General features: G+C 43.8%; 6 protein-coding genes across 15 annotated transcripts in view; 2 read left to right on the top strand and 4 right to left on the bottom strand.

The window, feature by feature from the left end:
* The window catches only part of LOC148673784 (creatine kinase S-type, mitochondrial-like), a 13372-nt gene extending 7123 nt beyond the window's left edge, over positions 1 to 6249 (bottom strand). For both annotated transcript variants that reach the window (XM_088630619.1, XM_088630618.1), the window contains exons 1-5: positions 6090 to 6249; positions 3146 to 3315; positions 2197 to 2395; positions 1852 to 1947; positions 715 to 936 (exon numbers count right to left, since the gene is read on the bottom strand). In XM_088630619.1, coding sequence (XP_088486745.1) covers positions 715 to 936; positions 1852 to 1947; positions 2197 to 2395; positions 3146 to 3315; positions 6090 to 6164 — 762 coding nt within the window. In that variant the 5' untranslated portion in view covers positions 6165 to 6249. The remainder of the gene's footprint in view (positions 1 to 714; positions 937 to 1851; positions 1948 to 2196; positions 2396 to 3145; positions 3316 to 6089) is intronic.
* Positions 6250 to 9552: 3303 nt separating this feature from the next.
* LOC148673783 (ras-specific guanine nucleotide-releasing factor 2) lies at positions 9553 to 116526 on the bottom strand. Of its 8 annotated transcripts, none has more exons than XM_088630613.1 (29): positions 115359 to 116526; positions 66052 to 66158; positions 61978 to 62125; positions 58824 to 58913; positions 56957 to 57210; positions 56319 to 56398; positions 55693 to 55886; positions 54940 to 55049; positions 53933 to 54051; positions 52508 to 52668; positions 49047 to 49113; positions 48246 to 48382; positions 45945 to 46027; positions 44708 to 44911; positions 42492 to 42584; positions 40323 to 40726; positions 36815 to 36940; positions 35089 to 35178; positions 34659 to 34765; positions 26180 to 26292; positions 24714 to 24774; positions 24099 to 24128; positions 20097 to 20200; positions 19573 to 19657; positions 18785 to 18982; positions 17859 to 17938; positions 16308 to 16425; positions 15848 to 15916; positions 9553 to 14765 (listed from the first exon to the last, which is right to left on the bottom strand). In XM_088630613.1, the coding sequence occupies exons 1-29, from the start codon at positions 115632 to 115634 to the stop codon at positions 14673 to 14675; spliced, it is 3801 nt and encodes a 1266-aa protein (XP_088486739.1). In that variant the 5' UTR covers positions 115635 to 116526; the 3' UTR covers positions 9553 to 14672. The 8 variants fall into 8 exon arrangements, with proteins under 8 accessions (XP_088486739.1, XP_088486735.1, XP_088486736.1 ...); XM_088630609.1 differs by having other exon boundaries at positions 44708 to 44956; positions 115359 to 116525; XM_088630610.1 differs by having other exon boundaries at positions 40332 to 40726; positions 44708 to 44956; positions 115359 to 116525.
* A 14388-nt stretch (positions 116527 to 130914) lies between these two features.
* On the bottom strand, positions 130915 to 239811 carry msh3 (mutS homolog 3 (E. coli)). The gene is made up of 24 exons (XM_088630607.1): positions 239525 to 239811; positions 237696 to 237816; positions 237079 to 237305; positions 235439 to 235654; positions 234607 to 234723; positions 233774 to 233891; positions 232239 to 232372; positions 230960 to 231126; positions 216619 to 216734; positions 211843 to 211957; positions 208717 to 208801; positions 207969 to 208078; positions 202703 to 202835; positions 197480 to 197667; positions 196662 to 196830; positions 193210 to 193274; positions 191834 to 191950; positions 190159 to 190266; positions 189466 to 189580; positions 181019 to 181176; positions 144443 to 144629; positions 136763 to 136889; positions 135853 to 136027; positions 130915 to 131929 (listed from the first exon to the last, which is right to left on the bottom strand). Exons 1-24 carry the CDS (start codon positions 239660 to 239662, stop codon positions 131851 to 131853), a joined length of 3285 nt encoding a protein of 1094 aa, XP_088486733.1. The 5' UTR covers positions 239663 to 239811; the 3' UTR covers positions 130915 to 131850.
* Positions 239812 to 240063: 252 nt separating this feature from the next.
* Positions 240064 to 255757, top strand: dhfr (dihydrofolate reductase). The gene is made up of 6 exons (XM_088630608.1): positions 240064 to 240350; positions 240701 to 240750; positions 244168 to 244273; positions 245113 to 245239; positions 254735 to 254850; positions 255168 to 255757. Exons 1-6 carry the CDS (start codon positions 240259 to 240261, stop codon positions 255247 to 255249), a joined length of 573 nt encoding a protein of 190 aa, XP_088486734.1. The 5' UTR covers positions 240064 to 240258; the 3' UTR covers positions 255250 to 255757.
* Positions 255758 to 264931: 9174 nt separating this feature from the next.
* ankrd34bb (ankyrin repeat domain 34Bb) lies at positions 264932 to 276361 on the top strand. The gene is made up of 2 exons (XM_088630603.1): positions 264932 to 265324; positions 271843 to 276361. Exon 2 carries the CDS (start codon positions 271894 to 271896, stop codon positions 273490 to 273492), a length of 1599 nt encoding a protein of 532 aa, XP_088486729.1. The 5' UTR covers positions 264932 to 265324; positions 271843 to 271893; the 3' UTR covers positions 273493 to 276361.
* A 3224-nt stretch (positions 276362 to 279585) lies between these two features.
* fam151b (family with sequence similarity 151 member B) lies at positions 279586 to 285088 on the bottom strand. 2 transcript variants are annotated; one of them, XM_088630604.1, is made up of 6 exons: positions 284868 to 285088; positions 284247 to 284372; positions 283475 to 283634; positions 281753 to 281973; positions 281048 to 281183; positions 279586 to 280044 (listed from the first exon to the last, which is right to left on the bottom strand). In XM_088630604.1, exons 1-6 carry the CDS (start codon positions 284989 to 284991, stop codon positions 279900 to 279902), a joined length of 912 nt encoding a protein of 303 aa, XP_088486730.1. In that variant the 5' UTR covers positions 284992 to 285088; the 3' UTR covers positions 279586 to 279899. The 2 variants fall into 2 exon arrangements, with proteins under 2 accessions (XP_088486730.1, XP_088486731.1); XM_088630605.1 differs by having other exon boundaries at positions 284763 to 284873.
* Between the last annotated feature and the right edge of the window lie 3270 nt (positions 285089 to 288358).

Below are 288358 nucleotides of genomic sequence, written 5' to 3'. Positions count from 1 at the left end.
ACAGACCGCTTCCAACTTGCTGCCAACGTTCATTTTTCTCTAAAACCGGTCTTTACAGATAAGTCATCGGATATTGTAGCTTCGATTTACGTCCAACAGGGGAAGAACTGTTTCGCGAACATCAGGAACCTCATTAGGGAAGGGGTCTGCTGTGGTTATGGGACGTGACTTTAAATACTGGCTCCATTTACTGTAGATGGTTTTAAAGATCCAGCGGAGAGTGAGAAAGACGATACTGTAGTGCAACCAGTATACAGTACATACAGTACTGTACAGTACAGCAGGATCTCAAAGATTATCAGGAGCGAGAGGACGAAAATAGATGCCAATACACCTGTAAACTTTAATGACAGGTGGTCAAGAGTATGTGCAGCGCCAGCTGGCACAGGGAGATGTTGGAAAGATGTTTTACACTCATGTCTACTCAGGATATTGTTTGCTGACTTAGATATATTTATATAAATTAAATGCCGACTTTGCCTTATATTTGTCCAGTAATTTTTTTCTATTTCAAAAAACATGTATTGCTGTTGTGCGTGTACTGTAGAAAAAAGTAAAATCTCTGTTTCAAATGCAATTCCGCCTCGTAATGCAGCTGGGGGTGACATTAAGGGGGGGTCACTGTGCGGAACATCACCCGCCCCCTGCTTTCTGAGCGAACCTCTACAAACGCCAGCCCCCCGGCTATCGGAGCGCGAACCCCAGCCAGCTCACGTCAATGAGACTCTGCTGCTCCTGCTCCGTCATCTCGTTCAGCCGGTAGTATCTGCCGGCCAGGTCGGCTTTCAGGCCGGACAGGGCCTGCACGGCGACCCGCTCCACCTCCCTCCGCTCGGCGCGGGAGCAGGCGGGGGGCAGGCTGAGCCCCCGGATACTGCGGCCCGTGCGCACCCGGGACGACAGCACGTAGCGCTCGTCGAACTGGCCCGAGGTGATCTGCCGGGCGGAAAATAACAGGGGGCAAAGATTTTAGTGGGTTTGTGACCTTGTTGTGCATCATTTAATATTCGCGCGATACGGTCCGGAACCACAGTGTTGCCACCAGGGAAAAAAATAGTTGATTTAGTCATGGATTCCAATGCTCATTCGACTGTATCCACAACCTATTGCACTGTCAGTGACGGCACCCACAGTATAAGCGACTGACAGCTCAGCTGGAAACACTGGGTTTAATGCTCCTGACAGTGTCCAACCCTGCAGAATGTGCACGGAAAGACTTTCCACCGGAGCTCATTCAATAATGAAATGTGACAATATGTATCTATGAAGTTCACGTTGGTAGCTGCGTCAACGTGCGTAGGCAACAAAGGAAGAGGTTTGGTTTGGGTTTATCCTTTACGTTTACCTGTCCCTTTCCAATATCCATCTAATGTGATCACAGTCTGTATAGCCATGAGGAGAGTCACACTTGGAACAAGAAAGAGAGTAAGAGCGTACCCTGCAATCAATTCTATTGCTTAAAACTAAAACAAAAGTCAGCTGTTGGTAGCACTGAAATCTCTCCACATTACATTTCAGTTAAAAAAGCCTTATACTCACCTGGAATCGCTCTTGATTCAGAAAATACTACACTGTGTGTGTAAGACAATCCCATAGTATTATTTAAAAAAAAACTTTCAGTAACTATTTCACATGCAGTATGTGGAAAACTATTACTTATAGTTTAGCAATCAAATATCTCTTTGCTAGTAAGGGCATTTACGATATTGATAGGTAAAATATATTGAAGAATTCCCAGGAACTTCCAATGAATGCACACATGTCTAATGTACAGTATAGAAGAATAACCATCATTGTATCTTTATTATGTCAGTAACAATAATAGTACAGCCTATAATAATACGGCCTTACCTTCGAGCTGTCCAGGTCAGTAACGTGTTTCATGGTGCGCGGATCGTACCCATTGTGCCTTTCCTTGATGACAGGATCAAACAGATCAGCAAAAACCTAGGGATTCAAATAGCAGACCTGTGATGCTTCTCTTCTTTCAGATCATTGATGCATTTATACAGTAAGTGCATTTTGTACAGGTGCCCAGTCTAGTGACCCAACCCCCGGCCATGTCATACTATAATACAACAGTATTTTGCATATACAAGTAGTATCAACCACCTGTTGTATTCATGGGCTTCAAGTTAATATATTGTGTCAGTGAGTTCACCTTGTCTCTTTCCCTGTGAAGATGTGCTACAGTACCTCATAGCACTCCTCATCGCCAGCCACCATGCCCACGGTCTTAATGAAGGGGTGCCCAGGGTTGTCCACGCCGGTCTGGATGCATTGGTCCAGAGTCCAGTTTGCGGGGGTGACTTTGTCTCTAAGCCGGCTGTAAATGGCTGGGGTTAGGTTGGAGGCCATGCAGTTGTTGTGTTTGCGGAGATCTGGGAAGTCCGCACTGGAGGAGCAGAAGAGAGACAATTGCATGAGACGACAAGATACTCTTGGAGCGAGCCACACTCCCTTTAGCAGCTATCTATGGGAAAAACAGCACCACAAAATATTTGGTTATCGGAATTATCAGCTGAAGATATTGTAGCTCCCTCATCGGGCGGGGATGGTGGCACCGAAGAGAGAAGCAGTGGGGCGGGTGAGGCCAGCCCAGGGAGAGCGTGCTGGGAAAGAGGGGAACTTGTCTGGGAGAGCTGGGAACTATCAGGGACATTGTGAACTCCTGGAGGAAGATATTTGTTTGATTTGCTCTCACTGTAATTAAAGAGCACTGTACCTTATGGAAGTGTATCTGATATCCTGAACCTACCTATGCTAATCTCACTATATATTTCAATATTATGGGGGATACATAATACTGTACAGTATGTCCAGGAAAGAGTCTCCTAAAACAGGCATATCTGACTTTCACTGTTGTGGACACTGTAAATAGTTAACTAGCTGCCTATTAACAATCACATAGCTACTCCTATGTAACTAATAACCTTCTATTAATCTTCCTCCCATTTCATTGAAAGTTGCAGTCAGCTCTTAAATGAATACTTTATGAAACAATAAAACTTTACTACTACTAATCACTCCATTTCCGTAACAGAATGTGTATCCTGTGGCTATGCTGGCTTGTATCGCATTCGGCACCACCATTTTCAATTGTTTAAAAAGGAAACTGTCAGCCTAGGGCAGGCATCACGCACACCTTGGTGGGTAGAGTTTCCTCCTCTCCAGGTGGGCAGCCTGGTTGGTGTCGCTCACAAGGTACCCAGTGGCCAAAGCGCCGGCGCCCAGGCTGGCCAGGAGCACCGCGGTCTTGCGGCCCGTCAGCATTCTTGAGAACGTGCTTGCCATCCCCGACAGTCCGTGAGTCCGCTGCAGAGCCAAGGGTGTACACAATGGCATGAGTTTCACCGTGGAGGCTGTAAAGGCGGAGACTGCCAATGTTCCTCGCGCTGGCAGGATTAAATGCCTCCATCAGGAAGTAAAGTCGAGAGTTTCAGAATGACACTCTGCCCAACTCATTCATTAATACAAAGGGCTTTTTCTATTCCCAGTCTCAATGGCTGACAGAAATACTGTGTGTCGATCAACACAAACTGTGGCTACTGCCCGGAGAGGCACAGACGAAGCTGACTGTCACGATCGGAAACCCTTCCTCTTAAGGATGCTCCAGCCCTTCCTTGTTTATTCTTGATCTCCTGCACCTGCCTCCCGTTCCTGACCCTGTGCTATAAAAGCCAGACATTCCTGGGCTCACCTTTGGAAGATGGACACCCGGAAGCCCGCCTGCCCGCGAGTCCAGGAGCGACTCGAAGGCATAGTCTTCACAACGGCGTCCTGACCATCTGGGTCTGGGACTGGGAGCGCCTGGCCCCGTTACCCCCTTTTATTCCCCCGACCCTTCGCCGGATCCCTCTCCGGCTATTTAACTTCGTCTGTGTCAGGATGGATCACCCGGCTTTGGACATTGGCTTTCTCTGGACACTCACACAGAAACCCTTGGACTTGTTTGCCCTGGACACCCCCCCGAGCACCAGCGCACCTTGGACACGCCCCCTGCTCTTCTTCCAGACCCTATCCTAGCCTTTTTCCCCGTGTTTTCTCACTCCTCTCCGGATAGTGTTGTCTGCATAGGGTCCTGAAAGACGCTTCGTGACAGTGACTGAGGAGGTGGTGAAGGCCACCGACACTGGTGGATATCAGGCAGCAGATACAGTGTGGTCAAAGTGCGAGTGACATCTTTTAATGTCTGCTTGAAAGTCAGCCATGAGTCTGGGGTTTAGGGTTTAAGCTTCGCAGTGCAGATTGTACAGTACATCTTCTCTGGAATGATGCAAGCAAAGACGAGACCTGATTTACTTACAAAAAGATTTAAAATAAGAACACATGATGAACCAGAAATGTTTGTCAAAACCTGAAGAGAAATTTACCCAGGTTCAGCACCCATTCTTTCTACTTATGCTATGGCTCTGAGACAGCCAGAAACCATATGCATTTCTGGTCTAGGAACTGGCATTGCTCTTGTAAATGGAATTGGTGGATCAGTATGTCCATGGTTCATCCAGATGAAGATGTACAGTAGTATATTACAGGTCAGGATGTGCTTACTATCTTATACAAGATCAAGTTTAATGCAGGTTTAACTTCTCTTACTGCACTTAGGCATCATCATTGGAGCCAAAAGGTTTTCTATTTAATTTCAGAGATCGCTAAGCCCTTTATCCAAATACTTTTATCAGCTACTGTAAAAGTGTTTTTAAAAAGCAACTAAGAAATCTAGAAATTTACTACTGGGCACTTAAATTCTTCACATCTTTTAATTTTTTTTCACGGTTTAATGCAGCCTTTGTTTTTTTCTAAAATCTTGTCTTCCTGAAACAAATTTTATGACTTGGCACAAACACAAATCCAGGCATCACTAAAAATGTAAATACATTTTAGGAGACAAGGTAGAAAGTGTAGCTTTTGCCACTGTGCAGTAAAAATACATTTTTTGCATATACATGCACATATTTAGAATTACTGTATATCAATATAGTTAATAATTCTTTTATTATTTATTTTCTATATTTACTCCAGTCTGAGGTTGCACAATTTGGAGCCCCAGTCGGTCCCAGTGTGGTCTGTACACCAACAGAGCAGGAGCAGGAGTCCTTGTAGGTTAGTGACAGGAAAAGTGATATTAATAGAAACAGAGCTAGATTAAGCCATGTCCCAGCTGACATCAGACTGAAAACCGCATGATCCCCTGTGACATTCTTAACAGGTCAGGAGGATTTACAAAGGCCACCAGGCCAGAAACCAGAGCAAGGAACTGGGGAGCTTCTGACCAGAGAAACAAAATGAATTATTTTACTGATAGGACATTTGAATGTCTTCCTTTCACAACAACCCCTTGAAACTATTAATTTCAAATAGTTGAAACATTGTTTGTTTGCTGCGAAATGTTTCACAAGTACATTAAGAACGGGGATGATCCATCTCACGTTTTTCATTTTTTCGGAAAACACACGGCCACAAAGGAAAGATGTGAGCATACTATGAAAAGCAGAAGCTTGTTAAATACCAGTTTTGACAGAGCCATTATGTTTCAAATTACTATAATAATAGAAAAGCTAAATCATATGTTGACAACTACGTTATTGTTCCTATTAAAAAGTACTTGTAGTGAATACTAACACTAATAATTTAGTCCTGAACCAGAAACCTCAGAGCTTTCTCCAAGAAAAAAAATGAACTCTGATAAAAAATTGATTCATAAACTTTTGCCTTACTCACCCACACCTTTTTAGTGTAAGTTTAATTGAACAAAGAGGATTGTTCCTGCTTAGGATTTGAAAACTTTTTCAAGGGTTATGCTGTGTAAATTCCATGTTGACATTCAAATGATAAATTCCAGTCTTACATAGTGATGCAAAGGTATATGTGTTTAGTTGTTTTCTAAAATCTTTCACTGATTTACAACCTAATTTGTCCTGTATAATTGGACACGGCTAGCTGTCGTATATGAGTTTTCATTATCATAAAGTTCCCTTGCCAGTCTTAAACACATCATCTCACCACTATCTGTAGAAAATCAAGGAGGAGATACAGTACGTACTGTATACTTGTGTGAATAATCTAAATAGGAGCTGCAGTCACAGTACCTGTGGAGCTGTAGAGGTGAAGTGGGTCCCTGCTGCGCTCTTCAGGAAAAGCCAAGTGTGGAATGAGCTAACCATATCCCTGGAGCAGGATTAGTGCTGATTGCCCTGGCCAATCCTATTTCCACCAACAGCATGCAAGCCACATGTGCCTGCAGGGCAGTGTGTGCCCTTGAACACACACGCTACGGTCATCAGCTGCAGGTGGCTCTGTTCAGCTTCCTCGTGGAGCACTTTTTCCTGGAAGGCTCAGCATCACACCTCTCTGGTCACCACAAACACTTGCTGCTGTTAGAGCTCATATCCTTGGAGATACGGGGTGTCAATTCTTCTGTCAGCTGGGTTTCAAAAGGCTCGTAATCAACACTGAATGGAAATGTAATTCTAAATGTCTTATGTTTCCTAAATGTTTGACAAATGCCTGGATGGTTTTGATAACTGCTCTTCAGCAGTGAGCGTCAGGTAGTTTTCTTTCTTACAAGCACTAAGCACTTGGAAATGTTATATTATGTTTTTTTATTATCCCAATTATCTGTTTTATACCAAATGACAACCTTTCAAAAGTATTGGATGGATGGCACAGCTGTTCAAAATGCTTCTGAAAGGAGAAACAAAAGCACAATCAGAAGCAAAGTCAAGAGAAGACGAGAAGAAAGAAGAGGGCAGAGAAACAAGGGTCTTCTGTGAAGAAGAGGAGGAGATGTCAGATAACATATGAGTCTCTCTGGGAAGAAATCGGGGCTAGAGGCTGTCCAAGAGGGGACAGAAAAGATGCTATGGATTTTTTTCTGTGGAGCCACAGATGGTACACTTCTTTTTTTCTCATTTAATAAAATGTCAAATATCCCTCATCCAACAGACATGGATAGGTGCAGTAGTGCCTGTGTGACTGAGGCTTTCGAGAGCTGAAAGTGCTGGATGCCACCCTGACAAAGGCAATGAGAGAGCCAGGCTGACTGGGAAGCTGTAGTTTCCATGACATGTCAACAACAGAAGTCCAATGGGAGTTCAGAGGTCTGAGTGGGGAGGAACATCGGTCTGCACGATGCAAAGGGACAAGTGGAGACTAATTCCACACTGAAACATATACAACAAAATAATAAAACACACATCGTGTTGGCTGTTGCATCTTCCTCTGACTTTTTCTTCTTTAGTTTTCAGTGTGGTACTCACCTTTGCGTGTTGCAGGGAGACTTAAGATGGACGTGTTTTCAGTCCTTGCAGAAGAAAGTGGCCGTGGCCTGTTACGACCTGTCACAAGCAGAATCACGCCCAGGGTGCACTGTGGAACGTTTAATCTTATCAGTCACATAATTGTGATGACCGACTTCCAGTGATATGAAGCCATGCCTTTTACCAGCAGAAAAGGTGTGGATATACTGCAGGACAGCACCTCTTCTCAGTCACCCGAGATCTCTTGATTTGAATCTTATTCTGAAAGTATCATCATGTAGACGCGAGCAGGAGCAACACTGGGGTGTATCTTAAAAACTTCAATTTCAGCATTTGGGATCAAGTCACATAAATAAAATGGGAGTATCTGAAGGCTAATATGGGAAAATAAGTTTAAATCCGGAATGGAAAACTCCGGTCCCAGAGAGCTACAGGGTTTTGGGGTTTCTATGGATACAAATGTGTTCCAGACACTTACACATTGCTGATTTAGGGGTGATGTGAAATTCCTACTGGATCATGGCTCTCCTGGACCTGGGCTGACCATCCCTGGTCATATTAAAAAATGAATTGAAACCGAAAAGTTTTATTTGAAACATGTTGGTTAACTTTACTCAATGTCCTCGACATCATGTGAGGTTATTTTTGAAGTTCTTCTTTCTGGCTGCTTCGTTAACAGCGTTTTGCAGAGACCAGATCGGCAGCCTTATCACGTGTAGTAGCCAATCGCAACGTTGCTCGTAAACTCATCGGGGAGTCTTGACCATAAAACTGATTTGTTCATCTTCATTGAGGAGAAAAACTCCTTGCATGCGTACGTACGTACTACCAGACATTGCTATGATTCTAGCAGACGCAGAAACTAACCTCGGAAAACTCTCTTTCTGTCTGTCTCCTAACTGCAATAAATACCTGAATTCAAGCCGATCTTTTACAGCAGCATTGCTCTTCTATTGTCCAGCTGCTGTACAAACCGTAACTCAACCAGTGAAATCCCATTGGCACAAACACTAATTAGTTGTGTTTTAATGGCCCTCCCTGTGACTTGCATTCTTATTGGAGCAGCAGTATTTTAATGGGAGGTTTAGTTTCCCCCTGTAAATGACTGAACCCGAAGATGACCTCCGCTGCGTCAGAGCCAACAGCTGAAACAACCCAGGAAGGCGGGTTTTGAGAAGAGGTAGTGCCATTTTAAGTTACAGTACATTGACAGGGAAAGGTCAAACACATGGTGTTCTTGGAGTTATTGGCTTTTTTGGTACATATGATTTGGTTAACAATCTAGCACGGGTGTCGGAAGGGACGAACCGCGGAATGGCAGGAGAGCGAAAAAGACCCTCTCCGTAGCGGCGAGACGGGGGTTAGCCCGGGCTCAGCTGTTCAGGAAATGCCGTATAGAGACCTATGCCCTCAGGTAGCAGATGTGGGGCGACCTGGTGCTAGGCGGGTTTCAGGACATCCGAACCTCACAGCTGAGCGAAGGAGCAGAGCAGAAGCAGGAAGTAAACAGGCTACACAACAAGACACACCAGAAAGATATGAATAATCACAGGGAACTAGGAACAGGAGAGAAGTACAGTAGAGCACCCTCTAGGTGTACTGGGCGTGACAAATCAACTGCATGTTGCAGGTTTGCATCAAATTGTTAGTAGTTGAGTGGAATTTCAGTTTGACTGGAACTGGAAGAAACTGCAGCTCATCTAAGATACTTTTATTTTTCATATAGGCATGGAATAAGAGCAGATATACATTCTGTTTTTAGTTGATGGGGGACAAAACGAGATCTCATATAGTAATGTACAAAGAAGATGCTCAGTTGAGCTGTTATCAGTCAGGAACATGCTGGAATATAGTCAAATCGACAACTGAAAACCCAAACAGCCTGTCTTGTAGCTCCACAGTTAGTCATTCCTGTCTTAACCAATCCAATTAACTGACTCAACTGATCAAATATCATACATTATGTCCCATGTCTTTACAAATCACTGTGTAAGGGTAATCTGTAAAATCTGATGGATTATGGCTCCTGTTGTCCACCCCAGTACTATCCTAACACACTGCAGCAAAATGGATACAGTGTCATTCTCTTAAGGGAGAAGATACAGTACCTGAGTTTTGTGTGATCTGTGATCGGAATGTCTGAACAATCTGTTTGTTAAGGCCTCTAGAGACTTGCCCTAACCCCATTGGTCTCTTCAGAAGACACAAACATCTCATTGTTGTGACATCAGCAAAATAACTATATTTATAAACTGAAACTAAAAAAGGTCAGATAAGCAAAAGAAACTTCAGCTCACTTGAAATACTTTTATTTTACATATAGGCATGAAATAAGAGTAGCTGTACATTCTCTGTTTAGTTAATGGGCAAAAGAACAGGATTTTATACAATAATGTACAAAGCAGATGCCCAGTTTAGCTGTTATCAGTCAAGAACATGCACAACATGCTTGTCTGTGCACTTGTCAATTAACACAGTGTGGTATCTGGCTGTTTAAAATGTATCAAAAAAGGTTTCTCATATCAACTTGCTACATTTTTTTCAATTTTTTTTTGCGCAGTGAAACATCCAAGTCTACCATAGCTTACAAAACAAAATCAAAATAAAACGGATGAAATATGTCACAGCAGAACAATTCAAAAACTTTAAATAACAATGCTATACAATACAATTCTTAGACACGCTATATACAAAGAGGATCAAATAAATATCTGACAAAATAAACACAAAGACACACAGAGCTGGCAACACAAGCAAAGTTTTACAGCTGAGAGTGAGGCTTTCTAACTACTTTCTAACGATGTTACTGCTCTCCCTTTCCTCAGACCTTATTAAGTGCTTTCTTTTCACTTTGCATGGAAGAGCTACAATATGTCTTTTCATTTGAACTCCTGTGTGATTTTCCTCTACTTTCACCTGGAGCACACAGCAAAACAGAAGGTGTTTGCACTCTGAAGGAATAATACCTTGCTACAATACAAAGAAAGTCTACTTTGGTCCTCAATATCTCTTATTTCAGAGACCGAAATCTGAAGGTCACATGATGGTATTATATGTTAAGGGTTCTGTAGCAAGATAGTGTAACCCACTATATCAATGAATTGGTATTAAGCAAACCACTTTCAATGGTGACATTAACTCTACACTTTGAAAGGCATAAGGAAAACATGTCATACTACAGAAATTGTTCATACAGTATATCAAAGCGGACTTCTTTTTAACTTCTCTTAAGTAGCAACTCCTGGCTTAATATACAAGAATTCGGTGCTTTTCTAAAATAAAAAGTCTCAATGTAATAAGCTAAATAGCTAAGTACATGGTATTGACCAGGCTCCCTCAAAGATGCTCTTGTGTTTTGAGTTTATTTATTAGAATGTGGTCACTAGAATGTGAAACCAACTGTTAAAGCTAAACTGCATTAAGACAAGAGGATTATACACACTCAGAGCAGCTAATCCTGAATAAAAATGTCTGAAGCATTCAAATAGAATATCCATCTATCTATATTAAAAATAAATACATTGATACATATACTGTATACTATAAAAATAGTTACTGACATGGGATAATATTTTAGATCAATAGCAGCATATCCATTATTTGTCAAAACATGCTTCGTACCAGTGGAAAACCACTTGGAGGATGATTCATGTAAGAGTAAGACAGATTTCCACAGAACTAAACCTCAGGGGTGTATTTAAAGAAAACACCGAGCAGTGATTTTCTGTGCGCCTCTGTTCCTCTGTATAATGTTGAAAGACTTTAAATAAAGATTCAGAGCTTTTCTTTTCATCTGTTGTCTTAGATAGATGCTTGGAGAAAATGGGTCACTTGCTCCCTGCATAAACATAATTAATCTGGGCAGTTTTAAGAAAGAAAGGAATGGGGAAAAAAAAGTGGCCCGAAAGCAAATGCATTCAACTTCACCATAACAAAAAAAAAACTGAGCTGCAGAATGAATCCTTCTTTTGAAGCTTTCAGTATGGTGTGCTGATGACTACTGCACTTAATAACGGAGAGAATGGGAAACCGACAGACGAGATTAGTTCAGGGATGAAGACACCAGGGGGAGCCACTGGCTCGATGGAGAATATTATTTTTTTCCATGTTCCGGTCCAGGCACTGGTGTGTGTCACACAAATATAGCACGTGGACGTTCACTATGTGACTGGGTCTGAGCAGGAATCACTTTTCCACACACTGCAACGCGTGCAAGCGATTTTCAGACAAAGGGAGTGTTCCTGCATCTTGTGCTTCACTCGTCAGAACTGATGCGAAAAGACGCCAGAGAGACAAGCCCGTGGAAATGCAGCACACAGTGATCACTGCCTGCCCGCGAGCGCACAGTTCATGAAGCTTCAGTCACGAGCTGTACTTTCAATCCTGCCGTGATTAAACGCCTTTAAAAAGAGAGAGGCTGAGCATACAGTACTAATGTTAGAATCGCTTTTCCTCACCATTGCGATTTTTTGAGCAGATTTTGGAACTGTTCTCCTGCATAAATGAAATCAAATGTCTGACAAATGTTTGCACATCCTTTACAGAACACTTAAGTTGCTATAAAGAAATGCAAGTGTGCCATGTGATTTGTTTAAAATTTAATATGTATAAAACCAAACTTCACTTTTTATTTACTCATTTCCATTTCCCTCCATTCAGAAATATTACCGGCAAACAATTTTTAATCTCTTCTTGCATGCTCGCTGAGCAAATCTTTGTTCACAATACAGAGCAACAGTAGAACACATACTCATTGATGGCTTTATTCTGTACTTTTTTTAGGAACATAATCGACATACTGTAAACAATCCATTGTATCGACTACTGTAAAAGTAATGACTTTAGCTCTCTGAGAGATTTAAATGTTGCATGTCTGTATGAAATGAAATACAATAATCTCTCCTCCTCTCACCTTAGAATTTCTTACACAGCTAGCTGGATTTTAGCACTCAAAGCTTAAATAAAAATTTAGATGGGGGTGATTAAATATTTACTGCTCAAACCATTACTTATTTATCTACACACTGCATGCTGAGAAAAATGTAAAGCATGCACACAGGACCTATTTCAATGCAGCTACCTGTAGCACAAAGCAACACAATTCAAAACGAACAATCCTGTTCCAGTATATAAATAGAGTAAATTCACTTGTGTGTTCACCTGTTAACTACTGTTTCTCATACAAATCTTGAGAATACCATCAAAGAAACTTTCAGGTGAAAAATCTAAAGGAACATGCTTAAAAGCAGTGCCTATTTTAGTTTAGCCTGCTTAGATTATGATTTATTCTGCTTCATAGCTTGTAGTCTTAGCTCCCTTAGAAGATGCAAAGGTTACACAAATTCCTATTTGCCTTCCTATTTGCATTCTCTGTCAGGAAGGCAGCCCTGGATTGTGGGTGACATCGTAGCATTTACAGAAAGGGCAAGACTGTGAAATGTCATTAGCACCGCGCTGAGTTCAAACTGGATATTACAAAGCAATGCAAGAAATGACTTGGAAATACCCGGGAATCTTAAATAAAAGATGAGGTTTGTTTAAGGAAAAGCACATGCCACATTGCAGTATTTTAAAAATGTCCTAACAAATTTGGAAAAGTGGAATTGTCTGCTATGAGTTTTTTTTTTATAATTCTATACCAAAGAATGTTGCTGCATCTGAGTTTTCATATGAAAGGCCCTTAAGTAACTATTTAGAGAATGGGCAAGGAGATGAGAAGTACTTTTGTTCACAGAGAATTGTTATCAGCTTGTGTTAATATTTACTCATTTTTACTCTCCCACCCCTACTCTCCTACAGCTCCCTCTGTAGCCTCTTCCTGACCAAACCCAGTGCCCCTGTCGTTTAAGTCTGTTGCCTCTCTGTGATCCTTGTAGTGTTTCCTGAAGTGGGTTCAGGAAAGGTACAGGAAAGATGAAAGGAGTAATAATCTCCCATAACCTCAAAACACAATTTTTTGGGTGGTGGGGAGCTACTGTAGATGAAGCTACCCAGGTATACTAAGCCATATAGCCCAGACCCTGCTTTTCTCTCCAGAAACAGCGGGATGAGACTCTGGGATCAATCAGCCTCCCAACTACCAAACAAGCTGGATGGGTCACCCAACCTCCTCCTCTTGTTCATAACATGTCTTATGCTCTTTTGCACCTCACCGAGTTTCTCACACACTACACTATGATTCTGACTGATGGGTTATTTGAGAAAAGGAAGAGGTGAGATTGTGGAGGAAAGGGATAGGTATTTCCTTCATCTTTTCCCTCCCTACAGACTTTATCCGTTATCCTCCGTCTTCTCTCCACTGTGGAGAAAGCTGTCGTGTAAAATGTGTTACTCCAGCATGTCTGCAGTTCAGGGAGGAAGGAACAAACAAGCGAGTCTTCTCCTGCTTGTGAAGGGCTGTGGGACGCAAAAGCAGTTTACAAATCCTCTGTTTTTATTGGAAATATTGTAACATAAAGCTACACTAGGATGCGGCATAGCCATTCTTGGAGCAAAGTTCTCTGTTAAAGAATGTAATTTCTTGCTGATAAAAATTAAATATATGTATAATACAGTGCAAATTTAACAGAAACTTCTAACGTACTGTACAGACAATCTAGTCTGTTTTGATTCAACTTTTAAATTTCACAATGGAAGATGCCTTTGACACAAACCCTTTAAATTATTAGTCAACCTTTCTGGTGACGCAATAGCTAACAATCCTAAACGTAACCACGGAACAGGAGAATGCAGAATAGACTATCAGGGAACTGGGACTAAGCTCAGAGTAGCAATATTCACAACTGCCACCGCTTTCTTTCAGGCTTTTCAATTTCTGCTTGTGCAGCCACAACCTGGGTTTCTCAGATCGGATTAGGAGCTGGTAATCCAGACCTCGTAAGATTGAAGAAAATACTTTATCCCGTCTGGTGCGGAACTGGATCTGAGCCTGCTGACTTCTGCAACTCTGCAGTCTCAGGATCTGAGGGTGAAAACCATGAAGTACTCATATTTATGTGTTTTTACATGCTACATTACTCCTCCACGCATGCCTTCTGTCTGCCCCTTCATGTTCGGAAAAGGAAAGATAGCTATGATGCCCTCTCTAGTGCTTCTACAAGACCCACACAAGCCCTTTTTTCCCTTTGATCCAAACTTAACAGTCACGTCCATCCTGGACAAAACAGTGCATCCAGTAACAAATATCTCGACTGTAAGTGTTGCTCACCTCCTGCTAACATGGGGCTCTTACCTCTGGCAAGAATCCCCTCTCCAGCTCGCTAGTCTATGACTTGCCCCCTTCCTCTCTTACCGCGCCCCTCGCTCATTCATGCTAGCTCTGCCTGATTCACTCCGCTCCTGTCAGTTCAAGGGCACGCCTGTGCGCCAGCTGCTGCTCTCCCTCCTTTCTGACGTTGCGGGCGTGGTGGGCCATCATGCCGGCAGCCTGGGTTCGATCTTCAAGGACAAGTCGTAAAGGGTGTCTTCATCCATGGTGAGGGTCTTGTCAAGTAAGAACTGAGTAACCTGGCAGACGGGGAGACACCAGCAATGAGACGCACTCCGGAAAAGACACAGCGATGCTCAGATAATGCCCACAGAAAAGCTGTATTAGAGATGCTAATCTGCCCGCCACTAACAACGTCAAATGAAATTGTACATGGGACGCTGCCTCTTTTTGTCTCTGGCCCTGCCCTCTGGACCTCCAGGTCTGGCAATGCTGTGATCAATTTGTTGCCTTTGTCCATAACACAACTATTTCTAAACTAATTGAAATGGCATTCAGCATTGTAATTGATCATATGGCGATACTAGTGATTTTGACTTACTGTACTTTATTGTGCCAGATGGCAAATTTGCTTTGCAGGCAGGTAAAAGACGTAACACAATACACTGTACATAATACATTTAATTCCTGTCATATATATGTCACATATAACTTGTCACAAGTGATAATGTGGAATATTGACTTTAAGTTTTATTTTTATTCTGAACCTGGTCATTTTGTTTTCTTCACCAACTTGGAAAGTCCAGGTCACTAAAACATATACTTGAGAAACCCATACTCCTGAGGGGGATTGGAAATTGAGTGCACACAGCTCTCATCATCTTATCAAATTCCACAGAGAGCCAGTGCAAGGAAGCTAAAATGCATTTAACTTTTGGAGCAGCTGAGGCTTGAACAAGCTGCAATTTATTAGAAGCTTGACTGAATACAGCTCCTCTCGAATTCCAGTTGCATCGGGAGATTCATGGTGGATATCACTCTCTTCTGAGAGAAAGTGCTGACAGCGGGACCCTCTTTCTCTCCCCTGAACCCTGGCAGAAACAGGTAACATACCACTGAGATCAGGAGGACAACCAGGGCTCACAAACGCATCCCAAGATCCCAAGTGAAGATGACCATTGAAATTTTCCAACTGGCTACACCTGACAGTCCCTCTCAGTACATTCCAGTCCAGCCACAGCATTGATGTCAGTGGCTGGACACAGCACCTGTTCTAACCAGCATCTTCTGGTTTAATTGATCTATAGCAGACATCAGAGAATTTTTAATAAAAAGTAGACTCTGTGTGGCGACCGGCAGGTGACTGCAAGGTGAGTGATACCTTTGGTTGGTGCTCTATTCTGTAGGGGGTCTGCTGGAACTGACGAATCTCCCGAATGATATGGGATATCTGTCACAGGGACAAAACCAAGCAGCAAGAACACGTGTTTAAATGTGGATCTGCACTTTATGTACTCTGCATTCCTTTTTGGATTATCCGCAGCAGAAATTAAGACGCTATTTGTTGTTTTTGGAATTTTAGCTAATGACTTTAAACAGTGACAATAAGATCACAACACACAGAGAAAAAAAAAGTGCTTATGAGAAACTTCTGTAAACACGGGACATAAAAAAAATGGGAATTCTTAAGTTTAGCAACATACTGTAATTTAAGACATGACTGAAACAAGAGGAACATGTTTATTTAAGATTTTTCTGTGTTAAGTTACAAATATTTTAACCCTAATGCAGAGCAGGAACACAAAACGATCTAAAGTCCTCAATAAACGTTCTCCTCATACCATCCTCATCTTGGAGAAGTTAACCAGGCCCTCTTCAGTAAAGTTGGGGGTCCCCTCTTCAATAAATGCCAGGTCTGTTAAATACATCCCCAGGTACGGAACACAGGGAGGGTTACAGCTGAGAAACAGAGCAGGCAGATGACAATTAAAACCGACCTCATGGCATTTCTGGCTCTCCGTGTTCTGTGATATAATTTGTTTCCCGGCTCACTTTTGAGCCCCAGTCACTGACTGAAATCTCGTTTCATCATTGCAGTTAAAGGTACTTGTTATTGCAGGTACTGTAATATATTTAGGCACTGTATAACACCAGAACATCGGACACAAGAAATACAAGAAGACATGAAACATGGTAAAAATTGAATGATAAGAAATCAGGTAAGGTCAACTGTAAGGTAAACTTGCACCTGTTGAAACCCTGTATATGGGCTGACATTTGCTGTCGAAATAGGTGATGCCTGTGAGCATTCGGACACACATTCATCGCATTCTCAACATGATGAAGTCAGAAGAATGAAATATTCTCCTACAAATCAAAGTAAGATCTGCCCATCCATGCTGACATAATGTAAATAATTATATCAAAAATAGAACTGTAAAACAAAAGATTAAACCAGAACATTTTTACACTTTGCATAAGTTCTAGATGTAAATCATCACAAAATAAAAAGTAATTATAAAAAATAAAAAGAAATTGCATAAGATTTAGTATTCACAGAATAATACCAAATTATGGAAGCACATTGCTGCCACTAAGGGAAAAAAATTCTTTATGAATTATCTCGTAATTACGAGATAGCAATGCTTACGTCAGTGTATGTACAACCTGTTACGCTGTGCACTGAACGCATGTAGACGCTACGATGAACTTGGCTGGCACTTTCAGTTTAATGAATGACTTTCAGCAGAATGTGTACAGATTTCGACTGGGGTTTGGTCATAATGAAATCTTGCAATTTTGAGCAAATATGAACAGAATCATTACAAGCATGAGGACCAGTTTTGTGGGATTTAGAGATCAAAGCAATGATGGTCCCGTTAAGAACAGTTGCACATGCTCTCACTTCCACTGCTTAAACCTGTAAGTCCGCACATAGTGATATAGGTGATGTTACGGACATGGCCGACATCACAGGTTGTGCGAGCTGGTTGCCAGCGCGGTGACGTCACCGCCCTTCCCTGTGAAAAGCAGGGATCTGAGGGGAGGTCTCCCTTTAGCTCAGCTGGCTGGTTCCCTGTTGAGCGACGCCTTTTCTTCTCTTTTCAGCATGGAATAACCCTTTAACGTGTTCCTTTGCAGCCTACGCATGCTGACGTCACTACCTACTTGATATACAGTAGGTATTATATGACAATCAATTGCGTGAGCACATAAAGTATGCGAGAATTACTAAGTCATAATTACGAGAGAGTTTTCTCGGAATTACGAGATAAGGGTGAGGATTGTTTTTTTCCTTGGTGGAAGCAATGCGCTTCCGTACCAAATAACTGGGATTATTGTCAAAGGAAATGTGAAAGGGATTGTAAGAAAGAAAAAGAAGAATGACCTACTTTTTAAGTGTTTCTCTTAGGTTTTTAAATCTGCCTTCTGATGACACCGTCTTCTGCAGCTTGTCCATCAGCGCTTTGGTCTACATGAAAGCAGAGGTGAAGCGTCACCTTCATTGTCCACTTTCATTCAAAAATGAAAATGCTTCTGAAAAATAATGTCTCCTGTCCAGCTTTGGAAATTCTAATATATGTAGTATCTGAAATATGCCTTAAGCACATACATCTTTTTTCCGATTCAGAATGACAATATAATTTTGCCCTCCCAAGTGGAATAACCCGTAGAGTGTTTCACTTCTTAGCTGGCAGGTATTAATCTTCGAATTCATTAGCTACTAATTAACAAAGGGCTTAGATGGGCCAAATGGCCCCCTCTTGTATGTAACCTTTCTTCTGCACTGATGAATTGTCATTCCCCGCTACCTCACACAGGGGAGGGCGAGAACAGTGTATTCAGAGCTTCTGCTCAGGATCACAGAGCTCAAACCACAGTCCAGCCAGCGCCTTCACTGGCACAGACAATCAGGAGGCCCCAGCATAGACTTGTACACAGCAACAGGTGGCAATAGTTGCAGTTCTACATTTATGGACACTTACCCCTCCTTCTAATTAAACAGGATTCATAGGTAGATTCTGGGGGGGGGTGATAGCAGACAAGTTCAACTCACCTCAGCTGCCCTTACTTGTAATCATTCGTGACATCCTATCCCCGATTTAAAAAAGTATAAACACTATACATGAGCCTCTTCTCCTGCAGATTCATCCACCCTTGCAGCTGCCCTCTGGTGTGCACCTCGCTCTGTCCTCAGCCCAGTGGGCGAAGCCAAATCTTACTGTGACTGAACACTCAACACACATCTTTCACTGCTTTACATTCTTGGGTGCTGTTACTCCTCGTGCACAGTCGACCTGGGCCGAGCCCCCCCCACCTGTTTAGACACCTTGGCCCATGTCTTCTTCAGCCTGTAGATGGCGCTGCGGTTGAGGGCGGAGATGATCTCCAGCACCCCATTGTAGTTGTGCAGGCAGCGGCAGATGTCGCCCACTGCTACCCACTTCTCAATGGAGTTGGCCCGCGAGCCCACGTCCGTGTGGCTCATGATCTGGGAGGCGACCAAGTTGCTCATCTGAGGAGAAACAGGTGGAGGAGTAATGGCAGACAGACAGCACGGACATTAAATCACGAGGAAGCCCAGCTGCACAGTGCATCAGAGCAAGAAACACGGGCGATTTTTAAATCGCCTCCTGCCCCTCTCCTGTCTGTAGTTCCTCAAGGCCCAGTCCTCGGTCCTTACCTTATCAAAACGTACTGTATATGGTTACTGTTAGGTCAGATTGTTAATAAATATGCTGTTGACTTCCACTGTTCTGCTGCTAAAACAGATCTTCCTGCATACATCATCAAATCCTTATGTTTCTCGATCAGGACTAGTCAAATGTCTAGAAGATATACAATTGGGTGGAGGGGGCAAAAATTATCTCCAAATAAATAAGTATAAGCCCGAGATGTTTTTAATTGGCAGACCTCATCAGATTTCTAAGGTGATCACTTTTGGTGACATAGAAATTGTACAGTATGTGTATTAGAATGCTTGTGCTGCAATGACACCTACAGTATTTGAAAACCATATTTTCTAAGAAATGGCAAGTACGGTGTTTTTTAAGTACAGCATAACCAGAATGAGCTGTCTTGCAAGATCAGGGAGGCCCTACTTACATCATTAAAGTGCTGACTTGTCTTCATGATGTAAGGGGTTCTTTCCATCTTATCTACCTTCATCCACCCTTGGCCAAGAAACTCCCTAAAAGAGAAGAAGTGTCAGAAAACATGAGCATTCATACTAATACTGTAGAATGTAGATTTGGTGACGCTCTGATGATACAGGTGACCTCTGATGTCTAATTATCATTAATAGATGAGTTAATGCAGTCCCAATTTCTCTGACCGGTTCTTAAATATTGGGAACAAAATAGATTCATTGATTGTATCGAAAAATTTTACAATGTTCAAAATAAGCACAAAATCGCGAACTTTCGTTCGTTCTGAATCACAGAACATGGCGCTGCGCACACCTGTAAAATTCTGTCTATGTTGTGCTGTAAATTGGAAGTTTTAGAGGTTACCATGTACATTTTACTTCTATTGTGGTTTGAAATGCACTCATCAATGCCAGTTCTTTCTAATGCCGAAATATAAAACTAGTGTCGCAGTTCCCCCTTAAGCAAAGTTGGTGGACTCACTCGTAGGGAATGCTCCTGAATACGATGTGGTCCAGCAGAGTGATCTGCTCAGCAAGCTCCATGGCTGACAGGGTCTCGAAACATTCGGCCTTCGGGCACTCCGCCTGTGAAAGGACAGACACGCTGGTGTTGGCCAACCCAAACCCTGCTTCCGCTGCTGTATCACAGCACACTTTACAAGCAAGACTAAACTGACTGGTCTGGTCCATCACTTTGGGGTAAGCTGTCCAGAAACATTTCAGGAGCTTTTTAGAGGATGGCTGAAGCGCAGGTGTAAGAAAGTCTCCTTCATACAGGAATGCACTCAAATTAAAATCCAGACATGGTTATTGCAGAACCCTGAATTGAGGATGGATGGATTTGGTTTTGAGATTCTGTAGGGCCGATACCCACCTTCGCCAATTTTTGCTAAACCACAAACCTCAGATTCCTTGTTTTCAAGCACACATTTTTTGTGTGTCCGAGGGTGGGTTTCAAACAGCTGCTGAGCTGGGAAGATTTCTAAAGGGTTTAGGGGGCTTCGACTTCTGTCCTCATTATGAAACTACTTGTAGATGCCGATGCTGGTCTGATTGATATAGTCCTGTCTGCATTCCCATCGACTGGCAATGGAAAACATTTATTTTTGCAACAGCTTCCACGGTGCAAGGTAGTGAAAATAAACTGACCTGCAGGGCCTGAATACACCTTTTGAAATATCAGAGCAGGACTGTTTGCCTTTTGTGCTACAGTCCTATAGAAATTCCCCGAACACATGCTCCACCACCACTGTGAAAGACCAGCATGCTAGCTAAAAAGGAAGAAGCAGAGATCAACTACACACTGAAAGTAAAAAAGATAGCAGAAAAAAACACAACATTGGAGCTGAGGAGCCTCTTCAGAGTGTCTAATTCTGTAGATCCATTTTTATTAAGGTTGACCTGACACACCTGAAGAAAGCTACACAACCAAAATGTTATTTTCTTGGCTTTTTAAAAAACTTTTCAACGCGGCATTTACTTCAGCTTGTTCCTACTGAGCTAATTCCACTGAATTAATACAACACAGATCATACAATTGTGCTTGCCTTAGCAGATTATACATAAAACAACTTCAAAGTAATATTAGCACACTGCACTGGACAATTGGCATCTCCTGTCGCATGCGGCGCTATCTGTGACTTGTGGCTATCACTCTGTATTAATATATCTGTAGTAGAAGCTCATCAGAAAACAGCCATTCTAGTCCCCAAAGTTCAGGTTACAGCTAATTCATTCAGCAGTAATTGGGGCACAAAATTGCAAAATACATTCATTTAAATGATAGAGATTTCCACAATGGTAATATAATACCTTCCTTAAAAGATGTCTGTGGATGAATGTCAATTTTTCAGCATTTTTCTGGTTTCTGTTTTAAGATGGAGTAAAGTCATGTACTTTGACAATGGGCCTGCAGAGGGCGCACAAAGACCAGGAGCAGCACCTGCTACAGAGCTGAGTTCACATCATAGGCTTCTTTCCACCGGTTTGGGTGAGAGGCAGAATGAGATACAGCAGGAATCATGAATGTGCAAGACTTTTGCAGAGCTAAACAGATATTTGTAAAAAAAAATAGAAATCTCTCTTAAATGCTGAAAATTGCATAACCTTTACAAAAATTGAGCAATGCTTTAGCAATCTAAGTCTACTTAATCTGAATAGGTAGTGGCAAACAATGATTGGACCTAACATCTTGAATGCTCTATTCATGTTTATTTTTGGTCTTTTGCAAAGGTCATTGTATAAAGCTGGCAGACGCACAAGGGAATACCTTCCTCTGCATCCACCACGTTTATTTCTCTGACACTGATTATACCCTGTATTGTACCTCCAACCCCACAAGTCCAACAGCCACCCACCTCCTGACACGCCATGCCACTGGAGATCAGTAAGCCACACTAGGGAAAAGCTGTAATAACAGTATTTGGCACTGAGGAGCCACTGCCTTCTGTCTCTGTGTTAATGGCACTATCTTATTAGAAGTAAACCTCCAGTGTATCGACTCCCTCAAAGAAGCAAAGCCAATTTGTCTGAGGCACTCAGGCAAGGGAGGACAAGGATTAACTAACAGAGCCGTGCTTTGAAAATGTTACGTAAATATTCACAGCCAACATATAACTACACTGTGGACATTGATTTCACACGCATAAGAAATGGATTTTAATCACCAAACCTTCGAGATGGGTGACAACTTCTGTATACTGCTGAAGATAAACAGGCAGCGATCTCCTAGATTTACAGCTGTGCGATTGTCAGAATGGCACAGAATGACCAAGCACATGTGCTCAGGCACATTTAAAACCAAAAACATTAAACGTCCCTGGGCCTAGCGAGGAATTTCAGCCTGTGACCTTTTGTTCTTTCACTCATGAATATAGAAGAAGGAAAGAGGGGTTTCGGCCTCAGGTGCAGGATGATTTTCAAGTGGCCTTGCTCCACTTCCACAGGGATGTTCTTAGGCACTAGAGACTAAATATATACAGTAGCATGCTTTCTGAATGCACCTCATCAACCAGACTAGATCTGAAAGGAGCTATACGTAGAGAGGTCAGCTGAGAGGCCACATTGCTAGAGATTCAAAGTTATTGGGCAGATCTGACTGCAGAACCCAGAGGACCCAAAGGGTGCTGGAAATGTATCCTACAAATACAGTACTGCTATTACTGAGACGCTTACTGGAGGTGTGGTGTGTGTCTCCCACATCACACTATATTATAAATGATAATTTTTGGTGAATTGAAGAGGCCAATAACTCCAGAATAATTCCCCAGGATGCTGTGAAGAATGAGGTGCTGCATTTAGTCACCTGACCTCTTCCTACAAGACAATTGGTCGGGTGAGAATTTAAAAAGCAGGGCGCTGGGGAGGACAAATCTTCTGCAACCTAGGCTGCACCAGAGGGTGTGAGGGAAAGAAGCCACAAACTGACTGAGCAAGTGGAGCTGAGGAACTGTGAGTTTTGATATTCTGGAAGCATTTTGAAGAGTTTCAGAGAGTGGCTGTTGTGGAGAACTGTTATGCAGCTAAGCTTCCCAGTTTGCTAGTAAAGAACTGAAGAAGGCACCCAAGGAGACCGAAGAAGAGAGAGGTTTTTGTTTCTTTGTCAGATTTTAAGTTCCTATGCATAGTAAATGTGCCGTTTGTTTTACCATGGCCTGCTTATCATGGCCTGGGATGAACAGGCATTTATTAATTAATTCATTGTTTTTTTGCAAGGCTGCCTCTGATAGACAGGTCATTTCAACAGCCAAGCTTTTAAGCTTTTTAACTGGAATGAGAGATGTCTAAACTGCATCTTGCAAGCCCAGCAGCTGACTTCTGCCCCAATCCCCAGTGCCATACATGGAAATTCTGAACTGAACGTCTGGGGGGATGATGGCAAGCAAGCCTTTCTCCCCAGCTGTTCTGAATCATAACCATTCCCTGGGTCATTTCTCAATGCTGTATATACAGCACACAAATCGCTCTTCTCTCATTTTGCCTCGCGTATCCCTCCTCCACCCCGGCTACATCTTTACCCAGCTGTCCCCTGGTCACTCCTCACTGCATGGGGGTCCCGGTCTCCCTGTCCCGTGCCCCCCAGCCCAGCCAGTCAAGCCAAATCTCGCTTTACTTACAGTGCCTATAAAAAGTCTAGATTTGTTTTTTCACTTTGACATTAGAGTACCTTGTGTTGGTGAGTGGCAAAAGTTCTCAGTTAAATACATGGTTCCATGCTGTAACACAATAAAATGTGAAAACGTTGATGGGGGGGGGGGGGGAATACTTTTTATAGGCACTGTAAATGCTTAAGAAACTCTCTTAAACGCATCTCATTCTTGGGCTTCAATTATTCCTCAAGATTGTGGCAATATCCTCGTGAGCTCCAGTTCCATAGGGATGAGAGGGAGGATGGCAGAACTAACACGTACTGTACAGGTCAAACAGCTACAGCTCCAAACGACTGTGGCTTCTCTCTCGGGGCAGAGAGAGGAGCGGTGCTTACCATGATGAAGTACAGGAAGGGGCAGCTTTTCTGATCCACAGTCGAAGGACAGATTGAATAAGTGTGTTATTTGTGAGAAACGGGAGGATTCTCTCCCCAGGAAAGGGGAGATAAAATGATTTCAAAAGAAATGTACACATGGGGGCAGGCATTATGCAAACACATGAGTGAAAGTTTGACAGGATTTATTTATTTGAAAAATAAGTTTCATAACCGTGTAAATGGTTACATGGCGAAATGGGAATCCTGCCTGAGTCTTTGGCCGATGGGGAGCAGCTTGCTTAGTAATTGCTTCTGACATGTTTTGAAATCGGGACACTGCAGAATTTGCACCAGCACACTTCTTTGTCAGTGAGGTTGCCAAAAGAGACTTTGATGCAGTCACAGTGTCGTAAGTTTGCATGAATTTAGAACTGGCTGTTTTTCCAAGTACTGTTCATCAACCCTTTTAACTTCAGCACAATCAACATAAAAAAGTTACAGCGGATTTATAGCTAAACCGCTATTGAAAACACATGCCTAGCTGGCCCACCGTGCACAGATATCAGATGACATGGCCATGGGCTCCTGACTGTTCATTACTGGGGTCAGGGCTCCCAGAATAACGTCACTCACCATTTGAAGGATGTCTTCTATCCTTAGCTGGGCATCCTCTTGGTCATCTTGAGAAAGGGCACTGGCAATAGCAATGGTTAAAACATTATCCATATCCCCTTTTTGCAGATATCTAGGGTGGGATACTGAATTGACCCTCCACGAAATCTTTACTCATCACAGTAGAGTCGCGACTATCCGACCTTCGCTTTTCCGACGTTCGGTTTCATCCGACACAGCCAGTCACCACAGTGTATGGCATGTACGGTACTTTGCCCAATCCGATGCTGCTCTGCCTCTCCGTGTGTCACGTGCTTCGCTTGCTGATTTCGCGCTCGTGATGCTGATTATTTTTCCTATTGTATTTCCGAAGTCATGTTACCAAGACGCTGGCGAGACCCTTCCGCAGGGAAGAGAAGCACGTCTGGGAGACAGATCCCAACCACCCCCTCTTTTAAATAATAACTAACAATAGCTCTGTACTCTGTTAGTTTTAGTATTACAGTAGTACAGTATTACATTTAGTATTAATAAACCAGATTTCATACTTATACTGCACTTCCATTAATCTATGATTTGTCTCCTCAGTTTTCCGCATTATCCGACATTTTCAATTATCCGACATACTGTCGGTCCTGTTTAGGCCAGATAATTGCGACTCTACTGTATTTTAATTTGTATTTAATTAATAATTTAATAATGATTATTATCACTATCGGCAGACCATGCCAATCTCTGAACTGGCTTCATCACTCTGATGAACTGAGAGCTGGTGTGTGGTGAGCGTTCTGGCGCACTATGGCTGCCGTCACATCATCCAGGTGGGGCTGCACACTGGTGGTGGTGGAGGGGATCCCCATTACCTGTAAAGCGCTTTGAGTGGAGTGTCCAGAAAAGCACAATGTATTATTGTCTCTTTGATGATCTGCTGTGTGAGTCAATTTGGGATGACATGCAAATTAAAGCAATTATTCCTTATTCCTAAACTTTATATGCTAACTTGTGGTTTTCTGCATGGCAGTTTTAGACTTTATAGATCAGTCGTGATGTAGATGTCTGCACGTTAGTCCAATAGGTTTATAAGTATGCACTTGTCTCTCTGCATTTTTAACCGTTTAGAATCTAGATTTGTTTCCAGCACTGGTTTTGGCATTGACCGGAAGTTCAGATGTTACTAAGTATAGGATAATCACATGATAAGTTGCCATAAATCCCACAAAATCGAGGTAATATACAGTATGCCTATGTTGCTTTATAAATAGGTGATGAAATGCTTTGATCACACACAAAAAAACACACACAATGCTGTACATGTCATGTAGTGCATTCCTTTGTCACATACTTACAGTAGGTAGTTCAGTAAGTCACATGTACTGTAAGTAGTAAAGTAAGTCAAACATCCTGTAGGCAATATAGTATAGGTCACATGTAGACAGTAAGTGTACAGTAGGTAGTACTGTATAGTGTCGGCAATACAGAATATATACCTTAGTATGTTAGCTGTTGCTTTCCTTTCTTGAGGCAAGAGATCAGGGTCACGAAGTACTTCTTCCAGCAAGCAGATCACTCCCATTTTCAACTCCCCATTCATCTCGAAATCCTGCAGAAATGTCGCTGTCATTATGAAATCATTGACATTTAACTGTAACATACTGGAGCTAGACCTGTTTTTCACTCGTCTTGAATTCAAAGAAGGGCTGTTGGGCTGCAACACCTTTTGTTTCTACATTTCACTGTGGTCAGTAAAAATACAGAAACAAAACGAATGAAAGTGTTTCCTAAAAACAGATGAGTAAAAACACATTAATATTATCTTCAACAATACTAACATTCTGACAAAGTATAAATATAACCACGAGTGAATGAGTGAAATAAAAAAAAACATCTGATGCAATATATACTGTAGAAACTGTGAAAAAAGAAAGATGCAGTAAATCGCCTATTCAGATTTAGTGAAAAGGTCTCCAAACACAATCTGAAACCAAGATATGCCTTTACCAGCAAACCAAATAAATCATAGCTATGAAATGACATTATTACCTCCATACTGTATACAGAACATCTGGCCTGACACATGAACACAAAATGCGTATACAGTATACTGTGTATTTTCTATTATTTGTATTTTTCAGCTACACTGGCCGTTGTCTAAAACGTACTTGAGGAAAGAGACCACCAAGGAAATCCTGAAGTACAGAATGCGTGTTTCCTTGAAGAGGATAAGCTATTAGCGGCTCTCTCAGAACACATCTTTGTCTCCTGCCAACTGTGAGCACACTCGCAAATCTTGAGAATCTGCTTGCAGGCTTCGGTGAGCAAACGCTCATTTAAAAAAAAACTCCACACAGCTCCCGTGAGGAGCTGCATCAGTGTGCAGGCTTTGAAGGAGCAAGCAGAGGTTAATTCCCTGCTGAGAAGCAGGAGGGAAAGGTAAGACACATTTCTTGAGCTGTTCAGCCTTCTTCAGGTGAGAGAGACTCAAGGAGAATAAAGTAACTGCTCTCTTTTCTTTTTCACCATGGAGTTAATCTCTATTTATTCTTTTAAAGTCCCTATGTTACTTCTGGCTGTGCCAAATCTGAAGTCTTCATATGCCATATGAGAAAGTCACATCTTCGCTAGAGCTGAATGCTGAATGACAGACAACAATTATGAGGTGCCTAACCATGTCGGCTTAGAAATGCCGGGAAAAGAAAGTAAATTACTTAGAGAGTATTTTGACTGATCATCATGGATGATGCTACGGAGAACGAACAGCATTACCAGTAGAAGGTTCATGAGTTAAATGAGAAAAAAAAACAACAGCTGTAGCTGTACATTAAGATCAGACTCTTGTTTAACCACAGCTTCTTTGACAGTTTTAAATGCTTGTATTTGGTTTCTGGCATTTAAATGTTAAAGAGTAAGACAATATGCCGTATGCAGCAAATTGCACGAGGCCAACAATAAGGCCAATAATCAGGTCTGGGCCATGCGTGATGACTAGTCAGAAGGTCACTGCAGCAGTGACAAAACTGGCAGCTAAAATAAACTGAGAAGGAACTAAAGGACACAGCTTATCTGAATAGGTTAAAACAATGCGCTCAGTGAAAGCTACCCTTAGACAGTCCTCCTGCCTGCTGCTCGGATTCATAGGAAGCCTGTGATATGAAGACACATGAAAGTGGCAGTGATTCGGCACCAGACTGAGTCGGCTCTGTGCAGCGTATCAGTATTGTTACAGCTTTCTTATGGCCCATTACAAAGATGATGCAATATTTTTCTAAACAGCTAAATATATACAGTAATGAAGAGTATAACCGATTTATTTTATTTCACATTCACAGTAGAAACTTTATTTTATTCAGGAGTTACAGTATATGGTATGTCCTTTTTCCATTGTGGTTGGATGGAAAGGTAATCATATTTTGAAACACAATTCACTGCAAATCCTGATCTTAACACTTACCTAGCGAAACTAACATTTCAGATTTACATATCTGTACCTTACAAACATTTTTTGCATACGGATTGTTAATTGGAAGGTAGCAGCCATGTCAAAAATGTGGATTGTGATGATTGACGCAGTATGGTGACCAGGGGCACAGCAGTAGGAGGCGCCACATTTAGGATGAGCCAAAGTCCTAGCTACAGTACTTATGACAGTGCCATACTTGTAACAGTGTGGTTGTTAATCCCACCATTAGGGCTAAAAACCACCTTGACTTTGCACAGCCTGGGTCAACTAAAATTCCCCCTTGAAGCAATTTCTCACTCCTCCACCCGATCTGCTATATTGTGGGTCTGTTGGTGCAGAATATGGGACAGTTCTTTGAGATACTGCATAAACCTGTATATAAATCCAATTTTATTTTTATTATTTTCCATAGCTGTGCCTCTTAACAAACCCTGCTGTTTGCAGAATATTCAGGAATTTCTTTTCAGAAAGACAACACTTCCATTAAAAAAAAGCATCTAACCAGTTTCTGCAGACATTGTTCAATACGTTTCATGAGCTTGTAAATTCCTTCATCCATTCATCATAAAAGTGTTCCTTATGTTGTCTGCACAGTATGTTCTCTGTGAGAAGCTGTTTTTTGCTGACACTCCAGTGGTTGCTCCCAGCTCAATTCAGAAACCTAATATCCTGCCTGTATACACAGCTAACAGGCTGCTCTCTTATGTGCTTATGTTTTTTGTCCTTATGTTCCCGATAACCTGGCTTCTTTTAAAAAATGACAGGGTCAGATCCTCAAATAAATTAACTGCTACCAAAGGAGTGGGAAGGGGCAAACAGCCTCCTCTCGCTTGTAAAATTTCTTATGTTCTTAAAAACGAAAACAGTCGCGCTGTCAATTGGCAGAAATGCTCCTCCTGTATATTCTCAAATCCAGCTTTATTGCAGATGTGAAGTGAATTTAATGGAGAGGAGAAATTGTATCAATTATCTGTCTGAGGCAGAATCCTCCAGCGACAGGCCTCAGCACACATCTGCATAAACAGCACCGTTTCCTTATAATTTCTATAAGTGAAAAAAGCATGCATTACCAATCTGTTCAGGAGGGTGAAATGTACTGTCGGTGGCGGCTAGCTCTGTTAAATGTAAATTCAGGTATACTTGCCTGCTCACCTAAGAAACTACTTTTCTTTCTTTTGTGCTAGCAACTGCTCTGCATCTCTTCGTGACATGTTCTTGCCTGGCTGCCATTCAAGAAATTGCATGTACTGTAGGGGGCTAGTCTATCTCGCATCCCCTCACTTGAGCAAGCGTGATGCAAGCTTGGGCCAGGTCACTACCCATCTGCCACAGGGGATCCCCAGCTACAAGTGCATGACTGTGCACCATCAAGGAGGGGATTCTAGAGTCAGACCAGGCTGCCCTGCATCCCCAGGAGCTTCACCTTCTGCTTGATTTCTGCATCACCTGAACATGCTCAGGCAGATTGCTTTTCTACCTCCTGCCTAGGTCTAGCATCTCCTGCAAAGAGAACTGCGTGGTTTTAATATGGGAGAAACTGAACATTCAGGTCATCAGTCTGCTTGTACACCAAAGAGAAAAGGCGCAGCGGTAGTCGCTAAGCTAATTTAGGGAAGCCAGTTTATAAAGGGCATGGTACCGTACGCACTGTATGACAGTAAATGAAGAAGGTCTGGCTGACTGAGTTTTAATCTTAAAACGCTTTCTTAACACTTCGTTAGTGAGCTGCTGCGTGTCGCGAGCTGCAAAGCTATGCAAGTTTAATTTACTGCCTCTGAAGTAAGGATAAGTGGGATACAGGCAAGTCAAAGCAAAGCTTTAATAGGACAGTGGATCAATAGAGCAAACATCATTGGCATTGTCAGCTCGTCATTTTTTATTAACAGAAGTGTGGCCTACATAGAGCAAAGGCTGCTGTTTCAAAGCTTTTTTCCTGTTTTAATTATTCATCCCCGATTTTCCTCATTTGCAGCGATTACGAAACATTCTAGATCTTGATGCTTCTTGGAGGCACGCCACCTTGCTTGGCAATAGGCGCGCTACTCTGCCTCTGTAGGCAGAACACTGCATCCTCAGCATGTGCAAAGGTTAAGGGCACCTTATGACATTTGCAAGGTACAGGTCTGAAGGGAACGCTGGGTCTCTAACAAACTAAGGGTGACAACGGCGAAGCTGTGTAACAGGGCACGCATGACAGACTTTGTCAGATGTGGAGAGGAATCTGTGTCTCAGTGTCACAGGTTACTTCTGTTCCCTGAACTGATGCCTTTGAAGACTGGAACAGAGAACAAGCAGGCCAAAACACATAGGACGGAGTGGAGTGTATTCCTTGCAGAGCTCTCTACCATTCCAATTACTGGCCACTTTTAGATTTCTGGGTTTCAGGGAAATAAATGTGTATTGTTTTTAGTTGTTAGTTTAGTGGCTGCAGATTTCAGATCCTTATCTATTCGGTATTAGGATCATTACTTAAATTCTAATTAAATAGAGTTAAAACTGGTTTTGATTTGATTTAACAGTTGGGATATGCCTATAAAGATGATAAATACCCAAGAGGAATTATGGATTTTTGTACTCCCAGAAATAAGGAAATAACATGTGACCACCATGAAAACATATGAACACAAGGCTTACAAACAAGAAGGGCCCATTTTGTAGCTACTACAGTAAACAGCTGATCTCATTCCCATTCAGCCTTTTCTTGAAAGAAATCAGGTTCCACTGGCAGCTTGTTCCATACTCCAACCATCCACTGTGTAAAAAAACACACCATCTCTATCACAAACCATTCAAATCACAAATGGATATGGGATTGGACAGAGCCAGCTCTGTTGGTTTGCAGAGTCAGCTAACAGTCTTGCTTAAATCCTAGCAATAAGTGCTGCCTGCCGAGAACCTTCTCATTTAGGTGTGCTTCCTTTGAGTCAACACGGGTCTCTAGGCAGCTTTTCTCTGCCCTGCTGAATTATTCAGTCCAGCCTGTCATGATCTCCTTTAAAACAGCAAGACTGCATATTTTGTCACCCTGCTCTCTTTACAGAACAAAGCATCATTGGTGAAAAGAAACGTGAGTTGGGAGGGTACAGTGCAAAGAAAAATTGTGTGAACCCCCAGTATAATTCTGGAATTTGCAATGCCTTACAATGATATGCTTGATTAATAAGAACCGGCCTTCTCTCAAATAAACAAAAGGATTTAGATTCACATAGTCAATGTTTTTTTTTAGATGAAGTGGGGTATGAATCACACAAAATGTATAATGAAGAATTAGTTCTATTAGAATAGTGTGCAGTGTAATGAAATTAGTGAATAAAAATAAGTATAGTTTATTTACAGTACAGTGGTTAAGGGGGTAATTAGAATCAGGTGATTAAATAATTGGATTACATGTAAACAAGAGCTGAGTTTGGGCCGCCCTGTCCTATATGCTGTACTTTGTGAGTTTGATCTTCACCATACAGGTTAGTGGAAACATGAAATGCCACAATCAAAAGAGATTTCAGAGGATCTCAGGAAACAGAAGTTCATCAGTCTGGAAAGAGACACAAAACCATTTTCAAACATCTGGGGCTCCATCCATTCACGATCAGACTGATCCAGTCTACAAATGGAAAATATTCAGGAGCACAGTGACTCTACCCGGGATCAGTCATGCAGCCAAGATCAAATCAGAGAATCATCCAGGAAGTCTCAACGAGCTCCAGGGTAACATCTAACATTATGTAGGCCTCTCTCACGTTTATGCTTCAACCACCATGAAACGATTTTCATGAGAGGACTGCCAGGAAGAAATCATTGTTCTCTAAAAAAAACATTGCAAACCATCTCCAGTTACCCAAAGAAAACCTGGATAATCCCCAGGACTGCTGGAAGAATGATATTTTGGCACATGTAAAAAGTTTGGACTGCTTTCTTGTTTGAGGACCTAGATGGTTTGCCATCATTGAATTCAACCATGAAGTCAGTGCTGTATCAGCATGTTCTGGAGGAGAACGTCAGGCTTTCCAATCATCAGCTGAAGCTGAGCAGAAAATGGGTCATGTAGCAAGATGATGATCCTACACAAATGCACAGCATTCAAGCTAAAGCATTTTAGATTGGCCCAATCAAAGTCTGGACCTAAACACTACGGAAATATTATGGTGGGACATGAGGTGTGGAGTTCTTGCAAGGAATCCTTCAAATGTCATCAACTTTAAATGGTTCTGAAAGGAAAAATGGGCCAAAATTCAAAAGTGGATGCGAGAGGCTGAAAAACAGTTACAGGAAGTATCCAGTTGAAGTCCTTTATGCTCAAGGAGGTGTTTAGATTCAGTTCCTGAATCTAAGGTTTTACAAACGTATTCACACAAGGATATTTACTGTCAGGTCATGTTGTTAATCAGATAACCCAAATGTATCTTATATCTATATGTGTTATACAGTATACAGTAGTAGTTTCATCAGGCTATCCTCATCTTTTTTATTAAGATTTTTTCTGAATATCTAAAAATGTTTAGGTCTAAAATATACCAGAATACAGACCAACCTTGAGGGTTCACAATCTTTATCTTGGCACAGTATGTCCCGATGTACAGTATGGGGCTCCAAATTTAGCTTGGGAACCAGAGTTTTCTGCACAATGGCACTACTGATGCTTCATATCAGATCAACCTTTTACTGCACGGAACTTCACAGACAACAAAGAAATGTCACCTTGGAGCATTTCCTTCCATTTAATACCATGCTTGTGATTTTATCACAATTACCCATTGACCTTTAAAAAAACTGGAATATAGGAGGGTCCATGCAGGAATGTAGCCAGCAAAAGTTCCCCTTGGCTCTTTCATGCCCTTTATTTTTAACTCCTAAGTTCATTTCCAGCACAATACGCCAGATGAACTTAGCTGACCTTCCTGTTTCGGTGAAATTACTGTCAGAACTCTGAGAGAAGACAAGCAATCCTGAGATACATAAAAAACAAAGGAGAAAATCTTTCCAACTGCATGGAGGACTGACCATACCACAGTTCCTTTTCTTCACAGACAACCGAGGGACAAAAGATAAGAACTGTGCTGAAACCCTCTGCCACCACAGTATCCAAATGTGGTTTTTTTGTACTGTAACTTTAGATTTGTTGTCAGAACCTGACTGTGAAATTTGTTCCCATTCTTCAATGTATAAATCCAGCTGTACATTCATATCGGGGGAGTGGAGATTCTGGCAGCTGAAACTTTTCTTCACATTTTTTGATCCACCCAAAACATTTGAGCGGGAATCAGATATTGCGCTGGTGAGCACAGGGTTTTAGTGTTTTTCTGCTTTCACTGGTAAGCTGTGTGCTTCAGCTCATGTTAATTGCAAATTACAGCTTATACAGTAAGCAAATAGCAATATTGTGCTATTATTGTAATGCTATGATGCAATGTACAATGAACATACAATTACTAGGTATCATTTCATTCAGCACTGCAGACATCTTGGCATATGAAATCCTCCCTTCCCTGGAATTGTAAAATATACCCACAGCCTTTGGAAACCAAGCAGGTATGACAAAACCTCTATTCATTGCAGGCCTCTAGTTTTTACATCCCTGCTTAGAAACCATGTCAGAGATTGATTTGTCAGGTTACAGGAGTCTGCTAAAGAAATCTGCAGCTTTATCTGTGTATGATGTGTATGACGTTAGCACTTTGACTTAGTCCAAGAATGCTCTAATTGTTCAGGCATGTTCGAATCAATACAGCAGCACTCTGTATACCGACCTGTATCAGTATGGCCATACATTATACAACTGTCAGCATCAATACATCAGCACTCTATATACAGCAGAGCTCTATATTCTCATCTGTATCAATATTAGCTCTGCATACCACTTTAATGGCATACAGGATATGTACCATGGGCAATAATAATAATATTATTACACCAGCTATTAGTGGGGAGGAGAGCAGAGTGATGAAGCCAGTTTAGAGATGGTGATTATTAGGAGGCCATGATTGGTAAAGGCCAATGGAAACTCTTTTCGAGAAACGCCCTGGGATTTTTAATGACCACAAAGAGTCAAGACCTCGGTTTTACATCTCATCCACAGGACGGCGCCTTTTTACAGTTTAGTGTCCCCGTCACTATACTGGGACATAAAGACCCACATAGACCGCAGGGTGAGCACCCCCTGCTGGCCCCACTAAAACCTCTTCCAGCAGGAGCCTTAGTTTTTCCCAGGAGTCTCCCATCACACCTGCTGAGCTTCAGTGGCCTGCTGGCTGCGAATTGCAGGGTGTTTTGGCTGCTGACATGGGGGCAATCAAAACCCGAATCTGAACTGCCTCTCGGGTTCTTCCCAGTACCCAGCTTGCAGAGCCCCCAAAGCAGTAGAAGAGCACACTACGAAGAAGGGGCTGGTTCCACCCTACAGATAGTGTGAGGTCCTGAGCAGAGATGCCCCTGACATGGTCCGATCTTACATTACATGGCCTTTTAGACCCCAGAAGTGACAAAACCCTGCTAAGAAGACCGTGGTGCTTTACCTGTGAATGTTTGGACACCCAGTGCCGTAAAACATTGAGAACCCTATTAGTAGCAGCTCTGCGGATGATGAACTCTTTATCACACATCCTTTCGGAGTTGTTAAACCCTAGAAAAAAGAAAGAACATTGACATTGAAAGCACATACAGTACAGAGGGCCTCACCTGGACAGTGCTGACTGTGTACAGAGAACCTCACCCGTACAGTGCTGACTGTGTACAGAGCCTCACCTGGACAGCGCTGACCATGTACAGAGGGCCTCACCTGGGCAGTGTTGACCATGTACAGTGGGCCTCACCTGGACAGTGCTGACCATGTACAGAGACCCTCACCTGGACAGTGCTGACCGTGTACAGAGAGCCTCACCTGGACAGTGAGGACCATGTACAGAGGGCCTCACCTGGACAGCTGTGTTGTCTGCTGAAGCTCACCTGGAGGGCTGCTGTGTCCAGCTGCAGCTGTGGCAATGGCGAAAGCAGACGCAGGAGACACCGAACACCGTGTGTTCTCCGCCGACTGGACTGGAGAGGAAAAGCGCAATGACACGGTTACTAATTAAACATACAGTACACACAGTAGAACATAAGAAAGGTTGCAAACGGGAGTGAGCTGTGTGAACCGTCTAGCTTGTTTAGTTGCTAGTAGCTTGCTGATTCTAGGATCTCCTCCAGCCAACTCAAAGCCAAGGTTACTAAAGGTTCAGTAAAGTTGCGCTGGATTATTACTGTATCATAATTACATTATATTTAATTCTCAAACTTCACTTAAAAGACTCCCAAACAACTTCCATGGCCAGATTCAGTATCCTGCTTCACTTATTATCGAAGAGTAAAAAAAAAGTTTAAAAGATTAGAAAAATAACATACGGCACGATTTTTCAGTCAATTTTCTGAGTTTGCTAAGGCTCGTGTTTTATTTTTTTATTTGCAGTTACATTTTTTGGAGGCTGAAATTTCTCCTTCCTAAAGGGAAAGGGAACACAGCTGGCTCAGGAGTTTGGACCAGAAATTGATTGGGATAAAAAGTGGATTCATCCACCATGTTTTGATGAAATTAAAAAAAAATATTGTTTCACTTTCATTCCAAGATTTTACAGTTTTTTTTAATGTCATCCAATCATTTTATGAAGCTGACTTGGGCACAGTGAAAAGGGCGCAATAGTGTGCAGTAAAACCAATTTCATGATATTTAAATATAGTTTAGGTTTTTCTTCAATTTGCTAAACTTGCTAGCTGTGACCCCAATACCATTAGATTCAGAGCATTATGAAAAGTGAACGTGTTCTGGAACATTAACTGAAATTACTTTCTGTGCCTTAGGCTTTTTATGTTTATTCCTACTTAAAATACTTACAGTACCTTTAAAAGTCCCTGTGTCAACAAACTGATTAACAGCTAAATAAATTAACCTCTTTTCGGTCCCTACAGAAAAACAGATCTTGCTCCCTATTTTATTCTTCCACAGATTCATTATCGTGTATCAGCCAAGAGAAATTTAAAAGGATACTTGTTTAATTAAAGTATCTAATTAATCTTTCCGCCTATTAATCTCCAGTATCTTCCTCTGTGATAATTGCTAAATTTAACAAGGTGCGCCGTGAGACAGAACCTTTATTTTACCAGACAAACTGGGTGTACAGTAGTAATTATACCTATTTCACAGTGCAAGAGAAGAGAGGTTTTAATAATGCATGTGAACAAGGAAAAGTGACGAGGCTGTTTTATTATCATCAGATAACCATGGTTTAATTAAAAACAAACCCAGATTAACGATGCTAATTAAAAGCAGGTAGATCAGGACAGAAATAAGTGTTGAAAGGCCGAAACCTCTTTTCCTTACACAGGTTATGGCCACATGTACTTAACAACCATCTGTTCTATGCTGTATGAGCTAACAGCGAAGCCAAACAGGAGTACAGCCAAACACACACAGCGGAACACGCTGCTGCTGTTGCACAGCACAGAGCTCTCAGTGAGCACAACTAATCCCTGCCTCTCTAGTGCAAATATCGGAGAGTGATCCCATACTGGCTGCACCACACCTCCCATGTTCTGTTCCGGCGCTATTAATGTGCTCCTGCCGGTCCAAATCAAACAAGCCCCGCAGGGCCCCGAGAACGCAGGCGGTTCCGTGTCTCGATGTGGGCGTGTCTCTTACCTCCGGATTGGCGGTATCGCATGTGTCTGGGGGTGGAGGGGGAGCGGCAGGGGGAGATCTCTCCGGGCTCTGCCGCCGGGGGGCTCTCGGGGATGAACTTGTCCAGCGACGCCGATTCCAGCACGGCTGTCAAAGACACGAGGAGAATAAGAACCAAGAGCCCAGTGAATTCCAAGGTGCTTTGGAAATAGGAGGGGACCCACTTCACGCACTATGGGTCCGATTCTGCAGCAGCAGCTCCACCACACAGCAGAGGAGAGAGAAACTAATGAATGCATTGAATTAATTTAGGGACGTCAGACTGTACAAGCATAGAGTTTAATTAGCCAGGACACCACAGTTAACATCCCTGCTCTGGAACGTTGGTTTAGGAAATCATGCTCCATTTCACAGCGGAAACCAGGTTTTCCTTGGAGTGCTCCTCTCCCAGGACTGGCCAGATGAAGCTTGGCTCAGCTTCTGAGACCCAGTGAGATCGGGCCACAGGTGGTAACAAGGTAGTCTCACTGGGAGACGTGATCCTACTGGAAATGTGTTGATAAAACTGGAACTCTTTCTTTTAGAAGTCTGAAATGAGAAGCCTTTACTTATGCTTTATTTATTTGTGGGCGGCACGGTGACGCAGTGGTTAGCTGTTTATTTTTTTCCTGTATGAATTATTTTTTAAAAATGTTTGGGCCACTCCTTTACAGGCAATATATGCAGATATAAATGGCACATAATGCAGAATGGGTGGCACTGTGGCGCTCTGCAGCACTAGGGCTCTAGGTTCAGACCTGAGGTGCAGTCTGTGTGGAGTTTGTATGTTTTCCCTATGTTCATGTGGGATTCCTCCGAGTGCTCCGGTTTCCTCCCACGGTCCAAACAAATACGGGTAGGTTAACTGGCTCCGGGGAAAACTGGCCCTGTGTTTGAGCATGTGTTTGTGCGTGCACAATGATACGACTCCTATCACTACGTACTGGCGTCCTGTCCAGGGTGTACCCTGCCTTGCGTCTGTTGCTTGCTGTGATAGGATCTGGCTCCCTGTGACCCTGAATTGGGAGAAGCTAAGCTGTTGGAAAATGAATGGATGGATGTACAGTATCTGGTTTCAGCAACTATTAGTGCTGGTCTCTGCTGATCTTGATTATATGGTATCTGTGCTTTTGTGAATGCTCAGCAATGAAGCTCATCGTGACAAATTAGTGCTGTTTCAGTCCAGCCACACCAGAGCACAGGGATAATTAGTGGACAAGTAGAGAATAACAATCCATTTCAGGCCCGTTCTCTGCCACACAGCTACGAATTCACAGAAGACTTCATTGTTTCATTTAATGAGAGTCTGATTGCAACTCAAACAGAGCACAGCTCCAAGTGACACAACATTGCAACATATTTCATTACAAGGCATACTTGTTTTCTCATTTCCATGTTTAATGATGTCTGCTGAAGATTAAATTACAAGGCCCACTAGGGGGTGGATAGGAAACAGTTTGTACTTTTCTCAGGAGCCATCATTTATCAGTACCATTTTTTTGGGCCATCAGATAGACTGAAGCTTAACTTTGTTCCTTCTTCTGCAAGAACAGCTCTTAAAGTGCACTTTGAACCTGTGCTTGCCTCGATTTTTCTCATGTCTATCCAATTCAGCATCTTTCTGTTGGACTCTGCTCAGAATTTTATGCCCACTGGTGTAAAATATTGGAAACAACAGAGGTGAATTTAATTCTTGTCTACAAACAGCAAAACATTACAGGTTGATTATTACTGAGTGTTCTTGGATTAAACCATTAAGTTCACACTGGTCAATGCCATCTGTAACTGCTCCAATAATGCTGTGTGGCTGATCTCCCTTTACACTATCACATGTGGACTGTGGCATAGCTGGCAGTAATAGGGAAAGGGTGTTTCCTGGGAACTAAACTGAGTGACAGCCCAGTGAGAGCTTTCCACATTTAATCAACCCTCATTTTACTCAGTAAGCTCTGGAGAAGACTTGAAATAAGACAAGCATATAAAAGCCTTTTACCCTAACTGTATGTCAGCATTAAGTCTTGCTCTAAAAACACTAGGATTATTTTCCTGGTTAGCTTCCTGCTTTTTGGTTTGCGTTGCCTCCAACTTTAATGGATGCTCTCTCTGTGTGATCCTCTGTAATACGAGTGGATCATTGTCGCTTCTTTGTACACAACTAACTTGGTGGATACAGTTATAAAGTGGATACAGTTATATACAAAGAGTAATCTGTGCTTGATGCATACATGCACAAGCTTTTTGAAGGGGTCATCGTCAACATAAATGTATTAAACACATCGGAAACCAAGAAATCTTAAAAGAAAGCCCACAAACAACAGGAGACCATCTACAGTAGCTTGTGTGAAAGCACCATCCAGGCCTTTTCTAAAGGATTCAAGGGCATCACCGTCAACAACAGGACTGTGCACTTTGTTCCAGACGCCTGCTGTAAAAGCTGAAACACTGTATCTGTACATGCACGTCCTGAGGCAGGTTCGGTCAGGTGATCGGGAAATTTCGGTTAGGAGCCTGAGCCCTTTGTGAGGGACTGTGTAGCAATGTTGAGTGGCGCAATTAGCAGGTGGGTCAGAGGAGCCCGTCAGTAGTTCCTCATTCTCCCCCTGAGGGTCTGGAGTCACCACAACTGAGAAGCCAGCAGACATCATGGCTGAGGTCCAAACTGACTGGGATTTTTGCATATCAGTATTTCTGAAGCCTTTTTAGAGTGTGTTAACCAGAACTATACACAATGATTAAAGTCAGCTCTGGCTACTTCCTTTCTTTGATCTGAATTCTACAAAACTTAGAACCCTGCTATTGTGACATTGTTCTACTGAGAGAAATGGGCAATAATAATAACTCCTTACACTCATATAGCTCTTTTCTGGACGCTTCACTCAAAGCACTTTACAGGTAATGGGGTCTCCCCTCCACCACCACCAGTGTGCAGCCCCACCTGGATGATGCGACGGCAGCCATAGTGCGCCAGAACGCTCCCCACACACCAGCTCTCAGTGGGGAGGAGAGCAGAGGGATGAAGCCAGTTCATAGATGGGGATTATTAGGAGGCCATGATTGGAAAGGGGCAATGGGAAATTTGGCACGCCAGGGTTACACCCCTACTCTTTTCTAGAAACGCCCTGGGATTTTGAATCACCACAGAGAGTCAGGACCTCGGTTTTATGTCTCGTCTGAAGGATGGCGTCTTTTTACAGTATAGTGTCCCCATCGCTATACTGGGGCATCACCATACTGGGGCATTAGCACCGCCTGCTGGCCCCACTAACACCTCTTCCAGCAGCAACCTTAGTTTTTCCCAGGAGGTCTCCCATCCAGGTACTGACCAGCCTCACACCTGCTGAGCTTCAGGGGGTACAGCACTCTATCCCAGAGTCCCAAGGGTTGAGGGGGTACAGCACTCTATCCCAGAGTCCCGGGTGTAGTCAGGGTTCAGCACTCTATCCCAGAGTCACAGGCATAGAGGGGGGAAACTTGTCTGAGAGAGCGTTACCTTGCCTACCTCGGCGGATGCTCCGGCGCAGTTTCCCGCAGACATCCATCCGGGCCGGCTCGGAGCCGCCGTCCTCGCCGGCGCCGGGGCTCTGCTCGGGCGAGGAGGGCCCGCGGCTCAGGTCCAGGGGGGCCTTGGAGGCGGCGGGCGGCGGGGACACGCTGGGCGTGTGGGTGGAGGTGGGGCTGCTGGCGGCGGAGGACGTGGAGAGGTCCAGGGCGCCTGCCTTGCAGCCGACGGGCGAGTTGAGGGACAGCTTCCGCGCGCGCACCGGGGAGGAGGTGCGGGACGCCGACAGGGGCGGGGGCGAGGAGAACTTGCGGCAGAGCCGCGGGGACTTGCCGTCGGCCGCGTGCTCGCCGCCCCGGCTGTTCTGGTTGGTGGCGAAGAACAATTCCAGGGACCTGACGTTCGAAAAAGGGAGGGGAATTAAACCTCCGGGGGAATTAGGGGCAGTTCCTGACGTTTCGGAGATGAACACACCCTTCGCACATACAGTATGAGAGCCTGCTGAGGCTGCCCGAGCTCTGCTTTTGTGTTTTTTCAATATTCATTTAGAACCTGCTTAGAACCTGGCAAGGATAATCTCGTTTTATTGCTGTTCTATCAGATGAGGCCGAGAACGAGACGACGTTGTACGAATTGTACACTTCTCCCATTGTTCTTGAGTGACAGCTATGCAAAATCCCCGACTCTTCCCTTAGGCACTCTAAACTGCTTTATCAGATGTCATCTCCAATTTAAAAACACCGGTTCTTCTTCACACGGCTATTCTGATTGATTCTCTTCGGGACATGGCAAATCAACACTTAGAGGTGCTGCTCCCTTTTTTCACTCCTGTGATGGTTGAAGGAGTCATACTATATAATCACTCCTTAAGACAGGTCAACTGAGAGCAAAATCTCAGTTGCAGCAGCATGTTTAGTGGAGCAATTTGCGTGGATGACCTTACTTAAGAGTACGACAGCGGTGGCCCTCCTAAGAGTCGAACCCAAGGCCCTCCACTGCAGAGCTTGTTGTGCAGATACAGGAACACGAAGCAGGTTTCCAGTGCAAATGCAAAATTACTGGGAAGTACTGTCTGAAATTACACCATCCCAGTTTGCCACAGAAATAAAACCCTGTGTACTGTAAGTCTACACCCGAATGGAGAATAATAAAGACAGTGATATTAAAGTCAAGGTATAAAGCCGTTATAAATACATTTCTTAGAAAACACAATGTTATGTAAAAGCAGGAATGTATGAGCAGGTCTCAGGATTGGTTTTGCATGTCACCAGTAAATCACCTACTGTATTTCTAAAGATACGGAACAATTCCATTTTGATGAGGGAAAGAGGTGACTTTTTTTGTTCAGAATTAAGTCATCTACAGCACTTTGAAAACTGAAATCTCAGCGCTCTCCAGCTCTTAACAACCAGAGTTCTCTTAGCCAAACAGATTACTTGCTGGATTCATCAAGAGGTGACAGGTGTTGCTAATATTTTAAAAAGAAGTGACATACTGTATAAGACTATCTGGATGGGGGCTCTCCAGGGACAGGACTGGAGACACCTGCTCTAACAATGTATGCGCATATTCATTTGGCAAAGCTTAAAAGTGTAGGAGGAAAATAAACACTACTGTACATCAAGCCATATGGTATAGAATTAGGATATTTTATACAGAATAAACTGCTGCATAAAGGCTGACTGAGGTGTGGGTGTTATGTAGCCTAAATAAACTAGTATGTTAGGTAGTGCTGGATGAAAGAAGAATCACACTGAGCAAATGTTGGGAAACCTATTATTCACTGCATGGGAGCCAATGCAAACCTGGCACCCTGAACTCAGGCAAGAGAGTAAATCATGTTTTTTAAAAGCAATCTAGATGTGTCATCTCAGGACACAGTGTATTTTCAAACTTTTTTAAAAAATCAAATCAAATAAAATCCTTTCAAACAACCCAGATCTGTGCTTTGCAAACCAATCCAGAAATTTGGCCAAGTCGGTAAAAAAAAAAAAAAAAAAAGAAAGGCTGAACTTGAGAAGGCAGTTTTGGAAGCATACGGCAGAGGAACATAAATTCAGAGAATGTGTCAGACTGCTGCAGAGACCAGGCTTGCAGACAGAGCCTGCAGTACACTGGTGAAGGGAAAGAGTTCAGGAGAGATCGGGCTCGGAGAGTTACTTTGATTGGTCCAGAGCTAGTCTTGTGATCTTCAAGCTGTAGTCGGGACAGATGGAGGTAATGGACAAACGGTCAGACGAGTGGTACTGGACCCTGTGTGAGATGAGGGAGAGGGAGACAACAGAACTGGTGATGAAGATGGAATGGTACTGCTCCCACACAGCAGGCGAGGGTTGACATTGTTTATTGTACAACACAGACAAAGCACAAGAGGAGAACGAGTCTTAGTTTATGATGGGTTTCAGAGTGGGCTTACCTCCTTGTGTGCTATACAAACAGCACACATCCTCACACTCAGTGCATAATGAAACAAAACCCTTGGAATACCATCCAGCACTGTAGCTGAGGGAATAAAGGCACTGGAAATGTGGTTTGTGTAACAGTCTACCGTGACTAGAAACAAAACACATCAAATGAATGTCATGGGATCTTAACTGACCGAGTGCTTTGACCTCAGTATTCACTTCAGAAGGGCAGTATCTGATACAGTACAGAGTCCTGAGTCATCTTACCGGGAGATTGGGTTGGAAATTCTGCTCCAGGAGGTAAAACACCTACTGTTCCATTAAAACCAACCCAAGCAGCCGCCTGGGTATTCCTTAAAGGTCTGTACTGACCAGGCTCAGCCTCACCTAGCTTCTGAGATCAAGCTACAAGGCAGTAGCCCTGCTATTAGCGCAACAGATGTCATGCACATCTATGCCTACTACAATAGATCATATGAAGAATACAGTATGTACTTCGAAACAGAAGAAAACAAATAAACTTGAGTTCTTGAGAAAAAAGAAGCAGATCTTGTTTGGAAAAACTCTGAAGCTATCGAAGAGATTTCTGAAGTCATTTAAAAGCCAGTAAAAGTCATTTTTCATCTCTAAAAATTGAAGAAATTTCAGACGAATGGGATACCTTCTCAGATTGGTAATCCTGGTAACATAGTATTAGAATACAAGAAAGGCAAGTGGCTAACGCAAGAAATTTTAAGATAGTAAAAACTCAAAGATTCTGACCTTTACATACCTGATCTTGCTTGTGATATTGTGCATTTGGATTTACAAAAAGATTTTGTCAAGATACCTCACGATAGAATAATTCAGAAAGGTAATACTGTAAGACTTAATATCCCCTCTTACACATGGATTCAAAACCAGCTTTTCTGTAGAGTAAAAAGTAAAAATAGCAGTTGTATAGATTAGTGGATGAAAGAGGTAAAATCAGTAAAGACTCAGTGCTATGATATTGTATATACAAGTACAGAAGTCATGGAGTAAACAGATAACACTGTACTAGTCTATGGGGATGACCTGCTGCATAATGTCACCTAACTATCCCAGCAATATAACTACAGACAACCCCTGTCAGGGTACCCACCTACTGTATTAGGGTACCTCCCAGCACATAAGTCAAATTTTTGGATTATATAAAAACTAGGGATTGCAATAAGGACAATAGAGGATTCAAAACAAGACAGACGCAAGACAAATGGAATTCGTAAATGTAAAGAAATATAAAGCTCTGGATACATGAAAAAAGTGTCAGGACTATATACAGTACTGTACACATATCATTAAAGGTGGCTTACGATTAGAAAAGGCATCATGGGAAATTACACAGGATTCATACCTGTTGGCTTCTAGGCAAGAATACAGAATCAACAATGAGGCAAACAGGATGCTCTGGACACACAGCAAAGACTGGGAGTCCAATGCAAGTCAAGAGAGGCTGCACTGAAAATGTACAGGACAGTCGTTTACATCTAGGAAAGTGCATGTAGTTTCTCATCTCCAACACTACAAACAGGACATAGGAGCCACCCAAAGGTCCGGTTAGCAGTTGTTAAATTGTTGCATTTAAGCCCAACAATGAGCTGGTTAAGGCAGTTCAGGGCGGAGATGTAATAAAAACCCACAGACACATCTGCCCTGCGGGAGAGGGATTTCCCGGGGGGGGGGTCTGTGTCAGGATACCTGGGTTATTGAGAAATTACACTGTATCAACTGCAAATTATCTGACAGCTCTGACCTTTCAGGAACAGAAACACGCAGCCCAGGAGTATCACGATCGGCACCTGCAAGTGCAGTGGAAGTGCTTTAAAAAACCCTCCGGAAAAAGAAACGGAAAGTGAAACCCCAGCTTTTCTGGCCAGTTGTGGGGGGCGAAGAGCCTCGTGGTTTGAAATTAGAGCCGGGGACACGGGCAGCAGAGCTCTCGGGAGGTACCTGACGGGGATGGAGGTGAAGGGCTTCTTGTAGATGTCGGCCAGCTTGTCCATGACCACGGCGGCGGTGGTGAAGATGCGGTAAGTGTGCAGGAAGGTGTTGAGGAAGTCGATGGAGAGGAAGCGCAGGTCGGTCAGCCTCTCCAGCAGCCGCTCCACGCTGGCATAGCGGATCTGGGGAACCTTGCAGGAGTTGAGCGTCTTGCTGAAGCAAATGTCAACATCATCTTTATGGAGACGAGCATCGGATCTAATGGAGAGCACAACCAGCGGCTTAACCAGAAACAGAGGCCTGGTCACCAGACAAGCACAAGTCTACTGTCAAGAGGCGCGTCTCGGGCGGAGGGAGAGGGGGAGCGGAAGGGGGTCTGGGGATCTGCTGCATTAGTTTGTGAAGGGAGGGGAGACCACCAGGAGATGTTCCATGGTTCAGTTCATTGGCATATGCACAGGTGCACTGAGGTGCTTATTTGCATGTACAGTATGTTCCTACTGTATACAAAGACAATAAAGGAATAACCGCAGACATAAACACAGAACAGCAGCAGCAATAACAACAAGTCAAATAACATACTGTACAACAGAGAAAAAAAAACCATCGGGCTGAGCCAGTGGGAAGAAACTGTCTCTGAACCTGGAAGTTCCTGCCTTTATACTCCTATAGCGCTTGACAGAGGGGGGGATTAAAGTGAGAAACCAGGATGACTGGTATCCATAGCGATACTTCCAGCCTTCCTGAGACAGCGAGTTGTAAACATGTCCACAGTAGAGGGGAGCTGTACTCCAGTGATGGACTGGGCTGACCTGATCACCCCCTGTAACGCCTTTCGGTCAGACAGCGAGCTGCTGCCAAACCACTCTGTAATACCACACGTGAGCACACTCTCAATAGGGCCAAGATTTACCAAAGATAGACCAAAGTTTTTTAACTTTTTCACATTTACAGTGAAACTTCCCAAAATGGAAAACTATACAGCAGCCATGACAGCACCAGGTCAACACCAAACCAAATACAGTTCCCATTTGTATTCAGCAGCAGCCAGATAAGGGGACTACGGTATGTATGATAAACTGTATTTGGTTAATTATACTGCAGAAACAATCTCCTGCTTTCTAACAGGACAGAGGGTAGAGCCATCTATGTATTTTGGTAGGGTCCAAAGGAGTTCAGGTTTCTCTGATATTAACTGCTCATTACGTCAAGGTGTGTGTCAAGGACTGTGAGGTGTGAGACTTACTTGATCATGTGAGGCACAGTAACTTTGGAGTTTTCTTCAAACACGCTGGTCATCAGGCCATTACAGCGGATGTTGTCGATGCACTGCAAAGATGGATTAAGGAGTTTGCTCACTATAGTCAAAAGTACAGTTCAGGATGTGGCACTCAGGTACAGTAAATGTCCCAGCCTTTGGAGGTCTAGGAAGAATAAATCTGCACAAGATTAATCAAAAGCATTTTAAACAAAAAGGCTGAAGATGATAATGTCTCCAAAGTCTGGTTTCTCACCAGTGGTGATCAGTGATGAGGCATGCTGTTAAGGGAGTTCAGACTTCAGATTATTTGTCTTATGCACAGGTAAAATGAAATGCTTATTTGTGTGTATACCCCGATACAATGACATTGAGGAAACAACAAAGTAAACACAGAACAACAGCAGCCAAAAAAATTAAAGAACACTCAGCAGCTTAAATAAAACTCAGCACAAGCAGTGCGCAAAAAACATCAGTGTGAGACAGCGGTATAGTTAAAAAGCAGTAAAAACTGTCAATAACACTTTAACTGCAAAACTTGATTTATCACATTACGGTATTATTGTATTAAAGCAATCTTATAGTAATAATATAAAGCTATAGTTTACGAAAGTTAACACATGCAATCCAATAAACACAAACTGACACTCAGCATGTAAATTATTCAACTTGTGACAGTTCACCCAGCACCGGAGAAGCCCTGAGAACACTGCACTGATGCAAAAGCAAAACAGCCCCATTTAGCATTTGGAAAGTTATCATCCAGTTTCACTAAGCGTTATCTGCTGGCTTAAATGAGTTGAGGTTAAGAAGCAGCAGTCCCTTAAATGCCCAGAACAGTAAGCTTACATTTACATTGCAGTTACGTCTCATGAGATGCATGGAATTTGAGATGTGTTTTATTTCTGCATACAGTATATTACAGGGCAAGTGTTAAACTTTGTATCCTTTACAATTTCACACTCGTTATTGTGTGTGTCCCAAGCTGATGCTCAAATTTGACCTCAAGGAACCCTGAGGGACTTTCTTTTTGCTGGTTACTTTGGAAATAATTCTGTATTTCACGTCAGCTTAATCAGATGCTGGGAAATCACTGGGCAATATGCTGTGTTAGACAGAATGGAAGAAAAAGAAATCGCTAATTTACCGTCCTGTCAAAATGTCTCATAGGTCATTAGTCTACACAAACAGCTGTGCTGTTGTCTGATGCAAACTTTCCTACTGTATGTCTTTAATGTGCGCACTCACCAGCAGACTGCAAATGTGTTCTGTTATTTATGGCCTTGGAACTGTGCTAATGACAAATCCACCTGCTGCAATATTGCATTTGGGAATAAAGGTGCCCCGGTTCTACAGCTGTGAATGAGACCAACACAGGGAAATACAATACATTCTCAAAAGCCTGGATCCCTTTCCTTGACGGTCAGAAAATATAGAACACCATCACATTTCACGGCAGAATAAATCCTTTTAGCATTTCTCCCCCCCACCAAAGTACATATCGTATAATGTGCAAAAGAAAAAGAAGAACGCAAAAAGAAAGGCCCATTATTTTTCTTCATTCTGCAAAAATATTCAGCTTTGTCAGATTAATTAAAAGAAAGCACTTCGAAAGCCTGAAGCATTCTTGATGTGGAAGATGCCTTCCCAGTGCTGGTCTTCATGACCTGTGCTGGCTGAGCTGTGAAACTGGGGGTGTCACGCCCGACATCCCTCCCTAGAGGGCGCTCCACTGCTCCCATTATTGTTCGTGTGATTTAGTTCCCCAGGTGTACCCCTTTTAGTGTTATTATTTAAAGACTAGCTCCTCCAGTCCTCAGGGCTCATCATTAGGGTAAGATGTCGCGAGGCCCGCCTAGCACCAGGAAACCCTACGTCCGTCTCCTGAGGGCACAGGCCTCATCCCCGACACCTCCCGTTTCCTGAGCCCGGGGTCTGGAGGATCTCGCCCCGTCACCCTTGGACCTCCATGTTTCGTCTGTCCGTGTGCTCCCCCCTCCCGGGGATTTTAACCTTGTCGCGTCCCAGGATGGATTTCCAGTCGATGGACTTTCGGACCGTGCTTTGACCTGCCCTTGGACCCGTTTGGATCTGGATGCCGTTTTGTCTTCCCCGTACACCGTCTCACGGACTGTCACTATTATTTTGTGCACTATTAAACCCCTGTGTGTTCCCTTTTACCACGCCTCTTGTTTTCTCCAGCTCCTACCGCATCGCATAGGGTCTTCTACAAGATCGGACACGGATTCCAGTCCGTGTTCGTGACAGGGGGGTCCGGTGCTGGCTTACCTGGCTGATGTCACTAGTCCACGCTGCCTTCTCCTGCCTCGACGGCGCCAGCAGCACCACTGTGGACGAGGGGGCGTCCGGGGGCTCCACCACAATCTTGAAGTCAAGGTGCCCGAAGACTTGGCCGGTGCCTTTGGCTACGAGGAAGAACGCCCGCTCTCAGGGAACGCACAGCGCGGATTTGACACGCAAACCGATTTAAGAGAGCAGAGGAGCGCACACGCTTTACAGAGGCCTGGCCTCCCTGCTCCCTTTGACATTAAAAAGGAAGACATTAAAAGGTACCTCTAAATCAATAACCCTCTTTATACAAAAGTAATATAGTAGGAAATGTTTCAGAACAATAATATGTCCAAATGCATGCAGTAAAAATACTTTAAGTCAAAGTCATATCTGAGTTACACTTTCCAATACAAGGATATTATCCTAGTTAGTTGATCTGTTAGTCTACTGTAGGTGCTTTTGTAATTTGAGAAATTGCTGTGCCATGAGCTGACTGGGACCAGGCTACACTAAAAGGCCGTGAACTACGTGGAAGTACATTCAGGACTGAGAACAGGAGACGCTTATTAACACAAAGAGTGGTGGGGGTCTGGTACAAGTCACCCAGCCATGTTATTGACCATGGCTTCTTTCAAGAAACGGCACATTTTGGAGGAAGCCCTGCAGTTTCCTCATCCCTTGAATGCTCATACAGGCCGCGTGGAATAAATTTTACACCTCGCCTCCACACCACAGGGGAGAGGATGTGAAAAAGCTTGGTGACTGAATTTAAAATAAATCAAAAAAGATTCTACTCACAGTCTTCGTCACTGGCATCTGGCTCCTCAATCAGCGTGCATTCAATGAGAGACAGGACTCCGCCTTGCTGTGTGAAGGAAGGGGAAAGATTAGAGGTGTCTGTTTCCAAAATAGAAAGAATGAGGAGTATAGAGAATTTATTTTTTTTTCTTTACTTTTCATATTTGCTGATTTTCTTCAGTAATGTACTGTATGGGTGTTAAAGAAAGCATTAGTTACCAGTTGCACTGGTAACTAATTCTTACTTTGTCATCTTTGGCTCATAAAATAATACTAAATTTAAGCACATGCGACCACTGAGAAATATCGGAGAAATAAAAATATTTTTTTTCTGCACCGCAAAGATCTGGGCTCAGCTTGCACAGTCTCTGTCTGTCTTTGCCGCACTTATGGCTGGGCTACAAGAGAACGCATTATTTAACTGGTGTGTTATACAAATTCCTCAGCTCAGCATAAGCCAAACAAAGAGAAAGACATTTTTTATAAATTAAAATAGCCTCATGTAAGTGCAGGACATGCAGAAGAACTGGAGCTTCTGATAAACCCTATAAGTTTCAATGTATTAAGTGTTTTAGTGAAATCCTTTAGAAAATTAGTGGAAAATATTTTTTTACTGTATTATATAAGCAGAACATTGACAACAAATGGTGTATTATATATTTACTTACTGTACATGGTTACATTTAGGCTGAAGCTAGGACTAGTATTTCTCCAAATGGTAGATCTGATGTTTTTAATTTGTATTGTTCCCCATCACTGTCGCAATGCGCCAGTCACTGCTCAATTAAAACCGTACATTTCCTTCAGTCTCCCAAACTAGCACCTGAGTTTCTAGCACCTGATTCACCTGATTCCACTGTCTGTCTTGACCGATTTGCCACTGTGTGAACCGCACAGAAACTGGGGGGAACATTAAGGGTGAAGACTCTCATTTTCTCCAGAGAGTCCAGGAGGAACTGCAGGAAGTTATTTGTGAACAGAGAGAAGAGGGCTCATATCTGTAGAGTAGCCACACATACTGTATAGAAACTGTTTCCCGGCTGCTTAACAGGAGGATCTGTAGGGGTCTGGAACAAGCTACATACACTTTTACACATTTAATCACACAGAAGTTACTAAAGGAATCTAATTTGATGGTACAGGAAGTTAACAGTGAAAGTATGAAGGAAACAAGAGCACATTCCATTATAATGTAATGATAGTACAGTACCTGCATTAACATTGTAATATCTTGAAATTTCCACTCTGTTGTCCTCACATTCTTAAGTTTCATCCCCAAAACATCACCCTTCATTTCAACACAATTTTTTCTTTTTCATAAGATGATTTTCCATTTTGGGGTTTAATAACCCTTGAAAAAGTCAATATGGAACTCCGCTAATCTCCACCAACAACTAGCCAGTTAAGTAGGAAGCACGATACCCGGCTGAAATACTACATTTCCCTTTATTTGCAACTGTATTCACAAATGGTTTTGAACAATCCAAGTGCTATATACAGTAATAGCATGCAGCAAATGCAGATAATTAAAGTGAAAAAAACACATGAAGTGCTATCGTGAAAAGGTACAGTAGGTGTTTAGGCACATTAAAGCACAAGCTGGAAATGATGACAAGACAGACTCCTAGTGGATGTTGGCTGAGAGCTCCCTGGATGCTGTTCCGCACATAAGAAGCTCTACCGCCCACCATGTGGAGCCTGGGCTTCTAAAGATTAAGAGTTGGACCACACACAGGCGATAAGTCATTATTCAGTGCCTCTAAATTTCACAGGGAGTCAGTGCAATTTAAGAAACAAAAGAGTTATGCACTTATGCAGAGAACTTTTAGCTGGAAAATACTCCGGAAGTAAGGTTTTTTTTTTTACAGCAGTCTAATCTTGATTAAATAAAGGCGTGCATCAATATTTCAGTGTCAGATAGACAGAGCAAGGGTCCAATGCAGAACCAATGGTATACAGATAACCCTGTCCTATCTTAACATGCACTTTAAATCTTAGCACCTTGAACAACAGCATTGACGTCTTGTCACAGTTTCGCTTAAGAAAGTTATTTTGCTTCTATATCTCACTGTTAGACAGATACCTGACCTGTAAGGTACAACAGTAATTTATTAAATAGCAGTCAGGATCATTCCCCAGTGCTGGTAGGGGCTAAGCTGTGAGCTGTGTTTGTCTTTACTCATGTGTTCTCTCTGAATGGGTTTTTCAGGGAACTTATGTTTCATCCAAGACGATAAGGGTCACAGAAACAAAGCACATCTGAACATATATTCTTCATCATCCGTCCATTTCCGAACCGCTTCATCCAGGTTAGGGTCATGGGAGAGCTGGAGCCTATTCCAGCATGCAAGGGGCGCAAGGCAGGATTCACCCTGAACGGGACACTAGTTCATCGCAGGGCACACATAGACACACACACTCACACCAGGGCCAGTTTAGCCAGAAGCTAAAGAAGATCTGCCAGTATATCTGGGTGGACAGCAGGGCACCAAGAGGAAACCCACGTGAACCCAGGGGGAACTTACAAACTCCACACAGACAGCACCCCAGGTCCAGAAGTGAATTGAACCCAGGGCCTCAGAGCTGCGAGACAGCAATGCAGACCACAGCTCCACAAAGCTGCCCATTTTTTACCTTACATTTACATCTACAAATATTTCTACAGAGCCTTGCGGGAATACCCATTTATGTAGCAAAAAGGAAGAATGTATTATTATTCCTTACACTTTTATAGCACTTTTCTGGATACTCCACTCAATGCTCTTTACAGGTAATGGGGATCCCCTCCACCACCACCAGTGTGCAGCCCCACCTGGATGATGCAACTGCAGCCAGAGTGCACCAGTACACTCATCACACACCAGCTCTCAGTTGGGAGGAGAGCAGAGTAAAGAAGCCAGTTCAGAAATGGGGATTATTAGGAGGCCATGACTGGTAAGGCCCAAGAGGAAATTTGGCAAGGACACCGGGGTAACACCCCTACTCTATTCGAGAAACGCCCTGGGATTTTTAATGACCACAAAGAGTAAGGACCTCAGTTTTACATCTCATCTGAAGGTCGGCGTCCTTTTACAATATAGTGTCCCTGTCACTATACTGGGACATTAGGACCCACACAGACCGCAGGGTGAGCGCCCCGTGCTGGCCTAACACCTCTTCCAGCAGCATCCTTAGTTTTTCCGAAGGAGTCTCCCTTCCAGGTACTGACCAGGTTCACACCTGCTGAGCCTCAGTGGGCTGCTGGCTGTGAGTTGCAGGGTGATATGGCTGCTGGCTTAAAATATAGGAAAATACTTATACAGGAATAAATACTTATACAGGAATCAGGAGAATACGTTTGGGAAAGGAAGCTGGAGCCTCTGGGCAGTAACTGCTAAAACCCTTGGTAGTTTATTCTTTGGTCCTGGTGTTAGAGACGCTGCTATGACAACACTAAGAGAAGGGAAACGAGATGGCCATGCCTTTAGAAGGTGCAGCTTGCCTCCAGAGCTTCTGGTGCAGATGAGGAAGTGCTTGGTGAACAGGAAGCACTGCCTTTCTCCTTCCTTCTTGAGGGACAGGGACCCCAGGCGTACTTTGCTGAGCTTCCCCCGTTCCACAGAGGGCAGCTGGATGAGCGAGCCTGGAGCAGGGATAGAGAGCAGACACAGTGGGCTCCTCAGTACCTCAGGGTGGCGCAATGCCACGGCGCCCTCAGCCAAGACAGGAAGAAGGCCGATGCAGCATAAGGCAAGGGGAGTCTAAATCTAACGAACAGGACACGGGACGTGCTGTTTGAAAAGGCCCACAAACACAGGCTCCTGTCAGTATCTGTGGACCTGCTGTCCAAGACGTAGCCTCTGGAAACCCCCTACAGAACACAATGGAAAGCCAAGGAAAATACAACAGCTGGAGGAAAGCATTACCATTATTTTCTGGGATCAGACCGCAATAACACAGGACATTTGCTCGTGTGGCTCTGCTGCATTCTCTCACTTGAAATTGCTTTTAGCAACATTTTCGTAGACATAAAGACATTCTATTTGAAGCTTAGGTCAGCTAAAGAGTTTACACTGGGGGTCTTAGGTTCTGTGGCAAGACTGTTACTGGTTTTATATTTTAAGTACTGAAAAATAAACTTATTGTTCTTTTTTAACACTGTACTCGACACTGAAAAAGAACTACAGTCTAATTGTGCATGTACTTTTGCTTTCCAATTATTTAATTCTTCTTAAAGATAATATGAACATTGTATATTATTTCACTACTAGGAAACTGACATTATGCTAGAGAGCTTCTTATTTTAGGACAATTTATACCATTCCCTGAAGGAGTTGTAAAATGTAGCAGCTCATTACTTTTTTTTTACTATTTTGTTCTGTGCAGTGTGTTCTAAGATAAGATCATTTTATTGGCCACATACAGTGTCTTGTATTAGGAATTTGTCTTTTAGCATACCCCAGCTTGCTCTCCATGAGACACACAGACAGGGAGAGAAGCTGGGGGTCAGAGCGCAGGGTCAGCCATTTATACAGCACCCCTGGAGCAGTTGGGGTTAAGGGCCTTGCTCAGGGGCCCAATGGAGTAGGATTCCTCTGCTGGCTGCGAGATACAAACCGGCAACCTTCCAGCCACAGGCGCAGATCCTGAGCCACAGAGCCACTGCACCGCCATGGTGAGATCCCCCTCAGTGCTGAGGAACATATGTCAATGTTGTTCTACAGTATGTCTTCTGCTATAGGTCTCTAATGAAATGCATGGTGGCATCATCTCCAGAAGCCACATTCATTAATCAGTCCTTGGGAATCGGTGTGTGTAAATGAGTATGGGAGTTTAGGCGCACAGTGGGCGGGGAAATTGGCGCCGGCCGTTCTCTCGCCAGAATGAGCGAATGCCCTTTCCCTCACCTTGCCGAACAAACGTTTGGCTGGTGTCGAGCAGTATGTCGCACCCTTCCACGATCATCCTCTCGATGGCCAGGTTCTTGCGGATGTTCTCAGTGTCACTCACTTCGTCGTGCATGACCCTGGAAGGACACGCAGCGTGCTGAGGCCCAGAGGAGCAATATCACAGCCCTTGCTGCTGTGATACACACCCTCTCAGCTCCCCTCAGTGCTGAGGAACATACTTCAATGTTGTTCTATGTCTTTTAATTAAAAAGCTGTTTTGCATTCGATTGCCAACAGAAAAGAATCCAACTGAAAGTGGACAGTGTAGTATAACAACTACAGACACAGAAACTTACTGCTTCCCAGTGTGGGCTTATCCTTCAAATGCTTGTTGTTCAAACACACACCGGACAAGGATTTTACTCCAGAGGACACAACAGCAAAATAAATCTTTTAGCCAGACTTATGTGTTGCAGTGTTTCTCCATGGGTGTTATTTGGGACTGACTGCTAGAGAGATAAGTCACAGGAGTGTTTGTTGACTAAACAGAATCTATTAGGTCTGCCTGATTGAGCTCAGCACTCAGGGCTCATTCAGAATGAGTGAAAGGGGGATTGGAAAAGATGATGAAAGGACACTCACTGGCTTTCAGAATCGCTATGCATTAAGCCATGAGGAAATTAGATTGAATTACGAAGAGCAGGAATCCTGAATTATTAAAGCAGATTTTAATTCTTGAAAGGACAAGAAATATTATTTTCAACTAATGCCTGTTAGTGCTTTAGTAGAAGCTAGTAGTGTTCTAAATAAATATGCCACAGAATGAGGCTAACATGATATGTTACAGATGTTAACGGAGAAGTGCAGGGAGAAGCTATTGATTTTTTTCTTTGGGAGTAAATTAAACTGCTAAGGAAAGCATGAGAAAACAAGAGTGTGGGCAGGCCTGCCTTGTATTTAGAGCCTTGTTTACTGTCCAGCTGGGATCACTCTGATCGACACTGGCTTGCCTGGAAATGGCTCACCTGGACAGCTCCTCCAGTTTGGATTTGGCAAACTCCAGGCTCTTCCTCTCCACGTGTTCGTGCGGCGTGTGAGCCAGGAGCTCATGGAGAGTTATAATATACCTTGGTATCTGTTGAACACAGAGCAGCTGTGAGCCCACTGCTGTAAATCACAAATCTGTCAGATTTAACTGAAATCATATACAGGTTTTACGTCCAGAATAAGGTACTCCCTCAGTGATTAGCATGGAAGGACATCCAAACCTGAGATTATGTTAATAGCACACAATGAGATTTCTTTTCCTAGCTGCAGTTGCATTCCAAATAATACTTTTCCAACCTGCACACAGTTTAGGGTATTATAAATCTCCAATAAAAGTCACTCAAAGTTAAAATGGATATGTATTAGCCAGAAATGGATATTCTAAATCTAAATCAAGGACTGTAAAATTACCAGAGTCAAGCTTCAACTTTTAATCTACTTTTTACAAAGCAATGAAGTGGCTTCTTCTAGGGGGCTGGTTTTCATCCTGACTCCAAATGTGAAAGAGTTCATTTGTTTTTATTTTAATCAAAAGAGTTCATTCATCATTGGCTTCATCTAAACGCGTTTGCCATTTAATCAGAGACCTGGGCTTTGGTGATTCAAGAATGCTAGCAGGATTGGTAGAAGGTGTGCACTGTGAAGTGCAAAAGACCAATGCGAATTATTAAGCTGGGACTCTGACAAACCCTCTGGTAACGGGGGAATGGCAGGGAAAGGCAGGTGTGTACCTGGAACATGGGGTAGGTGAGGAAAGTCTCGAGCATTCTGCCCTCGCAGGCGGCGTTGGCCTCGTACTGCTTTAGCAGCTTGTCAAAGTCCCGGTTCTGCTTGCAGTTCGCCAACACCTGCAGGCTGTACTGGTGATTGCGCACGAACTCCTGGTAAATGTTCAGCATGGGCAATAAAATGTCAAACAGATCAGCTACAACAAAGGAAGAGAAAAAACAGAGAGAAGGCTGTAAAAATTAATCAGGCCCAGCGTCTATAACATGGTTTCTTTTGGTGGAGCAAAATAACATAGGTAGCTGCAGCCTAGGAAATGATTAGCAGGAAGAGCAAGATGCGGTTTGTCTTTTAGAGCGTTGATTCATGGAGTATTTATCCCACAAGCCATTGTGTTAGGGCAGCACAGTCTTCTCTGGTGTCTTTACTTCTAGAACATAGGATGAGGATCATGTTTCTAGGCAGTCTGTGTGAATACATTTTGCAAAAATGACACATCGCCCTTTCAAAATGTATTCCTTTTCATGCATCTGTATATCATGTGCTGCAGGGCTTGCTAACACACCTTCAGACATGCACACAGATTCACAGTCACAGGTCTGCTCCCTAAGGAGCCCCGTGCAGCACTCACCTAAAACTAGGGTCGGCCAGTTTGCAATTCTTGCCTTCAGGCCTTGGTGAAATATTTCATGAAGAAACATTATAGTCTCACTGCAAAAAGAGTAAAAGCAAGAGTCTGTTTTTTCAAAACTATACAATAAACATTAAGACACAATGCAAGCTGTATGTCATCTACTGTATGCACGGTCTGTATAACACCATGTAATTGCACATCTTTTCCCTGTTTGTCCTTGTTTTTTTACATAAAAACGTATAATACAGTAGGCACTGATAAGATTGTCCACTTGCGTCTTTTAGAACTCTTTTAGAATATCACGCTTCAGTGACTGATCAGCAGTTTGATAAAAAAAATACAAAATACATTTAATATAGATCGGTGTTACGAGTTTAAAATGCAGGTCACTAATACTGCACTTTTTTTCCCAAAGCATTTTATTAACTAGAAGCACAAAGTGGAAATGAGAAGGCTCAGTTTTGTTTTTTCGCACCAACTAAAAGGACATTTCCAACTTCAAGGCCTTGTTCTCTAAGTCTTTAGACTCGTCAGTGGTTTAAAACGATCTCCGGCTCTGGGTCGGATGCCGTGGAATCGCTAGTGCGCCGAAACAGTCCCACATCCCGCCGGGCGTCTCCGAGGCCGACTGGTACCTATTGAGGAAGATGCTGCTGACGTCGTCGTGGCTGATGGGCGGCTTCTTCGAGCTGGCCGCCATGCGCAGGGGCCGCAGGAAGCAGTTGACCAGGACGTAGAGCTGGTGGACGTACTCGGTCTCGGCCTCCACCATGTTGAAGACGATCTGGTTGCGCTTCCTCATGCTCTCTGCGTGGGGAGAGCAGATATAGTCCTGAACAATGGTCTTCCACTTCCTCCTGCACAGCCAGCCGCGCATGAAGCTCTGCACCTGCAGGACACGAGACACAACGGGGCCGACTTCAAGAGCCACACCGGCAGCAGCTGTGAGGGCCGAAGTCTGCCTGGTCACTGGCCGTGCCAGATCACGCTCTTAGACAGCAATGTTTTCTTCACAGTAGGACACCACGTAAATACACACCAAGTAAGGCTTTATTTACTCATGTCACACGACATTTATGTGCACAGGGCCCAGTGGAGGGCTCTGAGTGCCTTAACAGCAGCATCTATCACGTTGCCTTGGAGTAGCGAGCGAGTGTCCTGCTCATATCGTTTTTTTAAAACTAAACATCATTTGTGGTCTACAGATTGTGCTCGAGTAAACCCCAATTCAGAATTCCTCACTTCACCTGGGGACAAAGTATTCTTCTACAACACACAAAGGCAACTGAAGACCCAAGTCTGTGTGTTTTTTAACTTAATTTCTTCAAATCCACTTTTAAGATCACTCTTTTTCTAATATTTCAATTAAAAGCTTCAATGTTTTCGTTGCTCTGGAGTTATTACAGAGAAGAGCATCCAGATAACATTTTAGGGCTGAAGGGAATGTCCTACACTGACAGGGTGAAGGAACTGAACTTTATTAGTCTTAAGCAGAGAAGACTCTACTGGTCCCCTGCTTGTGGGGGTATAGAGCAAGCTACTCAACCATGCTGTTGAAGCTGATACCCTGGCTTCTTTCAAGAAAAGATCCCCACATCAATTTGCTATTCCCAAACAAACTAGATGGACTTAATGACATCTCATTAGTACCTATCCTTAAGTATTAGGATTTAATTTGTGTGCCATTTTTGTAGCACCATTTCTGTATTGACCGCAGGTTGGCTTGTTGTGACAGAACTGTGAAGGATTTGAACATAACCCTGGGAATTCTGCTTTTAACAAATTGTATGTACAAACGTAATTCACTGATGATGCAACACATTGTATATGGAGTCGCTCCATAAGTCTGCAGCATAGAAACACAGACAGGTCTATCACAATCAGCTGGTTCTGTGCCTGCTACTCTGCCAGGTCTTACCTTCGCATAAGCCTCAAGTTGGAGGGTAAATGGCCGAAGGTTTCATATAAGCTGGGAACATCTAGTGAACATCCTACTTATAGACTCCCAAGAGTGTGGTCATCAGCAAGGGACTCTGTCACTCTTTTTGTCACAACGCTGTTTCTGCTCCTCTGTACTAGTTGTGGTAATGGCCAATGATTAGATGAGTGAGAATCCGAATGGGACACAGGTGGTCCAGCCCAGCCTATTAAAAACCCAACCTACAGGGGTGTTTTCCATTCACGCCGCTCATCGGGGACAATGTATAAGGGTGTTCCAAAGAGATCTGGGAAAAAACTCCAAGACACCTGCAGTTTCAGCAGGTGTTGCAGCGCGCGTTGCATGTGCTTCATGTTTCAAGAAGGAGTTCAACTGATGCCATCTGGATCATGTCAGCAAAATGATTTGAACCTTGAATATCGGGGTCAGCCTGGTACTGGAAATGATGTGATATTTAGTCCATTTTTATTTATTCTTTCTCTCTACCTGGCCTTTCCGTAGATCCTATCTATCTTATCCAAAGCGCGTACTGCACGCACAGAGGAAGGAACACGTCATGCTACCTTTTTAATCTTCTTGATGTCAGGATCTTCTTCCTCTTGATTCCCCTGGTAGGGCCTCATCCTCTCCTTTGTTTTATTAAGGGCAATGATCTAAGGAAAGAAAACACACTGTCATAACTATGGGAGCCAAACACCAAAGCACACATAGAGGAGGAGAGTGAGGCACACCGGCCACCTATTGACACAGCAGACCAGGCTCAGAAGTGAGAAACAGTTTCACTTGCTTCATTCAGGGGCAACTTTAGAAAGGTCCGAGCAGACTCATGTTGCACATGACGTTGTGTTCATTTGGAAATGAAAATTAAAATGGAATTACATCTGTGTAAAACCTGGAAAGCTGAGGACATACAAATACTATACACAATGCAATACACAGTGCAAGCTGGAGCATCAGGAATATGGTAATACTTTCAATACAAATGTTGTAGAAACCAAGCCTGGTTTCCAACCTCTACCAAAATTACCACTACTATCAACTGCAAGACAATAGCAGAAACACAAAGCAAACCAAAAAAAACACAGTTTCAATAATAATGTTTATCAGCCCCTTCATTAAATGAACTTTCACAGCATTTCTGCAAAATCCATACTTTGGAACTGAGACAGATTTGGGAGGAAAGGAAAAAAAAACGTTTTCAGCACGTCCATCAATTTTCAATAACCACTTAACACCTTGGATGAAACCCCAGGCCATTTAAGGTCACACATACACAGGGGACAACTCAGACACAGTATGTCAATTATTTTCGACAGCATGTCTTTGGAATGTGGGAGGGCCCCTGGAGAACATGCAAACTCCACCCCAAGGCAGGCACCCTACAGTAGGCCACAATCATACCCAGGACCCAAGATCTGTGAGAAATACAACGCAAACCAGCACTCTACTGCCTCTTTTCAACACATTTGCATGGCTTTTGCTGGCATCTCCACTCCAAAATCACCAGGCAGTTTTTTAAGAGTGTTTTCAGTATACAGGGAGGGCTTGCCCTCTGCAACACTCCAACACACAATCTGCACAGGAATCATCATACGGGTTCCTCAAGCAGAGACACTTTCTAGCTTTCAGCCAGACGTCTCTGTTTTTATTCCAAAATCAGCACAAACCTTAATATAGTTAATATAGTGTTTTTTGCACCTGTTGAACACCAGTGTAATAATACATGGCACCAAAAAGGCTTATCGGAGCCTCCCTGACCTCTGAGAAGCCAGCAGCACCCCTCTTTGAGAGGTTTCCATGCCCAGAACTTTCCAGCAGCACAATGTCTTCCTGTTTCTGCCCTGTGTGTCATGCCCCACACTCTCCCTCGTAGACGCCGTTACATTCCCAAACCCACTGTTTCACGATCTCATTCCTAATTGAACCCATCACATTCCCACAGGCACCAGATTCCACAAATTCTCACTCCCGGACCAATTATCCAACCACGTCCCTCTCCCTTCAGGATTTAAAGTCCCCTCACGCACCAACCCACGCTCACTATCGAGGAGCCTCCCGTAGTATTCTCTTGTGCGCGGTTCAACCTTTTTGACTGATCTCCTGGTTCCTAATCTTTGCTTCTGCCTTTTTCGACCACGCTCTTTGGATTTCGTTTTCCGGATTGTCTTTCTCGGATTATCCTGGTTACCGGACCATCGACCAAGCTCTTGGATTAGGTGTTTTGGATATTGCCCCTGTGCTACTCTACATTCTGCAGGATTCACGGCTACGCAGAAGGATCCTCCCTGTCTTACCACTGATTCCCTGGCACTGTGTTCTAAAGCATGATTGCGAGACGAGATCCAGAAGAATCCACAGCTCACTAATGAGGAAGGCACTCTGCTTAACCGTTGGAAATTTCCATCAGCAAATAAAGGATGAAGGTATTGATAGCGAGTGCACATGAACTACACCAAGCAGAGATTAAAATCGATTCAACTGCAGCACAAGCATTAGAATATTGTCAGTTATAGGACTTCCACTTTAGATAATAATCTTACTTCCTCCTGAATAACAATCCCTTCTCCTACAGCTATACGCCATCTCTTTATAACCATGAGCAGATCAACGAGATCGGAGGCAATGCTGAATATGGCTGTACAGTAGGTTTGTAAGCAAATCAATGTTTTACATCATTTGTGCCTTAGCAGACACCATATTCCACAGGCTTAAAATATTTGAACAGAAGGAATTTTCATTTTGATTTCTAATGTAATGCTTTCAAAAGATGCATGTGCTTTCTTTCTAGGACAGTGTGGGGCTCTTCTTGGCAATACATGGACTTGTACAGTACATGAGATACAAGGATATGTATACCCAATGCAATTAAGGAGCTTTGAGGAGCCTGGTATTCTGGTGAACACAGGCCTTGTTCAAACCAGCCCATGTTCAGCTGGGCTCAACAGATACCTGCCCAGTAGGGGTCACTGCGGGAAAAAAACCTGAGGAGAGTCAAGTCCCTCTTGCGGTTCCCCTCCAGACCTCATGAGCACTGACGTGTCACGAACAGTTCTTTCCAGACCCTATGCGGACAACACAATCCGGGATGGAGTGAGGAAACACTAGGAAAAAGTCATGCAGGAATCAGGAATGAATACGGGGGGGCGTGTCCAAAGTACGCAGGTGTCCAGGGGGAGTGAGTCTGGGGCAAACAATCCAGGAAGTCCAAACGGGGAATCCAAAAACGAGCATGAGTCCATGGCCAGGAGATCCTTCCAAAACAGACAGGTTAAAAACCTGGGTCGGAACAGGCAGGGGGAACAGGAACAGAAAGTTAAAACCATAACGAAGCCAGACGCATCAGGACCTGGGCTCGCATGATATGGGAATCAATGTAGAGCCTCGATTGAAGTGATCCTCTGGCTTTTAAGGGGGAACTGAAAAGGGGCTGGAATAAGGAACATGTGCGGGGAATGAGGCAGAACGAGGAAGGGCTGGAGCGCCCTTAAGAGGAGGGGTTTGCGATCGTGACAGTTAGCTGTTCACCCCTGAACATGATCAAGTGCAACTGCAAGTCTCAGTTACAGAGGTTGCTCCTCTCCATTGCATGTATTAATGTTGACCTGAGAAACTCTGTATCTTGAAAGGAAGGAGTAAGGCCAGCTGCAAGGGCAATGAGTATATAAATATAATTATCAAAGAACTGTTTAATATTTCCTCCAAAGAGGAACACCATACCTCTGCTTTCAGCCTCTCTATCTCGGTGTCCTGGTCCTCCAGCTGGTGTCTGAGCTGATTTGCCGCCACCTTCTCTGTCTCCACGATCTGCACCAGATGGATGTACTTCTGCATCAGCACCTCCCTCTCAATGATGATGTCAGAATAACTGCAAAATAACAGCGGCAATGATGGCTTAGGACAGAATATGGATGCGTGATTTCAAGACTATTTTGTGTGGTTCAGAAATGAATAGGAATGAGTTCTATTTTTATAAGATCCACCCAACAGTCTAGAAAACTGTTACTCACTCCTGGTCCTGTTGCAAATCCTACAGTATACACATTGGAAATTTATTTCATTGGTCTACGCTTATCTGTAATGTTCGCCAACCTGAGAAATCACAAATGTGGTACAGGACAGTACCAAATACACATTGTAACTCTCTTTAATGTCTCACAAGACCGTGGAAATTTCTGCAGTATCTCATACAGAATGAAATAATACAGAGATCAGAGGGCATACTCAGGAGCGCAGATGAATCAGAATTAAGTAGGTAGTGTCATAATTTATTTCATCCTTTATTCCGCAGTAAAAGGGTAAAGTCTGTCCGAGGGTGATGGGGCCACAGCTCCTCCTGGTTTCTGTAGCATTGCAAGGAACAGAAAGCATGTATCTCCCCCTCCCCCTGGGGATTAGAATATCTCAAGGAGTAAGTCAGTAGGTCCCTTTTCAGGCCATAAGGTCCATGGGGAATGGGGGGCAAGGGCCACCATTTTACTTGACCATCCAACTCTGGAGGTGGATGTGATGTGGTCAGCATCACGCTCCGGCCGGCCTATTACCCCTGGAAGGATTAACTCCCAGTACTCATTTGGAAAGCAGGCTGAGTGGACCTGGGAGCTGACTGGAAGGAATTAGAGCAAGCTGCATCGCTTGCCCCTACCTGGAATTGAATTGAATTGAACTGAATTTCAATTTCAATGTAATTCAATTGATTTTTATATAGTGCCTTTCACAACAAGGTTGCCCCAAGGCGCTAAAGGATTGATCCCCAAGGATTGAACCCAGGACCTTCCAGTCAGGAGCTAGACACCCTTGACGTCCCATCTCAAGGAGTACTTCTTAGAAATCCCCTCCACTTGATGGACAGGAGCAGCTGGGGAAAAGCACCATGCTCAGGGTTTGCAGCAGGGACTCGAACCCACAACCCGCCAGTCATGGGTCCAAGAACTGACCCACTGTGCCACCCCCTTATTCCACAGTAGGAAAGAAGAAATAGAAATTGTCATCCATTTATCCACATGGAAGCCCCCAGATTCTCAAGATCCTTTACAAAACCCTCCAGTGAAACGTTTAGATTGATAAGACAGCAATATCAGAGCTTTTGCTCTACATAAAGTATGAGAATTGTATTTTGTATTGTATTTCACGCTTGATGGAAGCCCTTTTCTGAGATTTCCTGAATGCAGCCACAAGGAAAAACTCTTTAGTCTTTAGTATGGAAGAGTACAGTGCTTCTACAGTATAATAAGCACAAAGGTGAATGGCGAAATTTAATTATAAAATTTGGAAGTTTGTTATCCAAATAGAAGACAAACTTCACAATCAAAACAGCTACAGCACAAGCCAAAAATATGATCTCATACAAACCTCTTGCAAAGAATTATGTATATCACAGACTCAGAAACTACAAAATAAAACACTTTTGATATGTTAATGCCAGTCCACTTCAAAAGAAAATCTTTCACAACAGCCTCAGGTTATTCCTAAATAGGTAGCGGTGTGATAGAAAAGCTCATTCAGTTTCGAAACACTTAACCTTTACATCAAATGGCCTTCATTAAAACAAACAAAGCAGTCATGATATGATAAATATTTTTTTCCTTTCAGGTGGAGTACTGTATGTCTTCTTTACAGCCCCCAGGACAGCCCAGAATTTTGGCCAATACAGCTTGAAACTGCGTGGCCTTTAATGGCACGTCTTGCTCTATTATGAGTGCAGAAGTTATTCATGATTAAAACATTAAAAAAATAATCTGCAATAAAAGGGGGGATTCACACTGATACCGAAAAAGCATGCCGTCCAGCCTTATTGCTGAGAGTATGATCTCTCAGCTCATTCTGGTAAATGTCACTGGGACTCTTGAAAAGGGCACGTCCTCTCATCAGATTTGCCTGTTTCATGCCAAAGCTAGATATTTATCTTGAATGTGTCCTGGGTGTGGTGTGGCTGCCAGCATCATTTTCAGCTACGATGCTCTACTGTGTCTGTATGATGAAACGTAAATAAATCGCAAGGGAACACCTGATGCACACCCTTTAAAACCTAATTGCTCTGCTTAACACAGGTTACCAGTGCTGACGAACAAAATAAAAGCTAGGCCTCGTCCCTCCTTGGTTTGGACATAAAGCGTGCCAGTCCACTCTTGGAAAAAAAAAATCTTCTCCTTGTAACTTCTCGGCTTCTCACTTGCTCCTCCCCCCGACATCTCTGCTCCCTGCTTCTTTTCACCTCCCTGTCTGTGATGGCTGCAGTCTCAAGCATACTTGTCAGGATCCAGCCCGCTCACCCCTGGCAAGGGTCGAACTCGCTACACCTGTCAGCCACAGCCCTTGTGACCACAGTCCTACTGTAGGAGCTCTAGGGAGCGACTGTATCAGAGCATCACACGCGCCCTGTTCCCTATTTTTTCCATTGTGTATCTCTAACATTTAAAAAATATCCAGCCTGATCTGACTTTTTGACTTTGGATCTTTTGTTACGGGACAGGGTGCGAGTTTGGATGTTGGGCATGCTCATTTGATATCACACCCGAATCAACTTTTTATTGCCCGGAACTCCCTCAGTCTTGTAAGTCTGAAGCTGGTGGTAGCCATTCAGCCAGACTCCTCATATCAGAGCCAGGCCAGAGCTCACCGCCTGTCATACCGTGGAGGAAAATCTGATCCATCTGACAGCTCTGCTTAGGATTGTTTCATTTCTGCTCTGAATCAGTCCAGCAGTGTCGGCTCAAGGCATTTAATACAGACAAGACAGGCAGCTTAACGCCACAATGAAAAAGGAGCAGAGCTTGTAAACAACCTGCAGTCCTGCTTTTTCTATAATGAAAGGGAACTGGGACCAGCTGTTGTTGTCATGAGATGGCTTTTAATTGTGTGACAAACTCATTTATGACTTTACAACTAGGTTGCCTTTCAGAGAGTGGAATTGTATTATCTTTATCTATCGATCTAGCTGTCTGCCTGTCCTTTCTCTAGGCATTAGAACAATTTGAGATTTTGCGATTTGAGTCACTTTACCGACACCTATCGAATAGTGAAATATTCTGTCACAGAATGCTTCGATGACTGGGTGTCGAACATAAATACGAGCAGACATTAGTTTTTCTGGTGGGGGTTTCATGTCAGTCTGGAAAGGGCCTTGGGTTACGGGCTCTTTAGAAAACTCGGTCTACAGTATAGGATTCTACAATTCCTCTGCTCAGCACTAATAGTTGTTTATGACCATTTTCTGCTCCACAATCTGAAAATACTTTTTTCCAACAGAGGCAGTAAATTATTTCTAACAGCTCGGCTGTTCCAAGCATCATCAGAAAAAAGAGCCCGAACCCAGTGTGTAACTGCACTGTCACTCAGTGAGGAAGAGAAAGGGCTTGAAGTGACTCCCAATACAAGTTTTTCACAGCCTGTTGATTTTGATGGTAGATTGTTTGTCTCCGCGGGAAGGATTTCCAGGCACAACGGGAAACACATGACATTTTTTGGAGGGCAAAAGAACTGCCTGCATTTAATTTTGTGGTTCAAAAAAGCATTTTCAGCTTTTTAAAGAGGAAAGTGCAGAATCAACCTCGTATATGATCTAAAGTGAAAATGCCATTTTTGATACCCTCACAACACAGACATTAAAGTCTCACATGTAACAGTATCAAAACTGTGAAACAGGGCCTGTCTTCAGATTTCAGATTTTTTAGGATGTATCTCTAGAATGACACACCTCACAACATATTAAAAAGAAGATTAGAAAGATGATATTTATATGTTGAAATAAACAGTCTCGTCCTCATCCCCCCCCCCCCCGTGTTCCCAGCATACCTTGCCTGCTGAATGGCTTCCACCCACTCCTCACAATCGGTTTCCTCCTCGGTCCGCAGCTCCAGGGGCTTCTGCCCATCGTGGCCGAAGGTGATGGTGAAATAGTGCTGCAAGAGAAAAGGGACCGCTGTCAGAGTCCCAGAAACAGCCCTGCTGGGGCGCCGCTGGGGCGATGTGGGGGAGCCCTCACGGCCACTCGTCCCCAGCGACAGTGCCAGCCATTCACAGCGACACACACACACCGCCTTACCGCAACACTGTCCTGACGCGATGTGGTGATGGCGATATGTACTCAACACCCAAATGACCCACAGTAGAACAGTGAAACACCCCAGAATACGTACAGCTGCACGGTCAAATCACCATCTCTCGTGTGATGCCAAACCCCCCCACAACAGGAGACCAGGAAATGCAAGCATTTGTAAAAATAATTTTAATTCTGTACGGTTCAACCTTAATACTGCCGCAGTGATATTAAATCCTATCGTGATCGAAAACAATTCAATTCAGCCGTAAGGATAGAAGTGGAAACTATGTGGAAGTACCTATTTAAACCTGAGAACAGGAGGTGCTTCTTTATGCAATGGATTGTGGGAGCGTGGAACAAGTTACCCACTGCACCTACTGACGGGTTCTCTGCATCATTGTGGTCCCATTACATTGGACAGGCACAGTACACTGTACCTCTGCTCCATCCATCTGTTTTTCTAACTGCTTCTTCCAGTTCAGGGTCACTGGGGGGGAGGTCCCCCAGCAAGCCACAGGCAAAGGGCAAGATACACCCTGGATGGGACACCATCACAGGGCATAGAGACACAGACACGCACACACTGACCCCAGGGCCAATCTTCCCAGACCCCGATTAACCTGCCAGTATGTTTGTGGACCACGGGAGGAAACCAGAGCACCTGGAGGAAACCCACATGAACACGGGGAGAACATGCCAACTCCACACGGACAGCACCCCATGTCTGGAATTGAACCTATCCATATATCAGTTCCTCTTTTACCTAATTCACTGTTTCTGCACTGTATTCTCCACGGCATGAACGGCTGATTTCCATCATGTACAACCACTAAAATAAAAAAAAAAAACCATCCAGATACGCCTCTCATTTGGAACTGTTTTAAATTCTAACACTTGTAAATAATCTTGTATTACTGAAATGAGGACTCAGGAAATAAGTGGATCCACTGTCTCAATCCGGCCGCACGAAACGCAGTCCTGGCGCAGTGGCATGGACTCTGTGTGGCAACACCTGGAATCTGTGGTTTACAGCCCAAAACCAAACCATATTGCAGCACTAAAGGAGAGCACGAGGAATGCCAGCTCTCAGATCAGTATTTTTATGTCGGTGGAATCATTCAAGAATCATTATGCATATGGATGTTAATAGTAGCCAATCTGAATAGAAAATAAAATAATGATATATTGTTTAATTTTCCATATGGGTCCAGACTTCTGATACAGCCTGTATATACTGTAGCTCATTGAACAAAAACTGAAATATGGTTTGCGCATAAAAATGGTTAATACAATCTTTCTCTTTACAGTACTTCACATATACAGAAAAATAGTCATTTATAAACAGAGAAGAGGTACATTATCCTTGCACCAGTAATTTTGCTTTAGGTTAATTGTTATTAGGTATCATAAATAATTAGCAAAGCTGTTCAAACATCTCTGTGGGAAAATTACCGCATTGGTATTTCAATGCATTTTTTCCTTTATTTTTCTAATTACATTTTTAATGCATTTATTGGCATTACTATATTTTTGTTTCAATGCTTTCATGACCAAGGTCTCTATCAATAGTTTCTAATCAATACACATCTAGCAGAATACAGTATACTGTATACAGCACTGCTAGCCCACTTGAACTCGTATATTTCTGTAACATCAGAGTAATAGTGTATGGGGTTTGGCAAGTGGCATTTAAAAACACAGAGCCCACAGGGCTGGAAAGTTTTCTTCTTTTAATTTATTTTTGTATGGGTGGATACACACCTGCCTCATGTACTGTATGTACACGTCTACCAATGTCACCAGTCCCTGTGCGGCAGAAACATCAGCGCAAGATGTTTCATGGAGTCCCATTTGTTCTTCAGACAAAATCTACCGTCAGTCAGAGGCAGTATTTAAAAGACGTCTGGTTTCCCTCATTGACTTTGCAACCTAAAAGCTTGTCACCTTTCGTCAGCAGAAGTTCTATCTGCTCATAGCCCTTTGGGATGAAAAAGTCTTTGAACAGAATTTTCACATTCATAAACCCCTCCTCTTCAGGGCGCTCCAGCCCTTCCTTGTTTTTCACTCACCTCCCGCACCTGCTCCCTGTTCCAGCCCCCTTTTCAGTTCCCCTTAAAAGCCAGACGCCTACTCTGTTCTGGGCTCTGCATTGGTTTCTGTACCAGGCGAGTCCGGGACCTGGAAGCGCCTGGTCCCGTCAAGTTTTTAGTTTCTGTTCCCGACCCTGTTCCTGTTTTTAACCCCGTTTGTCTTGGATGGACCGCCCAGCTTTGGACTTTTGCCTCTTCTTGGATTCCCCTTTGGACACAGTTTTGGACTGTTTGCCTCGGCCACACCTCCCCCGAACACCAGCGCACCATGGACACGCCCCCTCTTTTCATTCCCGACTCCCGCATGCTTTTTCCCCATGTTTTCCTCACTCAACCCCGGATCGTGTCGTCTGCATAGGGTCCTGAAAGAATGCTTTCGTTACAATAACACTCGGATACTAGTACTGCAGACCCTTCCAAAATCCTTTTTAAGGTCATTTGCTGCTTATCCTGCTGTTCGGGAATCAGTAAAGAGAAAAGCACCAGTCACATTCCGGGGCTTATGGGAATGACCTAATGACAGGCTTAAAGAACCCAAGAAGCCGAGTATTTCAAATCTTCAAAAACACTGAATCAACAGTGACACACAAACCAAAAGGCACAAGTGGAAACTACATGGAAATGCAGTTAAAACCAAAAAAATAATGTACTTCATTATTTCAATGGTTTTGGGAGTATGGAAAAAGTTACCTAGCCATGTTGCTGAAGCTGATATCCTGGATTCCTTCAAGACACAGCTGAATGTTTCCACCCAAACAGGCAGGATGGCCAAATGGCTTCCTCTGCTTTGTAACTGCTCTTGCGTTCTTAAAACAACGGGAAATTACAAAGCCTCTATCACAATGCAGGGCTCTTCACAACGGAGTCCCAGTTCAGCCAATGAAATATAGGGTCTGGAAAGACACAAAACGGACTTTAACGCAGACCCAAATAAGACATTTTACACAGCCCTTCAAGATTTTACAATAAGCTGTAACGTGGTAAAGCTATAAAATGGTGCTGAATGACGAAGAGGAATTAGATAGGGTTCAACTTCAAATACACCCACCGCCCCAGAATATGTGAAGCTCCAATTCTGAAAGTCTTTAGATAACCCGAATCTTACCTAAGTCAGAAGCAACCCTCTCTTAGCAATTGCGAGACTACTGTTCGGTATGGAGAATTAACCATGCCCAAAGTTGCAGCGATCCACCTTACTTTTCCTAACTGTGCTGGCAAGTGAGGAAGAAGCGTCAAGAGTTGCAGGCTCATTGGGATTAATTGTCCTTAGGAAGTGTGTGTGCTAATAACAGAGGGGGGGCTAGAGAGCCAGAGAGAGTGTAGCAGCTGCTGGGAGGTCAAGAGACAGAGAGAGAGATGGGAAAATTCTCCCATTTCTACAGAGAGAAGTGAAATAACAGGGGATGAAATAAATCTTTTTAAAACCCTATAATTAGTCTAATCAAACAACAAACACATCTTACACAGAACAGTAAATAATTGAACACTGGAGAATTGCAGAACAAATGTATAGATACTGTACTCGATACCGGCATCCCGTCCCTACACCTTACACAGTACTGCTCAGTAAACAAACACAAAATAAAACGGACTGCAAATAAAAATAAGACAGCCACTCGGGTGCTTTCCTGACATGATGTCAACACACGTGCGTCACCACACCTGATGCGCAATGCGAGGGGAGACTGAAGCACCACACAGAGGCCAGGCGGAGAGCTGCTCGCGTTTACTCCTCCGCGGGAAGAACCAGCTGCGCTCCTCGCTCTTTACACTAGTGACAGACTTTCCGGAACCCGAAAGGTTTGTCATGGGACCCATGGGAGGTTTTTGACAACGAGTCGAGCCTTAGGTAACCAGAGGAAAGGCTGCAAAGAGGGGTTACGGGCTGTTCCTGACAATAGCTTGCCACAACCACCAAAATAAAAGGACATTAAATTCACCGTCATGAGGGGCCCGTTTGACACAACCAGCTTATTTGTTCGGCTCTACCAGTCCACAAGGAGAGAATAAGACAAAAAAATCATTCAAAATGCATCTAGCACGAATTCATGAAGTAATATAAAGTGCAAAAAATAGCTCACTGACTTTGCCAACTATAAACTTGTGATCTTTCTCAAGCTGAAGCCAAGAGAGCAGATTGCTCCTCAGGCTTGACAGAGAGATCACCGGCAGGGCTGTCAGCTTTTTATTACTGAAGCTCCTCCCCCTTCCCCCCCAGGTACCACCCATTAGTCTCTTAAAGACATACCGCTCCTTTACATAGACTTTTCCAAACAACAGTGATACGCAAAATCACCCTTCTCCACACAAATGCCCCTAATGTTTTAGATTTGAGGTTTTCTTAAGATTTGTTTTTGCAACATTGTAATTCATGGAAAAATGGTTGAACACTAGTGTTTTTAAAAGGCTTGGGGTAACAAGCTTTCCTCCAGGCACTAGAGGGCGCTGTGGAAATAGGGGAGAAGCCAGCCAAATACTATTTCCCAGGCTTGATCTTCTTGACCGAACATGTTCTCACCTATGAAGTTCCTCTTCTTTATTTTCCTTTCCCAGCCTGATGCTGCCAAAACACCACAAGTTTTCCGAAAGGTTTGTGCACAGTTTCTTTGGTAAAAAAATTGAAATAAAAGAAAAGAAAGGTAAAAGGTAAAAGAAAAGGTAAAAGAAATGAATAAAGAAAAAATGATTTCCCAAAGAGTGGCATCCCATCACACTGCGTTGTGACATAATCAATTAACTACCAAACGGGCAAGATAGGATGACTTTGCCGTTATTTGTAACCTTCTGTAATGAAAGCGTTCTTTACGGACCCTATGCAGACGACACAATCTGGTGTAGAGTGAGGAAAACACAGGGAAAAAAGCATGCAGGGCTCAGAAATGAAAACGGGGGGCGTGTCCGTGGTGCTGTGATGTTCGGGGGAGGTGTGGCCGAGGCAAACTGTCCAAAACTGAGTCAGAAGGGGAATCCGAGACAAGGCAAAAGTCCAGAGCCGGGCGGTCCATCCGAGATGAAGACAAAAACAGGAACTGGGTCGGAACTGGCACAGAACAGGAACAGGAACTAAAAACTTGACGGGACCAGGCGCTCCAGGTCCTGGACTCGCCTGGTACAGGAACCAGTGCAGAGGCCAGAACAGAGTGAGCGCCTTTTATAGGACGGGGGGCAGGAACCTGAGGCAGGCGCAGGGGATGAGTACTGAACTAGGAAGGGCTGGAGCGTCCTTAAGAGGAGGGGTTTAGGATCGTGACATCTTCCTTATGTTTTCTTGGCTGCTGAAGCCAGAGTTAATTGTCTTCATGTTCTACCTGACTTCGTCTTGGGATGGCAGCTGCTTGGAAGAGTTTCAGTTGAAGTTAGTTACTTTATTTTGTTTTAATTACTTTGAAGCTCCATAATTCTTAGCTACCGTAGCACGCCATGTCACATTTATTTTCTATCCATAAAATCGCATATTGCAACTTCATACAGTATCTAAATTCCTTGTGCTATCACATAAAGATATAAAGACACTTGGGTGTGCTATTTTTAAAACTTCTAACTTCCAGTATCAAAGACATATTTTATACTTGTGTTAAAATTTAGGGAACACCAACTAACTCCACAGAAAACGAATCACTAAACTGAAATTATCCTTTATACCACTATATATTACAGTTCTCACTCTTCCCCCACCCCCCCATAGTCACCTGAGCTCAGTCCCTAAGAGACACTAAATTGCACCAGTTCACAATCAAAAAGGACTTATAAGAAAGTCCTTATGTATAAGGCAGCAGGCATTCTGTAGGTACAAAAGGAAAACCAACATTCATCCACCAAAAAAACCTCTGGATCCCAGAAGAAAACTACCACCTGCCACCTCCCACAACAAACCTAAAGGAACCCAGAAAACTAACTAACTGAAAATAACACATTACACCTAACACAATATATTAAATATTCATTAAAATACACATTTTCCTTAAAAACAATTTTACGGTTTGGGTTATTGCCTTGAAATGAGAGCTGTAGTCCCAGTTTCTCAGACTGGTTGTGAAATCTTGGTGACAAAATAAATGGACTGACGGTGTGGGACTGCAGGAGGCGTGCGCAGTGTGGAGGTGGAGCCTGTGTCTAAGGGTGAACCGTTGCCTTGACAACCACAACTGAGGGGGTTAGTTGTGGATGGGAGCTGTTTGAGAGCCCACTGAGCACTGCCCCTGAGGGACCAGCGGGCAGGACCTCGGGCCTGAGGTACAGCAGCTGCAGCTGAGAGAGGGGACATCTGGGACTAGCTCCCCTATAGTACGTGCGAGGCTAAGCTGTGATGAGAGAGAGCCGGGTTTGAAGCAGGTGGAAGACGCTGCTGGCGCGACTACCCGGAGAGAGAGAAGAATCATCCAAATGCTGCAACAAACAAAAATACCCCCCCCCTCCCCCCTGCAAGGGGAGAAGATTACTGCGACAGTCCCGGAGGGGACTGTGGAGAAGGAGCGTAAGGAGCTTTTTTTCTCCTCCTTTCCTGTCCCAACGTGTCTGTTTTCAGGTCTCGCTCTTTTCCTCCAGCCCAAACAGGGTTAGTCCAGTCCAAGCTGTGTATTTTTCCTTTCAAACGGGGCATTGACTTTTACCGGTGTACGCTGTGGCTCTTCCCAAAAACCTGCACTGGTAGAACGGTATCACAGAGTTTTACGAATTAAACACAAAATGGTGAGCTTGGTAAAAGCACTGTACAGTAACCATGTTGTCATTTCATTGTAGTTTGAAATACATTCATTAATATTGATTCTTTATAACCCCTAAATATAAAAACAGTGTTGCAGTGCACCTCCAGCCCAGAAGAGGGCACTGTGGGAAAAGGCCTTTGGCCGACTAGAGGCTCTTTCACAGGGTTTAAATTTGGCCCTGACTGATGGTGAGTTTTTGACTGTCAGACTGTTAAACCAGGTGTTTGAAACTAATGAGTATCTGCCACTAAAAAACAATTCATTGCTCACCCAGCTATCTCATTCCCATTTTGCCCATTGTGTTTTTCTCCCTTCTGACCTACTGCATACTACAAACCAAAAGGTAAGTACTAAATTGGTTTGTTTTTTCATTTGTTTTACAGGCCTGCAAAAGGCCCATCACACTATACTTGTATAATGTATGAGTAACAGTGATTGCAATACACACCAATTAATTTATACAGTAACATATTTGCACATGCTGAATGAAGAATAGCAGGCTTGTGTTTGAGGTATCCAGAAATGTTCTGAGAAGCTGGATAGCAGCATGGAGCAGTGATCAGGTTCAAATCCTGGCTGGGACCCTACCTCACTCAAACTGCCCCAGTAAATGTCTTAATGTATAAATGGGTTTCCAGGGCTGCCTTTGTGAGACTTCTTTAAAACATAAAACAATCACCAGGAAAGTGGGGCAACAAAGTACAGAACGAAAGCCAATGACCAAGGAAACAGCTACACCTCAAGACCAGTACACGAAGACCATCAGCTCTTGTGACCATTGAGAGGACGAGGTTGCCAATAGCTACTGTAGTGATTGCTCTCTTTATAACCTGGTGCTCTCTTCAAGTGGGTGTGTTATAAATTTAAGAGGCAAAAGGAAAACAAAATGAACTGAATTTCCAATATGGGACCACAGTATCTGCAGGTAGATTTGTATGGACCAAAAGAAGCGAACCAGACCAGCAATGATACTATGCCAAACCTTTTCCATGGGCTAAAGTGAGTACAGAATTTTATATCTGTGCAGTAAATGATATTACATCAAGCTACATGAGTTGATGTTCAACACTTGTCAGTAACACTATATATCTGACGAAGGAATGATATACCATATGTTTGTGTCCAATAAAAGCATAGGGAAGTGTCTGGAAAGTCTGAGGGGGTATATTTTCCAGAGGTTTTTGAAAAGGGATTGAAACTGAAGGAATCCTCATCAAGGAAAATGTAAGGAGGTTCTCTGATACCATACTTTACAATCTGGAAAAATATCAAACAGTTATTGAACTAACAAAAACACAGCTGGAGAGCTGGACAGAAGCGTGGTCTGGACAGAAGCTGGACAGACTCCAGATCCCAATCCAATCGAAACAATCTAGCAGTACAGGGACTAGAGAGAGACATTTTGGACAAATGGTTCAAACCCCCCCTTAAAAATACATAAGCAAGCAGAAATGCAGAGTGCCAGCAAAACAGTGAGTGGTTAGAATAAATATATGTAATAATACAAACTGTATAATTGCACACACCTTTGTAAAACTAGTGCACAATAAAGGAATGCTGTCTTTATTAAAGGTTTGTTCTTCAAAAAGGCAAACAACGATAGGATATACTGTATGGTTAACTGTAAAAGTTTAAACCAAAGGTTATGTTCAGATTTCGCAATGTGCTAATGAGAAAATTGTGTATAATTCTGGTCACCGTATTGTAAAAGATAATGTTGCTCTGGAATTGGTTTAGGGAGGAGCAATGGAAAACCCTGCATTGATAGGCAAGAAGAGCTGGATCTCTTACATTTTGAACAGAGAGTACTATAAGGTTACAGATATAAGTATTCTCAAAGATCCTGATCTGGTAAACATAGTGGATATCTTTAGAATGAGCAGTGAAAAAGAACTGGAGGGCCCAGGTAGTGCCTTGGAAGTGCCTTCAAATCTATGAACTGGAGGATCTTCTTTACACAAAGGGTTGTGGGAGTATGGAACAAGCTACCAAGCTTTGCTTATGGGGCTGCCACATTGACTTCTTTCAAGAAACATGCAGATGAGATCCTAGGAAATCTAAACTTTTTTACAGTTATTAAAGTTTTACAAGATTGCAGACCTTTTAACTATTGACTTAACGAATTACCTCCGCTGAATGATAGTTTTCGATCTGAGCAACAAGGTTTCTCTGTCTTCCATTGGGGCTATTCATGGATCAGCACAAGTACTGTCTCCTTAAGGGGGAACTGCAGTCCACATTTCTCAGACTGGTTATTAAATCTCAATAACAAAATAATTGCATTGACGCTAGAGACAAATTTTACAAAGTTCGAATTAGGCACAAAATTGTGAACTTTGTGAAAGTGTAAAAGTGCGCTGTAAGTTACCATGTTGTCACAAACTTGTATTTGAGTTGCCATGAATTGTGATCTCACACGGCCCCTTCCTGCTCACTAGTCACCGTAATGACTAATGTGATGTAAGAGAGAATAAGTACAGGTTGTGCCGCAGAAATGTTTCCACGTGATCTGATGTAAATTTACAAGTAGTGTTTTTCAGCAAAACTGTCTCAAAGTCGAGAGCAATATTTCTATTGGATTATAAGAGATGTACATGGTGCTGCGCGTACCTGGAAATTTCTTAAATTGGAGGTTTTACAAGTTACTGTCTAAATTGTACTTATATTGGGGTTTGAAATGCACTCATCAGTGCTGATTCTTTCTAACCCCGAGATATAAAAATAGTGTTGCACTTCCCTTTAAAGGGCCAGTAGCCCTTAGAAGAAGCCAGTGTCCAGAACAAGCAGCCACTGTTCCTGCAGTAGACTTGCCCTTTAAGAGTATCCTGCAGTTTCCGATCCCCATGTCCTGAGGCGGTAGGAAGGATACAGCTGAGCCTGGAGCTACGCACCGAGGTACATATGCTGCCTGACAATGCGCTATTGTGCTGCATCGTACTTTATGTATAGGGGGTAAAGACGAGTCTTTGAATATGGAAATTGAACAAGTTTTAATTCTCTAAATAGAGTCCTTGAGGGGAAATAGAGAATGACACATGCAAAGCGCAGTGTGTTGATTGTATTTAAACGTTTTGAGAGAAAACATTTCTGATGCTTGCTTACCGTAATTGTTTATGCCAAAGATTTAGATGGGTAAAGAAAAACAAAGACTATTTTTTCAGTGAGGATGAACATTCAACATTTGAAAATGGTGTGAGCTGAGTGAAATGTTGTAATTTAATTTCAAAAGCCTGTTTCACGAAGTGCAGTTTTGTGTTCTTAGATGAAAATATCACCGCTAAGCTTAGAAGAAGCAGTACAGTACTAGTACTCCAGTTATCAGAATACATTTTCTTTCCATTACATTTGTCTATTACTTTCCATGAACAATAATTCAAAAGAAATGTTATTGTTGGGGCATTTAACAATCCTGTTTTCCTACTTTGTCATTTTTGTGATGTTTGAGCAGATCTTCTGTAAATCTCCAACTACTGCTCATCTCTGCTCATTTGCCGGACTTCTGATTAAAAATTCATTTTTTCTTTGCAATAGTGGCTTTCAATTTACCTGTTCTATGGAGATGTAGAATGGAAGTGCATTCAAAACTGAGATCAGAAGGCACTTCTTTACACAAAGGGTTGCGGAAGTATGGGACAAGCTACACAGCCATGTTGCTGAAGCAGATAGCTTTGCCTCTTTAAAAATTAGATGGAGGAGCGTCTTTACTTAATTAGCTACTATAGCTTTACTTATATTGCTATATATGTCCTTATAACTGGATAAACCACAGTGGTGTGCTATCAAACTTGATCCACTGTTTTTCTGATCAAAAGAGCACAAGAAATGAGAGTATAAACATGTTTTGGTTGCTAGTGGGAGAGGTAGCTTTCTATTCCCTTGGGAGGGTCAATAAAGAGTATTATTTGAGCAAAGCAATTACTTGTCCTAACATTACTTGTGTAAATTGGTTTACAAATTCTCAGCATCGAAATGAGAAGCAGGTAAAAAGCCCTCAAGCCCTACTGTCAGGAGAATGCTGTATCTGCCTGAAATGCAAACTTTGGCTCCTTTTCTCAGAAACGCCCCCAACACAAAAACCCTCTTGCATTTGAATTTAAGCAAATATTTCATAGGACATAGTCCCCCAAACAATAATGTGTCACAAAATAAGTCTTATTACACCCGTGTCTGGTCAAAGAATGCTTTTCTCAAAAGGAACACCAGACCTCTGCGCAAACTATTGGAACAACATTACACAGATCCACAGAACCTGGAATGACTACATCTATTACAGTACATTGCTGGATATAACCTTGGATTTCCCAACGGTCCTTGGTTTCGTTTATAGTGCTATCATCAGTGCGCCTAATTTGTGTGCCATTTTAAGCAAAAAGTTTTTGGGGGCCTTTTCCAATTGGATCTTCTGTCTTTCACATGGCTTTGTCCTTCAGTGGGATCTCACAGAACAGGAGTTTCACTCTGGCTGCTTTGAAATGATACACTTTCTGTGCCTTTGTTTTGTGAAATGTTCTGTAAAATATGCAATTTCTGCCTTTAATGTGCTGCTTAATTGCTATTTGCATGGTGTACACAGCAGGGAAACCACTTTTGCCTTTGACTTCACACAGTATAGTGTAATATAATATTAAAACAAGATCTGTAAGGTTTGAATCCACATTGCTCTTTGGCAACTGATCAAAATGTCACCAGGAGGCACAGACAGCACTGACATGTTCACAGATCTTCTGTCACGTCATCTTTATTCAGTTCCACGCGGTGTGTCACTCTCAGCTGCTGGCATAATGGATGCACTGCCAGTATCATAACTCATGCCTCTTTCTTGCTGTTTTCACTCCAGCAGAATCCCTCTCTTAGTTTTTTGTGAATATTCTGGTCTTTACTACTAATGGCGCTTCAGGAAACAAAAGTCTGTCTGTGATCAATGGCTTCTCCCCAAGACTACAGAAAAGGTATAAAGGTTTCCAACAGCAATACAAGCCAGCTATTGTCTTGGCACCATAGGAAAAACCTTGGCATTTCTTGCTCATATTCTGAAAAACATATGTAATATGCTGTGTGGAGAACAGGCAGCAGAAAAATTCCAGGGCTCAAAGAAACGTCCCACCCCGACAGGCTGAAGAAACTGAAACTATTTAGTTACAAGGGAACCTAATTAAAGTATTAAAAAAAAACTCAAATGCACTAACAAAGTTCACCCAGTGGACATTTTCAGAATGAACAGTGAAACATGAGCCAGAGGAAACAAGTGGGAAATAATCATTAAAATAATAATTGCTTATACTTATAACTCAAAGCGCTGTACAGGTACTAATGGGGATCCCCTCCACCGCCACCAGTCTGCAGCCCCACCTGGATGATGTGACAGCAGCCATAGTGGACCTGTACACTCACCACACACCAGCTCTCAGTGGGGAGGAGAACAGAGTGATGAAGCCAATTCACAGATGGGGATTATTAGGAGGCCATGATGGGTAAAGACCAGGAGGAAATTTGGCCAGGACATTGGGGTAACACCCCTACTCTTTTTGAGAAATGCCCTGGGATTTTTAATGACCACAGAGAGTCAGGACCTTAGTTTTTCCCAGGAGGTCTCCCATCCAGGTACTGACCAGGCTCACACCTGCTGTGTTTCAGTGGGCTGCCAGCTGTGAGTTGCAGAGTGATATGGCTGCTGGCTATGTGTGAATATGCACATGGAGAACACAAGACACTTGTTTAACCAAAGGGTTGTGGGAGGATGGAACAAGCTACCCAGCCATCTGTTTTTAGTTTCATTGTTTTGATACACCTGAAGTCAAAACAAAGTTGTTCGCAGAAATGCGTGCACAGTGTATTTTTCTGATTTAATCACACCCCACCTGAGCAAAGACACATTCTCCCAAGGGCTAAAAGTGTCACGAGCTTGTAGATGTGGCCCCGATAATGCTCTTATTATGCACACCTAGAAGCTGACTCATTGCACTGCTTGATACTCTATAAATAGCCAGAATTACAGCACTACAGTTCAATTTCAATTCAGAAATGATCACAACCCCACTAATAAGTGGCAAACAATAGCTTCATGTTACATATTTGTAATTCTAACAGAACACCATCACATTGAGGACATGGACTTAGTTGCTGTGTTTTAAAGAGCTACCTCAGTCTGATCCCACCATGTACAGTACTTCGTAGGGATTAAGGCTCTCCCTCTTTTTCTCTCATTCAGTCTCTCATTCCACCCCCTTCTCTCTGGAAGGGGCCTGAATTTTGCCCTTTGTTGGATCTTCCCCACATTTTTATTGAAAAAAACCCACTTTAAAATGATGAGGGCTTTTATTCAAATTGCAGCACGGCACCCAGGGGCACCCTATAACCAGAAGTGCTTCTATTCCTAGCGAGCTGCAATCGTTAGGCCCCCTCCCGCTTGTCGCCTCTTTGCTCCTGTCACAGGCACAGTGAAAGTTCGCTGTTGCTCGGGTAAAAGCATTTGTGACAAGGCAAGAGTAAGCGATCACCGCAGGGCAGAATCGATCGGCTTCATCGAGACTAAACAATGCAGCTCGCTGTTAAATCTGTCCGAAATGTGCAGCCTACTTCTGTAATAACCCTTTCAATTCAATTCAATTCATTTTTATATAGCGCCTTTCACAACACGTTTGCCCCAAGGCGCTTAACAAAGCTGTGTGAAAATACATGACATTACAATACAGAAAGAGAAGAAGCCAGAAGACAATGGAGGAAAGGAACCAAAAACTGCTCTGTAAGGAGAAAAGAAACCTCTAGGGGTCCAAGGTCAACTGGCTGCCCAACCTCTCTGGCCATGCTAAGATTATACAATTCTAAAAAAGTACTAAATGTAGAGTATTAGTAGGTCTTCCATCATGTTCTTCTGTGTGCCAGTACTCCATGCAGATCTCTGTAGACCAGCAAATCCTCCTTTCTAAACTGAATTTTTGTATTTGTGTAAAACAAATTAGGAGGTGCTCATCTATTGTAGGAACGCTTGCTTTGTTAGAAACATTTACAAACAAATGAATGGTTTTCATTTTTATACAATAATTCACAGGCAGTGGGAAGCACCTCTGTTGAACATTCTGGTTTTGTTAGATCGACAAATGCTGGTTTTCTACAAGCTGAGCATACAGTATATTGTTTTTATTAGATGTGTGAGACACATTCATATGATAACGATGCAGCTACAAACGGTGGCTGAAGAGTTCAATAAAAAGGTATTTTACTGTATGTATTTACGAACCTCAAAAAAGCAGCTCTTTTTTCATTCACTCAAAGAAAAAGCATGCAGAGCGTCCACCCCGAAAATGGTCAAACCTGAATAGTTTTCAGTGGCACACGGTTCACGTCTTTCACTAATGAAAGTTCATAAAGGGTTGAGCCCATACTGTACATTGCATGATCAGCAATCATTTGACATTCATACTTTCCCTCAAGTTCACAAAGGGGAAAAAAGATTTCTTGTATAACACTTCCTTCCACATGCTGTGCACATTTTTAGTGTCATTTCCCTAACAAATCTGATCTCCATGGCAACCTGTTATTCCGCGCAGCACCGGTTTCTCTGATTGACTGTATGTTGTGTTTGGATGAATTGGTTTGTTTACTCATTTATGCATCTATTCCTTCACTCGTGCCACAATTCGTTCATTCCACCGACGCTGCCGAACAGGCCGAGCTTGGGCACCGTCTGGAGCTGCGAAATGATGACTCTCGCACCCAGCGACACCTGCCACAAGATGTTGTCTTTCGGATGATATCTACTAGCACTGCTGATCTATCTGCCAAGAAGTGTAACAGTGTCAAACACAGGCTGGAGTTCAGTCCCTTGGATCTCCAGCATCTGCGAACGTGATCCTTGTCAAGACCGACTCGTCTTCCAGCTGGTAGCTATCAGAAGAGGCCTCCCCTGTGTCCAGTGAGGACCATCTGATCCCACAGGTTGAAACAATGCTAGTGACAGTTCAGGGTCCTCAAGGCAGGGGGGCTCAATGAGGATGACGACTGATATGAATATGAATGAGGATTTCATTAGAAAAAAATCAATGTGTTTTCCAGTACTGTAGGACAGTGTTTGGTCAGAAAAACATAGATGAAGAAACAGGTTATGGTGTTTCATATGTATGCCACCATATTGCTTGACTGACCACTCATATCAGTATACGAAATATTTTGATCTTTTTCCATCAGTACACTAATGAGAGTTAAGGTTTCAGCAGAGTCAAACAAACTGTTCGAATGTCCTGAGAAGCAATGCATGAGGATACTGTTTTAGTGAAGGAGCATATAAAAGAGCAATTTTTAAAATATACATTTGTTCAGTCTTTGGACTTCTACAGAGAATTCACTTAAGTGCAGTCTTTTTATTCAACGGTGAGTCCAATGTTTGCTCTGGCCTTCTGTTCTAATCCCTATTGCATGCTGCGTCTTTACAGACATCTGGGCATTTGATCTTGAAATGTGTGTTTAGTATTGCCACATAAACCACAGTAATATCTGAATTGTAGATGGCAACAATGAATTGGGTAAGAGAGCGTTGTGCAGTTTATATAAAAAAACATTTAATTTAATATTTAAATGTAAAAGGCACAAAATGAAAATATTAACATAAATGAAAAAAATTAACTTCAATGGTTACTAGTTATGTAGTCTGCTAAAAGAAAAACATTCTTGTGTTTCAAGGAATTTACATAGTAGCAGCACTATAAGCTCTAGCGCAAAAAAAAATATTTTTAGAATGGTAACATTTTTGTGTAAAAAAAAAAGTAAAAGTAAAAGTTTTGGTCATGAAGTTAATTGTTGCTGTTACTGTTATTATTGGAGTTTATTTTTGGACTTCTTACCCTCAAATCACTATTCAATTTCTCCAGCTAAATTCCAGCTCTGAAACTAATTTTGCTACTGCTTTTGGAGTAACTGACTTCCTTATGTGTAAATGGTGTTTGCTCGATCATTTTTTTTCAGATAAATGCAAAGAAGACCAATCACATTAACTTAAAACCATTCTTATTCTAAACACCCAGTCCTTGTAAGAAAAGAAGGTCATCAATCTTACACAGTCATGAAAACATTCTTCTACTTGTGTAGAGTTCATATCAGACCCCAGCCCTCCAGAGACTTTCTACAGGAAGGTTGAGCCCTTGAACAACTTGCATTATCTTGGAGAGTATAGACAGTCGAGGCCTGAGGAGAGCTTGAATTGAAGCAAATGTATCTTTAAGGATCATTAACAGAAACCACACTTAGTATTTCCTTCGGTATTTAAGAATAGAAATGATTTCAACAGAAAGCAACCCTTGTCCATTCTCAAAGCTCTCATACTCTGGCAATATATATTTTTTTAAAACTGGGGGGCAGTGTGATTTTCTAATGATTGTAAGTTATCAGCAGTTTGTGAACAGCTGATTTCCTAAAGCCGTACAAGAGTATTTATGGTCTGCTCAACATCTCAATTGCGGTGGATCTGTTTAGTGAGCTTGACACAAATTGTGAATGAAGAGGAAACTGCTCTGTTATCATGGGTGATACTTTCACAGTCACAGTAGGTGATCTGTTGTAGCTGAATAACAGTGATGCTATCGCTTATCATACAAAAACAGCTAGAGAACTCTGGGCCCTAGATACTTAAAAAAAAGTGCAGCTTAAATATTTTGACTAAACAAGCCATTACTGTCTGACTCGGGAGTATCTTTAGCCTGATGTATGTCAACCTCTAAAGTTCTAAACCTAACAAGTGGAAAACTACAGTCTTTTCATCTGTCCGCTCTGCTCTGTATCTGCTTTTCAGTACATAATCTGTACCTTTAGTACCTTACAGAGATGGGGAGCAGTGTGTGAAACACATTATCCAGAATATACTGAACTCAGGCCTAGCTAGCTGGCCTACATTTTAAAGCAATGCCTTACTGTAGATTACAGGTATTAAAGAGGCTGATACCCTAATATGTTTTGGTGGAATATTTTGGGATTAGTGTGCTAGTAGAACAGCCCAGATAGAACAAATATGACAGGCTGATCCTCCGTTGAATTATTATGGTTAATACTCAATCTATGACTTTTAACCCACAAAATACAATCCATTTCCCCAACAGTCGGGTGCCAAGCCATCCACAAAGGTCAAGTGTAAAGTCAATTTCTCTCTTTCTGCCCAACTTACAATCACATTAATGAATGACTACCCATTTATACATAATACGTATTTTTTTTAAAAAGACAGAACAGTGGCAGCAATGCTAACTAACTGTGCCTCGCAACACTGGGACCCTGGTTTCAGCTCCTGGGGTGGCCTCTGGGTGGAGTTTGCATGTTCTTCCGGTGTTCGACTGGGTTTCCTGCAGGTGCTGTGGTTTCTTCCTGCAGCCTAAAAACGTACTGATGGGATGATTGACTTCTGGGGAAACTGGCCCTGTGTGATTGTGTGTGTTTTTTGTCTGTGTGTGCCCTGCGACAGGCTGGTGTCCTATTCAGAGTGTACCCTGCCTTGTACCCGTTGTTGCTGGGACTGGCTCCAGCTCCCCCATGATCCTGAGCTGGGAGAAGCAGTTAGAAAATGCACAGACAGAAATATCTGGGGGAAAAAAAATCAAAGTATGCACATAAAGCCCCATAACAGAAGTAAAAACAAACCGCACAGAGCTCCAGTACCTAAAATGTAAAATTATGAGCTATGAAAGAACTATATAAAACAAAATTAATTTTAAGAAAATAAAGAGCGAGGCATGGTTAACCACAGATTTGATAACCACAAACCACTGGCTTTCAGATGTCTATGAAATTCTGTCAGAAGGTTCTTGGAACTTATCTGAGGATACAGCAGGGGACAGAGAGATCTCTGACATAGGCTATTACAAACACAAGCACTAGGGTGATATCTGAGAGGCCAAGCTTGCTGTTTCTGGAAGAGCAAATAAGTTAAGAAACTGGTCCAGGAGGTAGCGAAGGCATGAACCAAAATCTCAGAGGCTTCCTGTTATCCCAGGTCTGAGGAGAGCTACACAGTTCATTCCTTAAACTGGAACCCCTCCCTCCTCCCATTTTCCTAATACTAGACAAGGAAACCTATTTTAACAAACCTGGAATAAGCTGTGAAATAACTGAGTTCAAGGCTGTAATCTGGCAGCAAAACTCCAACATCTTGTTACTCAAAAAGTGACCAATGTTAATTAAGTGGTTTAATTTTGCCGTCTTTTTAACATTAGCTATGCCATGATGAACAACATGACAAACAAAAGTGACAAAAACAGATGTATCTTTTGTCCTCGGTCATTACCCAACAATACAGCTGTTGAGTCATTAAGCACACTATCCCCAAGAGTGAAGAAAAATGATCAGACGTAACAATTAAGCAGAGTATCAGTTTTAATGGGTAACAATCGTGGCACAACAATCTAGCAGCAATGAAACTGATTAATGTGTGGTGATGGAAAAAAATAATGAACACCAAACTGCGTATGATAAAAAGGAATAGGCTTGGTACTGTGACTGACTATTAGAAATCTGGGTACACACAAACCTGCTTATGAATAGAGTACTGTGTTCTTGTTCTTGAAGAACTGGGATCTTCAGTTTTGTATTCTTCCTCAGTTGTTAATTGCTCCATTTAGCCAATTATGGAGTTATTGGACAACGTGTACATTTTTGTACGTTCTCAACTTAGCGGGAACTGCTGTCCTTCATGTTATATAACCATTCTGTTTTGAATATCTTTAAATCGTCCAATGGTTAAATGCTCAATAAGTTCAATTAGGCAAATAACTGGTAAAGTTATGTAAAGTACAAGTGGGAAGAAATACAAATCTATATCCTGTCTGTTTCGAGGAATGGAATTACAGACAGGAGAGAAAAACAGTATCACACGAACTCTTCCACGCTTCTGTGCAATTCTCAGTACCGTACTAAGACAGCAGGACTAAGAGATGGACAGCACTCCCATGCATAAACACCTATCTTTGAGGAAGACAAACTGTGCTGGATCTCAGTCCAACTCTATCTGCCTTTAAGGTAGAAACTGCACAGCCTGGTGAATTTGCTTATCTGCCATACAGCTTATAGATTAGTTAAAAGTGATGGAGATACTGTATAGGAAATACCATTTCATGAAGTCAGACAGAAAATGCTTTATTCAACAAGAGCATCTGGCCTTGTTGATACCACACTAGGAGGATTAGCAAATACTGCACATTACACAGCAAAAGGAATAAAAAAAGAGACCAAATTCAGGATGCAGGAAATACCTGGCAGATGACATTTAAGGCAGACATCACAGAGTGTTGCAGCATACAGTCCCCCTGAGATACTGACTGACTCTAGATTCTGCATAAAACTACGACAGCACTTCTGTGAGAGTATGGTGCGGCGTGGAGGGGAGGGGACCTGGAAGCGCCTGGTCCCGTTAAGGTTTCAGCTCCTGTTCCCGTGCCGGTTCCGACCCAGTTCCCCTTTTTAATCGACTGTCTAGGATGGACCGCCCGGCTTTGGACTTTCGCCTCCTTTTGGATTTCTCCTTGGACTCGTCCCTGGATCGTTTGCCTCGGCCACACCTCCCCCGACCACCAGCACACCATGGACACGCCCCCCTGTTTTCATCCCTGTGTTTTCCCCACTCATTCCCGGATTGTGTCGCCTGCATAGGGTCCTGAAAGAACGCTTTCGTTACACCTGGCTTGTTTAATTATACAGCAGTGCCAGGGGATGTGGATACCAAAGTGAACGTTTCCATTTTGTTTCTTTTAGAGCTCGACTTTATGTGCTGCTGGTTGTGTGAAATGATGAATGAGCGTCTCATACAAGACCCTGTTCTCATTTCTCAATGAAGGCCCAGATCATACTTACGCAAAACAAATGCATACTAGAGCTTTACTAGTTCTTTTATAGTTGAAATTGCAGCAATACAGAAATACAGACATACCGTATAATGTACAATATCACAGCAGTCTTTAAAGCCTCTTTCAATAATAATAATCTTCTCATTTTGTAACTGCTTACTCCTGACTCTGGGGCTGCAGTGGTACCAGGCTGAGCAGGGCGGAGCAGACTCCCCTTTCCCCAGCAACAGCCTCCAGCTCCTCCTGAGGGATTCCCAGACACCCTCCCACACCAGCTTGTCCTGGGTCTGCCCTGGGGTCTCTTTCCAGTGGACTGAGCCTGGTACAACTCCAGGGCGCCCAGACGGCATCCTCACCAGATTCCCAAACCACCTCAGCCGGCTCCCCTCGATCCAGAGGAGCAGCGGACTCTACTCCCGACGTGCTCCTGGACTGCCGGGCTCCTTGGCCTGTCACGGAGAGGAAGCCCAGTGACCGCATGGAGAAACCCCATCTCTACTGCTTGTACCTCATGCTTTCAGTCACTCGTGTCACCGCAGGTGAAGGTGGGGATGTAGATCGCCTGGATGACTGAGAGCTTCATCCAGAAACTCAACTCCTCGTGACAAATGACCCCTTCACTGTGCGCCTCAGCTGAGTAGGTTGTTTGGGTAAAGAAATGCCTCCGGTCCTCACTTTTAAATGTGCTTCCACATATCTTCCCCTCGTGTCACCTGGTGGTTTGCCTTTCACTGTTGATTTTGAAGAAATCCTCTGGGTCGACTGTCAGTACCTTTCGGGATTTTGAATACTCAAAACTCCTCAGTGTAGGAAAGTCCCAGAATGCGTCAGGTTAGTCTTCTCTGGACTGATTTCTCCCAGCTTCACCATCACGTTTCAGAAGAGCGTCTGCATTACTCAGCTGTTCCATCCCACAATCCCCTCTGCCCCCACTCGTGAGCAAGACCCCGAGGTACTTCAACTCTGAGGTAGTCGCCTGCCTGACCTGATCTAAAATCTTTTGTTTTTTTTAACCCGAGCCCGCCAGACCTGCGGGTCAACCCGCGCATCACTACCGCCCACGTCAGGGTCTCAGGAGTGGTGTTCGCTGGGCTCAGTGGAGCCGACATGCGAGCTCAGCTCCTTCCAGGTGGCGATGGGCTGGCACCAGTCGGGTAAGGGGCATAAGCAAGGCAGATCTGTACCTGCCAGACTCGGGCAGTGGAAATAATCATTCTGAATGTGTTCAATGGCTTTCTTGGAGCATCCAGGCCACAGGAAGGCTTATTAAAAAAGATGAGCTTCCATTCTGCACGGTAACAAAGTCTCTTTCAAAGAGAACACGTCATGACTCTGTTTTATAGTTTTGAGGAGGAAGAAAGATGTGTATACAGTACGTTCACTTTCCAAAGTGCCTGACAAATAAGTGTGTCTGAAGCAAGTCTCCATGTACTGTAGCTTGGGGGATCAATGTTGGAGTCAAAGGACACTGGGTCTTTACCACTATATCTGGTAGAAAATGTTACAATGCATAATAATAATGCTATTTTTTTACAAAGCAGGACTCAGAGCAGTGACATGACCAGCACATTTACCCAGTATTAAAACTACAATGCCTACCTTAAGGGCTTTAGTGGATTAAATACTTCATAGAAGTGCCCAAAATAGAGCAGTTTATCAATATTTAAAACAGACAGGAGACTCAATCATCCCCTGCCATCCCAAAAATATATTATGAGGTACAGCATCAGCATCTAAATGACCTTTTGTTCTGCTCTGTCCTCCTCACCGTCTGTGTTTCAGATATTCTTTGGTTTAAGGAATGGAAAGGAAATTTTAAATTGCTGTTCAATTAAATATTGTCTTGATGTTTTATGGCATATTCCAAAAATCTGCGTAGTTCATTTTCTTCCCACTAAATCTGAATAATTAAAATGTGTCATCGGATTTGTGTCAGTGTCCATCTGTGCCCCGTACTCTTAGTATCAGGTTGTATTTATCACCAAGTGAATATCTGTTGACTTTTTATTTGTCTTGTAAAATGACACTTCATGAATTCGCTTAATTTCTGCTAAACAACAGAAACTATCATAAACCGGTCCCAGTTTTTTTTACATGACAAGTTATTATAAATAAGTAGAGTATATATTTTTTAAAAATAAAGACAAGAATCAAGATCAAACAAGAAGCTTTCTTTAGAGGTTACTTAGTTGACTGGTCACAATATGGTAATGTGTCAAATATATAATAACATTTTATTTTGTTTCGTATACTACCCGTATTCTTGCAAATTTCTACATTATAGGTGGCTATTTCATTTCAAATGTTTATTAAATTCTAGGTCAACATTGCCTAAATAATAAAACTGTCTGTAACAGAGAAATAATAATATCCTGATAGGTTATATACAAGCTGTAGTTCCCTTGAGCAAGGAGCTTCACTCAGATTGCTCTAGGAAATTGCCCAGCTGTGTAAATGGTCTCTATCATGTGTAAATAGACACAGCAGGTGGGTATTAATGAACTGGACAATTGTTTCAGGGCTTAGAGTGCACATTTCCACATGGATGTGAGTAGTTTTGATATATACAGTAAAGGGCCTCAAACTGTTGCATTATCTGCAAACCTGACAACTTCACTATTCCAGATCCTAGATTATTTACAGTATATAAATTAGGAAGAGAGGTGGTCCAAGTAGAGATCCCAGTAGTACTCCACTAATTATATCAATTTGAATATTTATCCCTTATCTCTACTCTGCTTCTTATTTATTAACAAGTTCTCAATCCAGCTGTATACATTTTCCTGAATGCCAATGGCCTATAGTTGGAGTATTAAGCTTTTATGAAGAACTATATCAAAAGCCTTCTGATAATCCAAGTAGATCATATCTCATGTTCTGTGCGTGTCCATTACTGTTGCTTGTTTACAAAATTCTAAGGAGTTGGTTAGACACTATTAATTCTGTTAATTACATACATTGGAAATAATGTAGAGTGATTAATGGGAGTAATCATCTAGTCTAGTTCTTATAACTTTCAATAACCTAACATGTAATAAAAGCTAAGTTAGTGGGACCAGTAGGGGGCGCTCGCCCTGCAATCTGTGTGGGTCCTAATGCCCCAGAATAGTGATGGGACACTATACTGTTGCAGGGCTCTGTGGAAAGCGAAGGGCATGACAAGGCACAGAAAGGTGTCATGGCCATCCACTGCGACCAAGGAAGTCTCCAGTCATGACGTTTCTGAGGTGGAGAGAGTGGGACTGCCCCAGTGCAAGAGCTTTCACACTTCAAAAGGCTCTCCCCCACAGGTTTCCTCCTGCAGCTCATCTTCCAAATGGATGAGCTGCACAAAGTACAGCCATCATCGTCGGACACGATGGACAACAAAAAATAAATAAAAGCTAAAATCTATTGGTCCATAATTACTTGGTTCAGTCATGTTACCTTTTTCAAGGACAGATATAACATTCGCAGTTCTCCAGTCCCCGGGTATTAACTCTGTCTTCTATAACTGTTGGAAGAGTCCATAGTTTCTTTTATCATTTCTTTGAATACAGGGCCTTCAGGTCCTGAAAATCTTGAGTGCTTCTAGGAACTGAAACACTTCTGCTAAGTCTGTGCTAGTACTGTTTAAGAAAGAACTTCCTTCTGCTGCCTGAGCTGTGTTGTCTCCTTCTTGCTTCATGAAGGAATCTGCTATTTGTCTTTCTAGACTTTTACTATTGTCATCTGGGATACATGTTCCTTCGTCCTTTGTGCTCTTTTTGCTGTTGTGGTACTGAAATAACCTTTTTTTGTTTTAGGAACAGCTAAAGGTCCATTTCATGTTGAAAGATAAATGAAATAAATATAAAGGTAATGTCTGTGGAGCCTTCTTCATGTGTGTGTGTGAGAGAGAAGGAACGTAGCAAACAAATAAGACAAAGGAAAACAAAAGACAGAGCAGGGAAGAACAGGCATGAAGGAGGTGGAATGGAGTGTCTAAACTAAGGGAGAGCAGGAGGAGAGGTGAAGAAAGCCAAAAATCTGCAAAGAAACGGAGAGGATTTAGAAAGAGATCAGTCTGTCATCGAGAGAAGGAGGGTGATTGATTGATCACGAAAAAATTGTTTTTAGATGTCTTCAATAGGATTTCCAAAACCCATTTGGACGCAGATGGAGAGATCGAAAAGACTGTGTCCGATAGAGGTGAAATGGGAAACTATGGGTTGGGAGTGGTCCTTGATCCTCACAGCTCTGCCGAGTTCCTTGAAATGGGCTGCCAGTCTCGCCAATGTAAATAACTGGGCATTTTCTGCAAGAGATGTGGTAAACGAGGTTGCTGGAAATACGGTATATGATGTCATCTGGGTGACCCAGACCTGTCCAGGGAGGCCTTGATTGTTTTTTTTTTGTCTAGGCCTTTATTACAATTTTCCTCACTCTGTCGGGCTAATCTCATTTTTACCATGTGCAAGTTCGTTTTACTTCGCCTTTGTGCAAAGTAATTCCTTCATGTTTCTCCAATGAATGCCCTGCTGGGTAATTGAGTGTTCTCCAGTTTGTCACTGCAAATAAGAATTTGTTCTCAATTGAGTTCTCTATTAAATAAAGGATTATAATCCTTCATAATTCACACATCACTGTGAAAGGAGATGGGAGACACAGGCCAGGGACTCCCAGCTGTGAAATTGAAAAGGAAATTTCAAGAGATGCCATTAAAAGCTGAACAGATTCTAATAAGGTGTGAGACTTTTTTGACTAAAGTAAAGAAACCGGCAAATCCCATCATGTTACAGTAGAATAAGCATTATTGATTCAGCAGATGGCAAGGTGCGTTGGGAGAAAATTTAATTTAGCGCTGTACTAAAAAGCAATGTGGTAAAATACACAGACACTCTCTACCTTGTGGCTCAGGACTGAAAGACGTTTGCACTTGTCAGGATGCTAAACCTGTGAGCTACGAAATTATTAACTTGAATGAGAGACAGCTGACTGTTTTCCCATTCTTTTGATACTGAATATTTTTGGGGAATTGCATTTAGCGTACTTTTCGAAGTGACTTTTTTAAGATAGCTGAAGATCTAGAAAAGATCAAACTAACCAGCCTTTGCTCTTCAAATCCAGTAGGGGGATGTAGTGATGGGCTGAAACGTTAAAGAGATTTACAAATTTACAGATTGACAAATGAGTTGGAAGAGAACTGTTTAAATGAGGTGCTTAGGGCACCATTATTTTTTTTCCTTGTCCTTACATGCAGCAGAATTGTGGTACTTCTGTCTAACTTGATTCTCATAACTTTATCCCTGTTGGGCCGCAGAACTGAGTGCTACTTGTATGTGACTCCTGGAAATGGGAGAAGATAAAAGATACAGTTTTCAGTCCCTGACCTATGGGACCTGTAAGCACATATGTTCTGGTGACAACAAAGTTCCATTTCATTTTCATATTGCTTTGCTTTGACCAGCTGTACCGTTACAGCATGGAACATCCTCTCCAAGGCTGTTGTCTCTCCAAAAAACCATGACCATGCTTCTCTGTACCACTTATACCATGTATAAGAGTATGTGTGTACAAACTAATTCTTGTGTGGAAGAATTCACGCAAAGATTCACAAATCTGCCCTGACTTCAGATGGCTGGACGCACAGTTAAGAATGCACAACCCCTACGCCACAAGGCAGCTGCTCTTGCAGGCTGGGAAGCAATATCTTGTCTCCGATATCCACAGTGTATCACATGTTTCACATGCAGATAAACTTTTGTTGTGTAATTCACCACACGTAGTGTAAGACTGTTGCACACTGGTCTACACAGAGAGGGCAATCTCATCGGCAGTGTGGAAGATTAAAGTTAAGAATAAGCCTCAAGATCCCGCTTGATCTTGAAAAAAACAAATCAGACACTGTTAAAAAAGGTTAATGAGCAAATCAATAGCATCTTTTTTTTTCCACTGAGTCCTGACTTCCCGCAACACTTCACCATGGAAACCATTCATTACATGCTTCTGCACTCCACAGCCAAGGCTAAAAGTTGTGCAACATGCCATCTTTTCAATGAGAATGGTTTTATTTCATTCTGATAATGCCAACGCTCGATCCTTTCAAATGTGTATTTATCACACGTGAAAGTCTTCGTAACACCTACGAATTCTCAGCTGTGGCACTGGAAGTGAGAACGCATCAAGGATACAGGATGTGTCCTGGAGTGTACAGAATCCTGTGCAAAACCAGACAGCCGTGCTGGACATTGTACAGCAGTGAGGCAAACTCCCACAGAACCAAATGCACAACCTTGGCAGTCCAGTACGAGTGAGGGATGTCAGCAGGAACAACACGACTACATCACTGGTTGGCAGCTTTTCCTTGCATTGCCTGCTGTGACTGTTCAGTCCTTTTCTCCAAATGTCTTTAATTTTGACAAAACCACGTTTTTGCACTTATAAAGTAACAACGGCACATCCCAGCTGATCTGAAGGATTACTGCTCTGTGACGACATGTTTCATGAAATACAAACAAGTACAGGTATTCAGAATTATCTACAGTACGTACCCACAATAGGCAGTGTTTTAATTCCCGCAGTGCCGGTGCAGTTAAGACTTTGTCACCTAGTTATTGGGGAAACTCTTAATGCAAAATGTTCCCAGATTGCACATAAAAGAAAATCACTAGAGAATCAGGCTCTCCCCTCCCCTTACACAAATATTCTGTATTTTTTTTTAAATAAATCAGAATTGACAAAACAATATGTTAAAAATTGCACACCCTTTGGAAAACCTTGGTAGAAGCAAATTACCTTTCTTTAAATAGCTTTTTAATAACAGAAATCATAATAATACAATACCAGTTATTAGCTGGTTCAAAAGTTTTGTGATTCACAACAACATACTATAAAAGCAAAAAAAATGTACAGATATCGGTACACACCTTCAGACACCGCTACTTTAATTATGTGATAGTCTGTCTTATCTTTCTGATGAATAAAAGCCTTGGTTTTTGTCATTGGTTTGGTGATTGGTTGGTCACTGTGGTTTTAATGTTATTTAAGTGACGGGAGGTCATATTCAAATGCCAGTGTTTCCCAGTTTCTCCCATGTCAGGTCAGGCCCCCTGTTTAACATCACATCCAAAGGAAAGCACCTCCTACGATACAGCATTTCCTCTCGCCATGCCGGCGCATTGTTTTGGAAATTCTGGTTCAGAGATAAAAGCGCCACCTACTGGTCCACCAACAACACTGGTCTTACTCATCCCAATACTGACCACAAATACTGGCTTGCTTATCTTCACGGATTTGACCAGATGGGACTATTGCTTAATACCTAGGAATAATAATGCTAATAATTAATCATTAATGCTGCTCATCTATAACATTTAAATTCAATGGCTTATGAAGCTGTTTTTTTCACTATAAAGTCTTACCTATTACTTCAAAAAACAAATATTTTCCACACCTACAATGAAGATTGGAGGTGCACGCCCAAAGAAAGCAGCAACAGTAATATTCATCCTTCAAGTTTTTAGTCATCACTAAGCCTTTTGGCAAACTGTCTCAAGTCTAATCTACTGAAACAAAAAGCTCAGAACAGCCCACTGATCTGCTCATGAGATGCCGACAGGTCTTCAGCACTGAACCTAGCAGCTATCTGCAAAGTTCACCTGTCGCTAAAGCACACAGTGCAACAGCTGCTTGCTGACAGTTTTTTGAATGCATCTTTAACCATCTTGTTCAAAGTGGGTGATGTACTACAGCCCTAGAGAGGATACATTCTCTTTGCACTATGTATCATGTTTTAAACCTTAGTCTGGTCATCTAAAAAGTACTAAACTGCAGAGGAGAACTACAAAGTTCTCAATATCCATACATTTATTGAATTTTAAAGATCTCAAGTACTCATAAACCTGAATAGATATACACAAGAGTATATGACACATTCAATACATGTGGTGGTTTGATCACTTTTAACAACCATCTTGGAAGGATTTAGAGGTCTCAAGATTGTATTTGATGCATTGTGGATCTTCAGGCAGCTTTTTAAACAAAACTAAAATGAATTCTAACATTACAAACCATTATTTTCTTATCGTTGGGCCCTGTAGCTCAATCAAGGGGACATAAGTGCTGGACCTTTAGGAGTGTACAGTAATCCTGTGACTTGATTAAATTTTAAGTAAGATACTGGGCCCTAATTATGAATTATAATTATAATGCAGCCTACTTTTAATTAGACACAAGCAGATTAAATATTAAATAAATGAATGTCATGTATATGTGAAAAATATCAACCTCCTGTACTGTGGCAACTGTGGGTCTTGAAGCAAACTTTAATAAACCTCTAAAAAGAACCTGTTTCTATTTCTAGGTTTGCGATGAGTTTAATTAGAAGGAAAATGGCCACTTCCGGAGAACTGAAGGAGACACACACAAGGTGTATTTCCCACAGCGTCCCTGTTACGCCGGGCCTGACAAGGCGTTGAAACGGGCTCGGCGAAAATGAGAGTCAACGAGCCAAGATATGCAGCAGTCGAGATAATTTATTCAATGACAGCACTGAAGAGGACAAACAGAGCTGAGGCTGAGGAAACAGCTGAGGCAGTAGCTGCGCAGCTGAAGCGGGCAGAGCAGAGGCTGAGGAAACAGCTGAGGTAGTAGCTGCGCAGCTGAAGCGGGCAGAGCAGAGGCTGAGGTCTGAGGTGATGAAGAGGTGATTAGTGGCAATAATGACTGAGGAAAACTCAAAGCAGGGTTAGTGACTCAATGTCTGAGCCCTGAGCCCTGAGGAATAATAATAATTATTATTATTATAATTGCTTACACTTATATAGCGCTTTTCTGGACACTCCACTCAAAGCGCTTTACAGGTAATGGGGACTCCCCTCCACCACCACCAGTGTGCAGCCCCACCTGGATGATGCGACGGCAGCCATAGTGTGCCAGAACGCTCCCCACACACCAGCTCTCAGTGGGGAGGAGAGCAGAGTAATGTAGCCAATTCATAGATGGAGATGATAAGGAGGCCATGATTGGTAAGGGATAATGGGAAATTTGGCCAGGACGCCGGGGTTACACCCCTACTCTTTTCGAGAAACGCCCTGGGATTTTTAATGACCACAGAGAGTCAGGACCTCGGTTTTACGTCTCATCCGAAGGACGGCGCCTGTTTACAGTATAGTGTCCCCGTCACTATACTGGGGCATTAGGACCCACATGGACCGCAAGGTGAGCGCCCCCTGCTGGCCCCACTAACACCTCTTCCAGCAGCAACCTCAGTTTTTCCCAGAATACTGTGCGAGGTTCCCTAATTGGCCTGATAGGCCCGGCCTGATCTCGTAGAGGATGGCCCCAATGAGTCTCCAGCATGTGTGGAATGCGCACTGGTAATTGGTGGAGCTCATGCGGCGGTGCTGGAGCTCGTCAGGGCGTAACAGCCCCCAGTTGCCCTCTGTGTTACAGTTTTATAGTCAGAGTCCAGCCATGTTATGGCCATGAATGGGGGTTTAAGAGTGACCATTCCCTTATGGTCCAGTAGCTATTCCTGATGATGTTATCCTATGTTTCAGCTATTCCTGAGAATTACAACATTACAGCAGGTGTCTGTTTAAAAATTCTCTCAAGTCAGGTCAGGACCCCGGGCCAGATTCGGGTTTCTACAACGTATTCTAAGTTGAGGAGAGTTGAGTGATGTACAGTGACCAAGAGTCTGCACACAAAGAGAAGGTTTGGGAAATGCCGTTGAGTTGCACGTCATTTAAAAGAGTAGATAAAAACTCAGATGTCCATTTCCTTTCTAGATACATTACATATGTCCTACAGTATGTAATAGATACCAGAAGGAAAGCGCAGAACTCAGAATTTTTTTCACTTTCCGCTTTGGAAGCTTCTGCAGGTTCTGTTCTATCTGAGGAATTTTAACTCAATTCAGTCAGAGGTCATAAAGACGCTTCTTCATCCAAGTCAAGCTGCAGCGCTTTCGTCGTAAACAACATGCAGGCCTCATTTAGTCAGACTTGCTCTATTCCGTCCTTTAGCTTCTAAACAGCAGAAGAAAGTAGCTTGCTCACATATTAGCTTCAAAAGTAAAGCGTATTTGTAGGCAGTACAGTACACAATTCCTACAATATACAGTATATGTAGGACTAGTATGAATTTGCACTGTAGTGGAAAAATATTCTTAGCAAAGTATTAAAAAACAGGAAACAATGCCAAATTGTTTAAAGCACAGAAAACCATTTATTATAAGAATATGAAAGATGAATAAACAGCATTTTGGCTGTGAAACCTTCCTTGTGTACAGTATGTGCAGGTTTTTTTTTATTACAGCTGTCTACCCTGCGACACTCCTAAAAAAAGACTACACAGGCAGTGGGAATAAGATCACATACTGTATATGGAAATAATATCATAAGAAATAATCAACAGGGTTTTGTCAATGTAAGACTTCTTTGAACAAATAACAGCAGTAATAGACACACACTGAGCATATAATTTAGTACTGTCTACTAAGATTTTCAAAAGGCTTTTGATAAAGATGCCCATAAAAGAGTACAGGTAGCAGGCGTTTAACAAAACGTACAGGGAAAGGGATTGACAGACTGAACAGAATGAACATTTCTAAGTCTTCAATGTTTAAAACTATGAGGGAACTGGTTTCAGGTATTCAAAGTCCTCAGAGCTAACCCAGGAGATTTCTTCAGAATGAACAGTAGAACATGAATCAGTGCGCACAAGTGGAAAAGATAGTGAAGTGCACTTAAAACTGAGCATAGTGACACTACTTTACACAAATGGTTGTAGGGGTCCGGAACAATCTACTCATTTGTTGACGCCGATACCTTGGTTCCTTTCAGGAAATGTCTGGATGACATCCTTGGATGAGCTGGCTATCAAACAGGCTGGATGAGCCTAATTGCCTCCTTTTCTTTGTACTGTAAATGCTCTTACATTCTTAAAATATTATTATTGTTCTCATTCCTCGTTATCTTTCACTGTGAAATGAACCTCTATTTGTCTCAAAGTCATTTTCTGATATCCCCTCATCGTTGGTGTTCACGGTCTTACCTTTTTAAGCTCTAAGCTCAAACCAGACAAGAAGCATATCTACCAAAGGGCAGAATGTAAGACGACTACTTTCCAGCCCTAAGTCAGCTGTAGATTCTGATCCTGAACAAGAAAGTAACAGTACTGATAACCACTGCTATAAAAGCTGCTAGGACTCTCTAATGGATGAGGGAAAATAATTTCTTGTAATAAATACAATAAAATATGTGATTCACAGTTAGACAATTATAGGTTTTGGATGCATACTGTCAAGTATCAGCCAGTAAAGGCTTGGAAAGAGTCCTGAACCCTGTGATCCAAACATGAGCCAAATCATTAACCAACAGAGCCCAGGATTCCTCAACAGGAAGAGGCCCAAATTTCACAGCGGCTCTGGGGCTGGGGGCTTCAGCTAGGTGCGTCAGTGGAGAACAGGAATCGCTGGGGAACGGGCTCTCGTTCTCTCTGCGGCGTTAGCATCTCAGCTGTTTGCTCTCCAGGTCTGGGACCCTTCTGGGGTTCCCTAGCAACAAGCCTTTGTCAAAGCAACTAGCAAACTATCTAGAGTCTGTCACTGCAGGTACCGAACACTTTCCAAGCAGGGTCATTTCATACCACCGCGAATGATCCTCACAGATCCCTGACATGCTTTATTCATTGGGGGGGGGACATCACTTCCAAATTGATTTTGAAAAATCTTTACATTGCCCGACCTCAGAAGCCACAACTACTCTCCTTCCTTTGCTGAGGATACAGTCCCAAGCACAAAAACAACCCCTCTCACAAACCCCTCCCAGAAAAAAAAACACACCCACCATTCTTACATTTGGTGGAGGTCAGCTGGCATTTAGGCAACTGTAGTAGCTCTCCGAGGTAGATCAATCCACATAAAGCCTGTATCTGTTGCTGCACGTTGAGTGGCTAATCTGCAGTTACTAACCTGGAGAGTATCTCTCTCATCCTAGCGTTAATCCTGCATCAGCAGGGTCCGCTTGTCGGCACGCCCATCTCCATTTGGTGGTTTGAACCAAATCTTTGAGCTGACATTGCCGTGAATTGCAACCGAGAAATACTCCAACCAGCGCGTCGCTCCGCCTGCCGTCGGGAGGAGGGGGGGGGGGAGGAGAACAAAGTAATGTAGCCAATTCATAGAGGGGGATTATTAGGAGGCCATGATTGGTAAGGGCCAATGGGAAATTTGCCCAGGTCGCCGGGGTTACACCCCTACTCTTTTCGAGAAACGCCCTGGGATTTTTTTTTAATGACCACAGAGAGTCAGGACCTCAGTTTTACGTCTCATCGGAAAGACGGCGCTTGTTTACAGTATAGTGTCCCCAACACTATACTGGGGCATTAGGACCCACACAGACCGCAGGGTGAGACTAACCTGGAGAGTATAACACAAAAATGATCCCATCTTTTAAAAACTGATATCCATCATATTCACAGGGGTCTGAAGTTCATTCTGGAGGCCTTAGTGTCTACTGGGTTCTGTTCCATCCTGTCGAGTCAATTAACCTAATTAATTTTTGTAATAAGACGTATATAGGATTTTTCTTAATGGTGTATGAAGCTGACAAAACAAAACTTTTCCTTTGTTAAAGACACTGTATAAATCACCTCCGACATCGGTCAGAAGTGCTAACATTACGCATCTTCTCTCCACAACTGCAAATGTTTGGCATAGAAATATTTAGAATATTTTATCTGCACAGTTTTGAATAAGCTGCTGGCACTGCGCAATAATAGGAAATTTATTTTCATTCCTTTCCTGGGAGTGATTGTTAGATCCGTGGCTCTAAACATCATACCAGAGAGACCACAAATTCTGTCGGGTTCTGTACAAAGTGTTTAAGGTGGTAGAAATGATGTCCTGACACAAAACAGTGCATACAGCCACGTCCATTTAAAGAAAATCTAGAAGACTGTAATCAGTTATGTTTGCATTAAAACAAGGCAGGACAAACATTCCCAGATGTATTCCTGCATATGGAAAAAAAGTTGTAAAATGAACTAATGTGTTAAGCAATTCAGACATTATTTATGTAAATTAGACTTGCTGAGATGTACTGTACATACTATCAAATAACATGATACCAGTCCAGCCCATTGAACAACCACTTTATTGATAATGAGATATTTCACTACAAACAGACACGAAATGCCGAATGATTTTACGTTCAATCAAAAGCTTAATTAGGGGAATTTGTTGCTCATTCCCAAAATCTCAGTATGAAGCACGAAAGATTTAAGCTTTCATCTTTGTTACTGCTTCCTACGTTGACCTCAGCTTTTCCACTACAAAACAAGACTACAAATCTGCCTCGTGGCTTTAAGCTAATCCGTGTTTATTATATCCACATTCCCTGTGAAAAATATTATTACATATTATCAGGAACAGAGCAGAAGTATTAAAATAACAAAAGTAGGTCAGAGCTAACATGGAAACGGTTTTAATAACTGAAGGTCAAAACAGAGACTCTGTTCTTTCATACTGCAGAGACCCACACCAGATCAAGGCACTTGCAATGTTCAGAATTTGTGCTTCTAAACATGGCGTTTGATTTGTCAAGCTTTTGCCATAGAACCGTATTTCTTAACTGGCAGATAAGTTACAGGCTTTTTCGTATTAGAGCTAATAAACCAAATCATCACGATTCACAAAAGTCAGTCAACAGGAAAATTACAGCACATGGCGTTTTCTGATTTCCCCCAAATTAAATCCACATGTTCGTATCACTGAAAGAAAACACAGACTATTTAAACCAATTCTTCATTTGTACACATGGATGCTCCTTTTCCTTATACCTTATCCCTTCCTGTAATGCAGTGACTGCACGTTTGTGATTGTTAGCAAGGCCAGAAACAGGTGGAATAAAGGTCAAAAGGCAGAACTGAAAGCTACCAACACCCTCTCCTCACACACATGCCTTATAATTTAGACATTTATATAGCACTTCCCCTGTCTGTTTCAGTAATATGGTTCACACACACAGCATTGCTGTGTGAGAAGGTTAATGGAACAGATTAGCATCATTGTGTATCAGCAGAATAGTATGATGTTGCATTGTTTAATTTTATTTAATCCTCTGTTAACTGGATAAGTCAACTGAGAACAAATTTTCATTTACAATGATGACAAGGCTAACACCTGGCGTTTCTGCCCACACTTCTGGGGATTACATGTAATTTGGAATTTCGATGCAAAACCATCTGGTCCGAAGGTTATCAAGATTCATTTCTGTCGATCCTAAACAGATGTTATGCAAACATGTTCTATAAAAACCGCATAACGTAGGGATCTGAGCTCAGATTCATGCTCCACAAATATTTCCAAAACACAATCTAAACAACTTATTCAGGAAATAAGTGTTTTTTCAAAGGCCACAGTGCCGATCAGAAAACTGTGCAGTATGCAGCAAGGCATTTGTACTGTAGTTAAACACCAATCCCATTCGTATGAGTATTTCATTTCCTGTGCACAATGTATTGTCCACAGTTTTGTGATTATTTTTTAATCTTTTGGAATTTGTAAAGAGTCATATTACTGCCCTTCACTCACATAGCGATGCCGTCAGGCATCCTGGAAGAGCCATACAGTACTTTCCCTGAAGTGTTTGCCCATACAAAGACGTCTGACCAGAGCTGTCAGCCATGAAGTGCCGGATTCCAATCATTAGCGGGCTGGGTATCGGCTGTATGCACTTACCAGACAATATAAGTCAATCACCGAACCAGGAAAAGAGCAGGGACCAGAACACAGGGTGCAGGTGTGGCCCATATGAGGGACAGCCAGAACGCAGTGCATGGGCTTGTGGCCCTGAACGAGCTAAACTCAGGTTTAGGATCATTTCTTGAGCCTGCTCATTAATATGAGCCTGCTATCACTAACATTTAACATTTCAGCATGATTCAATTTTCCTTCACAGGCATACCATTTGTTTTTTAGGACGCTTGTTAGAGACAAAAACCCTCAAGATTTCAAATCCATCACTCCCTCATGTGATCTGTTCAGACTCTGAAAGTTAAAATTTTTCCATTGAACTTTCTGTTTTCTTTTTTGAACAATAATGAATGGAAAGTTGATCGTGTTACTCTTCTGACTATATCTGGGGCTATTGTAGTCAGACAAGATCTGTCTTCAAATTCACAATTGCTCATTCTATTATGTACATGTGATCAGAGACCAACAATACCTCAGACAAGCAAAAGAGCAATGGGATTAAAAGCACAGAAATTTGCTCTGCCATATACTTTTTAAACTGAGACAATAGAGGAAACTTCTATACTTGTGAATTTTTAACATGAAAATACAAGACTAAATTGTTCTTGTTCAGAGCAGAGTGACTCAAATAAAATATTTAAAAAACAAACTAATACAGTAGCTGATACCACATGCTCTTAAAAGAAAATACATTTCTGTAACAGTTTTACTATTTTTAAAACCATTCCAGGCTAGCACCATTAGTGAAAACTCAGAAGACTCTTAGCAGGGAAAAAAATATTATTTGCATTTAAAAGAGATAATTTTGAGTTTACACAAATTATCTTGCAATATATATGCAATATTATTGTACCACACAAAGTAGCAAAGTCTTTAATAGATGAATATCATCACCCTCCTCTTTGTGCAAATGAATTAATCTTAAGAAACACATGTACTTTCGTATAAGCGCAGTAGAACACCCTGTCATTGAGCATGCCTGGGTTAAACGCATCGTTTCCCCATTTCTGTGAAAAGCAGAAATGACACAGCTTTACAAACATATTTTATTTTTAATGGCAAACTGCAGAAACATGTACTACACACAGGTTTTTACCTACTCTCTAAAAATTACACAGAATACATCAATAATGACTTAACAGTAAGATTTATACCTACTGTCTGTTTATCATTGAATCTTCAAGCAAAAAAAACTCAAAAGCTTTTAGCCTATGTTCACATAAAATACATTTAAGTCTGGAATTACACAGTAAAATGCAGGAAGTGAGTATTTCTGTGTCAGTTTGCACAGACATGAATGTGAAGAGATATGGGGAATACATTTATGGAGTCTTGTTGCTGGTGATGTGTTGGCAGCACTATCTCATTGAAAAACAAAAGTATCTCGTTAAATGCAAAACATTTTTTTTTCTCTGTGGCGCTAATCAGCTTCCTCTTGCATCGGGACAATAAAAGAATTTTGGAACGTGTACATGACAAAACAGGAAAAGGCCATTTGGTGCAATGCCCAGCCTTATCACCCTGCAGCTAACAACTGGCAGCCCACTGAAGCTCAGCAGGTGGGAGCCTGGTCAGTAGCTGGATAAGACTTCCAGGGAAAGCTAAGATTGCTCCTGGAAGAGGTGTTAGTGGGGCCAGCAGGGAGCGCTCACCCTGCGGTCTGTGTGGGTTCTAATGGCCCAGTATAGTGACAAGGACACTGTACTGTAAAAAGGCACAGTCCGTCAGATGAGATGTAAAACTGAGGTCCTGACTCTCTGTGGTCATTAAAAATCCCAAGGCGTCTCTCGAAAAGAGTAGGGGTGTCACCCCGGCATCCTGGCCAAATTTCCCATTGGCCCTTACCAATCATGGCCTCCTAATAATCCCCATCTCTGAACTGGCTTCATCACTCTGTTCTCCTCCCCACTGAGAGCTGGTGTGTGGGGAAAGTACTGGCGCATTATCCAGGTGGGGCTGCACACTGGTGGTGGTGGTGGTGGGAAGTCCACATTACCTACTGTATAAAGATCTTTGAGTGGAGTTTCCAGAAAAGCCCTATATAAGTGTATGCAAAATTATTATTATTAACTACTCAGCAGGGTAACTTGTTCTATCCACCCACAACCCATTGAGTAAAGAAGTACCTCCTGCTCTCAGTACAGTTTGAAATGTACTTCTACATAGTTTCTACTTGTGCCCCCTGGTTCATGGTTCACTGGTTACGATGAGGAAACCCACTGGCTTGACTTTGACTCCAGTTGTGGAAACATTTCCAGATCACAATGTAGGCATCAATCTATTCCTTTTCATGTTAGAAAGAGGTATACCTTTGATGCCAATATTGTAGTGAATAATGTTAACAATATATAAAAATATTATAAATACAACAGGAAACTTGGGAATAATATGGTTACACTAAAATGATTTTCTTTTCAAGTTCAAAGAATCACATTAGTATTTCAAAGAGCCTCACTTTCATCAAGAAACAATGCAAACCTTCTCTTTCCTAAACAACCAGTACGCAGTTTTTCAGCACAAAGGAAGTAATTATGTAACGTTCAGAGAACAAGCATACTTCTGTTGAATCAAACGGACGTGCTTCATTTATCCAGTCCAAAAATAAAAGCACTCGAGACCGTAGCCGTTGTGTGTGAATGTGTTAGGGTTTGATGTTTCGTGATGCTCTGTGCTCTCGGGGCTGCCATTGTACATGTGTTTTATACAGATTTTGATTATGCTTCAAAACCAGCGCAGACACAGGCACAAACTGTTTTTCACAAGGACAATTAGACAATGATGTCAGCCTCACATTTACAGTAAAAATCCCACTAAACACATACAAGGAAATTTTTTCATGCATATGCTTTATACATCAGCTCTTTGAGAAATTATTTTTCAGTAAAGATGTATCCCACTATTCTTTATTAATGTGCTGCTTATGTGCTATTGACAAAAACAGCTCACTTGCAAATTATTCTCAAGAAACGGCCATATACACTGTAGTACAATACAACAAGAGCACTAATTGGCTGAGATTTTGTTTCTAAATTGTACGGTTTGTACTTATTCTGTCATGTTCAACTCAAATGGCAAGCAAAAACTGTCTGTTCATGAGGTTGGAATGAACAAAAAGTTGCTCACAAAAAATAAGTGAATATCAACAGCTCTACTTTGTATGCCACCATTATCTTTGTAGTTGTGAGTGGCCTATTTTAATTTCTTAAAACACTGCCATTAGTACTGCTACGAAAAATTGAGAATCGTTTTAACCAACTGAAGTACTCACTAAAGCCATAACTTATGAATACTAAATCGTACTGCTGTTCTTATTTCCCAATGAAACACTAAAGATATCTTTACTACTGCTTTGCTCATGGAGTGCCCTTTATTAAAAGCCATGGGGAAATTGTTAATAACAGTGCAACGGTGCCAGGTGTCATTCTCACCTTTTGTGTTATTCAATTCAGTAGATGTTACACACCTACAGTCCAGGCAGGCATTCCATGTCTCTGTGCTGCTATTGTTGCTTAGGCTGTCTGCCATGCAAGCTACTTACAGAGAAAAAGTATTCTGAAGGGGAGAAATGAGAAACAAATCAGGAGGTTGGAAGCACAAACGAGGCTGTTAGTCTCTTGCTCAGTTGGTTGCTGATCTGTCCCAGAACCTCTCCAATGAGGAGTGCTACCCAGGCGTCCTTGGGCTGTGCTTCGGATTTTCAGATGGAGGCAGAGGCTCTATCCATGGCCACTGGGATTTCAGAAGGCCTGGCAATCTGCGTGCTCTTCTCTGTGCTGTACCAACAGGGCTTTGCGATGCTTATTTTACAGCCTATGACCACCGCCATAAGCAGTCAGCTGTGACTGGCCGCCTTCTCAAAATCTACACTTCTCCAACATGGTCGCAACAGATACGCGACAAGTGCAGAATCCCCAAAAATGTTTATCCCTGGCAAGAGGCTTGGCAGTCCAGAGCCGAACGCGCAAAGCTCTGTGAAGGTGGCCCCTTACAAACAGGTCAAACAAGTGCACGTTTGAAGGGGTGCTAACCTGCCCCCTACAAGCTGGGCAAGTTGTCCTCAAATCAGGGGCCGTAAGGTACATTTAAGAAGCCAACATTCAACAGTGCACTTCCAGAGCAAAGTCTGGACATCCTCATCCCTTCTGGGCTGGTGTGAATGACGAGTCCCATAACCCGGAGACGCAAAATGGGTGAGAAATGACCGTCACTTCAAAAATAATGAAGATAAGAAATGTAAAAAGAATGGCAAAAAGAGATTCTACAGCCACAGTGTAACCTGTTTTATGAGGAAACTGAACCTCACAGCACCTTGGCAACGGCAACTACAGCAGTTTTGAATCTGTGTTTTTTTCTGTGGGGAAAAAAAAGCTGTTTTGGACAAGATATGTCACTGCTCTTGAAAACGTTTTTTGGAAAACAGAAAAACTCATTCATTGAACTGGACTGGATATGACAGAAGGAAGACCCTCCTTATCTGCGGAAAAGCATGTTCTGTTTTTCAATAAGTGCAAAGTGTTGCATACAGCAGTACATCAGCAAGAATACCACACTACAGTACCTAACCAGCCCATAAATCAAATGTGCAGAAACACGAATGCTGAATATAATTTTAGAAACACTCCTCTTTTGTGGAGCAGAATTCCTGCTTTTGCTGCCGAAAGCTTTTTAACATTTGAATGAATTTGCTTCATTTAAGGAACATTATTAACCTCCACGTTGGGAAAAGAATTCTGAAATCTGGCGCCCCGTTTCTCACTGTATTCTGTAAAAAAAATATCAATTTCTCGATTCTTTAAAATGGAGTAGTGCGCTGGAACGTTGACCACGCTCTGGCAGCCTGGCACTTAAGCGCTGGTGATGCAGACCCCCGGATGACAGGCCGATCTTCTGTGTGTGCTGAAAGGGGGACACCGCGGGACAAGTGCCATATGGCTGCATCAGCAGCCATGTCACCCTGCAACTCACCACTGGCAGCCCACTGAAGCTCAGCAGGTGTGAGCCTGGTCAGTACCTGGAGGGGAGACCTCCTGGGAAAAACTAAGGTTGCTGCTGGAAGAGGTGTTAGTGGGGCCAGCAGGGGGCGCTCACCCTGTGCTCTGTGTGGGTCCTAATGCCCCAGTATAGTGATGGGGACACTATACTGTAAAAAGGCGCCGTCCTTTGGATGAGACGTAAAAGGGTGACAGGGTGACATGGCTGCTGATGCAGCCATATGGCACTGAGGTCCTGACTCTCTGTGGTCATTAAAAATCCCAGGGCGTTTCTCGAAAAGAGTAGGGGTGTAACCCTGGCGTCCTGGCCCAATTTCCCATTGGCCCTTACCAATCATGGCCTCCTCATCATCCCCATCTCTGAACTGGCTTCATCACTCTGCTCTCCTCCCCACTGAGAGCTGGTGTGTGGGGAGCGTTCTGGCGCACTATGGCTGCCGTCGCATCATCCAGGTGGGGCTGCACACTGGTGGTGGTGGAAGGGGTCCCCATTACCTGTAAAGACCTCTGAGTGGAGTGTCCAGAAAAGCGCTATATAAGTGTAAGCAATTATTATTAATTATTAATTATTCTAATGCTGAATTTAACTTGTTGGATTGTCTGGGCTCGCTGGCTTGTTGCTCCATGTGTAAGAGCTGGTGACAAGGCGCTGACCCTTTGAAAGGCATGCTGCTGTTCCCTTTTCTGGGATTACTGCTGTCTGTGGGCTGTTGCTCCTGGGGATTTGCCTTGAGCGCTAATCTCTCTTTGTGTGGTTCTGGAGCAGCACTGAGTACACTCATCGCCAAGCTAAACCACTGTTGCAAAATGCAACACAGCGACCGTGCAAGAAACTCTTCACAGTTCGATCTCTCCTTTTCAATTTGTCTAGGAACTAAGACGTCACGTCAGAAGGACCCCCTTGATTTTGTTCTCTAGGCTTCCGTAGCGCTGCGCCGAATCTCAATCCGTTTTGTTCTGCAGATGCAAAATCCAGCATGATCTGATAAACATCATCCTGTTGCTGATGATGTTGATGAAACAACAGAGACGAGTAACCATCCCCCTGTGGAACGTGTGAGATTGTTTCACCAGAAAGACAAAAATCAATGCGCAAGGGCCAAAGATGCTGCATTAACATACTGTACATTCCACGCTGGTAAAGATTTGGTTTTTAAAACACTACCCTTTGTATTTCAAAGGAATTACTGTCTCTGTGAACATGCAGTGTACCCGTGCCCTTTCGATCATTAAGAAGTTTTCTGAATTACTTCATGGCGCAGAACAGTTTTCTCATTATCACTGCATATTCTGCGCCTGAAAACAGAGGATCACGCAGGGTTGATTTTGCTGTTTGTGCAGAGTGTCTGAGCTGGTGTGTGGGTGGCTGTGGGTGTGTGACTGAGCAGGAAGGCTGTTGGCTGCAGTCAGGGACTTGCACAGGGCTGCACTGAAAATCCCTTCAGAGAGAACGGCAGGGTCGTCTTTTGGTGTCGGGAACTGACTGTACTCGCCAGGCGAGGAGGGGAACAGCCAGAAACACACTGCCAGCATCTTCAGCACGCATCACCCAAGACCACGTACTGTGGGGCAAATGAATGTGATTTTAATTCGATTCCCTCTCTTATTAAATACTGTACTTGGGCAGGTGCAGCAAACAGAAAACGCCGCACTTGGCTCAGAGATTTCCATTCCATAAACTGAACACGAACAACGCAGTCTGACAGTTCACACAGGTGTAACAAGATCCCCTTTTTAACGAGGGGTAACAAGATTACACTAATGGGATGGTAATGGCAGCGAGAGACAGGCTTCCATTCTTTGCATATAATGGAATTTCACCAGAACCCGACAGTCTTCTGTTTCGATCACTGACTTGTCTGGGGTATTTGTTTAAGGCAATTTGCGAGGTTTATTCACTCATTAATGTGGTGAGGATTTGATCCTGTCTGGTGCTGTTACATACTTGGTCGAGGTGTTAGGATGCAATTTAATGTTGATGAGTCAGAAGAACATTCACTGCGCGGATAAGCGAGCAGCCGCTTGAGGAAATTAAAGGAAACGCTAAAATTGTGCATTGCTGATGTCCCACTGGTTTGCTTTAAAATGCCGACAAACACCTGTTTCCTTTACCGTTAGCAATCTTCTGCATCATTGCCCTGAAGCAGAGAAGATCGTGCGATGAAAAGGAAGAATCGACACTGAAAGGAAGAAGACCAAGTTAGCTCTTCAAGACTTCTTCAAGGTCTGGGGACACAAGTGGAAAATTAAGTTTGGGAACATTCAAGACAACAGCCCTGCACTTATGTCTCTATGTTGGCTGCCTATCTAGGCACATTTTCAATATAAGATCTTGTTACTGACTTTTAAGGCTCTAATAATAATAATAATCTGGCTCCATCTTACATCTGTGGACTCCTCCATGTTTCTACTCCCTCTGTTTAGGCTCCGCTCAGGTGAGGCTGGCCCTTTGATCACTGTACCTGGGAATGAATCCCGGACTTTTGGTGACCATATTTTTTCTGTCGCTGCTCCAGTGTTATGGAACGCCCCTCCTCCAACTCTCCTCGAATCTAAACTCAAAACTCATCTCTTTGCTAGGGCCTATGCCTGACTGACCTACTGTACATTCGGTCTGTATGAACCTGTACGCTCTTGTTTTTTCCCCCCATTTACTTTTTATTGTACTTTTTGTCTTTTTCTTTATCCTTGGGTTTATTACAATAATTCACCCATGGTATTCTTTAAATAAAAGTTATGAATAGAATTATTTGATACGGTACAGTACTAGCACCCAAATAAGCAAGATGGACCAAACGGACTAAACATAAAGGATACAAATGAGAGTAAGTCATTCAGCCCATTTAATCAATTTGGTAGGTGGTACCTAAATGATCCACTGGCCTTATCCAGATGATAATAATAATGAACAAAACCTGGGTATTGGCTTCAACAACAAGGATGTGTAAATGGGTTCCACACTCCCACAACTCTTTGTGTAAGCACCTCCTGTTCTCAGATTCAAACAAATTACCCAGTTTACCCTTCTCTGGCTTGTGTTTGACTGCTGATGCCGACAAAGGCCATGAGGTTAAGTTTGTCACACCTCCTCTTGTCTGTAACCTTCCCTATGTTCCAATGTAAGTACAGTACTGTGGATTCCCCACTCTAAAGATGTTTCACTTAGTTGAAACACTTGCTTGTTCACTTGTGCTCCTCAGTAACGGCTCTTACTGTAGTTCCAGCTAGGATCTCATACATCCTCTCAGTGTTGTGTAACCGGTTCAGTCTTTCTATGTAACTTTACAGCTTGCTTGATGCCTGCCTATCAAATCACTTCCCCTGTTGGTCACAGATTTCACTTGGCTCACAAGAAACCCTGAGACAGCTTACAACAATTTACACAAAGGGTCTCTGCACAATGGGGGGCTTGTTATACAAGCTATTTAATTGTTTGCAGAGTTCAGGCATGTAATGGCATTAATATTTGTTTGGTCGTGACACTATTTTTGCCATGTAATTTTCTTTATACAGTACATCATAGAACTGTTTTATTACTCTGATGTTTTTTCTACCAGCGTAATGTAAATGTGTGATTATCACCTTGATTACTCTGCTGTTTTACACTGCACATGGAGTGAAGCCAATACTGTATATGTTTTTTTTCCATTTTACCACTGTGCATTGTTCAAACATTTTAACAATGTTATTAACATATACCAACTTCTTATGCAAATGATCATTAAACATTATACATTTTCCTGTTTCATAACATCCCCCAAGAGCCCACTCCTCACCTGCTGTCTTTTGAAACCTCTCCAGTGCACAGGTAAGCCAGCTTTTCGGGCACAAATACCCAGAGCTGCATACAACAAAGCCCACCCTCGTACCATCACATGATGTACTACACTACTGTATATAATATGTATGGTTAAAAGACAATAGTAACCCTCTCTTCACACTCTACAATGTCAAATTGGCCCTCGCTCTCGACCTGCTTTGTAATCACTGCACTGCAAGTCACCTGCAGTCTGATCCTGCCTGGCAACACATCCATGCTCAAACCTTGTAAGTTTGTAATTTATAATTTTCTTTTATTACGAGACCCATTTTGTTTAGCCACGTATCTGACTGATCGTCTCTCACTGTAGCCTGCCAAGATCGTGTGCGAAGATACATGCTATTGGAAGATTTGACCATCAGACTGGTCTGAACATTTTCCTTCTACTAATTCAACCATCCATGGTCTCACTGCTTAATCCAGTTCAGGACCACAGGGAAGCAGGTGCCTATCCCAGCAAGTACAGGCCACAAGATGAGATGTGCCCTGGATAGGACACCAGTCCATTACAAGCCACACACAGACAGACTTTCCCAGAAGCTTATTAACCTACAGTACCTGTTCATCTTTGGGCTGTGGGAGAAAACCACAGCACCAGGCGAAAACCCACGCACCCACAGGGAGAATATACAACCTCAGGTCCAGAATGGAGACCCAGGCTATTAGCAATGTTAACAACTGTGCCACCAATTCAATGCAGCTGAAATAAAAGATGACAGTCCTTGGGTTCTTAATCATAGCATCTGATCTGCACAGGAGATCCAGGCTAACCTCTAAAGGAGGGCTTGTTATAGTCTGACAAAGCTTTTAGCTCTGAAGGACTGTTGGATGAGAAATCTAACAAAAGTTCATTCTGCAGGACCTGCATGACTGAAAAAAGGTTCCCGAAGACTGATTTTAATTTGCTGGGGCTCCATTTTTTTGTCTGCTTAATCTTTCGGAAATGAGAGCAATGAACCTTATAGGATTTTTTTACTTGCACGCCTAGTAGGGAAAATCATTTCTATCTGTGTTCAACTCTCACTTCTAATCTTCCAGTTCTCTGCTTGAAACAAAAGTCTTTCTATGCTAAGTTACATAATTTACCATATCAGTTAAGCACTGTACAATTAAACGTATGAATCAAAGCTTTGATTTCAAATTATTTTAGTGATCTTACATTTCACTACTCCCTACCACCTTCAAAAAAGGTTTAGATTGGAATAGATTAATTTTGTTTAACCAACCCACCTGACCTGGCCCACAGTAAGTCTAGTTTTCTTCTCATTAAAAGGTGCCCATTGCCCAACAGTGGTGGGTGTAATTTCTGCTTTCTCTGCAAGCTCCAGATCTTATTAAAGCTCATAACACTATGTTTACATCCATGCATAATGTCTAAAGGCTTTCACATTATACAACCAGAGGCAAATCACTCATGCAATGAAAATTGTTTCATCAGAGCATTAACAAACATGAACAGAGACAGCTCTTACTTCAGCCCTGCCTCATTCTACCTAAATTAATGCACAGTGTTGGAAATAATAATTCCTCACACTTATATAGCGCTTTTCTGGACACTCCACTCAGAGCTCTTCACAGGTAATGAGGATCCCCTCCACCACCACCAATGTGCAGCCCCACCTGGATGATGTGACGGCAGCCATAGTGCGCCAGAACGCTCCCCACACAGCAGCTCTCAGTGGGGAGGAGATCACAGTGATGAAGCCAGTTCAGAGAGGGGGATTATAAGGAGGCCATGGGTGGTAAAGACCAGGGGGAAATTTTGGCCAGGACACCGGGGTAACACCCCTTCTCTTTTCCAGAAACGCCCTGGTTTTTAATGACCACAGAGAGTCAGGACCTCAGTTTAACATCTTATCCAAAGGACAGCGCCTGTTTAGTATAGTGTCCCCGTCACTATACTGGGGCTTTAGGACCCACATAGACCGCAAGGTGAGCGCCCCCTTCGGGCCCCATTAACACCTCTTCCAGCAGCAACCTTAGTTCTTCCCAGGAAGTACTGGCCAAGCTCACACCTGCTTCACTTCAGTGGGCTGCCAGTGTGAGTTGCAGGCTGAAATAACTGCTGACTAGAGCTGGAAAGACTTTCACACAAATTGCAGTTGCCTGCTGCACACATAGGGCCCACAGATTCTGTAATGTGTGTTATATTCTGAGCTTCATGTTGTCCCTATGCATTTCCTACAACCCACCTCTGCATTCAATAATGTCATTTACTTGTACTTAATTTTGTAAAATGACAAAATGCTGCATACACTACAAGACCTGGACACTCATACTGAAGATTTCTAGGGCAAAAAGAATAATAAATGACAGCAAAAAGGAAGCATCAAAAAATGAAATATTGTGATTGTGGAATTGTGAGACCTGTAAATTCAATATTTGGTAGAAGTGATGTACCTCTGGCAGCAAGACTTACAGCCATAAGTCTTTTGTAACAGTTTGCATCCAGATCAAAAAGGTACTATCTGACCACAAAACGCTGACATGTTTGCAGCACCATTTACTGTACGTGCTTTGTTGCAAGCACCATATGGGATCCGAGATATAATAATTTTTTTTCAGTTACATACAACCCCCGTTGGGGGAATGGCGAGGATACTGTTGATCCACAGACATTTCTCCCATCTCAGCCACTGGGCTCTGTAATTAGCTGCTGGCCTCATGGTGACATCTCCAGCAGTGTCCCTGTTGCCTGGTTGCTCAGCTGGAAAGGACAGCGTGATTTAGGCAGTGCCTTCCACTTCTTAATGACTGACTTCACCAGGCTCACGGCGATGTGTTGAAATGTGTTTATCCCCTTCTCCAGGTCTGTGCTTTATGCAACATATACTGTATTATGCAATCATATGAACCACTATTACTACTCACAAAGGCCACTCATCTAAATGTGCAGCTCATTCAGCTAATGGTAAGGTAAATTAATTTAGGTTTACCACAGCAAAGAGTCTGAATACTTATACGGATGAAAAATGTCATTGCATTATTTGTTTTACCTATCCCTGTTTATCTGTTTTGAAATGTGTGAAATAGGTTGTGTATCTAACAAATGTTCAGGAATTATTTTGCAAGGCACTGTAACTAAATATTGGGATTAAAGAATAACTTCTCTGTTCAAGAACTATAGGTTGCAGATGAAGTGGTGTGCAACCCTAGCTTTGAAGTTACATCACAACACTAATTATCCAGAAAGAACAGAGCAGTACAGATGCTAGTGAGCTAATGAGACACGGGTAAGGATTTTCTCAGTAACCATGAAGCACAAGGCTTCCGGGAGGTAAGCTAATGCTTCTTCTTGTGACTGCAGACTGGCTGTAAAATGAAAACTGGTAGCACTACTTGCAAAATGACTGCTGGGGCGATTTAAAATCACACTTGTGCCTTCTGGCCTTCCATATGAGCAGACATTGATTCTATTTAATATTTATACGTATTCCAGATGATTGAATCATCAAATCAATAGCATACAGGATTGTATTTACCTGCAGCAATCCCAATTATTAACCATTATGAACAGTAATGGTTTTCAGATTCAAACTCAATTGGCCTTAGACATCTCTGCTCAGGGCCAGAACAAGACAGCTGTGTAAGACTTGGGGGTCTTATTTGGGGGGAATTTGAAATTGATGCAGGAAAATGCCCCAGTTTTGGTTGTGTACTCAGTCTGTAAAAGTTATTATAAATGTAAATTAATCCAAAAAAGCAGGTTTTTAATGATCCATTAGAAATAAGATTCCATCTATATACCAGCCTGTTAAAACATTGATATAATGGAGAAATATCAATGTTTAAGTAATACTGACAGGTAGGAGCAGTAAGTGGCATACTGTAAGCAAAAGTTAATTAACTTATGTCATCATTAGTGACAACTTAGCTGACATTATCGATAAATGTGTAAAAATGGTTGTTTTTATTTTTCATTTTTTGTTTTTTTAAAATCTATCATTTTAAAGCAGCCCATAATGTTAAACATTACTTAACGGTTTAGTTAAATCACTGAAGGATCAAGAGACGACAGAAGATCCTCAGTAGGGGTGTATGGTAAAGTTTATTATACATCACTTCACACGTGACAGAGAAAAGACCGAACAATTTGTTGTTTTGTGTCTCAACTGTTCTGCTCTATATTTCAAGTGTTGCACACGGCTGAGATTTAAAAGCCAAACCAAGAATCTTAACTGAAATTCTACTTGACGCCTTCCTAAAAGCGGCTTAGCTTCCCCCAAGTTTATTTAAAAAGTTGTGAAAACGAACGGTTTTGTAGCGCTAGATTGAGCACGTTTAACCTGAACGTATTTTAATCATCGATCGACAAACAAAAGTGCTTCCAAAACGATAACACGACAGAAGACGGAACCCGCCTCTCAGAAGAGCTCGCCTCCCCGCGGTGTCGAGGAACTGAGCGCTGCGGGTGTCAACAGGTTTGCTCCGAACTTCAGTGCGCGCTTCGGTGGAGCCCGGACACACGCCCAGCAGAGAAAAGAAACCTGATTGTAACGAGAGGGTCGACTGCGTTAAAAACCAGATATTATCTTTCGTGAAGTCATATTTTTGTACTGTGCGTAAATAACTGTTTCCACTGAAGATTCAGGGAAGAACCTGGGTGTTGATTTGCAAAATGTTGGTGCGTTCACATGCAGTGCCCAACGTGGCTGTACTGTTGAAGACACGATAAAGTGGCACAGGTACGGTGCAACAATGTATTAAAAATAAATTAATATTGTAAAAAAAAAAATCGTACCTGTTAAGTACTGCATTTCCCCCCCGGTACGATACAATGTGTGTTGTACTGGGCTTTTATGTAATATTGCACAAAACTTAACACCGAAGGAAAGAAAAGGTCTGTCCCATAAAACACGTCTTTTCTGAGGAAAACATACTGCCACATAGAGGACACTGACCCCCTAAACAGCGATTAGCCGGGTTGTATTTTGTGACGAGAGGGCGATATTCACTGCGTTCAGTCTTCGACGTGTGTGTACCAGGGCTGAGCCTCTTCAGGCGCCCAGCAGACATCGAGCAGCCCCGCATTTCTCATTTCTGAAGGCGAGTTTGGTTGCAGAAAGTCCGTCCATAAGAGCTTCAGGTTACCTTACAAGTAACTCAAAGTCATACGCAGTATTATCACAGAGAAGAGAAATACGTGTTAATCTTCAGGATGTTGTCGCTAAGTACAGTATAGTGTTCAGAGCTTTCGAGGCTGATTTTACAAAAAAAAAAAGTCCACCTTTTAAATTGGAATCACAAGCCCTTTGCGTCTCCACTAAATACCTAATTAGCAAAACCTTTGAGTGCGGGATGCTTTAAATACATATTATTAATGAAGATGTAGTTAAAATGTCAAGCTTGCAATTATCTGCACGGTACATCTCGGTTCAGTTGAGTAAACTGTCTCAATCAACAGCTGGCCAAAATCAATGCGCCTTACTGTAAACTACACAGGACTGAAATGCGAGTTAAACGGGCTTGAGGATTTGTCATAAACGTCACCTGTTAACTCCGATTGCGAGATAGGTGCGGTACCACACGCAGCGCCAATGGTGTTAAGTGAAAAGCAAGTCGCCCTCTTGGGCGATCGGTAGACTTTTGGCGATTTTAACCGAGGAGCACAGTCGCAACTTTGAACCGGCCAAATGACAAAACTCCCGAAACCGAGCGACGTTAAGTGCGATGCGAACACACTTAACGCCGATAAAGCCGTTTGCCGCAAATAACAGCGAGCTAGACTTCAGAATTTGCGCGGCTGTCAATCTGGTAACGGAGGTGCTGACGGATCTCCCCCTGCAGATATCCCCTTCTCTGGAGTCCTCTGGACAGTGCCCAGATGCGCTAACAACGGCCAGGCGTGCCTCACGCCACAGAATGGTTTGGAAAGTACATCTGCGTGGACATTCCCCGAGTTATATAACTTACCTGTTTGTCCAGAGTTTCCTTGCCCGCCGCGGACATTTTCGGCGCAGGCACCCTCTCGCACGTGCATCCCTCTAACAAATAGATCCCAGCAGGTCTGGCGCTCTGCTCGTTCTCGAAGTAAAAGAGGACATTTTGGTAGAGAGCGAAATACTTTTCGTGCCACCGACTGTTCTCCGCCGTCTTCTTGCTGAGGTAGCCGCGCTTGGTCCCCTCTTTGCGCGCAACCACGGAGAGGTATAAAGCGTGCCCTTCATTGTATCGTACCGTCTTCTGCATTTTCCACCCCGATTAAAAGCGCCGTTCCCTCGACACCATAGCCTTCAACTTTCCCCCGTCGTCGGAGCGAGAAGGGTGAAAAGGGGCGCATTGACGTGCAAGAGAACCCCAAGCTCACCAAGGCGCACGGAAAAGTTTGCGGGAGAGAGCCGCGCCACAAGCCATATCCAAATCAGCCCAGGCGAGGATCTATCCGGAGGAGTAACGGGACCAATCCATGACTGCTTCGTTGACAAAATAGGCACAATTAAGCCAAACCCACAGATAAGAGTGAAGGAAACAAACTGGAATTAAAAGAAGGTCGAAGCTAAACGCAACAGGGAATATTACATATATTTACTGTATATTAGCATCCACCGAACAGACGGTAAAACAGAATCACGAGTGAAATCTGCTTTAATCGGCTTTAACACCAATTTAAAGAGACAGGGCTGGTCGCCACTGGCTGCTTTTATCTTGTGTAGTTCTCGATTTTAAAGGGATGGCACCGCGGTTCAACAAAACCCTCTTTTTTTTTTGCATTGCTAGAAAAATAAAGGCGGAGCCAAACTGCTTTGTTCCGTTTAAGTGTCCAGGGTTTTAATTAGGAAGAAGAAAATTGTTGGTTCACAATGCGTCGGCTTGTGTGTGCTTCTCTCTCCCTGTGTGACTGCGCAAACACAACCGTTCATTAGTAACACCATCAAGATTCCGCTTTCTCTTTCTGACAACGACTTTTCGAGTCGCTGCTTCTACTCGGAGATATGAAAGCCACAGGTCCTCAGGAGATAAAAGCCAGTGCCCGCAAATTAGAAGTTAAGAACCTCGTTTTGTTGTATGGTTTTACGTCTTCAGCAATGAAAAAAAAAGAGAGAGTACGTGTGCGTCAAGAAAAATAAGAAAAAAAAAACATGAATATTTGCAAATTCTGGCAAGAGATTGAATAGCTTTAGAGTCGGTATGAATTTAAAATATTTTTTGTGTGTTTATATTGACTTGCTAACCTGCTCTTCGCAAGCTTCTGTTAGACGTCAGTATTGTACAATTGTCCTTTCGTCATAAACTTACCTATAGAATGTATTGACACTGTGTGTAATGACGTCGGTGAAAGCTCAAAGTTTATTGTTCTGCACAACGTACAAAGTGAAGGAAGTTTTAAGGTTACAACACCGTACTGTGCGTAATAAAAATTCGCCTTTTACGCGTCTCGGAGTTTTTAAAAACAGTTGTATAAAATCGCTGCCGTCGCCTGGAATGAGCAACATTTCTAAGGGTAAATTCAAGAACCAACAAGGCAATAGATGGGTGTTTTATTTAGCGTGAATAGCCTTTAAGATAACTCCCTAACAACATGATTGTACACCTTTTGACTCAAAGATTTAACCTCCCTAAAAACAGAGGAAAAGCACAGACGTCAGCCCAGGTGAGCAGTAGGTGGATCTACAGTAGCTACTGTACCAATTAAGTAACTTCATTAAGATTCAATTACAAGACCTGTGTGCTGAGCTATAGTAGAACTCCATAAAACTTGACAACTGAGGGTGGGATTGCTTCACCACGAAAGGGATCTAACTCGATCGTGATGCTTAGGCTCCAGTGCAGACGCCGACTGAGAAAGGCCACGAAACTGGTGTCATGTTTTTGTTTTTTTTACCGCGGTCACCTGCAAGCAATAGTTATAATAAAGTAGTTCAGGGGGGTAGCTGCGTCAGCATGCGTAGGCTGCAAAGGAACAAGTAATAGGTTTATTCCATGCTGAAAAAGAAGAAGAAAGAGAACACAACGTTTCGGCCGTGGAGCCGAAGGTGAAGAAGGCTCCACGGCCGAAACGTTGTGTTCCCTTTCTTCTTTTTTTTCAGCATGGAATAAACCTATTAATAGTTATAATAAAGCCAGCCAGTCTTTCTGGCAGGCTGATGTCCGCTTCTAAGAGTAAGGCAAGCATCGCAGCGCAGTCATTAACATCAGCCACAGACTCTGCACCTGCCGGTTTCGAGTACACGCCACGTTCCCTAGACAACGGCAAATTCCGCTACGCGACCAGGACCGGGTCCGCTGCTCTCGGACAATTCTACCCGGTCGTGAAGGATTCGAGGGGTGACGTCACTACGTAACGTTCAGTGCCGCTGAGCCCTGTTACACCGGGGACGGTCTGAGAGCAAAATAATAGTCCATAGTCCATTACCGTTGTTAACGGCGTAACTAAATTACTGTATATTCGTTTTCATGACGATGTGGCTGGACTGGACTTCCATTTTGACTACACGGGTTATTGCAGGTTTCAAGCTCTGATGATCAAATTGCAAACACGTTCGGTGGCACTAAAACCTTAGATTTTAAGTCACCTGTAACTTCTATCAGAGAACAGGTCATGCTGATGGAAATCCGGCTTCAGTCTGTTGAGTCTGAAGTGGAGATAAGTAATGCCATGGCATGCTCAGTCTAGTTGAAGTGCAAGCTGGTTATCAGAGTTCAGACTCAATAGTTTCAGTAGTGAGACCGAACAGTCAGCCTGTCAGTTCCATGGCCTGGCGCTAAGCCAGACATCAGAATGACTGCACTGATATCCGTGTCGCACATTTTAAAACCATGCACTGTGTAACACAACTGAATTCAGTAATTTGGCAGTGTGGTGACTAGTTATGCTGCCTCATAGCAATGGTCCTTGGTTTCTCTAACAGAAGGCCAGTGTGTCTGCTGGCTGTCCAGTCCTGGTTCTGGAGGGCCGGTGTGTCTGCAGGCAGTCCAGTCCTGGTTCTGGAGGGCCGGTGTGTCTTCAGGCAGTCCAGTCCTGGTTCTGGAGGGCCGGTGTGTCTTCAGGCAGTCCAGTCCTGGTCCTGGAGGGCTGGTGTGTCTGCAGGCTGTCCAGTCCTGGTACTGGAGGCTGATGTGTCTGCAGGCTGTCCAGTCCTGGTCCTGGAGGGCCGGTGTGTCTGCAGGCTGTCCAGTCCTGGTCCTGGAGGGCCGGTGTGTCTGCAGGCTGTCCAGTCCTGGTCCTGGAGGGCCGGTGTGTCTGCAGGCTGTCCAGTCCTGGTCCTGGAGGCTGCTGTGTCTGCAGGCTGTCCAGTCCTGGTACTGGAGGCTGATGTGTCTGCAGGCTGTCCAGTCCTGGTCCTGGAGGGCTGGTGTGTCTGCAGGCTGTCCAGTCCTGGTACTGGAGGCTGGTGTGTCTGCTGGCTGTCCAGTCCTGGTCCTGGAGGGCCAGTGTACCTGCAGGTTTCCGTTTGAGCTCAGCTCTTAACGAGGAAAACCAGTTCGTTACTGGTTTAACTGGATCAGCCCTCTTTAGGAAACAGCGCTTTAAAGAGACCTAGAAAACCTGCGGACTCACTGGCCCTCCAGGACCTGAATTAAAGTGCCCGGGCTCAAAACAATGTCTAGACGGTTTCCCGGTTTGTCATAAATATACAGTATTTACTTCATTCTGTACTGTTCTTTTGCTGTTACAGTACAGGTAGTACTTCATTCTCTTTATTTTAGCCTCCTTTTCAATTTCTCTCTTGGCCTAATATTCTTTTTTACCCATGTTTGCAATACATTGTGCATATACTTGAACTGTACCCCGTTGTTTTGAATCATTTTATGAAGTGCTCTCTTTTCCCTTACATTTGTCCTTATTGAGTTGTTGAACCATTTGGGTAACTGTATTTTAACTTTTGATTTACTAACTTCTGAGATACATCTGTTGTTATTCAAGCAGAATATTTTTCAGCTGTTGCCGTCCAGTTTTAATAGATACAATAAATGCAAATGAACTAATCCGAGACAACCACAACCAAAAACATCTTTTTTTTTGCTTGACGGTAAATATACACAGAACATCTTTTCATAATATTCTATAGCTCGTGATGTAGTTTCATTAACAAAGCTGGACTCATCACAACTTTTAGCATTTTTGAAATAAATATTCAAATTGCCTTGGGAAGGCTCATACCAAGATGTTTATTTTGTTTTGAACTAAGATATGCACAAGACACATCAATGTGCACATGCACATCAAAAGAGAATAATGGGTAAAAAAAAACCCTTTTGATTTCAGCATACTTACCTTTGCTGCCCAAGACCTTTCAACATGCAACAGGCAAATAGCAGGAAGATATTCTTCGGTACACTTTTGCATTGCTCTCTACACTTCATTTAATAAAGCCTGTTAACAGTAGAATAGGATAATAGCAGTGCACAAAAGCAAGATTCCCCCTCTCTTTTGCTGTAGGGTTTCTGTCTGTACAAACTAGCTGTGATATGATACCTGTGATATGGCCTCAATGTAAATGTACTGTATGTCTGTGGCTGCACACATAGAGATTGTGTTTGCATCCACCCAGGGGGCTCACTGGATCATGGTTTTTTGGTTCTTTGACAGTGCCACTGCTGGTGATGGTAACTGGATAAGAATTCCCTACATTCATGTAGTGCTTTTCAGCCCAAAGAATTCTAAAGCGTTTCACGTAGAGAACGGTGATACATTTAGCACTGAACTGCATCACCCACCTACTGTAAGTAACACATGATAACCCTTTCGTACTATAAGACATAACAAAAAGGTAGACAAGTGAGTCCAGTAAATAAAAACAATTATATTAGTTGAAGGCCAGATTGTACAATTCCAGAGCAAACTAGGGTTAACACTCCTGCTCCTTACGTACAGTGCCATGGAGATCTTTAATGATTAAGTAGTCAGGACCTCAGCTTAACATTGGAACCAAAGGACAGCACCTTCCACTGCACAGTGTCTCCAGTCAGCACAGTGGGATTGTGTTAGAAAGTCTGGTCAAGAGGAAAGAGCGCCACTTACTGGTTGACCACCACCAGTTGAAGCAGTACCTTGATTTTCCTCGAAGATCTCTCATACTAGTATTGATTAGGCCCAGCTTCTCATAGCGTCTAAGAGCTAATGAGATCAGGCTACACGGTGGTGCTGCTGCTGCTTTCACTGTTATCAGACACCAACTATATATTATTTCAACTTATTATTACACAAGTCTTCTATAACATGCTCCAGCTAAGACACCCAAAACTTATCATATACTGTACACCACCTAGGCAATTCAGTAAAAAGGCAGTAAGCGATCAACAGTTAAGTATAAACATATCACAAAGTAGTTGCTTCCCATAAAATCGCGACTCCCTTGAGTGACAGTGACAACATTGATGAAGACCCACCCCTCCTCACCTATCAGTTTATTGAAGAGAGACACCACCTTACTCCTCTCGTTATACTTTAAAGATTTTCTGCTGTTTGAATTAACTGACAAGTTGTGAGACAAAAGTCGCTCCAGAGCACCCCTGAAGATGAAAGTCGGCAGTCTGGGAAAAATAAAACTGCTCCAGCTGTGACACAGAAGAAGCCAGTGTGGAATTAATTTCCTTCTCAAATTGCAAAAGGCTAAGCTTTGTATGTTCAAGTCACTTTGCTATACTCTTTAAAAGAGATCGTACTGGAGGACCTCTGCAGCTTTCAGGGACGATGCCTTTCCTCCTAAAAAGGTTCCTCTTTTAAAATAGGACTTTTTGTTTTTGCCAGTATACAAATAAAAGGGTGCAGGTTCAGCTGACATATTGGAGAAAATATTTTGTTTCAGCCTCTGGGTCTGGAGGGAATTGAGATGAGAGAGCAGGATAGAAAGGCAGAGCTGAGCAAGGAATCTGCAGAAGAGAAGACAAATAGTTGCTGCACAATGAAAAACAGAATCATCAACCGCAAGTCAGTTTTCTGACCAAAATAATTCTTTGAAACTCAGCAAGAACTTACCAGTAAAACACCAAGAACATTCTTTGAACCTTTCTGCCTACTGCTTTTTTCTTGTTAGTTAAACCCTAACTCGTTGCCTTTTCCTGTGGTACATTCAACCATATGAAAGTTTCCCAGCTATATCTTTTCCACCTCGCCAAAATAATTGCTTTTGTAATTGTAGGTATGGAAACGAACTCGATGACTTCAGTATTTAAATACTCAGTCTCAACTAAACTGATTGTTTGAATATTCCAATATTGTTTTCACAAAAACAGATATTATTTGAATCATATAATTGAATAAATCGTAGTTATTTGAACAAAATCTTAATATATAACTTAAATTATTCCCAAAATACTTAAAGAATGATCACACAATAAAGCCTGATGAATAGTTTAAAAGTAATAATTAGGTTCCAAGTGGGTCTTGAATCGTCCGATGGTTCAGAGGGATCAGATATGAGCAGGAGATTAAACAAAGCTGTTCTTTTGAAACTCAGAAATCAGGGAGTAATCATTACCTTGAAAATTGAAATGTGTAATGCATAATGTAAGCGTAACTAACCCTCGCTTGTGTTTACATTCTCAATGTCTGAACTCGATGGTAAATATTTCAGCCCTTGTTCCACAGTAAAACATTTTACATCGCTAGTAGGCACAAATACGAACTGAGTAAGGTTTTACAGAATGTTTATTTTTATATGGTTTCCAGTTTTCTCATCATTTGGGTTTATTTTAATTGTTTACTTTGTTTTCATTGCACTGGACGGACGTCGGATAGTGAATTCATTATTCAGCGAGCACCTATCTGGTCTAAATGTCCAGCAAGAATAAACACTGGGCTGAGGCTTCTGACACTTGGATAGTGTAGGGTGTGAATGGGTCATCTAAAAGACAAGGGGGTCTGATTATTGGGAGATATGGGACACCTGAGTGGTGTTAACAACAGATGTGTTAGGGAGCTCCTAAGAAGGCAGACTTGCGTCTCTTTCTCGGGTTATCATTTCAGACCAGTGCCAAGCTGAGAAGGTTGAAGAGATGACTTAACACACTTCTGCTGAAAAACAGGCTGTGATTGTTGCTTTGGGCACCTCTAAAGTGAAGATCCAGCTGCCATCTTGGAAAGAGGTCCCTGTTCAGGGAGAGAAGTTTTTTTTCCTCAGATTGCTTTAGGGCAGTCAGCAGATTGGCACTGTACTGTGCATTAAAGTCGCTCTGGAAGTTTTTGAGTCTAATGATGCTACAAATGTCACGCTATAGGTATCAGTAACATTGTTGGAATACTGACTGAGTATTACCTTCAAATGGTTCCAGATTGGCCACAAGCTCATAAAGGCACTGGGCATCTGCTTTAGTGCGTTCTACTAGTGCTTTAATTTCTCTGGGTGAGCTCTTGAGATGTATCATATCCGTATCATCTTGAGAAGAGAGATTGGAGGCAGAAACCGAACCAGCTGACTTGTGTATCCAGGACATGAATGAAGGCCATTCAGGTCAACAGGTCTACAGGTCGACATGAATTCAAGTCTCTACCAGGAACTCATTCACACACACTGTGGTCATGCCAGAAAATACAACTATATTGGAAATTCATACATCCTGCGCTTACTTATATAGTAAACCTAGACATACTGTATCATTTGAATTCTCTATTATGTATTTGGGTAATTTTACTTTTGACTACATGGAACTCAAAGATAGATATATACTGGGAATTTTTTTAGCTGCTAGCAAGAAAACCATCACGAGAAAATGGTTTACTAAAGATCCCCCAACACCGGAACAGTGGATCAATGTTATGAAGGAGATTTATATAATGGAAAAGATCTCCTTTCTCAGAAAGGTTTAGCAAATACTGGCAAGGCTGGACTGGGTTTGTGGGCCCATTGAGACCTGAGTTTAGTTTGTGAAAGGGAATGAAACAGTGTTTTGTCTAGATTGTTGGTCATTTGTTGCGTTGTTGCTGATTATATTTCTAGATGTAACCTCCCATCCATGTTGTCATAATGTAAAATAATGAATCATATAAAAAATATAACAAAAATGTGAAAGATGAAAGCTGTCAATTATTTTACTTTGTATTGTATATGACGTATTTGTAAATTCTTTCATCGTTAAATAAAAAAAAGATTCTACCAGGATATTTGGACAAACAACCACGTACTATATCCCTGTCAAAGAGCTTCAGGCTTGGTTGAAAACCAATATAATAATGATAATGATCTGAGGAATGTCTCCAAATCCACAACAAAAGCTTCCAGAGCACAAAATTAATGTTCTTGACTGGTTAGCGCAATTTTCAGATCTCGTTCTTGGTCTGAGGTCAGAAAAACGATTCACAATCAAAAACCACAATCAGAATCGAAAAAGAAATCAGAGGACTTAGAGTGCAGTATTTCTGCCTAGAGGAGGGGTCAAAAAATCCCCCTTCAGCGCTGACAGAACTTTGCAATACAATACAGGAAGCATCTAGAGAGCAACATTACTGCTAGAGGAGGATTCACAAAATACTATCTGTGGGGGACTAAATAATAAGTCTCTATACTGTAACGGTTTCTATTGTGATAGCACTGTTAGAAAACCGTATCTTCACTCATAAATACATGAGGAGCGAAAATATTCTATAACACTTATCCTAAGATAGACAAAAAGATTTGAGGTTGTACTGTAAGCTGCAGTGCTTGCAAAAGGCTTGAATTTGTTAAAAGTAAGGTTTAAGAAAATGAATCACAGCTTTAGAGCTTTATAGATGTTATAGCATCTTGAAGCAGTGGTGTTTCCTCAGGATACTGTAGGTTTTTTCAAGCGTTTTAAACTCGTTACTCGTTTTACCAGAGTATAGAGTCAATCCATTAAGCTTTTTAACACTACCTTTGGGAATGGACTTGTTGTACTTCATCAGTTATAATACCTTAATAATTTTTATAGGTTTTAATTCATTACTGTAATAAAACTTGCACAATTTAAAAAAAAAACTGCAAATTCAGGATAATAATTAAAATGCTGTATAATAATTTCAATATTTAGCATGCCAATGTACTTCAACAACAAAAAAACACTTTTTGGGATATGTTTTAAGCTGTTTTCAATTGCTTAAAATGCTATTTAATATTTTTTTAAAAGAGCTACTTTCTACTACATATATCTGATTAATTTTCAAATAATAATCACTCAAACCATATCTAAAACTGTATTTATCCCTGGTCTGCTCCTCACCATAACCTACCACTCTGCACCTTAGGAAGTTGGTAGTGAGGGGACTCAAGAAGAAAGACAAAATCTTAGGAAAGATAACAAGCAAGAAATTAAATCTGGTCATGCCTGTTTAGAGAATAATAAGGCTTGCAAAGGTCATTTGGCTGCATTTTGCCATTTGGTTGCTTGTAGCTGATTGACCCTCATCTGTTTCAAGAAGGAATACAATACAGTAACTAGGCTGAGCCCCATATCTTATTGTGCAAAGACATGTCTCAGTTTTTCACATCTAAATTATCTCCTCGTTTCCAGTTTTCTCCCCAAGTATGCATTTTGCAATTGACCTTGAAGTACAACCCAGGGTTAATCTGACTGATTCCTTTAAGGATTTTGAAAACATCAACAAAGTATCCAAAGTATCCGCCATCCTTTCCTTCAGTTAAGTTCAGTTACTCCTGCCTTTCAGCACATGACATGACCTTAAGATCGGGGATTAACACGGCTGTTGCTCTCTGAACTCTCTCCAGAACAGCAATGTTCTTTTTGTAATATGGTGGCCACGGCAGAACACAGTACTCTATGGTGTTGATTAAAGAGGTTTCTGATCTTCAATGTTGATATGAATGTGATACAAACATTAGACAAACACTGTCTACCAAATCAGTGCGCACTGAAGATGCTGATGTGCAAGGAACATGTACAACACCCAGAGCACGTCACCCTACCCTTGGTGCCAATCAGTCAATTGGTCGCCACCTATTCTGGATAATCACAGTCACAGACAGCTGAATCACAAGCACCGGCACAGTCAACATGACAGGACGCCTGGCTTGAGATCACTCTGAGCTCAGTGAGCACAAGTGCTGTTCGAAACACCTGGAAACTGCATGCTGCTGTGCAGTGTTTATTTGACGGCTTGTTTATTTGTGAAGCTACAGATACAAAAAAGATGACCACCTTTTGTGATCTCAGGTATCTTTAAATATAGTGCCTCAGTAATTCTACCCTTAGAACATCTTTAGGACACATATGTTTTCCATCATTTCACTGATGCTGGATCAGTAAAAGAAAACAAAATAGAAATGGTTGAAATGCCTTATCCAATTGGTAACCTTTCTCATGTTCTTAGCAGCCTTCAAAGAGGTGACTACAGCTACCCAAAGATGAATGCTAATTGGGGCTTGTGGAGCTGGCTAAGGATTTCTTTTGATCGAGCGCGTCAAATTAAGGCTAAATACCTCATTTTTCATCCTAATTGTCAGAGCAGGAAAGCGGAAGACGTCTTTAACAGGGTCACAGGTGTTAATGGCTCAGAGTGGGTGTGCGTGGCGATCTGAAGAGAACAGCACAGGTTGCTGATAGGAGTTAATAAGAACAGTTGACCCTGTCTCCTGTGGTGCTGCAAAAGTGTATTTTTTTTCTTCTAGGCATGATTCACAGCCGGCAGGAGGTCTGTCACCCCATATAGCACCCAGCCAGACACATTACGCCTCAGAAGACTGGGTCTGCTTTCTGTAGCTTCTACTGCAATAAATTAGTTGTAAATAAACACAAACACTTTGCTTATTTCTCACCAGTTACTTAAATGCAATTTAAAAATGAAATTGTTAGACTGATAAAAATCTTTTGTGTCCTGATCTTTGGGAAAAAAAGCTCCGTGTTCTGGTCTGCAGCATGCATTTTGCTTGCATATCTGTTCACGTGTTCAGCAAGGAGAGCATTTTTCCACTTAAGACGCCCAATGTGGGCATGTCTGCTCCCATAGCGAATTTGACTGCTTACATCATTTTCAGGAGACCTTGACGTCCCTCAGCCAGGGCTGCTGTTTATGATGTCATAGTTGCAAGTGTCATGTGATCTGATGTTTTAAAGCATTTAATATGTATGCAAAGCGTTTGGCAGCATGGTGGCATAAAGGTTAGTACTTCTGCCTCACAGTGCTTCGATTCCATGATCCTTTAACATAGGCCTATAGAAGGCACCTTCTATGCGGAGTCTGCATGTTCTACCTATGTCAATGTGTGTTTCTGCGCTAACACAGCACATAGTAGGCTGGCCAAAGGGCTCTCCTGCTTCTCAATAAGCATCTATGCCACGTTCTCCCTGGGAGCTGCAGGTGACGTCGGAGTGCTCTGGCGTCTCTCAGGGACGCAGCCTGGGCTCAGGGCAGGGCAGGTTCGGTTCCCAGAGGGCTGCTCGAGGTCAGCGTGGTCCTGCAACGCTGTTCTTGAAGCCAGCACGATGCACGCAGGGTTCATCCCCTTGTAGCACCTGAAGAGGCCTGTAGGCTCTCGGGCTGGAGGTCATATCATGCCATCTTGGACTACTCAGCCCAGAGTGACAACACAAAGACTGGGGCATACTCCACAATTATAATGCACCTCCAGCAGTCATCAAAAAGACAATGAATCTGTCATCCATTCTTTCACTTTCTGATCGCAAAAGGGCTTTCCTGCTGCTCAATAAGCCCAGGGTACTCCAGCCAATCCCCTCCCTGCCTGTCCTGTTTTTGTGCAGCACCCAATAATTATAGGCCTCATCCTACTCCTTGTTCACCGAGGACTCCACTCAACAATGTTCCCAAAGGACCCAGGATCTCCATGGCCTCCAAGTACAAAACAGAATTTCCCCAGAGGACAAAGAGAACCAAGCCAGGCATTTTTTACATTAGAGCACACAACCATAAATCAGAAAATAGAGTAAAAATGGGCTTAGGTTCATCATGTTTGGAAACCAGTCTTCAAACCTGACATATTCCCCTGGGGCTGATATTGCTTCATAAATACTCCTCACAGTTTTCACTTGCTGCAGTGCTGCTAAAGTACCAAATAAAAAAAGAAGGCCTTGAAATTTCACGATGTGACATCTTGACATCTAAAACGCCTATATTGACGTTATCTGCATAATGTGTTAGAGACGTGTAAGTGCTCGAAGCTTATAACTGCTGTCGCCGTGGAAATTGCCAGGCCTGCACAGAAACAGCCTCGCCAACACCAGTACAGGCCGAGAGGAGTCAGAGAAGCAAGGATAACAGCGCTCCTTCCAACTCTGGAGGGTTTATTCCACTTAAAGACACAGGACACTGCTGAGGAATCATATTTCTAATCACGTTTTCATGTATTTATATAAACTTTTGTGAAAATGTAAGCACACCCCCTCAAGATTTTACGGATTAACATACAGTATTCAGGCAAATCTGACCTTCACCTAGACCTCACCAATTCCTAATCGTAAATACAACTGACTTCATTTGACGTATCACACACAAACATTTCTACCTTGTCATTATTTATTTAAAAAGAGCTCAGCCAGCACTCGATTTCTTTGTGTGAAAAAAGTAAGTGCAAGTGAATCACTGCACCAGGCATGTGACTGAAATTCCAGTGTTTTTTCCTTGCTGTCCTTCATTCCCGTTGGCACTCCCTTGCTGAAGTGCAGCTTCCCTGTTGCACTGCTCCTGCGCCTGGCAGCAGGAACGGGGAAGTCGGCTCGCGCCACAGTGCTGCGCCTCTCTCTGAAGTGCGGGAGGAGCAGTCGCGCGTGGGCGCCCAGCTGGGAGAGCAGAGCCGGCCCCCAGTCGGCCGCGGACGCACGAGGCCAGCGAGGCTCACGTGGAGCTCGTCCGCCCAGGGTTCGAGAGCTCGGCTGAGCGCTCCGCAAGGAGCGCCCTGTGGAAAACAGACAGGAGCACCTCGGAGAGATCAGCGCCTTCACCTTGCGCTGGTCCCATGTGGTTGAAAGTGGGGAAGGGTGGGGAACGTGGTTTTGCACATCAAATGCCAGGGAGGACGTAACAAAATTTGGCAGCCAGGACCCTGACAGGTCTAGTGCACATTACTTCTGTCCTGGAGTCCTTGCACTGGCTTCCTGTCAAGTTTTGTGTATAAGGCTCTGCATGGTTTGGCACCTCAGTACCTGACTGAACTATTATCACCCTACTTCCCACCTTGCAACCTTGGCTCTTCTAATTTTGATCTCCTATCTGTCTCCCAAGCCCGTCTACACTGTGGGTGACAGGGCCTTCTCCTGCTGCCCCAAAGCTCTGGAGCTCCCTCCCCAAGGATATCGGAGAGTCAACTTCTCTCTGATGGGGTACACCCTGAATGGGACCCGAGTCCAGCACAGAGCATTAATTTAAATGAAGTCTAATTATGCAACAGTATTATTCTCTTTCACAACACTATTCTTCTGAAGACCCTTGTCCTTGTATATTATGAAGCAGATATAGGGCTTTGTTTCTACAGGATGTCGGTCTTAAACAGGAAAAAAAAAAATTAATAGAGGAGATCTATATTTCAATCCGTCGGTCTGCGTTGGTTTTTTCCAGTAATGTCATACATTTCTCTTTGAAAGTTGGTGACCGCAAAGTGCCCATTACAACAGAAGCCCTCTTCTGCTGTTTGACTGACACAGATGATTCCCTGGTCTGTAATCCCACAAAAAGATGCCTATAGCTCTTCATGAGCAAGGTTTATCAGAGCAGACATGATGATATAGCATTGCTGCATTGGGATTTTCTTCAATGAGTGGAGTTTGTATTTTGTCTTTCGTCAGCTATTTTTCTTAAAAATTATAATGCCAGTTTGCACTTTCATTGTCTGCATCCTTCAAGTACTTACAGTACTGTACTTAAACACAACCTGGCCAGACACTGTTACTGTCAACACACAAAAGAAGATGCTCACTCAGAGGTGGTTGTTCAAAGACCTGTGTACATTGACCTCATGTGACAAAGGCATTCCGATTCCAGATAGAAAAGCAAGATGACTCAGCCATGCTTCTTCCATTGAGTGTCGATAAACAATGACTGCAGACTCCGCGGGCGAGTGATGCGAGCAGGATACGTGAGGTGACGGGGTACCGGACTACCCTGAAAAATCTCAGGAAGGATCTTTCGCATGTCAAGATCAAGTCTGATACTACTGACAAACACCAACAGCGATGACGTTTCTGTTAAATGTACAGCATTTTCACCGGCACTTTATTTCTTTCAACAAGAACAGATTTAAAAATCCAAAACTCAGATTCTGCGGTGCAGGAAAGAAAGAACAGTGACTTGGAAGAAAGGTTACAATCGAGAGGACGGCATTTGGCCCATCTAGACTGTTTGATAGTTTGTCCTTTGTTGATTCCAGTATGTCAACCACGTGCTTCGAAAACCGAAGCAGGAGTGACTGTGTGAACAACATGGCAGGGCATCTTAATCCACACGAACACAACCCTTTGCGTAAAGACGGGCCTCCTGACATGATTGGAGGATCTTATTGGACATGACTTACAGCTCTACTGTCCAGGACGGAAGCCTAGTGACAGTACAGGGAACAGCCTCCTTTTGTGGGATGTTAGATCATCACTTTTGTCACCGCTGTTAACACAAAAAATGGTAGTAAAACAAACTCAATTGTTTTAGTGATGTAAAAACCATTGGATTTGATTCCAGGATCTCATCCAGCTCCTTGAAAGAAGAGATGGTATTAGCTTAGACAAAGTGACAGTCTTTTTTTCAGAAATCTTTTTGAACACATTTTGAAGCTTCTGCAGTGTTTCCAAATCCTCCTGTTGATGGCACAATCTGTGAACTTGATTAGTTGGCAGACAAGACTGGAATCATGAACAGACAGCATTCGATATTTCATGTTTTTGCCGAACTCAATTTAAAGACATGATAAAATACCAACTTTGTACAATACCACGCTAAGTCATTGTCACATTTAATTTCATTCAGCTCTGCAAAAGTGCTTGTGTTTTTTATGCTTGTTCTATGACCGTGGGTTAACCCTGTTAACAATACACCCTCCGGGATTTGATCAAATCTCCTCTTGCTCTCATTTGCTCTAGACTGAAGAGATTTAGCTCCTGCAGCCAGTCCCGAGGTCAGAATTGCTGTTATTCACCTTTAAACTCTTTCTAAGGCTGTCATATCCCTTTAGTGATATGGTGACCAAAGCTGAACAATATGTTAAATGAGTTCTTAGTGCTCTGTAAATCTTGAGCATGTCCCTGAATTTAGATTTCACTCTTTTTGCTGCGTATCTAAGCTTTCCAGTTTCTTTTTTATTGTTGTCCCACATAGACTCTGAAGATGCCATAAAGAGCCTTTCTAGACACCCATTTTTCTTTCATGCGTCTCTTCCTGCAGCTCAGAATCACCCAGGTGATATCTACAGTGCATGGCAACACAAAGACAACTGCAAAAAACTGAAGAATGGTCATGAATTTTTATTTCCCTATTTTGTTATTCTCTCTGAGCACTGTCATTCTGCAGTTTTAATATAATATAAAGGAAAGCGTCAACAGAGCTCTTCCTAAGTGTGTCAGGAAGTGGATTCAGTATAACGGAGCAACAGCGAGTGTGCAGTAATACAGGCAGGGGCAGGAGTACAATATCATTTTATTTTTCACAACAAATGACAACTGCAGTCTAGTTGTATCAGGCAGCTTTAAAAAAGAACTTAAAATACCTGAAATGAAAATCACTGGCAGCAAGACAGTCTCTTACAAAAAAAGATACAAAATACAGGTGTGTAAAGTTAATTTTTGCACATCTAATGCAAATTAGCCACCAGACATAACATAATCAAGTTTACGGAAGCCCTGTCATAATGTTTAAAGCTGGTTTAGTTACGGCACTTATCCAGTTCTCAGCCAGTGCACATCAATAAAAGAAACCACTGCTTGTTAACACTGCAGAGGATTAGCCACCTCTAGCATTCTAGATATAATTAAAGAGATTGACTTTACTTACAAATGAGCAAATGGAGTGACAATCACCTCTTTAAAAAGAATCTGAAACTTATCTAAACATTCAGCAGAGATTACATCACCAGGTCTGGATGTAGTAGCTATAAACTGATTATGAAGCATGATGGCTTATTGTCAAAAAATCATGGCTTATCTCCTAAAAGTCTTCTATCGAAACCACGGTTTTACCTGTAAGTAATCCTCTTATCAAAACCAAAAAAACAACGGCTTTAAAAATACACCACAGCAATCTAAGGTAATCTGGTTTTGAAAGAACTTAAATTTTCTTTGCCAAACAGCCTTTAACAAATTCCTGTGATACTGAACAGTAGATCATACAAGAGGAAAAAATGATTAGCTCCTAAAATCTGCTCTTACCACTTTGTCTGTGACAACTACAGAACAATAATATGCTCACATCCTAATTTTTGATCGAGTGTCCTACAGGATATAAAAACCATGCCTTTAGTGCAGTTAACAGTCTCAAAACCTTACAATGAGAAATGTGCAAGCAGGTTTCAACAGTGCAAGCAGGTTTTTAACAGTGGTTATGCAAGACAAGAGCTCATTAATTGTTCTGTCTCCAGTCCATTAAATTCCTTTTGTCTTGTATGTTCAAGGCTTCACAGAACGCTTTCTTGTTTTTTCTGAAAAACAGACAAATAAGAAAAGTTTTTAACATAATAAACAACATAATTAGCTGTTAGCATCCAGGAACAGATAATGTCCCTGTAGACAGTATCGTTACGGATGATGAGGGGGAGTTGGAAGGACAACAGCAAGAAGAGTAGGTGATAAGTACTCTTGGTCTTCACAAATCCTCTAGATTAAAGACTGTCTGTCTGGAGTAAGGGGGTTATGTCAGCACAAACAGCTGAATTTTTTAAAAGCTGGGACACTTCTGCTATTCTAACCATACATAACAGGGATCCTAGCACCTGGGCACTTATTATTCAGGAAATGTGACTGAAGCTGAGGTACTGTGTGAAACTGAGGAAGTGCAAAGAGGCTACCTTTTTCGATGCAGTGAAATATAAATTTAATTCCATTCATTCTGACTCCCCCAGGAACACAATGTATGTGAGACACAGCTGTCTCTAATGTCTAACATTCTGCTGGCCTTTTTAATTGCTTCCACACATGCCATCTAGAAGATGTATATATACAGTATTGTGTTGACACAAACACCTAGGTCTTTTTAATGAGTAGCCTCTTCTAGATCAGCGTTTCTCATTTCGTGTTTATAGTTTATATTTTGCACTTGTCTGATGTTAACCTAGTCCTCAATTTCATCTGAATCTTTTATGTTCTGCTTCTACAGTGTTTGTTAATCCTTCTGTTCTGGAATCATCTGCACACTTGACTAGTTTTCTAACTATTCCAGAAACTAGATCATTGATATAAATAAGGAAGAACTGTGGTCCAACTTCAGATCCTTCCATTACTAAATAAATCACCCCAATTTTAGCATTCACCCCTTATTGGTATTCACTGGTTTATATACAGTACTGCATTCACCTCATTTCAAACACAGAATGTTTCCTGAATGGGAACAAGTAACAGTTTTATTCCATGCTGAAAAGAGAAGAAAACACAACGTTTCAGCCATGGAGCCTTCTTCACACCTGAGGTGATGGAGCCACCATCCACCTCAGGCACATTTTCCTGTATCTAAAGGTTCTGGCATCGCCTGCAATTATGTCTCCAGTATCTCACACACTGTACACACGGTCCCTCAGGCCACTTCGAAAGCACCCAGAGAACAGCATGTGCAGCCAGTCATCTCATTTACTGTATGCATCTCTGGCAGAAAGCGCACTGCTGCCTTCGTCGGTAACGTGGGTAACGTTCGCTGACCGTTTCAGGGAACATGAAACCAGCAGTTCTCCATTTCACCTGCCCCAGCCATGATTTCACTGACCTATCTGTCTGCATCCTTTTACAGGGATTTCAGGACTTCTACACCAGAAAAACATCAGAAGCCAGTATGATCCTTAAACTTGGATCTCATGTTCTTCAAACTAGAATAGCTTATTACAAATCTAGATCCGTTATCTAAATTAAGAAGAGCACCTAAATTAATACACTACACCTGTAAAGCACAAATAACATTAACATCTTCATACTCATGTGTAAACTGTATCCAACTCTGTAAGATGAAAATACACTAAGCAGCAAGAAACATTATTCTATTTATGCATGTATGATCATTTGAATTAATCGATCATTTATGACAGAGCATGATATGCTCAACTAACTTTGACTGTGGCATAAGACCTAATTCATTTCATTAGTGAAAGATGTTGGAGCACAAGTGATGAGGTGATTTATCCTGCTGAATGTCAAGCCTAGTAAAAACAAATTCAGAACAACACAGAACGGAACTAATATGCCCGGCATTTTAAGAGAACAATGATTTTACTCCATCTGTATTTTTGCGGCTGGACCCTATTGTGTGATACTGCTTACAAAGCCAAGAATCGTGTGAGTGAGTGAGGAGCAGATGTGGTGGATGACAAATGCAGTGTGCAGCATGCATCTCCACTCCAAGCGGGAAGGAGTATCTAGTTGCTATAGAATTTCCATTGCTTGATAGAATATATATATATATAGAATATATTGCTTGATAACATCCTGACTGCACGGCACAACACTAGTGAGGTCCTGGGACTTCCTGTAGGCTCATCCTGATGTGACAACATTCCAGCAGCACAACGAGCATCCGAATGCTGCTCTGAGGAAGTGTCTGAAGAGCTGGGATGACATGTGGCCTCTAGGGCCCAGAGACCAGTGAATAGGCACAGGCTTGTCTCTATTCTCCAGAGAAAAAACAGTATCCCACAACGCAGCACATGCAACCTTATACGACCCTCAGCCTGTACAGCCCAAACTGCTGCCACATAGCAGAGTACCAGCCTATAAATGTCACAGCAGACCTCCTGTTGATCAGCCTTGCGGAAGACAAATGCTAATCAGCTTTACGAATTTCCCCATTTCACTTCAGGATGTTTTTTGCAGTTATAAGTGAGAAGTTTCTTTGGGTGCTCAGTATATTTGTTACTGACTAAACATGCTGGACCGTGATCGTCTGAGTATATGATCATGGGGGAGAATTCAAAATAAATTCTCTTCACGCAGCTCCTTGCTACTTCATAAACTAACATGGATAAAACAACAGGGATAGACAGTGCAACAGGATAAACATTTAATAAGAAGTAGTCTTGGTGCAGGAGCCAGTAAAGACAAGTACATCTTGATATATAAGTCAGGATTAAGCTCCTCCTTCAGGGATTCAGAAATTCCTTCATCCCCCCCCCTCCACATCTTTGGCAAACCTCAGACAACATCCCTGAAGGCAATAAATCTTTTATATTCTCTCTGGAAACCATGGCGTCTAACACAACAGAAAGAAGCTCAAAGAGCATTTTCTAGAATCTATATGAGGGAAATGCAAACAAAGGAAGGATTCAGATCTTCAAATAATGAAAATAACTGAACGGTTTGCATTTTTTGCTATTTTTTTATTGGGATCTGCCCTCCTAATTCTTTCTAATATTTCTCATGTATAATAGTATTAAAATACTTCTATAATTGAATGACCACCTGTAGTACATTTGACAAGAAAGGTAAGATTTACCTCTTCCATCACTTTTTCATTTTTACCCTGTACCCCAGTTTGCAAAGATAACATTCAGCTATAGTCTTTTCAATTACTCTGGAACATAAACAAAAAAAAAAGTAAAACAAAATGATTGCTTTGCCTATTCAGACCCTCTTGGGAAATCAACCAAAATCAAGATTTCCATGGTTGTTACTGGATTCGTAGACCTTTTCTTCAACTTTTGCTGCAGTGGTGTTTAGCTCATTTTCCCAGGGCCCATAGCAGGGCTGTCCAGTCCTGGTCCTGGAGGGGTGGGTCAGTGTGTCTGCAGCAGGGCTGTCCAGTCCTGGTCCTGGAGGGGTCGGTCAGTGTGTCTGCAGCAGGGCTGTCCAGTCCTGGTCCTGGAGGGGTTGGTCAGTGTGTCTGCAGCAGGGCTGTCCAGTCCTGGTCCTGGAGGGGTCGGTCAGTGTGTCCGTAGCAGGGCTGTCCAGTCCTGGTCCTGGAGGGGTTGGTCAGTGTGTCTGTAGCAGGGCTGTCCAGTCCTGGTCCTGGAGGGGTCGGTCAGTGTGTCTGTAGCAGGCCTGTCCAGTCCTGGTCCTGGAGGGCCGGCGTGTTTACAGACTCTCTGAATCTCCTGGAAGCAGCTGCACTTCAAGAGCTCAGAGAAGCGGCACACGTAGTTGGAGAAGAGATGAGCTGGAATGAAAACCCACACACGGACCAACCCTGCAAGACCCGAACTGCCCACCTCTGTTCCACAGGCTGGCCTGAGCCCACCCATCTGGGCCCCCTGCGAGTCCAGAACTGCGGATGTGAAAGAATCTCAGAAGCAGTTGAGAAACAGAGGTCTGATTTCAAGAGCTTAGAGCTTCTGTACAGAGAGAGTGAGAATGGAAAGCAGGGAGAGGGCAACAAATCAGAAGTACTAGACACTCAAAGTATGGAAAAGAAGGATTTTTATTGCCGTACCTCCTTGCATTTACGAGCCCCTCTAGCTCCTTGGACTTCTCCTGGGCTTTCCAGATGATGTCCTTTGGGATCTTGGCCAGTCTGGCCACGTTGAGGCCGTAGCTCCTGGCTGCAGCCCCCTCAGTCAGCTGATAGAGGAAAGTGATGAACTCGGGCTGCATCTCCTCGCTTGGACCTGCAGGGATCCAGAGGAAGCACAGACACCCCGTGACATTTCACCAGTGCGAAGGCAACGACAGGATACACAGGGAAACTCTGTGGACATGCATTTAAGACTGAGATGTTTCCAAAAGAATTCCATTGCATTGACTTCATCCCAAAAAACTTGTATCAGGTGATGTACTTTCTTATGTTCAGGACTAAAAGGGTTCAGTGCTTTCAGTGTAGGACATTACTTTATGGAAGCTGGAAACAGGTTTTATCCTGTCTGGACATTTTACCTCTCTCCCTGACTTGCCTTCATTAAGTATTTGGAAGTCTGGTCTGAAACCAAACTTTCATAATCTAGCTTTTCTACCAACATAATTCTGTTGTATTACTATCTGTGCCTACAATCTAAAATGTATTGTTTCTTCTTATGTTTATTTGCTAAATGTACTTTTTTATTTACCTGTTCTTTTTTGTGTTCCCTAAAGTGATCTGAAATCCCCTTGCGGGGTTGTTACCTAACCATCTGGTCATGAAGACTGGTGAACTATTAAGAGAATCGATTGCTTTATGCACATTGTCTCAAATGGAAATACAGGCACCAACAATGAATCTACTTCTTCATCATTTTAGCTGCTGTTTCCATAGTTGTTACAACGCAGTCTGAAGACAGTGGTACCCAGAAGGACAGCGGTATCAATTCTTCTGGGGGAGATTTGGTACTCCTTGCTTTTTGTGCAGATTTTAAGAAGGGTCCCCATACCGTCACTCTCTGCGTCCTGATCGCTCAGGAGGAAGGCCATGTGGTAGTTGCCCACATGCTGAGGATACAGCCTCTCCAGTTCACACAGCGGAAGGTAGTGGGTCACAAACAGCGTCAGGGATTTGACCTACAGAAAAAACAGGTCCCGTGAGCCACGGAAGGGTGGACACAGCATCTGAGCATTGAATCTGTAGCTGGTCAGCACCTCCCCGACTATTTCTTTGACCTGGAAGATCATGAGCTCAGATCCTAGGAGGGGCACTGCTACTGTACCCTTTAGGAGTGTACTGCACTCAGACAACACCCAACTGTACAAATAGGCACAAAAGGAAACCAGTTTGGATAAAAGCATCAGCAAAATACTCATCATCGTCAAGCGTTAGGTAATGCTTCCAGTTTCCTGGAACTATCCAGGCATCCCTTGCTCACACAGTGGTGCAGAGAGAGGAACAATGATAACAGGACACAGAACAGGTTCTATGTCTTTTCTAATTCATCCAGTTTTGTGCCTAAACGGAAGGCTAGGGATTAGGTATGGGGGCGATTGGAGGCCAACACAGACTGACAGTGCAGATGAGCCAGTGTGTCCATCAGCTTTACACAGACTGAGGCAAAGCAGTGGGATACATTGACAGCAGGACAGGTCTGGGATGATTCCCAGGGCCAGCCACTGAGTGAGGCCACACTGTGTTCCCCCCCTGCAGGTACCTAGTGCTGCCCCTTCTGGCAGGCTCACAGCGAGGACATGGAAAGCAGTCTCGGTATGTCACTGGAGCAGTGCGGCACCGAGAGGCCAGAATGACGACCACACACCGAAGCTCAGCCATGATGTAGCTGAGAATGAAAATAAAAATGATCTAGCAGTGGTCTGTACCACAAAAAACCTGCAGGGACAGCAAAAAATGTACATGTATTATTTTTTTTTTTACTTTTGACTAACTTGTTCATGGAGATACACTCTCCTGACTCAGCAATAGTGAGTTTTACATACTGTATAGTACTTTGCCATTTATATTGAAGATGAACGATATGGCTGAGTGACCAGCAATGCAGAGTTCTAATTTTAGCATCCAGAATTTGTTCAACTAAAGATCTTGAAGAAAAAAGGTCCATAGAAAGATTTATTTAGGTGAGGCATGCATGTAAATATATGTAAAACACACTCAAGATGGTATTTTAACAGCTCTCTTGCTTATGATAAAGAATTTCTGACGTACAGGATGTTCTTGAAATAAACACTCACTGTCGTCTCCATGTTGCCTTCGGGAGTCTTTAAAGTCTACAGTACACAAGAGGATTGATTATACACCTCTTATAAGCAATAGGGAATGGGGAGAAGAGCTACAGCAGGACTTAAGACCTCTGCCTTGGTTGGACAGGGCTCCCGTTGATCTAAGACAAAACAGATGGACAGATCGCTTTCGGAAAAAACATCATAATATTAACTGTTTGTACCAAGACTTGGAAAGTCCAACGCAGACAGACAATTGCCATTACATGAACCTGGTGAGAGATGATGTCGCTGTTGGCTGCCGCCTCACTCAGCTGCAGTTGCCTTATTGTTAAACATCGGAGATGAATTCTGAAAATGATCATTTCAAGTGCAAAAAACTTTTAGCTGTCTCTGACAAATGCTGGTTACTGGTGAGCAGCGAGCCCAGCTCACTAATCTGGCCCCGTAAGAAAAAAGATTTTATCGTATTAACTGACATGTAAAGTGTGCATTTTCAAACCAAATTCTAATCCTATTGTGCTCTTTTGTTCTTTTTTATAATTGCATTCCTCTTGAATGGCTGCGGATGTATATAACTTAGCTCTCTCCTCCAACAGACTGTTCTTATCTCAAGTGCTTATGGTCATGAACCGCTGTTTGCAACTTCACTGGCAGACAGAAAAGAGGACTGGTTGTGAAACATTGATTCTTCACCTTTCAACAGCTGACACAAAACAAGCTTTAATACCTCAAAGTGGGATGAACCTGCTTTCACAGCAGAGACTGACTCTAAAATAAAGACCAGGCCAGTCTGTTTATTAACGGCGTTGAGGGAAGTGAGCCAGCACGTGCTGCTTACTATGCAGGACAGAAGGAGAGGCCTGCGAATTCAGACCCAAGAAACAAAATCCCAACAGATTGAATAATCTGAAAGAGTGATGCTTATCACAGTTTAAACGCTAACTAACGGAACCTGAAAATCTCTTTTACGTCAAAATGAACCACTATGTATTGCATCCAGCTCCCTTTCCAGGATGGCACTGGGAATGGAAGAAAAGCCTTAAACGGTGAGAGGTGGAGGAACCAAATCACTGTACCGGTTGCTCACTTTTAATGTTCTGTATGACTGTGCAACATTTGAATTTCCCAGAATTTAACAGGACCTTGCACTATTTCAAAGAACCATGCTGCTTAGAGTAAAATGTGTTGCAACCCTGATGCGGTTTTCAAAACTTTTTAATGGACATCCTTCAACTATCAAAATGATGATACCCAGCAAACATCTTCTCTGGATTTCCCAAAAGGCTTATTATAATTTGAATGACTTTCCCAGTGAGTTTTTATCCAAACCAGAGTGCCTGTTATAGACACCAGGGTCTATTCTCATGAATAACAAAGAAGTGTGTCAAAGAAGTTCAAGTAGGGAGCTGGGTCAGCATGCGTAGACTGCAAAGGAACAGGTAAAAGTTTATTCCATGCTGAAGAACACACCTGAAGAGGGCTCCACAATGGAATAAACCTATACTGTCGGCCCACAGATGATGTGTGAGGGCACCTTACCATCCCCAACACAAGTCTTACAGGTCCCAACAGGTTCATGAACAGTGCACATAAATATGTAAATGTTCCTGCCTGTTGAAGTGTGCTTGGGCTCTGAAAAGCAGCGATAATCTTTCCAGCAAATTGCTGTTGTGCCTCTGTTTCACATGCAGCGCAAGTCCTTTGCCATGGCAACCGACATTTTCCCTTATTTCACCTATATGAAGGTTTCAAGTCAAGGCTACTCAACACACAGCTCTGGCTTCCATTAGAGGTGGAACCAACAACTCCTTATTTATGTAGCTAAATCCAGGAAAGATACATTTAAAAACATTACCAGGAGCCATGCCTATAAATGGAATGGATATGAAAGATCACATCGACTCGATGACCGCAAAGTTAAATGTGCCGATGTCTATAGCCCTCATTTAAAAATCATTGTATTAGAGCTACTGTTTTAGACATAATTGAAGGAGAAGAGGTTTTTTTCCCCAAAATGAGTCAGACATTTTCATTCTGACTGATGGGTTGAATAAGGTCCTCTCGTTCGGAAATGTCTTATGTTCCGATGCAAACCAGCAGACACCCAGAAAGCTTTCCTTCTGAATCCCCGTTCACAAGGACCTAATCTTATTTTATACAATTAAAACATCTTCTACCAGTTTTATGAAAAAAGGCATTGAACCACTGAGGCCATGCACGATCTTATATAACGGTACTCAAGGTTGTCCCTCAGCACCTCTCCCTCTGTTGCCCACAGACGTCTCAAAATAAAGCAGCCATACATGTTTATAAAGAAAGATGCTTGAAAACTGGAAAATTAAAATCTAAAACTCTGAAAAAGGGACGATGTTTGACAGTGGCTTTAAATAACTTAATGAATGATAACTTACAACATTATTTTCCCTGCTCTTTAATCACATGATAAAATAACATGCTGTGTAAGACAAAATCGGGTTCTCTGGTTATCATTCTGAAAGCCCACACTTTAGACAATTTTTGTGAAGCCATTCTGCCACATTAGCTAAAAAAAATATAGGTCCCAATGTGTCTGACCACAAGCTCCTCAACGACATTAGTTTTTATAACCAAACATCTATAAATATTTCTGTTTCTTCCAACAGACTGATTAGATCACTTAAATCACCCAGGCAGGGAGCAGAGACAAATCTAATTCCAGTTAAATGCACTGCGAACTGTCGACATTAAAATTAAATGAAAAAATAAAGATCAGGAAGGCGCGGCCTCCCTTGCATCACATTGGCAAAACAAGAAAGTTGAAATGATGACTGCGGGGCTTCTAGAGGTCTAGTGCTCTGGGCGATAATTGTGTTGGAATGGAAGTCAGAAAGGGGTGAGAGAAAATCTGCAGTACCAGCCACTGGGAGAGTGAAAAATGGAATCCAGAAAAATCTATTTCTCGTTGAGAAGGTCAATGGTTATTTCCATATACACCATTAACTGATGCCAATTTCCTTTTCCACTTTGCAGTTTCGTACAGTTTGTCCATATTACCCCGTATTCATATCATTTACCCCATTGTTATATCCATATTATTCACATTACCCCACAGCATTCACTGCAGATATGATGGGTCAGAACCCAGGCGCAAGAGACTGGAGACTCCTAGAGAAGCCCAAAGATAACCCACTGTTCGACGACGGTAACAGAGTGAATGTGAAAGGGGAAAAGGCCCTAATTAGGGGCGGAGCGGTGGCTCTGTGGCTACAGATCTACTCCATTGGGCACCTGAGCAAGGCCCTGAACCCCAACTGCTCCAGGGGCGCTGTACAATGGCTGACCCTGCGCTCTGACCCCCAGCTTCTCTCCCTGTCTGTGTGTCTCATGGAGAGCAAGCTGGGGTCTGCGAAAAGACAAATTCCTGGAGACAAACTGTATATGGCCAATGAAGTGATCTTATCTTATCTAATGAAATAATTCACTTGAAGAGCTAGCAGGTCAGCAGGCTAGAAAACAAAAGGCGCGACAGTCCAGGGAAAAACGAATCTGTCCACCGGCCAGAGTCGGGGAGCCCAACGGACCAGTCTATCAAATTATTTGCTTAAGTGCCGAATGTCACAATGCATTTTTGCTAAATTAAATTAAAAGAGAGCTAGCGTTCGTTGCATGAAAACAGCCGATCCTATTTCAGTAATGATGTTTGAAAAGCAGATATCTGCTTTGTCATGTTGCGTCTGGCAGCCCGATGTGTTGTTGTGGCTGATCTGCAGCCCTTCATCTTGGCGCACCGTCACCCTGGGGTGCCCTGCGCCCACACCCCTCAGAAAGAGAGCTCTCACTGGCACACACCAATTAAGACGCACTAAACAATACCTGTTTGCAGAGCTCCATAATGGGCTCTTTACCCTGCACCTTCCCCAGGGCTCAGCCTTCATCACGCCAGTAATCAGTGGCTGGGGACCCTAACAACAGTGACAAAACAACTTCTCCGTTGCCCATCTGCACCGAGCCCGACACACCACATGTGGCTTCTGCAGCATGTTTGCTCGGGGGTGGAGGCTTCATTTTTAGCTCGACTGTATCTCTGTGAGCCTTCACCAGGGATTCCCTGCCAAAATCGTAACGGCGTGCAACAGTACAAACAGCGGGTCGCAGATCCACTGTATATGGCGAGTCAATTTTTATACTAATATTACATTTAAGAATAAATGACTGTTTTTCACAAAGGGATGTGGAACAAGCTACCCAGCCATGACGACAGGATGATTCTTTCAAGAAACAGCTGGATGGGATAAGTGGATCTCTTTGCTACTAGTAATCAAATGAGCTAGATGGGCCAAGTGGTCAGCTGTTGTTAGCAATCGTCCTCAAGTTCTCCAAGGAACGTGCGACGACCAGATTCCTTGTTTGTATCTCACTGCCCAGGCACAGAGAGGAGCCTCTCTCCCTTAAGTGTGTTGGGGTGCTGTAGCTCACAAACTGACTGGTTAGTACGGGCTCCCAGTGCAGGCCTCAGCTGTCTGGCTAAAACTGAGACAGGGAGGGTATTTGCTTGAGGATGTTGAATACTTGTCTGAGGGGATCTGATCCAGGCCTGGTCCAAAAGTCTTTGACAAAGTCAGCCGAGAAGGAGATCTTCAGAATGAACAGTGAAAGTGAACTAGAGGAAACAAGGATACTATGTGCATTTAAAGGTGAGAATAGGGTCAGTTCTTTGCACAAAGAGTTGTGGGAAGAGTTGAAGCCGACACCCTGGTTTCTTTCAAGAGACTTTGATCCATTAATTACTACCAAACAGGACAAATGGGCCGAATGGTTTGTACCTTCCTTATGTTCTTAAGGGTGTCTGATGAACTCTGGATACAAAGAAGCGAAATATGAAATATGGGTCAGAGCTGGACAATGACATTGCCCCAGTGCCACTGCCAGCACCACATTCAGACGGAGGTCAGGAAAGGTCATGTCTTCTGAGTACACCTTTGAAAGTGCAAAGGGGACTCTGCACTTTCATCAATAGGACAACATTAACATTAATAATAATAATAATAATAATAATAATAATAATAATAATAATAATAAAATGTCCCATCTTGTCACAGGTGAAAGTTATACATTTCAGTAACACTGATGCATGGCCACTATTTACAGATCTAAACTGGACTGGTTCCCAGCTTCAAAACTCTATGAATATATGAATATGAACTCAGCATACTGCATATTTGCATGCTCTGTGCAACTATGTTTGCATGGTTTTCCAGCTGTTTAATGTAGTCCTGAACTTCCCTCCCCTTCCTTTACCCTGGCTTGTTTTTAATTAACAAATAAGTCTAAAAAGGCAAATGAAGTAAAATTAAGTAAAAGCAACCGAACATTTATCATCAATAAAAACAGAGTTGTAGGAAACATGAACTTGTTATACAAGTAATACCTGCTTGAAACCCAGGTGCTCAGATCACTTTCTCATGCAGATGGATTGAGTGCACCACGCTTGCATAATGCACTTCATACGTGTGCAGTGTTTTCACCCACTGAGCAAGTCTGAAAAGGGTTCAGGAAATCCTCATTTCACTCCCTTTGATTAAATTGCAGGAGCTGAAAGGCAAACACTTCATATATCCTTTACTTCATGCGCATACTGTTCCATAAAGAAATTTCTGACATTTTTTTGACTGCACATAATTATTTAGTCTATAATGAGCCTCTACTTCAGAACCTCCTTGAGAGGAATATCAGCATATCTCCTGGGCTCTTTTATGTCCATAAAACAAATGACTGTAACCATCTGAATGACATTGTTATTGCACACAAGTACCGTTTGCTGGTCCCTCAACTAACACCACTGATTCAGGATTCATTCCCTGCTGGGGTCAAGCCCTCTGGATGTGGGCTTGCTATTCTCGAGCTGTGCACGGCAAGGTGGTCTCTTTGCCTTCATTGATTCATTAATATTTCGACTCAGCAAGCAAATCTTTGCAAGCAACTGTCAATTCGGCCACGATGAAGTGTATTTCTTGCTTCGCATTTTGCTTCTCCTTCCTGCAAAAGGAAGAGAATGAACTAGGGATGAGGCCGGCGTGAGGAAACGATTAGATTAGATTAGATCAGTGAAGGATCTGTCAGGATATAACTGCAAATGGCCACAGTCTAGCTTTAATGATGTAATTTGTCAAGATCAGAGTCAAGGCAAATCTTAAGACAGGTTCTTAGGAGGTTCAAACGAGAGGTGGCCATTCGGCTCATCTAACTCATTTGGTAATCACTAGCTGATTGATCCATGGTCACTGATCTTGAAAGAAACAGGGCTACCGGAAGAAACAAGATGGCTGAGTAGCTTGTTCCAGACTCCCACAGTCCTTTGCATCAAGTGCCTCCTGTGCCTGGTGTTGAATGTGCTGGGCAGCGTGTTCCACACTCGAGCAGTGTGCCCTCTGTCTGTGCCCCCCTGTGCCCCCTGTCTGAGTTCTCACTTCTCTGATGAAGTAGTCCAGGGTGGCGTAGGCGATGGCGGTGCCGTCGTGCGTGCTGGTGCCGCGCCCCAGCTCGTCCAGGATGACCAGGGACCGAGACGTGGCTCTCTGCAGGATCTCCGAGGCCTCGGACAGCTCCTCCATGAAGGTGCTCCTGCCCCTGGACAAGTTGTCGGAAGCACCCATCCTGCGAAGGAAAGGGAGGTGAACAGATCTGAGCTCGAGGAGAACGTCTTCCCCAGCTCTCACCATTAAAAGCGCCAGCACTGGGGGGAGGGGGGCAAACTGCTCTTACCTTCCACACGCAGTTACAGGTCAGCACAACACTGCAAAATCAGAAAGAAGGCCGACAATTCTACCTTCTGCAAAAGACATGACCCCAGTTATATCCAGATCTTGCTCCATTGCGACCTTTAGTGAAATACAGACTGCCACTGAGGATAACAGAAGCTCAGAGATTTGTCAATGATTAGATTCTTTCATTTTTCATATCAGTTAAAATTTAGAAAGATACCAGACATCTTGCGCACTTATTTGTGTGTTTTCCAGAGCAGCCGAGACCTTAATGCTCTTCTCAAGACTCTACCCAAGACTTTTAAAGAAGCTGAAATACCAGCCACTCCACTCGCACACATGGATATTCATCAACACTGCTGTTTCTTCACAGCCGGACACCTATTTTAAAACAAGACCCACACTACCGGTTACCTCATATCCAGGGAGGAAAGAAAAGAAATGACAAAACGGGGTCAGTGTGGGATTTAAAAGCTCACACCTGGCTTTCTTTTCTTGGGCTTTGACACTGACTCTGACCTGCCAATCCAATTGTACATCGAGCAGAAATAACTACAGGCTAAAACAAATCATTACAGCTCCCACATAAAGATAAATTCAATCAGACAGGCTGGTTAGAAGGATGAACTGTTTTCTTCGTGTCCTAAGAATAGCAAAAAAAAAAAAAAGGAATTTCAACTTTTCTCTTCTACTAAAGACCCAAAGTGAGAGAACTCATCCACAAGACCCTTTGTGCTGTGAACATACTGACTCCCCCAGGCAGTGCTGGCATGCAGGGGGAGAAGACTGGTTTCTGCATATCTCTGTTCTCCTACACGGGGAAAATGATTTGAACAGAAGGGACATGCACAACACCTACTGTACCTTGCCCCTGTTCGAAAATCTTTCAAACCTTCTAAAACAATTTGTTTGCACATTTGCCAAAACTGTTGGTTTAGTCTGTTACATAAAAGTACACCAGTGCAGAGCTTATGTAAAATACAGATCTAGAACACTACCGAAATCAGAAGGGACAGCAGTCTTATTCTGAACTGGTCCTCAAATCTGTGGTTTTTTAAAAGTGTTAAACAATTCTGAAAAATACTTCTGCATAGCATTAGCGTTAGTGATCAAATCAAATTGTTTTTTTTTTAAATGCTGCCACTATGGGTTACATACTAAAAAAAAATGTGAGCTTGCCGTTTAGCTTGAGTCTACTGTATTTCATTCATTTAATTATCCTTGAGCAATTAAAATTACAAGTCAAAGATTCAGCACACAACAATGTGACTCAGAGAATAATTTAGTGCTTCATTTCTTTTAACTTTACATACATAGTACAGACGGAAAAGAACCACAATTATCATTTCAATATGTATTATTTTCCCTATCAGTTTAAGCAATGAGTATTTTTACTAAAATCCTAAATCTCAAAATAAGGAAAACAGACATTATTGAAAATGCAACAAATGCCACTTTATACAACATTGGCAAAATGCGTTTACCTTGAGAACAGAGATTCATATTTTACAGCTATTTTATATGCCAACACCTTTGCAAAATGGGGAGGTTAAAAGTAACAGCATGCTACTGTGGAGCCCTGTCCCCTGTAGTGATGAAGCAAAGTTGGATGTTGACCACCCAGGAGGACACAAGTGAAGAAGTGTGGAGCAACACAAACAGTTGCACTGGTGATTTACGTGTGCTAATACAAAATGAAAAGGGGCACATAATACAAAATGAAAAGGGGCACAGAACGCACCTGGAGGGGACGGAGAGAGTCCTATTGCCTGAACGCATCAAAGTCTCTGAAGACGCCAAACATGAGCTCTGCAAGCGGCAAGCTCAGGTACATCACAGGAGGACAGCGGCCACCAAACCAGCATGATGCCATCGCTACACTGCAGTGTGAACGCTACAGTTCATGTTCAAGTTTATTTGTCATTCCAGCCATATGCAAGTATACAGTGGAACGACATATCGTTCCTCCTGGCCCACGGTGCAGATACAGACAGGACACTGGCTCAGACATTGTAGACAGGGTCCACATAGTGCAGAGTGCAGATAGTGCAAATTACAAGGCAAATACATTACACAATATACACAACACACTGGGGGATTTATACCCTGTTTCTGGAATTGGGGTGGGTGCAGGTAGATTCCAGGGTGTTGAGGAGCCTGACAGCCTGTGGGAAGAAGCTGTTCCAGAGTCTGGTGGAGCTGGCCCGTACACTGCGATATCTTTCCCCAGAGGGTAGGAGGGCAAAGAGTTTATGGGAGGGGTGGGAGGGCTCATCTACTATACAGTATACAGAAACCCTATTCCAGGTGCTGAAGTCTAATCGGGCGGGATCCAACTCCAGATCTCCGTGTTTTGGAGAGTGACACTGAATTGAAAAACCCACAAAATCCGATTGATACAGCTGTAAAAGACGCAGTTCCTTTACCGTGTGAGAACACGCTGTAGGGCTCATTTGGAACAGACGGGGTTTCGTGGTCTGGGGTGCTGGCACTCTAGCCAGGGAAGAGCACTGCCTGGATTCGTCAGAAGGGGCTCCGTTCCAACCGAAGCGGAGCAAAGCTTATGTAACTGTATGCGACTTGAATTCTCTGCTTTATTTCTAAAAATAAAATTTGATGATAGGTGTTACATAAGACATTGATGCATCAGGGAACTGCTTTCAAAGCAAACAGGGCGGACATGTACTGTATGGGTTTTGTGTGGGTTACATTTCTAACTAGTCGACCAGTTGTCTAGTTTATCCTTACCTATCCCACACTACAAAACTGGAAGCTGTTCTGCCTCTAGCGTAACAGTCCATGTACTGTAAGTGTTAAAATAATTAACAATTACTACACTGGACAAGTAGCCTGTTGTTACGGGACTGTTTTCGCATGCCTTAAATATCAAGTGTTAAATATATGTGCCCAAACTGTACTGCTCAAAAATGTCCTTGGTTAAGTGCATTTATTTGGTGCTTTACATCCCAAAGTGCTTTATATATAGAAGGAGACCCATGTCGTCCCCCACTGAACTACAGCCACCTGGGTGACATACAGCTGCCATTCTGCACCAACAGCCTCAGCTGGGTGACATACTGTACAGCTGCGATTCTCCACCAGCAGCCTCACCTTGGTGACACACAGCTGCTATTCTGCACCAGTAGTGCTACTGCGCAGCACTTCAGGTGGGAGAGTATGATATTTCCTCCAGGTTTTAAATAGGGGTGAACTACTGTAAAGGTAGGCCAGCTTGTGCAAGCCCAGAGTGGAATGAACCCAGGACACCCAACTTAACAAACCTACAATACTCTTCCAATGGCCATGGGATCAGTACCTCGATTTAACTGACTGATTGAACCCCATGTACAGGTATAAGAAATTGATATATTCTTGCATTTAGATAGCCTTTCGCATTTCGGAGGATCTAAAAGCACATTATATGCACAGGAATGGAGACGTATGTAACCCCTACACACCAGGAGCCCCACTAGAGAGCCTGTCAGGTGGAGGAACGAGAAATTATTACGGCAAACGAATTAAAGGGGAGATCTGGAGGGGAATCTAGGCAGGGACACCAGGGTTAATACCCCTATTCTTTCCAATAGTGCCACAGGATTGCAAAGATCTGTTTTTTTCTTTAAAACAACTCGTTCCCAGATCTGCTCAGGTTCTGTGATCCAATATCATTAGGTGAAAAGAGCTGTAATGTTTCCCCTCTATAATGTATTTTTAACTACACTGCCGTGTAACATTTCATTCATGTGGATTACCAGAAAAACAGTAGGCTTTTCAATGACATGCATGAAGTAGTGGCTATGATGATGCCTTCAGGGATTCACGAAGATTACCAGTATCCAAGGCTTGAACTGTCATTTACTAAGGTGATCAGAACCATCAAAGATCGAAACTTAACCTTGTTACATATTGATTACCTGTTAAGATGTTAACAACTGAGGCAGCTGTCGATTCTCTAGGAATACGACAACGAAAAGTTTATCAGAACTGCTGGACAGGATTAGCAGACCGGGGAACTACAAGCTAGAGACACATCTGGTCACCCCAAGATTGAGGTTTCAAAAGAATACTAAACAAATTCCGAACTACAATCATAACGCAGAGATAAGAAGACAGCACTTCATGAATGATTCTATAGGCAGACCCAAAAAAATGGGAAGCAATAAATTGTCAGTAAAATGCTCTCTTTTGAAAGTGACCTGTTAGGCAGAATGATGCCTGTGTAATGTGCTTGCCATGCTTTCTTTCATCAAGAATAAATTGCAAGAGAATCACTGTTCAATTGCAAACAGCACCCTGGGGAAAAAAAGGATCAAATATTATTGAAAGGGAAGTACCAATAATTAGTTACCATATTGACAGGGTTAGTTTTTCTGTACTAAAGATGCAATTGTATACCTAAAAACAATGTGCCCTGGTGCATCAGATTCAAACAGGAGGATAACCCTGCATTACTGTATGTCAGTCTGTGTTGCTGTTTATCAACAGTTTATTGGGAAAATAAACCAGTTCTGAGGAGATCTCTGCAACACATGCACTATGAATAACTAAAAAGTGCTGATTTCTCTCTTTCACAAAGCAGTGGATAGCAACAACCCACATCTGCTTAGCAACCCATTTCATGAAAAGGAGAGAAGGAAGAATAAACATAAATTAGTTATTAGTGGCAATTTTGCTTGATCTTCCTTGCATGAAAGGGTAAGGATTTAGAGTGCCTTGGTTTCAATTGAAATAAATGACACGTTTCCACCGATGAGACCATCCACTTATCACTAAACACTAGGAAAGTGAAAATCCCAGCCTGAGACGATCCAGGCTCCATCTCATTCTGCCTCAGCCTTGAACGGTTCAGTTCACACTTCATATTTTCTTGAGCACTGTATGTCTGAGATAACCCAGCATGTAGATGAAAACTGTTAGTTCAAACCCCGTCATAAATCAAATTGGGAACAGACACTGAATATAGGCTTGACTCAGGAAAGGCCATTCATACACTGGGGACATTGCACTGGGCAGAGGTTCCCAAACTGCAGTGCATGTTTATCAAATATCACTGCTACCGTACCAGCTGAGATTCCTCTCTTCTCTGACATGAGACTCAATCTGTAGCTCTAATCAAAGCAAGCTGGAGAACAAACCTTTGATTTTCAAGCTCGTGCACACTGACTGAGACCATCACTATGCATCTGTACCCATTTTCTTTCACTGACATGTTGGAATTTTATATTCAGCTTGGAAGGAACCCCCTAGCAATAAAGTGGTACTTATCAGTTGTGTAAACCTTGGTATTTTACGCATCTTATCTGTCCAGTCCTATGGTGTTTACAATACAGGGTGGAGCGGTGGCTCTATGGATAAGGATCTACGCCTGTGACTGGAAGGTTGCCGGTTTGTATCCCGCGGCCGGCAGAGGAATCCTACTCCGTTGGGCTCCTGAGCAAGGCCCTTAACCCCAACTACTCCAGGGGCGCCGTATAAATGGCTGACGCTGTGCTCTGACCCCAAGCGTCTCTCCCCGTCTGTGTGTCTCATGGAGAGCCAGTTGGGGTATGCGAAAAGGCAAATTCCTAATACAAGAAATTGTATATGGCCAATAAAGTGATCTTATCCTATAAATAAGCCTCATTCAATCAAGCATTGTCTCTTGTCTAAGGCAATGCACAATACAACCCAGTGTGGGATATCAGTTGCAAAACCAATCTTTTCCAGAATATTTCAAGTTGTCTTTCATTTAAAAAAAAATTATTTTGCATGGTAAAAAAGTCAAAGCAGAAAAATAGTGCTTTAAGCATACAGAACTGTGTATGATCCAATGGGAGTATGATATAAGCTTAGTTTCATGCTCAAAGTACAGCAAGAGACAACTGCGCTTGCAGCTCCTCACTGCAAAGATGTCAAGATCAATTCAAAAAACACCTGCGGATCAATATCATGCACATCTTTCTTCTTTATTTACAATTTTGCCCTCTGCATATAAAAGAGTATTTATTGGACGTTGAAACTTTATCAAATCAAGCACGTGGTCAGCATAAAAAAAATCTGCAAATAGACAAAATTTGTAGAGGTGGAAAAAAGGCTGGACAATTCATTAAGGCCTGCCTGGACACCACAAATCATCAATCAGAAGATCACTTCTGAGAACACTACAGTTCCACAGCTACAGCAGCAATGGCCTCTGCGTTCTCCTTATATATTAGATCAGGCTGGCCTTCCTGAAACAGTTGTCTATCCTTAAAGGCACATCGAAACAAGAATTGCATATTTGCATTGCAGGAAAGAGGAAAATAGGGCATACAGTAGCTTAATTTCAAGTTGTTTTTTACACCCAGCACTCTTATTTCCAAAAGACTGCTCTTCTAACTGTATGCAACACAAAAACCAGATCAGATATTTGGAGTGATCTGGTACAAATGAATGCCTGGACAGAGCAGCAGGTGGGGAGATGCACTGTAAATGTGACTCTGCTCCAGTTCGTGAGGGAATTCAGGGAAAACAAATAGGGCTACCTTGCAGATTCCAGCAGTCAATCAAGCAGGCAGGAAGACGCAAAGTCCTGCACTCTTGGGGAAAAAAAGACAAAGGCATCCCTTGCAGTGCTTCTGTGTTTTGAAACTCCAATCAGTACACTGCTAGGAAAGCCACGCTGCAAATTAAAGAGGGTCCTACTCTTTGTTTTATAACTACAACAGCTGTGGCTGTTCTGATTTGACCCCAGAAGAGCATTAAATGTTGACTGTACAGTAAAATGAATGAATGTGATGAAGACCTCCCTTCTGACTCACCATTGCTCTGAATCTGACAGCGCTGCCTGTGTTAGATGTTGAGCTGTAAATGGTCAATGGCAATATGCTTTTGCAGCGCGGTATTCATTCATATGAAGAGATGGACTAAGCTTTAGACTGTCAAAAACCAAAAACATAAATGTCCATTTAGAAGACCTAATAAGAGGGAGCTATTGTCTTGCGCAGGATTTATTTCTCGAATTATTGCACCAGCCAAAGGAACAATAAGCATTCCCTTTGTAAGAAAGCTTGTGTGACAACGGTGCATTGTTTATTACTTCAATTACATTCCTGCTGTGCCTGTGTGATTCACTGTTGTTTCCAGTTTCTCGGGGATTTATCTGTTTTACACAGCCCTGTCAGAAAGACAACACATGTTGTAATTTAGAGAAAAGGGATACTAGCCTCTGCTGGGGAATAATAAACAACAACAACACGTGCTCACATAGCGCCTCGCCTCAGCACACTACAGGCAGAGCTGCACAACACCAACCAGAGGAAGCAGCTCATCAATGTCACTCTGCAGTGGATCCACATCCATCGCCCCCCTGGGGACCACAGCCGGCCCCCTGTGCCTGAGGTGCTCACATCACTGCCCCCTGGACGCTCTCTCTGGCCACGCGCTCCACGGGACCAGATCAACACCAGACCAGCGCGGCTGGCACTGCCAAGGTCCGCCTGACGCTCTACGGAGATGCCTGGCAGCCTTTGGGCTCGAGCTCATTGACTGTCTGGGCTTCCAGGAAACAACATGCTCTGATAGTAAGTACCGATTTGGCCTGAATCGGCGGGAAAAAATGACTGAGCTCCACGTCTCGCGTACTTGTGTACTTTCACACGCATAAAAACAAAAGCTAACAACATCAGATATAAAATTCCCCCCAGAACCGTGAGCAATAAATGCACTTTACACCGCATCCAGGAAGCAGAAGCTACAGTACTTCCTCCCTCACGGGCACACCTGTGCACATGTGGGATTCTTGTTAACTTTCGACTTCCATGTTGCTTTTCCCCCACTCAATTTAAGAGCCAGATTCTGCATCTAGGGGAAAGCAGAAAGACGTTATCATGGCTATAAAAAAAGTTGATAAGGACTGACCGATACTGAATGGGTGTTCCTCCTTTAATACTGATGCCTTGACAAGTGGCAGTAAAACAAGATATTCTGCAATATAATTTGGCTCTACTATTCTACTGGCTCTCAGCGTTAATGGCAATGAAGGAATGTATCTTAACGCATCCAAAATACATGCTGGAAGAGAAAGCAAAACACAAGTCTGAACATTTACCAGACACAAGCAAAACTACTCATACAAACACGTACTAAGGAACATCACGTGAAAATCAAACTGCACGTATTCGGGGCTCTTCGCTGCAGCTGCAGGAAGGTGGAAGGCTGCCAGAGGTCTCCTGCATTTCATTTCAGAATATACCAAACCACTCCTAACTAATCCTTTGAGCTGACCTACTGAAGGGAAATTGCTCCAATGCCCTCTCATTGCAGATGAGGTCTTCTGACTAAAGCCCCTCATAAACTGAGGATTTAATATTCAGCAGCCAATGGAAGGAGGGTGGGGGAGGCGGTCACCCCATCCTATTTAACCCCTTCAGCTGCCGAGAGACCGAACCAGTGTAGCATGTCCTGATTTTGCTTCCCCTGTGCTTACCCCCCGCAGGGAGCGAGTGGGTGACAGGGACTGTGTTATCACATGCTAATCTTCATCATAGACCAAGCAAGAGCAGAGAATTACCTTTGCAGTAAAACTGCGTTTTCAAACTGAAATATCACAGCACATCTGTAGTGCTCTGACCGTCTTGATGACCCGGGTCATCATGAGATTAATTTTGCGGTTTTACACATGCTGTACAATTCACACTCATTCCCAGCAGTCGCATCTGCTTAGTACTTTACACGCTCAACTTTTCAAAACAAATCGGGCACCCCCCACCACCTCTAACAGAGCACAACAATATTCAGAGTTATTTTAAACCTAATCCTCTTCAGTTCCTTTAGCAGGAGAGCTAGATTAGAAGGATGGTGTGTGGAACTGGCCTCCATCCACACGGCACTGCTTTGATTGCTTATTCAATAGTACGGAGATGCAGATATTGCTGTGGCCAGAGGACCGATGACAGACTGTGCTGCCTGCCACTGCACCAGTCTGTCCACATCTGATCTGGGTCCTAATATTTAGGCCAGTGCGTCTATATCCTGTAGTGCTATCGGACTACACTATGCCAAGAAAATGGGCGGCAACAAGACATCCTAAAACATATAAAATGACAGGAACTATTTTTTGGGACATTTGTCAGCTTTGCATTTCTAATGTTGCACCACAGCATGGTGTGATGCTAACTAACTCCCATTGTGTACTACCATCCGGTTACCTCTGAGCCTGGCAAATGAAAATACACCCCTTCCGCCCCAAATTAAAGTGCTGCAATAAATGAGCTATTAAGAAATGCAGATATAAAATACTCCTCCGGTATAGAATTGGGCAGACGTTGCCAACTTTGGTCCCAGAAAAATCAGATCTCCTAGTTTTTTCCCCATCTGAGTTCTCAGTTACTGGCTATTTGATTCAACTCTCTTATTTGGGGCACATTTGTGAATTTGCTATCAGCTCTTAAAAGGTCAAATGGGATTTGTAATTCCAACTTCTGATATTCAAAACTGGCTGCATTCACATGTGCCATCTGAATTGGGACCAACTGGACCACAGCAGTAGGAAAAAAAAACGTATTGCTGGTATGTCTGTTACAGTGTTACTCCCATTGGGGTGTGTCTGTTACCGTGACACACCCATTGTGGGCGAATCTAATTACAGTGTCACTCCCATCGGGGGTGTGTCTCTCCCAGCCACGCCCACCGGTGTGTGTCCCTTGCCGAGTCACTGTCACCTGTTTTTGCTCATTATCAATTGATCAACTCGTAAGAGCTATTAATAATGTCAAACAAGCTGAGATAAGGCTACATACAGTTCTGTGTGCGGAAGTTGTTGGAAACAGTAGTCTTGAATTGGGGTGTCTTTAACAGTCAGGACTAACCAAAGAAACTAGTTAAGTAAAAGACTAAACAATCAGGCGGATCAATTACTGTACTTCATCACTTAGCACTGGACAAGCAGAACCAAGCTGGAATGAAAGCCAACAGAGACTGTGTTTTTACAGGACCAGGGCTGGGCAGCACTGGAACAGGAGAGGTGACCGCTACGGAACAGCACCCACAGTTTTACTGCACTGTCACAACCCGAAGAACAAAGGTCAAGGTCCCTCGTTAAAAAAGTCGAGAAATATGAACAACTTGTGGAAGGGGTCAACTAACGATCTCTGAGGAGCTTCTCAACAAGATAGCCATGCTTATTTTATTTAACGTTTTTTGCACTCTGCGCATACGGAGAAAAAACAAAAAGACTGAACTGGCAGCAGGAGAGGGTTAACTGTGGTTTCAGAGCAGTCCTGAAAGAACAACACAGCTCCGGCAAATGCATGTTAAATTACTGTAATCAGGAGTCAGGGCTGACTGAAGACTAGGAAAGGTTATAATAAACTGGAGAGGAAATAATAAAAGCATACGCTGTTCGTGATGAAGACCTTGGCAAAACACACTATGCTCACTTTATTACATTAAAAACATTCACAGACAGTAGCCCCTGCCCAGAAATACAGTTATCCTGCAGTTCCTGCACCAAAAGTGACGGAGTTGAGGAACTCTTTTTCCCCACAATGCACTCTGTACGGTGGAGCTCCCCGAACCAGAACACAGGACAGGGGGAGATTAAAAAGAGAAAGCACTGGCGATCAAATGCCTCACTAAGATGGCCGTCACGGAAATTTTAGAAAATGGGGTTGTGTCTTCACATTTCATTGACTTCCTTGCTGAGAAAGAGACATGACTTAGGAGAATTAGTGTGAAATCACACTCTCGCTCAAGGGGATGTATTGTAACTAAGGGTGCACTTCCTTATACTCTACTTGCAAGGTCAGTGTTGTATCAGGAGTACTGCCGGAAGGACTTGTGTGCGCAAGGTGGTTGTTTCGGTCTGGGTACAGTCCTAATCACTTTAGTAGGTGCAGGTGGGTGGGGCTTCTGTTCTGTAGAGCTGATCACTAACCCCAGCCAGACAAGTACTCAGTGAGTCCATCCAGATTGGTGAGTGATTGATCTCCCAGAGCAACAGTAGATTAAGTTTATAGCATTAAATAAAAGGAATTGCACATGCTATTTTCACAAACCTGTGCTTATAGACAGGAAATACCAGGGATCAATTTTAAAAACTTTTTTTTTTTAAAGTGAGGAGCACTTCAGCGTGGGAAGCCAGCGCCTGACGGCTCTGGAAGGCAATAAAACGACCCAGATCCTGAATCCAAAACAAGAACATTGCAGACAGCGATGGGAAAGAAAGAGAACTTGCACAGCAACTGCGAAACACTCATCCCACTCCAGCACGGGTAAGATGTCACGTGCTCATCCCGTTACACAACTGAGGGTGTCGCTGGGTCGAGCACACCACCAGACAGCGGAACCTCCATCTGTGCAGGACCTTGGGATTCACCGATCCCAGCTCAGCCACCCAGTGCCTGCATGGCCTTGGGATATTTAAGGGACTTTAAAGCCACTCGTGCAGGACTGCACTGGAAAAACAATGGGAAACAAGACACTCCTGGCTGCAAATCCAAAGCACAGGACGGCTATTAATGCATTTTCTGACTGAATCTGTAACAATCACTGATTTAGCACAAGAGGTTTAGGTATAGGTGATTTAGGTATAATCTGTTAACAAAAAACAAAAACAACTGTTATTCCGTCTAAATTAGAGCAGAGTGTAGGGTTAAATGTGTATGTGTTGTGTAATCACCAGTCTTCACATTCCAGGGTGAGAAGATACACTTTTGACCATGATTACCAGTAGGCTTAAGTTTCTTACCAATGGACACCACAGTGGAACTTCAGCTTTTTGTTGATTCTTTTACAGCCATTCCCCCAAACTTCAATTCAGAGCTGTATAATCTTAGTCATGATGCTGCTTCTACTATTGAATGTCTTCTATACAGTATGTCACCTTCTGTTTCTTTATGAAACAGAAATGCTTCAGAAGTCTCCATGGAGTTGCACTGCACTCCCAAAGAGCAGGCTGTTATTGCAGGTTTTTGTAATCTTTGTTGGAATTTCATTCAACAGGAGTGAATAAATGTGACCCTTGCTGCTTTCCGGAGCTCAGTTATTACTGAAAAATATGACTTTGCTCTGCAACTGTCAGCAAGAAAGCACCCAGATGCCAACTGCTAGAACACAGGAGAGACCACCGCACGCGAAGATGAAAGACGAAAGCAAACCGTTCAGCTCTTCAAACCTGCATGACTCCACCAGCACCTCAAACGCAGTATATGAGAATTAAAAGAACAGTCTACCATATTCTGTGTTTCTGAATTAGTCATGACTAAAGGCATGTATTTATACTGTATCTGGAAGCACAGATGCCCTTTTTAATAAACGTGAACATCACACTCCCTCTCATTCTTTTGTATCGATACTTCAAATGCCAGCAAATATTTGGGTCCTTATCTCCAGCAGGGTTTTCTTATCTCTCCCGGAACAGCTGTTCACAGCTGACAGGCAAGGCAGTGAACGCTGCGCTCACTGGAGGACATCCGCTGTCCTTCTCCAGGTGGCATGTGCCAGAATAATGCCCTCCTGTGCCACTGACCTTGTCGAACTGCATGGCCATGAAACTCACTCCACAGCTTCAAAGGAGAGTCAAAACACTGTAATTTGGCTAATTACTACTTCTGGCTTTGTTCTTTGTTGAAATAGCAATGGCAACTGCATTTATATAGTTCTTTTAACCCCAAAGGCTCCCAATGTGCGTAACAATACATATAACAGAGGGAACTTCATTCACCTCACCTGGGTGACACTCAGCAGCTATTCTGCACCAGCAGACCCACTACACAGCAGAAATTATTTTATCAATTGTCAAATTAAAGGGAAAACTTTAGGCCGGCCAGTAACCTGTATAACTCTTTCACTTTATTTTACTTTAGTGTCGGCATTTTTACATTCATTTATGTATCTCTGCAACTTTTCACCTGAACTGAAAGATAAATAAGAATAGTAAAAAAAAACAATAAATAAACTAGTCAGGCTCACCCTTAGAAACCACCAGAAAACAAAGGCATACCAGGAGCAAAAGGATCAGTATAGGAAGTTTTTTTCTGTATATTGAAATATGAGACTATTTCGTAAAAGTGTTTTTTCCCCCGATTACTGCGGTTTGCATTTCTCTTTCTCCGAATTCACAGGAAGGCTTTCTACTTGCTCCCTTCGTATTGTGACGAAGGGATTTATTCCATTTAAAAATCACAGCACTCTAACACTTGCGATATTCAATCCAGCATGAATCCAGCGACACTCTAGTATAAAATTCTACAATGGATTTTAGTCAAGCACACTGCTCATAATGCAATGCCATGCTTCCAACATACAGTACATGGAACATGCCTTCTAAACACAGAACTCATTATTCTCATGCTTTTAGGATACTGAATTGGCATGACTTTCCTAAAGCTAAAGGTTACTCTCAAACTTAAACTGTACCGCGCTGCTTAAACGGTACCAAAGATGCCCTGTTGGCACAGTTGAGCTGAAGCAAAACCGCTTTTTTGAGGATTGTAAATGTATTCAATATCAAGTGCTGGAATCGGCCTAGTATTCAGACTCGATGCAAAACGAATAGATGAAAAATTCTACCCTCCAGTTAAAACGTCCAGTGTATGCTGTGGAAATAGCTTGTTTACATTTTTGAGAATCAAGGCAGCAAAGGAAATTAAATCAGCTCAATGACGACAACAGGGAGACACGTGTTTACAAAACATACTGCCAAAGCATATCGCTCTGCTTGGTTCGCAAACAACAACTCGCTCTTCCTGCGAGTGTGAGGAAGCAGGGCGGGGGGCAGGAAGAGCCAGTGTGAGGAAGCAGGGTGGGGCAGGAAGAGCCAGTGTGAGGAAGCAGGGTGGGGCAGGAAGAGCCAGTGTGAGGAAGCAGGGTGGGGCAGGAAGAGCCAGTGTGAGGAAGCAGTGGGGGGCAGGAAGAGTCAGTGTGAGGAAGCAGGGCGGGGGGCAGGAAGAGCCAGTGTGAGGAAGCAGGGCGGGGGGCAGGAAGAGCCAGTGTGAGGAAGCAGGGTGGGGCAGGAAGAGTCAGTGTGAGGAAGCAGAGTGGGGCAGGAAGAGCCAGTGTGAGGAAGCAGGGCGGGGGGCAGGAAGAGCCAGTGTGAGGAAGCAGGGTGGGGCAGGAAGAGCCAGTGTGAGGAAGCAGGGTGGGGCAGGAAGAGCCAGTGTGAGGAAGCAGGGCGGGGCAGGAAGAGCCAGTGTGAGGAAGCAGGGTGGGGCAGGAAGAGCCAGTGTGAGGAAGCAGGGTGGGGCAGGAAGAGCCAGTGTGAGGAAGCAGGGTGGGGCAGGAAGAGCCAGTGTGAGGAAGCAGGGTGGGGCAGGAAGAGCCAGTGTGAGGAAGCAGGGCGGGGCAGGAAGAGCCAGTGTGAGGAAGCAGGGTGGGGCAGGAAGAGCCAGTGTGAGGAAGCAGGGCGGGGGGCAGGAAGAGCCAGTGTGAGGAAGCAGGGTGGGGCAGGAAGAGTCAGTGTGAGGAAGCAGTGGGGGGCAGGAAGAGCCAGTGTGAGGAAGCAGTGGGGGGGGGGCAGGAAGAGCCAGTGTGAGGAAGCAGGGCGGGGCAGGAAGAGCCAGTGTGAGGAAGCAGGGTGGGGCAGGAAGAGCCAGTGTGAGGAAGCAGGGTGGGGCAGGAAGAGCCAGTGTGAGGAAGCAGGGTGGGGCAGGAAGAGTCAGTGTGAGGAAGCAGTGGGGGGCAGGAAGAGCCAGTGTGAGGAAGCAGGGCGGGGGGCAGGAAGAGTCAGTGTGAGGAAGCAGGGTGGGGCAGGAAGAGCCAGTGTGAGGAAGCAGGGCGGGGGGCAGGAAGAGCCAGTGTGAGGAAGCAGAGTGGGGCAGGAAGAGTCAGTGTGAGGAAGCAGTGGGGGGCAGGAAGAGTCAGTGTGAGGAAGCAGGGCGGGGGGCAGGAAGAGCCAGTGTGAGGAAGCAGGGTGGGGCAGGAAGAGCCAGTGTGAGGAAGCAGGGTGGGGCAGGAAGAGCCAGTGTGAGGAAGCAGTGGGGGGGGGCAGGAAGAGCCAGTGTGAGGAAGCAGTGGGGGGCAGGAAGAGCCAGTGTGAGGAAGCAGTGGGGGGGGGGGAGCAGGAAGAGCCAGTGTGAGGAAGCAGGGTGGGGCAGGAAGAGCCAGTGTGAGGAAGCAGGGCAGGGGGCAGGAAGAGCCAGGGTGAGGAAGCAGTGGGGGGCAGGAAGAGCCAGTGTGAGGAAGCAGGGCGGGGGGCAGGAAGAGCCAGTGTGAGGAAGCAGGGCGGGGGGCAGGAAGAGCCAGTGTGAGGAAGCAGAGTGGGGCAGGAAGAGCCAGTGTGAGGAAGCAGGGCGGGGCAGGAAGAGCCAGTGTGAGGAAGCAGGGCGGGGGGCAGGAAGAGCCAGTGTGAGGAAGCAGGGCAGGGGGCAGGAAGAGCCAGTGTGAGGAAGCAGGGTGGGGCAGGAAGAGCCAGTGTGAGGAAGCAGGGTGGGGCAGGAAGAGCCAGTGTGAGGAAGCAGGGTGGGGCAGGAAGAGCCAGTGTGAGGAAGCAGGGTGGGGCAGGAAGAGCCAGTGTGAGGAAGCAGGGTGGGGCAGGAAGAGCCAGTGTGAGGAAGCAGGGCGGGGGGCAGGAAGAGTCAGTGTGAGGAAGCAGTGGGGGGCAGGAAGAGTCAGTGTGAGGAAGCAGGGCGGGGGGCAGGAAGAGCCAGTGTGAGGAAGCAGGGTGGGGCAGGAAGAGTCAGTGTGAGGAAGCAGTGGGGGGCAGGAAGAGCCAGTGTGAGGAAGCAGGGCGGGGGGCAGGAAGAGCCAGTGTGAGGAAGCAGTGGGGGGCAGGAAGAGCCAGTGTGAGGAAGCAGGGCGGGGGGCAGGAAGAGCCAGTGTGAGGAAGCAGGGTGGGGCAGGAAGAGCCAGTGTGAGGAAGCAGGGTGGGGCAGGAAGAGTCAGTGTGAGGAAGCAGGGTGGGGCAGGAAGAGCCAGTGTGAGGAAGCAGGGTGGGGCAGGAAGAGCCAGTGTGAGGAAGCAGGGTGGGGCAGGAAGAGCCAGTGTGAGGAAGCAGTGGGGGGCAGGAAGAATCAGTGTGAGGAAGCAGGGTGGGGCAGGAAGAGCCAGTGTGAGGAAGCAGGGCGGGGGGCAGGAAGAGCCAGTGTGAGGAAGCAGGGTGGGGCAGGAAGAGCCAGTGTGAGGAAGCAGGGCAGGGGGCAGGAAGAGCCAGTGTGAGGAAGCAGTGGGGGGGGGGCAGGAAGAGCCAGTGTGAGGAAGCAGTGGGGGGGGGGCAGGAAGAGCCAGTGTGAGGAAGCAGGGTGGGGCAGGAAGAGTCAGTGTGAGGAAGCAGGGCGGGGCAGGAAGAGTCAGTGTGAGGAAGCAGGGTGGGGCAGGAAGAGCCAGTGTGAGGAAGCAGGGCGGGGCAGGAAGAGCCAGGGTGAGGAAGCAGTGGGGGGCAGGAAGAGTCAGTGTGAGGAAGCAGTGGGGGGGGGCAGGAAGAGCCAGTGTGAGGAAGCAGTGGGGGGCAGGAAGAGCCAGTGTGAGGAAGCAGTGGGGGGGGGCAGGAAGAGCCAGTGTGAGGAAGCAGTGGGGGGGGGGCAGGAAGAGTCAGTGTGAGGAAGCAGTGGGGGGGGGGGCAGGAAGAGTCAGTGTGAGGAAGCAGGGCGGGGCAGGAAGAGCCAGTGTGAGGAAGCAGGGTGGGGCAGGAAGAGCCAGGGTGAGGAAGCAGTGGGGGGGGGCAGGAAGAGCCAGTGTGAGGAAGCAGTGGGGGGCAGGAAGAGCCAGTGTGAGGAAGCAGTGGGGGGCAGGAAGAGTCAGTGTGAGGAAGCAGTGGGGGGCAGGAAGAGCCAGTGTGAGGAAGCAGTGGGGGGGGGGCAGGAAGAGCCAGTGTGAGGAAGCAGGGCGGGGCAGGAAGAGCCAGTGTGAGGAAGCAGGGCGGGGCAGGAAGAGCCAGTGTGAGGAAGCAGGGTGGGGCAGGAAGAGCCAGTGTGAGGAAGCAGTGGGGGGCAGGAAGAGTCAGTGTGAGGAAGCAGTGGGGGGGGGCAGGAAGAGCCAGTGTGAGGAAGCAGTGGGGGGCAGGAAGAGTCAGTGTGAGGAAGCAGGGCGGGGCAGGAAGAGCCAGTGTGAGGAAGCAGTGGGGGGGGGCAGGAAGAGCCAGTGTGAGGAAGCAGGGTGGGGCAGGAAGAGCCAGTGTGAGGAAGCAGGGTGGGGGGCAGGAAGAGTCAGTGTGAGGAAGCAGGGTGGGGCAGGAAGAGCCAGTGTGAGGAAGCAGTGGGGGGCAGGAAGAGTCAGTGTGAGGAAGCAGGGCGGGGCAGGAAGAGCCAGTGTGAGGAAGCAGTGGGGGGCAGGAAGAGCCAGTGTGAGGAAGCAGGGTGGGGCAGGAAGAGCCAGTGTGAGGAAGCAGGGTGGGGCAGGAAGAGCCAGTGTGAGGAAGCAGTGGGGGGCAGGAAGAGTCAGTGTGAGGAAGCAGGGCGGGGGGCAGGAAGAGCCAGTGTGAGGAAGCAGTGGGGGGCAGGAAGAGCCAGTGTGAGGAAGCAGGGCGGGGGGCAGGAAGAGCCAGTGTGAGGAAGCAGTGGGGGGCAGGAAGAGCCAGTGTGAGGAAGCAGTGGGGGGCAGGAAGAGTCAGTGTGAGGAAGCAGTGGGGGGCAGGAAGAGCCAGTGTGAGGAAGCAGTGGGGGGCAGGAAGAGCCAGTGTGAGGAAGCAGGGTGGGGCAGGAAGAGCCAGTGTGAGGAAGCAGGGTGGGGCAGGAAGAGCCAGTGTGAGGAAGCAGTGGGGGGCAGGAAGAGTCAGTGTGAGGAAGCAGTGGGGGGGGGGCAGGAAGAGTCAGTGTGAGGAAGCAGTGGGGGGGGGGGCAGGAAGAGCCAGTGTGAGGAAGCAGGGTGGGGCAGGAAGAGCCAGTGTGAGGAAGCAGGGCGGGGCAGGAAGAGCCAGTGTGAGGAAGCAGTGGGGGGCAGGAAGAGCCAGTGTGAGGAAGCAGGGTGGGGCAGGAAGAGCCAGTGTGAGGAAGCAGGGCGGGGCAGGAAGAGCCAGGGTGAGGAAGCAGTGGGGGGCAGGAAGAGTCAGTGTGAGGAAGCAGTGGGGGGGGGGCAGGAAGAGTCAGTGTGAGGAAGCAGTGGGGGGGGGGGCAGGAAGAGCCAGTGTGAGGAAGCAGGGTGGGGCAGGAAGAGCCAGTGTGAGGAAGCAGGGCGGGGCAGGAAGAGAGAGTACTAGCCAGACACTTCCATTCCATGAATCCTATATGCTTTTGAAAAGTACATGATGTGATGACCGAGACCGAGACGAACACCAGAAGCTCTTTTTTCAGAGCCGGCTGTAGGCCATGAGACAGAATGTCTCTACAGTGTTTTATTTCAGCTAAGGTTTATCCTAAGCAGCATAAAGTCAGTATATTTAAAGAGCATTATAGAATAATGATTTTATTTAAACAAGACAAGACTGGGCGATTAGCAGATGTCATACACAAGGCTTCATGCGTTACTTATTTCTAAACAATGTGGGGAAGCAACAAAAAAAGCAAACTCCTTATAATGGAGGAATGTTTATTTAGGATCTATGCGGTGCCTAGCTGCAAAGTAAAAAGTCTTACAAGTCCCACGGGCCCAAGTTTCCATTTTAATGCTATCTACTCGAAGTAAAAACAATTTAATCACAACTACAGAATCAATGGATTCCACAGGAATCAATAAGGCAAGGCCTCAATGAGATAATTAAGCACAGATGGAATGAAACTCAACAGGTATGTGGGCATCCAGGACCAGAATTGAGAACCTTTGCTCTAAGGTAAAAACTATGGACATTCCTTGGATATTTATCCTCATCCTATCTTGTCACCAGTGGCAGATACAATTGCGAAAGGCCCAGGTGACGAAACAATTGTGGTTAAATCATTAAGTTGGCCTTCTGACAGCGTGAAGAGAAAAGCCAGAATAAAATATTACACAGAAACAGGAACCTAGAAATTGAGAAAAAGACAAAGACAAAAGGAGACTTTCATCAAAAACCAACCTGGATCTTCCAGGTAATTCGAGACCGACCGCTGTATTTAAGTAAGGGACTATAGACTTATAATTGTGGAAGTAGTATGATTTTTAATTGTCATAAATACCAAGCTGGAGAAGTTTCCCACTGGTTTAGAAATACACTTTTTGGAAAATGGAAAAAGGTTCTTATACGTGTATTGCTCCATTGTAAGGAGTAATTTAGTCCTAGGTGGGATCTTTATGTTCCAAAATACAGGTTCCCTATTTTCTCTATACAGTTTGGTGCCTCAGCTGCCTGTTAGGGTTGTGTTTTCCTGTGTGTAAAAATTAGAATCCTGATACATGCAGATTTGTAAATATATGAACATAATACAGTAGGTGTAGACATTGCGTGGTGGTGTATTTTGGTAAATACTTTATTTGATTGTTCTTTTCATTTTTTCCCCAAACGGTTTTTACTTGGAAACCACATTGTGCCAGAGAACAAAGAAAAAGTGCAATTATTTGCAAGGCAGGCTGGGGTTGGAACTTGATCATATTTGATTTTCTGTTTTATCATTTTAACTTCCCTTTATTTAGATTTTTCACATACACCTCTATTTTATAATAATACTTCAGGCCAAAATATTTGATGAATCACACCCACACAACAAACTGAATTCCAGAAATGTTGGACAGTATTTTGTTTTGATTATTCTGCCACATAAGATAAAAACATCAAAATTAATGCTTGATGGCATTCATTTTATATCATAATTTGTAACTAACTAACTTGATAAAATATAGAAATGAATATTACTGGAGTTCTTCACTAGAATCAATATATGGGCCAGGTATCAACCCTCCCAGATGTGCTTTGACCAAATGCCTGCCTTGAGCATGACAAGAGTCACTTAACTCCAAGGAAGAATGATCTTGAAACACAGAACGATCATGTTCAAGGAACATGCTGTGCATTTAAATATTTACAGTACATTTCTTTCCAGAACTCTTTTAAAAGAAATTTGCATTCTCTACTTTCAGCATATTGCGTGTGATCATTGCAGTATGTTTCCGAAAACGTCTGAACGCATGTGGTTAAAAATGTCACACACACTGTTTTGATTGTCACATTGTTGGATCGTTGTAGAATGTTCTTGAATCCTAAGGCTTTAAGCATATTAAAACCCATCTACCCACAACATCTCAGCATTTCATATGCAGTAATGCTTTTCATCTGATAAATACAGCATGCCTACAGCAGAGGTCTCCAGCCCTGGTTCTGGGCGGCCCTAATCCAGTTGGATTTATGGGGCAGCATTAGATCCCCAATGAGACATTTCTACAGAACCATTAGGGAGCTGCAATCATAATATGATATCCTTTGAAGCACACTTTGAAATAATCCAGATGTACCATTTGCAATTTCAGAAATGCAGGCTATGAAGGAATGAGCGTTTTGGAGAAGCATGGATGGTATCAATTTAAAGCATTTGTTTGAAATACGGAACAGATTTGTCTCATAAGAAAGTAAATCACTGTCAGGCAAGTGCTGACCCAAATAGTTCCCAAAGGGGAAATAAATCAATGAATATACAGCAAAAGATTTGTAAAGCACTTTAAAAAAAGAACAAGATCCAATTAAGGAAAAGGAATATAATGATCTGCAAGCACATGCTAAAAAATACATTGGAAATGTCAAATTCCATGTGATACAGTAAAATCTTGGTATTCGCAATGGTTAGGTACCTTGGAGTCTCCACGAATATAGGACATAATCCCTTAAGGGATTCTGGGTTGTGTTAAACATTTTAGTAGTAATATTTTTGTTGCAACTGTTAACCGTTTCAGAAATAGGGTTAGTATTTATTGGTAGTAATTAATTTAAGGAAAATGATTACTGTAAACTTAAAGCTCAAGTTATTGCATGTGCAAACTGTGATGCCACGAGGGGCATTACTTTCCCTCTACCTAAGATGGTGGACCAGACGCGCAGCTCACAAGAGACTGCATCCCATCAATCACCAGAGTGGGGATCAACTGTGCTGCCTGCTACAACAAATACAGAGTACTGAATCAGGAGAAAGAGGTCAGAGCACAAGTGACACCAGAACGCCATGTGAGCCTCTGCTCCTGCACAGGTAGATGCACTACTGAACCAGCCTGCGGGCTGAAGATCCCATCAATACCAGCCACAATCCCAGTCTTCAGGCTCAAGAGAGGCATTAGTGCTACCCTAACTGCTACCTGGACACAGCATAAACTGTTTATTTTCCAACTACAACTACAGAGACCTTAGTCATACAGCTGCCTTATATGCCATCAGGGTAGAAGAAATGCTATACTGCTACCACGACAGCCATTTTAACACAGTGCAGGCCGCCTGTTTTGTTGCAGAGGTCTATACACAACACAACTGCTTTCCTGATGCAGACTGAATATCTAAAGCATAACCCATGATCCACTTCCACATGTTAGGTCTTTGTGAAAAAGCTTATGTCTTTACTAGAGAGAACGCAGCAGGTCGGGTGAAGATGAGCAAGTGGGGGCCAACATTCACTTTCCTATGGTGCAGCCCGTGAAGAACTGACTTTGGTTTGTGAATGTGGATAAGTTGGTCACTAATAATTCCCCCAGAACAGACGAAATTGCAAATATAGAACTTGTGAATATCGAGGTTTTACCGTTTAGAAAGGAATACAGCAGTGGAAGCTAAAATAAACAGTAAAGTAATATAAAAGAACAGTAAACAATGACATTAACTCAGAGAGAAAGATGGAAATTTTGGGTTTAAAAAGCCATCTACTAAAGGAATACATCAATCAGGGGTTCACCATGAAAGAAACAGACAACATGCCTCAGGCTGAGGAAGGGGCAATATCTGCATCTAGCAGTATTAGCCAAGAAGAGGCACTTAAGACAAATCTCAAGGGCCTGAAGTTATTGTACTGCGAATTGTACTTGAGGACAAAAGAGATGATATTCACAAGCCATTGCTGAAGGACTGTCAAGACCAGGGTAATGCCCTGTGACTGGAGAACTGCTAATATGGTGCCCAGGCATTAAAAAGAGGACAAAACTGAAGCATGTAATTAAAGACCAAGTCTTGCTTCTCCTATGTTAAATGCAATACATAGAACTAGAATATCTGTAGCAGTGGGATTCCAAGGGATAGTCCACATGGATATTTAAAGGGTCTTGTTAACACTCCTGCTAGAGCTTTCTGACAAGTAACAGCAGTGCTGGATACAAACAGGCCACATTATATTGTTACTTACAGTATGTTTGCAATTGCACTGTTATTTGCATTTATATATCTGCTTTTGGTGACATTCCTCATAAAAAGATGCATTCTCAAACTGCAGGCAGCAGGGATTCAAGGTAAAGCTTGTATTTTGAATCCAAATAGGCAGCACAGCAGGAAACAGTGCAGATGAGTACAGATAAGAGGTAAATACACAGATTGTGGAGATGTAATTAGGAAAGTACCACAGGGATCCGTACAAGGACCACTGCTCTTCCCAAGTCATACCAATGTACAGGTGGTAGAGCTTGCAAACTAGTCCGGTTGGCACCACACCAAACTAAGAACAACCAGCTGATCTTCTGAATGACCACATTAAGGATACTTATCAGATATCTTTTTTACGTAATCAAGTTATCCTCAAAGGCAAAGACGCGGATTTTATCCAGGGAGAACGGTGAAACACACACCAGGTGACATTACGATGCGGAAGTGCATTTAAAAGCAAAAACAGGAGGCACTTCTTACTCAAAGATTTGCGGCAGGCTACCTAACCAGGCTGTTGAAGCTGATGCCCCAGCTTCTTTCGCGAAACGGCTGGAGAACACATCAAGGGGGCGCCTGTAAACAAGTCACTATGTGGAGAAAAACACTGGCCTGGGCTGTGCCAGGCCACTAACAAGGAGGGAGTCTCACAGCTCCAGACTCCTGCACCACAATGCAGGCTTGAGCATTCTAGCGCTGGACTTGTTTCAGTGCTCAAGCAGCCCATCCTGGCCCATAAGGAATCAGGAAAGATTGCGGAGGAGAGCAGGAACAATAGCGACAGCTCTGTGGGGGCTTTTCACACCTTGTCTCGCTAGAGAAAACTTTAGAGAAGGAAGCCACCAGTCGTTACTGGGCTTTGAAACCATGGTAATACAAACCATTTGGCTTGTATTGGTTCTGGCATTGCAATCCATTTGAAAAAAGTTACATTTAGTTATTTTTGGATTCTTTTAAGTACAATAGTTTTCTATGATTGCCACAGTTTTTTTTTTTTGTAAAACTTACAAGGAAGTGCACAACAATTACACTTTCTCTGCTTTCTTTGGGATCCACACAACATTTCAGTAGGGTGAGGAACAAAAAAAACTGGCCTTACATCCGTTTAAGAGATGGTACAAACCCACCAGTGTTTAAATCAATATCATACATTTTCCTCACAGCAAAAATAGAATCAGGAGACTAAAAGGAGAGAGTGAGAACTCTAATTCTTCAATACATTCATTCAAGTCTTCGGCATTTTCTTTATTTCTTAGTCATTATAAAATGAGCTCCAGAACACACTAAGGCAACCAAACTACACAACAACTTACTTCTTATCAAAGAAGCAGAGAGGTCAGTGTTACTATTTAAACTTCTTAATAGTTCTTTAAAGGAAAGCAGGGCTGCATAATTCTGACAAAATGTACAGAATTAAAAACTTCTAGAAGAGTAGGACAGTTCTCCTTAGCGAAAAATGCTGAATATGCTCCACGACAACAGGTCCATTTATCAAGACAACACAACAAACAAGATCAAGAATGCCAAAAATAATTTTAAGTAATTAGGTAATGACTAATTAGTGGAGGGACAGTCCACCCTACGTTAAAGTACAGACTGCCGGATGGCCATTGTGCACACTCATTTGGACAGTTCGTTAACATACTGTAGTTTGTTATTTAGCTTACTTAGTGCCTCAGCATCTGTCTGCAACACAATCCCGAATATGTCAGTTCTTCTGGAAGCGTCAACATCATTCTCTCGACTCCTTGAAGTTTTCCAAATGATGTTCACGCTGTAACAACAGATGTCCGATGAAATACTACAGTATACTTTGTTCTCTTCTGTTAATTAAACCTTAAAGCCAAGGGGCTGTGCCTCATGAAACAAACATTCGTTTTTGGAAGGAATCCTCCAACAGAAATTGTTTAATAACATCTGTTTGTTGTCTGTGGCTGAACAGCCACGATGTGCGACACAGCAATGTCTGCGAAGACTACTCGGATTGTTCTATAAAAGTATTAACGAAGTCATCTGGTTAAAATAATAACAAGATGGAAAACAATAGAAAGCTTTGTCGTATTGCTATAATGGTCCATCTCTGCAGTTAGAAAATCCAGGTTGTGTTCCTCCCTACTGTACAACCACAGCTGGAGATTAAACTTGTTTTCCCAGATATAAGAACATAAAAAAGACATTCCACAAACCAGAGAGGGCCACACAGCCCATCCGGCTGATACACTGGTGCTAATTTCCCTGGCGATCTCACACAGCTGCTTCTTGAAAGAAGCCAGGTTAGAAAATTTGACAGCACTCCTGGGTTACTTGCCCACTGTGTACACAAACGTTTCCTGTTCTCATTTTTTTCCTCACTCCACTGTAGTTTCCACTGCTGTCCACTGGCTTGACTTTATTAAAGCCTTTAAAGGATTCCGAGTTGTTGAATTGGGTCCCCTTGTAGTCTTTTTCCATACAGGACAAGAAAGGTCCAGTCAGTTCAGTCAGTTGTTCAAGTCCCAGAATTCATCTGGTCACTTCTCTATGCACTGGTTCCAGAGCAACAATCTTTGTTCTAACGTGGTGACCAAAACCGTACAAACTATTCTCAATTCCTACTAGCGAATTATGCCATTTTTATATTGTATTACTTGATTCCACTTCTTCACTCTCATTTATAGTTCCTAGCATAACATTTGCCTTTTTAATTGCTTCTCCACATTGTCTAGAGCATGTACTTGATATGTCATCATGGTGGCTTCTTCAGGCCTGGGATTTTCCATCTTCATTAACCAATTATACTGAAGACTAAGTCACTGATATAATTAGGGAAGCCAGAGGTCCTACAAACTAGTTAACAACTAACGGCATCACTTCACAAATACCTAAAGAGCACTGGCACTAAGAGGAGAGGCTGAAACAAACACACCCAGGCTTCTTCTGGTGCTTTTCCCCATTGATATGTATTTGGTGTGCCAATACTTGTACCTGGACTACAGTACCTCCTCCCAGGTCTTGAGCAGTCTGGTCTCTCTATACTTCTGCTTTATTTGATTGGTGAAGGAAATTCCCAGCTGATCTGCTGTGTACTATCCAGGTGTGGGGTGCACATCACTGGCGGGTGCCTTCCTGTAATGTGAAGCTCTTTTGGAAAAGAAACATGCTATAGAGATGCAAGCAAATATCATCTGTAATTATCAAATTCCACTTCTTTAGAAGACCTTAATTTTGGACTTTATATCTGGAAAATAATGAACACTGGGAGACAAGTCAAATAATTAAAGGTAATGAAGAAAGGTATAATTCTTTTCATTGGATTTTTTTTAGTCTAAATCTAACATTTAAAATGAAACATCCAACAGCTTACATTGCCTTCCTAGGGGAGGCAGTCTCGCAGAACTCATTTTCGCACTTAATTCATGAATCAGAGCTCAGATAAGATAAGATAAGATACGATCACATATACAATTTCTTGCATTAGGAATTTGTCTTTTCACATACCCCAGCTTGCTCGCCATGAGACACACAGACAGGGAGAGAAGCTGGGGGTCAAAGCGCAGGGTCAGCCATTGTACAGCACCCCTAGAGCAGCTGGGGTTAAGGGCCTTGCTCAGGGGCCCAACGGAGTAGGATTCCTCTGCCGGCCGCGGGATTTGAACCAGCAATCTTCCAGCCACAGGCGCAGATCCTGAGCCACAGAGCCACCGCTCCGCCCCAATCCCATACCCTGCGGTCATACGGAGGTTAACCAGTTGCTACAGGACTCCTGACCGAACCTCTCCAGCAGGAGGTATCGGGTAAGGACAGCAGTTACTACCATGGATGGTTCTGCTTCACCGTTCTGGGGGGGAAAAAAAAGGCACAAAGAAAAACAGCAGGGTGCCAACATCTTAATCGCTGGTCTCTGGGAGACCCTACACTTTGATCAGACTGCTTGAAGAAAAAGATCACCGCCTCCAGAGGGACTCAGCATGCTAAACTGTGGAGATGCGTGGAATACCACGTGTCAGAACCTGTATACAAACAGACTGCCACCTTGGTGTAAATCTCAAGCACTGCCCTCCCTGGCTCACTGATTTTTTAGAGGGGAGGGGCGTAGTACTTCTTTAAGAGACTAAAGCTGTAAATACAGGAAGCCAATTACAGCCTTAAGGTGGAGTATTTGTTTTTTTGTACTTATAAACAGTTTACCTTTGTTGCAAAACAAGCAATAATATAAAAAATGCAAGCCATCATTGGCCTGCATGCTGGATGATCACTGGATTATCCGCGACTCCGAGTTCAACTTGATAATGTTAACATGCCAATATTATTAAACGGATAAAGCAGCAAAAAGACGGCTGCTCTGGAGCCAACCCTGAGAAGAGCAACTAGGTGCTTTCTGGGCCGGAAAGGAGTGTCCTACATTGGACAGGCTGAAGGAACTGAACCTTAATATTCTTGAACAGAGAAAACTATGAGGGGTCCGGATACAAGCATTTAACATCCTCAAGGGGCACCGACAGAAGTCAGCTCAAGAGATTTCTGCAGAATGAACAGTGAAATACACAGGTGGAAATGATGGGGAAGTACAGTACCTTGAAAACTCCTTGAGGAGAGGAGACACTTTACGCAAATGGATGGATCCAATCCTCAGATCAATAACCAAAGAGACCACTTATTGTAACCACTCATACTGTATGTACTAATATTGGTCTGTGCCTGTTTAGGGTGTAACAATATGAAGGCAAAGATACATACACGCTGTTCTCAGGCCCTCCAGCCTCACTGCATGATGGGATGGTTTACCATGTCTGAAAGAGAGTAGCTGTGTTGGCTATTGCCTTTTAGGAGTGCACGTAAAAAAAGGCAGCTTGTTTTAGTGACATCAATCTGAAAGCATCTGCTGCTGAATAATGATTGCTCCCCTGTTCATGGAAATGACAGAGAATGCCTGGAAAGGATAGAGGAGGGGTGTACACTAATAGGAGTTAACATGGCTCAGAGGAAGGAAGGAAAATATAATGATTATGTATACTGTACATAAGTAACCTTCACAAGGGAGGGTTTTCAATGAGGAAACTTGCATTTATGAGCACAATCACCATCCACGCAGGAAAAGGTGGGAGTTATGTAAAAACTTGGCAGTGGTAGAAAGAAAAGCAACCTAACCACAATTTGATCACTGTAAAGCTAAGGCTTCAAGTTTTATATACACAATATACACCCAGTATCAAAAGAAACCCATCACTTTTTACATGTTTATGTTTTTAGCGTTACAAGATTAAAATGGTTTTGGAGTCATTGTGATTAATTGAGTGTTGACTGACTGCGACTTTTGTTAATTGGCTGCGACTGCTTCAGAAGCACTAAATCACCCTCCAAGCCCAGGCAACGAGGATTTAAACTGCCAAACCTCAAACCAAGAGAAAATCCAGAAAGAAAAACACCAATATTTTCAGGGAAACAAAATCTCTGTGTCAGTGGTTGGAAGCTGGACTAAGTCTCCTCAGGTTGTCTTCTGTACTGAAAACGCAGGGCTGTATAAAGGCCTGATGGGCGTCAGCGAGTCTGGTGCAGACTTGAAGAGTGATCTGCTATTGTATAAAACAGACCAGTTGATGCGGAGGTCCGACTGTAATGGTCTGGATAGGAATATCTAGTAGGCACGCAGCTCTGCTTGTATTATTATTAATGAGGTAACTGAATGCCGGGACTGGTGGAAATCGAGCAGCGGTGGGGAAAAGCCCTCTGCAGTGATGAATCAAGGCTGTGTGTCGCCCACCCTGATGGACGTCTGTCAGCATGGTGCAGAATAATGCTGCTGCGTACAGCAGCCCAGCAGATGGGGAGGTCCAAGTCTGATGACATAGGCAGGGGTGTCTAGTTTAGTCTCTACTGAGCGGCTGCACAGAGCTCCATCGCTCCAACCATGGGACCTCTCTTGCTTTCCCCCCTGCTGTGGGCTCACCTCATCCTGAAGTGACCACCCTCCAGTGGGGAGACACGCCTCCTTGGCTCATTTGCAATTATTCTACATATCCTGCAATGTTAATGCCAGCTCCCAACCTAGCCAGGCTGTCCAAAGGCCCAGCATGTGTGTATACGTAAAAATACTGACACACACACACAAACATTTCTGAAAAGAAGAAAAGGGTCAGCAGAGGGCAAGTGGAAAATTGCAAAAGCGAAGAAAATGAAACTCAAAGAAAAAAAAAACGCTCATCTCTTGCTTAAGACTGCATAACACTTAATTCCCAGTTTCTGTGACAACCACAATGCCAGTGCTGAAAAAATATCTGCTTTTTATATTCCATAAATTACTAAGTATAGAATGTAACACATGGGCATACATAAGGCTTTGAGTATTTACATTTTTTAGGCCTCGTTTGAAGCCTGAAACAGCAATTTTCGTTTTCCCCTTCACACAGGTCAAATAATAGGCCTCCCACAGCCATGGTCTCAGTCCAAGAAGCCAGCCTATACCTTCAAACCCTACCTCTGCGTTTGGTCTTATTTGTTTAAGCTACCGCAATTTGTGATCCCACGAGGAATAACCTAGCTGTGTGTGCGCCATCATTCCAGCTCTCGGTGGATAATTAATGCCTATTAATAAGCCCTCTGAAGAAGCCGAACACAAAGCCAGCGAAAGAGGTGTTCCAAGCCAGCGCTGGCGTGGACCCGGATGATTTGTAACGATAGCTGTGCTGCAGCAATAACAGCACCTCGCAGGGCCATTCGGCTCCAGGAGAAGATAAGCCTTAGATTCAAATGCTACAAGAAATGTCAACCAGGCCGTTTAAAAAACAAAACAAAAACATCTTGTTGGGTATCCCAGGGGAATGGGCCTGGAAAGCTCTGATAGTTTAGAAGGTGTGATTAATGGCAGAGAGCTGTAAGTAGTTCATTAGGGGAGAACAAGGCAGATGAGAATGAATCCCCCCAAGCTCCCAATCAATGGACGCTGTGGTTCAGCCGCTGACAACCTTCAGCGGACTCTGAACCAGTGTGAGCTATGGCCTCGTCACCCTTGAAAAGGTTAGGGATTATCTCCCCTCTAGCAGCTAAAAGGCATTACTTACACCTCCGTTTCCAAATGTGTTTACTTATCCATTTCAACCACAATCAACAGTATCCTCACCTGATGAAAGGGTGCTGTCGCGGTTCCTGGATGAGAATGAGAAACTATATATCAAGCTTTCCTATATCTGGTTACCATCAAGGACAGCGTCCAGGGAGATGTAATAGGATTCTTCTTCTTCTTTGAAACTTTACTGAACATTTTAACTGAGCTCGTTCTGCTCCGTGCCATTCAAAAAGATCGGACTGGCAAGGCAGCACGAGCCGAGTGAAGAGAACCGGGACGGAGAAGACTGCAGATCCCCCAGAGCGTACCGAGTGAAAGCTGGCCCGGAGAGGGTCAGAGAACTGGAGGTGTACGGCTCAAAGACTCAGAATAAAGAGCATTCGGTGCCGTTTACTTCTCTCCTTTACATGCAGCAAGACAGCATTGTAAGGGACACCTCCTTGAAATGCTGCAAGACAGATGTGAGATATGGATTTTGAGGACATCTACAATATTGAATGGCATCTCATTCATGAAATAATGTAGTTAGAGCGGGCTGGAATAAAAAAAAAACATTATTGCACAGAAGATGCTATTATTTGTCATATTAGACGAACATTTTAACACAATTACACTAATATATACAGACATTTCTAGACGAAAACCTCTTGGATCACTGAAACAATTCTGATATTTAAAACCATTTTTATGCAGAGTTTCATAAGTTACACAGAATATAGCACCTCAATTTGCAACTGCTTTACACGTAATCACATCTGTCAGCTGATCATACTGATAGATCTGTGCAGATTGTTTCTTTTTTTCCGCCAGTGCGTTTCATTCTAATCCCCGGTGACTGAGGACAAAGAAAGCCATCACAATGAGCTGAAGCCCAGCAGATTTGAAGAAATTGATGAGAAAGTAAGGAAAGCGAACCAGGGGCCAGCAGTGTCAGCACCAATCACTGGCTGAACAGTAAAGGCTTGATTATCTCATCGGTGTGCACAAAAACTAAAGGAACGGATTAGTTATCAGTCGTGCAATTAATGAATTTTCTTGATCCATTTATCCACACCCGTCCGCAGCTCAGACTGCTGCAGAGACCAGGCCGCAGCTCAGGGGCACAGCAGCCGATGCACTCTCTCAGCATTCTGCTGGTTAGGATAACTGCCTCTTTTTAGGATGAAAACCTGACCGGCAAGGAGGGCAAAACCTGTAAACGCTGAGACGCACCCACAAAATGTTCAAGAACCCCCCCCCCCCAAAAAAACAAGGAATTTTCCACAAGAAAGCTACCCCGCTCCGGTTTTTGTCAACACATTGCACCACTGTGACCGGCATGACTAGTTCCCAGTAATAGCATTGAAAAACTGAGTCAGTGGGATAGAAGTTGAAAGAGGACGTTAGAGAATCTAATGCGTTTGAAAGAGCTTTCCTCAATGGTTTAAATTGTTTCTCAATCATATCATTTTATTTGGGGAACATGTTAAAATCCGATGACTGGATGGCTTCATAGATGATTGCGCAACTGCTCAGTTGAAGCCCCAGCTAGGGTTAGCATTCACACACTGCTTTGTCAATTTTGATGCTCTGCACCGGAGTTTTGGGCCCAAGCCTGCTTGAGAACGAGTGTTTTTTTGCTGCTTTATGAAAACAAATGTTTCAGAAACTCTTGGCTGCCTGGATGGCGCGCTTTCCAGTTTGCGTGAACTGCACAGCCATGCCCTCCCATCATCATCAAGCGCAGCGTCACTTTGCTCATGTAATTCAGCTCAGCATGTCCCTGTGCGCGCTTCAAGATTTTTTAATAAGGTCTTCCATTGGTCCTCCAGCTTAATCATCCATACAATCAATGGAACTGGCCTAAAAGGCAATTTAGGCGACCCAAAGCAAAACATTCTATCAGCAATTAAAATCTGAGGCAATATTAAACCAGCTTAAAGAGACTCAAACAGCTGTAGGCCTGTTCGCAGGTCCATGCTGTGGACAAGCCCTGCTGGGAACACATTATTGACTTTGCGGTTGAGAGCTCAGGAGCAGCAGAGTAAGAGCGATACCCTGTAATCAGGCCCAGAGAGCCAGTTCATTTCTTTTCACATCTGGGCCACCAATCGCCCCTCGCTGTGCTCTGCCTCTACATTCCCAGACAAAACCCCAGCTCGGGCCTGAGCGTTTACAGTACATGTAATACTTTGAAAAAGGATTTCTTATCTCCACTTAAGGAGATAAGATTTCAAGGCTTTAGGTTATTAATGACAGATCTGCTAGGCAGCTGCAAAGGTGTGACTTTCTAGGATCTAATTTGTAAGATAAAAATAAAGACTCAAAACTTCAGATCTGCTGCACAATTTTGCTGTGAGCACATCTTTGCCGGACCACTGACCGTGTTCTCCTAAACCCTGCGAGACTTCAGCACAGGGTGCAAACATTAGGAGCTGATACTGTACTTCAGGCTGCTGCATCAAACAAAACAACCTAAGGCTCGTTCTAAAAAACCCGCCGGGCTCCCGGCTTCCACGGACGCTTCCCAAAGCGTTGTGTACTTGTGGATTACTTACGTTTTAGTCTGTTGGCTAAATTAATCTGTTCTTCAACATACTGAAAGCACAGAGGAGTCACAAAATAAAAGATTCAATCACTGTAAGAGTGAACCTGCTACTACCCCAGACAGTATTTCATGTAACAGCAGTTACAATACAGCATTAAGACTAAAATGCAGGGAAAGAGTTGTGCGCTTCATAACATGTAAAAGCCACTTGAAATGATGCCAACTGAGAAATGTTTTTCTCCATATGGATGCAATATTTCCAAATTAAATGTGGAGTGGCCGCTATGAGAGAGAATGGCACCAAGACAGGGCTTAAAGAAAAAGCATGCCTGTCCTCCTTTCTGAACAGGACAATTCCCTTGCCTCTGCCTTCACAGGTTATGGTTTTTGTCTGCTGCAGACTCCTAACCCAGCAACTGGGATAGAGTGGAGCAGTTGTGCATCTTGTTTCTTTTTACATTTCAAGCATCCTTTCACTAAAGAAAGCAGAAACTTTCAGGGTAAAAAAAAACAGACTGTGATAGCTGCTCCAACGTTCAGGAATGTCAGGAACTCATCTGTCTTTTATGAGGCTTACAACATGTTTTTATTTCCCGCAAGCATGTCTGAGCAACAAACAATAAGGAAATACCATTGTGAGTGTGAACTTATAAAGATGCCGCAAAATACTGTAAATACGTCTGGCAAAAATCACTGAGTATGTACAACTGTCGTTCTCTTTGTCCTGTACGTTTCTTTACCATAAACTGTGCTGCTCTTTCTTTTTAAATGCTTGGGTCGAGAATCAAAGGATGATTGCGATACTGTGACAGATCTCGAGATTTCCAGCGCAGTCCAAGAAACCATCATTTTTTACTTTCATTGGACACAGGGAGGGAGCTGACATCATCTCTCCTTTAAAGGGTAGATTCAGGAAAATCCAGTGCTTCTACTTTGAAGCCAAACGTGGGAGAGCGGACTGGTCTTTGACATCTTTCGACGCTGCAAATCTCGATCAGCCAGGAAAAGAACGAATACACTCATTCTCCACCGTTGTTTTGGCATGTGCATTGCTAGGAAATTATTTCTTGCCAGTGTGGCGAGACAAGGACAGGATCACCTACGATGCTCTATACACCACAGATTTCTCTATCGTGATTTTGCTTCAGGCTAACCTAATTATTCTTACTCCCGCTCAACTAATTTTAATTTGGCTCAATATCATCAAGCACTATCACGTTTATGTTTCGCTCCCTCTCTGTTCTCCCCAGTTTGTACGACAGTCTGCATTGCCCGTGTTTTCCCTTGTGTTCTCTCTTGAAATAAAGTTGTTCTGCATTTGCAACTTTGTATAGGGAAATCCAACAGAAAAATACAAATTCACGTTATCATGTTCCCTCCAAGAAGGAGAGGAGTACCACGAAATACTTGGGAAAGGAAATGGAGTATATCTGTCACAAGGTTACGTGCTCTACAGTACATGCATCAACGGTAATTGAATTCCTGATGAAAGGAATTATCAGCAAGATCAACACTAAAATACTTTGTCATTTATATATTGCGACTGTAATGCACATTTAATTGTTTGCTCAGAATTAACTGTGTAAAAACTCACTGCCACAGCCTGTGATATTTTTTTTCCTGATCACAATGGCAAGGGGAATGCTGGGAGGGATGATAGGCGGAGGCAAGGAAAAAAAAAATCAAATGGAATAAACAGTCCTCTGCTTCTGGGAATGCCCTGTTAAGCTGGGCCGCTGACGTCAGTAGAGGCCATACTGGAGGATTATGGGGATTACTAGGTCTATCGCTCCTAAAAATAATCACATGCTTAGGAGTCTTTAAAATGGAACTGGCTGGACAGACCTGCCAATCCGCATTGCTTAATCGTCACATAAAACATAAACAAACCTGGGAATCGTCATCATTTCTGTCCACAATTGTCTTTGCAAAACACGCCTCTCTACCCTTGAGGTCCAGTGCTCTCACATGGCCTCCATAGTTATTTCCCAATTTACTTTTGGAAGTAGGTTCTCCTGGCTAGTTTTCCAAGTGGCTCAACTGATGGGAGCCTTTGGGCTAGTCGCAAGCCGAGTCCTGAATCCCAGGTCCACCTCGGTTGCTAAATAGTGCAAACGTCAGAAAGTAGTCCTTGGCACAACACCTGCCTTCATGCAAGAACGTTGTCTGTATTAACGTGCACTTAAAGCCCATTTATGGATAACTTGCATAATCTTCTTCTGCAACAGCCAGGCATGCACTCAATCATTTTTTTTTTTACATTGAAGTCGCACTGAAATAATACAAAGGTAAATTGAGACACTCCCACAAAGCATAACGAAAAATCCTGATCACTGACAAACTAATGGAGCTGACACTGGGGCGAAATTAAATCTCACGAGAAATGAATACTAATCCGTCTCGAGGAAAGTTTGTAACTGTAATTCATTACAGTTACAAGTCAATTGTCCAGGGGATTACTTTATAAATTACTTAGAAATGGAAGGAAATTATTTTTTTTAAATTATCAAACATTCGCACTGACCGGAGATGTAAATACTATGTAAAGTTACACATCACCTTAAAAGCAATTTCCATCAAAAAATTTCCATCATTTTAAAGTCGATTTCTGCAACACTTCAGTTAGTAAATAATTATTTTCTTAATAGCTTCCCGACATCATCAAAGCACTCCAGTATTTTGACAGTACTTTTGAGGACTTCTCCCATGAAAGAGCAGAAATCCATATTCTGAAGGATGGACACTGCAATACCAACATTTTTGGTTTCAGGAAAAAGAACTCTATGTTATCAGGGGGGGAATTAAAATCTATTCCTCCAAGACTCCGAACGCTAATGGCACATTCACATATATTACGAGCTCCCCGGCTCGTTACAGAGGTGAATGAAAGGGTCTGAAATAAGTCTGCCAAGACAAAACAGTCAAAACCTCTTCATGCCGCCTGCTATGATCCTGCAATTGCTTCCCTGCTTTGAACATTTAACGGCGAACCCTCGCAGAGACCCAATATCTGACATCGATTCATCGAAACCCACAGAGGGGAAATCAAAAGCTTTGTCCATCTGGCCCGTCAGCGCACTGTGTTCTGAAATTAAATACCATCCTCTCTGCCTTGACTAAAGACACTGGGCATCCGCAGTTATGTGATCTTAGAATCCACTCTAGAGTACAGCTATCAATCATAAAGCCCGACGATAAGTACAATCCATTAAATGCCCTCTATCGAAAGAGCACTCCCAAGACGACTGTTTTCAAGAATGCAAAAGAAGCCGCAGTTGCACCTTTCCTACAAGTCCACAACTCCTATTTCACACTTTTGTGCTCTGTTGAATTGACGGACAGTAAATTACCGAACAATAAAAATATCTTTGCCCTTTTCCTGCTCAGTCTATGAAAAGGTGCTATATAGTGGCCATGGAAAAGAACATTTCAGTCGTTTTTCGAGATAATTTTATTCAGTATGTTTTTTTCTTCTTCATAGGTTACACAACCTGGCCTGGTTTCTATAGCGTTGTCATGGTCACAACTCCACACACTGTTTCTGCCTCCTGTCAGAAGTATGTTCACACACTACAGTATGTACAGTCTCTCTGGGCAGTGCAGAAACAACAATTAAGCAAGAGCCACTGAAAACAGGCTCATTTTATAAAGGTTTTATAGTATTAATTGCTTTTCCCAAACTTTGGAGTCCAAAGATGAACTAGTGAGATTCAGTCCCACTGTATATAAGTGCATCAACATAGCATGAAAGCTAAACAGACACACACAATGCTTCTTGACAAATTAATCAGCATTTTCACAAAAGGCCATTTGAATCTAAAAACCTTCCTACTTCAAATGTAGTATTTAGCTTTGCAACCTCTGTGCAAAAAGTATTAAAATACCCCTTGTTTTTATCCAAACTTTGATTTAATATGTATAATACATAATAATATAATACAAATATCAATATATAGAAATACAGAGAGTATTAACATAGTATAATACCAACATTATATATAATAACAGAAATGTATAATTGAAAATGCTGGAAACTCAGGTTTTTAATACATATTGGTAGTTTTGGTGCACTATAAGTAATAAAAAAAGTTAGTGAAGAGAAATTAAGTTCATTTCAGTTTTACATTATTTATTACCGTGTAATCTGGGGAATTGGTTCACAATCCCCGAAAATGATGACCAGCCACACTTCTGAACACGCTCAAGTGTGCCTTTGCCGAAGCTTCGAACACGCTTCTTAGAAGGGCAACTTCCAAACTTGTTCTTTTTTGCAGTAAGAAGGGTTTGCGTGCAACGCGACACCTGGGGAGGAACGATCTTTAGATGGGCAGGGGGGTTTGCAGGGCCACGCCCCGCTTCGTGAAGGAAATCCGAACAGGGAGCTGCCTCAGCACACGAAGGAACAGGTAAAGGTTTATTCCCTGCTGAAGGGAAAGGCCAAGAGACCAGATGAATAAACCTTTACCTGGTCCTGGCTAAAGTCAGGCCCCGCTGGACAGTGGCGACCCAGAAGGCGGTGCAGTAAAGAGGAAAGATAACCCCCTGTCTTGGCAGCAGCAGGTGGGGAAGGGGGAGAGAGCTGTGTACCTGGTGAAAATGCCATCGACCACCCCGATGACAGCTTCCTCGGCAGGGACGAAGGAGCCCACCTGGGCCATGATGGTGATGAGGCCCACCTGGCGGATGTAGGAGCTCTTCCCGCCCATGTTGGGTCCGGTGATGATCATGGCCCTCCTCCCGTCGCCCTGCGTGACAGAACTGGGAGTCAGCCTAACGAGACAGCACCGCGACCCGACAGCTGAATAATAATAATAATAATAATAATAATAAAACTTCATTTTATGGAGCACCTTTGAAAGTGGCTTCTGAAACAGAAATAAAATGCACAGGGAGAGGAGACAACAGAAATCACACAGTTACAATGAGAGTTTGGAATACAGCAGGACAGCAAAGGGGCAGACACAGAACCACTTAAATAAAAGCCCTCCTGAAGAAGAAGGTTTTGAGTCCAGATTTGAAGGAGTTTAAAGGTAGGTGACTCTCCGATATTCTTTGGGATCGAATTCCAGAGCTCTGGGGTGCAGGAGACCAGAGATGGAAGAATGAAGGTTGTGAGGTGGGGAGCAGGATGATAATAACTCAGACAGGTACTGAGACACCAAGCCCTGCAGAGACTTGTACAGTAGTTGAGCATGAGAATATTGAAGTCAATATGAAACCTGACTGGAAGCTGGTGCAAGGACTCCAGGATAGGAGTAATGTGATCACTTGCACTAGACCTGGTCAGATTCTGGCTGCCCAATTCTGGACATATTGCAGCTTGTTCAATGTGGATTTAGATACCCCAGCAAGTAGGGCGTTACAGTGATCAATTAGAGAGAAGACGACAAAAGTCAGTGACAAAACAGAACAGTCCTGTGATATTTCTGGGGTATAACAGTGCTGTTATTCTCTTAGCTACCCCCAGCCTGTCAGAATCACTGCAGAGGCTGGGTCTCTTCCCATGATGTGGAAGAGAGATTATCAAGAGCGAAATGGGTACTTGAGACGGAGTCACCACAGCCTAACATTTTGCAGTAGTAAAACAAAACATAATAATTTGACTGACTCCCTCTCAGAGTACCAACATAGTTAGGAGAAAAGGTTAGAGAGTGCCCAAAAAAGGCTCAACAGGTGTGCAGGCGGAGAAGACGAAAAGCAGGTACTGTAGGGGGACAGGTGTCTGACTGCTCAGACTGATCCCTCTTCTCATTTTATCAGGACTGCTAACACCAGAGCTCAGACGTGCCCCTGCTCCCTTGGGACAGAAAGGCAACAGAAGAGAAAATATGAAAAGGGGGAGAAAAGGGGACCATTTCATCCAGACTCTTAATGCTCACATCAGTGTTTCCACAAGGATAACTACGAGAGAGCTCTGAACTGCATGGCTGGGTATGCCTGCCCCCCGGCTGCTAACGTCTTTTCAGGTAGATGTGACGCTATTTCCAATCAGCGTGGGCGGACTGTACAAAAGAGCCTTCAGCTGAAGAGTTCTGGAAAAAGCTCTGCCTTGAGCACTTAGCAATCTCCAGGATTCTTCAGCAAAGCCTGCTAAGGGAAGATTAACGTAGCCAGAATTCTGCTAAATGGAGTGACACTGCAGGAACAGCGCAGCACGAACAAACTATGCTCCCCTTCGAGTTTCAATCAACACAGGAAGCGATTTGACACAAGAAAGGGTGTCAATGTTTCCCCACAACGCAGCCCTGACATAAACTGTCTCACTTGCCTCAAGACACTAAAAGGTCTGGCAAAGGAAGATGATCTCCTGGTTATCATTTTTATCGTTTAACATTTTACGCCACGGATCAAAACAAGAGGTTGTGCATGATAAGGATTTTAACAATACAGCACTCCAAATAATTCCACAGAGGCCAGACTGGATTATGTCATTGCTGCTTCAGCCACATGACCGGGGTTTTACAGCACACAACACAGTTGGGTAGCTTGTTCCACGCTCCCACAACCCTAAAGAAACTGCACCTGTTCTCATCTTTGAAATGCACAAGTCTGTGTATTGCACAGTACAGAAAGAGAGCTGCAATGGCAGAGAGCTGCTCCAAAGACAAAGAAAAAGGCAGCAGCACCTTCAAACAAGGTACAACTGGAGGCCACTGTGGCTCTCGATATACCAAAGTGGGTCAGTTTATGTGCTTTTCCACTGAAATCCCAGCAGTGTGCTGCTTGTCCACAGATTTGAAATCAAATGATCAGAGAAAAAACCATAATGCACAAACTGTATACCTACACTAAGCAAAATTCAGAAGATCGTTCCCAAGTTAAAACAAATGGTGAAATTAGCAAAGCAGATGGATGTTGTTACATGGCATTGTCTGGTACTTTTCACCTCCTTTTCACAGTTATAACTCTGTAACAATAAAAACAATTAACAGACATAACTGTTATAACTGTAACTATCACTTACAAATGTTCTTGTTATCTATTGTAATTTCATTGAAATACCCTAAACATTAATTAAGTGATCCCTGCATGCTTCCGAATAATTTATACTTAATTTTATACTTATTATTCAAAAAATGTCTTTTACTGTACATGTTACATGTCAAAGAGCTGATGACACAGACATGAAACACACCATGAAAAGAAAAGGTTGGGATTTGATTCCTGAAACAGGGCGCGCACACACTGCACACAGGAAAGATTTGAAAACGCTGAGCAACTTCTTGATAACGCACTAGGTGAAAATTGTTTTAATTGGCCACAAGAAGAAATTGTGATAGGCATCTCCGATCATAATTAATTTTAAACGAGTGTCTCTTTAATAAGTCTTCTACTTGTTAATGAGCACAGGCAGCACTGTGCTTAATCTCCTTCTAGCATCTCTTAGACATAGCTTTCACTGCTCCTCTTTCTTCACCTGCCAAACTCCTCCTGGGCTCAGATGGTACATAGCTGGCTTTGAAAACTATCCTCACAATAGACACTGAAGTTTTACAACCAGGTTATCTTCATGAAGTAAAAAATCATTATCACACAGCAGAAGACTCAACACATCATCTACAGTATATAATAAGATTAGCAGTGTACTCTGGAAGGCATGAAAGCAGCAATTATTCCGTTCTTCATTATGGTAAGTCAATAATAAAAATAATGTGCAAACTTTGAGCATGAAGCTGTTCCCTGTTACCCCCACGTCTGCAGATGAAGCAACTCTTAGTGAAATCAGTCATATTATTTTTATATTAAAGGCCTGTCTGTTACTATGCTCATCTCACAGAAACAGGCTGGTTTTGCAGAGTCCCATTATTATGTCCATGACATCTGTCCACTTTTCGTTATTTATATTATCAATTTTTTTTAAATCGGTCGTACAAAGCTCTTCCCCTGCCAATATCACACTCAGCTCAACGTCGCATGACCTTGCGGACAAGCCCTTTGAGCCAGGTCCTGAATTCTATACAAATCGGCTTAGATTTGTAAATGATGCCACAGTGATTGCCCTAGCACAAAACAGACAAATCAGAGCAGTGTATAGGCATACAGCACAAAAGGTTAGGAAATGTTGTTATTGCACTGCTTTGGCAAAGATGAAACCTTCCAAAATAAAATGCAAAAGATTCCAAAAGGGTAAAGTTATGTAATTAATTAAATTTAAAATGTCCCTGTTATGTCTTTGTGATAAAGAGTAACACGATCCGTTTTATTTTACAGAGACACTCAGGTTACACTCCTCGACAAAAAAAGAATGAAATCTGGTTTTGAACTGGAATGTCACCTATTTAAATACAAAAGGAATCACTACAGTTTGACATGAAAACAGCATTTATTTATTTCACTTTAAAATGATCAGGACACCCCAATCCTTGCAGAAGGAACTGCAATTTTAGGAACTGCTCACTTTAAAGACACCTCAATAAATAAAAAGAGGTGTGTATGTGTTTTTTTTTCACATTTTTCCCCCACCATTGCACCTGGTTATTACCCTCTATGTGAATCTCTGCAGCCTGCACGCTGATAGCACCCCCCCCGAGAGACATGAATGCTATGCCACAGTTATTTATGTCAATGATTCTACAAGTCCATTTCACCTTTATTGTCAGTCCTCTTTTTGGAAGCAAGAGACACCAAACCCAACTTTGCACCTACTGTTGGCTGTATCAATGAAACCAGATTGCCACCTGCATGGCTAACATGATCAGTCAATGTCAATAACAGGTTTCACTGAGAGCAGCGGCTCAAAACAAGACGACTGCCAGTGACTCCAACAATCCACAAGTCCCAGCATGGATCATAGACAGAGGAGATACAGAAGAATTGGGTGCCTCCCTTTGATGAAGTTATTTACAGCAAAACACAGCACAGCACAGGACAGATCTTGAAGATATTTCACCGACACACAAAAAAACACACAGCCACAGAACCAGAGAGAAGCAGAAACCTCTCTTCAACAACGCATCATTCACCTCTGTCTTCTTGCTTCATCTTCAAAGTTTGGACAGAAAAAAAAATGGATTTCCAATCCTCCTCTCTCTCCCGTCTTCTTGGTAACAGCAACTAGCACCGAGTTTATGCATTGTCATGTGGAACAGTATTGATGGAAGAGGGCAAACAACATTAGTGGCAATCAGACCTTGGGACTGCAGGCACTGCACAGAGAACGAACGATGCTGGCCTACTCCCTGGTCATGTACAGCCCTCAAGCTAGGTCTTATCACAACGGTTCCTCTGAGTTGCAGTGAAGTATCTGACTGGACAGCAGCAGTGTAATGGAAGCACTGGTCAACATACTGTACCACGCCAAGGAGCATGAGCTCATTTTGGGGCACTCACCTAGCGTAGGTGATAATCATCCTTTCACTGGGTCTCTACCTGCTGCAACCTTTTTTTACACAAATAATGGTAACAAAAATGAAAAATAAAAGCAGATTGGCCATGACTGAAAAGTACCTTTACTCTCCTCTGTTGTCTTCTTGCCTTTACCTGCAATCAATTCCAACAGAAAGATTCTCAAAGAGAACCCCCGCACGTGGTATATTGTTTACAAGTGTTGTCATGTCTTGGCTACATAAACAGCAGTGATAAACACTCAGTTTAGCTCCAGGGCTGAATTTGATTACAGCCATTATTCACAATTAGCTTAACCCCACTTCACTTCTTATTGCTGCTTGACTGTCTGCAAAAACAAAAAGAAAATGTGGGTCATGATTAAAAAAACAAATTAATGAGCTGGAAATTGCAGGACTGCTCACCTGAGCCCGTATAGTGATTATGGAAAAACTAACTTCTGCTTGTCAGAACACAGAGGCAATCCTCTTCCCTGAACAGTTTACTGCCAAACGAACAGCATAAACGGCACAAACTGACACCTCAAAAAAGAGCTGTCTGTCTAACAATAGAGGGAAACTTCTGAACAAGTGAAGCAGAAAGTACTGAACTGCGTGAAACTAAATCAGGCATACAAAATAAGACTTGGACTACACAGGAAGATGCTGTGGTTGTACAATACTGTTAAGTGTTATATAATTCTGTGAAGTGCTGAGTCGTAAATTCTGCCTTTGGTAAAGGTTTAGTAAACTCGGGGAAGCTTTGATTAAAACCTACCATATATAAATGTATATAAATGGCAGTGTAACCATAAGCATTATTCACTGGGTTAAGACTGCCCTGAAGTAGAACTTTATCATGAGGTCAGGATTTAAAATGGGTGCCCATTGTACAGTATGACAAATACAGCCCCGTTTTGCTGGAGAAAAAGTATTTTCTATCATATTTTAACTATAATTGCAATTGTGGCAGCATTTTGTTTTACTGTTTGAAAGAAAATCATTAGATTTCAGATAACGTTTACAGACAAAGCAGTTGGGTTGGTTGCTTTAAACATTTCCGATTCCAGGTCTGTTGAGATATGTCCGTGAGATCACTGGAAATGCGTTTAAAAACTAAAATTTATAGCAGTGCCTTGCAAGCTTGTCAATCAGGGAGTTATTCATAAATACATTACTCGGGACATATTTATACTCAAATGTGTCCGCCAGCTCTCCCATCCAGGTACTGACCAGGCTCACCCCTGCTGAGCTTCAGTGGGCTGCCAGATGTGAGTTGCAGGGTGATATGACTGCTGGCACAAATAAACAAGACTACTGACAAACTAAAGCAAATGTAAACGTCTGTTTATGTACACCTGGTTTGTGATTATTATTTTTTTTTTTCCCCTGTCCTACATGGATGTTTATTTCTGTTTATATGGAGAGATTTAGGACCTGCTACATGCCTTAGCCAGAAGCTATTTCACTTTCCTTTGACGAACAGTAAAATACATCCAGTCCTACACATTGCATAATATCTGAGTGCAAGAGGTTAGAGTTATATAAATCTAATAACTGCCTGACAGCATGTAAATAAAACCTTCTTAGCCGTATAATAGCAGAATTATAATTCTGAATGGAATGACTGCAATTTATCACATTCTCTAGATCATGTTTGTGTTAACTGTTTCATGACATGACTTAAGCAACATGTCAGTATTAAAGACTTGCTTGTTCACTTTCAATTCATCGAATAAAGGAACACATGCAGAAATGTACTGTTCTCCCTGATGGGTAAAAAGAGAGCCACCTGGAACCTGCACTGTGGAAAAACTACTGCATAAAGAATCAAATTCGTGATTTCTATGAAAAGAAAAGCAACAGAGATATTTTTAATTAATTTGCAGCAAATCTTCATCTAAATTATTTTTTCCAGCTGCATATTCTCAGGGTACCCTGTACCACAATTACACTAGTATATCACCATCTAATTTTGTCCTCTAAGCAGGAAATACCTCATGTTCCAGACCATCCGTATGCTGTTTATATGCTTAATCTTCCCTTCTCGGCTCTTGTGCCGAGCCCAGGTGTGAATTCAGGGAACTGGATCCTGCTTTTAGTGTTTGTGAAGGCGATACTCAACAACAGCATCCTAAATGCAAAAGGAAACGGATTCATTTTCAACCAGTGAGGCATTCACACTGTTGGTCCAATTCCATGGAGAATCATCACTCATCATTGTTAATTCAGTGCTGACTGCCTGCAAGCTTATCAGATAAGTGTGTGCAAACACATTGTGAACTGTGTGCATCACAGATATCATTAAAAGTGGTACGCAATCACCATGGACAAGGTACAGGCATTAGGAAGCAGTGTTCCACATTGGGATTAGAATTACCACCCCTCTGGTCAGAAGTCCAGAACTCTACTATACCATTCCATACTGCCACTCCCATACAGCTCAAGACTTTCCTACCTCATATGAGCACAAGAGTAGGCTACAAACTGGAAGTGCCCATTCAGCTTGTCTGGCTCATTCGGTACTTAATTGGTCTAAGAATCTCATCCAGCCATATGGAAAGAAACCAGGACATCGGTTTCGTCAACCTGGGCTGGGCGGCTTCTGTATTCCCACAACCCTTTTGGCAAAGTCGTGCCTCCTGTTCTGGGTTTTAAAATCACTTATATCTAAAATCTAAAATCACTTATATGCTTATCGGGAGTCCGAAGACCCGCGTCTCCTCTTGGTTTTCTCTGTTCAGCTCCTTCAGCCTGTCACTGTAGGACGTTCCCTTCAGCCCTGCCATTCATCTGGTTGCTCTTCCCTGCCCTGATTCCAGAGCAGCATCTTCTATAACCCCCTCTCCCTTACTCCGCACCCCCCTGCCCATCAGGTCCAGCCCTCGTCTCCGTCTTTATACCCACCCCTCGTCATCTCCACTCACGACCTGCTTCCCACACCGGAAGAGCACCTTTCAAGAATTTTCTATTCCATTTCCACTCCTACTATATGTCTGCTATTCCGCCTTCACACCTCATTGATTTAACTGCTGTATCCAATGTGATGTTGCTAATTGTATAAAGCTGCAGTTAATAACGACAATCACAGCAGTAATCATCCTAAAACCTCTAGTCTTCGGAGAAACCATATTAATTTCACACCTCATCTTTGTTCCTTAGGCTCACCTTAATGATCCTCCTGTTATAAACAAAACACAAAAAAGAAACAAGAGGATGATCTTGCTCAGGGTAAATATATGTCACATGCCATACATGTGTATGAACACGTAGGGGCCAAGACTGCATACTGGGGAAAAAAAAATCAACATTTCAGGTGTGTGGGGAGGTGAGGGACAGAGCAGGAACAGGCAAAGAGGGTAACACAAGCAAGAGAACATGAGACGGGGAGGGCTGAGACTGGGTAGGGTGTGATGGGAAAGGGATTCGGAAGAAATGGGAATCCGGGAGATTAGGGCCAATATCAGTGTGGAAGGCAGAAACCTGTATTCCCCCCCACACACTCCTGAAGCATTTTCTCTTCTTTTCACTCTCCTTTGCAGAGGGCAAGTTCACGCAACCCCCCCCACTCCACACTACACACGCATCCACTAAAAGCACTTGCAGAACTCAAGCAAAGCTGCTTCTAGAATGTAAAACATGTCTGTGAAGACCCCCCACTTCGGAGAAGGTGCCTGCTGCGCGACGCGGCCTGCTTCTGCGAGGGCTCACCTGTAGCTCGGTGTTGTTGGGCACGTACTGGTCCTGCTCCCCCATCAGCAGGTCAATCGCTGGGTGTCTGCCCTCCTTTATCACGATCTGCTGCTCGTCCCCCAGCACCAGCGGCCTGCGCAGGTCGCAGAGACAAACGGCAGCATCACTACCACAGCCCATCCCTTCAGGAAGGGGCTGCCGAGGTGTGGCACGTATTTCACTCGTGCTGAGGCACGGTCTCCTTACTGGAAAGGGTACACAACATTCGCAAACAAGAGCAGCCATTCATCCTGACTAGCTCAATGAGGTGTGACAATACCTCAACAGCAGGGAGTGTTTGTACCTTTAGCTTTGTTCATAGGAAATAATTGAGTTTTTCCTTAAGTAAAACTCTATTATAATAGAACACAAATGTGACGCGAGACATCTACAAGGAGGTGTTGTAGCAAACACCGCGCTGACTCGCTGCTCACATAACTCCTGCAGTTTGCGAGTTCAGCTGTGTTGGTAATCATGAAATCAGCAAGATATTAACAGGTCTTAACACTGTAAGCATTTTCCCCCACCACTGCAGTCTGCTCATCTGTGTGGGGATCCGTGTGCTCCTCAGTCCCTTGAGCATACCTGTGATCTAGTTGGGAGTTTAACAGGGTACCCCTAACAAAGCTATCAGCCACCTGGCAAAGACAGAACAAAGATTACATCAATTACCTGCAGTAATTGCCTTGCTTAGCAACTTCTGCCAATGAGAAGATGCAATCAACGGTTGCTAGGTGACAGACTCCTTTCCTGATAATGTGATAGTGTTCTCCGAACTGACTGTGGGGAAAAAATGAACAATTAAATAAATCCGGGAATATGAATGCATTTATAATGTTCACACAATAGAGAAAGAACAATACATTTGAAAAAATGGCTGTCATTGACTGAAAAAAGCCACATTTACCTAATATATCCAGTTACCTAATATACAGCAAATTTCACACATTTAAATCTTCAGGTTTTTTTCTGTCAGTACTTAACATGCCCATTAAACATAAATGTTAGGAAACGCAGGTCAAATGAAGCCTAGACTAGACTCCCAGGTGCGGACAAGGATCTGCCGGCTGTCGATCACACTGAAATTGCCAGAGCCAGTGGAGTTCAATCACCGCCACCCACACACAGCCAGACTGGAAGAATGGGTTTGAACTGGGCCGCAAGTGCATCTGAACCATGTGAAATACACCCTGTTCGAGAAAACGTTTATTCCCTGCTGACAGGAGAAGACAAGAAATGCAACGTTTCAGCTGCGGGGCCTTCTTCAGGTGTGAGAAAGAGAGAGGATCTCTGGCCTTTCTCACAGCCGAAGAAGGCTCCAGAGCCGAAACACTGTTTCTTTTCTTCTCTTTTCAGCAGGGAATAAACGTTGACTTTAAACCTTTGCAGCTATCGCATGCTGACGCAGCTCCCTACTTGAACTACCGACACCCTGTTCAGTTGCCTTTACTAACCAGCAGAGACCCAGGACGTCAGTAAACAGGGGTGTCCAATATTTTGGCCATTGGGTGTATTTTCCCCCTATTACATCACTGTGTGTTAAACATCTAAGTGAAAAAAAAGATAATCATAACATCAAGAAATGATACTATAGGCAGGGGTTTGCCCTCTGACCTTAGTGCCTCACCAAGGCCTATTTAAACAATGAACTCTGTGAGCACACTCTCTGTCAGTCTCCAGTCTTGGTCTGGAGACCACATTCCTGCAGAGAAGTCCAAACTCAGCCAGTACCAAACCAAACCCCCTCTCCCTCTGAGCCCAGTCGTAATAACGCATTTACTCATAGTACATTCATATTCAAGATGCATTACCATATACTTTTTACATTTATTCCACAAGGGCAATCCTGCAGATTAAAACAATTCTGCGCAGTCTTTAATACAATAATGGGCTTGTCAAAGCCACGTAAATTAAACTCATTCAGAAATAAATCTCCCTCATTGACCATAGTATAACACACCTCTCCACCACACACACAACGTAACCTGTGAGACTTTCTGCACGTAATAATTCACAGACTTAAAAGAAGTAATACTCTTAGAGACTAATAAGAAGTAATACTTAGTTAACTTAGTCATAAACCGTGAGGTCAAGATGCAAACACAGAAGTGTGCTCAAGTGGCTGATATGGGGAAAGTGCCGAGAGGGCTATACAATGCTGTAAAACCAGATGATTTTGAGATGCTGGGTGAAACCCCTAGGTGCCAAGTAACCACAGAGCTCCTCAGATTAACCGGATCCCTGCTTTACAGATTACTGCATTAATTGCCCCCTCATTTCCATGTAATAGCACCAGGCGTCTGTTAAATCCCCGGCCTCCAGCAGCTGCCCTGATGCCGAGACGTACTGGAGGAATTTGGTCCACTCTTGGCCGCAGTCGATGACGAGCTGCTCTCGGAGCTGACTGAGGCAGCGGTACTTCTCCACAATGAAAGGAGAGTGGAACCGTCCTACCGCCTTTGTGCTGCAGAGAACAGAGAGCAGAGAGAGAAAGAGAGAGAGAGGGGTTACTAAGCAATCAGTTATGTCTGTTGCCACAACACTCACTGGCTCCTTTCATCATGTGCTCGGCTGTCCTTGTGGTAAAAGGAGACGAGGGAAAAAAAAATAATGAAGTTCCAATATTGTAGACATACCACTCCTTCTCCTGATGACTGACACAGAAACACACTTCGCCAACTTATTCAAATACTTGGGCAGTTCATCGAGACACTTTAGGCACTGTTGCTTTGGCTATACTGTATGCTTGGGGTCGCTGTCTTGTTGGAAAGTGAACCTTTGTCCCATTCTTCAGCTGACTGAAGCAGGTTCAGCTCACAGCTCTGCCTTCATTTGGCTCCATTCATTGCTCCCCCTATCCTGACAAGCGCCCCAGGCCCCGCCGCTGAAAGGCGATGGTGGGATGGTGCTATACGGGTCAGGAGGCGTGGTTGATTCACGCCAGAGATTGTTGTCCTGTAGTTCTGTCAGGGTAGTCTTTGGGCTCTCTGACCCAGCTGCTCAGTTTGGGAGGACAGTCTGCTTTAGGAAGAGTCTAGGTGGTTCCATATTCTTCCCATTTCCTAATGATGGGCTTTCACCGCAGCACCATAGAAAGTGGCCTCACTGTGTGGTACAGCAGTACTACCATGCATGACAGAGATGCACTACAAAGGCTTGTGGCAACGGCACAGAGGATTATAGGTTGTGATTTACCATCAATCGGTGAGATCCACACCATCCGCTGTTGCAATAAAGCTCAATCCGTCATTCAGGATCCCAACCAGCCTGGCCACAAGGACCACTAGACTCAGGAACAGCTTCTATCCCACTGCAGTGCGCATCCTCAACAGCTGACTGCAGTGCCTTAATACACATCTGCACTACGCCCTTTTTACATAGTCTACCTTTTTTGGGGGGGGGGTCTCACTACTACATATTTATTGTTCCTGTCATCCACGTTGTGTGGTTCTGTCTGTTGTACTGTGGATGTCCCGAGAAATCAGCGCGATTAAGAATTCCAATAAACTACTCTACTCCTCTGCTCTCTACTCTGAAGTGACGAGCCCCTGGCACAAGCGTGCAGGCCCCCCCACCTGAGTCGCAGGGATGCCAACAGCTTTCAGAGCCCGGACACACGGAGATAAGGCAGTCCTGGGAGCCACGCAGGCCAGGCCAGCCGGCTGCCAGGCTCTGAAATGGAGGGACGGATCTGGGCTCCTTGATGACTTTCACGGTACCCACCTGCTGACTTTCACCCAGTCGGAGGGCACTCTGGAAACCATGGCGTTCTTCACTTCAATGAGAAACTGCAACACAAACAGTTCTGAATCAAAATGACAAAACTTTAAATTCTAGAAAACCGACATGCATGAGGCATTACTTCGGGGAAAGAGTTATGGGGATCTGGAGAGCGCGAACCAGCTCTGCTGTTGAAGCTGACACCCTGGCTTCTTTCAAGAAATATCTGGATGAGATCCTTGGATAAGTTTGCTACTAACCATAGGAAACAAATTATATACTGCAGCACTTTAATTGTTGAGATTTCACTTAAGTCATATTGTATAAATTCACAGCAATGATTAGTGCTTTATGTCACAAACAGGAAAGGGAACGCCATTAATTTAGAATGCATTTTGCCGAAGCAGAATAAACCGTAAACAGAATACCTCACTTTAAAAAAAAAATGTTTTAAAAAAAGAAATACTTCTTGCCTTCAAGTTTGAAACAGAAATAATCATGCAGATGCCCAAGTATAACCCATGTAAACTCAGCCTGCTGAAAGCCTTAAACAGCAATGACACTTTTGTCACACCTTAGACAAACACTGTGCTCATTTCCACACATTATTTATTATTTCAGTTCCTGTGCACAAAGAAAATCATCAGACTCATTAGAAAAGTAACATTATTAAAATGTAATTAAAATCTCCTCATCGCTGCATTAATTCCATATTTGTACCATCTTTCAAGAAACAAAGTATCTCTGGTGCACAATTAGGACCTAACCAGATTAAACATAAAAGCAAATACAATGACTATGGGTTTCGCACTACATGCATGCCACTGTTTTAAACAGGCTTGACAGACAGTAACAGCAGCAGCCGGAGAAAGTCCTTCTTTACTGCAGAGCACTGAGTGTGCCCAAGGCCAGTCAGCCCACAGGTGCTGCTGCTGTTACACTCTTCGGTTAAGGACTCCACGAGCTTTCGGGCGTAGATTCTGCAAGAAGCAGAGCAGCAACAGGAGTAAACGCCTTCTTTTCATTTCACCCCCCATCCTCTTATTTCCCTGCACAACACCAGTAATCATGCAGTACAGTGGTGTAGAGGTTAGGTCTGCTGCCTCGCAGCTCCTGTGTCCTGGGTTCGATTCCAGATGGGGGTGTCGTCATTTGTGTGAAGTGTGCACATCCAGTTCACATGGTTTTTCTCTGGGCTCCCCAGTTTACTCCCACCATCAAAAAGCATGGTGAGCGGGTTAAGAGGCGTCTCTACACCATGTGTATGTGTCCACCATGCAATAGACTGGTATAAATCTGTGCAGTCTGCTCTGTGCTTCATGGACAGGTGCTGTGACTCTAACCCAGAACAAGCTACTTTCTCATTATGAACGGACGGGTGGCTGGAAAACTTGCAATCATTATCATGGAACCTTTAACAACCAATAACAATTTGCAAGGTCTCATTCCTTGCACTTTTCTGAGAGTCACAGAGCAGCAACCCTCATTGAGTGCTTATTAAAGAAACCCTTGTCTGACAATGTCTCATGATGAAAGGGCCCCATTTCCTAAAAGAAAACAGCAGTGTGTATAGTAGGCAGACTATCTGCAGTAGCAGATAAAGTCGGTACGTGAAACATTGGCACTCCCGTCACATGGCAGGCATCGCTGATGATTATTCTTATTTTAATTCATGTGTTCAAATGCAAATGACATCAAAAAGGGTGAGGGTGTACAGCCCTTCCTTCTAAATACTATCACGGCAACATTCACCACAAGCAAGACTTGGAATCGCCAGTGCAATTCACAATTATTGCGTTTTATATTCAACTTAAGAACCTCGGAGTTTCACTACAATACTGATAGATCAATCGAATCCAACAGTGAGAACACCTCGGCTCTCAGGGCACATGCCCCTCAGGGAGATCAGCTGTGACAGAGGCCGTTGTGTTTGTGGGTACTTGGGAGATACAAAACAGAAACCCCTGTCAGAAGAAGGCCGTGGCCTGAGCACAGACAGCAGTGTGTTGAAAGGGAGACATCAGTCCGGCTACTAGATTATTAACGCAAACTCCAAGGTTTCTCCAGGGACATGACTGAGGAGCACATTGACACAACAAACAGAAGGGCAGTTCAGGGTCTGCATACATATTCTGAAATATGATTATTTTTCCTCCAGAACCAACACAGTAAGCGTTAGCAAACTCTCTCTTCTCAGTAATAACTTAGTTAGGGGTGGCAAATTTCTCTTTGTAATACATAATTGTCCAGTAATGAAGCATTTATCTATGTTACCAATCTGACTTTTGTTAATTATTCAATTAATCAGTTAATTTGCCCAAAAGCTTTGAAATGCTCAAAACGTCACCCGAGATACGAGCACCATGCGAAGTGCACCATTAACTAAATTTTTTAACAAGTAACAAGGAAGTTCAATAAGAACGATTTACCTCAGGAAAACCTACAGATACATAAACCCGTAAAGACTGAATAACGGCCTGGGTTTTCTTATGTGAACGTTCAGGCAGTACTTCTCACCATGACACTGTAGTTCCCTTATTCTCTCTGTCTGCCACGTACTGTATTTATCGTTCTGCTTGTAGTTATTGCTCTGTTTTATATATGTACGTGCTGTCACTATATATGTTTACTGGTTGGAATGTACTGTCTACATTAATAATAATAATATTAATTGCTTACACTTATATAGTGCTTTTCTGGACACCACTCAAAGCGCTTTACAGGTAATGGGGATCCCCTCCACCACCACCAATGTGCAGCCCCACCTGGATGATGCGACGGCAGCCATAGTGCGCCAGAACGCTCACCACACATCAGATATCAGTGGGGAGGAGAGCAGAGTAATGAAGCCAATTCGTAGATGGGATTATTAGGAGGCCATGATTGGTAGGGGCCAATGGGAAATTTGGCCAGGACGCCAGGGTTACACCCCTACTCTTTTTGAGAAACGTCCTGGGATTTTTAATGACCGCTGAGAGTCAGGACCTCGGTTTTACGTCTCATCCGAAGGACAGCGCCTGTTTTACAGTATAGTGTCCCCATCACTATACTGGGGCATTAGGACCCACATGGACCACGGGGTGAGCACCCCCTGCTGGCCCCACTAACACCTCTTCCAGGAGGAGGTGTTACATTACATTACATGGTGTTATCTGTTGTACCGTGCATGTCCTGAGAGAACAGTGCCAGTAAGAACCTCAATGTACATATGGCCAATAAACTCCTCTATCGATCTATGACCTCAGTTCAAAATGATAATGACTGCAGCTCAGACCTTCCATCCCTAACCACGTCCCTTACCTCAGTGCAGTCTTTTTCAGGACAATCCCTGATCCCTCCCTTATAACATCTGTTCTCACTTTATTATGTGGAAGTATGTTGAAATGTGCACACAGCTATCTGATCCTGGAGGCACGGTCAGAGCTGAGGAGCACATTTGCTCAGAGTATCCTTACCTCCTGGCCAGACACAGTCACGTAGTCCAAGCACGGGTTCTTCAGAATGAGGCGGACGTCCTTCCGGTGCTCCAGAATTTCCGAGATGACCCCCTGAATCTCCTCCTTCCTCCTCTTGATGACAGGGAAGTCTGTCAGGTCTGTAAAGAGCTGGGTCTTATCCCCTGTCCTGGAGACAACGCACACACAGTCCCCTGAGACCTCAGAGACGAGGACAAAGCTTGCGCTATTAACATCGGGGGGCAAGCTGCTGCATGCCAGGGTGCCATCGAGATGGGGCTAGGCCTGTGAAGCTACAGGAGGTGGCGATGCCAGAATCAGACCACAACACACGTGCTGGGCTCCCCAATCCCTGCTCTCCGATCCAGTCCAGTCCATAGTGGATGGTACAATCCGTTCAGTATATTATACAACCGTTTAATACATCATAAAAAGTCAAAATATAAAGAAGCGTCTTTCCAAACATGATACTCTCACCTTGACATCTGTACCACATTACTTTCAAATTATTCCAAGGTTTATTTCCAAGGGACTTAAAATACTATGGTTTTCAGAATTTCAGAATAATTACTTTGGGTTTTACCAATTCGTTTTCTAATAGCATTGAATAGTACCTCTCAAGAGACTAACAAAATGTCTATTTTCACATATTCTAGTTAGAGCATAAAGGCTTATAGATAAGGGTTTCTTTTCTCATAGTCACGGAGGTGGTAGTAATACATCGCCCACAGGAAACTTCTTTTTTGACTTAAATGAGGAATAAGGTCCGACAACCCATCCACTTAGATGTATAGCCAAGAAGCATGATGGGAACTCACTTGGCTGCCTTCTCGTTGAGGACCTTGAGGAAGTGCTGAGCTGGGGACAGCAGCTGGGGCGTGGTCAGGAGGAGGTCCTTCAGGAGGCTGGAGCTCAGCTGTGATTGGACAGCAGGCAGTACAGCTTGGAGCTCCGCCTCCAGACGAGACAGCGTGCTGGTGATGAGGAAGAACTCTTGTGTGGAGCACTGCAGCACAAGAGCAGAGGGCACACTGAGAGGACAGAGAATCCCATCACACCCCCCCCCCCCCGAGCCACTGGGGTACAAGGCTGTTGAGCCCCACAAAAAAAGTCTTCACTTTGCGAAGGGCTTTGAAAAAATCACTTTCAAGAACCTCTGAAAAAAACAAAATAAATGGAAATTGATGGTCGCTGAAATCCAGACCTGGGCTCTCTAAAAGTAACCCTGGTCCTGGAGCTCCTCAGTCCAGCTGGTACCATGGGTCACTAGCATCACCTGTTATTTATACATTAGAAACACTTCTTTAACACACTGATAAATTAATCTTTTCAAATAAGAGAACATGGCTCTGAGAAAAAAAAAAGATTTCTGTGCCAAATGATTACTTCATAGAGAAAAGGACTTGATTCGTTGATCGTAGTTACACTGTTGCAGGCCTTTAGAAATTGTTGGTTTAACAGTCGTCCATATAACAAACTGGACTGGACTGCTCTGTATAGCAGACAGAAGACGGCAGAATCTTTGCCATTCAGTCGGGGAAAAAAAAGATTCAGTTTGCCACTCTACAGTCTAATTATAATATTACGGCCAACTGTGTCTTTGCATTTGTGACCTATTGATTGCGCTAATAAAAGATTGTGGGAATGCAGAACAAGACACCCAGCCTTGTTGTTAAAGCCGATACCTGGGATCTAACCAAACGAGCCTGATCTGAAAACCTTTCCTTCCATTTTGAGACAACATCATGAGTAAAAAACGTTTTAATGCAGGAAAGCCAACATCAAAGGAATCATTTCCTAATTCCATTTCCCCTGCTTCCTTCACACCAGCCAGTACAGAACAAGAACATGCACAAGCATCAGTCAGAATAAGGCCTCCTACCAGGTAACGTGGATCTGCATCACTGTGATTACCAGCCTCATTTCGCTACATGAAACTCTACAGAGAAAAAAAGCATCTGACCAAAGACAGAACTCAACAAAAGACAAAAGTGTTCACGATGTGCTTCTGCAGAAATCTATTGCCCCATTTTTGCAGATTCTAGACTGATATGCATCATCGGTGCATGATCATTTAATCAGACTCTGAAAATCAAACAGTAAAAACTATTTTGCCAGGACTAAAATTCAAATGGAAGTACCTATAAAGTGTACAACACAAAGACTTGTGGGAGACTGGAACGAGACACCTAGCTATACTGTATTTTAGAAGTCAATACTTTTCTTCAGTAAATGGCTGGATAAGATCCACAGATGAATCAGCACAAGCAACCAAAAAGGCTACATGTGCGGGATGCTCTTTTTTTACAGACCTCTTTGTTCACAAGGCAATAGCTTGGAATTTCAAACATTTATTATTTAGCTATGCATTACAAAACACACAATATAGCAAAAATGCTTTTTATGCACCAAGTTAAGAGATGCACCAAATTGAAAAATAGGGAAAAGTGTGTTTTCTTCGTAAGACAAACAGGATCATTTTAATAAAACATCAAATGCTGAAACAAAAATGAGTGAGGTAACGAAAGACTATGCTTTTCATGAGAAATAATTTGTGCCTGAAAGAATCTCTCTGGCAGGGCTGCCTTCCAGCTCTCTTAATTCCTACAGAATGAGGAATTCATTATATACTGTAGAAACAGCTTCAAACAATTAGACTAAAATGTATTATAAGTAAAAAGAGTACTGTACATCTTTATACCAGTCACCATCTGCATTTGTACAAATGAACTGTTGCACGATTTAGAAATTAGAAATTAAAATTCAGTAAGGCCTGCAATCCCACATTCTTCAGAAATATTTACAGTTATGGAAATACTTCCTAAAGTACAGTAAACTTAGCATATACTTCCTGAAGTAAAACAATATTTACAAGCCACTTTTACTTCTGTCATATCGGAAATGAAAAACCGAGGTTAGATGCCACAGTTCAGAATCCAAACATTCTACATGACAGAAAAAATCTTAACTGATTCATATCTGTAGTTTTAATTTTGTATAGTTTGAAATGGGTGGGATACTGATGCAGAGTTTAGAATTGGTGCCTTCAATTCAATTCCTGGGGTACTATCTGTGTGGAGTTTGTATGTTCTCCCTGTGTTCACTTGGGTGTCCTCCAGGTGCTCTGGTTTCCTCCCGCAGTCCAAAGACATAACGGTAGGTGAATTGGCTGCTGGGGAAACTGGCCTGTTCCTGTGACGGACTGACGTCCTGTCCAGAGTGTACCCTCCCTTGTGCCCACTGTTTGCTGGGATAAGCGCTGATTCTTTCTCAACCATGTATTGGATGAAGTGGTTAGAAAATTAATGGAAGGAAGGTTAGTTTGAACCACCATTATCAATATACCGTAGCATGCAAAAGTATGGGCACCCCTGCTCAAATTGCATGTTTCACAGCTCTAAGTGAGAAGAAGTTAACACGATCTCTGCAGGGTACAAACTTAAACAAGACATATTTCTGCACAATTACTATTAAAATCGCTGAATTTAACAGATTGAAAAAAAATAAAACAAATAAAATGTGGCACGTGCAAAAGTTTGGGCACCCTTTCAGTCGATTCATTTAAGGCCTCAAAACTTGATTGACTTGTTAGGCCTTAAATTAAGCCAAGTGAAGACAATTCCAGAGCTGGATAAATCCTCTGACCCTTCTAACCTCTCGGAATGCTGTGCCGATGTAGTGCTCCTGGTTGATGTTTCTAGGGGAAACTTCAAAGGAAACACTATTCCCTCGAGAGCAGAGCAGAGCTCTTTCATTCCTGAATCTTCTAGTCTTCAATCTTAATGAGATGGCATTTGTCAGGACAAAAGCCAGGTGACTAATGGGGCGAGGCCACTAGATCTGAGGACCTCATCCAGATGATTCTTGAAGTTCAACAAGATGATTAGATAGTCTGCTCCCGACTCTCACAACATGGGAAAGAAGTGCCTCCTGTTTTCAGTTTTAAATACACTTCCACGCCATTCCAGTCGTGCCCTCTGGTTCATTTCCCACTGTTCACGCCGAAGACCTCCGCTGGGTTGACTTTGTCAATGCCTTTGAGGATTTTAACCACTGCTGTCCGGTCTCATCATAATGTTCTCTCTTCAAGACTGACAAGGTTCAGCTCCACCAGCCTGTCAGTGCAGGAAGTTCCCTTCAGCCCCAGAATGCATCTGGTTGCTCTCCTCTGTGTGATTCCACAGCAGCAATAGCTTGGTGACCAAAACTACATCATAATCTATTCTATGCATATCCCGTACAATTACTACATAACATCCATCAATACAAACTCTGTTTTTAAGTATAGAGCCGAGCTTTTTGTTTGCCATTTTAATTGCTTCCCTATGTCTTATTTAATCTTGCCAACACTGAAGTAATAATGTGCATAACCTGACCTTTTTAAATGTTATGCCTCAAGAGCTAATTCCGAAATGCTCCTTCTGACGCAAAGGCGGGTGTCCATTAAATAGCTGCGAGTCATGCCCTTCTCTCTACTCCAGGAGGTGTAAAATGTCAATAGCAGGCACCTCCTTCCAAGAGACTCTTCAAATGGGGGCAATTATAGATCCTCCTAGCAACAAGGGCAGAGTGGAGATGCCATGTTCCAGGTCACACAAAGAGTGAGAAACCTGGCCGTTTTCTTTTTCTTATCTCCAGCACAGGCTGACAATGGCTTTTCTTTACCAACGTTCCCCTTTTCCAGGTCTGCCGTGTCACACTTCACATTGGAGATAATTCTCCCAGATAATCTGCCCAGACACAAGAACTGCCAACGGAGCAGGATTAGGAGACATAAATAAATGTATGTGCTAAATGCTGACACACTGGTGCATGTTTTTACTTCATCAAGATCAGACCATTCCTTCTACTGCATCTTGAGCTCTGTACTTCTAGGACTCTGCAGCTGTTTGCGGACTAAAACTGTCCTACATCCACACATCCTTTGTAATCTGCTCTGGTTCGGTGTGGGCTTTAAGGTTCTCCTGCTCATGTACAAGCCCCTTAGCGGGCTACTGCGCGAGTGTAGTCTACCTCTTAGCCCTAGATCTGTGGATTCCACTTTCTTCCTCTACCAAAGACCAGGCTCCACGCAGCGGGCGAGAGAACTTCTCATGTGCAGCACCACATCCACGAAGCTCACTGCCCAGATCCACTCAAAACTTGACTTTCGCTCTGGGTTTCACAAAGCGCATTTGCTGAGATCCATCCCCCACTTTCTGATTGCCTGTGTTGTATATAGCATGTGCTACTGTACAGCTCTTTGCGTTTGTTTTAAATTGCTCTTACTGTAAAATGAAATCATGTGAGTAGGAAACTAAGAAATTAACCAGGAACAAATCGAATCACACCCACAATCTCCCTTTGACAGACGTCATCACTTAAGTGGACAATTTCCACTGCCCTCAAGATATTGACAGGACATAGCACTGATTTCCAATTATAATGACAAACAGGAACACCTGAAAAGGGGATAAAGCTTTTCAATACTAAATGACAAACAAAAGACACTGATTTGGCTTCTTACACAACTTTAAAATACCCAGCGCAAAACCTTTTTAAAGCCGTTATTAGACTAGAGTTTTAAATTAATAATGAGGGCCTATGCTGAATTATTAAATCTACTAATTCTGGAGCAGGAAGGATAAAACAACACTCCTGAGGTAGAAGAAAAGGCAACCAGTTGTGTTCCACAAAGGAAAAATGACACAAGACGCAGCATTTAACCTTGTTTTTAGCTCATTGAAATTTGAACCTGCTGATGGTACGGCACTTATCCGTAGTGTGGATACCTGCAGAAAAGCTTTAAATGGCATTTTCAGGTTGCACTTCACCTCATGCTGAAAATGATACCCTGAAGTATATTTCTTTAATTGGGCATTGATGTAACCAACGTGATCTTGTGAGCAGTGACCAGGCCTGGTCAGCTGGTGCAATGGGGCTCCCTTCTCTACCGTGAAGAGCTTTTCCTGTTCTAAGGCAGTGGCCACATGAGCTTTCAGGAGACCTGGACAACAATCAACATGGCTGTCACCTGCCCTGGCCTCAGCAGTGGGCCTTACCTTCTTGTGATAGATGCTGCAGATGCCCCTCTCCAGGTCTGGCAGTCTGCCAAGCAGGTTTCGGACCGCGGGCAGAGCACTGGACTCGGATGAGAGGATTTCTGCCACGGCGTCCTGGCGCGTTCCGATCTCCCTGCGAGAAGATGCATGTTAGCCGGAGAGTCAGAACCGGGCTGCCCAGACCGCCGGGGGCTGTCACAGGGAGACCCAGTGAGGTGGTCCAGTTCACAGCCAGCATTACTGCCTCATCGCACTGAAACACTTTGCTGCTTTTTACAGGAATTACAATGCACATCACGTATCCCTGCAGCAAAATATTGAAAACGGAAACCACAGACCAGAGCCTACATGGAGAGTGATCACAATTTCTGCTGCAAGCCAGGTGCAAGCCCTGCCTGGAATACAATGAGGAAAGCACAGTGAAGATCTAAGCCTCTCACCTTAAAGGTGCCGTTTTTTAAATCATACCATGCTCATGTTCCTGCTTTTTCATAACCCAAAGGTTTCCTTCAGCCTGCACAGGACAGAACAGAGTTCAAGGCAGTAAACGGATGGGGGCCAGTGCTGCTGTTACTCCAGCTAACGGTGCAAAGACTATGAGCTTCATTACCCCGTTCCCAGCACTGACTTAGTTTGTATTGTGCTGGAAGAGTCACTTCACACGGTAAATCTAAGCAGCAGTGCAGAAATGTAGCTTCTAATTTGGAGAAATTAGAACAGATTATGCAATTAAACCATTTCATGAACAATGACCTGGAAAACTCCAGACCGCACTATTAACTTACTATACTGCTCATTGGGACAGCTACCACACATTTACAGGTCTTGTTGAGCTGCAGAGGGGGTGGAGGGAATCCATTAGCTTTCACTATTTAATCACTTATTTGTGGAAAGTCTCTTATTTCTGGTCAGGCTCGTGGGCAAACAAAGCTAATCCTAGGATTTCATCCAGGACAGAGACACCTATCGACCACAGGACACATACCAGAAATAATCGGCAGGAATCACTCGTTATAGTGGAACTGAGTGCTGACTACTGCAGGTTTGTCTGCAAGTAACTGGGAGATTATTTTTAAATACTCCCCACAGTTTGGAAATCTGATGGATACCAGCAGATACCATAAAATTCACAACACTTAAACAGTTTACAGATCTCTAGGCCAAACTAATCTCTAGGCTTCAGATCTCACAAACACTACCTAAGAGAGCTGCAACCAATAATGATTATAAGGAACTGTACTGTACATTTGTTTCATTTATCATAATAAAGACTTTAAAAGTGGCTTCTCAAAGGACTAGACAGAACAAAAAATATATATATACAGGAGATAGTAGGTGAGGGGTTTAGAATGTAGCAGGAAAGGCTTGGCACCTCAATACCTGTCTGAACTTTTATCGCCCTACTCCCCACCTCGCAACCTCCGCTCTTCAAATTCTGCCCTCCTTACTGTCCCCCAAGCCCGTCTACATTGTATGGGCGACAGGGCCTTCTCCTGCTATGCCCCCAAGCTCTGGAACTCCTTGCCCAAGGATATTAGAGAGTCACCTTCTCTAAACTCCTTCAAATCCAGACTCAAAACCCTCCTTTTCAGAAAAGCCTTTACTTAACTGGTTCCATTCTTCACCCCTCTGCTCTTCTTAATACCATCTTCCACGGTCTCCTCTATTGTTATTGTTGTATTGCTGTAATTATAATTGTGTCCTGTCTTGTGAAATTTTCTTATTTATTGTTGTAGTCTTCTTATTTATTGTTATTGTCATCCTGTAAAGCGCTTTGAGAAGCCACCTTTAAAGGCGCTATATAAAATAAAGTTTATTATTATTATTATTATAAAGAAAATGGTCAGATAAAGGACCAGTTAAGTAAAATCAGTTCTAAAAAGAAAGTTTTGACATTAGATTTGAGAGTTCAGGGAACATGACTCGCTGATATACTTAGGATATACTTAGATCCAGAGTTTGGGGGGCACAGCAGGAGAAGGCCCTGTCACCCATAGAGTAGCTTGGGGTTCAGACAGGAGATGACCAGGATTAGACAAACAAAAGCTGTGAGGTTGAGAGCAGACCAATAAGTCAGACAGGTACTGAGGTGCCTTACAGAGCCATGCAGAGCCTTACAGGTGAGCAAGGGGATTTTGAAGTCGACATGAAACCTGACAGGAAGCAGGTGCAAGGACTCCAGGATACAAGTAAGGTGATCACTTGCACTAGACCTGGTCGGGATTCTGGCTGCCTAGTTCTGGACATATTGTAGTTTGTTCAGTCTGAATTTAGATACCCCAGTCAATAGAGTGTTATAGTAATCAATATGAGAGAAAACGAATATGTTGACCATCTTTTCAGAAACAGCGACGACATAGGAGTCTTGTGATATTTCTGAGGTGGAAGAAATATATTTTGACAAGATCTTACACATGTGGGTCAAATGTCAAGCTTGGATCAACTATCACCCTCATGTTCTTCAATTTAGATTAAAACTGAAGTGCAGTACCAGCCACAGATGGAGTTACTACATTGGTTTTACATAGTTGATGGGGCTTCCCGAGAAGCATGACTTCAGTCTTGTTGCAGTTTAGAGAAGGAAATTTTGAATCATAATGTACATGTTTTTATGTCAGAGATGCAATTAGAAAAAAAAAAGAGGGAGCCACATCAGTGTCAGGTTTAGTACAGATGTACGTTTGAGTATTGTCAGCATAGAAATCATCATTTAGACCATGTGATCTTAACAGATGACCAAGTGGGGACGTGTTAATGCTAAAAAGTAGGGAACCAAGTACAGAGCCATGAGGAACACCAGACTTAATAAGTAACAATTTCAGAACTGGAACCACCAAGAGAGACAAAGTGACAGCAATCAGTAAGGTAAGGCTTGAACCACCTAAGAGCAATGTCAGAAACACCAAACACAGTTTTAAGATGAGAAAGTAAGATATCCTGTCAAAAGCAGCAATGAGGTCAAGAATAAGGTTAGAAAGAAAACCAGAATAAAAAGCTATAAAAAGATAATTAATTACTTTAACCAGGGTAGTATCTGTGCTGTGTAGTTGTCAGATGCAAAATTGGATGGGTTTGAAGAGGTTATTTGCAATAAGATGGTTATTTAACTGAATTGTAACAGTGTGTTCCAAACGTTTTGCAAGAAAGTTTAGTTTTGATAAAGGGTAAAATGTGTTTAGGTTGTCCAGAGCCATATTTATTTTAACGGATTTGCTTTTATTTGTTTTTTTTGTAACAGGGGTTACAGCAGCACTTTTGAAGGCTATTGGTACCACACCTTGGCTCAAGGACTTTGTAAAGTTAATCTCTCATGCCATTAGACATTAGTGACTTGACATTACCCAGCAACAGTGCACAACTGTGCAGCACCGTCAGAGTAGGATTCAGATTAGATCTATATAGACAAGAGAAACCCCAGACCTCCAGGGGGTGTTAACTGCCTGGTCAGGCACTGTGAGGCTCGAAGCCTGTCAGATGACAAATGGCTCTGTAGCTCTTCCATGCTAAGCCACGGAAGAAGGCTGACGACTGTCTATTACACCACAAGCTCCATGTTGATCTTCTCAAGTAACATGTGGTCAGTGAAGCAGAAATATATATGAAGGAACTGAATCACTGTCTTGTCTCTCTTTAACCCTGATTTGTGCTTAAGTGGTTTCTGCACATTCCAAAGCAGAAGCCCTTAATCTTCTCCCTGTTAATGATGTGGTCACCGCATCAACGTCCCATATCAAATACAAGTCCAGCCTGTGGGCGGAAACCGATACTCCAGCGATTCGAGTGGGGAGCTGCGTCAGCGTGTAGGCTGCCAAGCTTCAAGCTCAGCTTAACTCTGCCCCGAAAAGCAGAAAGAAAGAAAAACATTTTGGCTGGAGAGCCTTCAAGTATTTTTCTTCATTCATACCTTTCAGTATGGTATTAATCTATACTTTCTCCTTCAAACCTTATCATTCTTATTGCTCTTGCAGTGCTCCGTTAGAAAAACACCATTTTATGTTTTTGTATTATTTGCTTCAAATTGAACACAGCAGTAAATACAATCTCGTCATCTCATCTCAAGTCTGAGACCTCTGATACTGCAACAACAGTTATGAAACCGAAGAAATATCAAATGATCAAAAGAGTCAAAGACTGCAACCTAGAGACACAGCCATCAGAAGTTATAAAGCCACTGAATGAAAAGATAATCAAACACTTGGGTAGCATCTCTCCATCACATCCAACAAGACCACAACTCATCACAGAGAAGTGCCAGGAGAACAATCAATGGCAGACAAGATGTCACAAAGCGGGAGAGATACGATGGGCAACGCGGAACGAAGAAAACAAAACAACGCGCACAAATTTTGAAGTGAGCCCCGGAAGGGAAGCTTCTGGCACCCGAGAATGTTCTAGAAGCCTTCGAAAGCGCCTCCGAGGCTAAGCCTGCCTGAGTGCATGAAGTCACGGAGGAAGAAAGTGAGAGTGAAGAGCAGGGAGTGTGCAGGGATGACAAACTCAAGACCCCTGTGGGCTGAATAGATAGATAAGACTTTATTGATCCCAAAGGGAAATTGATTAATATGGCCCCCGGTGTTTTTATTACGGCCCATGTGAGGGATGTTTGTCATGAAGTAATTTGGCCCATGGCGACAGGAAACCGTGTGTGAAAACTACAAATCCCACCAGCTATTTCTGACATAATGGACAGAAGCTCGCAGAATTACGGCTCCTTCAGCACGCTCCAAAACCGACAGCTGTGACAGTGCCCGGGGGACTGACCATGAAAACAGACACTTGACACAGAGGGCAGACGCTTCAAGGAAAGGTGTGAGTGGGCATATTTCTTTTGCCTAGCAGTTATGAAAGAAATGAAAGAAATACAATTAGCAGCACCGCTGTGAATATAAAAAACAAAAATCCGGGTCATAGGAGTGAATCCAAAGGTTGTCAGGAAACAGCAAAACATCTCTACATCTCTTCTCTTTTGAACATTTTAAGAACCATTTCATTTCCAATCATAACAAATTACTTTTATCCGCAGTATAGTGAATGAAAAGCAATGATTATAAGCAGCAGGGTTGGAAAGCAGCCCGCGGGTGTATTGTGAAGATATCAGATAAACTGTAGCGCACTTGAGTTCAACACCCCGGCGCTGGTCTGTTAGGTGTGGCTGACAAGGGCTCCTGCTATGACGAACAGATTAGCACAGCGATTATTACAGGAGTCTAATATACCCAACCACAAAAACTAAAGGTTCCGCTAAAAGCGTTTTACATGGACTTACTCAGCTGATCTCAAAGGTTGTGTCACCCACTTCTTCATCAGTCTTTTGCCAAAAGGAGTCTGGGTATGATCCATCACCCAAAGAAGGCTGCCCTTTGTCTTCCTGTCCGTCTGCAGAAACAGGACAGGTTGGCCGTTAGTGTGGAGTAGCTCTAACTCGATGAAGAGAGCAAGGACACTATCACCGGTGGGTGTAGCAGTGACCACACCCAGGGAATGGTTAATTGTAGGACAACCATGGACAAACGCAGAGTTTCTGTGCACCTCCACCTGTCCCTTGTCTGTGACATCAGGCAAAGACTGGAGACCGTTTTATTCTAATGGCGATCAACATTTTAAGATCTTAATCCAAGGCAAAGTTACACTTGAACCCTTGGGCAATCATTTTAGGGTCACTCTCTTGGTCACAAGTCCCAGACCACCCTGTGAAGCGTCACAGTCACTCACAAAGAGAAGACGCGCCAAGAAATGCAGTAAACAGCCTATTCCGTTCGTGGGAGTTTACCCAAAGGGCCAGACTTGCTTCACAGTATCAGCAACTGATCGGAATTGTTCAACAGTGCAAACCTAGTTAGGTACCAAGAAGGGGAGCGCAGCTTTTTTTTTCTTAACTTCTAGCTGCTTGAATACGCAGATGAAGTTCATCTGAAACTCCGAAGGGGGGCGGGCGTGAGCAGTGTTTTTTAAAAAGCGTCGACCTCCCTGGGCGAAGCGCGTGGCCCGACTCCCCCAGGGACAGCTGCACCTACCTGGTTGTGCAGAATCTCCAGGTTCTTCATGGTGGTGGCGCTCAGCGTCATGTACTCGGCTTCACTGGAGAGCTGCCTGAAGGAGCTGTGGGGGTAGAGAGAGAGACCAATCAAGGCCTGCTCACTTCACTCACATCCAATATATTCGGATATTTAGAATGGAGAATACATCAGGACATTCATAACATTACAGTGCCAGCTTTCATTAATTATCCTGTAAGACAAAGGCTGGCACAGACGGCGAAATAAAATAAGAGCTACATTAAGCAGCATGGTGGCGCAATGCTTAGCTATGCTTGAGCCCTGGGTTCAATTCTTGGGTGTTGTCTGTGTGGAGTTTGTATATTCTAACCATGTTAGCGTGAGTTTCCCCTGGGTACTGCAGTTTCCTCCCACAGCCCAAAGATTGGCATATCATTTGCTTTTGGAAGAAAACTGGCTTTGGTGTGAGTGTGTGCATGTCTGTGTCTGCCCTGCGATGGACTGGTGTCCCATCCAGAGGGTAGCCTGCCAGTTACAGGCTCCACAACCTGTACTGGATAAGCAGACCAGGAAACGAACGGATGGAGCCACATTAAGCAATCATTACGTCTAATGACATTCTGAAATCACATTTTAAAAGTTTGTTTTCCTAAATGCATAAAGACTCCAATATAAATTATCTACACCACCTGCAGCTAATCAGTAAACAGATTTGCTATGAATTTTAACCATTTGTTTATACACAAGTCATGAAAGGTATGGATTGCACCAGTCATGTAGAAATGTTCGTAAATGCAAAAATATCCAGTTAACTTCAAGGATCAATTTTATCTTCAGTCCTCAAGGAAATATTTTAGGTTAGAAATAACAGGATGCCTTTTAGATTATCTAACCTGTCTGGTAGTTTGGATTTAACTGATCCGACCCTTTCTTGAAAGGAGCCAGTAAACCTGCTTCAGCCACCTAGCTGGGTAACTTGCCCAGACTCCCACAGAGCTGTGGGTAAAGAAACGCTTCAGTTTAGTTTCCACTTGTGCCCTTCTGTTTGTACTTCTCTGGTCATCCTGATAAGGCCCACTGGGCTGACTCTGTCGATGCCTTTGAGGATTTCAAATACTGGACCGGTTTTGTGTTGTGTTTCAGGACCCCTCACAATCTTCACTTTCCAAGAGTAGAAAGGTTAAATTCCTCCAACCTGTCGGTGCAGATAATTACCTTAAGCCTCAGAATGTGCCTAGTCACTCTTTTTAGAACCGACTGCAGAGCAGTGATATTATTTCTACAACATGGTGACCAATATTGTACACAATGCTCTAAACAAGGCCTTGTGAGTACATTAAACAATTTAAAAGTGGCACCATGCATTAATATTCTAATATAATCTCTAACCATATTGACTAATCCCCATCATTCGATTTCCATATTGGTAATCCTACGGTCCAGTTCCAATGCACATTTAGATTCTACACATGCATAGTTTTCATCTCATCTTTTTCACAGATTCTGCTAAAATGTCATCAAATTTCCAGGCCCCAGAGGCTTGCTAAAGCATCGACTGAGACACTGCAGCAGCAGCAGTGACGTGGGAAGCCATCATTCTCCACAGGGAATCTCCCTGCAGCTGTCTGGGCTGAGATGCAGGTGCCACAAGCTGGGTGTTAACTGTTACTACCAGACAGAGCGCACTGTCAGATCTGAGGAATCTGTTGAGCCGAAGGGACTGGAGCAGTTACATTTCAGCCTTCCTTAAACACAGGTTGTCAGTAACCTTCCACAGAAAACGGTATTTTACAGCATGACAACCTCACTCAGGAATAATCAGTTTATAAATTTAGTTAAGAGTGCTTCTGACATACAGCATGTGAAGAATAAGGACAACTGACTGTTATAACAGATCAAATATACAGAATTTAAAAGACATATATATATATCTATTTAAACCCATTAACAATCTACTGGTATTATTATATTTTATTTCAAATATTTGCTTAACTAGTGGTAGCTTCTTGCCTTCTTTGTCTGGAGACTGCAAGGATAATCTCTGCCCAAAGAGGGCACTCTGGGAGTTATTCAAATTCCCCTTGACAGGTATTAAACCACACTTGGCCAGTGTGAAGCAGAGACACATAAGAAAGTGCCTTGAACTGCTCAAATGCAGAACTGTCCATTGCAAAATGAATGTCCAGGACCCCTCCTTGTTAGTTTTAAAGAATTCCTAACTGCACTGTAAGTATGCAAATAAACACTACAGCGATTAAGTGAACAGCATGAGAATAATATTTTAAAATCGGTACATGGACGTTGTGTGGACACAAAACCTATTAACCCAGAAGAAATAATCCTGAAGAGGAGATGCAGATCACGTACTATGTGTGCCTGCACAACCATAATAAAACTATCCTTTCGTATGACTGTGACAGACTACAGCAAAATGGATATCTCGCGCAATGCAGAATTTGTGACTCTTTGTTAATTCCATTTTCCCGACATCACCAGCATTAACAGTAACATTACGTCACTGTAACCCTCATCCCCATCTACCCTGCTTGTTCAGGGCCTGTGCACAAACACACTCTCTACCAACTTTCACTCCACACCACAAAGGAGATAAACCTGACCGCTAGGGAGCACACTCCTCAACTCTTCACTTCGAGCTTTATGGCGTGACAGTTTCTAATCTCCTGCAAGATCTAAGCCCTCAACCAGGCTGCTGCATGTGCACCAGCCAGCACATCACCTGCTGCTGGCAGCGCCTCCACCTCTTAGCCATACTGCTTCTTTGGCAACTGCAGCTGTCAACCTCCCTGCTATTCAATAAGGCTGCTCTCCAGGTACCTCTCACAGAACCCTGGTGTGTTGCTCTTTGCATCTCCCACCTCCACTTTAACGAGGGTTAAAATGAAACAGGGCGACACACAGCTGCCACCCACCAATGTAACAACTAGCTGCAGCTGTGGCCTCCCAAGTGAGCAAAGGTGCCCTGTCACAGTCGTCTATTTAACTTCCTTAACTTAGATGTGCAGATTCTCAATACCAGTATACACCATCTCTTGTTTTGGTTCCCACAAATCCTGGAAGAAGTCATTCAAAGCATGCTATACCCACTACCTGATGGGTGGTACAGGGGAAAAAAACATTACCTACCTGGTACACAGCAGCACTTTGTCCAGGTTGAACTCAATCAGGTACTTTATGACAGCTCCCAGACAGCAGATGACAGGCCTGTCCAGGCTAATTATACTGGAGAGCAACTGCGATCCTGAGAGGGAACATGCATGCAGCACCATTAACACATCTAGCAATGTGACACTTTGAGAGGATTCACTTGCTCTGAAAAGACTGAAAACATGAAACTAAAATGTTACCAACACCAGTATTAAGCTCCATCAAGAAAAATATAGAAAAAAATATATCAAGTTGCAAACGTACACGACTCTGAAAATGACCCTATCAAAACGGGCTATTGCAGTTTTACTTTTTGTTCCACAACATGCAGTATAAACAGCTTCAGATGTACTGGCGCAGGTCGTCTCTAACAATATCTAAGCAAATTAGTTGCTAGTGTACACTTGCTTGACAAAACACTGGTGTGTACTGTAGATGTGTTCAGAAAATTGCACAGTTTTCACAGTTTGTTGCCTAAACAGCTGCAGTCATGACACTTAGAAGTAGCATTTACTGTAAATGTTGGGGGTTTCCAAATTTCCAATCAAACATACTCTGCCATGTAAAACAAGGGGCTGTCTTGCCAGTATCTGAGACAGGGAAACTGTCCCCTTCTCTTGTCATCTGAAGTAGTCACAACAGCTTAAGATCAAGGTGGCCAAACAATTGTACTAATGTTTAACAAGCCCTCGTGGACCGAGGGGGAGGAGTGAGACATAAAAACGATTTCAAATGAGGAGGCTGAGGCATTTTGGGCCTCCTACTCATTTCATAGTGAGGATTTAAGTGATCCAAAGATTTCATCCAGACGTTTTCTGAAAGGAGCAAACAGGCCCCAAGCCTAAAACAGGATATAAAGAATATTCCAAATCAGTGAGATAATGTAGAGAAGAGACGAAACAGGCAAATAGTGCAGTGAGAGACTTTCATCCTGTTAGCACCGAACTTTCAGATAATTTGAGCACTAAAAAGCACAACTCCGACCCTTAAGTAGGGGACCGTTGCTTTATACTTGTGGAAATAATAATTTCCTACTTGTGGTATCCAAAACGTAAATATCTGATTTTATTTCTGGTTTATTCCCCTATTCAAACTAATACAAAACTGTTTGCTTGGTTCTGTGTTTCTACAGTATGTCTATGGTAGTGTGGTACAGTAAATATCTGTACTTAGCCATGCAATCCCCTGTGTTTTGTATATAACTGTGCATAAATAATTGTCCCTTTTAACTTTGTCCCATGATTATTAGTTACCACACTGTACCGGAGAAAAAAAAAGAAAAATCTTGCAGTGTGGAGCTCAGTATTCCCTGACAATAGAAGGTGTATAATCATCAGCTATTATTAATAGTGTGAATAAATAAAACAGCAAGCTGCTGTCAGGACCTGATATTGATTTCAATCTGATTAGATTTTAACCTCACTTTACTCAAATACACACCCTATCATTATAATATCAATCTTCTCTAGAACAGACCAGACAACAGCTTGTTTCCCCTGCTATAGATGCCCACATACTAAAACTCAGTTGATAAGAATTCACGGGGGACTGACAGATCCATTCTGAAGGCTTTGTGCAGCCCAATGTTCAACACATTTCCAATATCATTCACCCGTGAGAGATCTTATGATTTCCACATCACCCTGCCGTATCAAAGAAAGAAATCACTGGCCATGCCTACACATTACATCAGAAGCTGGTTGCACGCTATGATCAAGCCAAAAACAGCATCACTGAAGGGCTCCACTAACTTTTTCATGTCACAGCAATATGTTCTGCAATTATGACACAGGACAATCTTTCTGATGACCTCTCTTGGTATTTTCTATCAACTGATGCTAGCCGTTCTGAAATTCTGAAAAGATTAAATTTACCTCACATTGTTTCTGCAAATCTAGTGAATGACCATATTGCTAGCATTACACTGTAGATAAAACACAAAATAGGCCCCAAGTATAAGAAATGGATTAAGCATTCGTTTACACATATTTGTTGTGTCAAATACAGATGGTTCCCAAAATTTTTGATTCACAGATATATCTGAATTTAAAGATTATGTTTTTAGATAATGCGATTGGGTGTTACTGCTTATTATCTTGTGCTTCTGCTTTAATCCCAGGGTAGTTAATTGTTTTTTTAAACTGCCCAATGACAAGCAAGTCTAGTTTTTCACAAGCCTCTGAAATTATAAGACAAATACATTGATCCTATCAGGCATTAATGGGAAGCAGGGGGAAAATGTTTCTGTTCTTATTTGTCATTGGCAGCTTAGTACAGGATTCAGCATGGAGGAGGGACAGCAAGACAGGTCCAAGGACTTGATCGACGCAGCACATGCAGTCAGGTTACCATTAATCTCTACAACAGGAGCTCTGGAGTGACCAGATCATCACACTTGGACCACCCCCTGAAGTGGCAAGGTGCCGTGTCTCGCACTGTCCCAGATTGTGGCCCGTCATTGACTGGCTGGCTAGAAAAGGTTTTTCCAGGTTAGAAACTCCTAGTTATAAAAACCCCAGACAGCAAGTGACCGACCTTAGTGCGCCGATTTAGTCCAGCCTCCGAAATACTAATTGAGCAAAGACTTCACTGTTCAAGTCCAGTTCAATTCCCAGCCACGGTGAGGTGTTAGTTAAAGCATATGAGGGAGAAATCAACAGATACCAATTTCATCTTTCCTTGTGTTCCTTCCCCTTTACAGCCCCCCTGGTCCTGCGGTCTGAGCTCCCCATACCTCACTTAAGCAGCAATAGCAGCCAGACAAGGCGCTACTGTGAATCCTGGGTGTACCTTTCAACAGAGATGAAGCGTGCCATTAAGTTAATACGCTAAAACCAAACGTTCTCGGCCCAAGATAAAAAGCAGGAAAAGGGGTATTTCAGCTAGCTCTAATTAAATTTTCAAAACTAAAGCTATATATTAAGATTTTCAAGCAACAAAACAAAGATTGCCCTGGCCGGAGAATGGTATAACTTTTAACAAGCTCTTCAGAGCCAACATAAACAAGCCTAGATACTTTCGAAGAGTGTTCATGTTTTCAGGTCTAGATTCACTGCAACCGGACAACACTAAGCCAGGAACTTGAGTGTAGCTGTGGCAATGCGTTTAGGGATGGTGTCCTGGTTTCCTCCAACCTCCCAAAGACACACCGCCAGGTTAATCGGCATCTCTAGATTGTGCTTGTGCACCACTCTGCGGTGGTTTGACGTTAATGCCAATTAACCTCAAACCACCGCAGAGTGGTGCACAAGTACAATTTAGAGATGCCAATTAACCTCAAACCACCGCAGAGTGGTGCACAAGCACAATCTAGAGATGCCGATTAACCTGGCAGTGTGTCTTTGGGAGGTTGGAGGAAACCAGGACACCATCCCTAAACGCATGAACACAAAAGAGCATGCAAACTCCACACCAAAAGGTGATCCAGGGCAAAACTGAACTCGGAACCTAATAGGCCACAGCCCAAGGCTGAGAGCAAATATTTCCTAATTTTTTCCCCACTCTTCTCAATGCATTCAATTCAATTCAATTTATTTTATACAGCGCCTTTCACAACAAGGTTGCCCCAAGACACTTAACAAAGCTGTGCGACAGTACATGACATTACAATACAGAAAGAGAAAAGGCCAGAAGTTAACAAAGGAGAGGAACCAAAAACCTCTAGGGGTCCAAGGTCAACTGGCTGCCCAACCCCTCTGCTAGCATTATACAATTCTAAAAAAGTACTAAACAAGTACTAAATGTGGATGTACTGTCCTTGTTCCTTTGTGCATTCCCAGATCTTTTTAAAACAAATTACAAGATACGGATAAAGGTTTTGTCTCACAACTGGAATAAGAAGTCATTAAACCCAAATCCCAGAATTCTTACCAGCCTTGCAGAACATGGGAGCGTGTTTTTTCTACAAATTAACTTTTCATGGTTTCTCTGAGCACATAAACACCGATATAAATGTTTTACCATGCATTCTTTCTTGAAATTGCTATATTAACTCAAAATATAGTGATTTTACTGCCAACTCAGAAAGACTCATTGGAAAAATCTTCTCCCTGCTGTGTACAACTATTTTGACAGTTAAATTAAAAAAAGTTTTACTTTAAGTCTTATTATATTTAATAAGACAGTTATAGCATAATATGTGGTGCACTACTATATGAGTGGAATTAACAGTTCATTAGAGATTTGACTTCTGAAAAAGAAGAAAATAAAATCCAGCAAAACCACCACAAATGAAAAACCACCTTTTTTTTAGCTGATCGGGGTAGAAAAACTCCTTACCCATAAATACTTTTTTAGACAATACAACCAGAGGCACGCAGGAAGATAAGACTAATGAACAATAGTTATTTTTGCACATATTTGTGAATTTACATGGACTGCAGGCCCCTAACCCCAACTGCTCCAGGGGTGCTGTATAAACGGCTGACCCGGCGCTCTGACCCCCAGCTTCTCTCCCTGTCTGTGTGTCTCATGGAGAGCAAGCTGGGGTCTGCAAAAAGACAAAGTCCCAATACAAGAAATTGTATATGGCCGATAAAGTGATCTTATCTAATCTCTTAACTTAAGACTTGCAGCATCGCCCTTCATTCTGCCAATGAGCAGGCACCACACCATGGGTTTTGTCTATCTATTTCTGCTCTCATCGCAAAGTATTTTTACTGCGAGTCATCTCCACTTCCTTACCGCCACAGGGCCGACTCCTTGTGAAAGGCTTGGCTAACTCAGTTTAATGAACGGGGAGACGCAGGGCTTCACCTGGCTTCCCGGAAGAGGCGCCCGTGTAGAAGTCGGACACCACCTGAAGGGCTGTGCTGTACTCAAAGTGGCTGCCGTCCATGCGCTCCACACGGATCCGGTCATCATTCTGGACACTGGAGAGGAACAAGAAGCAGAACAGAGGGCCGTCAGATTCACAACGTAGCTCCAAGAAGCAGGGCTTTCAGCCTTTCCGGATTGTCTCAATCCCATGCCTCCAAGATCCTGACCAGACGGCACTCCAGCAACTAACAGGTTGCTTGGGGTGTCCAAGAGCATTCCTCAGCATCACCACATCTTGTGGTTTTCCATTAATCCAGGTTTCTTTACAGAACCCTTCATTGAATCCCACACATTTCAAAATGTGACCTGAAATGTTTTGATCTTTTGCAGTCCCATATTGCAAGTTAAAGTCTGTGAGCAATAATGCTACAAAAGAGATATTGCTGTTTCAGAGGCCATACAAAGGAACTTATTTCCTGGCCTGAAAAAAAGCGATATTCGGACAGACTACAGGAACCCAATCTGTTTAGCGTGAGACAGAGAAGATTACGAGAGGTCTCAATTGTAACTAAGGGGACGCCTTTGAGATCGGCAGGAGTACAGGGACCCAGAAGACAAGTGGAGATTTCATCTAGCAGCATTCAAGACGGAAAACAGGAGACACACCTCTGCACAAAGGATTGTGGGAGTCTGGTCATCTGGTCAAAACCAATTCCAGAGGCAGCCTTCAGAAGCAGGCAAATGGAAATCTTAGATAATATTTACATAATGAAATTCTGAAGCTACTAGCAACCAAATGAGCAATACTGCCCTGACAGCTGCAAAATACCTTTATGTTACTGTGCAGGTCTTGAAATACACCTTAAAACAGCTTACACGGGGGGACAAAACAGGCTCTTAACAAGCTGCACGCATCACTTTCAGCCTCGATCAGGCATCTGCTTCTACAGATTGCGGGGTTGTACAGTTTACGATGTTACTTAACAGTTTCACATTCTGCTGAATCCCCTTAGTGACTAAATATGTTTTTTCCATCCTTTTAAAGCTTTCAGTTAAGACAGCTCCCGAACAGAAATGAAGGCTTAATGAGAAAAATGGGCATGTTTATTGCTGCAGACGTCTTCACTAATGGGCAATCAATGCCCTGCTCTCACAGTTGCTGTGCCTATCAAACGCTCATACACTAATTTTGAAGAAGTCTTTAATGAAGCTGCTATGTTGCTATGTTAACAGAAAATATCGATTTAAGGAAATACCACATCAATCAATCACTAAATAGACATTAAATAGGATCTACGGCAATCACGAAAAAAACTGAAATTAAGCACCAGCGCTTCAAGGGCGATGAAGTCAGAGGTTGCGAAGAAGAGGAAGAAAGTCGGGAGCCCATAAAACAAACACACGGATGTGCTGTACAAACGTCAGCCCCTGCAAACTCCGGGGGCCGGATTTCCTACATAAATGTGACACCACCGCGCCGGCAAAGCCCCCCGACACTGATCATTTTCCCCCCACCCTACCCTTCACAACATTTCCATTTTCAAGGGCTCGCATGGGCATCGTGGGAATCCCAGCGTCGCCGCGGAGACGGTCGCCGGCCCTGCCCGACGAGCTCCGCCGCGCGCGGGACTCCTGCTGTCCGCGGCCTTTCAGAGCACGCGCTGGCGGTGGGTGGCCGTGCGCAGCCGGTCTCGGAGATCCTTCTCACAAGGCGAGCGAAAGCAGCCTTTCCAGATCAGATCAGATCAGATCAGATCACTTTATTGGCCACATACAATTTCTCTGTACAGTGGATAGAAAAAGTCTGCACACCCTTATTGAAATTGCAGGTGTTTGTGATGTAAAGCAAGAAATCAAGATAAATCGTGTCAAGACGTTTTTCCATCCTTTTCAGCCTGGCAGAAGGCTGAAGAGGGGGAGCTTAGCATTTGAAAGGCCAAGTCCGGCCTGTGTGTCACATGGACCACATGGGAATAACACAAACAAATCTTTTGGTTAAAACTCACCGATTGAACAGGTGCACCCTGTGAGCGTAAAAAATTATGACGTACCGGCTATTACTGCTGTAAATTACTGGAGGTAAACTGTGCTTGCGAGGAAGAGACAATGCAAGCCAGGCTTAAGTCTAGGAAATAACTAAAGGCATTTCTGTTCTTGGGCAAAAGTTATTCGGGTCAGTGTAAATTTATGAGGGCTGCGGAAATATTGCTGTACAGCAGCCTATTTCTCAACTTTATTTCAACTCTGTACCAACAGGGGTTTCACCACAACACCCCAAGTCTCAACCAGGGCCCCCCCCACTCTTACCACAGCACCCCAAACCCATAATAAGGCTCTCCTGTCAAAATAATTAGAAATAAATCAACTGAATGTCGGCACACTGTCTTGCCATTTCTGTGCACCATTGATCACTTCTGTTTTTTGGTTCGTGAGATAGCTCTCTTGCATTTGAACCTTATTGCTCTCTCACCGGTTTGGCATTTCAATAGCGTTTCAAACAGAGCACTCAGATATTTCTGAGCCAAGACTGTAATAGGCCCAGATTAACTATGCTACCACATTACACATCCCCAGGGTGAACTGACAAATGACTTACCATCTACTACCAGCCTGCTCCAGCTCTTAAACGCGTGAATACAACATTAACAATCGGATTCAATTCACTTGCCTTTCTCCACCTACGCGTTTCTAAAAAGCACTGTCAATCAGGAGGAGTACATATGCACAATACTCTGCCACAAACTGGAGGCCAACACCTGGATTATCAGAAAAGAGACTTTGTAAAACTGCATTCACTGCACACTCATGCATACCTGTGCATTTCTGGGTGATCAGAAAACAGTACCGCATGTTCTGATTAAAAGAGAAGGATAACAATTAGGTTTTTAGCCTGAAGGTTCACAGCTCAGGGGAGGAAAGACAGAGCACAAGGTTAATTTAAATAAAATACTGTACTTCTGCAGGTACTTCATCGTGCTTGCCAAAATGCTTAACCAAAGGCCTTAAGGACTTTCTCCCCTGCACTCTCAGGGAGCAGTTCCTAGGAGAGCGATTCTTGGTGAGGGGTGGAGACAATCAAACAGAGCAGAGGCAAAAGGCAGTGGAGGGGTCAGACAGGTGAACGCAGGAGAACAGTTTGCCGGGGGTGCTCGAGATAAGTGAAGGCAGAAGAGCAGGTCAGCTCCGGAGTTCCTATTAAACATTTAATTGGAAAGCCAGCCTAGCAGCAACATAACCGTTGCCAGGAGGCATTTTTAGCTTACCTAAGCAATGTGAAGCAGTTTATATTGCATTGTCACATTTTGCCAAACACTTTTTCCCCACAAACCACTAAACCACTAAATTAGAACAATAAAATCATACGCCACTCTATAACCAAGCCTGGATTATGCTTCTCTTCTGTTAATGTAATTGTTATTGACTTGCATGGTATCGCGATAACCCCAACCCTTGCATCATCTGTATGAAATAATCTGAAGAAACACAAGAAACAGGCCACTTCACTCCCCTCTGCTACAGTTCAGAAACCACAAGTGACCTAAAGTTACCCTGTTATATTTCACCTCTACCGGGGATTTGTTTTCCCTATTGGTAAAGTATCAGTTCTGTACTCGTGTAATTCTTGAGTGGCATCTACACTCGGAACAATAACCCATTTGTCTCCCCTTTCTTGCAACAAAGCCTCTAATGACTTTTCAGAGCACAGAGAAGCCCTCCGCCACAACACGGTGTGGTGGCTCTGTGGCTCAGGATCTGCGCCTGTGGCTGGAAGGTTGCCAGTTCAAATCCCGCGGCCGGCAGAGGAATCCTACTCCGTTGGGCCCCTGAACAAGGCCCTTAACCCCAGCTGCTCCAGGGGCGCCGTATAAATGGCTGACCCTGCGCTCTGACCCCCAGCTTCTCTCCCTGTCTGTGCGTCTCATAGAGAGCAAGCTGGGGTCTGCGAAAAGATAAATTCCTAATGCATGAAATGGCCAATAAAGTGATCTTATCTTATCACTGCCAGTAGGGAAAATTCCAACTGTGCCCATTGTGTAGCACTGTCCTCGTTACTTACAGTACATGGGGATTCATGATTTTGAGTAACGTGTAAAGCCAAATTCGCATATAGTCAAATATACAACCCTGGTAAAAAATCCTTACTCATCTCTTACAGCAATTATAGATATAAATTATAAATATATAATATTTTATATTTATGTAATAAAAATAAGTAAATAAGGTGACTATATAGGCTCACTAACTAGCTCTTGCAGGCGCGTTTGATGAAGCCTGTAAATTGCGAGTTGACTGCACAAACAATGCTCCTTCACAAACAAAACACGCACACCAATGTTCTTGAAATAATTTTAACTGCACATATCTTCCCACTTAAAGATCATCAAAACAAGGACGCAAGTACAAAGGGCAACCAGCCTCTTTGCAAGAGTTTGAAGATCCTTAGACCTTAAATGGCCCAAATTGCTGTGCAATAGGAGTCTTGCCTCCTGCCTTGATTTCACAATACAAGCCTTGCAGAATCTTTTCCAATATGTTTACCAAGCCTTACGTGAAGAGCTTTTACGTTTGGCTTTAATTTAAGCCAATCAGCATGTATTACACCAAGTCAAGCAACACTGACTGTCACTCACTTGACATCGGCAATTTGACTTGACCTTTCAATTTTAAATTCTCTAACTCTGGTTTTGAAGAGTGTTTAGGGGCTATTACAAATCTCCGCAGAAACAAGCAGTACAAATCCCCACAGCTGTTCTTCACCCGAAGTGCTAATTACCCCCTAATAAAGCCTTTTACACCAGCAAGAGAAATAAATCCCAGTTCAATTATGTAGCACAGCTTTTTGTTGTATCCCTGTACAAAGAAAAAAGGCATTTTTAAGCTTCCTGTATTATCCGTAAAGCACTTTCTCACAGGATTAAAGAAAACACATGAAGTGTCTCAAAAAATTATCTGTGTAACTCTGTCTTGGAGTATGTGGATGGCATACAGAAGAGGAAAATAGCGCGGTTTTAGTTCCTGTTGTTTAAGTGCCTTTAAAACTCGTTCACTTTAAAGATATGAACAGATTGTAACCATTTCTCAAAAACACTTCCAGGCATTTTATATACAGGTTTCTGTGGAAGCTTTCTTACACCTCTTGAGTAATGATATAAAACATTTATTTTTAATTAAAGGTCCAATCAAACAGGAATATTTTATTTTAACTTTAAAAGAGGAGTTATTTCTTTGATGTCTCTAGCTAGAGTTCCAGAGTTTGGGAATAAGACGCCTAGAAGAAAGCACCATTCTGTATGCAAAGGAAAGCTCACGGAGCTCAGCAGTTTAATCTAAACAACAGACTCAATCCAGGATGTAACCCTGCAGGTTCTCAGGGAGATAAGAAAATGCCAGTCCATGCAGGATCTTGAAAGCAAGATGAGTGATTTTGTATTCCATTCTTTCAGTTGTAGAATATAAGTGAAGATAAGACAAGATGGGGGTGAATTATCAAAATCTATTAGCACCTGTGACACACCAGCTGCTGTGTTTTAAAAATGGTGCTGTGCTTTATAGGATTCCAACAAGAACAACATTACAACAGCACTAGAGATGATAAAAGCATGGTTTAAAGCTTCATATGTGAGTTTTGTTTAAGTGACTTTAGTCAGAAAACTGAAGATTAAATTGAAGAATAAATTGATTGAACAAACGCATCAAAAGGCATTTCAAAGCCAAGCGGGACACCCAATTTTCTTATGCACTGGACTGATTCCAGTTATCCATCGTAATATTTTTGGATGCAGGTTTTTTCGTAGTGCCGACATGACACCTTGATGTTAACTAGAAGAATCTGCAAGGCATTCAGCTCTGAAAATGGCAGAAGATTCTTGACCACCTTGAGACGATTTTCTGAATGAGCTAAGCACAAGCAAGCATGTTAATCAAGAAAGGAACAGGACCCAGGACAGTTGCTTGAGGTACACCTAATAGTAGGGATGGGTGATATGGCCTAAAATGTAAACCATGGCATAAATTTAATTTTGGACGGTAACAATATACATCACAATATAAAATATTCCGAATATCAGCAAGATTAACATTTTCAGAATTATATCATTGGAGCTAAAATACGGCAGAATTTGAAACTATGACGGGTCAATAGTAAAAATTTCCAAACCCCGTTTTGTGACGATGCTGCTGGTGCAGTCTATGTAAACATCAAAACCCCTTCTCTACCAGTATAAACGGTTTACCCAAATCCATATCGTGGCACATATTTCTACCGGTATACCATCTATACTGTCTATACCACCCACCCCTACCCAATAGTCTGGGGGGTTCAACACAGTGAGGATTTTACTGGCTGGTGACCAAAGGTAAGGCCAGAACCAGTTTTACATACTGTAGTACAATAAAAGCCTGGCATTCCTGACAATGTAACAATCAAATGATCTACTTCAAACACAGCTCAAAGACTTAACAGCAGCAATAACGAGCAGGTGTCCCGAGTCACAGCCTATTAATAGGTCATCTAGAATATGAACAACACCCTACCTGGAACAAGCAAGCACCTGGAACTGAAATTAAAAATGGCCGCTCCTTGCCAATAGCACTTTGGCCAGTGTTTATAACGGAAGAGCCAAAGGAAGCGGTTTCAGGAGGTAGAGAGATGTCAGATCTTAGCAAACACAAGGATATCAGGATATTTATCAGCAATCAAATTAGAAAGAAAGAGTCTTATCGGGTGGCACGGTGGCTGTTATTGCTGCCTCTGGGGCACCTGGGGTCCTAGGTTCAATCCCAGACCTAGAGTACTATCAGAGCGGCGCTTTTGTGTGTGCGGAGCTAGGGGTTCCCCCAGATGCTCCGGTTTCCTCCCTCAGTCCAAAAACATACCGATAGGTTAAATGGCTTCTGACACAACTGGCCCCGGTGTGTGCACGTCTGTGTCGGCCCTTTGATGAACTGGAGTCCTGTCCAGCGTGTACCCTGCCTTGCGCCTGCTGCTGGCCCGGCTAGGTTCCGGCTCTCGCACGACCCTGAATTGGAAGAAGCTGTCAGAAAATGGATGGATGGGTGGATGGAGTGTCATGAAGGTTACAAGCAAGAGGAGGCAGCAACTTGGCTCACTTGGCCGATTTGGCAGTGAGCAGTTAATAGATTCAAGGACTTTATCCATTCACTTCTTAACAGAAGCCAGGGTATCAGCTTTAAGAACTCGGCTTGCTACCATGTTCCACACTCCCACAACCCTTTGTGTAAAGCACTGCCTCCTGTCCTGGCAGTGTGAGCTCATCCAGCCATCACTGGAAACAGGCTACAAAATCCAGCTTGTTCCATATTGCCAATTGATTGCGGTTAGTCAGTAGTAATGATTCAGAGACTCACTGCAACTAAACTTGACGAGGCACCGTGCCACTAAATGTTTATGACATGCTAAAGGCCCTGTTGCCATGTGCTTGGCTGGAGAGCTGCCCAAGTAGGATAAAACAACAGGAGAAGTCTGGGGCTTGTACAGTACATGTGAAAATAGACACAATGCCATCCATCCGAGACAACAACCACCGGCTCCTGTCAGCGACAGAACAGAAAGAAAGAGAGAAACAGAAGCAGGGAGAGGAGCCTCCATCTGTTAGATAACCAGCTCGGTAATCACAACTTCTGCTCGTCACTCATTTCGTGCTAGTGGGAGCCGATCATCACAATCAGCCGCCTTCCACCCAGGGGGAAAGAAAAGAATTAGCTCCTTCAAGGGTAATTAAGTCTCTATCCGTCTGACAGCGAACGGCACAGTGCTGCCACTTCAGAGCTCCACGCCAACGATCAAAGCCCCGCCTTCCCCAGAGAGCCCCCCCAGAGCTCACAACCCCAACACGACGGACTCGTTACCATCTGCTCGAGGCTTTTTAGCCGACAAGAAGAGCGGCACACACGCACCGAGGCCCCCCGTTAGCACGCCGAATCCTCCATGATCGCTGCGCGTCATCTGTTCGCCTAATTTCTCCCATCAGGCCCGCTTCATCTGCGATACTCCTACAGCAACCGCCCACCAAACTGCATGATCTAAGACGAACACCTCCTCCCCTCCAACATTTTAAGGGAAACAGACCAGGAATAAGCTTTTGTCAATCACTACATGTCCTCTGATGGACGTGAGCAGAGAAACTCGGCAGCAGGGACATGGGTGTCCTAGCTGAAGTAACACACTGTGCCTCTTCCTAAGAATATCGGGGGAACGGTTCATTATTCTTTCCAGTGCACAGAAGTCTCATTTGCAAGGTCTGCAGCATTATGTAACCGTTTCCGCCCCACAGTTTGTCTCGTTTGAGAGATTTTTTTTTTATGTCATCCACTACACCAAAAAAAGTAATGTGACAAATCGCTGGGACAATATTTTACTTCATTTATTCATGGCATCGCTGATTTGTGATTTGTGATACGAATATCACCATTAAGACACTTGTTACATGCACTTACATTACCAACTTGCACTGCATCATCCAGGTGGGGCTGCACACTTTGGTGGAGGTGGAGGGGATCCCCATTACCTGTAAAATGCCTTGAGTGGAGTGTCCAGAGAAGCACCATATAAGTGTGACGGTGATGATGATAATGGTGATTATGATGATGATTTATTTGTACTTTCACAACGCAATAAACAGCACATCGATACTATGTGAAAACACAGCAATTAGTGTTGACATTAAATGTTTGACAGTATACTGTACTACTCAATATTTCTTCAAAAAAGAATCTATACAACGACGAAGGGAATTTGAATGCTCTTGGCCCCAGAGAGCTACTGCAGAAACTACAGATCCTGTTACGCGTTAAAGTTAAAAACAAAAGAGTTAGAGCCACAAGTTGTATTAAGACATTTAATACAAAACAGATGTAAATTACATGACCCAAAATAGATGTAAATTTTAAAAATCCAATATTGAATAAAAATAATATTATGGTTCCTGAGCCAAAAATAAACTTATTTCAATTTCCTAATAAAAAAAGACAGCAGGTACTTTTCTTCAAACTCAGCACTACCCTGTAGTGTCGAACAAATGACAAAGTCCAGGTGTCTGTGAAGCAGAAGTCCCTTTATTCATATGCATATGGAAGTTCGGCTTGCAACCACCAGACTTAAAAACTAAGTAGCTGAAGATGGTCCTCTATACCTTAAAACACAAAGAGTAACTATGACATATTCTAAACAAATGATAAAACAGCAACACCTGCCAATTAATTGTATCTAAATTGCAAACTAGACAACAGTTAGTTCTTTTCATATTCTGGGCGTACAGCCAGCTTACCAAATACATGCCCCTTATCTTACTGACCAAGGACAGGCAGCATCTTTATATACATTTGAGCACAAAGCCTACATCAAGCCACTAGACTGCATAGTTTGCAAAAACATACAAAAACAAGAAAATTATATTATCTCCTTTCCCGGGCATCTCTCTTATCTCTTCATTCTTCAACCCCAAAACATTCGCATTTATCTGTTAGGATAATGGCTCCCAATCCCAGTCCTGGTGATCCACACACCAGCTGGTTTTCATTCCACCCACCTTAATTTGATAATTAAAGCCTTAATTGATCTAAGAAGTTGCTTTATTGGAATATTTGCATTTTGTTTCCAGTCACAGGTTCGGGATTTACTTAAACTTATTATTACTAAGTCAATGAAGGGTTTGGTTGTGGAACTGAGGGCTTGACTGGAATAAAAACCACCAGGAACAGGAACCTCTGTGTCAAAACATCCCAAATGAAAACTGAACATACATCAGTCAGATTAAACAATGTCGTTAAAATAAAAATCGAACACTCTAAAAAACAGCCACATTTAAAAACAGACTTTCCAGTATTCTTGTAATGTTATAGGGTAAAACTTCTCACAATACAACTAAACATGAACAACTGTCTGGAATACATTAGTAATGTCTGCCTGAGTTTCTGGGATCAATTAGCAAGATACCACCCGAAGAGCAAGAAGAGCCTCATGGTTTTCTCATTGTCTCTTTGTTACATCTTCACAATGCTTTTTTGCAACGTCACCTCACTCCGCGTTCAAACCCTGCAGCAACGCCCCAAAGTTTAAACGCAAACGTCTGAGGGCAGTCCACATTGGGGGGAAAAAAAACATTTTCCCCACAGACACTGGCTTTATAGAGGACCACTTGCTTCTGGCGCGGAAGCTCAGATCTGAAGAAACCTGCTGTTTAAAACGTTGCCGCTGTCTCTACCTCCAGGAATTTCACACCATGTAGCAAACCACTAAGAACTGGATCTTGACCCACAGAGCAAGTCCCCATGGGACTGAAATCACTGAAACTTCAAGCATGATCTCAGCCTCGGCTTCTTCCTTCAGTCTCTCACCACTGTTCTCTTTGCCCCCAACTTTTTTTAAATCGATGTCTGGCCTGTGTTTTTTATTTTATTTCACCTCATATCTGGGAGCGATTAACTCTTTCGTCAGGGGTGCTTCGGTGCTGGTCTGCCATTTTCTTCAAACTGTTGAGACGTGAGGAGTTTCCTCGATCGGCACGCTTCAGTCCCACAACAGTTCCCGCTTTCAGACTGCGCAGGTGGGCACGGGTGCCACCTCCCGGGCCCCTTTCTAAATTCAGACCAAGTTCATATCGGAGTTCACGGGCTGCATTCCACCCTCGCCCGTCCAAGTCACGCACAAGAGAGAGCCATATAGGAGCCATATGGTTCACTCTACTAATTAAAAATCTGTGCAAGTCGAGCTACATTCTGTTTTAAATAAAGGACTGTATTTTTGGAGTGCAGCAACAAATGCATCACTGAACAGTGAGGGGACTGGGGTAGCACTTTGCTTGATGTCGATGAGAGATAAGTGCAGTAATTATACCAGTGTCCAGAAACACAGGCACTGCCACATTAATACAGTCTGCAGAAAAGAGCAGAGCTGAATTCCACACCGAGTTCCACCTCGTCAAGTGTGACAGCCACCCTTTGGCACTGCTTCCAAGGGGTCTCTACATTTGCAGCTCCACACTACATTACATTGCATAATTTAGCTGGGCTTTTTTTTCCCTTCCAGGATACAGGATTTAATCACTTTTAGTTGGTGTCCTTTAGTGTTTAATAAGAACCCGAGTCTTGAGAGCTGGAGGAAAGCCCACGACCCTGAAGTTCCTCAGCTTACAGACGTGACCTCCTGCCTGCACACTCAGCGCAGCTCTCGGGGAGCAATCTGTCGCTGGAGTAGAGGAACAGAAAGCCTCCGAGTGCCCACGCGCTCCCTCATTTACAAGAAAAGATCTTCTCCGACGACTCCGATCCCTCGTTTGACTGCTCCCCATTTTGCCTGCGCCAACACTGGATCCTACAAGATTTGGAGAGGGTACAGGTCGTGTGCGATCTAAATAAACTTCCTGGACTTAGGAATTAACAGGGTAACCCTGAAGAATGCCGGGTGCCCTGCCGCAGAATTCCCTCTAGTTAAGTCAGCAGCACCTCACGGGACCTGCTTAATTATTTTTAAATGAATCTTGCCACATCATTAATCAATACTGCACTTCTCACTGTCCATGATATCATCTCACTCACACCAGAATAAAGAGCAAATAACATCGCAGGAGAGGCAGTATTAAAAAAGATCCTGGTACGCCGCTCGTTGGCAATTCCACCATCTCCTGTATAAGAAAGAAAAGTGGACACAAGTGGACGGAGAGTGCATAGCAGCCAGTGCAGTCAGGCAGGCACTCCTGGTCCATATAAAGTACTCTTCAGCATGGGCTGCAGACCTCAATAATGACACTCGGTGTCAGTTTCCTTTCAATCCAGTTTCCACGTGAGGCGCCACCTCCTTGCCCTGAACCGCAGAGGAGCGGGCATTTCCTCAGCTGGCGCAGAAGACACCGTGTTCCTTCTGGATTTTGCTTATCGTAGAGTTTATTGCCATTTCCCAGGGTGCAACGCAACGCAATGAAGTTGGAAGAACCTGTTCTGCCGAGAGGAAAAACGCCCAAATTCTAGCCAGCATGGTGCAGTTCTTCGTACAGCAGTAGCTATTGCGCAAGCCCTACCAGCCCTAAAACTCTTTGCAGGAGGATTTGTGAAAAATAGTAGAAAGTATAAACTGAACCATGGATACAGGGCCAAACAATACCATTTAACTACCATCTAGGGAATAATTCGTGAATCGTGGCCACAGAGGCTCCATGTATGAATATTCAATCATGGTTATCATACTGTCAAGCCTTTCTTTCAGTCTCTCAAGAAAACTAGGATGAAACTATTTGCACGCTGGCTTGCTGAAGCACTGACATGAAGTTGTTGTTTCTTTTCGAGTAACTGAACCCCTGGCGCAAGACCAGCAGCGATGGATGAGTAAAAGAATCTCAACTGAAAGTAACCAAAGCTGAAGGCTGAGCTGCCACACACTGCCTTAGCCTGCAGAGCCACCCGGTTACAAGATGCATTGAATCCCGCTTGTTAAGGTACTGCAGCGTTGCCATGACAATAGGCAAAACCTCAGAAAAGGAATCGCTCAATATTTGGGCCTGGAAGCTTTTACAGTCAAACACACTGACCTTGTACGGCTACACACAACAAAAAGCAACTACAAACCCTCAACATAAATATGGGAAGCTAAAAATGAAAATAATGAAAATATGAGTAGAAGATAATTAAACACAGGGTAGCTTTTCAAGGATTATTTAGTCCCTGGCACATTAAACGTTTTCTCTTATTTCAAATCCTTCCACTGTCGGAATGCCCAATGAAGGTGGTGATAAATCAGAGCCAACCTCAGAAGACAGGGTGCAAGGCCACTCTGACAGAGACTACTCTTCCCCGGACAGGACGCCATCCCATCACAGGACAGAGAAAGCATCAATATCAGCCCAGCCAATCATAGGGGCGGGGCGGTGGCTCTGTGGCTCAGGATCTGCGCCTGTGGCTGGAAGGTTGCCGGTTCAAGTCCCGCGGCCGGCAGAGGAATCCTACTCCGTTGGGCCCCTGAGCAAGGCCCTTAACCCCAACTGCTCCAGGGGCGCCGTATAAAAGGCTGACCCTGCGCTCTGACCCCAAGCCTCTCTCCCTGTCCGTGCGTCTCATGGAGAGCAAGCTGGGGTATGTGAAAAGACAAATTCTTAGTACAATAAATTGTATGTGGCCAATAAAGTGATCTTTATTTTAGTTGGCACGTCCTTGGCAAGTGGGAGGAAACCGAGGCACCTCGAGCAGACCCATGAAAACATGGGGAGAGCAGGCAGACTCCACACAGACCGACACCTCAGGCTGGACTGGCACGCGTCACATTTGTGAATGAGCCGCACCTTCCCATAAGGCACTAGCTAGTGCTAACGTCCACACCTACAGTACATGTACAGCTGTACTGCGCCACTGCGGTACACCTGACCCTTCTTTACCGCGGGAGAAGCGCTTGCAAAAGCCAAACGAATGCTGAAGACAGGCAGCACCGCGCAACAGCTGTTTTGTCGACACTGTGACGAGCATCACATGTTGAAAACGCACAAACAAACTCCTGCGGCTTTTAATCTCAACCAACGTTTATACAACCTTCATATAGAATTTTAAAATTCCCTTCAGTCCAGACCATGGGTAGTGGGGCAAGGTAGGATGGAGACCAGGCAGTTGCATTACACCGACTTGTTCTTAACGTGTCATTAATAAAACTGCACAAAGAATAGAAAATAATTCTATACTGCACCAGAGGTCTGACAATGCACATAAGAAGCCCAGCCCAGGATTAAGTGCAATACAGAAAAAATGACAGTAGGATATCACAGAGTGGAAACTAGAATACTGCGGCAGGAAGCCTATGATCTTTTAAAGAAAGCATCACGCACTGCGCCCGAGTGCAAAACCAGCTACCCAGTTATTTTGTTGAAGCCGATACCTTTCAATGTTCTGTGAGACTGTCCTTCATCTCCAGGAAAGGCTCTGGGTCCCTGAAACCCACACCAGGAATAAGCAGACTCTTGCAGGCACTCCTGCAGCCCTGCGCTGTGAGCACAAACACAGCAATACTACCGACCGAAGTGGAGCTCTGCTCTCTTCAACTTAAACAACAGGGGTTGGCAGAAAGACATGGGACACCGCCAGGCTCCTTCACGCAACGAGGTCAGTCCAGTTGGAGAAAAGAAGCAGAGCCTTCGGAAAGGAAAGGTCTCGCGCACAAGGCCCTAAGCTTTCGTCGGAGGCCCTGCCACTCCTGCAGCAGCATCTAAACCCAGTGAGGTCTGGCCTTATATCCCGGCTAGGAGTGGGAAGAGCTCCCACTCCGAGAGCATGTGGGATTCGCGCGGGATTCATCCGCGGAACTCCGATGCCCGGCCCAGCTCCCCCCACCCGGGGCCCTTACCTGGCGGAGGCGACGCCATGGAGAAGCCGGTCCGAGCTCTCCGAGAGGTCGCTGGGCACCAGGATCTCCACCGGCTGCACGCGCAGGACGCGGGCTTCCAGCGCCGAGCGGGACGGCCCGTCCTGGAAGCAGTCCATCACGATGTCCCCGGTGCTGGGCTGCACTGCCTGTCCCACGGGGCACAGCACACACAGCGGGTCAGCGCCCCAGCAACACTCACCACAGCACAATCCCACTGCCGCGCAGGCCCCCAACAACGCTCCGCCACACAACGCATAACAATAATAAAGTGCACTTATACTGTGCTTTTCTGGACACTCCACTCAAAGCGCTTTACAGGTAATGGGGATCCCCTCCACCACCACCAGTGTGCAGCCCCACCTGGATGATGCGACAGCAGCCGCAGAGCACCAGTACACTCCCCACACACCCGCTGTCAGTGGGGAGGAGAGCAGAGTGATGAAGCCAATTCAGAGAGGGGGATTATTAGGAGGCAATGATTGGTAAGGGCCAATGGGAAATTTGGCCAGGACACCTTGGAAAAAGCCCTACCTTTTTTCGAGAAACGCCCTGGGATTTTTAATGACCACAGAGAGTCAGGACCTCGGTTTTATGTCTTATACGAAGGATGACACCTGTTTACAGTATAGTCTCCCCGTCACTATACTGGGGCATTAGGACCCACGCAGACTGCAGGGTGAGCGCCCCCCGCTGGCCCCACTAACGCCTCTTCCAGCAGCAACCTTAGTTTTTCCCAGGAGGTCTCCCAACCAGGTACTGACCAGGCTCACACCTGCTGAGCTTCAGTGGGCCTGTCAGATGAGCACTGCAGGGTGACATGGCTGCTGGCATGCTGGTTTTACAGCAGGATCACCACCACGCAGGCTGCTGCAGAGGCAGAGCCCGGCTACACACTCTTACAGCAGGTTTTATTTCACCTTACAGCACTTTCACATGTGGCCAAAAATCCTGTTTATGCTACAGGGCCTCGCATTAAAAACATTAAGCCTGCACTCAAATAAGTGTGTGGAGCAACTCAGCGGCAGATATCCCACGCCATCTGGTGGTCACAGTAACAGTAACAAACTGTTTTTTCACGAGTCCCGTCGTTAAGCTAGCAACAGACCTCATGCAGATCAGTGGCTCTCCAGAGAATGTCTCTCATTTGACAAAACTTCAAAAAGCGCAAGAACACACACATATCCCACATCCACTCGTTGGTAACCATGCACAGACATTTTCAAAGCAGAGTAAGCCCGTGTGCTAAACCATTCCTTACCACAATGCCTACAGAGAGTTCCTGCCTCCTGCTGTCCCAGCTCTCGCTCACACAAAGCAGGTAGTTGTTGGGGGAGTCCAAGACCACATCCTCCGCCTCCTCAAGGTCGCCCAGCTTCAGCAGAGGGTTCACATCTGGGCAGCAGTCAAGGGACACAAGGTCCTCCATGTTGGAGGTTGGACACAAGGCTAACAACCCTGTCCCGTAAAAAACTGATGTTACAGTAAGAGCAACGGGGTGTGGCTGCCAAACATCCACATCCATCCATCCATCCCCGGAGGGGCACTGCGTCTACAGGTTTTTACTCCAACCCGGCGGCCAGCAACCTGAATCTACCGTCTCAACTGGACAATGGAATACTCCAATTTCCCTGTTCACTCAAGTCACAGCCCTTTCCTCAATCCTTTTCTCTTCCAAAATGCACCAGTTCCAGGACAGACTCCCACACATAACCCCAGTACCTCCCAAGCAAACGAACACCAAACTGTCCAAACTGCTGCCAAACATCCCCCCCACCCCCTCTTCGTTCTCCAAACCCCCAGCGTCGCACCCTGCTGACGAGGGATGTTGCGATTAACCGGTTTCACTATTAACCACGATTAAAAATGTCCCGGTTTCCAAACTGTGAGAATTTTAGAAGCTGCAGTGAAATTCTATTTTGGGAGCCTCGCGTTCCACGTTCCCCCGAAAAATTCCTCTCGCGAGTGAGTGAGCCGCGTGGGTGTGCGGTGTGCCTGGCTCGGCTCGGCTCGGCTCAGCTGGCTAGTCCAACAACACCTTAGTTAGCCTACAGAGGGCAGACGTGCTGTGCGAAACACCGAGGGATACGACATCTCAGCGTTATATCCACCAAAAAAGTGGTGTGGGAGCATTTTGGATATGCAAAAAATGATCAGGGGGTAGCAGAAGATGACGGATATCCAATTCGCAAAACGTGACGGGAAAAAAAAATGGCTGCCAAAGGTTCAAACACATCTAATCTGCTTTAGCGTCTCCGTGATCACCATCCATCCCTCTATACACAAGTCAAGGGGAAAAAATAAACTAGCGAACGTGACATTAGTTCGCTTTAGTTAGGGCCCGCCGCGGCTGGAGCAGTTCACAGCAGAGCAGTCCTCTGTGCACGTTTAACATTACTTTCGTTTTCATTCGAGTTGAATTTGCGGGGATACCTCTGTCACTTAGAAACATGTTTCCTACAACAGGTGCCCGCCACCAGTCCACCCACTGGCCCTGGCGTTAAAGTAAAAACCCTCTTTACGGACGACGAGTGACGAAGTTCCAAGTGAGGAGAGGAACAGGCCGAGAGTGACCTGGCTGAATATTTCCATTTGTCACTGCCAACTTTTCCCCATCATATTTATGTTTCTAATGTCATAAGATGTTTAATTATGCCATGCTTTGTGTCTTTTTTCCCCTCCTCCTCTCAGAATAAATGACCTGAATCGCAAAACTGTGGTTATTTCCCGAGACTATAACCGTATCGCCACAATCTCACACCGCGACATCCCTACTCCTGATCTCTGGGAGGATACCCTCCCCCACCAGCGTAGACTTGGTGTAGAGCCCGCAGAGCTGCCGGGTGAAGAGGGAGCTCTTGTTCGCGCCCCCCGCCTTCAGCGCCGTCGTCTCCGTCTGCTTCACCACGCCCACCTGAGGAGACACGAGAGCGGGGGTCTGGTCTGCTCTGCTCCCACCTGCCCTCGTCGCCATGCTCAGGCGCGGCAAGGCCAGCCCAGTCACCGGAACCTCGAATGTGCCATCGAGGACAGCCGCCGGAGCATCGGGCGGCATGGACGCCGTGTGTCCTTCTCAACGTCTTTATGAAGAGCGGTTCTTTAAGATATTCGCCCAGGCCCAAGGGTCTCAAGCAAACTCAGCTGGCTTGCAGGCCCCAGATGAGGGGCGAGAACAGTCAGCCTAGTCTTTCAGGCCCGAGTCACGGCAGTGCCACCTTGCACATGGTAGCCATGAACCACTGTGGTCGGTCTGAACACCGTTTCCCACAGGCAGTACCGCAGCAGCTCCCTGCGGCTGCCTGTGCGTGTTGCAAGCATGCACTTGAATCTACTTAGTATGCGAGCTTGAATCTATTTCTGCAGCTCTTACAGAACGTTCAGCCCACCATACAAGAAGAATGTCTTTGCTTAATAAAATCTGAAATGGCACTAGGCTGCTCCAAAGCATAAAAATGATGAGCAAAGGGGTTCAACATAGCAAGACACATCTCCGTTACCAAATTAATGACTTACAAGTCCCGGGACAGAGGCATCGAGATGCATGCTGTTCTTTAAACATATTGCGAGCTCCTCACAGAGCAGGTCATGACTTTGTTCAATACACAGAGGAACCCAGAGACAAGACTGACCTTGTAGCCCTGAGACACCAAACGCCGCACATGTACGAACAGCCTGTGAGTGGGGATGCTTGCCGTCATGAAGTTATGATCCAAGTGGCACGAAATGTTCAGCTCCTTCGCAGCAATCTACGGGAAACACAAGAGAAGTGCTCAGCATCTAAAAACTAACAGAAAGAAGATCTGGCTCTTGCTTAAAAATACACTGGAGCTGTCTCCTTCCTTGTATGTAAATGTAAATGTAATTCTCATCCAAAAACTGGAAAAAAAACTTCGTATTTAACATTATGACCACTGGCTCAAAATACTGAAAGCCACCACAAAGCCACCACAAAGCGCACCCAGCAGATCATATCACACAGCGATGAAACAAGGGCCTGACAGCACAGATGAAAATGTATTGATATCATCGAGTACATTAAGGAATGAAATGAAGCGCTTCTTAACTTGTGAGCATCTCAAGCAAGTTAAGGAGCAACACTTGAATTCCATGATGTAGGCCAAGGAAACGCTCAAGAAACAGCTAGGCGACATCCCAGCTGAACAAGCTACCAATAACTACAATTCATCTGCAAAAGATGGGCTAAGTTGCATCCTTTCGTTTGTAACCTCCGCTCCTAAGCCTGTGCCGATTTTTTTAATCCCAGATCACAACAGCTTGAGTTCAGCTCCTGACCAAAAGAAATGATCACAATCTGCACTGCGCCATGCTGTGATCCAAGTAAATGATTTATACAAGACGTCCTTTTTGGACTTTTATGGGAGAAGCCAAAGATACATTTCCACAGCGGTGCACAATAAAACATCTATCCACCACTCACAGTACCAAATGCTCCATTCTCACCTCTGCATCTTCTCCGAAGAAGCGGTACTTGTAGCCACACTCCACGCACAGCAGGGCGTCCTTGTGCTGCTGCTTGATCTCCAGGAACTGCAGCTCCAGAGGGGTGTAGATGCACTTGGTTCTCCGGTTGGGGAGGCTGATCTCCGAAGGGCCTTTCTTTGCAGCTCCTCCACTGCTCACCTTGGCGAACTGGCCCAGGTTTAGACCCTGTCCGTTCTGAAGGAGGAGCACAGGGACCCACAGTTAGCAGCACCCTGGTGGGCTTCAGGAGTGCCTCGGTTGGGCCAGCTCCAGACAAAAAGGGTCACAAGTCTGGTTTTATCTTGGCCGCGCTGCTCACTGTATGAAATTATTTATCAATTATTGAATTGACTGCTTTGCTTTCAATTGGCACATCTTTACACAAAGGGTTGTGGGAGTACAGAACAAGCTACCCAGCCATGCTGTCAAAGCAAAAACGCTGTGCCTCATTCAAGAAACAGCTGAAGGAGATGTTTGGATCAACCAGCTAGATGGGCTGAATGAGACCTTTCCTAGTTCATTTCATATCACACAGTTTCCTAGTTCATATCATATCACACAGTGTTACTGTAGTTGCACCAAACTAAAAACAAATTAAATGACAAGACCTGAACTCTGAGAAGGTGCAAAAGCTCTGTCAAGCAAACTCTTCTCTGTAAATTGTTTTACAGCAAATGATTCGCAGAAAAAAAACGCATGTCAAACAGGCGTTTCCTGAAGGCGGTTATTTTTACAGTTTCTGCACCTGCGTGGCATTGTAGTTGTGGCTTTTTCATATTGTCAAGCAAAAAAAGCTTCACGTCTGGAAACATGTTTTTTGTTTTTAATTCACATGAGGTATTTCTCTGGTGTAGTTAAGTCCTGCAACAGTTAAGCTGTTACTGCTGAAATCAAAGTACTAAGCTAAGTAATAATCTAAAAACTTGAAAATTCAATAATCAGGTTAACAATACTACCTTCTACTACATTAACAAAGTGGATCAGTCCAATAAAAAAAAGCACAATTCTCAATATCGAGGTGCAGACCCTCAAGTTTTAATGGCTATTTTCCTGTTCCAGACAGATTGCGCGACACGGTTCTTAATTTATTAACACAACAGATGTCTGTGCTCTTCTTTGTGCAAATGGAAACATAAAATCGCTTCAGAGCAGTTTTAAAAGCTTTTTTACTCGGAAACAAAACACGAATGCCATTAACGGAACCCGATTTGTACACTTGTAATGGTACAAATCAGTGCAGGAAAATAAACTATGTCTTTCAAACACGGGGCCAAAATACGTTGCTGTTAGCTGGATAAAAAAAAGACTGCATTTTGCCTCCACACAAAATGTTTGAAATATGTTCCTGTTCATCTTGAATTACTAAGACTCTAAAAGACATTAGGGACTAACCCTACATCAGTAGACGATCTCCAGTTCATCCAGAGCTCCCATTTTCCCTCCCTCTCAAAAGAAATAGTGTTTTGACTTCAGTAATTCAACATTTTCATGGCCTTTAGGAGCAAAGAAACACACAGCCTGCAGAACTAACCCCCCGGTTAATCAAAGGGGGCAGCCGAATGGCACAAGGGTTTCCTTTTCGCCTTTAAGTCTTGAAAGGAGCCATCGTGTTTCTCTACCTGTTTCTTGTGTTTGGAACCCTTTTCTTCAGTACCCTCTTCCTCCTCCTGCTCCTCCTCCTCCTCCCTGCTGTCGCCCCGACGCTGGCCCAGGGGGCCGCCACTCTTGCGCCCCGCCACCCTGCCTGCAGCCCCTGAACCCCGCGGGCCAGCTGCGCTGCTGAAGCCCCTCAGCCTGTTCAGGGTGGGCGAGGAGACACTCGACACCTGGGCAGCTCCCCGAGACGCTGCAGCAGAAAAAGTTAAAAAACGATTTTTAATGACCACAGAGAGTCAGGACCTCGGTTTTACATCTCATCTGAAGGACGGCGCCTGTTTACAGTATAGTGTCCCCGTCACTATACTGGGGCATTAGGACCCACACAGACTGCAGGGTGAGCGCCCCCTGCTGGCCCCACTAACACCTCTTCCAGCAGCAACCTTAGTTTTTCCCAGGAGGTCTCCCATCCAGGTACTGACCAGGCTCACACCTGCTTAGCTTCAGTGGACTGCCAGCTCTGAGCTGCAGGGTGATATGACTGCTGGGGTGTTAAGACACCCTTCAACATGTTTAGAAACTATTCAGGGTTATGAAGCAGACATGAAGAGCCCTGTGGCTTCAGGGGATCCATGCTCACCATCACCACTCTGAACCAGAGGGCCACTCTCATCCTCCTCCTCACCACGGGACCGCTTAGCCTGCTGTGCCTGGGACTCCTCTTCCTCAGAACTGAGTTTCTTCTTCCTTCCAGATCCAGGCTTCAGGAGGCAGGACCCGAAAGAAAGCAAACAGTTATGGCCAGATAAAAAAAAAACAACAACCCACAACATCTCATGCATGATGAACCAAGCTTTGAAATTTCCTCTTTCTCTAGAGTTTCAACAAAGTACTCAAGGCCCAGCCCTTCACTGCAGGGCACAGAAAAGATTAGCCAGGAGGATAATAATTAATATCGATTCGACGTCTTTGTTCTCTTTCCATGCCTAAGCTCCCTCACACATACTGTAGGAGGGGACTTGCGTCTTCCAGCATTGACCGGCTGCCCCAGAACACAGATCAGGCGCTGAAGGGAGAAATTCCCTTCGATTTAAGAGGAAACTTGAGACAAGCGGGATGAAGTCCAGAGCAGAATAAAGCCAAGAAACCAGAGTTATTACTCCTCCTCTTACGAACAGTGCTGTGAGATTCTTAAAGGGGAATGACAGTGCTGATTTCTCAATCTGGTTATTAAATCTTGGTAACAAAATAAAATCCTTGACGGTACAGAACAAAAACGGCAAATTTCGAATTAGGCACAAAATCATGAACATTGTGAAAGTTGCCATATTGTTGCAAAGTCCTGGTCTCATCACTGGCGAGAGCAAGAGTTCCCACGAATTGAGACGTGATGTGGTCCTTCCTGCTCACTAGTAACGGTAACGACTAATGTAATGAGATATACGAGTGAATTAAGTACAGGTTGTACTGCAGATATTTCAATTTAGAAAGTTTATTACACGATTTAACAAAATCGAGTTAACAACCAAGTTTAATTTTTTAGCAAATCCATCTTAAAGTCAAGAGCAATATTTATACTTCATTAAAAGGTATTCTCAACCCACCTTGTTTACAATGTAACAGGGCCAATTCACCTCACTGCAAGTTTTGTTACCTCGTTCTGAATCACAGAATGTGGCGCCTTGCATACCTGGGAATTTCATCGGTAAATTGCGGGTTCTACAAGGTACTGAACACATTTTACTTTTATTGTGGTACTCATCCATGCCGATTCTTCCTAAGCCCGAAATACAAAAATTGCATTTCAGTTCCCCTTTTAACGAGCAGGCAGACAGGACCTCTGTTAAATGTGCGATGCAAAGACACACAATCTACAGCACAGTGTCCGAGGTAATGGCACTGACAACACTGCTGCAGAAATTCGGGACTGGAGAGAAGAGCACCACCTACTGGTCCACCAAAGCCAGTTACAGCATCTCTCCAGATGTCTTCTGTTCCCGTACAGGCCAGACCTACTCTTACTCCACTTCCGAGATCTTATAACAATGCTGTGGGTAGAGCCACAGATAACAACCCCTCTGGGGTATTATCTTATTATTGGGGTATCATCAGTATTATTCTAACAATAAATACGGTTTTATTTTTTCCCCACCAGTGTCTTTTGTCATGAAACCTACCAAGAACAACGAAATATCCCAAATAAAACAGCACCGTGGGAAAACAAACTTCCAATCACCAGGATGTAAAAATAAACCATCTGATATGTACTGTAGCAATCCCACCATCTGCCTACCTACAGTAACTGCAGGTCCACAGAAAAACTAGTAATTATTTGAGCTTTATTTTTTTTAAATGTATTACCATTTATTATTTAAAAATACATATATATCAGGTCAAGTCGGTATACTCGAGTACTTCAATGCACCTATATCGAAGTGCTCCTGCATGGATTTTAAGCCCATTTCTTACCTTGACCTCTGACCTACGTGAAGAACCTGCGCCTGAGCTCAGCCCAGCGTTTGCAGTCGCCTTCGCTTTGGGGCTTGCTGCCCTGAAGAACCTGCTTATAGAAGCCTGTTTACCAGACTTTTTACCCGTTTTAGCCATGATGAAATAATGTAGAAATTATCTAAGGTCCTCGCAAAACTACATGCGCCGCTTTTACTTTGTAAACGCACATGCGCTGCAACGCAGCCTCTAAATGTGCCGAACTGTTTTCATGCGCTTTAAGAACTGTCTGCAAAGGCGGCGCGTTTATGACGTAAAACACATGCGCACCTTAATCACAGGATTAAAACAGAAGGATCGACTTTAAAACCGTGTTATCTGTTGTTTATCTTGCCTGATGCTTCACAAAACCGAAGCGGGTGACAGAGGCTCACTTAATTACGCTGCGTCGCGTTTCAAGCACTGTGCGTATAACACAGTGTTTCAACTTCATTTTAATTCTTTAAATACACCGGCCACTACCTCAATGTATTTATTACAATATGCAATTACAGTCCATAAGCTCTACATTAGCCAGTTCTCTGCATCTGACGTTTCAAATGCGTGCAACCTGCAGCTGACAAGTAGTGGGAGTGGTTTTGTACTACTCGTGCTGATGACGTTTTCTCTTCGTTTTCCTGGCGGGAAAGAGGGGATAGACGGAGCCGCTCAGCTGGCTGGTGTGTGGGTGACTTTTGTATCCTACGGAAGCGGACATGCCTCGTCCCATAAACTGCATCGTCGCCGTTTGCCCAAATATGGGAATCGGTCACAATGGGAATCTACCCTGGCATCCAAAAAGACTCAGGTATGTGCTACCTGCTGTGCAGACGCGTGCAGTTTGGGGGGCTGATGCATGTGGTCCACTTAAACTGATTTAGTGCCGGTGTCTCCTTCGCTAGAATCTGCACACAGACGAGAAAACGTTCACCCCACATTAATAACGGGTTAATTAGATAGGCACTCCTGAGCTCGGCAGGATTCATATACTGTTGTGCAAGTTTCTCATTTTCTGCTCATTTGCACTTTTCGCACCCGTGTATAGGAGCGAAGTCGAAGGTCCAACGTCCAACGTCAGCTATTACGTATGATTTCTCGTTGTTTTGTCCGGGCGAGGTACCCCGGTCTGTGTTTTAATTTCTTTGTTTGCTTTTGCAGTAACGAGTTCAAGTATTTCCAGAAGATGACTATGACTCCGACATTAGAAGGTAAATTCGTTGTTGCAAGCCTAACATCCTAAAAGATACTAAAGTGCTTCATAGATTTGGGCTTCATGCGCCTACTGGATACTCAGTTGTGCACAAGCAATTTCTACAGCTTCCGATCTCGCCGTCCTTGTCAGCGGTTTGGATGGTAGTACAACCTGTTTCTAAAACAGAGCTCAGCTTAGTTGCAAAAGGATTTCAGAGCAAAGAGTGTCAGTGCGATACTAGCTCAATAACATATTTAGCCCTTTAAACTTAATTTGAAACGAAAACAAGAACCACGAGCCCTACCAGTTTTTAAAACTTCCGTCAGCTTTGTCTACAGTCTCAGCTCTAGATTCCCTGGAAATACTAAAGATTTAATAATAATTATAATTAATAATTGCTTACACTTATATAGTGCTTTTCTGGACACTCCACTCAAAGCGTTTTTACTGCAAAATCCCGACAGCAAGCAGAGAGAATATTTCTGATACTGCAAGAGTGGCTATAGCATCAGCGTCTAAATCTGTCAGAACAGTATTTCAGTGGTACTCCTTATCTTAATTAAAATTCTGAAGATTAAAAGGTCTGATGCATTAAGTGTAGAATACTTCCTGTATTCCCGAATTACAGTAGCTTTGATGTTGATCACCCCCAGCTCTTACAGCAACTGGTTTTCAGTGCCCATCAGCTCTGCAGTTAATCCTTAATCGGACCAACAAGTTGCTTGTTTTTTTCCTGCTTGAAGGTTGATGATTTAATGGAAGCCTCCAATTTGTTTAGGAACCGAAAACACTCAAGAGTTCCTTTAGGCTTCAGTTAATTAAAGGAGTGGAAAGAAAACCAGCAGTTGTGGGGGTACCCAGGAGGAGGATGGGGAACCCCTAGTGTATAGTATTTCATCCATCCATTTTCTAACCTCTTTATCCAGTTTGGGGTCAGAGGAGAGCAGGAGTCTACACCAGCAAGCAGCAGGTAAAAGTCAGATTGCACCCTAGACGGGACGCCAGTCCATCTCAGGGCAGACAGACACCAGCATACACGTTGACACTAGGGCCAGTTTTCCCACAAGCTAATTATATCTTTGGACTTTGGGAGGAAATGCATGTACATTCTACAACTATAAAGTATATATATATAATGTGTATATATATTATATTATAAGGAGTTCAAGTAGGTAGTTGCGTCAGCATGCATGGGCTGCAAAGGAACAGCTAACGGGTTGATTCCATGCCGAAAAGAAAAGAAAGGAAAAAACGTTTCAGCTGTGGAGTATGTATAATGTAGGCTGATTGCCACTAGATGGCGGTATATCATTGCTTCTCCTCAAGAAAACGAGGCCTGCGCTAGTTCTGGCTGTTTTTCTCTGCAGTAGTTCCAGGGGAGGTGTGTTTGACTATGGGAAGTGTACAGTGCCTTGCGAAAGTATTCGGCCCCCTTGAACTTTTCAACCTTTTGCCACATTTCAGGCTTCAAACATAAAGATATAAATTTTTTATTTTATGTGAAGAATCACCAACAAGTGGGACACAATTGTGAAGTGGAACGAAATCTATTGGATTTTTGAAACTTTTTTAACTAATAAAAAAATGAAAAGTGGGGCGTGCAAAATTATTCGGCCCCCTTGCGTTAATACTTTGTAGAGCCACCTTTTGCTGCGATTACAGCTGCAAGTCGCTTGGGGTATGTCTCTATCAGTTTTGCACATCGAGAGACTGAAATTCTTGCCCATTCTTCCTTGCAAAACAGCTCGAGCTCAGTGAGGTTGGATGGAGAGTGTTTGTGAACAGCAGTTTTCAGCTCTTTCCACAGATTCTCGATTGGATTCAGGTCTGGACTTTGACTTGGCCATTCAAACACCTGGATACGTTTATTTGTGAACCATTCCTTTGTAGATTTTGCTGTATGTTTGGGATCATTGTCTTGTTGGAAGATAAATCTCCGTCCCAGTTTCAGGTCTTTTGCAGACTCCAACAGGTTTTCATCCAGAATGGTCCTGTATTTGGCTGCATCCATCTTCCCCTCAATTTTAACCATCTTCCCTGTCCCTGCTGAAGAAAAGCAGGCCCAAACCATGATGCTGCCACCACCATGTTTGACAGTGGGGATGGTGTGTTGAGGGTGATGAGCTGTGTTGCTTTTACGCCAAACATATCGTTTTGCATTGTGGCCAAAAAGTTCGATTTTGGTTTCATCTGACCAGAGCACCTTCTTCCACATGTTTGGGGTGTCTCCCAGGTGGCTTGTGGCAAACTTTAGATGAGACTTTTTATGGATATCTTTGAGAAATGGCTTTCTTCTTGCCACTCTTCCATAAAGGCCAGATTTGTGCAGTGTAAGACTGATTGTTGTCCTATGGACAGACTCTCCCACCTCAGCTGTAGTTCTCTGCAGTTCATCCAGAGTGATCATGGGCCTCTTGGCTGCATCTCTGATCAGTCTTCTCCTTGTCTGAGCTGAAAGTTTAGAGGGACGGCCAGGTCTTGGTAGATTTGCAGTGGTCTGATACTCCTTCCATTTCAAGATGATCGCTTGCACAGTGCTCCTTGGGATGTTTGAAGCTTGGGAAATCTTTTTGTATCCAAATCCGGCTTTAAACTTCTCCACAACAGTATTACGGACCTGCCTGGTGTGTTCCTTGGTCTTCATGATGCTCTCTGCGCTTTCAACAGAACCTTGAGACTATCACAGAGCAGGTGCATTTATACAGAGACTTGATTACACACAGGTGGATTCTATTTATCACCATCAGTCATTTAGGACAACATTGGATCATTCAGAGATCCTCGCTGAACTTCTGGAGTGAGTTTGCTGCACTGAAAGTAAAGGGGCCGAATAATTTTGCACGCCCCACTTTTCATTTTTTTATTAGTTAAAAAAGTTTCAAAAATCCAATAGATTTCGTTCCACTTCACAATTGTGTCCCACTTGTTGGTGATTCTTCACATAAAATAAAAAATTTATATCTTTATGTTTGAAGCCTGAAATGTGGCAAAAGGTTGAAAAGTTCAAGGGGGCCGAATACTTTCGCAAGGCACTGTATATTCTCCTCTTCCAGTGAGTGTTGGTATACGAGTTGTTTCATGTGTACAGTCCCGGTTACCCAAAATACACGAAGAGAATGTTAATACAGCGTGAATATCCTGTTAGAGTGTGATCCTTACTAGTGATACGTTTTTAATTCGTCATATACAGTAAGTTATTTAGAAATACTTCATTAATTGCTGTTTCAGTATTAACAACTTCATTTGTTTAGTATTTAGAAAATGGCATTGACAGCCGTAAAAATTGCCTAATTAATTAATTGGAAAATGCCACATGCGTTGTCTGCAGTAAATGATTGAACACCTGGTGCCGCTCCAGGTGCTGTATGGGGGGAACATTCTGAATCCCAGTGGTTTTCAAGAGTCTTTTTACTGCGCTTTTCTCTCCCTGCAGGGCAGCAGAATGCAGTGATCATGGGAAGGAAGACCTGGTTCTCCATTCCAGAGAGGAATAGACCCCTCAAAAACAGAATCAACATTGTGCTCAGCAGGGAGCTTAAGTGAGTCATAAGAACAGTATCAAAGGAGCAGAGTCTAGCCTGTCTGTGTACCAGCTGCTTGCTCTTGTGATCTCATCCAGCTATGTCTTGAAAGAAGCTGGGGTATCGGCTTAAGCAACATTGCTTGTCCCTTCTCCCACAACTCTTTGTGTAAAGCACTGCCACAGCCCAATATAAAAAGAGGTCCACGGAGATCCCAGTGGGAGCACTTTGTTTTTTATGTAAATTTCAAATCATAACCAAAGCTGGCACTGAGATTAAAATAAAGTCGCACTGCACCTGATTTAAAGGCATTGTGTCGTCAAGCTCTATGCAAATGCTTCTATGAGTTTACTGTAGCTTGTGCTTTCTCTCATGAGTTGTTAGAGGTGGTGTTAGTCCTGTGACAGTGGAGGTCAGTAAGGCCTTGAGGTTGTGTGTCACGGTATGTTTTTGGCTCTTGTTCTAAGCTGATCCCTTAATTTAGCTATTACGCCATGACTGGTGTGTTGTGAAGAATCAGACGCCCGAGAGCGCTATTCTAAGTGACAGCACAACCTGGTAAATTCTGTGCATGTTATGTCAAACTGCGCCCGTCGAACGAATTGTAAGGATTATGCAAGGATTGCATAGTTCACAATAGTAGCAAAAACTTTGTTTACACACCCTGCACTTAAAGCTGAACTGCGGTTTTATTCCAATATTTCAGGGTTGGAAAGAATCAGCATTGATGTGTGCATTTCAACCTACTGTGAAAGTAAAATGTACACAGCAACCTGTTAAACCTCCAATTTAAGGAGCTCATCGCTTCTTTACACACAACATGAAGAGCTCAGCTGTCCTCTGCTCTGTGTGTGCAGGAACCCACCAGAGGGGGCGCACTACCTAGCCAGCGACTTCAGCTCCGCGCTCCGCCTCCTGGACAGCGCCCCACTGACGGACCAGGTGGACCAAGTGTGGGTCATCGGTGGAAGCTCCGTTTATAAGGTACGTCAGCGAAGACGCGGAGGCAGGGGGGACTTTAACACCCTTTTATTTCACTTGTCGGTTTTTTTTTTGTTCTGCATTTTCCCCCATCAAAAAATAACCTGGGCCTGATCATCTATGGGGTTTTTTTTTTTGTCTGGATGAGGCATATTTTTAAATTGTGCACAGGAGCAGAAAGCTGTACAAAGGGCCGACGGTCAGAAGACCTATTTAAAGTGGTAACTGCCTTAATCTGAAATAAAAACTACATTTATGACTTTGTGTCCCATTGCATTGCCTAGAAGTGTTGTTCATCGTGCTATAAATCACTAATAGATTAGATAGATGAGTATTAAGATGCAGGGTGAGCTGCAATTTGTAGCTATTAGTGGTCCACTGAATGTCTCAATGTATGATAGATGGTTAATTGTAATGCGTTTTCTACCTATTCTCCTTTCTATAAAAATGTTCTAATTAATTCAATTAATTATTTTACACAATAATGTTGTGTTAACTACATTAAACCATCAGAAAATACAACAAAGGAAACTAGTCAAAACATTTGTCAGCTGGCCACGTGTAGGTTTAGGCATAACTTTTCCCAACAGGAGGGACACAGAAAGCGGTTTTGCTTGCAGAGGAAGTGTATGTAATATAAACATCTGTCAGTGTCCGAAAACTGTTTATTCCAGCTAAGGGTTATTCGAGCCTGTCCTGGAAACAGAGCTCAGAGAAGGACTAAACACTGGATGGAACACTAGCCCATCTCAGGACACCTGCCCACGGGGACAATCTAGAGACACCAGTTAACTTAGCTATCTTTTCTTTGGACTGCTGAAAGAAACCAGAACACTAATTGAAAAACCAACCTAAACACAAGGAGAACATGACATCTCCACACAACAGGAGGCTTGGGCCCAAATCAAACATCCTCATCCCAAGGCCTGTCTCTCCTGGCTCCTCCTGTGAGCCAGCAGTGCGACACAGTGCCAGCCCTAATTTAAGTGTTATTAACAATGTCAGTCATATTAACATTGAAATGTATGTTAATCTCGTTTCGAGGAAATGAAAACCATCTTTTGAGGAAGGTTGTGAAAAGGATTTCAGTCCTTTCCCTTCAGACCTATTTTTCGCAGCCCAGTGTATTGGTAATCCTGGAATCGGGATTGAGCTCTTGTTTGCGAGTTCACTCGTTTGAACCTCCATTAATGTGCTTTCAGCTGTGCTGGGCGTGGACCGCCTGCTTGTTGGGCAGTAGGCCGTCTCTTACGGCACAGTCAAGGAAGGTATGAATAAAAACGGCAGCGCGTCTGAGGCCTGTCGGAACCGCGAACCCGCCAGGCGATGTGGTGTGCCATGGTCTGTAATATTATTATTATTATTATTATTATTATTAATAATTGCTTACACTTATATAGCGCTTTTCTGGACACTCCACTCAAAGCGCTTTACGGGTAATGGGGATCCCCTCCACCACCACCAATGTGCAGCATCCACCTAGATGATGCGACGGCAGCCATAGTGCGCCAGAACGCTCACCACACATCAGCTATCAGTGGGGAGGAGAGCAGATTAATGTAGCCAATTCATAGAGGGGGATTATTAGGAGGCCATGATTAGTAAGGACCAATGGGAAATTTGGCCAGGACACTGGGGTAACACCCCTACTCTTTTCGAGAAACGCCCTGGGATTTTTAATGACCACAGAGAGTCAGGACCTCGGTTTTACGTCTCATCCGAAGGACGGCGCCTGTTTTCAGTATAGTGTCCCCGTCACTATACTGGGGCATTAGGACCCACACGGACCGCAGGGTGAGCGCCCCCTGCTGGCCCCACTAACACCTCTTCCAGCAGCAACCTTAGTTTTTCCCAGGAGGTCTCCCATCCAGGTACTGACCAGGCTCACACCTGCTGAGCTTCAGTGGGCTGCCAGCTGTGAGCTGCAGGGTGATATGGCTGCTGATATGGCTTCCATCACCTGTACCATGGCTATGGTGATGGAAGAGGAGACTTGTCGAAGCAGCGTGATCTAACGGTCATGCATTGACTGTCGGTGTGAGATGACTGAGACACAGTTTGCTCAGCTCGCATTGTTTTCTTACTGAGGGAGGGATAAAAGATGTATTCTGTGGTTGAGCTTGGGGGCCGTTCCCTTGTTTTTTGTTTCTGAAAATGACATCCCTCTGATCCCAAGAGCCAGATGTCTCAACAATGTCTGGTTTCTGTTTCTGCCTATTCAGACACCCAGGTGAGCAATTTGCATAGAGCTATTCTGAACGTGCTGCTGGAAATGTATTTATGCATGTGTCTCAGCAGAGGGGTTTTTTTTTTGTTTACAGCTGCTTGCTCATTTAACCGAATAGCGTGGGATTTGTCTTATTCCACAAAAATGTTTGAAGGAGAGAATTTAATTCTGCATAATCCTGTTTTTCTACTGAAGTGCTAATGCAGGACTAAGCATGGCATTGTGATGATGCATTTTAGTCATTTTGTTTCTTTTTTTCTTTCAACACCTGGGGAAACGTGGACATTGGTAATGTACAGGGAAATGCATTAAAAAGTTTGCAAGTTGTTAGCGAAGTGATCTGAGGATCTCATCCAGTCACTTCTTTGGAAGACTCAATGGTATCAGCTTTGATAACACAGCTCAGTAGCATGCTCTGGAGAAGTGTGTCCTGTTGCCAGTTTTAAATGTACTTTCCATGTTTCTATTTTTTTTTGAAAATGTTGACTTTTAGGATTTGAACATTTAAACATTTGAATATGACCCCGTAGTCTTCCAAGTGACTAAAATATTTAATTCCTTTAGCCAGTGTAGGCTATACATTTGAATATGGTTGATGTACTCCAGACTAATTCCACTGCAGCAATGCTCTGCATAATATTGAAATAAACATTGAATTCAATTGAATATTGAAAATAAACAGTCTAATTTTAGAATTTAAAATTTACATCCCTAAATTCTGCACTTTTTACTATATATTTTATCATTTTTGTGCTATTCTTATCGCTTCCTCAAGCTGTCTTGAAAACATGTCCACATAAATATCTAAATCTTTTTCATATTTAGCATCTTTAAGCTCATGGCTTGTATTTTATGTGTTTTTTTTTTGTTCCTGGCTGTATGTAATCTGCACTTGTCTTTATTTTGAATTTGCCATGGAGCTTCTAAGGTTTGCAGAATTGACATGTCTTTTCACTGTAACAGAATCTAGGAAGGGCAGTGGTCATCATCTGAACCACAACATCATCCCAGCTGGAGCTTCTACACCCTTAGACTAGCGCTTTGATATCCAAAGCCATTTCAGACTGCCCTGCTTTCTACATTTTCTCCTGTGACGTATCTCAGCTCTATTGCAGCTTGGTGAAGATGGAGCTTTCACACCACTTGGACAGATCTGCCAGTGTGTTTGAGAACTAATCTGCAGCCGTCTTTGTCCACAATCGCCTGTTTCACACAGGGGCCGGGAGCAAAGATTAGGGCTCAGAGAGGACCGACACCAGCATCTCTGCAAGACTATGGCCATCAAAAACAAATGCTAAAGGTTATTGTGGGTAACGGCAATTCAGCGGAAAACATTTCAACAAAAACACAGCACTTGGGAAACCTTTAAAAATCAATCGATAAGTTTATTTTCAGTAACCCTGATGGCAGCAGCTGTGCCTTCATTCCACAGGCCCTGGGAAATGAGCTGGTGTCCTTCTTCACCATCACGTCAGTGTGAGTTGCTTTGCAAGCTATGTGTTTTACATGTTGGTGATCTCTCCTGCCGATCCAGAAGCATCCCAAAAACCATTAATAACTCTCTGAGCATGGCGAACTCGATCATTAAGAAGTGGACAGGACCCAGACTCTGCCCAGATCAGGCTGTCCCTCCCAGCGGAGCAGCTAGGCAAGGAGGGATCTGGGTAGGGTTGTCAGATTGAGGGCAATGGTGACAATGAAAGAGTCCCGTTCAGTGACTGAGATGGGGAAAAAATGGGTCAACAGTATCATTGTCACTCTCCAAAGAAAGACTTGCATTAAACCTAGAAAATACAACAACGAGCCAAACTGATGCTGCAAACATGTAACAAAATATTTTTTGGTCACACTGGATAAAACTGGAACTTTTTGGTACAAATGCGAAATATTAAATCTGACGCAGACTTAACATAGTGCATCACTCAGCCCACACCATCCCTACTGTCAAACAAGGCATTGTGATATAGTTCTGCTTCTTATCACCAGAGACTGGGAAACCTGTCAAGACTGATTGAATTTACTGCATCAGACCTAAAACTTGGACACAAATTCAACCTTTCAGCAAGACAGTGATCCACAGCACAGTGCCAGAGCTGCACTGAAGTAAATTAAGTAAATTAATCCTATTGAGAATCTGGAAAGACTTGAAAAGGTCTATCCATAAGGTATCCCTAAGCATCTTGAGAAGGCTTTGGTAAATCTTCCAAGAAGAATGGTTAGAAATTGTACCAAGCTGGTGTTCTTCCACCACATATTGAGTTAAAGGGTCTGAATCTGCAGTGGCCACATTTTTTACTTGCTGGCATTTACTTTGAGTTATCTTAACCCTTAGAAGTCTTCAGTTTGAGCCATCGGGTTGTGAATCGGTTATTAAGTTTAAAGATGTGTATGCATCATTTTATAATTTCACAGAATAGGGTCTGAGTGCATCTGCACAGCTGTACGCTTCACGTTTAATATCTGAAAACGAAGTGATTTATGTACATATGCGTTTTTGCAGGCATTGTGGATCTCTACTTGCAGGGAACGGGGAAGGCAGTGTCAGGGAGGGACTTGAAGCGCTGAGCTAGAGCAGGCAGGATTTAAAGCAAAACAAACAGCTGCAGGTGTAGATGTTTTGTTTTCCTTTCCACACATTAGCCTCCTGGTAGCTGCCGAGCTGCTATGTAAATGGTCGTTGCGCCTCGCCTGGAAGAGCTCTGTGAATAAATCTGCGCTGCTCCTGTTGGGGAGGGCTCTTTTATCTTGGCTTTTTCATGCCAGTCGGTAAGGTCCCCTTTTTTCTTTTAAATCCACACATACAGAAAGGATTAAAGGGCCTCTTGAGAGGCTGTAAGGTCACCTCAGCCTTTCATGTCTGTGTGCTGTCAAAATTAAATTTTCCCTCGCCTAAGATTAGTCAGCCAGTGCTGTCAAAACCTCTCTTGCGCTCTTCGCGCCGCTGGCTCAACGGACCGCTGCCCTGACGTGGGTCTCGAAATGACCGGTGTAAGCATCTCTTCGTTTTTATTCTGACCAGTTCGGCTAACCCCACCCTTCCTCGCCGTGCGGCCGAGTCAGAGCCGACCTGTGCCGACCTCTTCTCTCCACCCGTCCCCTGACTGCCCCCTGCTGGTGAGCTCTGCTGGGGTCACCTGTCGTTGTAAGCGGCCATGAAGATCACCCGTTGGCCCCCCATGTGTCTGGGTGCACTTTCCATTATCGGAGGTATTTGAAGCTGTGCTCCCCCTGTAACTCTACAGGGCTAGTCCTGGGCCATTTGAATGAGCGTGTGTTGAGGAAGTAATAAACCTTGATCACCCGCCATCAGCGCCGTTGGGTTGGTCGTCATCCGGAGGTCAGGCACCAGGTTGTGGGTCTCCCAGCTCAGCCCGTTTCAACAGGACCGGCCTTGACTGAGCTGGAGGAGGAGGAGGAGGAGGAATATCTGGGAAGGATGCAATCTTGTAGTTCTCAAGATGTGTGGATGCCAAGCGAGATCATCAGGGACAGCTCAAGGAAGAGTCCTGCAAGCACTCTCCCCCGAATATAGGACCTTCTCCACCTGCTGGAGAGCAGATCCCATCTCTACGGCGCTCATGGAAGACAGTCATCCTAGCCTGCAAGGGACAGCCAGTGAGTGATAAGTTGCATTTGCAGAGTATTGTCAAGCCTGTTGTATCTCTGTCAGTTATAAGCACTTATGAGTGTGAAATTATACCTTAACCACTCAGGCTGCATTGCCCTTTATTGGTATTATTGATCATCAGATTTAAGATCAAGATCACTTTATTGGCCATATACAATTTCTTGCATCAGGAATTTGTCTTTTTTCGCATACCCCAGCTTGCTCTCCATGAAACACACAGACGAGGAGAGAACCTTGGGGCCAGAGCGCAGGGTCAGCCTTTTATACGGCGCCCCTGGAGCATTTGGGGTGAAGGGCCTTGCTCAGGGGCCCAGCAGAGTAGGATTCCTTTGCCGGCCGCGGGATACGAACCGGCAACCTTCCAGCCACAGGCGCAGATCCTGAGTCACAGAGCCACCGCTCCGAAGTGCAGCTCAGTTGGATTGAAGTCGGGATATTGACTTAATCGAAGATTTTCCACGTCTTTTTTTCTCCTGCTGAACTGTTGGGTTGCATCAGCCACCCCTCATCCAAACATGTGGGCATTGATCTGGCACTCCCCAGGAAGGGGCATGAAAGAGCTGGAAGCCGGCTTGTGAGCCGGTGGCTGCCGCACGGTGCTGAAATATTAAACACTTTGACTTTTCTGAAACGCGCTTTCAAAGCGTGGCGGGCTGTTATCCTGGAGTGAGACTCGGCAGCTCACTTCTTCAGTGGAATACGTCCGTGCCAGCCTGCTCCCTGTGGGCAGTTCATGATGAGCTGTGCCAGTGCTTGTACAGCCCTTGTGTAGGGTGGAGCTGTGCAGTGCAGTTGGTGGGGGCCCTTACAGTAAGCGTTGCTGTGCTTGTTGATCTCCGTGTGGGGCCAGCGGGCTGTGTCTTGGGAGAGTGACTTGGATCTGTGCCTGCAGGTAGAAACTCCATTCTTCCCAGAGCCTCTCGGCATCGGAATGGGCGAAAACTGACCCCTTGAGCAAGGTTTTAATTACACTAGTTCAGTGACAATGTGGTCTGCTGACTGTATTTGTGCAGTGGTTCCTTTATCCTGACTTCCGTCTATGTCATTCTCCTGTGCATCTGTTAACGGCAGTGTTTCTAATAGACAGCTAGGATTAAGGGGCTGATCTGTCAGACTGGATATTTCAAACCATAGATCTCTGTGAAATTGTAAATATCCACCTGAATAACACTGTCAAAGTCTTGAAAATTCAGCATTGTTTCAGTCCAGAGAACATGCAGAATATCTGCCTGCTTTGGACAATTGGATTACACCTGATCTTTTCCTGTAGATTTCAGTTTTTTGGTCACACGTGAGATCTGTCCGTTTTTCTGTATTTTTGTCTGTTTCTTTGGTTTTCTTTAACTTCTGTTTTTGGATGTTGCTTCAGCGTGATGCAGACCTGAGGAGGAAGGAGGTGAGGCACAGGCCTATGATTATCATTATCATAAGGTGGGTGAGGTTGCCATTGTAGTGGATAGAGTTGGGCTCTCTGGTCACTGCCGGGCTTGTAAGGCTGATTAGAGTCTTAGGAGCAAAGAAACGTGTCTGAAGTGGAAAGTTCAGCAGCACACAGCACTAGCCTGGCTCCAAACATGAGCTTCAAAACACCTGTTTACTGTTGGGTCTTACAAATCTTACAAATTGAGTGTACTGAGAAACGTCCTAATGAAGCATGTTGCTATAGTAGCCCTGTTGGCAACTCAGCTCCTCCACCAGCCTGGCTTGTTAAAAGCCTTTGAATTAATTTTGTACACTTTAATTCCCTGCTGTTTGCTCTCGATTAGCTCTGTTGTGCGTGTATTCGCCCAGTCGGTTACATCTCAACACGGGAGGAAGCAGATATAATTCCGCCTCCAGGACTTCTCAGAATAAGGAACAAAGGCATATGGACTGGGTGGAGCAGTGGCGCAGTGGTTCGCATTGCCGCCCGCAGACCTGGGGCCTTGGGCTCAATTCCAGTCCTGGGGGGCTGTCTGGGTGGAGTTTGCATGTTCTCCGCTGTCGATGTGGGCTTCAAGTGAGCTTTCGCTGGTGTTTCCTCCCACGGTCCAAAGACATCCTGGTAGATTAAAAACTCATCCTGGTGTGGGTGGGTGTGAGTGCCCTGCCATACAGTGGCATTTCGTTCAGGGTGTTCCCTGACTTGTACCCATTGCACGCTGGGGCAGGCTTCAGCTCCCCTGTGACCCTGTACTGGATAAAGAGGTTCTAAAAAATGTATGGATATATGAGCCACTTATTCTTTTAAGCCGTTTGCAGTAAAACGTTCTTTAAAACCGTGATGAACACAGGGAACGATGCTATTGGGGTTTGTTCGCTCACTGTCCGTCATTGCTGAGTGTAATCGTGGAACACAACATGGAATATCTTTGCTTTCTGTCACTCTGTTTTTCTCGGCGCGTCCCTTACTTTACCGTGTACGCAACGTAAACAAAGCCCTGCAGAGCTTTTGTCCTTCCTCCCTGCCTGTCGTCATGGAGATGTTGCTGCTCAAGGATGAAGAGGCCCTTTTACTTTTTTCCTCTTGCTCCCCCAACTTTGTGGCTTTGTCTAGAATTGATTGTTTCATGTAGGAGCATTAATAGGTTGTGCGCTGGCATGTCGAATCATTGGCCTGTTTTTTTATGCAATGTCTTTGACTTTTTTCACTCTGCAAGAATCTATATAAAGAGCAGGGCTGATAAGGCAGACTTCCTGTTACATACTGAAATAAATGCAACAGATGTTGTTAACGCCATGTCTACTGCAGAGGTAAGTTGCATCTAAAGGCAAGGTGGCTGAAGTCTTTTCTCTCCCACCTTGGCCAAACACCTGCTCGAAGTTCCCTTTCTGTATGTCAGACTGACGAGGGACCCGTTTCTCCTTCCACGTGAGCTCAGAGATTCTGTCTGGGAAAGGAGTCGTGATTAGTGTGTGTAAACATGTTCGCTAAGAGCCTTTTTAAAAGTATTACATATTTCCTAAGACACTTCCTTTGTAGCCCTATTCCATTATCTCCATCCTCTAGGATCAACAGAATTCAGTAATCCTCAGTATTCCACTCACAGATAGGCTGAGGCCAAAAGCAACAATGTCCAAGCAGAGCACAGTAGCACAGATAAAATAGATATGATGTCCCGCTGTTTTGTGTCACATTAGCAGTATTCTAAGTTCAATTAAAAGTTGGAAAAAATCAAAGCAGGGAGCAGGGGCTTGGAAGTCTGCACTGCTGCTTCAAGCGCTCTTCTTTCCTGACTGGGGTACCTTCTGTGTGGAGCCTGCATGTTCTGTGGACTTATATGGGTTTCCTCCAGGGGTTCCAATTTCCTCCTACCTTGCAGTAATATGCAGGTTCAGTGGCCTGGTGTCTCTATAGCGTGCCTGCGTACCTGTTTGTGTGTGCCCCCCCGTCCTATCCAGTGTGTAGTTTCACCAGGAAAAAGTTACTTTATGGTGATGGATGGATCGTTGGGCGTTGACAAACGGGTAAGTACTGATCTCCTCAGAAGGCGTCCATAAGCTTTTTGTGTCTGGATAAATTATGGTCACGTGTTTGTTTTTTTTCCCCAAAAGCTGTGCTGTACCTGGAGACCCCACAGTTTCCAGTTCCTTATGAAAAGCGAAAAAGGGGCTCGTTGAAAAGAGTTGTCATGCAATCTGTTCTCTGTGCTTCGTCCTGTAGGAGGCGATGGAAGCCCCAGGCCGGTGTCGTCTCTTTGTGACTCAGATCCTGCAGGACTTTGAGTGCGACACCTTCCTGCCTGAGATTAATTTAAACAAATACAGGCTTCTGCCAGAGTAAGTGGGGTTTTTCTCCGTAAGAGAGGGCAACATTGGGTCAGAAGCAGAGAGGGTGCCGATGTTTAGAAAGCTGAGCAAGCTCTGTCGCAGCGGGAACTGCCAGAGTTTCCAAAAGCACTGCGATGAAGATGGAGAACGTCGCTTGAAACCCCAGCAGGACGAAGAGAGCCCACTGAAGCCCACACACCGCAGTGCCACTGCTGGTTTACTGAGAGAGTGTCGTCACTCCCACAGCGTGCTATTAACACGATTGCGTGCGTTTTTCAGACCTAATGCTTGTACGCTCCGGTCAGCACATTTTTTTCCTCTTACAGGTTTCCAGGTGTGCCATTGGAGGTTCAGGAGGAAAACGGGATTCGGTATAAATTCGAAGTCTATGAAAGCATTCAGAACTGACTCGCATTTCCACATAACTCTGGCATTGTCTCTTCTACACACTGAAGGCTTTTTGTTTTGTGCTGTGTGTTTTTTCTAAAAACACAATAAATTGATTGATTGATATCAACACTACTGACCATTTAGAACGGTAACTTTTTTGGCCTTGGAATTGAACACTATTGTTAGTTTGGGGGCTGAAAAAGCAACAAACAAGCAACATTAAACTGCCAGCAGTCGAGACTCTTGGGGAAAGTGTATTTACATGACTGTTCAATGTAGCGGCCAGGGAAAACTGCTGTAAATGTGACTGTAAATGTCACTGTAGTTTCCACCCCCTTCAGCCCAGCGCCCTGTAGTTCAGTCTCTTTGCAGTACATCAATATTTCAGTGTGCTATTCAGAAATGAATTAGTTTGGTCTTAATGTTGATTTAAAAATACTCAGTGATGTTTCGCAACACAGTAGCTTAATTTTGTGCAGGCACTGTTCAATGTCAATTAAAGTCAGTGAGATACTGTTGTACAGCTGTGTTTGCTCATATGGGTTGTCTGTTTTGTCCTTCTCTCCCGTGTGCGATGGCAGGGTTTGTAGCTCAGAACCAAGATGTGAAAAACAGATATTTATCCCAAATAGTGTTGGATATAACAAAAATAATTTTAACAAAACTGCAAGTACACCAGTACAGGACCTAATGTGATATTTTGGGTTTCTTTTCAGTGTTTTCTCTTTTATATAAGAATGGTACAATATGTTTTCTGGGGGAAGGGGTGCAGGGGCATCCTAAAACTATCAGTTTTAGAAACAGTGCGCCTGATAGTTGTCATCTGAAATAGCTGAGGGTCCCAACACTGTGGCAATGCTGTGTATCAGATAGGATCCGCCTGGTGCGTTTGATGTTGGCTCCTGTTCTTCTTTTGTGCACTTAACTCCCGAAGCAAAGATTTGACATTCATGATGTTTCGATACAACAATCAACTTTTAACTGTACTGGTGTCCTCTGGAAAAAATAAAGGGCGCTTCAGGGTGATCTAGGCTCAAAGCTGGCTGGGTGCATTTAAAAACAGAGCTTATTTGGTAATAAAAATAGACATGCTGGCTGATTGAAATGACATTTCTCAGTGTAAAGAGATGCAATCACTGCGTTCAGCTGGCAGCTCAAGCACATGTTTGTTAATAATTTTTCTTAATTGCTCTTTTGCAGCACACTTATCCTTATGGAAAATGGGGGCAGTTTCATAATGCCAGAGGTTTTTAAACACTCCAGTAAATTAGCTCTCTGGTTTGCCTCACAGTTTCGGTAATTTTAGCATTTTCGTGGCTTGCAAATAAAAGTGTTTTTTTTTCAATCAGTCGCGACCTGGTTGAAAAATGGATCTCCTGAGCACCAAATGCCTGGTTATCTCCGTGTTGTTAATAATGGCATCAGGTACTGTAATGGGATGAAAGTCTGAAAGCGCCCTTATTAGAAACATTGCTTTTTACTAGACAGCAGCAATCGTTTCAGGTATAGAGCTTTATTTAATCAAAATGGGAGAAATCGCTCACTGTCCTGACGTCTTCAGAACCGACAATGACATGCAAGCCGGACAGCTCGAGGAAACCAGGGAGAAGTGCCTTTGAGAAGGAGAACAGGAGGTACTTCTGTACGCAAAGGGTGGCGGGAGGAGGGAATAAGCTGCTCTGCCTATTTCTGGAACTGAGCTCCGGCTGCTTTCAAGAAGCAGCTGGGTGGGATTCTTGAAATAATTACTTTGAAATAGTGGTCTGCTTCCCCCTTCTGGTTTTAAACTTACTTTCAGCACCTGAACGTTGTTCAACTGTATCTTCAGTTCAGAAGGATGCAGAGTTAGGGGGTTTTCTCTTTCTCCTCTACAGCGGTTTTCCCACTCCTTTCAGAGACGCCTGTGTTGTGTGATGGTTTCTAAGCGATATAAAGATTAAAATCTGTTTTAGATTTTAAAAGCCTTTTTTTAAGTAGCTTGTTATTTTTCAATTTGGTTAAAGCTGTATACATATAACTGTCTTTTAAGTTTAAATTTAAATTTAAAGTCGTCTCTCATCCTTTACCAGTCTGGGTTTTCAGATCTAAATCATGAATCCTGCCGCTTATCAAAAGCTGAAGTGGATCTAGCTGTGAATCTTAATGAGCGTTTCGTCCCGGACGTTAAGAGAGCTGCCCGCACCCTTGTGTGTGTCTGGAGCTGTGATTGGAGCCAGGGAGGTTTCCTTGTTCTGAATCCCAAGGGACAACCGCAAGAAGCTGGGCTGCTGATTCCCATTGATTCGAGTGCGAATGAAGCACGCCTGCTTAGAACAGGCAGCCACACTTTCAATATGTCCTGTTGTAGCATGACTCATTCGAAAGTACTCCATGATCTGGATTGCAAATGCATTCTGCTAAATTCATGCTGTTCTTGAGTAATATGGTATAGCATCAGGTGCGCAACTCCAGGCAGGTTTTTTTTAGGTCTCTTTAACCCTTTATGGTCAGTAGCAGAGCTCTATGAACTGGGTTTAAATCTGGGCATCTGGCCTGGACAAAACTGCTTGTACGATTCCCCAAAAGCTGATGTCAAAGTGCCTGCAATGATCAAGGATGGGAGAGTGAGAGTGATTATGAGTATCTTAGAAATGGTGGCACAGGTTATTGTCTGCAATGACAAATGTTGCACCTGTTATTTCATTCTTGTTTTACTCTGAACCTTCTGCACACTGTTTCTGGAATTGAAGAGGAATGCGACTCAAGGATGTGTGATACCACGAGAGACCACCTCCCTGAGAGATGGTACTTTCGCCAAGGAATCTTAGAAGTTTTTTCATCTTGCCCCCTGCCTCAGATGGCGGACAGATGCGCAGCTCACAAGAGGCTAGAGGCCCGCAATCACCAGAATGGCGATCAGCTGTGCAGCCTGCTCCAGCCCACATAAATAGAGCACCGAACCAGGAAGGATGAGTGACTTCTGGGAGAAGAAGTCTGTCCCTGCACAGGGTGATGCACTATTGAACCAACCTGCGGGATGAAGATCAGCTGTGCTTTTACCTCACCAGTCCCATAGGTTCAGTGCAGGCTGCTGGCTCACCAATGCAGTAACAGGGCATAAGGCTACAGTCCCTGGGCCACCTACACACATGTGCCTGAAGACACATGCCTGTGCCAGTGTCTTGACCATCTCAGACAGAACATTAACCACCGGATACGAGCTGCTATAGTACGTAGTTCCAGTGAATAAAGAAGTTTGACTTCAAGACTTGTGTGAGGGGGGCGCTCCTTTCCTCAGGATCCCACCTGGGCCCTGTACTCCTCTTTTGAGCCGCCCCACGAGCCATCACAGATGGCTAAGAAGAGGTAGACCAAATGCTGCAAAAACTGCGAAGATCAAGACAAGAGTCCTCTCCCTCCTTGAGAAGGGAGCAATGCCATGAGAGGGCAGAACGAGGGTTTTTCTCGGAGCCAGAGGGGAGATCTGAAATCTTTGCCACGGTCGAGGTGCGTACTCTGCAAAGCTGTCCTTCATGCAAAAGAAAATAAGAACTGCTTTTCTGAGTTACACCAGATAAAATGTTTTTTAATTAAGCTTTTGAGTCATTCTTTGTAGCTGAATCATTATTCTATGAATGTATATTACTCACCAGCCTTGAGAAATGTCTAAGAATAATTTATGTACTAATAAAACAATATAAGCACATCTTGTATAAAGCCATTTTGTATAACCTAATCACATCAGAATATTCAACATGGATATAAAAATGGTCTTTGTACCCTCTAAGGCTCACTGCCTGTAAATATTGAAACAATGAAAACCTTTCAGTTACTTTCTTGTCAGGAAGCATTCCTACAACATATGAGCACTTATATTTATACATTTATAAATGGTTAAATCATCAAAAGGTGAAGATCACTGAAAAGTGTTAAACTGGTCCAATTAAGCTAATGATGAACTCAATTAGGTCATCATTTCTCCAAAGATGTTTAATTAATCACTGGTTCTCTATGCATCATCTCTATTACAAATTGCTGTCTGAATTATCGTGTTTGTTGGTGCCCATCCACAGTTTTCTTTTATCTGATGAGCTAGAGGGAGCTTTACTTGATTCTCTGTTCATGGATTAGCAACCCATACACCGTCTCCTAGACAAATCAAGCATTTCCATCAAGACTGACCCTTCGCTGATTAATCTGAACAATGTTTCGAATTTAAAATGCATCTGAGCAATTTCTTCCACAGTGCATACCTTGAGTGGCGTTCTGACTTAATTTAGGGTTATCTCATTATACTGAGATTACAGCTGAGTGCTGGGGAGCTCATCCTCACACCTGTATGAATAATAAACAAGTTCTTAACATTTCAGTTGACACAATGGGTTGTTATTAGCTATCTTGGAAATGCAGGCACGTGGAAAATGTATATTTAGACTCTGGGATCACTGATTTTACAATTACTGTCTAGTTTGTCAGTCATTTGGGAAAGAAGGGGTGAGCCAGTGACCAATTAATCTGCCCTGTTCTGATAAAACACAACACAAGAAAATATCACTGTCCCCCCCCAGTCTTTTTAATCTGTGTCTGTAACTGCTGCATTGGATGGGCTCATTCAAGGTTCTTAAAGTTAAGATTATAACAAAATATTTTAATTTAATCCCTGTTTTGGGTTATATAACATTTTCCTAACCAAATACATCTTGCCACGAGAAGAGCCATCTGTTACAGTTAAAGTAGTGCTTTCCCAGTGTAGTTGATGATGAACTGTCGAGCTGAGTAATGGTTTTGGAGAGCAAGAATGGAAATAGTGGACCACAGCACAAAAGCTGAGTTTGGCCTCGAGTCTTTTAAAGGAATGTCCACAGCTTGCATCATAACCAAGGATCTCGGACACTCAAACACTAGCAGGAGATGCTCTGATGTGCACGCAAGCCACTTGCTTTAGCACTGAGACACCACACAGGGGTCGCTAGAGTTCAGCACCTGGCTGCCAGTCCATTCCAGTGTGGAATTGTGCTGAGCTTCCCGGTGCCTCATGGCAGTGCCTGGCACTGGCCCAAAGTTTAAGAGGAGGTGGCAAACAGTACGTTAAATGTGCTGTTGACTCCCAGGTAGATGTGCACGCCTTTCACATTTTGGTGCAGAATCCGTGTTGCACCTATCCCAGCGTGCCTTTTTTATTCCTGTGTTCTTGAGCCTGGTTGAGCTCAGTGTATTAAGAAAAGGCCGGCTCGGTGAGGGTGAGGGCTCCTTAGACGCCATCGATGTAAAGTCACGTGGCTCCTTTCCCGAGACAGGCCTGCTGGTCGGGCCCGATTGGGACAGTAATTAGAGGTGATGTGTGAGGCACCAGTCACTGATCCCTCCTGGTACATCTCTTCCCCCTCCGTGATCGAAAACATCAGGCCTTTCATTACTCCTGTTCTTCTTTCACTTCCATTAGCGGCCAGTCATTTACTGGTCATTCCGGGGATCAAAGTAACCTAATCATAGACTTATATATAGAACAGAAGTAGGACATGGCAAAATCAGGGCCGTGTCATTTGAAAACTGAAAAATGTATCACCGGAGTTTCACATACTTACTTTATTTAAAATGATTTTTTTTAAGCATACTGAATTATCGCAAGATGGCTAAACGTTCGAATTAAATACATTTTTTTTCTGACAGACAAAAATAGCATAAACTCAGAAATTGTACTGTCCTGTTTCTTTTCTGGGCTATGTCATAATAAGGTCCATTTTAAACCTGCTTTAGGTAATGGCCACATTTTTTTTTCCTGTCCGTTCTAGTCATGAAATTGCAAATTGCAGACACCAGGATCTCTGTAACCGCACAGGGAGATCGGCGTCAGGATAGGAATGTCCCAACAATGATTTTTACATCTCCGTTTTAATGGAAATTGAAATGAATGAATGGAAATACACCGGGGTGGCAACAGTGCAGTGGCTAGCATTGCTGCAGCCCGGTGCTGGGGCTCCATGCTGGACCTGGGGTGCTGTCTGTGTGGGGTGTCTACATTCGCATGGGTTTCCTCTGGGTGCTCCGGTTTCTTCCCAGAGTCCAAAAGCATAGTGGTAGATGACTTAGCTCCTTGGAAAACTGGTCCCAGGTGTGAGCGCATGCGCGCGTGTGTCTGCCCTGCGCTGGGCCAGTGTCTCGCCCAGGCTGTACCCTGCCTGGTGCCCGTTGCTTGCCAGGATGGGCTCTGAACGAAAGAAGCACTCGGAAAAGGGATGGATGCTTGAAATACACTGAGAACTCTAGGAAAATACAACTGCAGAAAGTTTGCAGAGTTATCATCAGGAAATTGACCATCTTTTTATTTTAGCAGGTACACGGACAACTGTCATCGGTAGGGTTGATCAACAGAGGGAAAGTCAAAGGCTACTGCATTTTGTGGCCTCCACTGGAAGTAATACCAGTTGTGGATGCATGTTTTGTCACAGACTGCAGGGGCTGTGTTGTGTGATTTCCATTCTTCTCGTCGACCCTGTATCTGCACGTACTTGTTCACTGGTCTCTGAGCTCTAGATGCCACACTGCCTCCCAGCTCATCCCACAAATATTCAATGGCGCTCAAGTGCGGGAAGCCAGGGCATACACAGCAGCGCGCTGTCCCACTCTCGTCTCCACTCCTCATCGCACTCATTACCTGACAGTGGAGTGCTCATTCCAGCTCCCTCCAGCTGGCTCCCTGCTTTCACTTCACCAGTCCCCAGCTCTCCAGTCCCACCTTGCTTCACAACTACTCCATTCTCATTCTGGCACTCTCCCACATTCTCTCTTCTCTAACCCCGCCAGCCGATCCGGTTTGGCCAGGGACGCTTCACTATAATCGACCCAGCATCTCTGACGCCCTAGCAGCCGGGTTTGCTGTTTCCTTCTTTGCCCTCCCCCATCAGCCTCAGAGACTATGCATCCATCTGCAGGCTCTTAGTGCGCATGCTGAACATGAGACTCAGCCTGTTCTATCTAGACTCCACTCTTGCATGTATGTTGGAGAGATGATACCCTGCTACCTTGCCAAGGGACACCTCACTCCTCCAGGTGTTAATGCCTCAGGTCACACCCTAGTCCAGCAAAGCTGACCCTATTCATTGAAAGCATACATCTTCTACATTGGACCTCGAAAACAAACTACCCGTGGTAGCTGTCTGTCTGTCTGTCTACTGTTGGCTGTCTGTGACCATGACCAGTCAGGAGGATGATCTTTATCCGCTGGATGTTGTCATACTAGGTCCCAGGAACTGACTAATGCATTTTTCAGTGTACAGTATCTGTTTTTGAAATGCCTTGATGTCCTCATTATGGACGGCACCCTAAATGTAAACTGGTACTCTCTCAATCGCATTGTCCTCTTCCCATCGATTACGTTTTATGTACCCACAGCTCACTGAAGCTGTTGTCCTGAGGCATGAAACTCTGCAGGTTCAAGCCCGAGCAGCCTGCACAGTTTGTCATGCGAAATCTCAAGGGCAGCGCTGGAGAGAATTCACGTGGCAGGAAGGTGTTTGTGTTGGTGAGGAGTTTACTCTTCCATTCAGTGCGGTGATTTGTGCTTTTTCATTCCTTCTGAAATTGCCTACCTTTAAAAATAGTTCAAGTAGGGAGCTGTGTCAGCGTGCGTAGGCTGCAAAGGAACAAGTGCAGGTTTATTCCCTGCTGAAAAGAGAAGAGAGGAAACAATGTTCTGGCTGAGCAGAAAGGAAACAATGTTCTGGCCTTCTTTGGGTGTGAATGCTCCACAGCCAAAACGTTGTGTTTTCTTTCTTGACAATTAATTTCGTAATTTTTTTTGCGAAAAAAATTAGATGTTTTCTTATTCTTCCGAGGCCTCATTAAGAATATTGTGTACAATTGTGCTCACCACAGGAGGCGTTTTGTTACCCGCAGGAGTAACAAAGTGTGGAGTGTGGATCAAGCTATCCAGGCGTGTTATTGAAGCCGATACCCTGGACACCTCTGTCAAGAAACACCTGGATGACATCTGTAGGTCATCTAACTTCTAACTACTAAATACCAAGACAGGGCGAATGGGCGCCTCTCGTTTGTAACCTTTCTTATGTTCTTATGAAGAGCTACATTCGAGGAGCTCTCACAAGCATAGAGAATGAATAGAGTAAAGCTAAAAATGTGGTTAACTGATAACTGTCACGGTCGACATCCATCCCCTAGGGGGCGCTCCGCTACTCTCTTCTCCCTACCTCCTTGTGATTCTGTCCTCCCGCTGTGTCTTGTTTGCCTCTCTATTTAATCCCAGCTCCTCCCATGCCCAGGGCTCAGCATTGGCATATGGATGTCATGAGGTCCGCCTGGCACCAGGGCGCCCCATGTCCGTGGCCTGAGGGCATAGGCCTCATCCCCGACATCTCCCGCATCCTGGGCCCGGGGCTTGGAGGGCCTCACCCCGTGATCCCTTAGTCTTGTCGAATCTCTGTTTCCCCTTCCCGGGGATTTTAACCTTGCGTCGTCGCTGGGTGGACTACTCGGATTCGGACCCCTGGACTGTGTCCTGACTCCTTTTTGGATTGGATACCTGTGTCTCTTCCAGGGTTCCCCGTCTCATGAACTGTCCCTGTTTCTGCACGAATAAATCCCTGCTTCTTTGCTCCTAAGTAAGTCTCCTTTTCCTCCAGACTCTACCGCCCGCACTGGGTCTGATTACAAGCCCAGGACGGAGTGCAGGAGTAAACCCTGACAACACCTCACTCCAGCTGGTGCTTGCTCAGGAAAGTAGAGACTTGATCCCATGGTTCTGATGTCAATGAACCTGCTTCATTGAAAGCTCAAGATGAACTGTGTCACTAAACACAATTATCCAGTAATGTAATGTGGCCATAATGGGTTGAATCCAGTGTTTATGGACAATTTTCTTTTGCAGGTGTTAAATTCCGACAATTCAATTTTTTAATTGCATTGCATTAAAACCGCCCACTGAGTCAGGCTAAGTAGACTTTTTTTTTATTTTGTGTAAATAACAAAGGGTTTTTTAGGTTTCTCTATCAGCATGAACAGGCACACCAAAGACCTGACCTAAGATACCTGGACATCCGGTAAGCGGAAAGCTGGCAATATTACTCTGATACTGCGCTGGCAATATTAGTGTACGCACCACATTACCATAATGGCAGCCACCTCTTATCTGTTCCTTTACAGAAATAAAGAATAACACCTTCCAGGACAAGAAAAGGTGTCGGTTTTCTTATTTAAAATAATGTCAGAATCAAAAAAGAAGTCACAAGCTGATTGTTAAAAGAAAAGGTCCCACATCTCCCCTCACAAAAAAAGAAGTCATCTTATCTGAGTAAAGAAACTGGTTCTTCTGGGACTGCAAGTTGTACATATGAGACAGGTTGTGAACTTATAATAAACAATGTCTGGGTATGCCAGTTTATCAGTGTAAATACCTTTGTGTCATTCACTAGATAGGAATTACCCTGCCATAACACACTTTCGATTCTTCAAAAATAAAACCGGCTGTTATATCCTTGTCAGACAGCCAATGTGAAGGAAGCACAAAGCACTCTTTGACATCATCTATTTAATACACTACCACTGTTCAGTTCAGTACCAGTGTGCTGGACAGGGCAGTGGAGAAACTTTGCCGGGGCTCCAGCTCCACCTGAGGGGACACCCTCCTTCCTCTGCTGTCCGGCCCCTCTTTAGGGACAGCGTAAAGCCCATTGGTTGGCTCCAGGCTGTCAATCACCACGGAGACCACGCCCCCTCAGGTCTTATCAGACCTCTGCGCTGAGCAGGAAAGCAGACAACCTGACTCCCTCCAGCTGACTGCCCACTCTCATGCTGCCTGTAATTGCAGTACCTGTCACATTTACAGTCAGAGCTGTGGGCTTCTGTTACAACCCCGCCATGTGAAACATCAAGTGTTTTGTTTTTGAACCAGTAGTTTTAGAGTAGAGTTCTACCCCACTCATACACACACAGACACACTTCACTCCGGGAAAGATATCCATTTCTTGTCCTTTTACCCCTAAGTATAAGACTTACCACAAACCTCAAAGCTGGATTACCTTTTCATTTGGCAAGATGTAACATGCAACAAGCCGGGGACTGAAGCGCTCTGCACAGGATTCATGACGAAGCTACACTGGTAAGTGCCTCATTACTCACATTTTTAAACTATTCTACTTGCAGCTGTTGAACAGGTAGAGAAGTAGTATGTGTGGTCTCTCTAAAACCTCAAGAAATCAGGATCTGTCTTGCACTATGTAAACTCTGGTACAATGACAGCCTGCTATAATATTGGAAATACAATGTAACATTTCCAGCTTACATTTTTTTTTTAACAATTGGGTGAAGGTTATCTCTAAATGTCTCTGAAGTCCTGTCTTTACTGTTTATCACCTGCCTCACAGTTCCTCACTGTGGTTGTGTTTCATACTCCTGTTAGTTATGATGTCCTCGTAGCTCAGAGAGATGACCGATACACACAGATGGTGTGGGTTGATCACTTACTCTGTGGAAACAAACATACAGTACTGACTCACATTATATCTGCTGTTAGTGCACACTGAAGAGAAGTGTGATAATTCAGTACAATTCACAAAAATTTGCAAATCCAAATATCTATATTGCTATTTTAACAAACACAAAGTTGGGATGACACCAATGCAAATAAAATCCCAAGGTTTATTCTTTCAGGCAATGCAATCTGGAAATTGTATCTGAAAAGACACACCTATAAAAACATAAGAAACACAAGGGTGTCATTTGACATTTCTAGCTTATTTGATTTTTAGCAGTCCATTGATAATATGATCTCATCATTTCATTCAGCCAGCATACCAGCTTCATCAACATTGCTGGGCAGCTTGTTCCACACTCCCACCACCCTTTGTGTAAAACTTTCCCACTGTTCTCAGGTTTAAATGCTCTTTTCATCTGTGTCCTCTGGTTCATGTTTCTCTTTTGCTTCTGAATGAGTCCTCTTCTTTGACTTTAAGGATTTTGAATACTTGAACCAGGTCACCTCATAGTTTCTCCGTTCACCTAAAAAGATTCAGTTCGTTTAGTCTGTCACAGTAGGGCATTCCTTTGATTCATGCCAGGAATGTATCTTTGTCTCCTGACTAATCCAGGAACAGCAATATCTTTATATAACATGGTGACCAAAATTGCACTCAGTATTCTAAATGAGGTTTCACTAGTGTATCATTCAGTTTAAACAGAATCCCTTAATTTAAATTATATGCTTACACTATCCTAACATTGTGATTTCCTTTTAATTCCTTCCCCTCATTGTTTTGAAGATGTAAATGATACGTCAACAAAAACACTTAGTCTTTTACATAAGTAGCCTCTTCTAGCTCAGTGTTTCTCCTTTTGTATTTACAGTATCATTCATGTTATTGCTACTTTCTCATTTGCATTAAATTAATTTAAATCTTTTTGATTTTTGTTTTGCTGCCCCCAAAAGCATCTGCTAATCTTCCTTGGTATGATCTGCAAACTTGACTAGTTTAAAAACCAGAATTTAGATTATCAATACAAATGAGGAGGAACAAGATTGCCCACTGCCTGCAATTTGACAATAACTGCTTCAAATAATCATTTATTTTGTAAAATTATATTGTATGCTCTGCGACTTTCATTAACGTTGTTTGCCCTGCCCTTTATAATTCAATTTTCACCTTTCCCCAAAACCCCTCATCATTAAGATGATTCTAGAAGATATATTGCTCTATGAGTACTTGTTTTGGTTCTGTCATGTTTTCGACACAGGGTGGTACATGAGGAATTTGTCAGTCAAGAGGTTTTACAAATTGTAAGAGGACAGACTAAGATCGTTGTGTGGTCCACATTACCCAGAAGTCTGTGGGGAAGGAATGGCTGCCCTCAGTCACCTGACCAGTTCTGAGAAGGTGATTGGTCAGCTGATACTTTAAAACACAGGAAGCAGGAAACAAGAAGGTCAGTTAACATCTGCTCTCTTTCTCTGGAAGATGGTAACCACCTCAGCTCCTGAGGGGACAGCATACTGCTGTTGACTCAGAAGTGATTTCAGTGTCACGGTTGCAACAACGCTTGTTGCTGTGATTGTTGTCTGGACTTCAGGATTTGTAATCGTGGTGTTCCGAGAGCTGTGGCCTTGAGCATTGACTCTCTGTTCTGATGTTTGACTGATGTGAGGTGTAGCTGTTGGGATAGTGTTTTACTTTCTCCAGCCACCTGGGAACAGCTCCTCTGTCACTTTCTCTGCCTTGGTGCTCTGACAAATTGGGATACATTACCTAACTTGTGGTTTTCTCTCAGATTCTTTTTATTTGAAATAACTCCACAATTGCAGTGCATAAGTGAATGACTGAGCACACAAGGGACTTAACTGGGGACTCTACACATATTTAGAGAAGCCATTGGTAATCACTGACCTTTGATTGAGGTTTGTGGATCATCACTCCTGCTGCTTTTCCGGGCACACATTAGCTTTTCACAGGCACATGAAAAGAGATTTCCCTGCCTGTTTCAGGAGCCTCACCGCAGTTCACAGAGAATGGTCAGCCTTCTGTGAAAGAAGAAGGGGTTTGCTCCATGCTTAGGAAAAATGGTTAAAAATACTCCGGGGAGGCGCAGTGGGAAGCATTGCTACCTTTTAGTGCTGGGGCCCTGGGTTCGAATCCTGGGGTGCTGTCTGGGTGGAGTTTGCATGTTCTCCCCGTGTTCCTGTGGGTTTCCTTCCACAGTCCAGAAACATACTGGCAGGATAATTGACATGGCAAGGTTGACTCTGGTGGGATTGTTTGTGTCTGTGTGTGCCCTGTCATGGACTGGTGTCTCGTCCGAGGCGTACCCTACCTCGTGTCCATTGCTTGCTGGGATAGGCTCTAGCCCCCCAGTGACCCTGAATGGGATAAAGCAGTTTGAAAAGGGACGGATGGATTAACTCATCTGATTAAATTTGTGTTTTTCTCATTTTAATTTTAAATTTCTAAATTTTCCTGAAAGCTTTCAAATTTCTTTTTGCAATTTTCATAAGAAGAAAAAAAGGTGGCGGGTGTTTTACATGCAAACATTAGTTCACCTAGCCGAAAGAAACACAAGGAATATATCCCGTAATTTGAGGGCACAGTTATATTTTTCAGTGCATAACTACATTTAAAACATCAGCATTACTCAGCAGGTAAACAAATAACTGGTGTTGGGCAAAACATCACTATAGAATATTCCAAGCCTATCGAAGGAAATGATTTCCAGAAGGCAAAGTGGCGCTCATTTAGATGATACAGCAGGGACGTGTCAAGGGGTTTAATTGCTCAGCAGAGTGAAAAAAACTGATGAGCCTTCAACAAGTGTGATTCAGTTGTTGTGAATTTATTTTTCTCTTCCATGGAAAAACACAAATCACAGAGAAATGATGCACAGCTTTGTGTGGGTACCAACCCGCTGTAAAACATCAGCAACCACAGTGAGATATTATATTATAAAACTCTGTAATGTTACAAAATAGAAGTTCAGGAAATATTATTCCAGGAGATCCAGGACCAGGGCTGGAGACCCCTGATTCAGGGTGACCTGTAAGACTAACTGGACTGGGGCTCCCCAGGACCAGGGCTGGAGACCCCTGATTCAGGTTGACCTGTAAGACTAACTGGACTGGGGCTCCCCAGGACCAGGGCTGGAGACCCCTGATTCAGGGTGACCTGTAAGACCGACTGGACTGGGGCTCAGTGATTCGTTTATCTTATTCAAGGCAAACTCAGGGTGAAATATACAAATGTTCTTTAGTAGCTCCCTAAATCTCCTCTTAAAGAAATCTGAAACCATTGTAAATGTACTCTGTGCACAGTTATTAATGGCAAAAAACAGACACTGGAGTTAAATTTGAAACATTTTCCTGTTAGCTCTGTCATCTAACATCAAAAACATTTATTACCACTTGTCTATTGTAATCTATAAGCAAAGCAATGTTTCCTCCCGCCCCAGTAAGAAAATAGACCAAAGTGGGCTAAACTCAGAAGGGAATTATCTGATGAAGCTAAACGGAAAAGACAAATGCATAAATCCATTGTTATATTGTTTTTCTCCAAAATATATATTATGATCATTTTCATAAATGATGGGTGGATATAGATTTTAGCTCAATAAAAATTGACTTTTCTCTTTCCATCAGTTTAGTCGGTTATTACGTTAGTTGTACTAAGCGGTGCCTGACTGTTTGTGGTGTTGTTTTATTTTTTCAGCTGAGACACAAACAGCAGGTGACTAATTACTCACAGGAGCAATGGGGATAATCAGTTCAGCTGACTCAATATAAGCTTTGAAGGTGCATTTAGAAGACCCTTAAATAAATATGTTTATAAAGCAGAATAACAGTATTAACCCATCATGATTAGAAGTCTTTATTTTAGACTGCAAAATTAAGCCACAGTGTCTTGAAATACACCACTAACAGAACACCTTCCTAGACATAGTAAGAGATGTATATGCAGCGGAGGTGTCACAATCCTGGTCCCAGAGCGACAGCATATCCAGGTTTTCTAGATCTCTTCAAAGCAGCTGCACCTTAGGAGCTGGGAGAAGCTGTTTAACTGGTCCAGGTAGGCCAGTAATCATCTGATTTCAGTTAAGAACTGAGCTGGAATGAAAACCTGCACCTGCCCTCCAGAATCAGGATTGTGCATCCCTGTATATTGTATATATTGTAATATTCTATCAATAATATTATTCATTAGATACAGTAGGATTCTAGTGGTAAAATTGTCAGTCTTGTTCCTAGGGATCTTAGTGCTTGTCATTTCACCCAACTCTCACCCATCTAACTGACCAATAACTGAAATTATTATTTTCCTAATTGAATTGAACAGTTTTGCATTGCTAAAAATCTCATTCTAAATGTTTACAGGGCACCATGACAAAACAATCTCGAATATTTTCAGACCTGTAAGGAATGAAAAAGAGCTATTATCCAGATACATTTAATTAAGTAATTGAGGGCAGACCCTGTACTGAGAGATCAGATTCCCCAGGTCTAGACCTAGAGAGACTCAAGCCTTTGGATTTTAGAATCTTAAAAGCCTTGAACAGCAGCTAAAGATTATTTTATTCTTGCCCAAATAAGCAAATCAATCATTCCTGCAAAGAACCAGTCAGCAAAGAGAAATGGTTTAGAAGGTCCATTGTCCAACAGAGTTATCGCATTATTCCAGCACACTGTGCAATAGAGATGGGATTTAAAATGGACTCCCGAATTGAATGACCGGCTCTGCAAACTATTAAAAGTTTGCTAGATCGGTCTCATTGTTTAAAGCAGTGCAAGGCTGCAGCTCAATCCAATGTAACACCTTCACATCAAAGCGTTAAAATACTTCTTTTCAGGTGTCCCCTTTTTGGGACGTGTTCTCAGTCCTTCATTCATCCCGTGAGGTACATTGTTTCCCTACCATGATTCCCCAGCTCGGAATCTGGTGCAGATCAGCTTATTCGCTGGCCCTGCTCCTGCTGAAGGTGCCCGAGAATTCGGAGTTACTCCTGTAGTCTAGCAAGTTCCCGCAGAGCAGGGACGACAGCCCTCTCACCCTCTTGTCCGTCCCACTGGGGCGTTTCACGTTTAGGTCGATCGCATGGGAAGAAAGTGAAACTCCCAAAGCGAAGCAGCGAAGTATCGGCAGCAGTGGAGGAGAACTGAAGGTCGGAATACGACCAGACATAACGCTCTTTCCTTTCACAAGCATTCCTGCACACAGAAGCCCACTCCATCTTTTCTACACATTCCTCACCTTGAGTTTTTAATCACCTTCAACAAAGAGCTTTGAATGGCAGGATATTATTTTGAAAAGAGTCATTATCCCTGCAGTCTTACTCCCACACACATTGTATCTACGCGACAGGCTGCAGTGAGGTCACATTTAACCCTGACCCTTTCAGCGCTTTTCAATGTCTTCCTTTCTTTTCCCGCATTTATACATTTCTTTAATTTTCGTGCGCCAAGACATGACATTCTACCAGCAGAGAAAGACTTTCTGAAAGGTGCGGAAGCAGACAATGAGCTCTTGACGAGAGGTACCGCGGCTCGCGGCTCAGCTGATATATCCTGATCAGACTGGGCTTTTGTTTCCCAACCTAGAAAACTTTCCGTCGGGTTAAAGGACAGCGATTTGAATACACCTGAAACGACAGCGGCCTCGAAAAGACATCGTCTGCCGCGGTTCTGATGTTTTCTAATGTTTCCATCGAAACGTCTTCACAGGCCAATAGATTGTGCTCCCTGTCCTCCACCAATTCCACCGCGATGGAAGTCATTTTAGTAGGGAAAAAAAAGCCATCAAGGATAACCATGCTAAAATAGATGACAGTACAGCGCAGTGCACTCTGGAACTGACAGCCAGCCTTGAAGGCAGCGCAGGTGAAATCCATCTGGCATACTTCCAAAAGGGAACATTCAGTGATTAGCTCAAATAGAGTACGTGTGAACTTACAAGGTCAGACGTATTATCAATAAGCTAAAATAAGATTGTATTTCATTTTCAAGGTGACTCCCGGGGCTTGGGATGTAGAGAACCAGCCTACCCGACGTTGGGAGGTCTCCCGTTGCTTCTTTGTGCTCTAGGTGGAACAAGACGTGGGGGGAAAGGTTTGGGGACTGACAGGCATCTCATTCCTGGTTTTGCTCAGGTCCTGCTGCGCCGTGCGGATGAAGCTTGAGGCCCTGACCGGGTAGCCAGGATGGAGGACGCCATGGAGGTGCGGACAGACGGCAACTCCCTGCTGAAGGCCGTCTACCTGAGCCGGCTCCGCCTGACCCGCCTGCTCCTGGAGGGGGGCGCCTACATCAACGAGAGCAACGACCGCGGGGAGACCCCGCTGATGATCGCCTGCAAGACCAAGCACGTGGACCAGCAGAGCGTCGGCAAGGCCAAGATGGTGAAGTACCTGCTGGAGAACAACGCCGACCCCAACATCCAGGACAAGTCCGGGAAGACGGCGCTCATGCACGCCTGCCTGGAGAGGGCCGGGGTGGAGGTGGTGTCCTTGCTGCTGAAGAGCGGCGCCGACCCCAGCTTGGAGGACCACTCCAGCTGCTCCGCCCTGGTCTACGCCGTCAATTCGGACGACAAGGAGACGCTGAAGGTCCTGCTGGACGCATGCAAGGCGCGAGGGAAGGAGGTGATCATCATCACCACGGACAAGCTGCCCTCGGGGAGGCAGATGACCAAGCAGTACCTGAACGTCCCTCCTCCTCCGGATCTGGAAGACCGCCACTCGCTGGTGCCCTGCATGTCCCCCTCGGAAATCGAGCTCAAGACCTCTCCGGTAACCTCCGAGCCAGAGAAGCACATCTTCAGCTTCAAGGAGCAGTGCCCCCACGCCGCCACCACCAACGCCAACTCCCAGCCGGGCTCCCCGACTCGGAAGCCCAGCCCAGCCAGGGGGGTGGCGAAACTCCTGCACCTGCAGCGGCTGCACTCCGAACCCTGGCTGAAAATCCCCCCCTCCCTGCTGCTCCTGCAGCAGAACAAAGCCACCTCCCTGAACGAGGACCTGCCGGACATCACCCCCGAGGAGGAGCTGTCCCTCAGAATCAACGGCCTGGCCTTCCCCAAGGCACCCATCGCCCGTCACCAGAGCATTGATGTCAAAGACGCGGGCGGCCTGAGTAAGACGTTCGAGCAGTCTCCCGGCGGGGGAGGGGGCGTGTCCCGGAAGATGTCCTACGATGAGTTACACTCGCTACACTCCGCCTCACACCCAGACATCAGCCGCAATTGCGGCGCCATCCCTGTGGACAAGGACCCCGACTGCATCCAGAACCTGGCTGTCTCCAGCCTGAGGAACATTGTACAGAGGAGGAACATCGGGATGGACCACTACAGCTCAGACTCCCAGCTGCCCATGTACACCAGCCACGCGGAGGACGGCAAAGGCCTTCTGGAGAAGAAGAAGCTCGTCTCGGTGCACCACTCCACGCTGTCTGGGTCCCGGGAGTCTCTGGAGAACGTGTCTGCTGCTCAGGTGGCTCGGAGGCACCCAGGGATGTTGGAGCGCAGGGGGTCGGGAGCCTTGCTCCTGGATCACATCTCCCACACCAGGCCAGGATACCTCCCCCCTCTCAACCCCCACCACCCCATCCCGGACATTGGGGCCATCAACAGCAACAGCAGCAAGCCAGCCAGCGCTGTCCCTGGGGGACCCAAGCCCCTCATTCCCTCGGCTCCCACCTTTCCCAAGGATCTCAAGTCCAAGAAGATGCTGCTGCGGAGGCACTCCATGCAGACGGAGCAGATCAAACAGCTGGTGAACTTCGAGGAGATTTTTGGTCATTAATAAGACACCGGCACCGGTTTCTTGGTGCTCCACGGCAATCTGTGTGCTGCACTTTTACGGCGTTTCCACTGTGTTATCACACATTCCTCTCATGCTTTCTAAAAGGGGTTCCGCAATTCGCCATGAACTCATCGAACTGCTGTGTACCCTAACAGGCTTTCACAACACAACGTATCTTTGTAGGTGCTAAAGCTGCTGCAGTGATTCCAACGAGATTCCGAAAGCCTATAATTCTTTTCTCACATTTTCAGAATAATGACTTAAAACTGTTGATTGGCCAAATATCATCATTACGATGGCTTGTTCTGACAGCGAACACTTAACCACGGTAGCAAGTGCTGCACCTTTGAAAGGTTTGGCAGAAATATCAGAGAGGCAGGCTCTTCCACTCCTCTGCTTTACGGGCCCTCCCACCGATCTTTCTGTCTAGTGGTGACCTGATCAGACTGGGGGTAGATCTGTGCCCTTCCTGCCTGTTGGTGACATTCATACAAGTTGCAAGCAGACATGTGGGTGGCAAGGGTAATCTCCCTGCAGCCTCGCCAGTTTCAGCAACAGAAAACTAAAATATCATGGCAGGAATATTTCTTGAAGAGGTGTTTGTGAATCGTCTTGTGAGGAAATAAAACTGGTTAGCACGAGTATAAAATCAAAAAAGAAGATTAGATGCATCACATTAAAGGAACAGACAACAGAACAAGCTTTCCAGTGGTAATGGCAGTGTGTTGTGTCTTTTAAATGTTCTTTGTTTCTTTCTGCAGGATATTTCCCAATAGATATGTGCAGAGCATTCAATACAAAATGCTACAGTGATGGAGTACATAAAGTGAAGTCATGCGCCATCCGCTTAAAACAGACAACAGCTGGAATGCACAACATTTCAGGAAAGTTTCTAAAAAGCATGACGGCGGATGGAAGCTAGTTAGATGTGGCGGTAGAAAGGACAGTCCTGATCAGCAATGGTCAAAGAGCTAAAGGCTAAGAGACCGCTGGGAGCCCAGAAGGCATCAGTTCTCAGTCTCTTCAAACTGTAGCCCAGCTGACAGAAACACTCTGTGTTCCCTTCAGAGCTAAAGCCATCCACAAAGATACCATCCGTGACACCGTGCCTAATAATGTGGCCGGTCACTCCAATCATACCAGCTATAGAAACCAACGCAAAGCTGTGTAAAACCGGAGTGCCGCAAAGTGCTTTAAACAGAAGATGGGAGCAATAAGAAGAATTTAGAGGAAGATGATTGCTGAGCCAAGTGGCATCTTATGCTGTTCCATTCCCCACAACATCGATGGACCATCAGAACGATTAAAAACAAGAAGGTGACATGTTCTTCATCTTGCTCATTCAGTTTAAAGTAAGTCCTAGAAGCTTAACCTCCAAGACTTCGACACTATCTATATTTCCTTTTGTAAAACTGCCACCAACTTGTCTATTGTGTGACATCATGCTGAACACAGAGTGGGGGAAGTTGCTTTTCAGCGGTAATCCATGACAGTGATAAGTTAAGGTCTTTTAAAACAAACAGGAAGTCGAGAGCTAACTTTAATAAGTCATCAGTTACAGTGACCTTTGTAGTGTGTGTATAGTTACTATGTAAAGTAACATTTTATTCTTAAAATCGATTTAGAAAAGTTATCCATTGTAATGGAAAACTATTTAAAAGTAACTTTCACCAACACTAGCTAAATATCTAACAGCGCAGTGCTGTACCCCATAGATCTCCTGAACTTGGCTTGCTAAAGTCACAATCCCCAATATACTGTAGTGTACAACACTGAACAACGCTTACCCGATTCCAGCTTTACATACAATCTAAAAATGAAACTAAAAGCACACATCCAAAATCAACAGGACATCATTATAATTGCACATCTGCTTATAAAGGTTTATTCCTTCACTGGGAGATTCTGAGAGTCTATGGTATTTTCAGTTCTATTTATAAAAATGGTACACAAATGGTCATGCCCTCTGTGCTTGCATCCTGATGGTGTGATGGGAAAGGTTTTCAGTAAGCGGTGCCCAGATATGATTTCCTCATACAGCCTTAGTGCAACGGGTTTTGAGAAGTGTTTGTTCTTATTATGTTTGATAGCGGCAAAATACAGTTTTCCTTCCTCTCCTGCAAAATGAATGGCCCAAACACTGCCCACCTGCTTGCTCTGGAGTGTGAGTAGAGGAAGAGCAGCAACAGCGAACACGTGGTGACTCACCGCTGACCGCTGACCCCTCCTGTTCAAGCTGTTTGTTTATTTACCAATGTAGAAGCAAATACTTAGGTTGTTTTATTGCTTTTTAAATGATGCTGTTCATCAAAGAACAGCACAGCCATAGCTAATGCAGAGATGCAATATCGTTGAAGGCACTGTACGGGGGATTTGGAGTGCATAATAAGTGTCTGTTTCTATTGACATATTGCAGAGGTGACAACCAAAAGCTGTTTTTGAAATAAAAGACTTTACTGCACCAATTTTTTTCTCTGTTTCTGCAGTGTCCTTCCTAAATCTGCAAAGAAAATCTGCATCCAGCATAAAAACCTTTCCCTGAAATTAAACAACTAGATGTGGAAGGAACTAGATTACATTTAGATGAACTAAAGGTTTTCACAGGTGTATGTATAGAGAATTACAGCAGTGATAATAAACTGTATAGCTTATTTAAAGGCAATCATTTCAAAGTGTTTACAGCAAACATTGGTGAGACAACTTGTGAATGTCATTGCAAAATGAGTATTAATAATACATGTTTAAGAAGTATAAGCTAAACATGTTTGTGAAAACATGCATGTAAGAAATTACAGACGTATCTGAAAGAAAATTAATATATCCAATACAATATATTTGTGCATAATAAATCTATATTGGAAAACGACAAGTCCAGTGAATTATCTGTCATGCTTACAAAACATGAGAAGTTGAAAAGTGGATCTTTCTTCTTACATAAAATAATCTGTAAATTTCTAGTGCACTGGGAAGAGGACAGGCGATTTAAGGGTGTTTTTAGTCTGATGTGAATGAGGGAACATCTGAATGTTCCTCCAGCAGCAGCTCTGCAATTCTGACACTGCACTCTACAGCATAGTCCGTGCCCAAAGAGCCTTTTGACTTATTACTTCTTTCATAACGCCTTCTATTTAAAACTCTAATTGAAGGTTTGCAGTTCAGACAGTAAAACAAAATGTGAAAGCTAAAATCATACCATAAATGTGGATACATTACCAGCTCCTCATTCCAGAGCCCTGAGAAGCAGACTCCAGCCTGTGCTCTATTCTGCCTCATTTCATCTCATATCTACTTTCAAAGACAGCCTGGGCTGCCCTTTAGAACTGTGTCATCCACCTACACAAAACGTCAGCCTGTGCGCTGTGTGCAGTATACATAAGATATGAGTGCGTTTGTCATGTTCTCCTGTGTACACTGACCATGAGAACTCAAAACACGCCGCCCTGCTGTTAAAAGTCCCCTTCATTAATCGGTAATGGGAAAATTCTCCAGACTCCAACTGACAGGTGGAACTGTACATACATCAGAGGTGGCCTGATGCAGAGATAAGGTTGCAAGACGAGCAGACAGAAAGGATACTGGCAGACGCAACTGCAGAAGGCACAGTGAACCGGTAACCGGTAGCAAAACGTTTCACTCTCTGGTGCATTCATCTTTTGACCTTTCACCTCTGCATCTTCCTTCTGAAGCAGCTCTTCGCACGTGTTAGTTTGCAATAGATCACAACTGCAAAGAACTATTATGATTCATAAAGTTTTTTAAAAAAATGTGATTTGTAAAACACTTCTGGGGCTGAGCTTGTTTTTTTCCAAAAGTCGTCTCAAATAGCTGGGCTCTTACAAATCCATCCCACCAATGACGTAAATGACGCAGGGGTGGCTGTACTGAATGGGATCACCATATATTCAAGTGCAAAAAGACTGGCCCTCTGTACCGTGGAGGAAAGGTAACAAAACACTCAATCTGTTGATAACAACAGATAAATGTTCAGACTAAACTGCATGCAAGTGAAAATGTTCTAACCACAAAGCAACAATCTAGAAGGCTTCAATACCAGCTCCTTGCACTTACTTCACACATTTCATCTTGAAGTCTATTACAAAGTGCTTTAGAGGTGTTTAGAACCACATAAAGCTCTGGGTGCAGTTGAGCCAGGAAACTGGGGTGCACACCCCACTGTTACAGATAGATTCTTTATACAAAAGGGTACTGGAGTGTGGGACCCCCTAGTTGTTGACATTCAAACCCTCGCTTCCTTCAAGAAACAGCTGCATGATATCCTCATATCAATTAGATCCCTCCAAACAGGTCAGACGGCCTGCTCTTGTTCTTGCAGTGTGACGTGTGACAACCAAGTAACGAGGTGTTAGGTGCAACACTTCTTCTGAAGGATGGCACCTCCTGCAGCACAGAACCCAAGGTTACCTGACTGGGGCATTGGCTTGGAAATTCAGGTCCGGAGGGAAGATCGCCACCTACTGGTCCACCAACACCCATGGTACTGTGTGATCGAAATATGTGTAATTGAGTCAATCGCTCCACACATTCTCCAATTGTTAAAAAGAGGAGTGTTCTTGCAATTTTGCTGGCCCTTGTTTTTTTCCCACTACACACAGAGACTGTTCTTTTCAATCTGAATGCATGAAGTTTGCTTTCAGCTGTTGACATTCTCACGATTTTAGAGTTCAGACGCGGATTTCAGAATCTGGACTTGATATCTGGAGCTTGACGCTAGGAACATTGTAGGATCCCAGTTGGTTGAAGTGCTGACATTGTATGAAAGGGAACTCGAATACCAGCAGGTGGGAGGTAAGGTGGAAGAGGGGGTCTATGAATGGAGCAGATTAACACAGACTCGGTGATGAGCAATGAACTTGTTAACACAGTGAGAGGCCGCCTTCTGGTAATGAATCATGAGCTCCAAACGGCACTTCTACATTTACATTTTTACATTACCGTCACATCGCATCCACAATTGTTCTCCTGTCGCAGTTCATTATTTAAAAGCAATAATCCATTAGCAATTAAAACGTTACTTCTAACCCCAGAACAGCCTGCTGGGTCGAAATACACATTGCAGAGGAAAAAGAAAGGGAAATCAGCAGATTTAGAAAAGCAGCAGACATCAGACCACACCACAGCGCAGAAGAATGAAAGCACAAACACAGGTGTATTAAAATCCACCACTGGAAGTGAGTTTTGTGATGAACATGGATGTCTCCAGAGTTTAGACAATATCAAGTATAAGTAAATGCTTACTTATAAGTAAATCCTAAATATAGGATAAAGGGAAATATATACAGTATAATTGGCAGCAGGAGAGGAGCATGGTAGGGGACAGCTAGCTTGACATTTCAGCACCACAGACTACAGTGCCACAGTGGACAGCTCCCCTTGTGTTGTGCGACAGATCTTCGCTCCGTTTTTGAAGGCGGCCTCAGGCTCCACTATATTACATACAGTTCAAAGCTGTACACCTCTAACAAACGGTGGCTTTTCTCCACCAAGAGCCTGCTGCACATACCTACTTTTCTGTGTAAGTAATACAGAAACTGTGGTGTAACATTTCACCATTCGGAGTGCTCTGCAGAAACATACAGCATGTAGGCTTTGAATGAGCGAATGGACACCAGCCATATTCCTGCCCTGTCTTGACTCCTTCGCTCCCTGCGTGTGCAGAAACACTACACATGCCGGGGAGCATGCAAATCAGATAGATCACAAGCCGTTTGCACTGGGATTATCACCTCTGTGGTCATGAACCTGGTAAAACACTGCAGTCAGTCATAGGCACGTGGCCACTCGCCGTTCAACAACTGTTCAAATATAGCAGTGGAGCTCAATGACGCAGAAAAACGGCTCAAATACTAGAAACAAGCTGTTATCACATCACCTTTCGATCATATCAATTACCTGCGAGCAATATTTCGTACTTGCAGCATTATGTAGTATGCAACGGCACATTTTGATACAGAGGGTGGATTGAAGGTTCAGCTGAAATATTCAGATCTTATGAAATCATGGACTTCCGAGGAAAAAAACTGTTCTCTGGTTTCAGGTTCTCACGTCTGACCGATTCGGAAGGGGTCCACTGTGTGTTGATACAGTATTCTATGCAGCTTTATTGCACCAGTTCTTACAGAGCACCTTTCAACTCTTATCATTCTCAAGGCTCTATACATGAATACACACATAAAACCATATAAAATACATAAAAATGCATAGATATGAAATTGAACAATGAATGCATGTACCCGTGTGATGCCTTTTGCTGTATTTCGCACTCCAGAAAGGCCCTCCTCAGATCCAGTTCCCTCCCCAGAGCTGCGCGGAGACTCCCCTGCTCCCCCGCGCGGCAGTGAGACCCCGAGCTCTGCCGTGAGGCGGGACAGGGCCGCCCGGGCGCGAGGCTAGCCCGGGCCTTTCGTGAGCAGGACGCCCTGGGCTTCTGGGACGTCGTAATAGATTCTGCTCTTGTCAAAGTCCTGCCGAAAGAGCAGCAGGTCCTCCTCAGGGTAGATGTCACCCTGTCCCGTCCACACCGTCAGGCTGTACCTGAGACAGAGACAGAGAGGAGCACACAGGTATGGACTCTGGGTCAACGATGGGGATTCTGGTGTGGGGTCACTGGTAGCCACAAACTGAAGGCAATCGACAAACCAACCCAAGAAAGCCTAATGACGCACCAGACCGTATGACTGATACTCGGGCAGTTTTGCTGTTTGCACCAGTGTGATCTGGTGATGAAAGGCCTGTACTGCATCCTTGGAATGCTGTTGAAAAAGGAACATACAGCAGGCACTGTATTTTTACAAATGATTTGACGTAAATCCCACAGAGTAGTAAGTGTGACTTTCATTCACAGACCGAACCCCTGTGAGTGAAAGTCACTGTGGCCTCGGGAATAATTAATAATTAAGCTTCTGTGGACACAGCTGTCAAGCGACCGGCAAGCACTTGAGCGCAAAGTGCTCCACCCAGGTGACCCTCAAAACATCGGGCATTTCTGGTCACTTACTAAATAAAATGTGGTAAGCCTTCAGGCAGCAGCCTTGAACACCGCAGGAAAAAACACTTTTCTTGTATCACAAGCTACGACGGCAGCGCAAAGCAGAATTCGAAGGCCCTACTTCTTCCTCTTCTGCACACACTTAAACAGACAGCCTGGCAGCAGAAGAGAGCCCAGATCGATGGCTCTGCACCACTCCAGTCCAAAGCTCAAGAGCGAAAGAACTTAAAGACATTTCTTGTGCACTGGCATGCGCCATTAATATACTGAGCTGGAACTGCACCAGGTGCACAGAAGCAAGATCGTTTACGATGCCCAGCTCTTAATCTGCACCTCACCTTGTAAAGAGAGGAGGGAGTCTGTGTGAAAAAGTCTCCCAACAAAACCTTTAGAGATAATCAGGGCCCAATTCTTGCATGCTCCAGGCGAAGCAGAGCCCAGGAAGGTATAACCAGGGTCAGTGCCGAGTCAGAGGTGAAAGTCTGGAAACGGTCAGGCAACAAAACAAAACAGCCGTCCCAGCCTCCCCCCCGCCGGAGCGGACCCTACCTGTCGGACTGCTGCAGGAGCCAGCGCAGCTGAGCGAAGGAGGGCCGCAGGAGCGCGGCCCGCACGGGGAAGCTCACCGGCCGCGCCAGGGCACGGCACACCGCCTCCATCTCCCGCACCATCTCCCAGCTGTACCCTGAGGCGCAACAGGACCAGAACCCTGAGCAACGGGCCCGGCGGGCGTCCTGGCTTTCTATTAACACGTATGTCTAGGACCACCCCCAGTACGAACACAGAGAAACAGCAAACACATGTATCCTTTTTACATGTACATATGAAACAAGTATCGTACCAATATGCTTTGTCTTTACATCTATAAAAATATAACAACGAGACATGCAGTATTATCTCCCACCCCAATTCCAGAAACAGGGTATAAATCCCCCAGTGTGTTGTGTATAATGAATTATGTATTGCCTTGTAATTTGCACTATCTGCACTCTGCACTATGTGTACCCTGTCTACAATGTCTATGCCAGTGTCCTGTCTGTATCTGCACCGTGGGCCAGGAGGAACAATATTTTGTTCCACTGTATACTTGTATATGGCTGGAATGACAAATAAACGTGAACCTGAACTTCTCCTATAATGAAAACTGCAAACAGCGCTCCAGTGAGCTGGGGCTGCGGACACGTCCATCCTTACGATGCTCCAGTCCGGTGAGCGAGCCGGAGAGCCCCCCTGTACTCAGTGTGCATACCAGACCTGTGTTGTCAGCCTGGGGGCTCCCGCCAGTGGTCCACCCCAGAGACAGCACCGCCCCCGGCAGCGCGGCGCCCACTTCGGCCAGGAAGGCCTCGGGGTCCAGGGGCCGGCTGCCGCCGCCGCCGGGGCCAGGCAGGATGTCCGCGTTGATCCACAGGGGGCCCTGCAGGCGTTCCCACACGCGCTCCAGCAGCCTCAGGGAGGGGCGCACCGCGGGCAGGCTGGGACCACAGGGGGGGAAGGACAGGGCCTCAGTCTCCGCGCCACGGCAACGCCGCACGTCTCCCGCTGCGCCCCCCGGCTCAGGTTTGCCATCCCCACGGATATCTCAACTCGCCTTCCCCGAGCGCCTGCGAATCCAGACTCAAAACCTCCCTCTCCAGGAAGGCTCCCGTTTATTGCGAAGTCTGTCCGCTCCTCTGCATCTTCTCCTCCATTACAAACGCTTCTGATTCCCTGTGCTAATTTCATCTCCCATCCTTGTGGCTGTTTCCATTGGTTTTTTTTTTTCTACTTTTCTGTAAAGCAGAGAAGCTGCTTTTAAAGGTGCTAAATAAAATAAAGATGATGATGATGATGATGATTATTCAAAAACAAAGCCTGTGAGTGACCTGAATCACAGAAAGGACCGTGACTCTCAAACGCACTGACTGCGCTTACGAGCTGCACACCGACTCGCCTGCCCAACGATGAAAGTAAAAAGGATTGCACATAAAAAATGGGGCAATCGTTGACAGCAGCCAAAAACACAAAAAACAGGGTCTCTAAACTTAGGTGACTTCTGCAAGGTGGGACTTGGGGCTCGATTCGCGCTACAGGCGACTGTCCGTGTGGAGTCTGTGAGATCTCTGCAGGCTGATTGACCTATGCTGTCCCTTCCTTGGGGATTTAAGAGGATTTCATGTTTCCGGGGAGTGTTCCCGGTAAAGCTAGAAAACTAGTACTGGCTAGCTGCACAACAGGGAAAAAAAAAACAAATAGCCAGTGTGAACAGAATGGCCTCATCTCCTCTCTGTGCTGCACTGGACTGGTATTTATTAACCTTTGGTACAAACACGCCCTCTCGTGGCAGCAAGCTGCTATAGCATCTTTAAAATGATAGAAAATAATAATAATAATAATAATAATAATAATAATAATTCCTTACACTTATATAGCACTTTTCTGGACAATCCACTCAAAGCTCTTTACAGGTGATGGGGATCCCCTCCATCACCACCAGTGTGCAGCCCCACCTGGATGATACTCACCACACACCAGCTCTCAGTGGGGAGGAGAGCAGAGTAATAAAGCCAGTTCAGAGATGGGGATTATTAGGAGGCCATGATTGGTAAGGGCCAATGGGAAATTTGGCCAGGATGCCGGGGTTACACCCCTACTCTTTTCGAGAAACACCCTGGGATTTTTAATGACCACAGAGAGTCAGGACCTGTTTTTACATCTCATCCGAAGGACAGCACCTTATTACAGTACAGTGTCCCCGTCACTATACTGGGGCATTAGAACCCACTGGGACCGCAGGGTGAGCGCCCCCTGCTGGCCCCACTAACACCTCTTCCAGCAGCAGCCTCAGCTTTCCCAGGAGTCTCTCATCCAGGTACCGACCAGGCTCACACCTGCTGAGCTCCAGTGGGCTGCCAGCTGTGAGCTGCAGGGTGATATGGCTGCTGGCGAAAGATGCCCTCCGTTTTCTTTGTGCCGACAACGGAGGCGAAGAGTCACCTTTTGAAGTCCAGCTTGATGCCTTTGTCGGACGCCAGCACCTCGTTCAGCCAGTCGCGCAGGGTGATGTCGCTGTCGGTGTCGGGCGGGTGGGCCATGACGGGCTCTCGGGGGGCCTCGCCCCGCAGGATGACGTCCGCTTCGATCATGTGGGCAGAACCTCGGGTGAAGCGCGGACCCATTTCAGTCAGGCTCGTTCTGAACCCCGGGGTCACGAAAACCCTTCTCCGCACGCAACGAGCCCGGCTTCCTGTGGCGAGCCTGGCACCAGCGCCCTCCGTCGCTGTGCGAAGCCCGCGGCACCTACGAGGACCAGCCGACCCACGAAGACCACGGGTAGCCAAGATCTCCGGACGGCCAATGCGCAAACCTTTCGGCTGGGCTATACGAAGAAAATCAAACTGACGCAGGCCCGTCCGAAGACGTGCGACGCCTCAAGAAGGCTCCACAGCCGAAACGCTGTTTATTTGCTCCAACGGGTTTCAGCGCGGAATAACACTCCACCTGTTGCTTTACCGCCCCGGAGTGCCGACGCAGGTCCCTACTCGAGCATTTTTATTGACACAGCCAAAGAAGATAAGTTTGCTTAACGGCCGTCGGAGATCTGTGCTACATGTTATCTTTGTGGCTCCAGTTGGCCCCCTGATGCAGCTCTCGCTGTACTTCAGTTGACTTTGCAAAACCTCATTGAAAAAAAAAAAACACATGAAAGGGCGCCCGGTTTTTTTGTGTGTGTTGGTTTATGCAACGACCTTAATAAAGTCTCCCTTACTTCTCAGCGCTTCTGCAATCTTGCTCTTGCTGTTGGCTGCGTGGTACCACACTATCTCCGCCGCGTCCCTCTCCTGTATGAGCGCTCTACCGAGGAAGTAGTCCAGCGTTTCTCCGCTCATTCTCCCTGGAAACACACACACACAGGGGTCTGCAGCAATGGCGACAGCACAGCGCTAGAGGTTCACTCTTCAGAGCTATTCACACTTTTAAAATCGGTCAGCGAATGTTATGCTGGCCCTCAGCTACCCAAGGGTCCGAACAAATTATTTTATTTAGGATGCACACCTAAGTCTTTAGCTAGCGGCGTTTGCCGCCACACTGAATTTCACATCCCTGCCCAGGAAATCCCGTAACCGGACAGGTGATGATCGCAGCCCTCTTCAGCTCCACAGTGAAGAGGGCTGTACGGATTGTCGCCTACAGTATGCCTGCTGGATCTGACCCATCACAGAAAACACATAGCAACCACAAGGCCTTGAACATTTCCATCCAAAGCTCAGTTCCGAAGACTTACCACGTTTGCGCAGGCTGGTGCACACCTTATCTTAGGGGAGAGAGAGTTAAAACACGGTTTAAACAACCGAACAGACGAAAACACTACCTCGTCGTGTAAACGTACCTAGAGTAACAGGAGAGACGGCCCTCTCGAAAACCCTCAGGTTCCACAATGTCCAGACAACTGCCAATACCACGAACAAGGCAGCGGCTGCCGGCAAAGTACCGGGGCTTCCAAATTTCCGCATTGCTCACGGCATGTTTAAAAGGAACATGCACGACCCTTCCGAAACAGCGATAAACGATAATCTCTCCATTTAAACGGAACGCCCAACGCAGCGGTCGGGCTCTTCGGACCCTTGTTTTAGGAGCACCTGCCCTCGGTGCCGCGGCGACCTGTGGGAAATGTAGTTCCGAAATCGGCTCCCCCCGCCCCTGGTATCGAGAATCCATTTCCACTCAGTTTTAGTTTTTCCTGTTATGACTTCCGATGGTCCGGGTGCATCTGCAAGAGTGTATACATACACGAATATATATCCAACACAGACGCCTACTAAAGCTGGATAATTGAATTTAATGCTGTGTTTTTTTAAACTGTACCATGGCTTTATTAGTAGACATTGAGCAAATTGATACACCTAGACGCCCGCTCTCGACTACAGTAAAAGCTGGTTTCCCCCGTGTTTTTTTTTCAATCGAGTGTGTCTGTTCCTTCCTAAACTCCGGGTGGATTCTTTGAAAATACAGCTCTTTGACACGTGATTCGGTCCCTCGTTTAAGCAAAGCAAGCAAAAACTGATGTGATTTGGATTAAATAGGGGTTTAACATTTGGGACTTTCTGGTGAAATGTCACGTTAGTGTTATTTAAAAACTGAGAACATGGGTCTCCAAAAGGGTCGTGGGAGACTGGAACAATTTACCCAGCTCTGTTGTTGAAGCGATTACCTTGGCTTTCTTCAAGAAACGAAATGGGTAAATGAATGACTTCTGCTTGTTTGTAACCTTTCATTAACACTCACATATCAGCTATGTCAATGTTTATGACCTTTAGATTTTAGATATGTTTTTAACCAGGCCTAAGTATTCTGAGTTACAAGATACTGAGTAGATCTTCATTCACACTGCCCCGAACACGTACTGTAGCTGTAGGGAACTCCACCCTGGAGCTTCATTTGCTCCAGTTTGTGGCAGTGTAGTGTTATCAACTGAAATGAAACGTACCAGCCGATGCAGCCAATGGTCAAAAAGACCTTCCTATCAAAAAGACAGAAGTCAGTATACAGTAGTCATTTATGATTGAAGTAGTTCAGGTGGGTAGCTGCGTCAGCATGCCTAGGCTGCACAGGAACAAGTAATAGGTTTATTCCCTGCTGAAAAAAAGGGAGAGAGAAAACGTTTTGGCCGTGAAGCCTTCTTCAGGTGTGAGTCATTTATGATTATTCTTCCCTGTAACAAACCTCCACCACTCTTTCAACTTCTCAGACGCAAGAAAGGTTACAAACGAGGAGCCGCCCTTCGTCCTGGTTGCTAGTAACTAACCGATCCAGGGATCTCGCTCAGTCACTTCACAAGAGAGGCCAGCTCATCGGTGTGGATTACACGGCTGGGTAGCCTTCTCCAGACTCCGGCAGCCCTTGTCAAGACCCTCGTGCTGTTTTTCAGTACGCTTCCCCCTAGTTTTCGCTTGTGTCCCGTAGTTCGTGCCTCACTCTCGCCGTCAAGAATGTCCAGTGGCTCGACTCTGTGAACGCCGTTGAGCATTTTTGAACGCTTGACTCTTAATGCTGGACGTTGAGTAACTGCTGTCGCACGTGCTCTCTCCAGAGCACAGGAACACGAGGGGTAACCAAGGTAACCAACATAACCTCAGCCACCCCCCACCAATCGACCTGTTACCGTGACAACGTGCTGTGGTAGGAAATCCATCGCACCTGTACGTCTTTAACAACCGCTCACCTTACTTACCTCATTTAGTACAGAGGACACTAGACCAGTTCTCAGGTCACATCCTCCTTACCCAGTCTTCAGAGAAATTCCCGTCTCATGTCTCGGCGCTGTTTGCGATGGCTATTCCGGCATTCTAACCTCGCCCCCTCGAATTTCACTCAAGCGTCTCCCGGCCTTAAAGTTTAAGACTTTTGTTTTTCTCGTCTCTCGGATCTTCCCGTTACTCCCGGCCACAAACGCTGCTGCATTCTGGGATTGCTCTCCTGGACTGCGATTATGGCATGTTCACTTGCTGGCACCTGCTACCCCTTCGACTCCTCCACTGGATGGCTCTTCCCTGTGCCGACACTACATCGGTCATCTACTCTTCCTGCACTGGGGCTTCGCCAATCACTGCTCTCCTTCGCGGAGAAGTAGTAAACTTACAGTTGCAAGACGTTTTCACAACCAAGTCTTTCAAAGCGATACATCTGACATTCTTTACGTCCAGTACCTTGTCGCACAACGTGGAGCACAGCTAGAGCACAACATGCACACTATAATCTTCAGTATTGCCTTATTGTATACCTTCAAGTTGTCTCACCTCACGCTCCATTTCATCAAGGTGATGGGAATTTCTCCATCATACCGATTCTCTGCTACTGCAAAGATCAGAATAAAAGAATAGGCCTCCAGGGATGTTCACAGTAAAGGAGCAACTGTCCTGTGAATCTTGTCCTTCTAGGCTGACATACAGACCAAGTGAACCACTCAAGAAAATGTGCTCTGATGTCCTAATCATGTAAAGCATACTCCAGAAACTGAAATTTTGACATACAAATCAATAATTTATTCTCACCTACTGGCAATACATCAATACAAATTGTTTGTACGAAGGCTGGATCCTCAACTCCCAACCACCAGCAATATCAAATACAGCTGCTGGTTTAAATGGATATATATATATATGTGTATATATACACACACATTTCACAATGGTACAGAGTAATTGCTTTGGATAAAAAGCTCAAAATACCATTTTTGGTACTGCTTTAATTTAAAGTCCCATTAAGCAATCATGATTTCATCCTGAACAGATTATGATCAGCAACTAAAGACTCTCCAATGAAGATTCACAGAAAATTCAAAAATTTTACTGAGAGTAAACTTAAACTACTGGTCAACAAGTGAAATACTAGATTTCACTTTGAAAAGTGTTACACAATTCCATTTTTCGTATGAAACCATTTCTTATTAATGCAACTTTTTTTAAAAAGCCATGCAAGTGTTGTTGAACTGTTTCAACACCCTTATTTAGCATTGCCACTGAACACTGGGATTTGTCCATGGGTGGTGCTGGTTTGTTACAGAGATTTACAATGTTTTCAGAATGGACTTCATTGCACACTCAACCTCTTTGTTACACTACACAGAACCTGCGATGGGGAAGGTAAAAGAATTTGAAGCTCTCAAAGCGTACGTTTGATAGTTACTCCCCACATGCATTTTTAGCTGCCACGCCCTAATTCATCTGCTGGCTAAACATCTTTCATTTGCGTGTTTTCCCTGTCTGAACCACATCTTCCATGTATTGGGGTATCTCCATTTATAGTTTAAACGCTAGTGACACCGTCACATTTTGCATATATTGTTCTGGAGTGAGTTTTCAGAGCAATGTTGTTGGTTTG

This window comes from Lepisosteus platostomus, chromosome 4 (genome assembly GCF_059453375.1).
Source record: "Lepisosteus platostomus isolate fLepPlt1 chromosome 4, fLepPlt1.hap1, whole genome shotgun sequence".
Taxonomy (NCBI): domain Eukaryota; kingdom Metazoa; phylum Chordata; class Actinopteri; order Semionotiformes; family Lepisosteidae; genus Lepisosteus; species Lepisosteus platostomus.
This window is presented reverse-complemented; position numbering and strand designations above follow the sequence as displayed.

Excerpts from the sequence above, each read along its gene's own strand:
- ankrd34bb (XM_088630603.1), top strand. The coding sequence starts at position 271,894 with ATGGAGGACGCCATGGAGGTGCGGACAGACGGCAACTCCCTGCTGAAG.
- dhfr (XM_088630608.1), top strand. The coding sequence starts at position 240,259 with ATGCCTCGTCCCATAAACTGCATCGTCGCCGTTTGCCCAAATATGGGA. Across the intron at positions 240,751-244,167 it reads TATGACTCCGACATTAGAAG|GGCAGCAGAATGCAGTGATC; the intron begins GTAAATTCGTTG and ends CTCTCCCTGCAG. Across the intron at positions 254,851-255,167 it reads AAATACAGGCTTCTGCCAGA|GTTTCCAGGTGTGCCATTGG; the intron begins GTAAGTGGGGTT and ends TTCCTCTTACAG.
- msh3 (XM_088630607.1), bottom strand. The coding sequence starts at position 239,662 with ATGGCTAAAACGGGTAAAAAGTCTGGTAAACAGGCTTCTATAAGCAGG. Across the intron at positions 190,267-191,833 it reads GAGTGGACCAAATTCCTCCA|TCAGTTCGGAGAACACTATC; the intron begins GTACGTCTCGGC and ends TTTTCCCCACAG. Across the intron at positions 131,930-135,852 it reads GGGCTCGTAAATGCAAGGAG|AAAAAACAAGAAAGCGTTCT; the intron begins GTACGGCAATAA and ends TCTGTTTTTCAG.
- LOC148673783 (XM_088630609.1), bottom strand. The coding sequence starts at position 115,634 with ATGCAGAAGACGGTACGATACAATGAAGGGCACGCTTTATACCTCTCC. Across the intron at positions 58,914-61,977 it reads TAGAGAGGCTGAAAGCAGAG|ATCATTGCCCTTAATAAAAC; the intron begins GTATGGTGTTCC and ends TTCTTTCCTTAG. Across the intron at positions 36,941-40,322 it reads CATCCGCCGAGGTAGGCAAG|CCGTGCTGGAATCGGCGTCG; the intron begins GTAACGCTCTCT and ends TGTCTTTGACAG.
- fam151b (XM_088630604.1), bottom strand. The coding sequence starts at position 284,991 with ATGCGGAAATTTGGAAGCCCCGGTACTTTGCCGGCAGCCGCTGCCTTG. Across the intron at positions 281,974-283,474 it reads ATCAAGCTGGACTTCAAAAG|CCTGCCCGCGGTGCGCCCCT; the intron begins GTGACTCTTCGC and ends CTGTGGTCCCAG. Across the intron at positions 280,045-281,047 it reads CTCCTGCAGCAGTCCGACAG|GTACAGCCTGACGGTGTGGA; the intron begins GTAGGGTCCGCT and ends TCTCTGTCTCAG.